This window comes from Filicampus tigris, chromosome 19 (assembly GCF_054856515.1).
Source record: "Filicampus tigris isolate MCC_2025a chromosome 19, RoL_Ftig_1.0, whole genome shotgun sequence".
In the NCBI taxonomy this organism is placed as follows: domain Eukaryota; kingdom Metazoa; phylum Chordata; class Actinopteri; order Syngnathiformes; family Syngnathidae; genus Filicampus; species Filicampus tigris.
In genome coordinates, this window is record NC_141235.1 from 8,058,329 (window position 1) to 8,294,914 (window position 236,586).

General features: G+C 42.1%; 9 protein-coding genes and 2 long non-coding RNA genes across 30 annotated transcripts in view; 8 read left to right on the forward strand and 3 right to left on the reverse strand.

Annotated features, from left to right (window-relative positions):
• Positions 1-1,980: 1,980 nt before the first annotated feature.
• maff (MAF bZIP transcription factor F) lies at positions 1,981-10,386 on the reverse strand. The gene is made up of 3 exons (XM_086017310.1): positions 10,190-10,386; positions 6,293-6,387; positions 1,981-4,972 (listed from the first exon to the last, which is right to left on the reverse strand). The coding sequence occupies exons 2-3, from the start codon at positions 6,323-6,325 to the stop codon at positions 4,529-4,531; spliced, it is 477 nt and encodes a 158-aa protein (XP_085873436.1). The 5' UTR covers positions 6,326-6,387; positions 10,190-10,386; the 3' UTR covers positions 1,981-4,528.
• A 1,204-nt stretch (positions 10,387-11,590) lies between these two features.
• tomm22 (translocase of outer mitochondrial membrane 22 homolog (yeast)) lies at positions 11,591-13,730 on the forward strand. The gene is made up of 4 exons (XM_086016846.1): positions 11,591-11,923; positions 12,282-12,400; positions 12,515-12,632; positions 13,088-13,730. The coding sequence occupies exons 1-4, from the start codon at positions 11,831-11,833 to the stop codon at positions 13,160-13,162; spliced, it is 405 nt and encodes a 134-aa protein (XP_085872972.1). The 5' UTR covers positions 11,591-11,830; the 3' UTR covers positions 13,163-13,730.
• Positions 13,731-14,326: 596 nt separating this feature from the next.
• Positions 14,327-17,649, forward strand: dmc1 (DNA meiotic recombinase 1). Of its 3 annotated transcripts, none has more exons than XM_086016171.1 (13): positions 14,327-14,679; positions 14,830-14,874; positions 14,969-15,115; positions 15,200-15,282; positions 15,402-15,454; positions 15,530-15,571; positions 15,667-15,739; positions 15,852-15,943; positions 16,372-16,445; positions 16,539-16,653; positions 16,932-16,992; positions 17,085-17,201; positions 17,306-17,649. In XM_086016171.1, the coding sequence occupies exons 1-13, from the start codon at positions 14,623-14,625 to the stop codon at positions 17,373-17,375; spliced, it is 1,029 nt and encodes a 342-aa protein (XP_085872297.1). In that variant the 5' UTR covers positions 14,327-14,622; the 3' UTR covers positions 17,376-17,649. The 3 variants fall into 3 exon arrangements, with proteins under 3 accessions (XP_085872297.1, XP_085872298.1, XP_085872299.1); XM_086016172.1 differs by having other exon boundaries at positions 15,215-15,282; XM_086016173.1 differs by lacking the exon at positions 17,306-17,649 and having other exon boundaries at positions 16,932-17,010.
• A 138-nt stretch (positions 17,650-17,787) lies between these two features.
• Positions 17,788-24,419, forward strand: gspt1 (G1 to S phase transition 1). 2 transcript variants are annotated; one of them, XM_086016165.1, is made up of 13 exons: positions 17,788-18,186; positions 19,050-19,316; positions 19,406-19,439; positions 19,668-19,745; positions 20,741-20,921; positions 21,196-21,350; positions 21,428-21,568; positions 21,667-21,760; positions 22,403-22,483; positions 22,795-22,968; positions 23,150-23,239; positions 23,515-23,683; positions 23,765-24,419. In XM_086016165.1, exons 1-13 carry the CDS (start codon positions 17,991-17,993, stop codon positions 23,815-23,817), a joined length of 1,713 nt encoding a protein of 570 aa, XP_085872291.1. In that variant the 5' UTR covers positions 17,788-17,990; the 3' UTR covers positions 23,818-24,419. The 2 variants fall into 2 exon arrangements, with proteins under 2 accessions (XP_085872291.1, XP_085872292.1); XM_086016166.1 differs by lacking the exon at positions 17,788-18,186 and adding an exon at positions 18,442-18,478.
• Positions 24,420-24,623: 204 nt separating this feature from the next.
• rsl1d1 (ribosomal L1 domain containing 1) lies at positions 24,624-27,279 on the forward strand. 4 transcript variants are annotated; one of them, XM_086016167.1, is made up of 9 exons: positions 24,624-24,760; positions 25,007-25,146; positions 25,329-25,467; positions 25,543-25,691; positions 25,963-26,064; positions 26,295-26,388; positions 26,553-26,666; positions 26,737-26,919; positions 27,011-27,279. In XM_086016167.1, the coding sequence occupies exons 1-9, from the start codon at positions 24,668-24,670 to the stop codon at positions 27,128-27,130; spliced, it is 1,134 nt and encodes a 377-aa protein (XP_085872293.1). In that variant the 5' UTR covers positions 24,624-24,667; the 3' UTR covers positions 27,131-27,279. The 4 variants fall into 4 exon arrangements, with proteins under 4 accessions (XP_085872293.1, XP_085872294.1, XP_085872295.1 ...); XM_086016168.1 differs by having other exon boundaries at positions 26,740-26,919; XM_086016169.1 differs by having other exon boundaries at positions 26,556-26,666.
• A 3,004-nt stretch (positions 27,280-30,283) lies between these two features.
• Positions 30,284-31,353, forward strand: LOC147129277 (transmembrane protein 238-like). The gene is made up of 2 exons (XM_086017071.1): positions 30,284-31,072; positions 31,150-31,353. The coding sequence occupies exon 1, from the start codon at positions 30,401-30,403 to the stop codon at positions 30,887-30,889; it is 489 nt and encodes a 162-aa protein (XP_085873197.1). The 5' UTR covers positions 30,284-30,400; the 3' UTR covers positions 30,890-31,072; positions 31,150-31,353.
• Positions 31,354-32,651: 1,298 nt separating this feature from the next.
• On the forward strand, positions 32,652-122,127 carry snx29 (sorting nexin 29). The gene is made up of 21 exons (XM_086016262.1): positions 32,652-33,069; positions 33,702-33,766; positions 34,433-34,485; positions 35,146-35,270; positions 36,549-36,729; positions 36,899-36,969; positions 38,293-38,553; positions 39,954-40,359; positions 40,693-40,805; positions 41,632-41,719; positions 41,860-41,942; positions 45,230-45,293; positions 45,732-45,860; positions 55,655-55,740; positions 79,271-79,377; positions 87,975-88,091; positions 90,863-90,918; positions 92,085-92,166; positions 104,612-104,752; positions 115,097-115,236; positions 120,295-122,127. The coding sequence occupies exons 1-21, from the start codon at positions 33,063-33,065 to the stop codon at positions 120,419-120,421; spliced, it is 2,502 nt and encodes an 833-aa protein (XP_085872388.1). The 5' UTR covers positions 32,652-33,062; the 3' UTR covers positions 120,422-122,127.
• On the reverse strand, positions 41,950-50,347 carry LOC147129279 (uncharacterized). Of its 3 annotated transcripts, XR_015082495.1 has the most exons (3): positions 50,210-50,347; positions 45,367-45,819; positions 41,950-45,276 (listed from the first exon to the last, which is right to left on the reverse strand). It is a non-coding gene; the product is annotated as an uncharacterized LOC147129279 (long non-coding RNA). The 3 variants fall into 3 exon arrangements; XR_015082493.1 differs by having other exon boundaries at positions 41,950-45,819; XR_015082494.1 differs by lacking the exon at positions 50,210-50,347 and adding an exon at positions 46,898-48,265 and having other exon boundaries at positions 41,950-45,819.
• A 374-nt stretch (positions 122,128-122,501) lies between the features above and the next one.
• Positions 122,502-229,280, forward strand: cpped1 (calcineurin-like phosphoesterase domain containing 1). Of its 2 annotated transcripts, none has more exons than XM_086016805.1 (6): positions 122,502-122,699; positions 212,782-213,000; positions 218,198-218,370; positions 220,103-220,228; positions 220,312-220,438; positions 226,927-229,280. In XM_086016805.1, the coding sequence occupies exons 2-6, from the start codon at positions 212,847-212,849 to the stop codon at positions 227,151-227,153; spliced, it is 807 nt and encodes a 268-aa protein (XP_085872931.1). In that variant the 5' UTR covers positions 122,502-122,699; positions 212,782-212,846; the 3' UTR covers positions 227,154-229,280. The 2 variants fall into 2 exon arrangements, with proteins under 2 accessions (XP_085872931.1, XP_085872930.1); XM_086016804.1 differs by lacking the exon at positions 122,502-122,699 and adding an exon at positions 209,966-210,191.
• Positions 167,026-206,772, reverse strand: shisa9a (shisa family member 9a). 2 transcript variants are annotated; one of them, XM_086016803.1, is made up of 4 exons: positions 205,944-206,772; positions 205,181-205,275; positions 178,035-178,295; positions 167,026-173,010 (listed from the first exon to the last, which is right to left on the reverse strand). In XM_086016803.1, the coding sequence occupies exons 1-4, from the start codon at positions 206,456-206,458 to the stop codon at positions 172,181-172,183; spliced, it is 1,701 nt and encodes a 566-aa protein (XP_085872929.1). In that variant the 5' UTR covers positions 206,459-206,772; the 3' UTR covers positions 167,026-172,180. The 2 variants fall into 2 exon arrangements, with proteins under 2 accessions (XP_085872929.1, XP_085872928.1); XM_086016802.1 differs by having other exon boundaries at positions 205,169-205,275.
• Positions 229,281-234,567: 5,287 nt separating the features above from the next.
• The window catches only part of LOC147129282 (uncharacterized), a 5,128-nt gene continuing 3,109 nt past the window's right edge, over positions 234,568-236,586 (forward strand). For 3 of the 10 annotated variants that reach the window (XR_015082642.1, XR_015082645.1, XR_015082644.1), the window contains exons 1-4: positions 234,570-234,750; positions 234,816-235,000; positions 235,854-235,912; positions 236,019-236,586. The exon at positions 236,019-236,586 is cut by the window's right edge and continues 2 nt beyond it. This is a non-coding gene — a long non-coding RNA (uncharacterized LOC147129282). Of the gene's footprint in view, positions 234,751-234,815; positions 235,001-235,853; positions 235,913-236,018 lie in introns of all 10 variants that reach the window. The other 7 variants (XR_015082643.1, XR_015082649.1, XR_015082650.1 and 4 more) reach the window with 4 other exon arrangements.

Genomic DNA, 236,586 nt, shown 5'->3' on the forward strand with positions numbered 1-236,586 from the left:
CTACATGTCTAATGAATCTCCTCAACATAGTTCCTTGGCAGAAAGATGCCACGGGATGGTGGCCAAGCACTACTTAACGTCTAAATGAAGCTCCTGAAATTAGGTCAAGATGTCACAAGATCGTTTCCCCACTCGAATGTTTGTTGTTGAATGAAGATCATCAAACAAATGTAAATATTAGACAAAGATATCACAAGTAAACATAAAATGCTTTTTTAAAATTGTGATTTTTATTTATTAAGGGGAAATAATATTCAAAGCTACCTGTCCCTGTCAAGGTTTATTCATATGGCACATTAAATACAGTAAACACTTCCGAAGGTTCTTCATGTATTAAAGATAACACTAGGAAGAAAAAACCACATTAGATAAAAACATAAAAATAAAAACAATAAGATGCAAATGCCCAGCTGAGCTCGTGTGGAATGCCTCCTTGTTAAATCATGAATTAACTGTGGTTAGTCAAATTTGGGGGGAAACCTGAGTTCGTTTTCACTGACCACACCCAAGACTGATTACCTCCAGACCTGTTCAATCATGAGTTCACTGAAAAAGACACGCCAAAGAAATTCAAGAACAGATGAGGAAAAAAAGTCGTTGGCAAAGACTTTATCATGGCACTGTAAGTAAGAAAGTGAGTAACTTTTCAGACATGTGAGGAGATGGTGTGTTTATTTTTTCGGAAATACAGCAACATAAAATATTCCTTTTGTATTGGCAGATAATTTTGCTTAAAATAAGTAATACTGTACATTTCTTATTTCATTGCTTTTGTTGTAACGCTCTTCTTGACCTGGTGTAGTGGAGTATTTTTTCCTCAGCAGCACCCTGGAGCCAAATCCCGAATTCACTTCAGTTCACTTTTGTGCATTACATACTTGTTTCCAACGAAAAGATGACTCAGAGTCAAAAGACTTTTTAGTGGACGAACTACTACAAACGGCGCCCAGTGCCTGAATGACTCATTGGCGTGCCTCGCCAAGTGCAATACCGTAAATGTACACCAGGGGGAGGCCTACAGATTCCATAGACCCCAATGACACACGGCGATACTGCGGAAACATTCTTGTGTCATCGTGGACACATTGATTCATATAAACACCTGCCAAGGCACTCCTCGAATTTTTGGTGTGTTTATTATCAGGAAATAGAAACCAGTAAGTCGGGCCTTAAGACACGGATCATGTGGCATTTTTAGTTTCTGCTTTCCTGTTATTACGTGAAGAGGAGCCATGTCTGCCTATTTTTAAATGATGACTAATGCTGACTGGGTAAATAAGTAAGCAAGCAAGTATTGCAAACCAATGTGTCCCGTGTTTCTGGAAGAATCAACTCTAATCCGGCACGTGATTTTTCGCCTCAAAGGCCAGTTATGCTATCAAACATGATTTTAAACAGTGGACTCGGAGCCTGGGTAGTGGACTCTATGAATCCATCAATTTTCTTCCTCTTGTCCAGGATCAAGTCACAGAAACAGCAACCTAAGCAGTGGAATAAAGCAAGATACTACTTCAAATAAACAAGATAGTGTTCATAACTGGACTAAATTATTAGTACCTCTCTGTTAATGAAAGAAACCCACACAGTGGTCACAGAAATTACTTGAACCTGTCAAACGTTATGATAAAAATGGAAATTAGACATTGCTTTTAAATTGTGGTTCAAAAGAATTACTTAAACAAAACTCATGAAACCGGTGTGGCCGGAAATGAGGGCACCCGTGGAAAAGGTTGAGAATAATTTGACCATATGGACATGTTCAACCAAGGTGTGTGCTCTGATTACAGGTGTAATCACAGGTGTTTTCAAACTTGGAATCAGCCAATCAGCTGATTTAACAAGTAGCCACTGCTGTATGGTGACACGGTGTGTACCATACGAAACATGAAACAGAGGAAGCGTAGGAGAGTGTTCTAAGATTCGAGAGAAGGCAATTTTGCTTATAAATAAATTTTAAAAAATTATACAACCACAAAAGCACACGATTTTATGTACAATATGTACAACATTTATTATAATTAATATATAAAATAGATGATGTACTTCAATTTTCACAATAGAAAAAGTACAATAAATACAAAGACCATTTTTGTTTTGCAAGTATCACAAAACATCCAGCACAATTTGACAAGAGGTGAGACATTGGAAATATAGATAAATGTTTTTTTTTAATAACCACACATATTCATATAGCTAAATATAAACTTCGTGTATTTGAATAATTTTTCAACACAAGTCTAATTGTGTCATGACGTCTGCTCATAAAATTGTAATTACTCATCTCATTGCAGGTTTTTTCAAGTGAATACGCTTTACACCTTCGTTTCCCCATCTTTTCTTCACCACTTTCTTTTTCCATCATCCGTCCATCTCCCGACCTCTCATTTCCTCATTTCTCTTCCCATCTCTTTTCAGCTCAGCCTGTCGCATTTTCCACACTAATAACATAAAAGAAATCATAAAAAAATAATACCCCTCCATGAATCCACTATGGCAAGCCAGTACAAACATGGCAAAAACACGTGCACGAGTCATCACACAGCAATATGGCCGTCGGCTTCGAGCATATTTCTACATAGCTAATAATTAAACATTTCGTGAAGTAGGAATTGTTGTCACACATTACAATTACACATGAAAATACCCCCGCCCCCCGCCAATCCCCCCCCCCCGACTATGGAAGTACTGAAAACATACATAACATCACAGCACTCAGTTAGCTTGTCTTGTCAAAATATCTACTTTTAAATACAAATAAAATATAGAATATATCTCTGATAAATGTCACTCAACATTTGCGTCTCGACGGCACGTACAAACATTACAAATAAAGAACACGTAAAGAGGAATGTGTGCGGAGTGAGTCGCCGCGTTTTGGAGCTAAACGATGGCCAACGTGCGTTGGGGAGTCGAGCGGTCGCCGTCGTGACTTTCGGCTAGCGAGCCGCGCTGCCAACGTGGGGCAGAAGCGTTTCTGCACGCTAGGAACCGTAGGACAAGTTGTGTGCTAGTTTAGCCAAGACAAAAAAAAAAAAAAAGTGTGATGGACGGTCAGCAGGTTTGGTTTGATACCTCCCACACGCACTGAAGGCACTGTGTTGGTTTACAAACCCTGAACATCAGTCATCCTCGAGCAGGAGTTCCAAAAATCCCCCCCCCCCCCCCCCCCAAAACAATTCTAATATGTTCTGCTTTGAATACATATTACGGGATATTTCAACCTCCCACGACCCTGTTGTGCCATTGAAGGTAGCGGTAACAAAAAAATGGTAGCAAAATAACCTGGAATGCAGAAGTTTGTAGAACTGTAGGGGAAGCTCAACTGCAAAGTTTGGGTGTTTTTTGTTTTTTTGTTTGATTTTTGTTTTGGTGGCGTTCCCAAAAAGCAGAAGCGGGGGAAGCTTCGCCCTTTCGGTCGCATAAAACAGAAACGGTTTGAGCTGTGAACAGTAAGTGAGGCTTAGCTTCGGTTAGTTTGAGCACATCCTGTTTGTGGGATGGATCACCAATGTACAGTACGATGAGAAAGTCTTGTTAGGCCAGAATGACCATGTTTCAATTTGCAAACTTGGAATTTAATCAACCCAAACATATTTTTTTCAAGAATATGTTCTATGCAATTTCACTAGTTGAAGCAAGGCATTCTTATCAATATTGTGTTTGTGGAATAAGGAGTTAATCCACTCGTTTGTTAGCCATCTCTGGGAGCGGCCATTTTGTCACTTCTGTCGACTAAAAATGACATCACAGTTGCTCAGGCCTCAAGTAACCACCAATCACAGCACACCTGTTTTCTGAAGCTGAGCCATGACTGGTCGTTATCTGAGCCCTAAGCATCTGTGATGTCATTTTCAATCGACAGAAATGACAAAATGGCCGCCTCCTGAGGTGGCTAAAAATGGGTGGATTTTGCTGCTCAACTCATATTTGCTGTTTAACCCATACTCCACAAATGCAATTTTAATCATAATTCTATATAATGACTAGTGGAGGCTCATAGAACCTATTTTCGTGAAGAACTTTTTTGAGTTGACTTCCACTTTCACCTTACCATTTACAGTAGGAGAAGAGCAAAAATCCGCAAGTAATTGACACGACCCACAACAAGACTTTAACTAGACTGTAATTGCCTATAGATGCCTCACAATAGCAGCAAAGGCCTACTTTTGTCTCAATGGAGCTCCTCAACTCACGTCAGCGCCAAAATGCCACCAAAGCCAGCAATTTCAAAAAGCTCTGTGACCCCTGGTGTTAGGGAATGTGTCATTTAAGGACTAGTGGTGGTCTGATAAGACTTTTGCAAAGTACTGTACATTCTAAGCACGCAAAAAAAGGGAACTTTTGCCATCTTGCCATTAAGTGGCAAGCACCTCTACTGAGAAGAAGCCCGGCTGGTCCTTGATGATGTCACGCGTTAATGATGAATTAGCATAGCACTGATGTTTAGTATTATCCTACCGATATTGTTCTTGTGTTCCTTTGTGTGTGTACGTGTGCGTCCCACACCCCCTCAGTCAGTTTACAGAGCCTAGGAAGACTCGTGGTCCCTCTGCGGCGGAGGTTGCGCCGGACTCTTGACGATGGTGATGACGGAGGCGGTGTTGAGGCGCGGCGCGGTGGCCAGCAGGTTGCCCCCTCCGCCCTCCAGGCCCCTGGCGAACCTCTGCAGCGCGGCCAGGCGAGCGCCCAGGCCCTCCAGCTCTTTCCTCATGCCGGCGTTCTCGGCCCCCAGCCGGTCCACCTCCCTCTGGAGCTCCATCTTCTGCTGCTCCAGTGCTTCGCGCTGGGACACCCGCTTGACCCGGCAGCTGGCGGCGTAGCCCCGGTTCTTCAAGGTGCGCCGGCGCTGCTTCAGTTTCTGGATCTCCTCGCGGGACATGCCGCGCAGGTGCAGGTTGAGCTCGCGCACCGACAGCGACATGAGCTCGCTGTCGGACAGGAAGGGCACGTTCTCGCCGCATTCCTGCTTCACCTGAATGAGCGGAAGGATGATGAGAGAACATGGGTGAGAAAAAAGCATCTTACGCAAAAAAAAAAAAAAAAGAAAAAAAAAATGCTGGGTTGTTTTCCTAACCCGCTTGTTGGGTAGCATTTGATTTTGAGGTGTTTCTTCTTTTTCCTTTCAAAAAATGTACAGTACAATTTGTATTTTTAGCCACAGCTACACTGATTTCTTGGTAGCGTTAACTCATCACTAAGGGTAGTTTTTACCCCTTGTTGGATCAAAATCTGGACCCAACATGCTGGGTCAAATTCTCAACCCAATGCGCTTGCTGTAAGAAAGGTCGCCTTTGGACCCAGCGCTGGTTTAGCTAACTTGGGTTACTTTTGAAGGTTTACACAACAAGTCTTTTGTAGTACAGTAATTCCCCTGCATATTTGTTCCCTCGGCATTTGATTCACTGATTATTTTGGGAAGGAACTGATTCGCCCTTATTTGCTGAATAACTTACTGTTTTTTTATGCTCAAGTCAAGAGCCATGTCTGTTTCAAAAATATTGCTACGGAAGTATGTAGATGTAAGGAGAAGAGTTTTAGTCCCCCCCCCCCCGAAAAAAAAAATCATCAATCGGCTGATTTTTCTCTTAAATAAATACTAAAAGGACAAAATAATGTAAAACGGTCAAATATGTTGCCGGTAATTCATATTTTTATTGTTGTAAGCGTTCAGGGGACCCAAAAAGCAATTATTTTATTACATATTTTTTTAATTAATCGGCTGATTAATCATTTGTCTGAGTTTTATTCTGACAAATATTGGAAAATGCATCCAAAAAAAAAAAATACAGATAATTTGGGCCTTACTCATAATCCCCATTTTCACTTTTTTTTAGTGGGGGGTTGAAGTCAGTGTTGTGTAACTGTCTAAATAGGAAGTATGTAGATGTAAGGAGAAGAGTTTTAGTCCCCCCCCCCCCCCACACACAAAAATCATCAATCGGCTGATTTTTCTCTTAAGTTAAATAAATAATAAAAGGGCAAAATAATGTAAAACTGTCAAATATTTTGCCTGTAATTCATATTTTTATTGTTGTAAGCGTTCAGGGGACCCAAAAAGAAATGATCTTATTTATTATGTATACATTTTTTTCATTAATCAGCTGATTAATCATTTGTCGGAATTTTATCCTGCCAAATATTGGAAAAGGCATGAAAAGAAAAAAGAAAAAAAATACAGATAATTTGGGCCTCACTCAAAAACCCGACTATCACTTTTTAAGAGGTTGAAATCAGTGTTGTGTAACTGTCTAAATGGAAATTGTTCCCACTGTTTCTTGCTTGTGCATGTTACCTTCAGGGCTTTGCTGTTTCTCTCTGTCGTCATGATCCCGCTCTCCTCGGGTTTCCCCCCGCCCCCAAGAACCAGTCAGCACAGATTCAGACACTCTGCGAAGAGACAAACACCATTCAGAAATGAATGGGGGTTTTTTTTTGTTTTTTTTAAAGGTAAGTGGTCACATGCGAGTCAGGACATCACGCCGTTTTGGTTCGTATCCAGCCTGACATTTGCGTCCACTCACAAGATCGCCGGTCATGCAAGGCAGAGAAAAGGAGAAGCCGCCACAGCTCTCATTCCTCTCTACACACACACTCGCATCTAATTCTGTGGTTTGATATCACAGGAAGTGTGTGTGTGTGTGTGTGTGTGTGTGTGCGTGTGAAAGTGACAGGCCCACTTTGTTTGTTGGTTGGCATGCTAAGGGGGAAGTTACCAAGGCTTTTGGCCTTGTGCTTGCTCAAAGCAGGTGTCCTAAGCAACACTTCCTCCTGTCAACACACCGCCAACCGTCCAAAAATGTGTGTTTTGGTGCCTGCTACTGCGGAAAATAACAATTTTACGGTGGTACATTGCAATTTAAAATCAGTAATGCTGCCATTACGGAATGCATTATTACTAAACAAAAACACATGACAGCGTGTAACTGTGCTGACAATAATGACAAAAAACATATTAGATTCAACAATGTTAATGATTATTAAACGTAATAATTGCCGATGTCATAAAGAGTCAGCGCTCTGGCCCTGTGAGGATGAATTTGTAATCCAAGTTCAGCACGGCTGAATATGAAGGCACTGGGCAGATTATCTTGACATGGCAACAGTGAGGCTGAAATCTGATTGGACAATAAAAAATTTTTTAAAAATACCACATACATACCGGAAGCAGTGCAGCCAAAAGAAATGCTATGAAATGAAGTCAATAGAGTATTGGGAATAAATTAATACATTTGTGTGGAGCAAATAGCCGAATTTTGTTTGTAAATGTAACCCAAAAAGTGAGCTGCGTTGAATACGTAGATCGGTGGTTGACTTCTATTTACACTGTATGGCTTACAAGTGAATTGATGACTCAGCAATTACTGTTCACTGAGGGTCTGTTTGAGCAGAAGAGCAAAATTGATTAGCTGATGGGTAAGTGTTATGAGGGAATTGACGTGGTATCACTACCGCATCACTGCTTTTCTGCCCACTGATCTTTATTCCTGTAAGAGCAAAGTGTTTCGGACTCCCACATTCCCAAAACAAACTTGTTCGGTTAACTAAATTTCAGCTTCTCAACAGATAATACTCTCAAGCGCTCTATAAAAGCAAGCTGATTGTTTGTGTTCAATCAATCTGCTTTTACTTTGGAGAACAATCAACATTTTTGCCTATTTTCGGACACGTCAAGTGACCAAACCCGTAAGTGAATCATAACAAATTTGTGAGGCGTCTGTTTTTTTTTTTTTGTTTTTTTATTCATCCGATTCATTCATTATTAGTTGCAGCCCTACAGAACACGCGCATATTTAACCAAACCACAAATCTCACACACATCAGCTAGCTTATTGCTAACGCACAACGCAAAACGCAATAGACTGGCTAACGAAAATAGCATCAATGTTGCAGTACTTGTATTGATGTCGGCAATTTGAACACAAATGGTGCAGCAATACATGTAGACAGAATTTACCAATAATCTCAGACATATATTCTTTATCCTCTGTGAAACAAACGTAACGCAGGTTACTACGTCAATTAGGTGTGAAACTCTTGAACTATACATGTCTGTGTTATACTGCCCTCTGGTAGCATAATGTCAGTGGGCATTGCAGCATGACATCATGATGCAAAAAGGGTTTATTGTATGTTTTTATGCAATACTAAGGAATACTTTTTTCTTTCAAAAAAACATTTTATTAAACTCTTAACCACAGCTCCATCAAAAGTAGTAAATCACAAACATAAACGAAAGTGATGAAAGACTGAAAAATAGTACGACATGCTAAATTATACGTCTTATTCACAGATACCACAAATGTTTCCTAATCATCAAGGTTATGGGCCTTTGTGTAACATGAAACTCCTGCTTCCATTAGCAGAAGTGTTCGTTTAACCGTGCGGCGTCTTTGAGCAGCTCTATTTAGAAACGTTATCGTCATATCTCGCATTAAGTCCACACAGGCGGTGTGTGACTTCCTACATTCCTCTTAAGGTCAGTTGTTTGGGTGGGTGTGGGCCTACGGTTTATGTCAGGTCACTGTCACGATGACTTTAACAAGAGGTTTTATGCTGGGCAAAAAAAGTCCGCAGGACCACAGCGGCGACAGTGTCTGCTGCATGGCGACAATACTTTCTTTCATTGTGTCAATGCGTTAATTTTTGTTTTGTTTTTGGCTCTCAAGTCGAGCTGAGAAGGAAGTGTGCTGCGTGTGAAAGAATTGTCACTTCCTGGTTGATGTTGACCTTCCGTTATTTAATGTACGAAAGCACTTCGATCCCTCTGAGCGTGCTCAGTCAAGGTTTGAAATATGTTTTGAATTGTTGAAGAAGTAAAGGACGCACTTTCTCCGGATTTACTTGAACGTGACAGAAATACTACAGGAGTGTCCACAAAGTGTCTTTACAAGAATAAAAAAATAACATCCTCAAATAGATGAGGTATCTCAAACTACAGGGTGTGTCCGAAAAGTCCTGGGACTATGCCTTGTGGCTGCTCACAATGCCCTGAGCATCTGACAGTTCCTGGCTGAGAAGAACATCACAGTGCAGCAACCTCTCTACTCGCCTGACCTGATCCGATTCAATATGGTCAACATCCATCTTCACAATTTGTGCATAACACAAGAAATTTATGGAGACATGTGCAGTGTCCATGTTGGTGTATTCTAGGCTATTCATTTACTTTTGTAATGAATAACATTGTAAAGAAACTTCATGGACACCCTTCCAGCAAGTATGATAATTACCCCTTTTATTCAAGGTTATTACACTTTCACTTTCTTTTTTTCTGTTTCTTTTTTAACTGAAGTAACCTGTTGGCGTTCGGTGTCATTTTGGACCGCATTCCAGGAAACAAAATCTAATTAAAAGCAGAAATGATTCGTCAATTATGTTTAACTCCATTTTCCTCAGCAGTGAACTTCCTCAAAGCACGTGTTGATTGACAACGTGAGGAACGACTATTGTTTATAAAATAAAAACTACAACGCTGTGCAATTTTGCATACAGTTGCTGGAATTTCCCGAAAAGCGTGGGGCGTGAAGTAGCCGCAACCGCACTGGCGTCCCAACAGCCGGTGAGACTGTAAACTGTCGTTTCGTAAAGTCATGGTGATTCAGCAATACACCAATCGCCCCGCTAAAAGCTAAACCGGCTACGGCCAGCCAAAAATCCAAGCAAAACTAGCCCGTGATCCGTTTCTATATTTGTCGCAAGACAGCAGGATATCCGCGTATATGCTCGGCTAAAAATATCACCTAAGAAGGTCTGCTGGGTTTTACATGTAAGCTTACCGAACCCGAGAGCAACAAGTGAACGCGACGTCGCCACGCAACAGCGACATTATTTTAAAACCACATAAATGTAGACCACGTAAACGACTAAATATTTTCATTGTCACTTCCTATATACTGGCAGAGGAGCTGGCCAGCTTCGGGTAAAGCTGTAATAGTAAACAGCCATAGCATGCGTTCGACATCCATTTTAGCATGACTGTAAAAAATGTGCTGCTATTACATGTGTTTAAACGAGTAGTTACACGAAAATCCAATTTGTTAGGCAAATAGCGTGATGTATTATTATTATTATTAACAGGGAATAGACATCATCCACGACGTTTTGAACATGCTAGTAATTTGAGCTGTTAGCATCTTTAGCATCAGCGGTGTCGGCTATGAGAGATTAAAGTAAACAGCTGCCCACTCACTTGTCCTTGGGTTATTTGGCGAATTCCCGATGGTTACTGTGCGTCCGTGTTGCGATCGACTCGCAAACACCCTTCGGTGGCTGCGTAGTTCCGAAATGTGACAATTTCACCGCTGCTCGAAGCGACAAAATGTCAGTCCGCCTTTTCCCGGAATGACTTCGCTGCTCTCTGAGGTGGGATTCTTTCATTCATAAAAAAAAAAAAAAAAAAAAAAAAAAAAAAAAAAAAACAAGCGACAATGACGTCAGGGTCAAAGAATGAGGGCGGAGTTACGCCCGCCTCCGCCGCGTACTCCGGGAGGATGTAAACAAGGAATCCCTGCGTCCCTCAAAAACAACAGGAATAAAAACACTGGCTTTTTACGTAAACGTAAAAAAAGTCAAACATGCTTTCGACATTGGACAAATGTGAGAGTTTAAGTAAATGTTGCGTAACGTTGTAAAGTTAATATATTACAGCTTGTTATCGTTTTGGTCATGTCACGTGTCTGCTAATGCTTTAACGCAGGAGTGTGTAAACTTTTTTGAGTTTTCAAACGGACAGATAGGACAGGTCATTCGCAGATATTGTTAAAAAAAAAGAGAAGTTAAAATGTGCATTTTGAATAATTGCTTTTAAATTGTATTATGTGTAATTGATTTCAATCAAATTACAGTACTTATAAAATGAAGTAAAAACATTATTGAATGTATAGGTATGTAAAGTATGGCCCGTACATTAGAAATTAAATTAGACGTTTTCCAGATGATTTATCGTTTATTTTACTTGTATCTTGTTAAATGTTCACAAAAATAATAAAAAAGAATATTAAAATGAACACATTTACGAAATAAAATAAAAGCATCAGGAATAAATAGTACATTTACATATTTATTTAAAATAATAAAAAAGAAACTTAAAATACAGTAATGGTAAAATAAACATTTACATATTTTGTTATTTTACAAACATGTTTTAAATAAAATATTAGTAAAATAAACATTTATAGTACATGCTGCTTATTTAACTAATGTGCATTAACAAAATAATAAATACATTTTAATCAAACGATTTAGGGAAAACGGCTAAGCTAAAGCCACAAATATACTACAGGACTTTAATGATAAAGAAAATGCTGAGTGGGTAGTATTTTGTATTTAAACCCTTCCTATACAAGAGTGACATAGCTGCATTATGTACAATCTTCATCGACTGCACCTTGATCACAGTAGTTTCCACTCACGTACTGTTGAATGTAAAAAAAAAAAAACGTTTTAACGTGTTTTGGATCCATGCTCAGGCGATGTTCCACAAGGGAACTGGGTAAGCGAAAACAAGTTATTTTTGTTCGGTTCAAAACAACGTCAGTGGTTGCGTTAAGACACCCAAACGCTAGAGGGCGCTACTTAATTTAGGCAACGTACCAAATGACCCCTGTCAGCAGACGTCATCCGACCCTGACGTGCCACTGCCAACGCGCATGCGTTCCGCCGGTGACCTCAGAATCGCATAGATGCACGCTTGCTAGCATTAGTTTTAGCATTAGTTCTTAAAAATACTGTAATTTAGCAATCGACACTGTTGTATTGGCTGCCCAGCTTAGTTTCCTTGCGCGCTGCTTGACCGACGAGTCATTCTCGTAGCGCGACAGAAGAAGAAGACATGGCCGGAATCGATGAGCTTTCCCCGGCTGCGGGCCCGGTGGCTACCCGGCCCCCTGAGGACGAAATCGACGACGACGACGACGACGATGATGTGAGTTCCTAATCAGTCTGTGGTACACATTTAACTTATCTATTAAACATGAATTTGTATTTATTTGTTTGGTGTTTCTAGCTAAAACTGCAGTAATGCTGCAGTGAAACTAACTAGCTAGCTCGTTGCTTGAGGAGAATCAGATTGTCGATAAGTCAGCGGGACCAACCTACTTTTATTCAGCCAAGGCTGTTTGTTCATTACAAAAAATGGCACGTCACACCACTGAACACAAATGTCACCAAAAGTGCATAGAGGCTGTTTAAATATTTAAGGGTGCGTTACTACACATCAATTAAATTGTAAATAAAACTCAGGTGAGCTAAAATGTGTCTCTGTTGGTGTGTTCTTCTTTTAGCTTGATGAGACCTTGGTGGAGAGGTTGTGGGGCCTGACAGAGATGTTTCCTGACACAGTTCGCACAGCTGCTGATTTCTCAGCACAATGTTCGGTCTCACTGGCCAAGAAGTTTTACAGGTACATTTGCTTCCGTTTGTGTAGTCAAGCCCAGCGACAGCCAACTAACCCATCGTTCAATTTTCACTTGAAAATGGAAACTGCTCTGACGCTCGTCGTCTCGTTTTATTCAAGTTTTTCTCGCTCGGCCCTCTGGGTGGGAACAACGTCCTTCATGATCCTGGTGTTGCCTGTGGTGTTTGAGACGGAGCGGCTACAGCTGGAGCAGCAGCAATTACAGCAGCAGAGACAGGTAATTTTCACATTGTCGTAACAACCATGACCATTTCAACAGGACAACATGGGATTATTTTAATAGCATCCAACAACCCAGGGGCTGTGGATTTGGCACTTGGACCTTCAGTGGAGACTTACTCAGTTTAATCCACCTCTTAATACCACCAATATCAAGCCACAAACACAATGTACACCATGTATAAGTGTGCCGTATACATCATCCGGAGCAGTTCAGAATAGCATCATGTAAGGCTGCACAATTAATGGAAATTCAATTACGATATTACACTCCACATTTAGAAAATTGGCATAATCATCCAATACCATTATTAATATGTATTTATATGCAATGCACCATTTACACAAGGTTAGTTTAATTTATACATTTCATATATAGATTATCATCTTATGTTTTCAGTGTCTAACAAAAATGGACAGTACATGGTTGACATATCGAACTTTTCTTTTCAGATCCTGTTGGGGCCCAACACCGGAATGTCTGGTGGGATGCCAGGCATGATGCCGTCGGCCCCGGGAAAGATCTGAGGAACATGCGTGGCCCATTTCAAGGGGATCTGCTGCCACAATAATGCTGGGCTGGTGGCCGCAAGGGGAGACAGAGAGAACGCAAAGAACTGCTGTAACAATAAACAAAAAGAGGCCTAAGCTTCACACCAGTCATGCAACCTTTAGGTCACTCCATCACTCTTGGCTCGTCGGATCCAGCGCGAAGACGACGTGTCTTAACATATCTGTCTCACTGTCTCTCCTTACGCCAACATCACGCAGAGACTGATTTTCAGGAGCACTGCTTCCATCATTTTTTTAATATATGTATAAATAAGTACATCATCCTGACTTGAGTGTTGTAAGGGAAAGCAGGAAAAAGAGGCTACATTGAATGGGGAAAAATATAGTTAAAGGTTACAGATTGTGAGTCAGCTTTTTGTGTTCTGAAATGGCAAACATTTTCAGAATCATTCCTTTACTTGTTTGTGCAGGACATGTTTAAGTTCAGACACTGGTCTGAGTCATGTGATAAGTGACATTATTACATTCAATATTTGTTTATAGGAAATAAACATGTCTCGGAAGCTTCTGTAAGCTAAATGGGGCCCTGCTGTGTGTTGTCTTTCTGTCCCAGGTTAACATTGTACTGTGCTCTGAATATTATTGAAAGATCATTGTATAGCAATATAATGCTTAGTCGTTTTAAACTAAGTATTGTCTTCAATGTGTTGCAAAAAAAGTAAATCAGGTATATTTGTTTTGGAGCCCCCCCTTGAGATGAGTCATCTCATTTCCATCTAAGATAAAATAATGTTAGGTGGCTCTAATACTAAATGTATTTTTGTAGCTCTTTGGTTACAGGTAAGTTAAATACAATTAAAATAAGAAACGAGTATTAAAAAAGGAAAATCATTGTTCTAATTTACAAGTGGTAGCTAACATTTACTGAGCATTTCTTGTGGTCCCAAGTGCTTTTTATGCCACATTTTGGAGTAATTAGGGGACAATACCATAATTATAATCCCAAATAGTGCACTATGCTGTTCAAATAATATCCACCATTTAAAAATACTACTGATTCCTTGACAGAAACCCTCAAATGGCCCCTACACCTGAACTCACCATTTGTTGTGTTCAGTGGCTCAACTAGTTATCAAAAATACGAAAATCCCAATTTACTTGAATCTATCATGACCAAGACTCCCCTTCCCGCCACTGACTTGGTGGACACGAAGCTGTACCAGGTGTCCTGCTTATGTTCAAAGTTAATATATAAATTCTAAGCTGCTAAAGGCCACATAAACTGTTTACATTACTAATATTTACACTACTTACTGGTAAGACTTATTACGTTGTTGGGCTTTGAAATAATGTACCAACAGAGTGATTAGCTAATATTCAGAAGATTAGCTTCCCTCGACTAAAGCTAATTGAGCTACGGTAGCTAAAACGATTTTTTGGGCAGTTCCTATAAGGTTGTGAGCACACAATTCATAATGAAAGTCTCAGAGGATCAAGTTGTTGAAGACGACACTTCCTTTCAGGATGAAGAGGTAAAACACAATTTCACTTCAAACCAGCACTACATGAGCTAAAATTATCTAAAGAGTTAATGTTCATTTCTTAACAATGAACATTCTGATGAATGCAAATCAGCACTCTCTTCCAGATAGTCCAACATCCACTTTGTTTCCTCCAAACAGGATTCTTTTTTCCAAGACATTGACCTTCTACAAAAACATGGGATAGTAAGTAACTGCAATTAATTCCAATTTCATCACCCAAACAACGTCTAGATATGAAACCATTCCTTCTAACATCTCTTCCCATTGGTCACCACAGAATATGGCAGATATCAAAAAGCTCAAGACAGTGGGCATCTGCACTGTTAAGGGAATCCAAATGACGACCCGCAAGGCTTTGTGCAACATTAAGGGATTGTCTGAAGCAAAAGTGGAAAAAATCAAGGAGGCTGCTGGGAAAATGCTGGTAAAAATCGTGAATGTTTCAGAGACTATTGGTGTGATTGAGATTGAGCACTTGCAACTTTTTAGATCATTCTTGTCCTCATAGAATGTTGGTTTCCAGACTGCCTTTGAGTACAGTGCCAAGAGGAAGCACGTTTTCCACATCACAACCGGGAGTCAGGAGTTTGAGTTAAGACGTGACTTTGTGTTGTACTGAGTTGTAATTTTACCAAGCAAATATGTTTGGCTCGTGAAAAATGTCAATTGGGTTGCAAACTTGCTACTTTGCTGTGGTTTTGTCTATGCAGTAAACTGTTGGGTGGAGGAATGGAGAGTATGGCTATCACAGAAGCCTTTGGAGGTGAGATATTGTCCTATTTTTGATCATTTCGTTGTCTTTTTATTTTAAATCCACAAGTGTGATGTTATCCCGTAGAGTTCCGTACAGGAAAAACACAGCTTTCCCACACACTTTGCGGTGCGTATGGCGTCACATTTTAAGATACACAAAACCACAAAAATATGTAGACTATAAAAACAAACAATAAACTCCTTTTTTTTTTTTTGTCCCAGTCACTGCTCAGCTCCCGGGGGAAGATGGCTACTCAGGCGGGAAGGTCATCTTCATTGACACGGAGAACACTTTGTATCCTCAAGATGATGACACCATGTTAACAGGAGCACAACTTTGTCCACGTTTTGTGTCAATTTCTTGCTTCGCTTTCATTTCAATTGCCCTTAACGAATGTCCATTGCAGTCGCCCAGATAGACTGAGAGATATCGCTGAGAGGTTCAATGTGGACCACGATGCCGTCCTGGACAATGTTTTATATGCTCGGGCCTATACAAGTAATCATATACATCAAAATACAAATGCTGTCCATGAGGGATGAGTATTTGAAGGAATTACTTTAATTGATGTTTGGGAAAATTAACAATTAATGTCAATCTTTATTGCAAGATTAAATCCATCCATGGACACATATCGGCAAGAATTCACACAAAGGGACAATTAACATGCTTACACTCATGTTTTTTTTAATGGGGGGGAGACAACACACAAGAAGCAGGAGAACAGACTAGTCCACAAGATTACATATTTCTAACAATTAAATAATAACATGCTTATCTTAAAGATGGAACGCTCGAATAGCATTCTTACATTTAACAACATAAAGTATTTACATTTCATCTAAGATATCTCCCATGGAGTTATGATATGAGCTCCAAATAGTAAAAAGTAAAAGTAACTGAAGCACTTCTTGCTGTTCCTTCAGGTGAACATCAGATGGAGCTATTGGACTTTGTAGCAGCCAAATTTCATGAGGAAGGTGGTGTCTTCAAGCTTCTGGTAAGGAAAAACTTTATTAATGAGCAGCCATGGCCTTTACATTTTAGTGACCCGATTAATAAAGTGGAGGTTTGTAATATGTGCGCTCTTCAGATTATTGACTCCATCATGGCTCTGTTCAGAGTTGACTTCTCGGGCCGAGGTGAGTTGGCAGAGAGGCAGCAGAAACTGGCCCAGATGCTTTCCAGGCTGCAGAAGATCTCTGAAGGTCTGAACCGGCACTATGTAGCTTCCATAAACTTTATAGGTTTATATTTCCTAGGATGCTCCAACTACATTTGGGAATCTTGAGAAGGAGTTTAAAAGAGAAGTTAAAATATGTTAAAATCGCTATGCATGTCTGTACTCGGCTTAAAATGTAAAAAATGGTGTATTCGCCACGTAAGACCTCAAGATTAGAGTTGTTTTGTGTGCTGAAGTGAGTATCATTAAAGGATTTAAAATTATGGATATTATTAAGGTATTTTGTATTCTACATTTTCTTAGAGTACAATGTTGCTGTGTTTGTGACCAACCAAATGACCGCTGATCCTGGCGCAGGGATGACGTAAGAGATCACACGTTGGTACGTTCTCGTTTGGTGAAACATCGTTAGGGGCTTTGGCGAAGCATTTTTGGTTTTATTCCCCCTTATTTTAGATTCCAAGCTGATCCAAAGAAGCCGATCGGTGGGCACATCCTGGCCCACGCTTCCACCACAAGGTTGAGTTTGAGGAAGGGACGCGCTGAGATGAGAATTGCCAAAATATTTGACAGGTATGCAAAGCATTACCTTTATAAGAAAATCACAAACTGGAACCCAGCATTTATTCCACAGCATATGAATCATTTTCTGTTTTCTTGATTTTTTTTTTTTGCAGCCCAGATATGCCTGAGAATGAGGCCACTTTTGCCATCACAGCTGGAGGAATTGCTGATGCGAAAGAGTGAAAGATAAGCATACAATACATTGTTAGCACAGTTAGCTGTTCCCTTTTAATCACGTTTTTTGTTTTTACTACTCTGTTAATTCATTTTTCATGAATTCCTAGTTGTTTCATAACTTCATACCACAAATTAATATATTAGTCCAATTAGCTGTTCCCTTTTAGTAATTCAAAATATTTTTCGGACTATTTAATAATTCTGTTGCATGTTCAAGAGTATTTATTCCATTTATAGTGTCACCTTCATGATTTGACAATAAAATTGACATGGTCTTCAATGTGATACAATATGACTCGACCTGCGTGCAAATTCAGTTTACGTGGCAGCCGCCAGGCGCGGAGCTGAGCTGAGACCCGTCGTAAAGCGAAGATCACAGCCAGCCATGGGACCGCTGGTGGCCTCTAGCGGTGGCCACAGGACTTACATCGGCTAAACGCTTTTTCTCGTCAGCTGCACACGCTCCATATGCTTGTCAAAGCAGCATAGCAATGGGAAGTTCACCAACAGCGCTGTCAAGAGTTTAAACCTACTCGTAACTAACCGCCTTTTTAGCAAAACAACAAACACCTACCAGCTCTACCGGCACAGATTAGCTTCTCAACTCTGGTAAAAGGAGCGATGGACCCGGGAGACACGGCTCCGGATTCGTGGGAGCTGGAAGAGGACGCCGAGGCCCCGGCCACCTCGGCGGCTCTGCCATGCGCCTTCGCCGCACTCAACGTCAACGCCAAGCCGTTTGTTCCCAACCTCAACGCCCCGGTGTTCGTGCCGACCTTCCTTCAAAGCAGCACCGCGGGAATGCCTCCTTCCGACGGTAAGGTTATACACGAAAGCTAGGAAACACTTTGGAACTTAGCCTAACTTGCTAACTGTCTTGCTAACGCAGCTAAAGTTAGCCTGTTTCTCGTCGCTCACTTGCAACACGTCGACTCCGTGTCGTCACCAATTACAGCTCATTCATGACTGAAGTTACAGTACTACACTTACTCAAACGCGGCCGACATTATGCGATTAATACAAATTATCGTACAAAATCTTTTTTTCCCCCTCCCTTTAAGGTACCCCCGATCAAGTTGGCACCAGCATGGAGGTGCCACAGACTGTCGGTATGCAGCCACAATGAATGAACTATGAACACTGAATGTGGCTGTCGTTACGTTATAAAAGCGCACGGTGTGAGCACACGAGGTGTGTGGTCAAGTACCAGGGTGCGCCGCTTCCTCGTGGCAATGTTTGAATCGTCAAACTAATCAGGAATGCCAGGGGGCTCTGTTCAAGTTTCACATAGTGAGCCTTATTTGGAATGCTGGCATTTGCCAACCACAAGCTCTGCCTTGTGTGAATGTTATGATGCAACCTCACTGTTCCACGTCTGAAATAGACTTCGCATTGGACGGTGTTGCACGCCCAAGGTTGGAGCTTTGGAATTGGACTAAAGTTGTCCATTTGTGCCCAGCAGATTTGGCATTGGTTATGGGGTGGGCAAAGTTTGACCCCGTAACCTCGCCCAACGAGGATTCACATTTTCTAGACCAGAGGTTCCCAGCCGTTATTGAACCAAGGCACACATTTTACAGAAAATATGTGTCAAAATTGTTTTATTTCAAACCTGAAGTACAAACTAAAAGTTTTGAGGAACTATGCTTCCGCAGTCAGCCAGTGACTATTTGTTCACAGCTCCGGTGGAGAACGGCGGCTCAGAGGCAGACATGGCACCCGGCGAAGAGACGTGGGAGCAGAACGATGAGCCGGGCGGGGGAGGCGGCGGCGGACGGGAGGACACGGGGGCGACGGGGGACTGTCAACCCTATGCTGATAGCCAAGTGGATGAGGAGATGACCATGGAGGAGGAAGAGGAGGAGATGCCCATGCCCAAAGTGGCGCCTTCAACGTCAGACGCCCCCAAGAAAGAACATGTCAATGTTGTCTTCATCGGTCATGTGGGTGCGTAACGTTAGCTGCGTCGTCATTGTTGTAAGATGACTTCGAAACGACGTTTCATATTGTAACCATCATTTTTATTTGACTGTCAGATGCTGGAAAATCAACTATTGGTGGACAGATCATGTGAGTAAACATTGTGGCGTCGTCGTCTTCCACATTTGACTTCTATGTAGAAAAACTAAATTGTAATTATCAGTTGGATGCCTTCCAGCATGGAGTTTAAATATATTTCTTTCGGGGGGGTGGGTCATTCTTCTGCAGTAGTAGCGTACATGATTGTTATTGGACATTCTGTAAGCCAATACGTACTCCTTTATAGTTAATATTTGTGCGTGTGTGTGTTTCTCTCAGGTATTTAACTGGAATGGTGGAAAAACGAACTTTGGAAAAATATGAAAGAGAGGCAAAAGAAAAAAACAGAGAGACATGGTGAGCACGGCTTGGGTTCTGTTTTAGAAGTGTCCTTTCTGTATTTTAGATTTACAGAGTTATTTTTTTGTTTTATTTATTTATTTGTCTAAAGTGGCTGTCTGGGGACATGCGTGTGTATACTGACATCACGATTACGTTGATGCGGTGCATACATATATAACAGATTGTTCTGTTCAGTCTCATTCGACCACCTTGCTTAATAATGTGATGCGGGTCTTAAAAGTTGTCCGGAACGCTTAAATCGACCAAAACCTCGACTTTTCAGGAAATCTACCCAAAAACGCCATCTTGCTTGAGTCCCCAAACGCAGCTTTGTTCTAGTTGGTATTATACCCTTATGTTGCTCTCAACTGTCGCACGCTCACATCAGCACAACACCAACCCCAAATCATGTCTAATTTATTACCCTGTTATTGATTTAAATGGTACGAGCATGGCACTCTGTGCCATCATCACAATCTGTGCTTACGGCAAGCCCTGACTTGTACAAAGAGCCTTTATTATGTTACAAAAGCAAATGCGTTTGTAATTGTCATCCTCCCGAATGCTTTTTCAAAAGTCTTAGGGCCATGAGTAACACAATAAATACAATTAGGTGACTAACCCCAGAGTATGAGGCGGACGCAAAGACTTGCCTCCAAACCGACGACCTTCCTTCTGCAACAAAGCATTACAGAGATCAGTTTAAACAAAACAAACCTATTCAAATGTTTCTAACCTTACTCATTTGACTCGCCGGTGACAATTAGGACACACGGCTTCCACAGAACGACGAAACAGTTTTACACGTCAGACATTTTGAGTGTTCATAGATTTGATCTCAGCCAATTATCACCACTTCAAATCACTGAAGTAAATAAATAACTGATGAGGTGCAGACAGACCAATAGTATTGATTTGTGAAAGCACTCAATTGACCGTATTTGGACGGACGGGATTTCAGCCAGACTGCGTCGATATGTACCTCCAATGACAATTTTTGGTGGCTGCAGGTACCTGTCGTGGGCTCTGGACACAAACCAGGAGGAGCGAGACAAAGGCAAGACTGTGGAAGTGGGCAGGGCTTATTTCGAGACGGAGAAAAAACATTTCACAATTCTGGATGCGCCTGGACACAAGAGCTTTGTCCCCAACATGATCGGAGGAGCGTCACAAGCCGATTTGGCTGTCCTGGTGAGACGGACTAATGTCCATTTCCTGTTGTCAATTCATCACTTAGCAAGTCTATGGTATCTATGCTTGTATTTGTATTTTGGCCCATTGCATACACAAACTCTCTACAAATTATCTTCCTGAAAGCCGGTGTTGTCACTTATAAAGTAGCACAGTACATTATTAGTGCGAAATTTGGGTGGAGACGGCGTCCTCGGTTTGCACTGGACTTCTGTTGCTACGGTGACGTGTAGGTTTTTTTTGTAACAACCGCTTCCTTCCTGGTCTGTGTCAGGTGATCTCGGCAAGAAAGGGCGAGTTTGAGACGGGCTTTGAAAAAGGTGGACAGACTCGGGAACACGCCATGCTGGCTAAAACGGCAGGTGTCAAGCATCTGATCGTGCTGGTCAACAAGATGGACGACCCCACTGTCAACTGGAGCCTCGACAGGTGAACACGGCGTGGGTGCGATTGCTGCTGTTGTGAAAAACGTGACTTGTTGATACAGAAGTCCTACATACTTGCAGGTATGAAGAGTGTAAGGAGAAGCTGGTGCCATTTCTAAAGAAGGTTGGCTTCAACCCCAAAAAGGACATCTACTTTATGCCTTGCTCCGGACTCACAGGTGCCAACCTCAAGGAACCCGTACCCGAATGTCCCTGGTACACGTAAGTGGAAGTGTTTGGCAGTTACTCAGACTTTTTTTGACACTCGCTGAATAGGAAATGTGTTTTAAAGAACCACTTTGATTTTTGCTCTCCCCCAGGGGTTTGCCATTTATTCCGCACTTGGATAGTTTGCCAAACTTCAGCAGATCCATCAACGGCCCGGTCAGACTACCCATCGTAGATAAGTACAAGGTGAGCAGGTGAAGAAGCCTGTCAGATTGTTTCTGGTAAAGGTGAGGCCAAAATGACTGAATTTCTTCGTCCAATACAAAACACACACATTGGAATCTCTGCGTGTGCCGTTGTTCCCGTTATGTAGATATTCCTCATTCCCGGGATTGCGCAATAACTGCCTTGGGGATTGATAGTGTGACTCCGCTACAGATTTGAAACCATGTGTGACAGAATGATGACGGCCCTACATACTGCTGGAGTACCTTCTGAAAGATCTTGATTTGCCTACCCCATTGTTACTCTGTAAATGTGATTCATAATCGGTTTTAAAATGAAATGAGAAGATAAATACTGTAACAATTGCATTATAGAGATCACCAGTAGGTAAAGCGCACCCACTATTTTTTTTGTTCTTTTTTCCCCCATACAAGGATTGGATAAGCTTCATTTATTATGAAAAAATGAGAAGTGTTAAAAATTTACATGGAACTCATAGAAAGATTCATGAACCATAACCTCCATTTTTCTGAGTTTCCAGAGAAATCTGCAAATAAGATGCATCTTTAAGAAGCAGAGATTAAAGCTCGTTTAAAAAAAAAAAAGTCACAGTTTATAGTCCTAAATTTGTGATATAATCTAACAGTACTGTGTGTGTTTTAGGATATGGGTACAGTCATTCTCGGGAAGCTGGAGTCCGGAACCATCAGCAAAGCCCAGCAGTTGGTCATGATGCCCAACAGGGTGAGATGTGTTCTTGTACAGTTGCCGGGCAAAAATTGTCCAAAAGAAATTATTTTATTATCGATGCAATTCAGTAGCGGAGGTGGAAAATGTTTTGATATGACTACACCCCGAAGCTGGGTCTTCCGCTTACAAAGCAATTTGTTGTTAAGTTTAGATGGTTAAGATTTGAAAATATCACATGCAGGTCAAAAAAAAAAAAAATCACAAGTTGAGCCACTTGTTAAATAATAGTGCTGGTGCAAGCAAAATAGGATTTCATAAAATAAGGTTGTCTCATGTTATTTGTGTGTTGACAAATGTATTTTCAGCACATAGTGGAAGTACTGAGCCTCCTAAGCGATGAGGTGGAGACTGATGACGCAGGTCCCGGGGAGAACCTGAAGATGAGGCTCAAGGGCATCGAGGAAGAAGAGATCCTGCCTGGTTTCATCTTGTGCAGCCCCGACAACCTTTGCCACACCGGCCGCACCTTTGACGCTCAGGTGACGCATCGGTTTATGACGGTCCCCCGCATGCAACGTTTTGAGGTTCCGAACAGCACGCAATGAACTAGTCACTAAAATGCTTGAATAAGTCCTGAGCGCGTTGCCCAGCAACCCTTTTGCACTTGGAAAGTTACACGATTGTCATTTTGTATTCCAAATGTCTCATCTTTTATTTCAGATTGTTATCATTGAGCACAAATCAATCATTTGTCCTGGTTACAATGCAGTCCTTCACCTCCACACCTGCATCGAAGAGGTGCAAATCTCAGTAAGTTATCGCCCAGCCTCCCTCGCTGGAGCAGTTGTTTATATTCTGGTAGTTTGCTTTTTATCTATGACTGCAAAATGGGTTCTATCGCGCGTATGAAAGCCACGATTATTAAAACATAATGTGCTGCCCTCGCTGTTGTGCTTGCCTTGGCCTGACGGTGGCAGTAGTGCGACTGGCAAATTTGAGCTATCTTTTGCAGTGGACTAGTCTGTGCAACTCTTTCTTTCCAGTCGTTTCTTAACATTTTGTTTTGACTTCCATCCTGATTGTAGGCCTTAATCTGTATGGTGGACAAGAAGACGGGAGAGAAAAGTAAAACGCGGCCGCGCTTTGTTAAGCAGGACCAGGTTTGTATCGCCAGGTTCCGGGCTGCGGGAGTCATCTGCATGGAGACTTTCAAGGACTTTCCTCAAATGGGGCGATTCACGCTACGTGATGAAGGTAAGGACATTCCATTCAGTCAGTTTGTGTTTGTGCCTTTTCTAAATTATTATTTACGAGACGTATTTTTCCACCAACCAGGCAAAACCATCGCCATCGGAAAAGTGCTGAAGCTGGTGCCGGAAAAGGACTAAACGCAACCGTGGCCCAAGTTGTGTAATTGTTCTGCTTGCCACCAGAGGAGGAATGCTGCTGGGGCCAACCACAACAGCGACTCTTCTCTTAACGCTCAATGCTAAAGAGAAGAACTTCCAACAAAGGAGCAAAGAGGGGAATTAATTGCGTCAAATGAAAAATAACAAGACTGGATCCGTTTTTATGATGAACAATCTAAAGCGACAGAGTGTGAGTGTCCAGCGTTCTCATATTGAGAGCTCTGCTATACCACTAATGTAGCTACAATACATCGCTGAATACACTGTCGGTTGGCCACACCAATAGTTTTTACGATGGCGATGGATGCAGTGTTACTGAGTCTGGAGAGAACAAAAATACCAACGACAGAATGATTTTGTTCCCTAAAACAACATAATGCAATTCTAATCTGATGAGTGCATTTACAATTTTAAAAATGAGAGGATAAGTCCTTTGGACTTTTTATTTGTTGGGTGTTGCCGTGCCATGAGTTTTAGTCCCACTCACACTACTCCGATAAACTGAGGACGAACAAACAAACAAAAATGCAACTGTTGCATAACAAAGCCACATGAAAAAATAAATTAACCATGACGCTTGAGTGTCAATGTGTGTTTTTTCTTTTAGATTGTACTCAAGGTATTTAATATTCTGACGTGACCTTTATCTTTCTTATTAGTTGCTACCTTATTTTTATTACGTTTATAATTATCTTGATTAAATCGGCATTAGTAATAACGTTAAGCGCCTTACGTCTCCGCGGAAAGAATATTTAATCGTAAACTGAGGGCCACCTGTAAATGTTGGTCGTACAAATAAAGTTTTCAATTATTTTTGTGACGTTGCCCCATGTTGTATGCGGCACTAGTACGCATGCGCGCGTCGGGAACACGTGAAGGCAACATGGACGACAAACAACACGTTGAACTGGACCAGGCACAGGTAAAAAAAAGTTTTTCTTTTTGTTTTTGTTTTATTTCTAACAATTGAACCATTTTAGCCAATTATATAACTAGGTTTCATTCAGGGTTTAATAATATGTTTATGCATTGGCCAGTCGTGGCCATAATGTCGGGCCTTCGCATATGTGTTAGCTGCAAAGCTAACCCACTGGCGAAGTCTTGATTTGTTAAATGGAATAAAAGTCTTGTCTGGCCATCTTATCAAACCGAATGATTATTTTCATAGGTGAAAAAGGCTGTTCTAGCTCTCCAGGCTTTCCTCAAAAGCAAGTCGGCCGGAAAAAAGCTTTTAACGGACGAGTCTCAAAAGATCAGCATACTCTTCACCCTATGGAAGATCCCCAAGAAGGCGCAGACCATTCGGATGTAAGGTTATTTATCAGCGTGTTTTACACGATGTGCAACAGCACATCTTGCAAGTTGTTACGTTTCCATTGGTATTCTCTGGATCAGCACTGTATCCATTGCTCAACAGATCTTAATTCCGTGTGATTGTTTTGTCACGATGAATTGAAGAGTTCACAATGCTCTTGTTTTCTGGTCATCAGTCCATTGCCTCATGGCCAACGCACAGACTCAGAGGACGTCTGTCTATTCACCAGAGATGAGCCCCAAATGACCACGGACCAAACCGTGAGGTTTTATAAGAAATTGTTGGAAGAGAGGGGAGTTAAAAATGTCACTGAGGTAATCATAATCACTTCTCAAAGTCCTTATGGATCGGACTGGAATGACATTGATTGTGTCACTTTGTATTTTTAGATAATCCCCTTCAAGGTCCTGAAGACGGAGTACAAACCATTTGAGGCTAAACGACGCCTACTGGGGAATTTCGACATGTTCCTCTCTGATAACCGCATTCGCCGCCGTTTGCCTTCCCATCTCGGGAAGCACTTCTATGAGAGGAAAAGGTCAGATTTAGACATTTTTGAGACATTGGAAATTAGCCCCACTGTGGAATTGCAGAATGGCAGATAACTAAAGATTTGGATGGCTGTTTAATTTCATTCTTGAAAGGTGGTCAGGAAGTGGACCCAACTACCTGTTTAGAACAAATTATAAAGTATATTCCCCGTTATACTGTATGTCGGTCTTAAATGTTCATGCATTTCTTTTTATGCCATTGCGTCAACGCTGCGACTAAAGTTTCGGGAGTCATGCTAACAGCTTTTCCTTGTGTAGGGAGCCTCTTGCATTGAACCTGCAGAGCAAACATCTGGCCAGAGATATCCAGAAAGTGGTCCAGGGTACCAGTGTGAAAGTCAACAACAAGGGCTCCTGCTGGTGGGTTTAAAACATGTTTGCTCACCCGATTTAATGCCTGTAACCAATAAACTATTGCTGCATTGATTAAATTATAGTAGGCCCCCCCACACACTATAAATGCCAAGAAGACGTCATTCCCTCGTGGAGTCTACAGCTACTGCTTTGATACGCAAAAGCTCAACCTGAGCTGGCGTTTAAGTATCTACGTTTTGTATACTTGGACCAGACGTTGTCATTGTGTTTTTCAGCATGGCGTGTGTTGGCCACACCGGCATGACTGCTGATGAGTTGTTGGAAAACATTGAGGCGGCTGTCCAAACTGTGGCGGACAAAATACGCATGGTGAGTACAGCCTTTTATTAAACCACAACGTCCGTGTTTTTTATTCACGGAATCCTGCAATTTAATTCATGGCGTCCCATGACAGCAGAGGTTGTCATCATTTATCATTCACATCTTTCCACCGGCACTCGTTTTGTCTAAATGCCTGTTCTGCTTTTGGGTAGAAGGGACCAGTGCTGAAGATTATCCACTTAAAGAGTGAAAAGTCTGTGGCCCTGCCCATCTACAATTCAGGCTTGAGCCACCTCACAAAGCCCAAAGCCACCGAGGAAAAGACGGTGGGAACAGATTTGCTCAAATGGTTCCAAATGCAGTGTACTTACCCCCCTTGTGTGTGTTGCATTTCAGCAGTCCGCTGCTGAAGAAACTCCCGAGGACACAAAACAAACCTCGGGAAAGGAGAGGGGAAAGAAGGGAAAGAAAAGGAAGGTAGAGGAGGAGAAGGATGATGATGATGAAGAAAAGAAAGATGATGAAGAAATTCCCCAGCTGGTCCCCATAAAGACTGAGGGCAAAAAGCCTAAACTGCAGGTTGGTGGTGCACACAACCACACGAGTTTGACTTCTTGTTAAATAAGATTTCCAACATTGACTTTTTTTTTTTTTCCCCCCTCTTTCGCAGAGCAAGAAAACCAGGCCTGCTGATAAGAAACATGCAAGCATACTGCTCAAAATGACCAAGAAAGGTGGCAAGGCTCCCATGGCAAAAAAAAGAAAAGTGAAAGTAGCTAAAACGAAATGATATTCTTTTGGACACTGCGCAATAATTTGTAAGATTGTCAATATATTCAACCTATCCCATCTCAACTTTCCTAGATCGAAGTATGTCCAATTATAAGTCGAGTCAGTTTCTCAATCCTTTCCCAGAATAAAATACCTTCATTGATCTTGCCCAATGAGTATTTATGTACACTGCGTGCTGGGTTCGACTAAGTCAGAGGAAAAAAATAAAGCCATATTGTCATTTAACAATACGCCCATCTGTTGCACAATTATGCTTCTCTAAAAAATTAAATGACAAAATTCACAAATTTAATCAGCCAATACATTCCCGAGTACATCCACTTTTATACCTTTCTGTGACTCTTCCAGTCTCAGTATTTCTATTGCAACCTACCGAGGAGAGAGAAAGATTTAAATGACTTTGCCAATCTTTCTTTAAAAATCAAACATGGCCCTTGACCGCATGTTTAGCTATCCTTGCGTTATGCTAGTTGTCATGATCGTACATTATGCTTTTGGCACCTTTTCACGTTCTCTCCCAAGTGCCTCAGCCTCGATTGCTTTCAAGCCAAATATGTCATCTGAGCTGTGTGCACGTGTCGCAGCTGTTGTGTACGGCGACGAGTCTATTGTCAGAGGGCTGCTTCTCAGGCTTGTGCAGCTGCTGTACCCCTCGCATACAATTCCACTGCTTGCGATGGCTCTGCATTTTTCAACACCTTGCATTTTCTATGGATGTAGAAGGGCAACGTTTATGGCATACTGACGTTGAATTTTTATGTAAGATCTCCTAAGATTGTGCAAGTGAAACAAATGTCTGTACATGTCCAGCAAGGTTAGAAGAATGGCGGTGTTGCAGGGGTGGACAAAGGGGCCATGTTTGATTTTTAAAATGGACAGAATAAATTGTTTGTTAAATTGCTTATTATTTACAATCAGTCAAATAGCCAACTTTTTAGTTAAATCAATCAAAGCAATATAGAATCAAGCAATATATTTCATAATTTGCCCACCTGTGCAGCAAGGTTATTTTAGTTAAAGCGTTTCGGTGAATTAAAAATGAAAATGCCTTTTAAAAAAAACAAACAAACTGAAAGAACTACAATATGGAAAATGTCCAAAAATCATACGTGCTCTTTCAGGTTTCATTTTAAATGCATTTTCAATATTGTACGTCTGTACAGAAGGAAGGTCAGTTGTTTGAGGATTGTAGTTTACTTTATTACACAAAACTATGACTTTTTTTCATCTTGAAGTTGACAACTTCATATTAAAAAAAAAAACTAAAACAACTGAAGCGAGGCATTTTTTTGGGGAAAAAAAAACTAACAAGCACGGTCTAGAAACTAAAATGAACAATTTCTTATTATTTTTTTTAAAGTCAAAATGATAAGGAAGCATCCAAAACGAACTATCCTGCTGTGCAGTCGAGTATGTTTTGGTGAAACATGAGGATGAGAATGATGAAGCGAGGCGTCCAATCGTGTGTGATGGCGCTATCATCGGGTGGGTGTGTCTTGTCCATTCATCCACGATGAGCTGTTGTGTGTGGGTGTGGTCCAGGGCCATCTGGAATTACAGTGTCAACAACCGAATAAGCACGACAGATGACATCGCTCTCTATCGGGAGGTGGCTGCGTTCGGATGATTCTGATACAGTGACCGGTTAAGTCATGATTCACGTTTTTTAAGTGTGTCACACTTTTTTTTTTTTTTTTTTTTGGGGTTTGTGGACATGATGGAAGGAAATGACGAGACGACGTTTTTTGATGACTCTGGTAGCTTGTGTCCCAACTCTCATTCGGCCACGGCGGCCTCGGATTGGTCCTACCTCCACAAGTCCATCATCTCCATCGTGATGGGGTCTCTGATGTCGGGCGTGGGCGTGGTCCTCTTCCTGTTGCAGTTCTGTAAGGTGGTGCAGGCGGGACCCGTGGCCTCCGCCTGTGTGTCCGTGGGACTGATGTTCGTCGTGGTGGGCTTGGTTTGGATGCCAATATTGAAAGAGAAGAGGAGGCGTCGTTGCTACTACCAAGTGGCTTGACTTTCATGTCATGCGTTCATCCATTTTTGTATAGCGCTTACCGCTAACTCAACTGACTGGTCAAAAGGAAGACTATGTTCTGGGATGGTTGCCATGCAGTCAGGCATGGGCCGACATTAAATTCTGACAGTGTAAGCGTGAGCAAAAAAATTGCGGTATCGCAGTATTTAAATTACAGCTGTGAAATGACCTCTTTTTAAAATATTTGGGTAAATGAAAACCTCACAGTTTTCCGATTCAACACAACCTATTTTGTTTTTTAACAAAACTGAATATTTTGTTTGGAAGAAATGTGTACCTTATTAAGTTGAAATAAAAGCAACATTCTAATTTTGTTTTAAATACTGCGTAAGTCACAGTGCTACTCATGTTGTCCTTGGGGCTAACTAGTACCCGCTTCCCCCCCCTTTTCTTTTAGGATAATGCACATAGTGTGAATGAGCCTTTTTTAACTTTTAACAGTTCATCAGGTTGTGTGCTTTGTGTTTGTGTGTGTATTGCGAGTGCTGATGTACTGTCTTTGAGTTTGTTGGGAGGGAGGGCGGTAGCGAGTCTTCCTTTTATGTTGTGTTTTGGACATTTTTATTGGACAGCACTTTTGAGTTGCATTTTTTTGTATAAAAAGTGCTATATAAATAAATGTGATTTGATTGATTTGATAGCAAAAGAAGGCATCCGTGTTTGCAGTGTCTCTTTCGTCTTGTTCCCTCCCTCCTCCTCCTCCTCGGTGCGTAACTGTTCACCCCTCCCCTCTCTGCTCGCCAACGTAGGAAAGAAAGTTAACTGGAACAGCCAATCATATCTTCCCCTGCTGAGACGTCTCCTCAAAAAAGAGAGCAGCTCATTACTGGTAACAGCCAGTATTAGCGCTTATTTGTGTATTGTATTGATTATTGTATAATCTCAATCAATTACAATATTGTGTAAAAAAAAAAAAGGAGTTGAACATTTTGTGAGGCACGCATTTACACTCCTGTTTTGACTGTCGCTGAGTGAGCCCCACGCCGCCCGCACGGAAGTCAGGCGAGTGAACCACGATAGCATCAGTGACTGCAATGATGATTCAACTTTTTTTTTTTTTTTTTTTCCCCCCCAAGTCAGCTGGCCGGTGTGACTTGTTGATAAGCACATGCGCGCACTGAACTTCGACCGTTGTCACTGCACAGCTCGTGAGAGCTACGCCTGCGACTCGCAGCGCGTTGCCGCTCGGTCATCCGCATCTGGAAGCCGATTTTCTCAAGGGCCATGTCGACCTCCGTGCAGATGGAAGCGCCGGTGGAGAGGCGGTACGGAGGAGTGGGCCGTTGCAAGTGCTCCTTCTGGTTCGCCGTGGCCCACGACATCCTCGGCGTGCTCATCATGATGGTGGGGGTGTTCGGCGGCCTGGCCATCCACGACCTTTTCATCTACGCCGGCGCCATCGTCATCTTCCTCAGCCTCATTTGGTGGGTCTTCTGGTACTCGGGCAACATCGACGTGCCGCCCGAGGAGCTGGAGGACGACGTGGGCCTCATCAAGCCCAGGAATAAAGGACTGAGCCGAGTGGTGCGGCGCGTGTCCGACCGGTTCTCCAGCGGCATTCGGAACTCTCTGAGAAAGAACTTCGGCGCGACCAGAGAAGGCCCGGCGGGAAAGAGACCCCCAAACACCGAGGCGTCGTCACTCTTCACTATCTGTGACAGCGGCATGGCCTCATCGTCAAAGCAACTTGTGAGAGAGACGCTGTCAATATGAATTCATCCATGACATCTTTTAGTGCGGAATTATGGAATCATCCCATGTCATAAAACTTAAATTAGCAAATGTCTTTTAAGACAATGTCACATACATTTACACTAAAAGGTGCTAGATAGAAGCTAAACCGTGGGAAAGGAGCTTTGGGGTGCATCTCAAGATGATGTTCATGATAGACCACAGGTAAACGTTTTCACTTATGTTTATTCATGTTCACTCTTCCATTGTTGATGTTTTGATCTTGGCAATCTCTCTTTTAGCGACAGAAAGAAGAAACAAAGCTCCTGAATTTTGGATTAGCACCCTTGTCAAGCGGAACGAGCTTTCTTTTTATTTAAAGACGGTGGCACGCTTCACTGTATTTTGTCCTGATCTTGAAACTGATCTCGTGTTCATTTGTACTTCGTTTTTACTTTGATCGTCTGCTTCCAATCTGCAAATAAAGTGAAGCACCTGTCCGAAAATGTCTTGCCTGTTGAATGAGCCGAGGGATAGCTTCAGGGACAACTCATTACGGTGCTCAAAATCGCACGTCACGCCATCAAACACACGTCCAAAAAATGCTGGGTTGTTTTGCTAACACACCTGCTGAGTAGCAGTTGGGGTTACTTTTACCCAAGGTTGGGGTCATTTTTAAAAAAAAATTAATTAATTTATTTTTTTGAAAATGTTGCTCATCAAATTTGCATTATTTTTTTTTAACTAAAATCATACTAATAACCTGGTGGTAACCCAATTTGGGTTACTTTTGACCCAGCAGTTTTGTCACTGGAAGAGCATTAAATTGTTCTGCCCGTCACGATGTGTCTGTGGCATTGATAGATGAACATTCTTTTTTCAGTAAATACTTTCTTGCAGCACACCTCATGGCATTCTTGATGTGCCACGGCAGACTGGTTGGGAATCAGTGATTTTCACATTGATTGAGAGACGCTCTAAACCCGTACTGGAAAGAGATTTGGCGTTTGCTCTGCCATCATGCGCGGGTAATGATTAGACAAAACTGTCCAGATAAGTTCACATGGTCTTATCTGGCTGATAAGATATACATCTTGCACACTTCAACAAAGTTCTGCAGACGATAACGAGGCAGGGATCATCACTATTGTTATGTACCACGGTAAATGTGAAAAGTAAATGGACCCTGTGAGGTTTTATCATGTTGAAGTAAAATACAACTATGTTTCGGGGGTATGTGGCCATGTCAGATTGCTAACAATCCACTGTATGCAAACAAGACCCACAAAGTCTTGCTTAACTCTTCAAACCTTTGTAAATAATTTTTTGTAATTGTACTTTTGTATCAAACAGTTAACACAAGCCATGAAATTGGGAAGCACACAATATGTAACTACACACTGCTTTCTGTTGTATAGCTGTTTAACTTTTTATTTTTTGTTGTGTTTAGCTTCTTGTTGTTTTATTGTTATTTGCGGTTATGTCTTTTGATTTTCTTTTGTATTTACCTTTTTGTTGTTTGGTGTTGTTATTTATTTTTTTTCATTTGCTGTTTTGTACACTACAGTTTTGTTGTTGTGTTGTGAGCTTCAGGGCCACCGCAGAATCCAACCTATATAATACTGTATGAATAAAAAAAGAAAAAAAAATCAGAAACACTCACATCAACACCTATGGGTAATGTAGAGACGTCATTGAACCACTGTATTTATTTGTGATGTGAACGAAAACCATTGCAGCGAAAGGACAATGAAAAACTTCGTTTCCCATGACCACTTGCGCAAGGCCATGTGACAGCTGGGTTTTGTCACGTGACATACACGGCTTGGTAGTCAACAACCCGCTTCCGGTATTCGCACTGTCAGTTGCTATCACGTAATGACATTTTATTCCATGACTCCAATATTGCACGGTGGCTTGTGACAAGCGTAGTTTGTCAGCTCGGCGTCGTATGGATCACTCGACACTTGTTTGTCATCCCGCGGAGGTCACTCGGCTCCCGCGATTTACCACCGACAAGGCCTCTCCGCTCACCGACAGAGCATCGCTCTTCGAGCCGCGGCGGGGCCGGTCCAGCTCGGTCAGGGAAGCTGCATGAGTCCGGTCCCTCGCTAAACCTCCACGGTGGATGATTAGCAGCACAAAGAGGGATGAACAACATCGGTGGGGAAGCGTCAAGCTTGGATGTTCATGCGCCTAAAGGTTTGTCGTCACAATGAACGGTAAGTGTAGTTTGTGTTTGTAAAAATATAATTTATGTTTGGATAATTTGCACGGGCGTTTTTGCAAAGCCACAGCAATATACCCTTCTAGGATTTTTGCAGCAGAAGTCCATTTGATTTGTCAAACTTTCAAATACATCTGCATTGTAACGCTTCTGCATTTGAAGATTTATCAGTTACTGACTTGAAAATAAATGATCTTTAAATGAAATCTGAATTACCTGTATTTGTCATTTCTTCTCATTTCTCCTAAGCAATGTGTATTGGGCCCGAGGATGCAGATGACACTGCAGTTTTAAAAAAAGTAGGATTTGTAACAACTACAGTTTAAAAGCTAACACAATTGTATTTATGTAAGAGATATGTTATTATTTTATTTGGGTGCGGCAGGTATCAAACATTTTTCCTCCCCAATAATGCTTGTGCATAACTGTCTTTATTTCCAACAGGGCTGTTCCTATCAAATATTTTTGACGGTAGATTAAAATAAAAATGAAAATAAGTGTTGATTAATTTGATAATTGATTAGTTGTCGATTAATCAATTGATTCTGACACGTTTAGTTTCCAATTATGACATAATGAGTTAAGAAATTGCATGCCGCGAAAAATAATCTTGTTCACCTTTTGCAGGCACTGTGCAGAGTGACTCCAAGAGACAGAACCTCTTGGAAAGGTTACTAGATGCTGTCAAACAGGTTAGTGCATTTCACCTTTCCATAGTCTGTTGTTGTATTTTACTTGTGTAGATATGACATTCCATTGAACAACTCTACATTCAATGGGCCTTTTAGCACAATAAATTTCAGCCACATTTCAGAACAATAACTGTACATTGGTCAGCATGTGTGTGTGAATTCATTCTAGCCATTGCTCTTTACCATTTTAAGGGCATTCTGTTATTTTTCATGATTTACACAGTTCTGAGATGCTTTCGGCAAAGCATCCCTAATATAGTAGTACCTTGACTCACGACTCAGAGCTAATCAAGTAACTTACGGTAACCTTTGCGTTCCAAAAACTCAATGCAGCTCTGCTTACCTTTTGGCTTTGACGTGATAGCAACTGTGTTGCACCCATCAGGTTGTGGGGATTTCAACATGATAGAGCCTCAGAATGTTTCCGTCTGTGTTTCCGTTGCTTGAAAGTGGCTGCGAATGCTCCCGCAGCCTAGCCGGTCATGGAAAAGAAATCGGTTGTGGAGGAGGTTATTATGTAAATGATCTGTAGCCATTAAGAAAGTCAGTTTCCATTCATGTGTCCCCTTTAAGCTCGTGGGCGAATGCTATGTGGCAAAATGTCACATATTATGCAAGAGTTAAGTGTGTCTCTCATCCATTCTCATTCATCTTTTGTCTTCCCAGTGCCAAATCCGCTTTGGCGGCAGAAAGGAGATAGCAACAGACTCGGACAGCAGGTTTTCAGCACTTGCCATCCCCAAATGAACATTTTCGGCTTTACGCAGTGATGCCTTGAGATAGGAGTGACCCGACTTAATGTTTTTCAAGATACACATTTTTGTTCGGCCCCTTTTTTTTGCTTTGGCTTGTAAGAATTCGAATTACGAGCGCTGTCGGGTGGCACTCAACTCACTTCAAGCAGCACAAGAAAATTATTTTTATTTCCAGAAAAAGGGCATCAAGTTATCTATTGCCACTCCCAGTTGAGGTTTGCTATCAAACTAAACATCAAATAAAGTGAATTACAGCTTGTGTATTTAAACTTTTTTATTCTGTTTTGCTTCATGCTAACAAACCATGCCAAAATGCCAAAGACGGGCTAACAAATAGCATCAGTGTCGCGGTGGATATTTGAACACGAACGGTGGAGCAACAAACGTAGACAGACATGATAACACTGACATGTACTGTTATATCCTATGAATGCGTTTCAAAATGACAAAATTCTTAGAAAAATACATTCCACGTTAACGTTTCTTCTCATTTCAAAGGAGAAAGATGATTTGTGCGATGCGTGGTCGCAGAACAAATTTGTCTCAAGGCACCGCTGTAATAGTGTTTGTGAAACATTTGCTGTGTCACCATAAAACCAAACGGTGTTTTCCTTGCGTCTGCAGGGTTATCTGTCTTTGTGCCCAATTTGAGGCGGTGCTGCAGCACGGCTTGCGAAAGAGCCGAGGTCTCGCCCTCACCGCCGCCGCCCTCAAGCAGGCTGCGGGCTTCAGCAGTAAGGCTGAAGCAGGTAGAGGTTGGATTGTACTTGTGTGTTTTATTTAAGTAAATGATTAAAAAAAAAACAAAAAAAGAGGGTACTCACTCTACATCCTCTTTTCTGATCTATTTTTATATAGCTATCTGAGGTTTGCTTGGCAGTAGTGACGTTCCAATACCAACTGATTTCCTTTCAGATCCTATGCTGAGTAAAATCCAGTACTGATACCGATACTGTGTGCCGATACTACTTCGTCTGGTAAATCGAACAGAAGTAGTGTATTTTAAGTCATATCTTAATAAAGCATAGCAGACATCAGAAAGCTAAACGCTGACTATTAATGAGAGATGAAAACTAGCGGCCGGACGATTAATCGGCCAATATTAAATCTTTTAAAATTGGCCCAAAATTGTTTTTGCTGATTTTTAGAGCTTTTTTTTTTCTTTTTGAATAAATTAATACATTACACTATAAAACGAAAGTAATGCCATTCATTCAACATTCCTCTGCCCCTTAAATCGGCAAAAAATATACAGACTTTTATTTTTTTTTAATTTATTTTATTTTTCCCTCCCTTTGTAAACTTAAACAAATACTAAAAGACAAAGTCATGTAAAACAATGTTCTACCTCTTAAGTAATATCTGTATTGTTGAAAGCGTTAACAGACCCGAAAAGAAATGAGCAATAATACATTTGTCAATCTTTTTGCTCGCATGCTCATGGAAGAAAGCAGCTATCTGTACACCTCGGTACAAGTTTCATGTGGGTTGTATATTTATATCTTTTTCAATTTTTTTTTTTTTTTTTTACTGCCGAGCCTCATGCGGCGTTCTCATGAGGAAGTGTTACTGTATGAATAATCTACTCGGATCCTCTTGTAGTCCGGTTGTTAATGTCAACTGAACCCTAAACCGTCCCGCTGTTTGAGGCGCCATTAGTTGCCACATTACCGCCGAAAACCGCACACTATTTACGAATGCGGTGACTGTTAATTCCACAGTAATGACTACCGCCTCATTCGTGACTATTAGCATTTCTAATGTTCTCCTGCGTTTGAACTCGAGGCTTCGCCGCAGACTAATGAAGCCAAAACCATCGCAGATATAAATTCCACACTTCTGGAGCTGTATGCTAATCATATGCAAATGAGTCGCATTATCCCATTAGGACTCACTCGTGTGAATGTTTAAACATGTCATAAGGTGCATCTTTAAGTTAGCGAGCGAGCGTTTGTTAATGGTTTATGCCATTTCGCCGACCGTGGGGATGGTTAACGATGAATTCATCCGACCCCCTCCTCCTCCAGAGTTCACATTCTGGTTTTACGTGAAGGAGCATCTGAACCGGCACGAGCTGCAGCGCTTCTACTCGCTCCGTCACATCTCGTCGGAGCTGGGCCGGGGCCGGGCCTGGATGCGCTGCGCTCTCAATGAGCATTCGTTGGAACGCTACCTGCACACGCTGCTCGCTGACCGACCACGCCTCGGGTTAGTGCGCTGTCACGGGAGCATGTATCTTTATTTTTGGGATGAAAACTTCTTAAAACGGTTTCTCGGCGAGTGCAGCAATTGACAGGATATTTATGTGCGTCTGCTTTAATGCACTCCCTTGAATTCACTTTGCCACCTTTGTTTTTTTTTTTTTTTTTTTTTTTAGCACTTACTATGAAGACTGGGCTTTCATGCTTGATGAAGAGAGAGCCAGTATGCTGCCCACCATGGCTGCAGGTGAGTTTGGAGGTGGCTATGTTCGTAGCAGGTCTGCATAATGTTTGTGTTTGTATGAACGTAGGAAGCTACTTTGCCACCTTGCTAAATGACGGCACATAAGACACATTTTCAAATCCTTGTGTGAAATGCTGTTTTAATAAGTTAGTCTCTATTGAATTTCTTTGGTGTCATTTCTGCTAGGGAACTTTTGTTATTACAGGAAATGGACGTCAAAGGTACACAATACTGGTAAACTTGTGATTGAAATACATCCCAATATTCTCACAATTAACCAGTCGCGGACTGAGTGAGAGGTATCCAGAACATTTTCATAGTCCACTACTTTTTAAAAAAAATTCAATTCAGTTGCATACTGAATGAGACTTATTGGAAAGTAGAATTAAGGAAGTGAAAAGAAACGAGACCAGGCATGACTTGTGCTTTTACTCTTGTGAGCCACGACTTTATGTACTCCTGCACAATCTAATGAGCTCTTGAAGTAGGAATCAACCCAAACACATTTTTTTTCAAGAATATCTTACCAGCAGGCCCACTATAGTTGAAATACGGCATTCTGATTAACATTGCATTTGTGGAATATGAGTTAAGTAGCAAAATCGCCCCTTTGTTGACATCTCAGGGGGCGGCCATTTTGTCACTTTCGGTCGACTGAAAATGACATCACAGATGCTCAGGCTTTAAAAAAAAACAGGTCAGCCGTGATTAGTCACTGCCTGAGCCCTGAGTAGTTGTGATGTCATTTTCAGTCAACATAAGTGCCAAAATGGCCGCCTGCAGAGATGGCTAAAAAGAGGTGGATTAACTCTTATTCCACAAATGCAATATTTATCTGAATGCCTTGTGTCAATTAGTGGGCTTGCATAGAACATATTCTTGAAAACATATGTTTGGGTTGACTTCCCCCTTTAAACAGCAGGACTGTACTAAAAAACAAAAATCAAACAAAATTAATGACCAAGCCATTTTTGCAAAGATAACGGACAGCTTTGATTGATTAGCAGTAACCAGACAGCTGACCATTTTACACCAATGACAACAATGACAGTGCCAATAAAGTCTCAGCATTATTTTGAAAGTCAAATTTTTAGTCTATAATCGTGTTATCATTTCGCTCTTCCCCTTTGAACTATTGATAAGCACCAGCCAGCTGAGGACAAACTTTAAAATATTAAGAATATGTTGCACTGATCTTATGCCAGCTTTCTCTCACTGGGTGCTTTTTGGAAAATGCCGAGCAAGCACTTTGAGGAAGTTCAAAAGTTGCATCCGTCTTAACGAGAACATTTTGTCATGACTTGCTTTCGCCTCGCCTCTCTGCAGGTTTGAACTCCATCCTCTTCGCCATCAACATCGACAACAGCGACCTGAACGGGGGGCCGACGAGAGGCGGAGGCTCCACCATGACGCACCTGCTCAAGGAGTCCACGCAGGGCATCGGCAGCCTGTGGAAGGAGTCCACGCAGGGGGTCAGCAGCCTGCTTCGAGAGATCAGCACCGCCACCGCTGTGGTGCCAGGGTTCAGCCCCAGGGTGGACGGAGCCTCGGACCCGCTACCTGTCCTGCCGCGTAGCACCTCTGCTGGTAGGCTGTAACATGAGTTCGCAAATATGATGCTAAGGAAAAGTATTTTTTCCTATACCAAAGGAGAATTTTCAGATTTTCCCCCCAAAAAGAAGTAAAAAAAAAGACATGATAAATGGAAAAAAAAATCCGCCCTGTGCTGACCTACTATCGTTAGCTTAAGGAGCTTTGCTGAATCTATGGTGGAATATCCACCTCTGGGGAAAAAAAAAATGCTGACAACTAGGCAAAAGACCAGCAGAAAGAAGCTGAGCAAGAGACCTCAGGCAGCTCAAGATTCATAAGCGATGCGGGATTTGCAATATTTCCACGGGTACTTTTGCTACTGATTTTTAATAGATTTTTGTACATTGCGAAATACTGTATAAAGCTTCAAAGGCCATCACATTTAGTTGGCTAATATTGCCTTGTTTACAGTGCTAATGCTAGCTTAGTATTGCTAATGAATGTGTTCTCCTTAAAACAGATTTTTTCCTCAATTATTTCAAAACAATATCAATCAACAATAATTTACCCCCAATTGCAAGAACGCCAAACGACCAATAATCCAATATTATGACTCCAAGGCCTTTGCATAACTCAAGACCACATGACTTCTCCATTGCTCAGTCCTTTTTTTTTAGGCTCCATTGTACACTGAAGATTTTTTCTGCATGAGCATCACTTCAGTTTTTTTTTTTTTTTAGGCCTGACTGTGGTTTTTGTACCAATTTGAGTTCTCAAGTTATGTGAGGAAATGCTTTTATTTTTACTGTGATAACCTAGCAGTGAGCACTACTGTGTCTTGTTTTTTTTTTTTTTAAACATGTCCAACCAACCACGTTTTTTCTTGATGTTTCACCACCAACCTTCCAAGGTTGAACAAAATATTTCCCTTCGATTTTGCTGTAATCCCCAAATGAATCATTGTTTGCATTATCCAATAGGAAAGCATAACCTATGTGCTGAACTCAATCCAAGTAGTGACTCTATACATGTGGTTAGTCGCATGTGACTGCCTTCTGACAGGAAATAATTCATTTGCACGCATTTCCATCCAAATGGTGCAGCGGGTTCCAGACCTTCGTTTTTGACCTCATTTAGACCTCGTCTGCCCTGCTTTATTCCACAGGGCTCGCCCGGCACCGTTTCCCCCTCTGTGTGCTCTATTTAGCAGCATGAGCGGCGTTTAAAATTTTAACTGCGTGGTTGAAAATGGAAGTCCACAATTCTTGCTAATACACAGGAGAGGTTTTAGACTCAGAACCGGAAGTGTTTTGTACCGTTCGTAATGTTTTTTTGATAGGATGGAACATCTAAAGCGAAATGGGCCCTAAATTGTGAATTGGGAAGGACCAAAATGTTTCGTAACTTAACTCCAATGTGTTTCTTTCCTCCTCCCTTTGTCCTTTTCCACCCAGATTCTGGGCTACGGAAGGAGCGGCGGAGGAAAAAGAAAGTCACTAACATCATTTCCTTTGATGACGATGTGGAAGGCGGGGCTGAGGATGAGGAAGAGGGTGAGGACGACTTCCCCAAGATTGCTGCGATTAGCAAGAGTCAGGCCCATCCCGTTCAAAGCAGCGTGGAGGAAGGCATTGATCTCCTGGAGCCGACGTTCCGAGAGTCACCTTCTCACAACGGGCTGGATGACACGGCCACACCGAGCTGGGTGGGGTCACCCCATCACTCCCGGACGCCACCCGCGCCTACGCCTCCGTTGCCGGACAGAAAGAGCATCGATAACGAGGAGGAAGACGACGAGGGTGAGGAGGAAAAATACAAACGCCGAGCACAAATCCAGGACGACGAGAGAAGCATTGACCAGTGAGTTGGCCAAAAAAGCAGTACAAAATAATATATTCCCCGCCATTGACGGATTTACGTGTTTTTTTTTCACAGTCCAGCCATTGAATCCCAGGAACTTATTTTTTTCAAATTTTTTTCCAACATTAGGTAAAAGAGGGTCTGAAAATGTCTGGCAGCGAATGAGTTAATAAAATATAGTATTATTTCCATCCATTCATCTCTCTATATTTCTCACTCAACAAGACATGCCTTGTTCAAAGTCCAAATGTCAACGCGTGACTTGTGAGGCGAGTAGGGCGTCAAGAAAGGTCACTCCCAGCTTGTCTGACTTGGAAATGTTTCTCTTTTTAGGATGGTGGTGGGAAGTCTGTCCAGCGTGTCCACGTGGAGCCCGGTGCAGGTACTGATGGACCACAGCAGCTCGGACGTCCTCATTCCCCTCAACGCCGCCACCCCGCAGCCAGGTATTGTATTCTCGTACTGAGCAGCCATGTTGCAGATAATTGCCATAGAAATTTTTCAAAGGTATTTAGAACAAACCGGATTTGGTGTTGCTGCTCTGGGAAATAATTAACTCATTAACTGACATTTTCAGACCCCCATTTACTCGGGATAGACCAATTTTTAAAAATCTGATGGCCGATAATAAATCAATTTTTAAACAGTTTTAACTGCAAGGAAGTACTTTATTTATTTAAATTTTCAGTAAACTTTATAAGAGATTCTACTGACCATATGAACTCTATGCACCTTTTGTATTTATCTGTGTTAGAATTTTACAACAAAGACGGCCACATTGGCAAACATTTATGTTTATAATTTTTTTTTTTTAAATCAACGTTATGCAAATCTGAAAAATTGTTGAATAAACATATGGTCAAAGACGATTAAACAAAGTTCAGAGTTTTTATTTTTATTTTGACACCAACATTTTTTTTAGTGAAAATGAATATCGGCCCCTAATATCGGTTATCGGTCTCCTTGACTACTAATAATGGGTTTATCTCTACCTTTTACCCTAAGGTTTGAAAATAGAAAAAAATATAAATTCCTGGGATTGAATGGCTGAACTATGAAAAGACATAAAAAAAACTTTTTGGGCAGTGAGTTAAAAAAAAAATCTGTTTATGCTGATTAAACCTAAAATTGGCCTGCTAATTCCAAATATGGACTTTCTAGCACGTCAATTTTTTTTTTTTAGCAGTTTTGAACACAAATCAAGTAACATTTGTCAAGGCTTCACGGGCCAGATCTTCCAGATCTTAACGGTCATTCCCCATGATGTTTCAGTCAACTCCGTGGAGGACTCGGCCGCCTTTCCTCCTCAGTTTGAGTCATCGGGGCCGATGGAAGACGGCGGATCTCGGCCGCCTCTCAAGTAAGCATCTGCTATGATGTATTCTAGGATGTGTTATAGTGTGAAGTCCTCACTTATTGCAATGCACTTCGGCCATCCGCTCCACTGCTTCAGCGAAAGCTAGTGAAAAGACTGACATTGGCAATATTGATGTATTTCAGCGCGGGGTCCAGTCCGCCGGCGCTGTCGGCTACGCTCGGCGGCACACTGCCAACATCTGCTCTGCCAGAATCCATGACAGTCGGTGAGTATTTGTATTTTTTTTTTCTTCTCTCGGTCTGCCGTGCGAGCAAGCCTTCCGTCCGTAAAATCGGTGGAAGGAATGTGTACAGATGTGAACAGGTGATACCTTGACTGCAAAATGGCGCTCGACCGCTCCTACCCCTCCCCAAATAGTTTTGTTACGAAAAATATCAGTGTATTAGATTTAAACTGTATATAGTAAAATAGAGAAATAAACCGGTTTTATAAAAAGCAATCACCAGCCGGACAAAATCGTTCATTGAAGATCTCTGGTCACCTGCTCCTCTCACATTCCACAACGTGCGCATGTTAGACTAAATTGCCTGCAGTTTGGCTGGCGCTCAGTCTATAGTGTACTCACCCAAATTAATCAATTGAAAACTGATGAAAGCTGATCATAATAATTAACTTGTTTTCCCCCAAAAAATGTGCTAAAGTATTGTGTTGAAGGTATTACTTCCCTTACTCCCCTAAACCCATACTGTTGACAGAATTGGTATAAAAAATTATTTTGCTTATTAGTCTGCATTATTGTGTGCTACAGCGAGATTTGGTATTGATCTAATACCAAGAAAATGGGCCAAGATTGCAGACACTCAATTTTTTTTTTAATGAAGTGGAGGTGTCATTGCGTGAGATTGAATTGCTGAAAATGTATTTTCATGACTTTTTTTTTTCTTCCTTTAATTCATATTACAGAATTCATTCCAACGTTATAGGTGAAGAGAGAAACAACTTTTTCCCATAGATTGTCTGGATTATTTTCTTAAATTAACAAAGCGCAAAATTGTTATCACAAATTCTACGTTTTAATACGTTTTCATGTGTTTTACAAAAAAAAAAGACCTTTTTCTTACACAAAGTTGTCATGCCACAACAAATTGTTCTAAAAGATGCAAAATAATAAAGTCAATTTGTTTTACAAAAATAATACAAATAAAAAAACAATTTGTGAAGATACAATATAACAGCATTCAGTTCAAAGAAATAGTACACCTGCATTGCACAAAGTAGATCATAGAATAGCCTACTTGCTGGTGGTTGATTTATGTTGTGAATGGAAGGACAGTACCAATGACCTACTTTTAGAATTATTTGCCAATTGGCCAAAAGATATTTGTTCTAACAGTGAGGTATATGACTTCAGTTTAACTTGCCAATTCAATATGGTCCATTGCCTTAGTGCTGTGTATAAGCTATCAACAGTCGGGGGGGGGGAATCATTCCTTCCCAGCCACCATTTTATCCACCTGGTGGCACTGCTGGTCCAGTGAATCGACAAAGCGTCCTTGCTTTGAAGGCATCCTTGAGAGCAAATGTTAAGCAATGTCAGTGAATGGAGTTCATGTCATTTGTGACAGCTGTGAGATTGCAGATGTCGGTGGTGCGGCGTAATCCAAACGACTCGAGCCGTGTGCGGTCTGGCTCTGTTAGCTGCCCGGTAGATTGGCTAATTTGTAGACGTTACAGAAGTCCGCAGAGAAAGCGGGCGTTGTGTACAAGGGGCAGAGTAGAGTGGCTGCCTCATGTTTTGGGGGGAAAAAAAGAACCACTACGGAAGACAACCTAGACAAAAAAAAAATCTATGCCGTTACAAAATTCCGATTTACTCTATGCAATTTTGTCCTCAAGAGTGTACAGTCCAAAACAAATGTCAGTTTACTCGCTTCTCTTTGCTGTAGGCCCACCAGAGCCAATCCCAGATTACATTTTTCCTTTACATGGATGATAATGCTGTTTTGATTGACACCGCTTAGATGTATCACTGCGACGGTATGATTACTTCATCGCAATGTGGTAGAATACAATTTTCAGTTCGATGTCAGGAGGTCGACTATTTTTTTTACTGTATTAATGTATTAAAGCCCAATGTGTTAGTCCAAAAAAACAGTTGGGTTAACAATAACCCAATTTGGGTCAATTTGACATTGCAGAGCCTCAGTTGGGTCAGTTTGACCCAAATGACCTCCAAATTGGGTCAAATGGACCCAATTAGTGCATCGGTCCGTTTTTGACTCAAAATGGGTCATGTTTTGACCCAAGAGTGTATAAAGTGCTCACATCATTGTTTCGTGAAGCACGAAAAATTCAGTGTGTGATTTACTGATAGCTAAACTGTCTTTCATATGAATTCATAGTTCATTCACAGTCACGACTGTGGTAGACTACCAAGAAAAATGTCATACGGCACTCCACTGATTCCACACACCGTTTTAAACGACCGTTTGGATCTACGGACAAGTGTTGATTTCCTCTCCCTCACTAACGCACTTGCTGGCAATGTCATTTGTAAAGTTCCTCAGTGAGGACCGAGGGTAGTCTGGCTCTACTCAAGTCCCCAACGGCTCGTCTCCGGCACCCGCTGTGAACGCGTGGTCGTACTAAAGGTCACTTTTATTTCTGGCTCGCTGATGACGAGCGGTATAGACGCTCTGCAACGTCCACTTTTTTTTTTTTCCTGCTTTTTCTCGTGCTCTTCACCCCCGCCTCTCCTCCTCCTCGTCGCCCTCCCCAAAGCCAAACTCGGCACTTAGGCCCAGGGCTGCACGGAGACCTACTTGTATCTGGGGCGACGCGGACACCCTACATTAGTTATGAGAACAGACTAGTGGCCTTTGTAATTTGTAGCATCCCCAAAAAAAGTTCATTTCCCGCGGTTATTTCTGGACATCCTGCTAAAGTAGATGTTAGCCTTAGCTATCGCTAATAGTCCGTTTGAGTAATGCAGAGGATTTCAAACATCGTATTTTCGCAAGTCGTTTGCATTTGATAGGAATTGGGACTATAAGCAGTGTTTATCCTATCCGAGTTACCTTTTTCCTCTTTTTGGACGAATCCAATGTGTCAAACTGTTAAAATGATATTTCCCAAAGGGCAACATTCCTAAATTGCTCGTCTAAAAATCTGCACCTACATGCATTTATTGTTTCCTCAAACAGTGCTAGAGGATGCTTGTTTACTTACTAGGACCAGATGTTGAGTTGAGATCTTGGCTCCAAATCTGTGTAACAATTAAGCATTCGTAAGAGTGCTAATTTGTTTAAAAAAAAAAAAAAATGGGAGTCCCATTCTCTGGGGAGTTATGTATTGTTTTTATAGACTTCTCTTTATAGACAAATGACAAATAACATTTGTGACTATTATTATCAAGTTATCAATAGGAATCAAATGTGTAAAATTCATGTTTTGCGCCTTTTATATCAGTCAACGTTTCTTGAGTTTATTAACACAGCAATATATGTGTCTGTGTATATTGGTTCGAGCTCTCACTTTGTGGTGTCTTTGCAGCGGAGTTGCGGCAGGCCATTGTAGCCATGATGAACAGGAAGGATGAGCTGGAGGAACAAAATGGGTACGTTGGGTTATATAGCAGCTTCTTATCCGCTGCTCGCAAAGCCAAACGTGAATATAGACGGGGCACGTACGCATGCGTGGTGAAAGCTATTAGATCATCTTTCCCGTTCATACGCTGCCCTTTTTCATCGAGGGAGGCATTTTCCCGCTGACGTTGCCACAAAGTGATTCGTTTTGCTTTGTTACAAGCAAGGCTGGGATTCACGCTCATTTAACGGCACAACAAAACACCGCGAATCAGTTATGTATTTTGAGTATTTTGACATTTTGTGAGGAGAGTATTTGTCTCCCAGTGTAATTGTGTACTGTGTGAGAACGAGTGTCTTTTGGACCGTGTGAGTTAGTGCGGTTAATCTGGGACAGCAAACTGCTGGGGTGCGTGTGTGTGCGTGTACTCGCAGATGACATGGATGGTCCACTTGGTGTGTTTTGGCAGGTCTCTTCGTAGTCTGCTGGATGGCGAAATGGAGCATTCGGCGGGTCTGAGGCAGGAGATTGAACTGCTGAAGAAAAAGTTGGCCGAGCTGGAAGAGAGACACACGGCAAAGGTTCAGGCACTGGCCAGGTAACATGCAAGAGTTTATTTAAATAGATGGCTAAGCGTGTTCTGAAATAAGATGACTAATCACCCACTGGCCACTTAATCATGAGTTTAGTTTTTATTACAGGACTTGTATGTATGTATATATATATATATATATATAAATATATATATATATATATATATATATATAAAAGCCCCGTCATGTCAAGACCAAAATGTACAGTGGATGTAAAAAAAAAAAAAAGTCTACACACCCCTTATTTAACTCATTCACTGCCATTGGCGAATTTACACGTCTTTTCACAGTCCAGCCATTCAATCCCAGGAATTTATTGATATTTTTTTCAATTTTTTTCAAACATTGGGGTAAAAGAGGGTCTGAAAATGTCTGGCGGTGAATGAGTTGAAAAAAAAAAATAAAGGCACCAAGATTAATAATTTCAAATCTTTTTCCACCATTAATAGAAGTTTCTTGAGCGCTTATGTCAAAGTGAAATGAGGTAATGTGGTGCTCAAGTGTTACGCTCTAAAATTGCGGATGTAGCTGTGCTCAGAATCAACAAATCACATTCAAATTCACGTTAGATGGAAGTCAGAGCACACCTGCCCGCATTTCAAGTGCCTCAGATTGACTCCCAATGAAGCTCATTTGCCTTACCAGACATTTTTGTTGGGACAACGTACAGCAAAAAGTAGTCGTGAACTTAAGCCTGTACCAATAAAGTCTCAAAGTATCGACATAAATTGGCACATGATAACATCAATTTGCGCATTTCACCAACTTTGCCACGAACAAAAAGCGACACTATGTATTTTTGCGATCATCTCCAATCTGATATTTTGGTGGATAATTTCATGCGTTTTTGTTCAGCATTTGATGTTTTTCTCCATTTTCTTCAAAACATGTTTCATATTCTTCTTAGTCCATCAATAGCAGTTAAACGCCACCTGCATTTATGAATATAATGAAAACCGATTTGAAACCCTTTTGAAAAAGTAATGCAAAATTCCGCAGCACTATCAAGCAAGTTTTCCGATTGTAACATTAAAATTCTCACCTCATGTTCAGCTCAGCTTGTTGAAGTAAAAACAAGCTTTAATGTCATTACTTCCACTAACAACTACCCACGTGAACCACCTCAAGACCTCTTCCCTCTGCATTTCAAACGCTGTGCCTGTGATTTAAAGCGAGTGAATCACACACTCCATGTTACATCAGCCAAAGAAACCAAAGATCATAGCTACCTAGCTACATAGACCCGTGCGCTTTTCCTCTTTCATTCTTTCAAGATTCACACCTCATGAGAAGAGTTACGATTTTTTTAAATGGGCCTCAAGCCTGGATTTGACGTTTTGCATCTTGGAAGCTTTGGAATCATTTGATTAAACTGATGTAACCTACAAATTGCGCAAATAATTCAGACCCAGCTTTGCTGCCAAAAAATGTACATTTGGAAACATAAGAACAAACGAGAAGAAAATTTGGCTGAGGAATCCGGCGATGGTTGCAACGAAGGAGACACATCGTCGGTGTCCTGTGAAAAACACTTGTCTCCAATTTTGGAAACTTTTTTTAATTTTCACTTTAATGCGATTTCTGTAACACGGAAACATGATTCAGGTCAAAATAAGAAAATGAAAAAAAAATGGAGATAAGTGTTTTTCACATGACAGCGACGATATGCTATTTTTATTATTTGTCTTTTCTGGGACATGAGTTCTCCAAAATACACAAATGATCAAGTGTTATAGGACACTTTATGCATCTCTATCTTGCCTTGATGAAGTCAGCCGTTTTAGAGTATTAGGACAGCTTCTCCCATCCCATTACAATAAATATTAAACATTTTAATTAAATGATTAACAAATTAAAAATTTGGCAGCAGTGTCCCAGTGGTTGGTTAGCACGTCACATCATTTTATTCAGGCCACTTGCTAAAGTATCCAAATTGTCTTCACTTTTAATAATATTGAGACTGCAGCCATTTTTTTGGTACAATCCCTCTTTTAAAAATAATGATTTTTTTAAAATTTTACTGTATTCTGATCACACGCATGCTGTCAAGAGTTAAAGGGGAAAAGTGTTTCTCTGTATAATGTCACACGCACACACTTTTACAAGTCTCCACCGAGGCATTTACGATTAATTGCATCTGGGCCACCAGTCTTCAGGTGAGATGTCGAACGAAAAAGTCTCAGCATGTTTGTTTTCGCACGGTGGATTCCTATTCCTACAAGTCGACGAGAATTGATTGATGTCGGAGTGACTCCAGAGCGACTAAGGGCCGCAAATGTTGTTTCCGGTTTCATTTGGATGCTTGGAGCTCACATCCCGCCACCTCTGTGGTGCTCGTACGTTACGCTTTGTACTCGGTATTATTTCCAGTACATCCGCTCCCCGCTGTTGTCATTGATTAATCGGCGGTCCAAACCCAGTTGTTTTGTCTTGTGTCGTGAGGTCATCGATTCGTTGCCACGCGGGGTCGCTCGCTTGTCCAACTTGCCTGTTGCTGAAGCTGCTCAGACTTTCTATGGAAGGCATTTCAAATGTGAAAGTAGATATCAATGCAATTATTGAATAAATAATAGAAAATGATACCAATGATAAGTCACTCAGGAGTTCCATTCATCCATTTTTTTTGTCGCATCAGTCCTCATCAAGGCTGATATTTTGAGTGGTGTGTACAAAACAGAATTGTGACGGGTGAACCATTCAGTGCAAGTCCAGCCTAATTTAATTCAATATGGGTCAAGTCACTTCTTGGTTCCGTGCATTCCAATCCCGCTTTCCAGGTTTGAGTAGGCTGCAAAGCCAAGCTCAGCAGTTTTGAGGGGGGCAACGCATCGGCTTTTTTTTTTTTTTTAACATGCGACGATTTCCGCGTCGGCACGGCACTTCTTAATAGAGCGGAAACAGCGGGCGAGGTAGAGATGGCCTCTGGCCCGCCTCGCTCTCGCTGCAGGTGACTGACATGCCATGTGCATCTCAGACTTGCACAGACTCACAAATCCTTATTCTGTCGTCAGCAGGCTAAATCTCAAGTGGCGCTTTTCCTCCTCAGCCAAATCTGTCTCGATCAATAGCGGCTATAAATACCACCAAAGGAGCAGCTAGCCAGTGAATAGGGGCTGGAAGCTGTCAGTATCATTCAGGGAAGGAGGATACTGGCAGTGGTTGCTACATCATGTATCCCGCCATCTTTTGTGACTCTCTTTCACTAATGGTGAAGAGCGGGAACCTTTCAGATTCTGACACTGAAAAGTCGCACTTTTTCAATGTTTTAAAGCAACACTGGGCAAGTATTCGACCTTCATCATTTTTTTTTTCACAACTCTTTTGATGAAACATTGACTTACAAGTAGTTGAATGGGACTTTTGTCATGCCCTGAGGGGGTCTGTATCATTATTACTGGCGCTAAGCAACTTTGAGGAGGGAGGGAGTAACCCTGGCATACACAAAAAAAAAAATGTCCTGAAGTGCGTTACGGCATTTTCGCTTCCTCCTTTCGCTATAAGGACGGAAGTCGATTCGAACGTCTACGCGCTATTACTGGTGTCATGGCAGAAGCCACTAAACAAACAAAAAAACTAAAGTATTGTTTGAACAAAATTCGATTCATGACCTCATCGCTATTCATCTTTCATACGGCTACTGGAAATAGAAATGTAATTCAGTCCAACTTGCAGGCCAGCGGGAGCTCAGGATTTCAAGACACTACGCGCTGTCGCGCACGGGGAATGTGGTTGACTTTTGTCAAAACACTACCGCTTTTGTCCACATGGCGCCGCCATAATCAGCAAAAACGGACAAATGACAAGTGTTGCTTTAAGTATGTACTGTTTTGCTATTTGACTGAGGGATCAGCTCTTGGCTAAATGTCATTGACTCATGATGGCGAATATTAAAGTTGAATTAATCAGCTCACTGGAGGAGCGCTCACCATTTCTCCTCAATTGGGTCGCGCTGACAATAATCAAAAATCAATACGACTCACTCAATGGAATTCCTAGCGGTCAATCAAAAAAAAAAAAAGATCATTATTCTCATCTCCAGAGTCAAATATGACACGACAAGATTTTCAAAAGGCTTAGCAGACATTTTGTGTTCATTCTGATTTCCAATTCAGTAATCAACAACACATTATCAAAAGTAAACTCCCCATCCATCCTTTCTATATCGTTTGTCCTCATTAGGCGCTTGCCAATCAATCGCTGGGCACACAATCGACACTTACCGACTACGATCCATCCGCGCTCATTCAAATTCAAACCTTGAAACTTTTTTAGAGTACTCAAAGAACTGAAAATGCCCGTTCGTCCTTGAGCCGTCACCTTACCATGGTGGAGGTGTTTGTGTGTCCCAACGAACCTTAGAGCTCAGTTGCCGTAGTAGGATCCAGACGCGACAAAACCATGCTTCCGGAAGCTCCTCTTTCCCACCTCTTAGAGAAAAACGCTTTCTCCCCGGGACCTAAGGTTCAATTCTATGTGACATAGACTTGAAAGAGTTGTTGTTGAAAAGCTTTATGACAAGGCTAAAATTACGCAAGCACAGGCAGAACAAAATACACTAACTCGACACAGGAAGATGCGTAAGATCTATTCATGAATGTGACAAAATCAAAACTACTAAAGCCTCAATAGAACAGGCTTAGAAATTTTTAATCATTATTTGCAGTTATCATTCGAATGTCTCACAAGCGGGGGTCACCAACCTTTTTGAAACGGAGAGCTGTTTGCGTCCGTGTTGTCACTGCTCGGTTGTAACACTTGTGGAGTTACTTACATGCCATTTGGGCATTTGTGCATGCGGGTTTAACGATATTGACTTGACATTTCATTTGGGAACTTGGACCTACAGTGTAAATTTGTGTTGTAGCATTCCATCACAGCATATGCATGTAGTTTAAAACAAATCAACAGTTACTAAATAAAAATGGGCCCCAAACCAAAAGTTCCCCCCCCAAAATAGGGCTGTGCAATTAATCGAAATTCAATTACGATTACGATTATTACACTCCACGATTACAAAAATTGGCATAATCGTAAAAAAATATTATTAAAATTTGTTTGCACAAGGAAGTCATACTTGAGTGTATACATTTGCACTTTTATAAATTATGTCAAATTTGTCTTTATATTTTTTATTTTCAACATTTTCTTGTTTTGTACCAAAAAATATACTGATCGTTTGAATAATTGATTTATATTATTATATTATTATAATGAGTGATTTCAATTATTCCCCAAAATAATCCTGATGAATATTTTTTTTCATAATCGAGCAGCCCTACCCCCAAATCTGTTGTGAATATTCAAACCTCAAACACACACCAAACCCCCTTTGAAACCATCATTTGCCAGAAAGAAAAGCGGCCTTCAGGCAGCAGGAAGGTGGGAAGTTGGCCAGTTGAGTGGGTTCGGGAAGTGGTATTTCGTCACTGGGAGAAGGGGATGGCTGAACAGGCGGACATGTACGTGCACACCCACACAGGCAGACTGAAAAGAAATGGGAGTAGGCATCTTTTTCCAAACTGAAATTGTCCAGTGACGTTCCATTTTGCCCCAGGAAAAGAAACTTCCTAATAATCACGCGCACCTTGATATAGGGTGCGGATCTCCTTAGGCCACACCCTCCCCCATTGTGAAAATACGCATCAAGGGATATGCTTAAATCTAAATAAGAATTCAGGTTTATACCGCTTGGAGTTGGAAAATATACATTAAGGTGATGATATGGCCAAACTACTCACTTTCCTTATAATTGTGCACACAGTGCAGGCGAGTACATCCTTGAACTATTTTTTTCCTTCGGAGAAATGAGCAGTAAATTGCACTCAGGAGCGTTATTCAGTGACATGCATCTCTGAAGCTGTCTTTGTACCTCCCCTTTATTACTCCCAAATAAGAGCAGAGGATATCCAAAGAACAGCCAATTTGCCGGGTTTATTGTGCATTAAGACAACTCAGAAGCATGGAAACAATCAAAGAAATGTTGGGGGAGATGCAAAAAAAAAAAACATCACTTGAGGAGTTGGACTCAACTTCGGCAATTACTGTAGCTAGTTCAAAGTCAAGATTTTTTGAGCGCTTTAATGATACAAACATCAATGTATCCCATTCTTGATTATTATTATTATTTTTTTAGTTCCCCTAAAAAAATGTGCCCTCTTTACATTGCAATTTCTTACATGGTTTGCGTTTTGTCACAGTGTTCCCCCCCTCACGTGTCCCCAAAAAACTTTGCCTCGTGTATCTTTCAAATGAAAACTTTCCGCTCTTTTGTGAATCGGTTTTCTCGGGCACCAATTCTGTTGATCTCATCCCTTACTTAACTTACTGTTGTACTTGCAAGACTGGGACGTTCAGACTTAGTTTATTTCTGGGTCACACCATTTCCCCAGATGAGAAAGCAGTGGCTCATCCCAAATTGGCAAGCGAAGGGACGCGGTTTCCAAGTCTTGCACCCCCCCCCCGACTCATTTAAAACGAAAATGATCGCTCATCTTAGATTAACTCTACCAGACATTTTCTGAGCCTCTTTTACCCGTTTGAAAAAAAAATTGAAAAAGTAGCAATAAATTCCTGGGATTGAATGGCTGGACTGCGAAAAGACGAGTAAAATCGTCAATGGCAGTGAATGAATTTTAAAATCAATAAATACGTACGATATTTGTGACATCATATATCTTGACTAGTTTGGAGGAGTTCATCTAACATCCTGCAGCTGAGGTTATGTGAATGAGCCCCCCCCTCGGGTCAAGCCACAGATTTGGGCTGCGGCTCATTTTCCTCTGTTCTGGCTGATTGCTTTTCTGATTCGGGTGTATGCTGCTGCACTTTTCCATGCTGAAAGGTATTACTCTCTTCAGCCTCCCAGCAGACATCTGAAGGCAACTGGCTAAATTGACTGCTATTTGGAATGATGTCCAAAAAAAAAATAAAACAGTGCCTTACCCACACTGACGCATGATGGTGGCAATATCATGCTGCTGAAGCTTTGAAAAATGTTCAAATTAAACACATGACACACATACTGTAACTAGTTTGTTTTTGTCACAATAAAATAGTTTGCAGGCATTTTACAAAAATAGAAAATACAAAAAATACACAAACGCTATTACTTTGTGATTTGTGACCAGAAATCAATGCTCTGTATTAGAAAAAAAAACCCCAAAACAAACTATATAGCATTTTGCATTCATAAAATCAATGAACAGGAGTGGAGATCTTCTTATCAGGTTCTGGTCCAGGTAAGCGCGGCTGTACTCATGCAGCCTGAGCTTGAGTGTGGGCAAGAAGAGCGCTGGAGGCCAGGATTTAACGATCGATAAAATGGCACCTTTCCACTAATTAAGCGTACAGCGTACCCTCATAACACGTTCTGGCAGAACAGTCTAACAGCATAGCTGAAAGTAAAAGTTCCAAACATAGAGTCTGTTGCTGTGAAATAAATTTCCAACCGCTCGTCTTCAGCGATTTTATACACCATAGCTTAACATGGAGAAATATTTATAATAATAGGTTTTATACATCCTCACATTACTCACCCTTGAAATGAAAAAAAAATCAGATTTAGAATCCTATTTAAAAAAAAAAAAACAACTAACAAATTAAGATCAAAGCATTTATCTATTAAAAAAAAAGCATTTATCGATTGTATTTATTTAATTTCAAATCATTTTGGAAGGGAGTGTTTTACGCCTTTAGGCCTTGTTTTATTGTCTCGCTCCCATCGCCAAATGTTGCCAATTAAAAGCTGATCATCATAATTAGGCCCGTTTCTTAACTCTTCAAGTTTAAGCACCAATAATTCCACTTTTCTATTAGTAGCTACATTTGCAATTTATGTGCGCACTTCAGCTCACGCTGTGTCTCGAATCACACAACAAGCCGGCGTTACATCAGCGGAAAACATTTCAGTGTTTTCAAGGATCAATAATTCAACAAAACGAGTTCATTATCGGGCCACCGAAACCAACACAAAAATACAAGCATGGCGGGAAAGCGGCGGTTTAGTGTTGTTTCTTTAGGTAATCGTTTATTCACGGAAGGGGACATTTGCTGTAAATAAAAGATTAGCGGATCAAACAGGACAAAAAAAAAAAAAACACTGATGGGAATGTACTCCAGTACTTAAATTGTGGGGTGCCATTAAAGGAGATGTCAACCCCACAATATGTTCTCTGCAGGCCCACTAGTCTAAACACAGCATTCTGATTAATATTGCGTTTGTGGAATAGGAGAAACGCACCCGTTTTTAGCTAGCTCACGGGGGCGGCCATTTTGTCCCTTCTGTCAGGGCTCAGGTAACGACTAAGCTTCAGAAAACAGGTGAACCGTGATTGATTCGAGAGTTTGATGTCATCTGCAGTCGTCAGAAGTGACAAAATGGCCGCCCCCTGAGATGGCTAAAAGCGGGTGGGTTAACTCTTATTCCACAAACTCAATATTAATCAGAATGACTTGTTTCAACTAGTGTTCCTGCATAGAACATATTCTGGAAAAAAATCACTTTGGCTAGACTTCCCTCTTTAAATGTTTGATGCAGCCTGTCGTGTTGTAAAAGTAAATGTCACGTTTTAATAGGAAATCCCCCCCCTTCCATCATGCTCCACTACTCAGGAAACAATTAGCATTTTTTTTTTTTTTTTTGCGGTCAACAGTCTAAAACAAACTCAGTGTATGCCAATCCTGTCAAAGGTTATGCCAATGATGAGCTACGGTATCTCTGTATTCCATTTTGGCATTCCCCTGTCAAAGTTGGCGTTTCAAGATCAAATGTTGGAAGAAACAGAGCTGTTTTGAGCTAAGCAGCCAAATAGTCTCTCTGGCTCATTAATGAGTAAGCGCGCCCTGAAAGGATTTTGCAACTTTAGCGCGAGCAAGGCCTGTTCGCTCAGACGCCGCCGGCTGGTGTTCGCGTCAGACTTGAGACTCATTCTCAGTCAAATGAGACACATTCCGATATCTGTTTCCCTGTGAACACACGCATTGAGTGGAGCGGTGTGTATTCAGTATAATTTAATCAAGCTGGAACAAAAAAAAAAAAAAAAAACAGAAGACAGTTCAGTATTCTGTAGCTCATCATTGGTATAACCTTTGACAGGATTCCATACACTGAGTTTGTTTTAGACTGTTGACCGCAAAAAAAAAAAATGGCTAATTGTTTCCTGTGGAGTGGAGCATAACGGAAGGGGGGATTTCCTATTAAAACGTGACATTTACTTTTACAACATGACAGCCTGCATCGAATATTTCAAGGGAAGTCAAGCCAAACTGATTTTATTCCAGAATATGTTCTATGCAGGACCACTAGTTGAAACAAGTCATTCTGATTAATATTGAGTTTGTGGAATAAGAGTTAACCCACCCGCTTTTAGCCATCTCAGGGGGCGGCCATTTTGTCACTTATGTCGACTGAAAATAACATCACAGTTGCTCAGGGCTCGGGTTATGACCAATCACGGCTGACCTGTTTTCTGAAGCTGAGCCCGCGATGATGTTATCATATTCTTGGAAAAAAAAAAAATCTTTTTTTTTTTTTTTTAATGTATTTTTGGCATTTTAAATTAAATGTGTAGGGCTCAAATGTTTATCATTCCATATCTACAGAAGGGCAATGCGGGAGGAGTTCGAAATATTTTGTGGGCTTGATCTTCCAAATATAGTCTGACACCAATCGGATCTAGTCCCTAATGGATTTCCAGTCAGAATATTACCTCCATACCACCCAATACCGCGCCCACAACCTCTTTATTATTAGCCGTTTATTGGTTATGTGATATCTGTGCGTGTGTGTCTATTTGTGCAGGGAGAATGAGGTCCTGAAGGTCCAGTTGAAGAAGTACGTGGGGGCGGTGCAGATGCTGAAGAGAGAGGGGAGCCAGGGCAATGACGGTAAGACACACACACACACACACACACACGCGCGCGCACACACATCGAGGTTGCTCGTCCATATTTTTGCTCTCAAACAGAGGTGTCGTGATTCCATCGCAGAGGCCATATTGGTTCTGATGCATTTCTCAAGTGTGTAACTTCTCTTTCAATGTTGTGGGGCTTTGGCAAACACTATGGTGAGCCACTTTATTTATTTGTGTATGTTTGGGGAGGGGCGGCAATAACTTTGACTGTGTTTGCCACCGCCGCAGGGCGCAGATGTGTCGGGGGCCGAAGCGGCACTCTGTGTAAATACGAGTGAGATAAGCCTCGCGCTGTTTGAGAGGCAAATAAAATGAACGAGGCAGATTACAGAGGGACATCATAATTGCTAATTGCATTTTGGGGGGGTAAAAAGGAGAATTGTTATCTGTGTCAGCCTGAGGATTTTATTGGTTTGTCCTGCGGAAACTGATAGGTAAACAGAAATGTTATGAGGACTAAAAGAATGAACACAGCAGAGATTATTTGTGGCGAAATGTTTGTTGTTGTTTTTTTTTTTTTTTTGCTGTTATTAATTGTGACAGAATGTCAGCATCATTTTTGGGTCGTTTTTTTTTGTTTGTTTCTTTGTTTGAGAGCCTAGCTGGCTCTTTTCTCAGAACATGGCGTAAACAGAAAAAGGTTATCGATGCGGTAACTGCTTACCGAACAAATGTACTTTTTTCAGATTTAATTTACTGACTGAAACGACACATGGCGTTGTGAAAACTTTATTTAAAGATTGAAAGTAGCTTGTTGTCTACATTCTTTTTTTTTTTTTTTAATACTTACTATCAACTTGGCACTCTGCCCATAAGAGGAGCTGTAACAAACCGTGGCATTTTCCTATGTCTCAACAAGTTCCAATTTTCGATTTTCATTTCTATAGTCATCATCACCTTTTGGCCATCCTTGGCCGAATCGCAAGCAAAACTTAAGAAAAAACGTTATACTGAATGAAGCCTTATGCGACATCCATCTCTGATTTATTTTTTGTCTTGATGTTGTTGATTAGCCACATTCAGAGTCTCAGTGTAAAAGGTTAAAACATTTGTTGTGATGCTCTGGATGGCAGGAATGTAACGATTAATCGAAAATCGATTGAAAAATTGATTCTAATCGATTTGATTATTGGTCCGATTAAATGATGTCTTTACATTTTTTTTTCCATTCCAGATGCGTGGCAAATTTCGAACATATCGATCAAATTATGAGCCATCCGTGACCGCGCGCGCACGATAACCCGCACACCTTATCACCCAATCAGAGTTGCCATTTGTGAGCCGCCGTCTCATTTTGCGGCATCGCTTGTACCTTCCTCTTAGTTTGACTGCGTCCTTTCTCCCTTGCTTCCCCCCCCCCCGTCGACAGGCGTAGCAATTTCCTCTCCACTGCGGCGTCTAAATGATTTCCTCCTCCCTTGCCTCTGTCTTCTCCCGCTAATGACGTGCCTCATTCTTCCCTACTTTTGATGTTGACTACCACAGTTCCGCTGGTTCTCAGAGGAGGAAGTATGAGGTGCGGGGAGCAGAAATTGAAGGAGGGGAGGTGAATAGGAGGATGAATTGATAGACAAATGGCTGTTTTTTTGTTTTTGTTTTTTTTTTTATAATATGTGCTGTCAGCATGCTTCCCTGTGATCAGAGCCTCTCTCTAATGATAGCGCTGTGGACGTGTTCCCTCAAATGCTTGCTAGGCGCCGTCAGCAGCGCTGACATCCCGCTAAAGAGCTTTTCTCCTTTACCTCTGCTGTGATGGAGCGATAATTAATTGTTTCTTGCGGGATGCCGTTGCAGGATTTCCCTTTTCCCCTTTTCCCTGTAACGTAAAAAGGGAGCGGTGTCTTTGAGGCACCGCGTACGCTTATATTCATACGGGTACGTATCACGAGATTTGAGTTGGGCATCATGCATGAAAGCATTCGCCGTGCATTTGTGCAACTCGCATGCCGCGTTAGCGCAAATATCGTGTACGCGCATGTAAGAAAAGATGCAAGCGTGTCTTTCTGTTCATTAGCGCAAAAAAAAGCGCCGTATAAATACAATTTGATTTGATTTGATTTGACCGGTTGAACAGAGATGATCAAAGTTACGCTCATACAGTTTTTTTACTTTGTAATTACCATTTACAGCAGTTGTCGAAAAAATGAAAAAGAAAGTGAGAGTGAATTTAGAGGTTTTTTTTTTCCATTTAAAGTGGAAGTCTAGTACAGAATACTTTTGGAAATTGGGGTGCAGCTCCAAGTATTCGACTCCCCTTTTTGCGTGGTCGCCATCAATTTAGACCCTTGTAGTGTGTCGGAAAGATCGAGACGCAGCTGTGGAGGTCAGCCCATTGTGACTACATGCGACCCTATGGCCTTAACTGAAATCAACTAATACGTGTGCCAAGAGTGTCATAGAAAAGGGAAGCCAAATAAAAGCAAGAGAAAGGTCACAACAAGATAACGGCCCGGCTCAGGTCACCCATCTAATCATATACGCATCAGAGGCCTAGTCTCATAATGTCTTCAAAAACAGGATTAAAAAAAAAATATATATATATATATACTAAACACGACCCAAATATGCAGTAGATAAATAACAGCAAGTACAAATAGCATTCTTAGATTTTTTACTTGTTCACTTGAGCTCTAAGAATGAAGAATTTAATGAATTTTGTGGCATTGATTGTTGATCTTAAAACCGCTGCGGCAAAATAGAGTGCACCGATTGACTGCAACCAGCAGAGGCGCCGTTCCCTCATAATCCCTCCAATATATTCATTATGTGTCATCCATCGAAAAGAATCAAATGAAAAACAGTTTTCTTGACCTAAAGTGAGCGACTATAAGAGGGCGAAGATGGTTTTTCCTTGAAATGGACGTCTGTTGCCTGAAGTCAATTGGTGCAACGATACAAGGTCAAGATTAGAATTAAGGGCATTGATCGGTTCAGAAAAACATTTTTTTTTTTTTCTCCCCAGAGAATCTCCAGCGTCTGCTGTCTTCCAGGTACTAATGCTTTCGTTTTCCCAGAGGAGCTGCAATGGCGTCCTAGTTGACCGTTTGCCGTTTGATTTACCCAAGGGATCGATCGTCCACGGAGATAGTCCTCGCGTCGGGGGAAAGTGGCCCTTTGCCGAGTCGGATGGCTGATTGCTGCATGCGGCCTGCTTTAAATTGGCCCTGCAGCGGCGTAGATTAGAACCATTGGAGTGCCAACTCCGGGCCGGGGTTCTGGAGTTATGAACTTATTCAGCGCTGACGTGGCTCTCGGGTCAAACTGCAGGAGATCAATGAGGGGTCGAGGGCCGCTAATTCCCTCGTTTCCATTTTCAGTTTCTGATGCCTTTGGTGTCTGTTTGATCCTATTTCTATCATGTGGCCCATTATTCTGTTCATGGTTTGTTCTGGAGGAAACGTAGGCGCCAAATAGGGTTGTTCCTCAACAGATGTTTGTTGTAACCCTGTCAGAAGTTTAGCGTAAGGTTTTCCGAGGGATGTCAACAACGTTTGCGTAGTATTGTCGAGGGATGTAACGATTAATCGAAAATCGATTCTAATCGAGACGAATCGGACTCTCAGCACAAGACTTTAGTATATACTAATTGAGAGTGCTAAAAATGATGTCTTTAAATCAACGGTTTATATTTAAAGTGGAAGTCAACCTCAACATTTTGTTTGCAAGAATATGTTCTATGCAGGCTCAGTAATCGAAACATGACATTGTGATTAATATTGCGTGTGTGGAATATGATTTAAGCGGTAAAATCCACCCGTTTTTTGTAGGGGTGTAACAAAAAAACGGTTTGAACCGGAAAACCGTTTTTTGATGTATCGAGATACGTATTGAATCGTTTTTTATTAGAGAGATCTATCTTAGAAGGAATTGGCACATTTACAGCACTGACAAATTCATTCGATTGTGTGTAAAAAAAGTAATTGCATCATACACTATCGAACTGAGCCATACTATATCGAATCGAATCGTAATCGTTCCACTTTCAAATCGAACCGTCCTTGAATCGTTTCGCGCCTAACATATCGACAACCGCATCGAATCGTCTTTTGCGGAGGGATGCACACCCTTAGTTTTTAGCCATCTCAGGGGGCGGCCATCTTGCCACTTGCTGCCGACCGAAAACGACATCACAGTTGCTCAGGGCTCGTATCACAACCAATCACGGCTCAGCTTCAGAAAACAGGTGAGCCGTGATTGGTCATTACTGAACCCTGAGCAACCGCGGCGCAAACCAAACATGCCTCTTTTCATTGTCGTAAAAAAAAAAAAAAAAAATCATAATGAACTTTTTTTTTTCGGTCCGGCTCACTCTTAATTATGTACTGCGGCCACTTTGCCTGCGTTTAATTTGCCCGTAAATAAACGAGCGGAGGACAGCAGCTTCTTCATCTCCGATAAGGAAATGCATGACATGGCTTTTAAAAAGCAAATAAGGTTACTCTCTGGCCCTTGCTCCCTTTTGCTCCTGCCAACGGCCTAATGAGTGAACGAGAGGCATTTATCACCGCCGCCCGTCCTAATAGGCGTGTGCAACTTATTCATTACACGCATAGCTCTGCATTTATTGTCCCTCGCCGTGCTCGGCTTTGCCCTTGTAGGTCCTGGGCGAGGTCAGGCTTGAATTTGTGCGCGTGTCAGTTGTCTTGTTTTTACGCAGTGGGGACCCTTGTGTGAATAGGATAGTTAATTAATAGTTAATTAAAACGTCATTCCTTGAAATAGCTTTTTTGGGGCCGGAAAGGGGGGGTTATTATTGAACAATGTGCGCGGACACGCATCTTTTGAGGGCCACTTGTCCCCCGTGTGAGCGGAGGTGAGACGAGGCGCTCGCATGCACGTGCGGCGGCCTCGAGTTGAACGCCGCCAGTCGCAGTCGGCCGGCGGGAAACTGTTGAAGCCGGCGTGCTTTATGTTAAAAAACAAAACAACGTTATTTTAAGACCCAGTAGGCTGAGTGTAAACGAGCAAACGATGAGTCATTCTCCATGTGACTCGAACTTAATCGCGTCCGCTTCTATAGCAGATTGGGCTTGTTTACCAGCTCAAAGGTGCGAAGGATGTTCATTTAATCCAAGACAATCAATGAAGAAGCCCTGCCGGCTATTAATAAGGTGACTTTGCGTTGGCCAGGTGGTCAACACCTCAGCAATTTTGCGTCTATCGCGTGTGTGTGTATTTTTTGTGGGCGCCACAGGGGTGTGTGACACATTTCATTACCTGGGTGGATACTTGTTAATGATTGGTTTAATCATCCTTCTCTGCCAGGAGTCTCTTGATGGCCGTGAAGAAGGGAAAACAAGAGTGGCGAATCTGCAAATGAAACTGGGTGTTGTCATTCCCTTTCTTTCGTTTCTGGTTGAGGGATTATCTCACTGAAATGTATACGAAACGTTACGCAATGCCTCAGAGCTGGGAGCAGTATAGGCAATGGTGGAGAATTCTGGAGATTATTTTAAATCATTCACTGCCAAAAACGTTTTTATATGTTTTTTCACTGTCCGGCCATTCAACCCCAGGAATTTATTTACATTTAAAAAAATTATTTTTTCAAACGTAAGGGTAAAAGAGGGTATGAAAATGTCTGGCAGTTTAATTACTTACTCTGACTTGATTTTTTATTTTTTTTCATGGTGAGGGGAAAAATGGAATTACAAATGAGGATAAGAGAGGACGGCTTGAAATTTGATAAGAGACGGAGGGAAGCCCTCGTGTTGATGTCGCGAGAGATTCACCTGCTCTGTTGCCTCTGGCTATTTTTGACTTTGCGCTAATACACACACGCGCGCGCACACACACACCCCCGGGCCATTCCCGTAGCGGGCGTTCAAAGTAAGCGTCGGCTTGGATTGGCCACATTGCTGCCATGCAAGTTTTGCGTGCGCGCTCGAGTGCGTCATGGAAGAACATGTTATTAAATCGGGATAAGGCGCACGCAGTGTGACATTACAATCTCTGCATCCTTATCTCCTGAGCGATTACATCTGCTCCCAGCTCGCCACCCCGCCAGCCTTCCAGGCGGCGTTGGACGCGCCGGCGCCGCTTTGTCAGGGTCCAGGCCCGCTGTTCATTTCCTGCATGACTGCCCACGCTGATGATAAAACTCCTCTTAGCACGCGGGGCGGCCAAGAGAGCATTAAACACTCCTGTGTTTTGCCAGGGAGAGGATGTCGGGGACAGAGGGCTGCTTTGTTCCGTACTCGGACACGTGTTCGGCTACAGCGCTTTAAGTGGCGTGATGGAGAGTTGGAGGCAAAGTGCCGATCCTTGCTCGACGGAGCGGAGATACGCGCGGTCCGAAATTAGGGACGGACCGATTTATCGGCGCCGATATTCAGTGTTTTGACAAATGTCGCCATCTGCCTTTTTTCAAAATCTGATGGCCAATAATAAATCAATTGACCTTTTTTTGTAGTTGATTTTATAAAAGAGTCTACTTACCTTGGGAACACTGCACTTTTTGTTTTTGTTTAAAATCAAAACAAAGATAAGTGACATTTTGAACACTTCTCTCATTTGGGAATTTTGGAGGACTTTATTTACTGTCGAAAACTATATGGAGCTATTTAAGTTTTCATTTAACTTTTGAAGACATGTTGATGACCCTTGGAGCTCCCCCTTTTTAAAATTTTTTTTTTATAGAATTTTACAATAAAGATGTAATAATATGCCAACATTATTAATAATAATAATTAAAAACAAATCTATAAATTGTTCAATAAAGATATGCTTAGAGACATTTTAACAAAGTGAATAGTTGAATTTTTTTATTTTTTTTACACTAATATTTTCCTTTTTGCTGAAAACGAATATCGGCTCCAAATATCGGTTCTCGGCCTCCTTGACTACTACTAATCGGTACCGGTATCGGCCCTGAAAAAAAACATCGGTCTATCGCTAATCGAAATTGTTGACATCACATCCGCCCAATCCCACGTTTACGATTGTACATAAGTCGGAACACATTGTACTTTTTTATCACTGTGAATGCAGTAATGAAGTCAGAAAATATTTATTTGATAAAAACTTCAAGGCCATGAGTTTAAAAATGAAAAACATTAACAAAAAAAAAAAAGACAATTACAAAGCCACACCCGTAAAGCAAGAACCAACTCTGCATTCTTTTTTACTGATACTAACAATACAATTCTCTTTCGAGGTTCTTCACTACACAGTCCTAATTTTTGCTGTCAAGTTGGTGATCTATTGTCCAAACACGTGACGGTGATTTGTTTTGAGTGCTGGGTTTCTGTCACATTATTGATTTTTTTTTTTTCCTTTCGTTCTTTTTGGTTGTACTGCTGGGGGTGAGATTGAAATATTTCGAGCCACGCACTGATAATGAGCCACTTGAATTTGGAGGCTTTTGCCTTTGGAACATATTGTAGCAAAAGTGCAAAAAAAGCCAAGACACATCTACTGTCGCATCATACTCTTATTAAAACCTGGTGATTTTCTCGAGTGCAAGGTTGTGTGCGTCATCACGGCATTGTGCCCGTACGCACATGCCTCATTTCCACCCTTATTTTAAAATGGCTGTGGACGCTTGCTTAATTACTCATTTGCATATAGAACCGCTGGTTGGTCCTCACGTTATTAGACACGGCAATTAGATTAACAGCAAATGTGCAGTGCAATGTCACAGATAGGGCAGGACTACCAAATGGTTTTCTTTCACAGGACAGAGCAAAAAAAAAAAAGAATGGCCCGTTGTAAATACGTCACTTGATTTATTCATAAGGCTGACCATTTTTTAAGGGGAAGTCAACCCAAACATATATTTTTTTCCAGAATCTGTTCTATGCAGGCCCACTAGTTGAAATACGGCATTCTGATTAATATTGCGTTAGTGGAATTTGAGAAATCCCCCCCGTTTTTAGCCCTCTCAGGCGGCGGCCATTTTGTCCTTTCTTTGGACTGAAAATGACATCACAGTTGCTCAGGGCTCAGGTGACGACTAATCGCAGCTCACCTGTTTTCTAAAGCTGAGCCGTGATTGGTCGTTACGGGAGCCCTGAGTAGTTGTGATGTCATTTTCAGTCGACAGAAGTGACAAAATGGCCGCCGCCAGAGATGGCTAAAAACGGGTGGATTTTGCTTCTCAATTCATATTCCACAAACGCAATATTTATCAGAATCATCCGTATTTTGACTAGTGGGCCAGCATAGAACATATTCTGGGAAAAAAAAATGTTTGGGTTGACTTCCCTTTAAAAAGATGGAAGATATGATAAAATGGAAGATTTATATATTGTAGTTTAGGAATACTAAACTAAAGAACTGTCTGTTGCATTATAATGATGAAACGTGGAAAATACTGTTCCTTTTTGGGGGGAAAAAAAAATCGAGGTAAAATCGGCGACGATATTCACTCCGGAGAGTCAAACCTCTGAGTGGTATTGACTCGTCACCTCCTGACAGGGCGAGAGCAAAGCGGCGAGGGATTTACAGCGAGTGAGCCGCAAAGAGGAGGCGATAATGAGCCGTGCTGCGAGACTTTCTTATTCTAACAAGCTTCTCATCTTGGCTCCAGAGTCTTCTTTAGTTCTGGTCAAATACCTGCGCTGAGGAAATGAGGGAGAGAGGGAGGGGGGGAAAGCTCTCGGAGGCTCTTTGCTCTTCTCTTCTGCGGCTTCGGGACAAAGGCGCTACTTGTCTGTCGAACCACCTTCGCAACCGCATCAAAAATCCCGAGCGCTGCAGTGGATTAGCTTGACTTGCCGAGCAGCATATTTAGCAGCCATGAGTCATTTATCACACACCGGACGTATTTTTGGAATATCGTCGCTGTCATGTGAAAAACACTTATGTCCATTTTTTTTCAATTTTCTTATTTTTACGTGAATTATGTTTTTACGTTACAGACATCGCATTAACGTGAACATTTAAAATGTTTCCAAAATTGGACATAAGTGTTTTTCACAGGACAGCGACGATATGATTGTTTTGTTACGACTTTTATGGCCCATATACACTTATAATATCATGAATAAGTTCAGAAGGAAACTATGTGAATGTCGGGATATTTAAAGTTTACTGACCTGATAGAGCCACGACAAATTTAATAGATAATACGATGAAATTCCGTCTGCCGGACCGGTCAGTGATGGAAGCCCGTTTTGCCGTCGTTTTTTCGGGCGGCTGCCTGGCTGAGTTGAAACGGGGCATTCTGTTAAATATCGTGTTTGTGGAATAAGAGTTAATCCACTCGTTTTTAGCCATCTCCGGGGGCGGCCATTTTGTCTTCTGTCGACTGAAAATGACATCACAACTGCTCACAACGACCAATCACGGCTCAGATTCAGGAAACCGGTCAGCCGTGATTGGTCGTTGTGAGCAGTTGTGATGTCATCTTCAGTCGACAGAAGACAAAATGGCCGCCCCCAGAGATGGCTAAAAACGAGTGCATTTTGCTGCTTAATTTATATTCCACAAACGCAAAATTAATCAGAATGCTGTGTTTCAACTAGTGAGCCTGCTGAGAACATATTTTTCATAAAAATATGTTCTATGCAGGTGAAATACGGCATTCTGATTAATATTGTGTTTGTGGAATATAAGTTAAGAAGCAAAATGCACTCGTTTTTCGCCATCTCAGGAGGCGGCCATTTTGTCACTTCTGTCGACTGAAGATGACATCGAAGTTGCTCAGGGCTCAGATAACGAACAAATCACAGCTGGCCTGTTTCCTAAGGCTGAGCTGCGATTAGTCATTTGTCATCCGAGTACCTCGTTTAAAGCTGCATACTCTCAATCCAGATTGCGTCATTAATTGCACTTTCTGACCAAACGCCCATCAAGTCCCTTTACTGTTGTGTTTCCCAGTCAGAAGCTCGCCTGCGTCTTTTTCCTCTCGACACTAATGAAAGCAAATCCTACAAATGAGCATCTTTCATACGCTCACTACATTGCACATGCAACACCCACGGCATCTTTTTTTTTTTTTTTTTTTTTCCCCCTTGCAAAACTTCGATACGTTCCTCCAGCATAATGAAGAAAACTCACTTGAAGGGAATTCACTTAGCGAGTGCTTTCCGCTTTCTTCCCCGCAAGTGGATCCAACCGCACGAGCCAACTCAACAAAATGCTCGTTTTATAAAAGTCCTTTTGGAGTTGGGATCAAAACTGTATCCCCCCCCCCTCAGCAATCCATGGCTGAAATATTTAAAACTGGCAATGTCTCTCTGTTTTATGCAGCCGCCGCTCGTTGGCTGGCTGGCTTCCATTCCCTTTACATTTTCTTCCTTTTATTTCCACCTTTGCTGTCCCTTCGTCTCCCATCTCCACTCTCACGCCGCCTCTGTGTTTGCATTAATAACGCAGGCTAATGCAAAGTGGACGTGGGGTTATAAATAAGATGCTGTATGTATATTTGATTGCTTTAAATAGGAAATCAACCCAAACATATTTTTTTCGAGAATATGTTCTATGCAAGCCCCACTTTTCGAAACAAGGCAATTCTGATTCATATTGCGTTTGTGCAATATGAGTTAATCCCCCCGTTTTTAGCCCTCTCAGGGGGCGGCCATTTTTTGTCATTTCTGTCGACTGAAAATGACATCACAGTTGCTCAGGGCTCAGGTAACGACCAATCACGGCTCGCCTGTTTTCTAAAGCTGAGCCGTGATTGGTCGTTACCTGAGCCCCGGGCAGTTGTGATGTCATTTTCAGTCGACAGAAATGACAAAATGGCCGCCCCCTGAGATGGCTAAAAACGTGTGGATTAACACTTATTCCACAAACGCTGCTTTGTTTCAACTAGTGGGCTTGCATAGAACATATTCTTGAAAAAAATATGTTTGGGTTGACTTCCCTTTTAAGGACCTTTGATCACACAAAGAAACCGCTGCGAATATCAGAAAAAGAAAAAGAATAGAACGGAGATGCTCTTTGAAAGAAATGTCAAATGTCATATAAGACAAAGTGCTTCATGAAGCTTCATTTGTTCATCAATAGTGACGATGCAGCTAATCTTTTTTTGTTCAATGGAGAGCGTCTGCTAAATGCACGTCGGTGTGTCAAAACAGCTGCAGGGGTTGTGGCGCGCCGCAACAGTTTGCAGGCGTCCTCATGCTGAGTGCTGGGAGCTCCGATGCTGATTAGGCGTCTAAGAAAAAAAAAAAAAAAAAAAGAGAGAGTGCTTGGATGTTTGCAGATAAGTTTGCATGATTAAAGGCCACCTAATCAACTTGGACAAGTTTTTCTGTCAGAACTTATTAGCTCCGGTGCACTCAGTGGGTCTGGGTTGAAGTGAGGCTGGCGTGCGCGTGGCTCGCCGCGATGTGGAAGTGTTGACAAAAACAACATCCTCGACGCCGCGTTGTCGTGACGAGTGCATGGAGCGAGGAGCAGGTGGTGCTGATTGAAAGCTGCTGTTAGCTCCAGTGATTAGATGCGGTACGTCTTAATGTCAGGCCGCAGCATAATGACTTTGCCGATTGATTAGTAGAGATAGACCGATGTGATTTTTGCAGGGCCGATACCGATTATTAGTAGTCGAGGAGGCCGATAATCGATATTTGGAGCCGATATTCATTTTCAGTAAAAAGGAAAATATTGGCGTCGAAATCTAAAAAAAAAACTAAAAAAAACTCTTTGTTGAAACATCTTTAAGCTAGCAATTTTTCAGATTTGCATAATGTTGATTTAAAAAAAAAAAAATTATTACAAGAAATTTTAGCCAATGTTTGTGGTAAAATTCTAACAAAAAGTTCAGGGCACTAGCTCCATGGAGTTTTCTACAGTAAATAAAGTTCTCCAGAATTTCAAAATGACAGAAATGTTAAACTTTCACATGTCTTTGTTTTGATTTCAATGCAGTTTTAAAGTGTTTTATTATCGGCCGTTAGATGTAAAAAACAAAAAACAAAAAAAAAAGAAAACTGCAAATATAGGCGCCAATAATCGGCCCGGCCGATAATGGGTCCATCCCTATTGATTAGATACCATGCACTTGATCATGTTTGTGTCTGAACTCGGGAAGTTGAACTCCTTCATTTCGGTGATGGGCCACTTGCCGTGAAAGTGCATTTTATGAAAGATGCACAAATTTGGGCCGTTCATGTCGTTGTTACTCGATGAGTCATGCATGTGCTACTTGAAGTTATAATTTAAGTCATCAAAAAGAACTTTGAAAGTCATATTTGTGTTTTTTTTGTTTTGTATTCAGCATATCCACTAACTAATTGAAGTGAGTTGAGGAACTTCATTTAGTGCTCCATACCTGCCCATGGAAAGCCTTGACAGAACATGATGTTTTTATTGGACTATAGTTACTTCCTATTTCTGTGTCTCAGAATTTCATTTGGACCTAGCATCACCTGCAACCACTCCAAGAACCGGGATGTAGCGATTCCACTGTGGATACTTTTTCCCTGACGGGGCTGCAGGGCCTCACCCTTGGGGGCCTCGTCGAAAAATTCCTAATTCCTAATTCGTTGCGAATTGCGATCGGCTGACCAACCATCAGCGTTGTGCTCTTGTATGTTGAAAACAAAAGAAAAGTAAAACGACACAAACGCTGCGCCAATAGTATTCTTCTGCATTTATTGGTAAGGACGCTCAGGTTCGATTGATCGTTTGTTATCGTGATGAGTGATGCTGAGGTTTAACTCTTGACATAGCAGTCAGTCCAATTTTCTTTTTTCTTGCCTGTCTTCCATCTTCTGTCCATCTCTTCCTCTGTCCTGATTCCTCTTTCGCTCCCCTGGTCTAAAATCGGAAATGTCTAAATTACACTTGCTAATAGGTCACGGCGGCAGTTTCCTGCCTCACCTCATCACTCTGTGCCTCTCTCTCTTTTTTTTAAATTTTTTTTCCATTTACTCTTAGGTACAGAGAATATTTCATTTGACACTAAATGGAATTGATCGTCTCAACTCTTGAGAGAAGGGGAAAAAAAAAAAAAAATCTCTTCTACTCTGCTGTACCTTGTCCTCCAGATGGGAACATCAATTCTTAATCCTCATTTGAACGCGCGAGTACTCGGCCCCCCGTTCCCCCCCCCCCCCCCCCCCCCCTTCAGGCATGCACGCAGCCACCGCCGGACACCAAAGTGAACACACTCTCACTTTGCTGCGCCTGAACACCTTCACAGAAATGTTGTCGACTCGTTTTTAATAAATACTCCAGAGACGCTAACTCCTCATTAAAAAATACACCACGCTGCGCCAACAGATCAGCAGATAATTAACATATTAATTCCGAGCTGAAGGATAAGTGCTCCGAACAAACGAGACCATCGCAGAGAGGCGCAGCCTCTTTTTTTTTTTTTTGCTATTTATTTTTTTTGCTTTTTATAGAATGTTGCGTCTCGTTAGATGGCAACGTTTTCGTTATATCGTCAAGAGCGAGGAAAAGACAATGTACATGCTGTCGTAAAGAACCAAGCAATATGAATAAAAACAACCTCATTATTGGAATCGACAAAGATTCACGTTACTTCCGCCTCTCTTTTGCTACTTGTAGCAGCAAACTTGATTTTGAAGTGTGGCTGTTGCTCATGTGGGTTGCAGCAGGTTTGACAGGTGCCACTGGCAATCGCTAACCCTTTTGACACCAAATTGGAAAACAAGAGCGTTTTTTCCGACCTTATTTCTACACTAAAGTCATTTCGGTTGTTTCTTGTCATTTTTTGTAATTAACCATTTTTGAGGTGGTGATCTGTAATATGCAGTATAAGCACCAGATTATGCATAGAAAATAAACTAGGCTGTAATGATTCACGCAAGCCCCGATTCGACTTTCAATTCCCGATTTCGATTTGATTCGATTTTTAAATTTTTTTTAAAATTTTTAAAAAAAAATTTTAAATCTTTTTTTTTTTTTTAACAAAATGAATGACTCATTTTATAATGTCCTTGTCACATATAGTAACTTTTTGTAACTTTGCAAAAAACTTAAAATTGGTCTACTAATTTAGACTGTTTCACTCCATTTTTGTCTTATCAGTGTTTTGAAAATAAATACATGTACGATAGATTTGACTGTCATTACAAATCCTTTTGGGATCAAAATTTTACTTGGAACACCTGCATTTATGTCGTATCAACCTGGTGTTGCGAATCGATTCTTTTATTTTTTACATCGATGCATATTTTAAGCATTTTGAATCGATTTTAAATCGATTTTCGATGAACCGTTACATCCCTACCTAAAAAAAATGCATAATTAAGTTGTTCGCTTTGTGTGCAGTGAATCTATATAATATACAATATCCACTCCACAATTTGCATTGCGCAACTGAAATAAATCAGCTTTTCTATGCAACTATAATTTATTGAGTTGTGTTTCTTGAAATTGACAATGCCCGTTAAGCACTTTAATTAGTTGATATTGGCAACACACTGGTCGAGCATATTGTCTTGCTTCTAATTAAATGAGAATAAAACTCAACAGCAACTTCTTATTCAAAACCCACCAAACAAACACACATTTGAATAGCCAGAGAAACAGCGGCGGACCATTTCCATGTTTATTTTGAATCTAAGTGGGAGACCATTTCTAATAAAACAACTCACATTGCCAGTTCAGTGAGAGGTATTTCCATATTCCTGGCAAGTCATCATGAATAAACCTTCAGCTTGATCAAAACAATTTTCATTCCTTTTAGCCATGGAGCCCAGAGTTTTCTTGTACACTTTTCGGCAGGTTTTCTTTTACCTTTCTATAAGCACTTGACCAGGAAAACAACAGGAATTTCTATGCACGCACGCTCAGGATTTCATGCATTGCTAAAGGCAAATTTCAGCCTGCATGCAGCGTTCGACACTTTGTATTGCCTGTCCCTCACGTGGCTGCCCCGCTGTGCGCTTATTTCAATTTGCAAGAGCATGGACGCACAGACCATACGCAAGTATTGTGCTAAGTAAGCCAACATGCATTTTGCATGCGATAGGTTCGCTAAATGTAAATTCTGTCGGCGCGCGCGCGCCTTGTGTGCATGCGTAACGACTCTTGGAATAGGTCGCAGCAGATTGAGCTGCGCTGTTCTCCAGCGGAGACATTTTGGGGTCACAGATTTGTTTTTCCTAATAATTCATTTCGATGAAAGGAATAATTATTCGGTTCTGCGTCCGTTGCTCGCATAGAAACACCTGCTTGGGCACGTCGGTCTTCTATTCTTCATGGCTCAGTCCGTCCTGACAGAAAAGGCAGAAAGATAAATGCTGCGATTACTGCTTAGCCGTTACCAGAATGCTGGATAGGGAAAAGATGCTGTTCAAAGCGCACCCTTCTGATGAATAAATGTAGGGGTGCTCTTGTAAGGCTGCAAATTCCGAAAATAAAATCATTTGAGCACTTCAAATGTTTATTTCCAACTTTAAAAAAAAAAAAAAAAAGTCTTTGTTGATTGTCCCCGCACCGTGACAGCAGTCGGTTTTCACCGGTAGGCTTTTGCTCGAAACAGCACTGTAACCTAGCGCTGTGCAATTAATCGAAATTACAATTACGATTATTACACTCCACGATTACAAAATTGTCATAATCGTTAAAATGATTATTAACCCTTTCATGCATAGTGGTCACTACAGTGGACGGCTGTTTAAAAGTTGCTTTCGCCTTTATTAATTAATCTAAATGAAAAAAAATATTTTTAACCCTTTCATACATTAATTATGATTTAATGTTATTTTTTAAAATAGAAAAATATTTTTCAAATTAATTAATATAGGCGAAAGCAACTTTTAAATAGCTGTCCACTGTAGTGACCACTTTGCATGAAAGGGTTAATATTTGTACCCAGCACACTAAATTTGTATCCAAAAAGAAATCATACTTCAATTTCTACATTTGCACATTTTTTTACTTTATGATAACAAATTCTATACATTTTGTTTGGTCCAAAACGAACATACATAATTATAGTGTTTCAAAGAAATGTATTTGTCTTTTATATATATATTTTTTACGTTTAAACGTTTTCTTGTTTTGTACCAAAAAACAAATAATCGTTTGAATAATCGCGATTTCAATTGTTCCCAAAAATAATCGTGATTCACATTTTTTTTTTTTTTTCGTAATCGAGAAGCCCTACTGTAACCCGCTCGCTTGTAACTGGATCTCTCCATGTGACACACGCATGCTGTAAACAGTTTTGTTCTCCCTCGGATTATGTGAATCTTTGATGAAGCTCCGTACACGCCTTCACGTTCGCCAGTCATATTTAGCAACTCATGTCGCTGTGCATAATCCCAATATTGATCTCGCAGCCCTCCCGCGTGTGAGCGGCCTCCCATCTTATCTTTCCCATCAAAAGCACCCGTGTGACGCTGGGAGGCGTGAAGTCTTAAATAAAGGCGGAACGCTTCAGATTAGAGCAGATGATAAAATGAAACTTTAATAATCCCCGTGAGGAAACTGGGTCACTGCTGAAGTGTGGCAACAGAAGACAAGAATAGAGAAAATGGAGGCTTGTAGGTAATGCGAGTAATTACAATCAAAGCACATACTGTGTTGTATTGCGGTGAGAAGAAGTTAAGATATGACGTGTTTATGGTCCCTAGCCGGATTAGAATTCGTACACACACACACACACGTAACCTCTGTATCTGAGGATATGGATGACCCCCCCCCCCCCAAAAAATTAAAAACAACATTTAAATTATTATTATATTTATTATTATTGTTTTTTGTATTCAATAATTAAAAAAAACTCAAATTGACAGCATTTTCTGATTGATTTCACAACAGAATGATGCAAATATTGAGTATTGGTAATGCAGTATTTCGCAATATAGTCCATAAACAGTGTATTAAGAGATTACCTTTACATTTTTTTTTCTCAAAAAAGTGCATTTTTCAGATTGGAGGTTTTGTGCTTTTGTCTTTGAGCTCGTCTTTATGGCACAGTGCTAGATCAATTTAACCACTGCTAAAACAAAGACTTTTCTTAAATCAGTGTAAGGCAAACTTATTTGTCTTCAGTCTTTCAATTAATATTATTGATCCTTGAGGCCGAATTTAGTGATTGGAGCGATGACAATTCCCGCTGATAACAGAGAAGCAAAAGACAAACAAATCTGAAAATGTGATTTGTTTGTTAATCCCTGACGGAGAAATTAATTTTGCTGAGCCTCCACACTCCAAGCATTTTAAATTCTCCCAATGAGTATCGATTTTGAATAGCGCAGCTTTCTTGTCACATTAATTTGACTCTTTGTACTTGTGGGAAACAATGACTGCTGCATCTTAAAGGGGAAGTCAACACAGGCATTCTGATTAATATTGCGTTTGTGCATTTTTTTGAAATACACTAGTTTTTAGCTATCTTGCGGGCGGCCATTTTGTCACTTGAAAATGACATCAAAGTTGTTCAGGGCTCAGATAACGACCAATCGCAGCTCGCCTGTTTTCTAAAGTTAAGCTGTGATTGGTCGTTACCTGAGCCCTGGGTAGTTGTGATGTCATTTTCAGTCAACAGAAGTGACAAAATGGCCGCCCCCAGAGATGGCTAAATACGGGTGGATTAACTCTTTTTCCACAAACGCAATATTTATCAGAATGCCTTGTTTCAACTAGTGGGCTTACATATTCTTGAAAAAAATATGTTTGGGTTGACTTCCACTTTAAATTTAGTAATCTCCCACTTTCCACGACATTTTACACAATCATTGCTTTAGATACCGCATTGATTTGATTGCAATCGTCAAACACAAACAAACACAGCGCAGCTCTGCTTCTGCTTGTCAGGCCCGTTGAATCGAATCCTGAGGGCAACCGCTATAGAAAATGAATGAATGAATGAATGTATTGATGGATGTCAGCAGTTGTTGTGAGCCAGCCTTTAAAAAAAAAAAAAAAAGCAAACACTAAGATTAGCTCCTGAGAATTTTCACCGCAACATTTGCCGCTCGCACTTTTCGCCCCGCGTGCTATAAGCAAACCAGGTCGGTCTCCCTTCCGCAACACGCATACACACGCACAAAGGCTGCCGTTATCTGAGGGAGGGCAACGCGAGAAATCAACTATGCACGATTAGAAAATGAAAGAAGATTGCTTTTGATTAGCACTAGTTAATTAACTCAGCCAGCTGCCTGCCTGCTCCCTCGCCAGCCCATCAACAATGCGCGGCCCGTCTGCGTGATTAACCCAACGCCGTGTATGGGAGCTAGCATGTGTGTGTTTTTGCGATGCTAGCTCTCCGTTCTTAAATATGCTTTTCCCCTTTCTTCTTGGATTCAGCCCTGTCGTTTAATAATGAAAAACATTCACTTAGCGCGTGCCAAAACAAAAAAACCAACAAAAAAACCCCGCCACCCCAATAAAATGTTTTCATTAATATGCACGGTGGAGAGCGGCTGGCCTTCGCCATATACGTGATTAGCGAAATGGGACCGCTGATGCGCTGCTAAGTTAAATAGAACAGCAGTGAATGACTGATAAGGTGGAAACAAGGGAGATGAGAAATAAACAAAGGGGATGTGCAAATAAAGTCATAGGAAAGGAAAAAAGATGAGTGAGGATGCGTTAGGAGGAGACAGAGTAGAAACTGTCACGTTTACACCCCACCGGCCACGCCCCTTTGCCCACCTCAGCCGCTGGCGTGCATGTATCTGATTCTGCAGGCACGTCTGTGTCAACATGCACAGCGGACAAAACGTTCACAGATCCCAATGGTCAAATGTCAAATGAAAATACAATAAAACATTCTGCTAGCGTTCATAGTAGGGCTGTGCGATTAATCGGAGTTCAATTACGATTGTTACGCTCCACGATTACAAAATTGGCTTCAGCGTAAAAAAACGATTATTAATATTCATTTATATCCAACGCACTTTTTTTTAATATTATAATTTTGATAATAACAAATTTGATAAATGTTGTTTGATCAAAAAGGACCAAAGGACTTACATTTATTTGGATTTGTCTTTATATATTTTTTAACGTTTAAACATTTTCTTGTTTTGTCCCAAAAAAATAAATGATCGTTTGAATAACTGTGATGAGACGTTAAGGTTGCTTTGAATGAGAGCTTAATTCACACCACCTCCAGTGGCGTAGTTGCACGAGAGAGAGCTCCCCCCAAAAACAAAGAAAAAGCAAAATATACCCCAAGAGTTATTCATCTTTTAATGCTTGCTGAACTGAGGCGTCCGGCGATATCTTGCACGAGAGCCGTTCGAACCCCAAAATTTGGTGCAACCTTAATGCTAAGAAAAAAAAAAAAAGTTCAACCTTTTGTCATAATCCAAATACAGAAGTGCCTTGGCCACCAGGGGGCAGCATAAGACAGACAGATGGATACACAGTCTGCACATTGACGTCTGTACTGCATAGACCTCTCAGCTCTTTACAGGGGATAAAGAATCTATGATTGTGAGTACTGTTATATTGAATGTCTTACTGTGTTGCTATACCATTTGTATTCAAATTTCAGTTTGTCAAAGCATTATACAGGATATATGTTTCCATTTTGTGTCAGCATTGGCATTAAGATAGCAGACTAAATATAAACTATGTGTTTAATTTTTTTTAATACGCAATTCTCCTCATTCTCCTAGTTTTGTGTTTTGTTTGATGGTAACCTTCAACTTGTAGTGGCGTTAAACAGCTTGAAGCTTCTTTTCGGAAGAATTATTCACTATTCACAACGACCAATCACAGCTGGCCTGTTTTCTAAAACTGAGCCGTGATTGGTCATTTCCTGAGCCCTGGGTAGTTGTGATGTCATTTTCAGTCGACAGAAATGACAAAATGGCCGCCCCAGAGATGGCTAAAAACAGGTGGATTAACTCTTATTCCACAAAGGCAATATTAATCAGAATGCCGTGTTTAGACTCGTGGGCTTGCATAGAACATATTCTTGAAAAAAAAAAAAATGTTTGGGTTGATTTCGTCTTTAAATTTGTGCTCAAAGTTAAAAAAAAAACAAAAACAAAACATTGACCAAATGACATCTCATGTCTGGCAAAATTCTTGTTCACTTGTTTGGAAGCACTAGTTTGGCACAAAGACGGTAAAATTTTGTGGACGGTGGGGTGAAGAATATATTTTTTGTAGTTGTCCTGTTTTACGTTTGTGTGGATCCTATCAGCTGCCGGCGCTCGATGACTCACGAGGTCAAGCCAAATCAAGGTGTGCCCCCCCCCCCCCCATCTTTCTACCCGTGTACGTCCGGCTCGTATCAACAAGCAGATGACAGCAGACAGGAAATGTCAGAGCTCATCAGTATTGGTCACAGTTTGCTCTCTCGATGTCTTGACTGCTCGATAAAAAAAAAAAGAAAACTTGCTGTGATGCCTTCCCTCTACGCTGCTTTGATGGGGTTCCGCTGAAACAAATCTACTCAAAACAAAAAAAACCTCTCAGGTTGAGAGGGGAATAACTTTATGGGATGTATCAGTGCCCCGCATTGACTGACCTTTTTTGCTAGCTTTTTTCGCTCTTATTTTTCCCACTTGACTGTCTCGTGTGTTAGTTCCCGTGGTCTGATTTAGGCCTGTTGTCCTGCGCGGGGCATACGATACTTCCTCAACGATAATCAATCGTCTGCAGTTCCTTAACTCATTCACTGCCAGACATTTTCAGACCCTCTTTTAACCCTAACGTTTGAAAATAAAAAATAAAAAAAAAAATCCTGTGATTGAATGGCTGGACTGTGAAAAGACAAGTCAATTCGTCAATGGCAGTTGAATGAGTTAACTTTGGCACTTTGCATTTAAATGTGAAAAAGGTAAATAGAATAGACCTAAATAAATAATCAGATTTAGACACCACCTGAAGGCAGGATTAATGGTGTTTATTTACTTTGCTCCTTCCATAAGTCTTTTGTCCTGCAGCCGGTCTGAATATAGGCCTGTTGGTTGGGATGACTCGTTCGATCGTCCTCATAGTTTTTTTTTTAATCTTATCTGAAGTGGGCGTCATTGGTGCTATTTATAGGCATTTGATGTGTTAAGACTTGCATTTCATTGTCAGGAACTTTCAGCTGGGATGGGCTCCGGCTCACCCGTGACCCTGGTGAGGAGTAGAGGTGCAGAAAATGTATGTACGCTCAAACGTATTTATGTACGTGCGTATCTGCGTACGTCTGTACATGCATATGTAGTATGGACGCGTGTGCGTTTGTACGGACGTATGCATGTCCGTACTTATGCACATGCATATCGTCGCCGTCCTGTGAAAAACACTTATCTCCAATTTTGGAAACTTTTTGAAATTTTCACTTTAATGCGATTTCTGTCACGCGGAAACATGATTCAGGTCAAAATAAGAAAATGAAAAAAAAAATGGAGATAAGTGTTTTTCACATTCCAGCGACGATATGTATGTATACACGTTCGCGAATGGTCAATGGGCTATCACTTGTAGTCGTCGTTGTCCTGTGAAAAACACTTATATCCAATTTCTGACATTTTTTTTTTAAATTTTCACTTTAATGCTATGCCTGTAACGCGGAAACGCCATTCACGTCAAAATAAGAAAAATGACAAAAACGGGCGTACGTGTTTTTTCACAGGACCGTACGTACGTACGTGCGTTTGCATATACGTACGTATGTACAGTTCGAAACATTGTCCCACTGCTGCCATTTCTGCGTTCATCCTATTTCCAAAACAATTTTCTCGGTGGATACCCACACTTGAGTAGCTCATTATCGTACTCAAGTTAGGCTGGGTGAAAACACTCAGGTGAGCACTCATGGGGTGCAAGTCTGGGATTGGGAAAAAACATACACACACACACACTCTGCGCTGCGGATGCAACACATTGCTCATGGGCGGCCCGACATTTCATAGCGCACAACACAGCTGCTGGGGAATGACGCTCAGTTAGTTTTGGTATTACACACCAGCTGTCAGCCCAATTTTCTTTAGCCAGGAACATCTGTGGTGTCATCCCCTTCACACGTGCACACACCCGCTCTTTTTAATCAGCCACACGCACCACTTGTCTCCCCGTTTGACCACATGACTTAACATACCGACGGCCGATCAATAGTCAGTCCGATAGGGAACATATGAGGAACTCTTCTCAGTCTGATGTCATAGATTTGATCGCCGCCGTCAGACTCTTAAAGGCCACGCGACTTTATCTGATTGGAACTCAAGATTTCCATGTTCTGATGAGCCATCGGCAAAACTTTTTCTGCGCACATTAGGGAGCCTTTCGACATGTTCAATTCCCATCATTGTATTTTAAGTTCCCTCATTTTCTCTGCTCTCAGAGCGTGTCTTGCCATCCCTCCCTTCAAGCTCCGCCGTGTCTGTCTGTGTCAGCGATGTCGAAAATTCCAAAGTTAATTTTCTTCTGTGGCGCTGAAAATCCAATCAAACCGCTGCCCACCTCCTCCTCTGCGAAGACACCTCGCCTCCGTTCCTGCCAAGCCGTGCCGTTCGTTCCCCCGTCGCCCCCCCCCACCCCCCCACAGAGGGAACCCTGTTAGTTGATGTTTATGAGCTTAGAAACAACGCCTAAGGCGCTGCCACGATGACTTAAGCCTGTGAGCGGGCTTCACTCTTGCAAAGCAACAATGAGCTCGGTCTGCGAGGAAAAGTCTGCGTAGAAGAGGTAACGGAGTCAGGGGGACATTTGTCATCTTAATAGAAATGACAGGAAAGGGGGGGGGAAAAAAAAAAAAAGAGTGTTTGAGTTGCTGACTTACATTGTGGCATGGTGTACGTACAAAGAAAAAAAGAGGATTTGTTCGCTTAAGCATCTTTGTGTGTTTGCTTGTACAGCCCCGTGCCATTGTGTGCGCGGCGCTTTTACTCCGGTGTGACGTTAATTCGGTGGAACTGGGATTGGAGGCACTTGAGAGGCTGCTGGCGTGCGTATTATACAGAACCTGCTCCCCGCGTGCGTCATTCTCTTGAATCTTGATCAAGCAGCTGCGAGTGTCGCAAAGTAACCGGGAGCAGCACTGGTGGAAATGTTTTCACCACAATTATTTGGGGTGGGGGGGTGGGGGGGGGGGGTGTCCTTCCTCCAAGTGTGTGATCTATCATATTTGTACATCACTCCATTCATTTTCTTCAGTGGTTTTCCTCGTTAGGGTCGCAGGTGAGGTGCAGACTATCCCAGCTAAGTAAAAGACGGTGCACACCCTGGACTGGTTGCCAGCCACTTGCAGAATCTTTGTGCGTTTTTTTTAAAACGTAGCCGCTTTCGTCCGCACAATGTATCGAAAAAAATATCGATATCGCGATATTGGCTCATGCAATATGTACTGTATATCGCAAAGACATGCCATTATTTTCCGATGGAATATTATGCTTTTGTCTGAACTTGACCAGTCACATGCAAACATGCATTGCCACCCAATAGAACATTGTCTAGGATAATTACAATTAACTAGCTAACTAGCTAAGAATACATTGAGCTCATTCATTTTGCTGCATGAAAAAAAAAAAAATCTTTCATTAGGTAATAAGAATGTAACTTCTTTAAGGAACACTGCAAAATATCGCAATAATATCGCTATCTACATCAACCATATCGCACATCGCATGATTTTCCAATATCGTTTAGCCCTAGTAGCCGCAATGTTTTTCTGTCTCTTGCAGCTCTGTCGGTATTGCCGTCGAGTGAAGAGCACGCCCCTGCCCCGCAGAGTAAATGCATGGGCGACGTGGAGGAGTTGGCAGCCAGCTATGAACGGAAACTCATCGAGGTGAGTGTTTGCTCTTGTTACGGCTCACTACTTGCCGACTCACAGAGTAGGATGGAGGCAAGCGTAAAGCATCGTTAAAACTTCAAGTCACATTTTGAAATTCTTGAAGTGGAAATCAACTCAATCCTATTTTTTTCAAGAATATATTCTATGCAAGACCACTAGTTGAAACAAAGCATTCTGATAAATATTGTGTTTGTGGAATAAGAGTTAATCCACTTGTTTTTAGCCATCTCTGGCGGCGGCCATTTTGTCACCTCTGTCGACTGAAAATGACATCACAACTACCCAGGGCTCAGGTGACGACCATTCACGGCTCAGCTTTAGAAAACAGGCGAGCTGTGATTGGTCGTTCCCTGAGCCCTGGCTACTTGTGATGTCATTTTCAGTCGACAGAAATGACAAAATGGCCGCCCCCTCAGATGGCTAAAAACGGGTGGATTAACTCTTATTCCACAAACACAATATAAATCAGAATGTCGTGTTTCAAGTAGCGGGCCTGCTGGGAACATATTCTTGAAAAAAATATGTTTGGGTTGACATAGTGTGGAAATGGGGCTTTTTAATTGCTTTTAAAAACGGAGTTGGGTCTCAAGTCTGGCTCATCCAAATGTGCTAATTTCAACAAGACAGAAAATAGTGTGTAATTCTTCATCCGTGGGTTTTCTGAAACATGTTCCAGGCATTATGAAAATGCCTGTGAGCTGTTTATAAGGGGGAAAAGAAGGACAAAAAAAAGGACAATACAGGCAAACCTCAACACGTTTGGAGATTCAGTTCACAAACCGTCATTTTGCCCAATTTAAATAATGGGAAGACAATTAGTCAGTTCCAGCCTCAAATCGAATATCGCAATCGTCAAATTGTACAATAGGAATGAATGAACCCTTGATTGTGTCTCTGTGGTGCTTCTTCTCCCTTAACAGATTGTCGAACCAAAACTGTGTAGCGCGATCAGCAACTTTGATACACCTCGGCTTTGTATTGACACTATCAATTGGGCTAGCTTTTCGAACGTACATAGAATGGGAACATTTTGAGAAAATATCCACATACTGGCTGTGTGCGTTATTTATACGAGTTTATTTCTATGTGATTGTCTCAAATGTTAATTTAATCAAAGAGTTACTTTCAGATGAGCACAATCCACACAATTGACTATCCAATTACTTATGGGTGCTTGCACTTATGTAATGTAGTTTGCAGTGTATTCCAACTCGTATATTGGCTAGAATATTACAATATGCGTGGTTAATTACGTGTCCTATTGAGCACTGGTGGGCCAGCTCCACAGAAAGAATAATGGGTGTTTAAGTAAGCGTAATGGAAAGGAATAGTTAAACCGCGGCTTTAGATTTTTCAAAAAGAAATCATTTCATGTTTATCCGAGCCTTCATTTATTTATGCTCACCTCGTGCATTTTTAATGTTGTTTACCTAGTTAGTTGTTCATTTGCTTGGCTGTCAGTCACAATTTGCCTCTCTCACAGTCAAGATACCAGGCCAGTCTGGCACTCGTAACAGCAAGTGAGAGCTTTTCATGTCCTCGTTGTTTAAACATGTTGCCTTTGCACTAAACCTCTAATGTATCTAGTAGCGATTTCCGGCAGTGCTTGTCAACAGTTTTCTGGAAACGAGCCCAAAAAAATATGACTGACCACACTATTGATTTTTGGAAAATGTCACATTGAGGTTTGTTGGTTCCTAATGAGGCCTGCCAAAGCCAGATAAATATTCGACTGTTTACCTTCATTTACTGGGGAAACACAGCTGTGTTTATAACCAGGCTCTGTTCATTGCCGTTTTGGTGTCACACCGAGGTTGACTTTGTAATCTCGGAGCCAATTCTCTGGGTGCTCGATGCTCTTTTCCCTGCATTTTCTCAAAGAGGAAGTCAATTGCGTTTGTAGAATAAGAGTTAATCCACTCATTTTTAGCCATCTCAGGGGGCAGCCATTTTGTCACTTCTGTCGACTGAAAATGACATCGCAACTAACCAGGGCTCAGGTAATCACGGCTCAGCTTTAGAAAACAGGCGAGCTGTGATTGGTCGTTCCCTGAGCCCAGGGCAGTTGTGTTGTCGTTTTCAGTCGACAGAAATGACAAAATGGCCGCCCCCTGAGATGGCTAAAAACAGGTGGATTAACTCTTATTCCACAAACGCAATATTTATCAGAATTCTTTGTTTTTAGCCATCTTGGGGGCGGCCATTTTGCCACTTCTGTCGACTGAAAATGACATCACAGTTGCTCAGGGCCCAGGTAATGACCAATCACAGCTCACCTGTTTTCTGAAGATGAGCCTTGACTGGTCGTTATCTAACCCTGAGCAACTGTGATGTCATTTTCTGTCGACAGAAGTGACAAAATGGCCGCCCCCTGAGATAGCTAAAAACGGGGGGATTTCTTCATATCAATCAGAATGCCTTGTTTCAACTAGTGGGCCTGCCTCTCGCCATTCCCATTTAAAGTCTGTTCTGTTGCTATCAGACAGAACTTTCTTGCAAGACGACTGAAAATAAACGATTGGTCCAAATATGTCATGCTATGCTGTAGTCAAATATTAAAAAAAAAAAATTGTTCCAAGTACCAGTGTCGCTTTTCATTCTTACATTTTGCCTTTGTAAATAAACCTTTTCCTGTGCCCAATCTGCAAGGTAGAGTATAGAATGGAAAGGCAAAGGTAGAACAAACTTTAGGTGACAGTAAATGCATTTTTATTATTTATGCTCGGCAGAAGTGGCAGACTTTAATGTAGAGGACATTTGACATCACAAAGACTGCTCGAGTTCATCATCTTGAAGCAGTACTCCTACGTTAAAAAAAACAACAAAAAAAACACAATAAAACAAGGGTTGATTTAGCACCTCAAGGGAACAGAGAGATGATGGCCGACTTTTGTGATTCCTTTATGAGGGCTATTTCCAAAAACGCATGTTATCATTCTGGAAGGAAAATATACATTACAACATGGCAAACAAAACAACACAAAGCAAGTGTATGTGCTGTTTCATAAATAATTTGCCTGAAGTTTCCGAATTAGGGAGACACTCTGGCTCGTGTGGTGGTGTGGCCGTCTCGTAATTGGAAGGGTACCGGTTCAACACTTTGCACCCCTAGAGAATGTCGAAGTGAGAAATTGAACACCTAATTGTGCCTGATGAATTAAAAAGTCTAATTTTCCGCTCGAGCAGTTCTAGTATTATTATATATATTTCTTAGAGCCCTTTTTGAAGCCGATAATACAATTTTAAATTTCTGTCAGCAACTAATTTTCCCGATGCTGGAAAGCCACTGGGTTATCCATGTTTTTTTTTTTTTTTTAATTGATTTCTTTTGAACTTTTGGAGTCTTATGAAAATCAATGAAAGGATTACTGAATTAACTGATGCAAATTCACAGTGGAAATGATCAGAAAGCTATTGAAGAGCATGGAGAAGAGTAGTTAAAAAAAAAAAAAAAAAAAATTAAATAAAATGGTTGTGAATACTTGCTATGCTACAGCTAGCTTACTTGGCCACCCAGCTCACAAATTGATCAGATAAAATTTGGTGATGGGTTTGTGTTGTACTTCTAGTTTCTTCTTTTTGTTTGGATTTGGACTTTTATGAATACTTAGTAGACATGATCTACTTTCATTATTACTTCAAAAAAAAGAAGCCAAGTTACAGATGAATCAGAGTTCACCCTGCGGATGTCTAACTCGTATTCCATGAACACAGTCTGACTACATTCCACGTTCTGTGACTCTGCATTCATATTTTCAGCGCATATAATTGAGTGTCATACCTTCTGTATGTCAGCCTCGTGCCTCAACGTAGTTAGTAAAAGCGGAGTAAGCGTGATATAGGTCAGAAACTTGCAGCGGGAGTTGGAATTCTCCCTTTGATCCACAAGCTCATTAATTAACTATTAAAAAAAAACAAAACATTTGGAACAAGAACAACAATTAGCCACCAGCTCAGAAGCTCACTTTCAGAGGAAATGCTGAGAGAACATGATGTACAGTACCGATTACATTCCAGTTGTCTTTGCTGGAGCGCTTGAAAAGGCCAAGGTAGTGCAATTTTTTTTTTTTGTTCCCCCCCATGACAGCGCAGTGCAATTGTGACCGTTTCAAGGCAATTTGTGAACCTTTTTGTTTTGTGCGCTGTGATTGCTTTTGTCTGATGGTGTGGCTGAATCTTTTTGTGAATCAACATTATGGACCGCCGAGTTCCCCACAGCGTCCCCACAGAAGCCACAAGCCAATTTTCTTTCGAGCAGTCATTCACCCCGAGCAACACAGTGAAATAGTGACTTGCGCGTTTGCGTCACAGTCGCGAGTTCCTGGGTTCCAATCTGAGTTTAGGCCCTCCCCTGAGATTGCTGACATCATTGTATCGGTTCGGATTTGAGATGAGCACAGCTTGAGAGTTGGAGACGATGACGATTGTCATTAGGATGTGATCATCTTGCCAAGTTGTGCCAACACGTTGGAAATCGGGCGAGTTTAGGCACCCGTCGTAAGAAAAGATGACGCCAGTTCATGGCGTTCATGGCAAATGCCATGTAAAAAAAGCCAGCATGTGGTGAGTCAGAGTCGTCTCCTGTCATAGCACCAAAACTGTCCTGTAAGAAGCAACGTGGTCCCAGATGGCATCTAGACTGCTGGTAAATATGAAGAAGAAATCGAAGAGGCTAGCATTTGCCTATTCGATAACTACATTGTGGTTGCAGGTGGCTTCCCATTTGGCTTATCATTTTGTTTCACGTCACTATCACGGAGACTGTCGCTTGCCCGAATTCTGTTTTCCACACATGAAAATTTGCAACCTGAAATTAAAAAAAAAAAAAAAAAATTGAAAAAAAAAAGTTGGTTTGCAAATAACATCATTATGTGACTCCATAACAACCTGCTAATGGCAACTAATTCTACCAGGGGATGTCGAAGAAAAAACGAACATTTTTCACGGGTGTAGAAAATGTTAATTTACTTAGGATGGAAAAATGAAAAGAAAAGAGCTACGTCCGTATCATTGGCTAGATTTTTTTTTTTTTGGGGGGGGGGTTCTCTGCCTTTTCTAGTGGTCCGTCTGCTGCTGTCATTTTTCACACTTTTACGCAGCTCTGTTCCTGTGTAGCCGTTTACTTTTTTGTTGTTGTTTTACACCCAGTGAATGGTGGACCGAACAGCTTGTGATGTCTATATTGGTCCACGCTCACCCTCTCCCCCCCCCCCCCCCCTCTTTTTTTTCCCTCCTCTTCTGTCATCTTCAGCCATGTTTCCTCCTGTTGAGGAGCAGATGTGCTGAAGTGAGTCACACAAATGCATGGAATGCAATATGCGTTCAGAGTTGCAAGTTACAGTCATATAGTTGTCATATATTGCTTGTGTCATTTTTTTTTTTTGTTCAGTGCAGTTTTCCTTTGGTTCACCGGTTTCCTCCCACATGCCATAATTGTGATTGAGTTACTGGGTAGGTCTGTAACATGGCAGAAAATAAGCAGAAATGTTGATCATTGTTTTCCAAAATGAAAGCAATTTTTTTTATTTTGAATCAAGACAAAAATAATCAATCCACTCTCATGATAATATTTACTGAGAAGCTGAAACTGAGCATTTGGACAATTTTAAGTTAAAATGGGTTTCTAAATGACTCATCCGTTATCACAAATGATTCTCGATTTATTTGATCATCGATTAGTTGTCGATTAATCGTTGAACCTCTATCACACATTCATTTTATTTTTTAAATTTAAAATTGTACATAAAATTCTTACAAAAAACTATTTTTTTTAAAAATCTAATTGAATGTGATAACATTTCACACATCTTTTGAAATTGCAATAGAGTATCAGAGTATAACTAATACATTCTTTTTCACTGATAGCATCAGGCTGAGATTTCGATTTTTTTTTTTTTTGCTGTATTGTTTTTTTTTTAAGCATGTTTCATTAACACAAAATGAGTGCCCCTCCTCTTCCTTCCTATTTTCTGCATGTAGCCCTCAGGGGAAAATATTCGGCTCCTTATTGCCCATCGGGGAAAATTGTTTTTCTGTGGCCTGCGCTATGCTAACGACCACTTTAGCGCGCAACCTGTCTTTTGCCGAAAGTCCGATAATGCACAACTCCATAAAAGATTTCTTCCAAATTGCATCATCGCTTTGCATGTGATAGATGATTCCAATTTGTCTCTGCTTACACAGACAATAAAGAGCAAAGATGGCAGAGTTAGCAGCAGTGCAAAGTACATTTGTCATGACTAATTCCATCCGCTGAGGATGGAGTGAGGTCATTTCTCCTCTCGCCATCCAATTTCAAATCCAATCTCACCCCTCTTACTCTCACTTAGTTTGACTTTTTAGGCTTTGTGCATGTCCTTGTGCCACTTTCTCTGTTCCGTCGGAAGTGACATTTGGAAGACGCAATGAGTTTGTTCAAGTAAACCGGAGTGTTATTCTTGATCGAGAAGCACATGACAAGAAAGTGCTCTGTAGGCTGCCAACGGAAGATCTGCTTGCAAAGAAGAATCGGTCCATTTTTTTTCTTTGAATCAAAACAGTCCAAATGGTATTTCCAAATCCAGCTGCATGGGAAGGAGCGTCTACCTTTTTATTTTATGACTGCCCGAGGAGCTGGAGTCGTATTTGACAGAGGAGAGATTTAAGTGGCAGCCGGAGGACACGCGCGTTGATATTCTCTTGATAACTTCTGAGCCGCAGTTAACGACAAACAAAGAATGCACAAATCAAAGCGGCGTCTCCTTGAAAAAAAAAAAAAAGCCTTTTCTCATTGCGGTTGTTATGTGTGTGTGATGATGAAAGACATTATTTGGGGTTTTAATTCAAAGTGTGTCCTTTACCTAACCGTACACTATTATGCAACATAATTGTTTCTTACTTGGAAGTCTGTGGAGTTGAATTTAATGTGTTTTAATGTGATTTCTTTTTTTTTTTTTAATGGCTCAGAGTGAATGTTCAGTTTCTGCCTGTGGTATCTCAAATTGACTAAATCAATTAAAAGACTGCTCTACTGATTAAAATTAATTTTAATTGAAAGTTTTGCGTAAACGCTCATCTTATTTAAAAGTCAACCCAAACCAAATCAAAATCAATGGTCAACGGATGCAACTTGACAAATACTGACGGTGTTGTCTGAGATTTGATCTGCTGCCTGTTACGATGCAATATTTACGTTGATCATTAAAGTCAAAATCAACCCAAACATATTTTTTTCAAGAATATGTTCCCAGCAGGCCCACTAGTTGAAACGCGGCATTCTGATTAATAGTGTGTTTGTGCAATATGAGTTAAGCAGCAAAATCCACCCGTTTTAGCCATCTCAGGAGGCGACCATTTAGTAATGGCGACCAATCACAGTTCGCCTGTTTTCTAAAGCTGAGCTGTGATTGGTCGTTCCCTGAGCCCTGGGTAGTGATGCCATTTTCAGTCGACAGAAGACAAAATGGCCGCCCCCAGAGATGGCTAAAAACGAGTGGATTAACTCTTATTCCACAAACGCAATATTTAACAGAATGCCTTGTTTCAACTAGTGGGCTTGCAAAAAACATATTCTTGAAAAAAATATTTTTGGGTTGATTTCCACTTTAGGCACTCGCTTCCATCTCTCAGTTGTTAAAGTGTTATTTTTCATCGATAAATCCGATAACGTTCATCATGCAAGATGTATTTATTTCTTTTTTAAAATGTCATTCATTTTCTAAATAAATGTGAGTTATTGTAAATGGTAAAGTAAAAATATTCAATAAAATAAACAATTTGACTTGTATGTTGTATTTATTTGAAATGATTTTATTCCCGAATTAATGAATGATAAAACAATACAACAAGATGTGAATTAATGATTTTATGAATTACATTTAAATCCATTAATAGTACAATATATGGCAACGACATATTATTAAACTATTTTACACACAAAACCAGTCAGTCTCTCCATTGTTAAAATCAAATATGGCCTTTGAGCACAAAGGTCAAAGGTTTCATCCGTACAACATTTTGTCATTGTTAAAAAAAATATATTTTGACGTGTCTAAGCATACCTCAAGAAAGTTTGCAGCAAAGTGTTCACTAAAACAGTGCTTCCCAACCAAAAAAGATTTCATTTCACCTCATTTCTTCCGCAAAGGCGGCGCCTGTGGATGTCGCCGTCACAGCATTGCCGCCGCTGCCCTGTCCGGCCACGTTAGGGAGACGAGGCCTCGCGCGCATACACACCCACAGTCATTTTGTCGCCACTATTTGCATGAGCGCACAGAATCGAGGGTAGCGCTGTCAAGGTTGATTAGACCTGAAGATAATTGATTAGCAGGCTGCCAAGATTCTGAGTGCCACGGCTCCAAAACTGCCTTCGCCAACTTCCCTCGACGACAACTGCGGCTCTATCCTTCCACCACAGGATGGAGTTTCGCTGCTCCCCTAAATGTCCTCTGCTGTCGATTTTAATCAGACTCCACCTGGACTGCTCCGTCTGTGTGCGCGCCACTGAGAATTGTAACTTTTATAGTTTATAACTCCCTTTTTTTTTTTTTAATACAGCGCTGGGTTTTGTGCCGATGATATGTTATGCGTCCGTCTGCGTGTGTGTGTTACAGGTGGCCGAGATGCACGGGGAGTTGATCGAGTTTAATGAGCGCCTCTATCGCACCCTCATGGCCAAGGACCACCTCATCGGGCATATGAGGCAGGAACTTATTGAGCTGAGAGGACCGGTGAGTTAATAACAACGCACAGAGACCCCCCACAACCGCTCATTTCTTTCCTCAGACTCATCCTGTGCTGGGCTTGACTCCGCCGCTCTGTGATTTAGATTAATATTTGCCTCCGAGCCAATAGTTTGGATTGGATTACACTTTGCCTGTCCAGTCGAGTGCTCAGGAGCCATATAGAGGATAGCTTAGCATAGCTTAGCATGGTGTTGACCAACCCATTCATAGTTTGACAGAGATTGACCAAATGTACCGGAAATAGTAGAAGAAGAAGTTGTAGCGACGTCCGTGTGATATTAACTCATTCACTGCCAGACATTTTCAGATGCTCTTTTACCCTAACGTTTGAAAAAAAAAATTGAAAAAAGGGCTGTCAAATTTAAAGCATTAACTATGGAGATTGATTAAAATTTTATAGCGCACTAAAAAAAATTAACTCAGTTAACTCTGTTTTATTTACTTCCTGTAGCAGCTGACGTCTGCTCACTGTGCAGCCAAACTTAGAGGAGAGTCACTGTCGCAAAGACGGACTTTTACCTAGTTTTACTTTAAAAAGATGCTCAACGGCTCATTGGAGGAATCCAAAATAAGTTGCACACTTTGCACAGCCAAATTCAAATACCATATTAGTTGTACGTCTTTGGTGTACTGTTCAACTGTTGTGTTTTATACAGCACAATACAATACAACTTTATTTTCATAGCGCATTTAAAAACAGTTACAGCACTTTACATTACAACAACAAAACAGCAATAATATAACAGGTGAAAGCAAGAAATTAAAACACAAAATACTAATACAATAGACACCGGAAAACAGCAGAAAACCTTCTGTCTCACGTCGGATCAAAAGCTGGCAAAGAATCGAATTTAAGGATCAAAGAAATCTATGAGAACAGTATTTGAATGAAAATATACTTTACATTTTTTTCCATATTAATTCCAAGATTTTACTGAAGTAAATATCGGCTCCAAGCTTTGCAAAAAATTGTAGTTGAAAAATACGATTAATTATGGAAAATTTTGCGATTAATTATTTTTTAAAATGTGATCGTACAACAGCACTAAAAAACATATCTAAAAAAAAAGTTCCTGGGATTGAATGGCTGCACTGGCAAAAGACAAATAAATTTGTCAATGGCAGTGAATGAGTTAACAGAAGGTATAATACATCTTGAAAAAAAGCGGTGTCTGAGAACTCAAGCAAGCTGATGTTTTTTTTTTTTTTAATTATTTCTTGAAAATTTGTATGAGGATTCCGCCTGACAGTGACGATGTTCTGCCGTGGCACAGCGTCGCCTGCCGGCTCCCACCAACATTCCCTCATGTCCATCGATGTCGTGGGCTTATTCTTTTAAACTTTCCAGGCAAATATTTTACACCCAAAACAATGGGCATTTTCTATCACGTTGACGCTCCCAAAAAGGCAATTAATTTGCCAGAATAGTAGCACAACAATTCCCAGAGGGCCTTGGCACTGCCTGGTGCTTGGGGCCTAATTAAATTAAGGTCTTATCTTGTACTCACTGTTTGTCTAGCGTCAAAAGTTTGAATTTCAAAGTATTTCATTTGGTTGAATGTGTTCAAATGAAGCCGTTTTGACGTGTTCAGACGAAGTTGCTGTCAATAGTTTTTTCCTCAACGTGACACTTTCTTTTTTTCCTCCAGGATAACGCACGTAAACACCACATGACACTAACATCTGTTTACACATAGAGCACACGCACACACATAGACACGCCATCTGTTGTGTGAGATGATGTGGCGCTACTAAAGAGAGTCGAAGGTAAACGAAGATGAGGCCTCTTATCTTTTAACTCCAGCCTTTCCTTGCTGGACTGCTCGGTGTGTGCGTGCGGTTCTGTATGTGCGTAAAGCGCGTTGGCACTCATGTCCTTATCGTGCCATGCTGAGCAGCTTCAAAGTGCTCAGGTCATGGTCGCAACCTTTACGCATTTCCTATGACCTTACAATCGACCGTGCGTCCGTGTGTCCATGCGGGCGAGCATGCGCGTGTGTGTGTGAATGGGCGCTTGTGCCCCTTGGATGGTGCGATCAAAGCTGAAAGAATGCGGAGGTCTCCACCACGGCGACAGTGACACCCCCAACCCCACCACTCAGTTTCCTCAACATGACAAGTCAGTTTTAGATGACCGGAATGGAGAGATGTCACACTTTTTACAGAGACAATCACCCAGACCACCAGACACTGGCGGAGCTCGGATTTTTTTCCTTGGGGCACCAGGGATTTGATTAATTTCTCTAACTTAATTAATTTTTTTTTAACACCCAAAAAATTCTTGAGAAAATGCTGATGAAACTTCATTATACATTCCCAACAATGGACAGAGGAAAATGTGAAAAAAAATACATGAAAGAATCTGAACAGACCCTAAAGTCAATTATCTGGTGCGGCACCTGGGGGGTCCATTCATATTTCGGGCGGTGGGGTGGGGGTTGGGGGGGGGACATTCAGTGCCCCCGCGGTGCCCCCCTCTAACTACGCCAGTGCCACCAACATCTGGATTTGGTCATGTGGTGTCTCAAGGGGACCACTGGAAAGACTGATGTAAATTATCACAGGCTTGATGGATTCACACACATCTGTCTAACACACACAATTGCTTAAGGGCATGTCATATTCATGTTAAATGTTCCAGGTGTTTACTCCAGTTATCAGTAAGACCATCACTTCATGTTCACTTGTGTTCTTTAGGTATCAACTTGTGGTGGTAATACATAATGAGTCACCTATTTTTTTTCTTTGATGTTTAGGTCCCAGGGGACTTGAGTCAGACATCAGATGACCCCAGCCTCTCTGATTTTGAAACGTAAGAATTACCCAATTTCTGACTGAAGAAATGACAGACAAACTTGTAGTGAAACACAATCCAGCTGAATTACGTTAGTGTTATTAACGCTTGAAGTATTGTACGTTTTTTTTGGGGGGGTATTTTTTCTTGAGATGTATTTTCTAGACTCATCTAATTAAGTGATGAGAGATAAGAGATATATCGCATGTCTGCTATAACACGTTTTGAAAGCGGAAATCAACCCAAACCCGAGATCTGATCTGCTGCCTGTTACGATGCCAATATTTACGTTGCTCTCTAAAGAGGGAAATCAACCCAAACAGGGCCACTAGTTGAAACACAGATTAATATTGCTTTTGTGGAATTTGAGTTAAGCAGCAAACTCTACCCATTTTTAGCCATCTCAGTGGGTGGCCGTTTTGTCATTTCTGTCGACTGAAAATGACATCACAACTACTCAGGGCTCAGGTAACGACCAATCACAGCTCAGCTTCAGAAAACAGGTGAGTCGTGATTGGTCATTACCTGAGCCCTGAGTAGTCGACAGAAGTGACAAAATGGCCGCCCCCAGAGATGGCTAAAAACGAGTGGATTAACTCTTATTCCACTAATGCAATATTTATCAGAATGCCTTGTTTCAACTAGTGGGCTTGCGTGGAACATATACTTGAAAAAAATATATTTGGGTCGACTTCCACTTTGAAGCAGTCATTTTTTAAATTTTTTTTTATGTATACTTACTCGGGTATACAGTATACTTACTCTAATGACCTGGCATATGGCAAAGGAGAGCTACACTTAAACACACTGCTTATGATAAAATGGAATTAATTGAATTTTATAGTATTCAAATTACATTAAAAAATAAAATAAAATCATAATACAATAATTGTTTATCCTCTGCTCACTGTCTGACAAATTGCACACTTCCATGGCCTCGAAGTGCAGCATGCTTTGTCCGTTTTGACCCCCCACTAAGATGACCAGCTGTTTTTTTCTTCTCTCGCCATATCTGAATGATCCCCCTTCTCAGCACGCTTTGATACGCGCTCGCTTTCCACTTCCTCCGCCGCTCTGAGCTTTAATGTGCCAGAGCTCAGAGTCTTGATGGTGATGATTATGACCACGCTGATGGACGTAATCGGCCATAGCAGTGAAGGCGCTTGTTGTTTGTGTCCCTAAAGGGCCCATCGTGCTCTCATCAACGTGTGGATCCCTTCCGTGTTCCTGCAGGGCAGAGCTGCTAACGCCTACCACGTCTATCAGGTAAATCGTTTGCAAACGCACTTTATTAAATTGTCAAAGCCGTCCAAGGGAGCATAAATTGTATTGCATTGTGGGTGTATATGTTTACAATTACCGCTGCGGTACGTTGTACACGTGGTGTCAGTTTTATAGTTCCTTGGCAGCAAGATGACGCAAGTTGTTGCCTAAGCAGTATAATTATATTAGACAGGGCTTTGGCCTGAGCGCAGAAATAACAAATAGGTACGTTTTTAGAGAAAAACAGAGGCTCGCTGACCAGTCCTGGGTGTACCCCGCCTCTCATTTGGAATCACGTGACCTTATCGAGGACGCTCACAGAATCGATTGCATTGCTTTGTTTAATTCCGTCTGTTTTGCTGTCATCCGTCACAACTGGCAAATTGTCCGTTGTTGAATTGCGTTGTCTCCAACACAATGGAGTGAGAGGAAATGAGAAGTAATTGCTTCTTTTTCGATCGCTCTAACCATGCCAGAGGAAAATGTTTATCACGACAGTTGCGTTTTTGCTCGGCTCCCCTTTCCTGTCACCTTTGCATGACTCCTGTACGTGACAAGAAAATATTTCTTTGGAGCCCTCCATTCCAAAGATTCTCCTCACCCTCCACTTTCAACCACTTCTGCAATTCATAATAAAACCTTTTTTTTTACTACTCGGCACTTTGACCCAGTGACTTCAGGATAACTTTAGAACATATTCAAGCTGAAGGTGCACTGGGAGCTCGACTTGGAGAGTTGTCCAACAAACTAAACTGCTGCTTCTGCTTGCATCCGTCAAGTTAGCCTGCAACTTTTACCGCGTCTTTCACATTCACAAGATATTAAACTTGACTCTCTGACACGCACGCACGCATGCACGCACTCACGCACACACTGCATTGCCAGGAGGTAGAGCTGTAGTGTTAGTCAGGTGAAACCATTCAGGACAGGAAAAGACAGGTGACACATCCTTAGCGCTAACTGAACATCAGGGACGGCTTGCCACCGAGCTCAGCCCGCCTCAGCGTATACATAATTAATGTAAATTCACATCTCTAGCAGAGAGCTGTCCGACACTTTTGGGGGGTCTTAAATTATATCCATCTTCACATCAAGACAAGAGCGTAACTCCTAGCATATGAGATATCATCGCAACTTCTGAGAATTTGCAGGCAGACACTGGTAAACAACACAACGATTCAGTTATTTCTGTCAAAATATACAGATGCTAAAATAGATTCAGAAGTGACCCCCTTTTTTTTTTACACTCTCGGTCAAATTTGCAGTGGACAGCAGCACACATTTGTGCTCCAAAAAGTGACTTGTTCATTTATTTAGCGGGACTTAGAGGTTACTTAATTAAAGCGGAAGTCAACCTTAAACATATTTTTTTCCAGAATATGTTCCATGCAGGCCCACTAGTTGAAAAAAGGCAATATGATTAATATAAAATGTGAGTTAAGCGGAAATCAACCCAAACATATTTTTTTCAAGAATATGTTCCCAACAGGCCCACCTAGTTGAAACACCGCATTCTGATTAATTTTGCATTTGTGGAATATAAGTTAAACAGCAAAATGCACTTCTTTTTAGCCATCTCTGGGGGCTGCCATTTTATCTTCTGTCGACTGAAGATGACATCACAACTGGTCACAACGACCAATCACGGCTCAGATTAAAAAAACAGGTCAGCCGTGATTGGTCGTTGTGAGCAGTTGTGACGTCATCTTCAATTGACAGAAGACAAAATGGCCGCCCCCAGAGATGGCTAAAAACCGGTGGATTAACTCCTATTCCATAAACGCAAAATTTATTAGAATGCCGTGTCTCAACTAGTGGGCCTGCTGGGAACATATTCTTGAAAAGAATATGTTTGGCTTGACTTCCACTTTAAACTGCAAAATCCCACGCGTTTTTAGCCATCTCAGGGGGCGGCCATTTTGTTACCTCTGTCGACTGAAAATGACATCACAGACCCTTAGGGCTCAGATAACGACCAATCAAAGCTCACCTGTTTTCTGAAGCGGAGCTATGATTGGTTGTTATCCGAGCCCTGAGCAACTTCGATGTCATCTTCAATCGACAGAAGTTACAAAATGGCCGCCCGCTAAGCTAGCTAAAAACGGGTGGATTCCAACCATTGGGCCTGCATAGAACTGGGTTGGGTTCCGCTTCATACCTTTATACCAAGCTGACATACCCAGAAACCATCACAATTTTCAAAGTTGCACTAACCCTGGATGTGCTCATTTAGGTGTGAATGTTTGACAAATTTGACAAATCTTGACCCCCCGACCCCAAAAAAAAGAAATGTTGTAGTACATTTGTAAGAGACAAAGACGATGAAACTGTATCAAGAAGAAATATAAGAAGGTGCAAAATGCGATAAAGTAAAAAAACTCTGCGACAAAACACAGTGAATGCAATACAGCAGACAATACTAAAACACACAGACGCTTTGGGCCCAAAAATCCTGATAGTGTAACATTGTGTGTGTTTCTCTGATTTGGTATTATTGGCCTCTTCAGTGCTGGTCTCAGGGCGGCTGCTGTCCGGCTCTTGAGCCCAATAGAAAGTTCAGCCGACAAAACACAGTGAATGCAATACAGCAGACAATACTAAAACACACAGACGCTTTGGGCCCAAAAATCCTGATAGTGTAACATTGTGTGTGTTTCTCTGATTTGGTATTATTGGCCTCTTCAGTGCTGGTCTCAGGGCGGCTGCTGTCCGGCTCTTGAGCCCAATAGAAAGTTCAGCCCATCTGGCGCGTTGGAAACTTTCCTTCCCAGAGCTATATTCGTCTAATGGCTCCCCCTGGAAAGGGCTTTTGTTCTTCGACAGCCTAATGGATGGCCAAGGTTACTGGAGTCATTGTTGTTAAGGTGAGCTAGTTGTCGTGATTGAACACCCGGCCGACTGTTTAAAAGACTGGGGAGTATCATAAGGGGGCTTTTTAAAATCCCCCTTCTAAGGATGTGTGAAGACTATTCCTCACATTTGCTTTCAAAATTGAGCTAGTTATGGGAGCAATGAACCATGGCTGTGATTTTTTTTTTTTTTTTTTTTTCTTCGGGTGACATTCGGTGAGTCAATGGGATTTTTGAAGCCCGGGCATTAGTTAGGTCACAGCAACCTCGTGGTGTCAAATAAGCTCACTAACAGCCATGTGCTGCTGCTGCTGAGAGGAGAAAAGCTGATCTAAACACCACTTCTCACATTTTACCTCTCTCAAAGTCTTTCCTACTCGCCCTATTTTTTTTTCCCCCACTGTCCCTCTTCTCCATCATCCCCCGTCTGTCTCCCTCCCTCTACCAGCTTGCACAGCATTATGCTGAAGCTCCTACTCTATTTTCCCTCTGTCTTTTTTTTCTTCTGCGGCCACTTTTCTCTCTGCCTTTTCTGAAATGACTTCCAGCAAGATCAGTGAGGCTTGGGGATGGATTTTCTCCATCATCAGTGGCCATTTCTCCTTTGCGCCATCCTTTTCCTTCCGCCACCTTCCCTTTCCCCCCCCCCCCGAACTCATAATGAGCAAATTATACCGGCCGCGGTGTTCTCCCTCCTACATAATCCCAGCAGTGGAGGCTGTAATGAGAGGAGGGGAGCAAGCATCATTTGTATGAACATCACCGAACACAAGAAGTCGTTTGTGTTGTGCAGGAGTGTCAGTGTTATCGTCACCTGTGTGTTTTAGTCTGACAATTAGGTTATGAAAAGAGCATCAATCCCGAGTGCTAAGGGATTTTGTTCCACTTCTTAAGAAACAAGGAATTTGTTGGTTGCCTATTATCGGGATCAATGAACAGAAAAAAAATGTATAAGGATTCTGTAATGTTACGATTATCCACCTGGAATTCGTCATCAACACTAATGATAAACAGTTTGCTAAGCCTAAAGTGTTCACTTGAGCATCATTATTATGAAAGTAGAAGGTATCATGTCATCAAACTTTCTGGAGATGATCAGAATGACAAATTATCTTAAAGTGGGAGTCACCCAAAAATGTTCTTTACGATAATGTGCCTCCACTAGTGTAAACATGTTATTGTGATTAATATTGCGTTTGTGGAATATTAGCTAAAAAGATAAATCCACCCGTTTTTAGCCATCTCAGGGGGCGGCCATTTTGCCACTTTCTGTCAACTGAAAATGACATCACAGTTTAGCGGGGCTCAGGTAATGGCCAATCACGGCTCACCTGTTTTCTGAAGCTGAGACATGATTGGTTGTTACCTGAGCCCTGGACAACTGTGATGTCATTTTCAGTTAACAGCAAGTGACAAAATGGCCGCCCCCAGAGATGTCTAAAAGCGAGTGCATTAACACCTATTCCACAAACGCAATATTTATCAGAATGCCCTGTTTCAACTAGTGGCCTTGCATAGAACATATTCTTGAAAAAGAATATTTGCGTTGACTTCCCCTCATATTGCACAAACACAATATTAATCAGAATGCCGTGTTTAGACTAGTGAAGGCGCATAGAACATATTGTTGGAATGAACATTTTGTGGTTGACTTCCACTTGAAAATGTTATATAATTCTGCACGTTACATATGAGTTTTTAAAAGTTAGTTGACGACAAAACCCTAATTGAGTAATTTTCTATGGGGAAAATAAATTGAGAAATTTTGCTTGGGAGTGCATTGCATTGTATATCAACCCAGACTATTGACGATGTATAGTATTCTTCCAAGGACTTTGATGATAAAAATGATAAATGTGTTTCATAATGAGGGACATGAGTAATGATTGATGTCAAGCTATGGCATTAAAAAAAAAAAAAAAAAGTTTAGCACCGTAAACTTGTAGCATCATCCATCTCTGCTATTGTACCCCTCCTCCTTTTTGTCCCAACCACCACTCTCTTCACTCTTTTCTTCAGTCGATTTTCTTGGTCCTCTCTTGTTAATTTCCCCCTATTCATCGTGGTCGGATATGTTTGGAAGATGGTGACGCTGCTGATGATGAATTCTGAGGCCATGCAAGTGAGACCCTCCCACCTCCACAGCAACCCTGACAACAACAATCAATCATGAATTTAACCTGGCACTTGTTCCCGTATTAGACGGTCCTTCCCATTGATTTTCAACTGAAGATAAGTAGCCGGTTCGCAAATTTGTGTTGATAGATGCGGTATTGCAAAGTTGGTCCATCCATTGGAGGCTGCAGCGTAAACAGTCTCAAATTGAATACATGGTTTGTATTTGCTCAAATTGTGGCCTCTGGTCTAATCGAGCAGTGTTTTCCCACTCTTCAATGAGCTAGGTAGGACACACATTTGACAAAATTTCAAGGCACACCGTCGAACAAAGGTGTCACCAAATATAAATATAGTGAAATAATAATGATTTTCCCTCAATTAATTCTAATTCCAATTATGATTCTCTTGTAATTGTTCTGTTGCTTTCAACAGGTGGGTGCTGGTTACAGCATACGAACAAATAAGTGATTTGGGGTAATTTCCCCTGGTGCACCTTATCATCTCACACAGACTGAAGTGGTTTGGAATCACTGTAATCGAGGCCCATACCTCATTATAGGAAAAACGGGATCTGATTCTTTTGACGACATCCATTTCTGATATCGCTTCTCTTCATTAGGGTTTGCAGGTGAGCTGGATTCTGTCTAACTTAATTTTATAATGAAGCAATTATGCAGTATGCAGCAAGACAAATACCAGTACAAACATAGCTCACCTATTTTTCCACAAACCTATAATTTACTTCATGTGTCATCCGCCGTTGTCCACTGCTTATTACTGCAACCGTAGTGAAGAAGAGCGAATGCGCCCAATTAACAACAGTCTTTGGCTTCCCCCGTGCTTCTCAAAGCCTTTAATATTCTCCGTATACAGCCACATAAATAAGCCGCTCAATGAATAATTGAGACATCCTCATTGGTACGTTTGTGACGCTGGTGTGCTGTGGCCGCCTGCCATGCCTGGAGAAACTCAAAGCGTGATCTGTCCTAGCACCTTTAATTTACGTTTTAGCTAATGGATAAATTGGGGTTAACTTCAGAGGCGCTAAGCTTCGCATTCACACGCACGGTGCGAGACCTTGCGATTAACCGTAACGTTCTGTCTGCTGCTATTTATGCAGAGGAGCTGTGTTGTGCATTTGTATTGATGTTCACTTGCAGCATATGCGGCGCTTGCACGTTTGAGACAAATAGACAATGCTGACGGTCCTGCGTGCGTGCGTGTGGCACGTGAGCGATGATGGTTGTGATAATGATGGGTTGGTGACGGGGAGATAACTGTTATGTTGATGATGGTGATGATGAATGTTATATAGCGATGATGACGATAATTACACTCGTCTCGGTCTCACATCCATCAGTCGTAGATTAAACATCCTCAGGAAGGCCGTTTGTATTGCCACTTAAAGGACCGAGGTGTCGCAACTGCTACATTTACAGTACATTATATGCCCATACAGTGCAAGGCACTCTATTCAATCAGACGGACTCACTATATTGTTTAAAGGGAAGTCAACCCAAACAATTTTTTTCCAGAATATGTTCTATGCAAGCCCACTAGTCTAAACATGGCATTCTGATTAATGTTGCGTTTGTGGAATATGAGAAATCCACCCGTTTTTAGCTAGCTGAGGGGGCGGCCATTTTGTCACTTGACATCATGACATCGAAGTTGCTCAGGGCTCAGATAACAACCACTCATGTCTCAGTTTCAGAAAACAGGTGAGCCGTGATTGGTGGTTACCTGAGCCCTGAGCGACTTTGATGTCATCTTCAGTGGACAGAAGTGACAAAATGGCCGCCCCCTGAGATGGCTAAAAGTGGGTGCATTTTTCTGTTTAACTTATATTCCACAAACGCAATATTAATCAGGATGCCGTATTTCAACTAGTGGGCCTGCATAGAACATATTCTGGAAAAAAATATGTTTGGGTTGACTTCCGCTTTCAGGCCATTACTGACCGACAAGACCAGATGCAATTAGCAATCGCGTAAAGTGGTCAGTGTTCAGCTTATTGAGCAGTGTGAATTTACTGCCCCCCTCAATAAAGCTCAACACACAGAAATGAATATCGAAATCGCTGTCAACAAAAGTGCGTACACCCCTAAGTGCCCACATTGTGCTCTTGTGCCAATACCTCGAACGATTTGATCACGCAACCACCCTACTTAAGTCTATGCGTCACCTGGAATTGAACCCTCCACAAAAGAACACGAGGGCGCCCGCTATATCGCATCATCGGTGAGCCAGCCATCGAGAAAGCGGTTCATCGGTGTGTCAGTGGCAGCTGCGTGTGACATGTGAGAGGTGGGACGGGAATTTGGCCTCTCTTCCTCTTCTTAATTTGGCTGGTGACAGGAGTGCGTCGATTTTAGCCTCAATATGCCCGATGAGCTCTTGAGCTGAAGTGTAATTTGTCAATCAGCTCCACTCCCTTTGCTCCTTTTCCTTTCTTACTGTCAATTTTTAGTTCCTCGTTTTGTCTTGAGCCCGTAATTGTCTGCCTTTACCTCGCATGTTTAATCTTCTCAACAGTCAGATTCACCCTCCGCTCCTCTCTGTCTTTTGAGTCGAATTCATCTCGTCTTTACATCACATCCGCCGCCATGCACTTCATGTCCGCCGGTTTTTTCCTTTAAGATGGCTAATCCTTGGGACTCGTTTGTGGTTCATGTGGAAAGGAGGAAGAGATGGCGTCCTACAAAGACTGTCGCAAAAAGGACCTGGGAGGTGATGGGAAAAAATTGTGGTAAAAGATGACGATAAGAGCTCCGTCCTCTTCTTCCTGCTGAGGCCGGAGAGGATTTTCCAAGGTAGCCTGTCACTTCAACATGGACACCCTACGTGGTTACCATCCACTGATTTTTTTCAAGAATATGTTCTATGCAAGCCCACTACTTGACACAAGGCATTCTGATGAATATTGTGTTTGTGGAACAAGAGTTAATCCACTCGTTTTTAGCCATCTCTGGGGGCGGCCATTTTGTCACTTCTGTCGACTGAAAATGACATCACAGTTGCTCAGGGCTCGGGTAACGACCAATCACGGCTGACCTGTCGTCTGAAGCTGAGCCGTGATTGGTCGTTCACTGAGCCATGCGTAGTTGTGATGTCATTTTCAGTCGACAGAAGTGACAAAATGGCCGTCCCCCGAGATGCCTAAAAATGGGTGGATTTTGCTACTTAACTCATATTGCACAAACGCAATATTAATCAGAATGCCGTGTTTCAACTAATGGGCCTGCTGGGGACATTTTCTTGAAAAAAAGTATGCTTGGGTTGATTTCTTCTTTCAGTGATAAAGTGTGACGTCTGCTGTATTGATGGCCGTCCTTTTTGAAGGGAGAAGTACTTCTTCGAAGCTATATTTCTCAATGTTCGATTTGATTGCACTTAGCCTGCGGCTTTGCATTGTAGAGAATTTCTGTCACCACAGTTCAGTCCGCACTGTTTTCGGTGCATTTGTCCCCTTTGTTGGGAAGACAAAATAACTAAGAATCACTTTGAATGTGGACACAAATCCAATCACTTGCTTGATAGCGTGGAAATATTTGCCATACTTAATCAGCTCATCTATATATTTTGAAAATAGTTTCTCTTTCAGTTTCTTTTTACTTTTAGGAGAGAAGCAAAAAGATCAAATAGAAATAAATAAAAGCAGCTATCGCAGCTGGATGCCACACTGCGACTCTCACCAGAGCGAGATCCCGGTCTAGTTCACTGGCAGCAATTTACGGTGTACACCAGGGCTGTCGAGGGGCATGTACTCAAAGTTAAAAAGGGGCACGTGGAACAGAAAAATACTTTTACCATATACCTCCCTGCACTGTGTACTTTTGTATATGGCTGAAATGACGTGTATGTGTGGCTAATGTTTTGTTGCTCAGCCTGCTGCTGGTTTATCACATGGCACAGGAGATGATTTTTACGGCGCAACAGACATGACTTGAGGGAAAGAGTTTCTTAATTGCGGCCACAATATAAATGCTGTGTAACCGGCACACAAATTGCTCATTTGTATGAATAGACATGACATGCAAGTACAAATTATCAAAAAAAAAAAAAAATGTGACCATGAATTAGCTGTGGCTCCGTACTGCACAGTTGGTAAGCCAATCAAGCGCTCCCTCTCTAGAAACGATAAGGTGAAGGTAGAGCCTGGGGACAAAAGATAATTGATAGAGATAGTATGACTGAATTTTATTTTCGGCTGGGGAGAGGCAACAAAGGCGTTCTGGAAAGCCCGGCATTGCAGGCTGTTGACAAGAACAGGCAAGAAAAGTCACTCACTGTATTTGAACACCATCCAGTTTTCAGTTTCTAGCGAGGGTGCGCATCATTTGTTTACCCAGGCGTTCACTTTGCTCAGGTGCGTAATATTAAAGCCACAAATGAGTATTCTGTGCATGTTTTTAGTTATTCTTGTGTACGTGTATTTCGTGGCCAATTTAGCATTTTGAGCACACATTATCAATATTGTGGCCAGGATTTATTATTATTATTATTATTATTATTATTAATAAAGAACTAACAGGCTGCCAAACATGACGGAGGGAAGACTTGTTTGCCGTGATTTGGAGAGGGAATGACCAGTCCCTTCGAATCAAACCCCGCAAATAGATAACAGAATATTTGATACTAGCATCCTTTCAATAAATGTTAAGCCAGAGTAAACAAATTCTCCCGGCGTACTCTTTTAGTTCCAGGTTCTGCATTTTAATGGGATTGAAAACAGCAGCCTGGCAACAACAACAGCTGCTTCCGTGTTTCACATTTTACAGACTAATGGAAGCAAAATACAGACGGTCTGTTTATGCGTTCGGCACATGCAGTATTCCCAGTGGGGAATGTTGGAGAAGCCACTTGGAAAATGCTAGATAAATAAGAGTCACTGTGCATTAAATAATGCTCTAATTTATGAAAACGCATCACGGCAAGCAAATTTGAAACAGCTTGTCTGTCTTGGCATCTTGCTATGATGTGATATAGTATGTTGTGCTGTATTAACTAAACAATTCGATGTCGTTTGCTCGACAGGCCGACCAGCAGGATATATTCAATTATTTATTATAAATTCTTACAGAAAATTTAAAGACCTCAGCCCAATAAAATCCAACTGTTCATTTTCTATTGTGCTTGTCTTCAGTAGGGTCACCGGCACGTCGCGGGGCACACATTTTTTGTGATATTTTACACGGTCAAAATTTCTTCAATCCCATCACAGTTCGGATTAGAATTATGATTTGGATTTGCATGTTCATGCATCACACTTTCGATCGGAACAAATTATTTTGACATGCTCACATTGACCAAATACACCGGAAATTGTAGAGGAAGAAGTCGTAGCGACTTCCGTGTCAATAAAACATCGCTCTGTCCATTTCTACTTTCAACGTTAGCGTTATTTCGCATATTTTTCACAGATGTGTTTTCTTGCGCGCCGATCAGTTCATCAATCGACAAACCACCCCTCTCGTTGGGAATCAAATCTTGATCGGAATGGACTTGATTGGATCACAATATTCTGAATGGTGTGTGTACAAAAAAGCATTTTTATTCCGATCGGGCTTTTAATACGAATAAATATGTCCACGTAAGTAGCCACTGTCTAGACGCGTCTTCGATGCTTACGCCAACAAGGTGACATTTCCGGGTGCTAACAAAACATCGCACATGCCTTTTAATGACTGTCCAAAATGTCGGGTTTGTTATTTTCACACGACGTGCTTTGTAGTGGAATGCGCACGCTGACAAAAACATCAGTGAGAAAAGTAACAATCTCTGGAATGAAGCCTTTATCCCATGCCAGTCATAAAAAAAAGACAGACATTTTTCTTTGGAATGATCTAGTTTGCTGTCCAAAGAAGAAACTGACATCAGGTATGAGAAGTTGTGCTTATACATCCACATGGTATGAAAACGCGATGAATGGTAAATTCTCCAATCGCGTTAAAAATAATAAGAAATAATCAACCACTGAGATGTAACGAACAACTGCATTTAGTGAAACATCTGAAACTGAAATGTCGGAAACCCACTTTGAACCCGCTGAAAAACAAAATTTTTTACCCGCGTAGCCAACATGGTAACACTGCCACCGATGCGCGGTGAATCTTCCGAACTCAAAACATGCCGACGGGCCGATACGACTAAATCAACGGTGCTATTTTTATGCCCAATCCAAGGTAACACTTTGCAGTGTTTTCCCACGACGTTTAATACAATAATGTGTCTCTGTTGTTTTATGTTCTGTTTTGCCTCTGGGCATGTCTTGTCATCAAGCTTTTCCCTCAATGGCTTGAATGCACACTCTACATCACAACAATGGCGGAAGCCTGGCAGCACAAGCTAACGATGGTCCGTGATCTAAAACGATCCCCTTTGGAATGATACTAATAAATGCAAAGTGCCATCGAAGCACATAACAAATACACCAAGTTTGATTGCATGTAAACCCTCAAGCGTGATCCCGTCATGCTTGATGAACCTCTTGTAATATCCCTCGCACGTCGGGGGGTGCTAAGGAGTGACATGCTAACAGTCAGTCATCCCACAGGTGTCCTATCTGAGCGCATTATTGACGTGTAAAGCGACGGTTGCCGGCTTGTCACGTCAGCATCGGGGTTACGTCAACGAATCACAGTGAATGAGGTTGAAATCAAGTCAGTGATGCTGTAACGCCGGTTCACTCAGCGGACTTCCACACGGGCAGTTATGGGGTCAGTCCCCGCTTAGTGACTGTGTGTGAATGTTAGTGTGAATGCGTGTCTCTTTTTGTGTGTGCGTTGTGAGTTCAAAAGTGCATCCTTAACTCATTCACCGCCATTGACGAATTTACACGTCTTTTCACAGTCCAGCCATTCAACCCCAGGAATTTCTTTCTATTTTTTTCACATTTTTTCCCAACGTGAGGGTAAAAGAGGGTAGAAAGAAAATGTCTGGCAGTGAATGAGTTAAAAAGAACCACACGGAATTTGCTTGGGGTAACATGGATTATTTCAGCCTTCCCACGTTTTTTTTTTTTTGCCCAACATAACTAGCTATTTGTCACGATCCATGCTTCAGCACTACTGCCCAGAACTTTTTGTATCAACTTCTGTTTTGAAAGCATTTTGAAGGCATTTCATCTCGCGCTCCCGCTTTTCGTCCATGAAAACAGAAGCCCATCTCCTTCTCTTTTTCTTTGCAATAGGCTCATTTTGTCTCCTCTCTCCGCTCCCCCTCTCTTTTTGTGAGTGTGAATAAAGCAGCTAATGGTGCGTGGAAATGGTGGCAGAGCTGTCACGTCGAAAGACAGACTCTATCTCTGCGTGGCATTATGTTAGCGAGACGATGTGAGGGAACCTTTTTTTTGTGTGTTTTTTTACACCTCAGATTTCCGCAAGGCTACATGTGAAACCTTAATGACACGTTTATCGAATGCACGACGTTGGTCTGCTTTTCGTTTTTATCAAGCTATACCTTACTCATCTATTCCTCAGGTTTACATCCGCATCCTGGACAATGAGTGGAATGTGTACAGGCGCTACACTGAGTTTAGGGAGCTGCACAACCGCCTGAGGTCCCAGTTTCCACAGGTGGACACGTTCAACTTCCCGCCAAAGAAAGCCATCGGGAACAAGGTGAGCTCACGAGTGTGTTGAGCCAATCGGTGGAGTTGATCAACTTAAATCTGTAAGAGTGAGATTTAAAAAGAACGACAACAATTCCTCGCTGTTTGCGTCGTCGAGCGACCGAGCTTTGCCGCCAATAGAAAAACTGCAGGTCATTGACACCCACCCCGCTCAAAAGTTTAGAATTGCCTCTGTACAGTACAAAACATAGATATGCCTCAAACTATAATGCCAAAACAATTAAATAACATTTCAATCTCATTTGACATTTTCCTAAAAATGAATGTCTTTGATTCTGGAAAAAAATGTACCTTAAAGCGAAAATCAACCCAAACATATTTTTTGCAAGAATATGTTCCCAGCAGGCCCGCTAGTTGAAACACATCATTCTGATCAATATTGTGTTTGTGCAGTATGTGTTCAGCAGCAAAATCCACCCGTTTTTAGCCATCTCAGGGGGCGGCCATTTTGTCATTTCTGTCGACTGAAAATGACATCACAACTACCCAGGGCTCAGAGAACGACCAATCATAGTTCGCCTGTTTTCTAAAGCTGAGCCGTGATTGGTCGTTACCTGAGCCCTTGGTAGTGATACCATTTTCAGTCGACAGAAGACAAAATGGATTAACAAGTGGATTAACTCTTATTCCACAAACGCTGCATTGTTTCAACTAGTGGGCTTGCATAGATTATACTCTTGAAAAAAATATGTTTGGGTTTATTTCCCCCTTTAAGTGTGCAGCAAAGACTCTCCCTCACAACCCAGGCTAACTTTAGCTCCTCCCCAAAATAGAAAGCTTGTCACTCAGTTGAGATGTACAACTTCCTTGTAGGGATAGACCGATATGTTTTTTTTTTTTTCAGGGCCGATACCGATTATTGGTCTATCCCAACTTCCTTGTACTCCTTTCTTATTTTGACGGGGCTTTGGTGCCAACTTGTGGTGTCACTGTGGCACAAAAACGACCAAATAGTTGCGTTTTGGGTGCTGTTTTGTACAGCAGCACATTTCAGTTTCTGCGTGTAGGTGTACATAAAATTCCATCTGTTGAGTGTTGTGGTGCATAAGTGGATTGATGATGTCAAGAAGAAATAGACAGCCAGAAAACTAAGCTAACTAAGCTACTCAGTTGTAATTCAATGTCTTAACTCCCAAGTAGTTGCAACTTGTACTTTCCTCGTTTTCTCCAGGTTTGTATCTGCTGTATTTACTGTACATGCACACATTCTTCCCCCCCGTGTCAACCTTAGCCAACCTTAATTTGGCTCTGACCTGGATGCCTTGCTTGGTTGGGTTTGAAGCTGCCGTGGCCGAAAGCGGCGGCCCAGCTTGCCACCTTCAAAGACTCTGCGGTTTCATGGTTGGAAACCTAAACCGACTGAGATAAGCACGCTGTGTGTCGCATACGTGCTCTTTTTGGTACACGCGTGTTGACCACATGTGGGAGTGCAAATGTCTGTGCAGTGGCCCACACCGCCGCTATCATTGTGTCCTTGAAAGCCCCCCTAAGGCCCGTTACACTGGTGGTTTGTGTGAATTATTGGTTTGAGACAGCCCCTGGAAGTCGGAAATCGGGGCAGAGAAAGCCACACCTGCTTTTTTTTTGTATTTTTTATCCCTCTCAAAGCAGGAATCCGACAAGCTCCTGGAGAGGAGATTTCGCCAGTTATGTATGGCCAAGCGCTCCAACAGAAATATTAATTACTAAATAGTGTCCACGCTATGTCCAATTTTAGTTTTTCCATTCTCTGCTGCAATTTTTGCATTGGAGTCCACATGCTGCGTAAATCGCCTCCCTTTGTTTTTCGCCGCCTTTGATTTTCTCTTTTGTTTTAAGACAATCTAACCAGCCCTCATCAGCTTCTTTCCCTCACCTACACAGTTTGCATTCGCTGTGTGTGTTTTTTTTTTTTATTTTAAACGCTTCAGTGTCTTTACTAATGCAGCCCCCCCTCCCCGCCCCCTCCCCGCCGCCACAGCAACTATTTGTCCCACCTCCTCATCCCCCGCGTATCAAACAGTAGTTTATTTCCCAGAAGGCTGAAATGTTTCAAAGCAGACTGTTTTTCACTCAGTTATTATATCCTTCATTTTGCACCCCTTGGCCCCCTCCTTCCCCCTCCATCCTACTCATTCTAGTTACAGAACAAATTAGCTTCTGGCCAAAGGATGGGGTAGACCGTGGACCAGTCATAAGGTAATAATATCAGGGAACCTACTGTATACACAGGCGAGACGTCATATAATTGTTTTAAATATGGATTAAAAATGGATCCCCAAAGTGCAAGTGTCATCTTTTTTTCTTGAGCTAAAAGAGGGGTGGAAGTTTTTTTTTCTCCAAAAGACAATTCAATTACTCTGCTCAAGCCTTTTAAGCAATTCTGAGCATGATTTTCTGAAAGGATGCTTTCGCCGCCACCCGAAGATCACTTTGGCAATTATTTAATCACGAGCACTACTAATTACAGTTTTGAAAGTAAATACCCCGTTGAGGCGGATTGCTCACAGACTACAGATTTGAAATATTAATCACACGCTCACTTTTGTCCAAACTCCAGCAAAGTGCCCTTTTGATGTTTCGACCATTTTTTTTTAAACTCCCTTTGTGTCCTGTCTGTCCTTCAGCTACTCACATTTTGTTTCCCTTGATCCTTGGCTGATTGTTGAAGATGGGAGAACCCCCCCCCCCCAAAAGAAAAAAAAAACTACACACTCACAGATGCCTAATTATAATGGAATTTGAGTGCAGCTTTGGTTCAATCGATGACCTGGGTCAGCGACTAAAAGCGCATGCAACAAACTACTCAGTGTTGCCTGAGTATCTAACAACAACAACAACAACTTAATCTTCGAACTTTTTGTGGTGTTGATGTCTGTGGACTCCAGCGCCGTAGACGTTCTGTGTTCAGACTGCGAATAATTGCTGTGCGCACAAAGCCACCACGAATTTAACCACATGCTATATAGCCTATTATAAGGGACATATTAAGGGAAAATTGACTTTTGAAGTGCTTGCATACAATTAATTGGGCCACTGGAGTGCCTGTCCAACCATCAAATGTGAAATTGAATTTGAAGCATGTATTTTGTTATAATAATGTACAGTACGGTTATTTTTCTCCCTTCTGCTTACTCACTTCCACGACAGTGTTGCGTACGCACCCCCCCCCCACCCCCCCCCCCCCCCGGCCGCGGGGTCTCACGCGATTATGTCCATCTAATAACTCCGAAATGTAATGTCAGGCCAGCGAGAGGGAAAAGCTCCCAAGTTCTTTTTATCTGCACTCTGAATATCTGCTCTTGGGTTTGCCCGAGTAGAGGAGACGGTACGCGCACGTCAATGCGGATCAGGCAGCCGTAAAAACACACGTCCTCGCTAACTCGATTACATGCCCGGCGTTCTCACAGTTTCATCATGCCTGTTAACACGCGCGCACCCCTCAAGGTGACTGACGGCATAGAGCTACAAAGCTAAAGTTGTCAAGGAGCATCCGTCATGGATAAAGTCACACGGAATGCGACGGAAAACGTGCCGCGCACCCGACGCGTGGAACGTCTCACCTGTGAATGCGCACGCGTTTTTTTTTTTTTTTTTCCGCAGCTTATCTGCACTCACGCTTCCTCAGGCGTCTTGCATGCGGCTGCCCCGCGATCCGGCTCTTTTGTTCATCTGCGGTCGTCAGGAACTTATTGGGGAGGGGCTGAATCATTGAGCGGTACACAACACGTCCAAAACGTGTTCCGAACATTCCAAATTTTAGTATTATCGAGGTACAATGTTTGTCCTGCACATCATTCCAAATCTGCAAAAAAATGATTACGTAGGTTCACTCGCGTTAGTTTAGGTGTGATCAAGACATGGCAGCCATCTAGTGGTGATTGGTGATATTACAACTTGAACCCATTAAAGCCTGAAGCCCCTTGTGAGACGGTCGTCTTCGGAGTCACCCTTGAAAACCTGACATTTTCGCCACCTACAAAATAAAATCGGGGAGTACTTGAATATAATTTTAAATAATCAAGTAGTCCACGTAGTAAACGTACTCCAATGCATATTCCCATGTCATGAAAAAATCAATACCAAAATAATCAATAGCAACATGTCGAAAGCAGATATTCTACACGTGCCCGTCGACTGGCCTTTTGTCGAGCTTTACTGAGCCAATAATATTTGTACCTTAAGTAGGGTTATTATTCTATAAATCCAATTAAAACTTTTGAAGGTTGTCCATTTCCCCCCCCTACTAAATCTTCCATGTAATTCTCATTTGAAAAGTGTAGCACTTAGTATTATATAGAAATAGTGTATAATGTGGAAATTGGATTACACAATGGTCATTTTGCTAACATTCCCAACATTCCATCTGACGGGAGCGTGAGTAGATGCCTGTGAAAGTGACATCATCCTCTTTTGCTTCTTGGCGTTTTGCCCAGTGTAATTAATACAGAGCCGGTTCCATCATGTAAGACGATTCCTGTTGCTCGGCCCGGGGCTTCAGCCATTATAACTCATAAGATCGATGTTAGTGTAATTCCACCAAGATGAATAAAAAAAATAAAAAGTTATGATATGGCAAAGCAAATAAAACGGGCCAAGCAGGAAGCCCTTTGAGGTTTGAATACGATCGGGTGGACTTGCAATGATGCAAAAGACTCATAAGAGCCGTGTGTTTTTTAAAATTTATTTTGCAAGAGTCGAACACACCCTGAGAGTTCTATTTTGTCACCAGCGTTGTTCTCCGAGTATTGATCGTCACTGTTCACTTTCAGTTCCGACACCCTAAATGGGTTTCACTTCAACAGTGACATTAGTTGGAGGAGTTCTTTACACGTGTACGTAATTGAGGGAAATGAATTGCCTCGCCGCTGGCCCAATTGACCTCTGGCGCACGTATCAGTGGCCCCTCCACCATTTGTTGCCATCAAGCCCTTTTGCCTCGTTTGAGCATCTCTATTGCTGATAACGAGCTTAAGAACGCACTAGCCGGAGTCTCCTGGCGCTTGAGGCCAGACTGTCCAGCTGTGTAAGTGATCCATACAGGTGCTTTATCCCACATATGCGAATACCTACACACACACACACACACACACACACACACACAGAGACATGCCGACAGACGCGAGTTGGATCATTTTTGCAGTAATTTGGTGCGAGTGGTTCGCCGAGCCGACTTTGGCGCAGCTAGCGTGCGATGGACGATCAAGCAAATACTGCAGTATGAACAAAATCAAACTAACCCGAGCTAACAGGAAAGTCATAATTACAGCGCACGAATACGTAAAATGCGATCACCTGACTAAAAGTACGGCACCGAGGCCTGCTCGTGCCATGTCGGAAAAAAAAAAATAATTCTCACACCCTACGATGTTTGTAGCTTCAAAACATCGTCTTCTTTTTGCACTACAAGAAGGCCAGTGAGCACATTTAATAATTGAAGCGTTATCGGCTTTCCATTTTATTCCTCGGTACCTCTCTTCCCTGGAAGCCATTTGAACGTCATGCATGCTCCCAACCCCGCAGTCACTTTTTGTCTGTGCGGCTGTAATGGTAATTTGAACAAATAGCACGCCATTATGCCTGTTAGTAGCCAAATCCAAGAACATGTGTTGGCGTTATTGTAGTAATAGCAGCGGGGTGAATAGGAGAGGACCTTTTGTGAAGCTGCGCCTGGTGACTTCTAGCATGTGTGCTGATATTAATGGTGGTTTATTAATAGCAAATGCCATTAAGAGTTGCAAAGAAAATCCTCTTTCGTTGGGCTGATGTGGGTCCATTACTTATGTGAGCACCCAGATTTGGCAGATCAAATTTGGCATTTAAAGGAAAAATATTATTTTTATTTTTTTTATTTTTTATTTTTTACAGTTTAAAACAGACCCCAGGTTTCTTAATGTTTTTTTTTTTTTTTTGTCCATATACCTGACAGATCAGGAATTGCGGCACAAATTACACGTAATTCACCATGTGCGTTACGTGCTGTCCAGTTACTGTTATTTTCCTTTTAATAACACGCATCCCGAAATAATACCGCCTCAAAATCACTCATTTTTCCTCAACCAATCTATAAAATGTGAATTTATTTTTGGTAATTATTATGAATCCGTTTATAATACCGTGCGCCGATTTTTTATTTATTTATTTATTTTTTTAAATTGCGGGTTATTCACAGGAAAAAAATGTACTTTGATGCAGCCACCCAATTATTTGTAAACAAATAATATAAAGTCAATTTAAGACAGTCTTACCCATCTGATAATATACATGGAAAAATTCACATTTAACCTTATTTTGCTGTCGCTCGTTACGGTTAATCCCGTTTTCGAGAAGCGTGCAGAAGTGATCTGTCAATCATGCGCCTCACTGATGATTCAATTATAAAATCTTCGCAGAAAGGCTTGTTTCAACACAACATCTGTATGCCTGGTGGGATATTGAGGCAGGGTGGTGATTGCAATTACTGATGCTTATTGACAAAATAATAGAGATGATTTGTTTAGTACCCCATGTGTCTATAAATAAAAATCACCATCCTTTAGCTTTTGATCACTTCAATTCAAGTGGCATTATGTGAGATTCCCTCAAACAAATACGCTCTTGCACGACCCGTAATTTGTGCCAGCCCTGATTAATTCATCAGAAACTACAAAGTAAATTATTAACCAATCTTAGCATGTTGTCTTCATTTCTTACGCAATGCACGTTTCGCGCTTCTTAATTTATGACAAGCAGACATTGTGAAGGTCTTGTGCGCGCATTCCTGAATCGCCGCTGATGTTTTATGCATAACCTGCAGAGTGTTTACATGAGAGAACACAATGTTCAGCCCCGTTGCCCACTCTCATGTCATTCCCGGGTCCAAATCGTGGCGCGTGTTGATGTTCCCGTTCGAGAGGTGACCAAGGCGGCCGCGCCTCTTTTGCGTTGCGCCCGAGGGCTCGTCCCCACACGACATCCCGTCTATCCGCCAAACGACTGGAAAAAAAAAAAAAAAAAAGAGCAATCTTTTTATCGGAGTAGGCACTGCAGAGTTTTTGACTTGATCAAAGTCCACTCATTTTCCCCAACTATTCTTTTTACCCTCCGAAAACGTCTTGTTGCCGGGCAACATTAAGTTCTTCAGACGAGCTATCGGGAGTGTTTTTTTTTTTTTTTTTTTTTTTTCTCCCCTCTGCCAGAGTTGAATGGTGTAAAGCTGCCAGGAAATCCAGCGAGCATATGTGGCTACGTTGGAGCGTCTCCTCCATTGACAGCGCCGCTCTTCTCCTTATCTGTGCTTCTCTTTGCTCTCTCTAAAGTGACACCCAGCACCATGTGTTTGCGTGCACTTTTACGTGCGCGAGTGCGCTCTACATCCTGTCGCAGTTGCCATTTGGAGGCCCTGTATATCGATGCGTGTTTTATATGAGTCAACATCCACTCTTCCGTAAGCGCTTTTATGAACTCGCCGGACCCTTTATTAGCTACGTATTTCCGACTGCTTGGAAATGCAAATATCAGATGATCTAATTACATGGCAACAATTTAGTTGAGCCTGTGGCTTAAGATCTGAAGTGTCTTCTTAACACACGTTGAGCCCCTAATGCCAATCGACACGCCCCGTTTTACATCTTTCTCTTTCGTAGCCATAGTGCACACATCTGCTGTTTTTTCAAGCAGCATAACGCAATGTGGCACGAATCTTGAATCATTTTGTGCTGCTCTGCACATGGCCAGCCCACTGCACAATTGACCCCAGTATATCGCAAGGAATGTGTTCCGAAAACACCTGCGATTGGTCAATATCCATGATAGAGAGAAACCACATAAAAGTGCGTGTGCGTGCGTGTTTGTGTATGTATGTAAATTAGTGATGTCAAGCGATTAAAGTTTTTGGATGAATTAATCGCCAAATTTGATCGCGCTGAATCGGAAACTACAATTTTTTTTACAAAGCTTGCAACCGATATTTACTTGAGTCAAATCTTGGAATGAATGTGGGAAAAAGACATTTAAAGAGGAAGTCAACACAATTTTTTTTTCAAAAATATGTTCTTTGGGCATTCTGATAAATATTGCGTTTGTGGAATAAGTGTTAATCCACTCGTTTTTGTCTTCTGTCGACTGAAAATGACATCACAACTGCTCACAACGACAGGTCAGCCGTGATTGATCGTTGTGAGCAGTTGTGATGTCATTTTCAGTCGACAGAAGACAAAATGGCCGCCCCCAGAGATGGCTAAAAAGGAGTGCAATTTGCTGCTTAACTTATATTCCACAAACGCAAAATGAATCAGAATGTCGTGTTTTAACTAGTGGGCCTGCTGGGAACATATTCTTGAAGAAAAACATGTTTGGGTTGACTTCTGCTATAAGTACGTTTTTATTCAAAGACTAATAGCTTTGTTTGATCCTTGAATACGATTCTTTTCCTGTAAAATACTACTGTTGAACGATACACCAAAGACTTACAACTAATCTGATATATATATATTTTTTTTTTCTATATATTATAGTTGGACTAATCATAATTGGAAACCCTTTTTTTTCCATCGATGTCATCGTTTATTTTCACAATTTTTTTTAGATATATTGTGCAGCCCTAATATATGTATACATCATCTTTTACTGAAATTATCTTGGCAATTCCTTAAAACACAAATATTGTTCTTTTGTAATCTCTCAATGCAAGAAAGATTTACAGTACAACATAAAGTGTACAGTGAAAGTGTCGAACCATGTTTGCTCTGTCAGGAACATACATGTCAAGCTGTCCTCTCCCATACATGAGTTGACTTAAAAGTGTGTGATGATTGGTGTCGCAGGCGTACGCTGACAGAATTGGGTCCCAAGATGTTTTTCTTTAAGCTCTGCTCCGCCTTCGTGTTTAATATGTGCTGGCGCCTACACTTTAAATGATGGCCTGATTCGGGCTCCGTCATACCGGGATGGGAGGAACCGAGGGATGAGTAGCGCCTAGCGTTGCCGTTTGATGAAAGCAGATAGGCTGAGACACGCAAAGTCGTGCCCGCACGCCACCTCGATTTGTGCCCGAGCGAGCGGCGGCACCTGCTTTTTCCACCGCGCCGGTTCTCCACGAGAGGATGAATCTGTCACGATGTCCATTAGGGTTATTACTCCTCTGACATCCATGAAAGCAGTCGGGGTGTCCCGTCATGTGTCGGTCGAGCATGAAACCCACGCTGGCGTGCGCAGCCTAATCTGACACATCAATTCGTAATCGTCATTGTGCGTATCCGTCAACTTCAGTTGACCGCCCCCCGGGCTTTCTTTTGACTCGACCATAACAACGAGTATGAAGCCGTACTTCCAACCGCGGAAAGCAAATGATAGTCATGTTCAACGAATCCTGATATTTTACATCATAGCATGTAAGCTAACGCCGTATCAGGAAGAATGAGTGAGTTGTCGACGTTATTGTCAGGCGGGTAACCACATAACCGTTGTCTGTGAATACGTTTCAATTTTGTCTCAAAGCTTTTTGGACGTAAATACCTGCAAGTTTAATTAAGTCTCTTGGTCCTTTTGGTGTACCATTAATTCATGTTCCACATCCCCGGCACAACAAACGGTTCTTTGAAGAGCGTCGTTTGAGTCGGCTCAATGAAGTGTCCTTGGGATTTGGATTTGAGATCAAAAGAAAAGCAGTAGTTTCAATTTCGATTCAACTCGCGAGGGCTGTTTGTCCCAGTAAAACAGAGCGTTGCCCAAGCTTTGTTCTAAGCCTTTGCTGGACTCCGATTAGCCATGCTAGCTCGGGCCATGTGGCTCCGTGCCGCCGCCTGCAGTGGTTCTCACCATGAAGGACTTTGGGATGCACATGTGCTCGGTTCCTTTCTGTCTCAGCAAGCTAATGGCAAAATAACCGTCAATGTTTTATTTATTGTTGTAGTAGGGAAGTCAGGTCCGCGCAGTTTGTCTGTTAAAATTCAAAACTTGACATATTTTAAGTGATAAAAACAAAACAAAAAAACTGCACTTTAGATCGAGACACATTTTAACCAGGCACTTTTCATGCACGTATGCGTCGCAGTACATTTGAATGTCATGGAAAGGTTTATCCACTTGTTTTTTAATAATCATTCATTAATCAAAGTGCAACTCAAACCATTGTACAGATTCATTAAACACAGGAAAGTAAATCCTACCTACGGGTAACTTCTACATTTAACTATCACTTTGTTTGTTGTGTACTTCCAATTTCTTTCGATGGTAAATTTCCGATATTAGCAAAGGCGAGACTCGGCCAAGTGCGTCCATATCACTTTCTCTTTTTTGCGCGTTGTCCGATTCAAATGCAGCTTCCCACATGTCCATTATCTTATGAGCCACCTCTCGCTGTGTGTGTGTGAAGGATGCCAAGTTTGTGGAGGAGCGGCGGAAGCAGCTGCAGTGTTACCTCCGTATGGTCATGAACAAAGTCATCCAGACCCTGCCAGACTTCACGGCCCGTCCCACCAAGGAGACCCTGCTGGCTCTGCTGCCTTTCTGTCTGTAAGTGGACACACACACACACACACACACACACACACGCGCGTTACCTGGCTTGTTCCGGACACACTCAGCTTTGATTCATCGATGTTATGAACGTGGAGAAATTTTCTCAAAGAAAAAACTTTGAAGATCAATTGAGCCAGGACTGGTTTTTGTACCTGCATACAAAAATGTCAAATTTGCTCTGTTTATTTCTAATTTCTCTTCTAGTTGCTAGGCAAAATTTCATAGCTTGTAACCTTTTGTGTCCAAAAGTCAAACAACAAACCTGGAATGTGTCATTCCCACTTGTATGCTGTTTACCTGGCAAAAGACGGCCTTCACTACACAATGGGAAAAAAAAAAAAAAGAAAAAACCCTGTCTAAGGGCATGTTAGGTGTCAATATGTCGTTGTCTGAACACCAAACTAACATTCAGCGGTGGAATTTGTTACATTTGTTACTTCCTTTTTTCAAGCCACTCTGCAGCATTTCCTCTGTTGATTTGTGGCTAGCAAATTGGTGTGGGGAAAAAAAAAACACCTGTAGGTTGTTAATTAAAATCAATATACCATTGTAAAAAAAAAAAAAAATCCAACTAAAATGAGAGGTAGCAATTAAACCAAATGCTTTACGCTATTATTATCTAGTAGAATGGAAATGAGCCCAGAGGCCCCTCTCAAAAGTCAAAGCACAGAAGTCTCATTACCTTATCCCAACGAGAGGCTCTGTAATTATATCTCCTTCATATCTTCGAGCTGAAATAGAAATCTTTCTTGATTGCAAACAGAGCGTGCGTGAAATGAAGTATCATTCACCTTTTGTCAACATCGCATTTGCTTCTTGTCCACATAGCCAATGTACAAAGTATTTTGATGTGATCAAAAGTGGGGCCGTTAGCATTAGCATCTAGCGTTGTTGCGCTTCCGATCGCCTCGACGTTGTGCAATCACTTATTTTGATTGTGTCTTTTTCTGGCCACTGGATATCTGTGCTTCATTTTATTTATTTATTTTAAAATTAATTCTATTGTGGCTCTGTATTTTATGAACAAATGGGAAAAAAGATTGCCATTAGCTTCATGTAATCTTATGGACAAATGCTACACTGGCATATGTAGGGGATCAAAAAGGATTTTTTTTTTTTTTTAACAATACATCCCTGCCCAAACAAAACACTCTCTTATTTACATCATATAATAATAATTAAAAAAAAAATACAAAGTATATACTTATACATCCATATAAACATCATAAATGTAAAATATCCCCAATTTTTCTTTTGATTTAATCGGCCGATTAATCGGTAAACTGTCTTTTTTTTTTCTTTGCCAAATAAAATCGACATCGGGCTCAAAAAAATCCATATCGATTTGTCCCTAGGCATAAAATGTCTTGGCTACGCTATGACCTAAAATTAAGCTAGTCAATAATAAAGTTTAAGATCACGCAACCTTGAAAGTGCAGCAACATCGTGAGTATCTTCGGACATATTGCACAGAAGGAATAAATATGCATTGAATTGCCATTCCACCTCGTTTTAAGAAAGCCAGAGGTCTGCTATAATAAGTGATGCTATAATAATAACAATTTACTGTAATTATATAACCATCTCTACATTTGGCTAAACGCACAGGTCAGGAGTTGGATTAAACAAGAATTTTTCACAATTGTTCACAGGCAGAATTGTTTTCCTTTAGTTTGCTAACGAGACACTCAAGTGAACATTCATTTTCAAGTATGTCGGCCTCAGGGCTGCATTTAAATGAGTTTCACTCGCCCACCTCAAAAATATATTGATTATAACTTTTAAAAATTAAAATGAAACTGTCACACAGAAACCAAAGTCAGTTAGTCCATTTAGTGCTATTTCTTAGTTGCCACTGTGAGGAAAATCAGACAGTAAATAGGCCGCGAGGTACAGTTCAGTTCAGGGGCGGAGCCAGGACCTGGCTAATGGGTGGGCCTGGAAAAATCAGGGTTGGGCCTAAATAGTTCCCGACACATCATATATTCAAATAAAATGACAAACTGAATAATATGAAGTTCAGATCAGCCTCAGACAACCGCAATTATGCCATTCTTATTATTTAATAAAAAAAAAAAAAAACCACAAATTCAAAAATAATGGAATAATAATTGACATATATTTTAGTATATTTTTTTTCATGAATCTCACTGGGTGGGCAGTCTGTCATTCTGGGTGGACCTGTGCCCACCCAGGCCCACCCCGTGGCTCCGCCCCTGGTTCAGTTCCTATCAAGTGAAACAGAACTTTGAAACTGTGACGGAGAAATGTAGTGAAACGTCAAGAGTGGAGGCAGACTGGGCCGAACAAAGACATCACATAAATGAGGACGCACAGCAAATAGCAGACTGACCAAACCTCCGAGGCTGCTGTTTTGGTTAGCAACAGAGTTTACAGGGGCCTCAGCAGTTACAGTTACTATTTCCTGTCCATTTTTGGACAATGGTGTCAATGAACTGATGTAGTTATCGTTATTTCCTTGCTCTGTGGGGGGAAAAAGGCGGTCTATTTGAAGGAGGCATTTATTTGTATTAAATGGATTCTGCACCTGCAAATCCAAGGTACCGTCACCTCCCGTGTTGGTCGAGGAAATCAGTGAACGCGTGAAGCAAATTGCTCGATAATTGCAACCAGAGAAACACTATGAAGCAGTCCTGGCACTTTTTAGTTTAATCAAAGAAGAGTTGAAGGAGCAGCGGTGAGTGGGGAAAAAGACAGGAAGCTGTGAAGCAAAGAAAGCTCCGAGCCTTCAGATGAGAGGCGTTTTATGGGAGACGGCAAGTTCTGCACCTCAGACGTCCTGCTGAGGAAGTCGTCGCTCCAAGGCCACCTGGACGTGGAAACTTCTTAAACCCGCTTTAACATCTTAACTGCTTTTTAACTCATTCGCTGCCATTGACGTATTTATTCGCCTTTTCGCAGTCCAGCCATTCAATATTCGGAATTGATTTATATTTTTTTTCAAATGTTAGGGTAAAAGAAGGTCTGAAAATGTCTGGCAGTGAATGAATTAAAATGTGCGTATTTTTTTCACACTCGAATCCCATTTTTTGCCACCTCTCCTCTGGTTTACCAGCATTTAGTATGCAACCCGACAGCGACGTGTTTATGGTTTATTCAGGACACAAAATACACACTCTCAGTCTTAGTTGCCGCCTTATTGACTTGCTGCCTCGGGGAAAACAAAGTGTCGAGGGCCTTTGCTTTGCTGTCAAGAGCAGTTGGGGGCACTTTGACTGGAGAATAAGGATGTAACCTTTTATTGTGGCAGATTAGGCGAGTGTGTGTCTGCGCGTGTGCTTGAACGTGCAAGAAAGAGAAAACGCGGAGAGGGAATAGTTGAACCAGGCATGTACTAGTTGCTACATTCCACCTCTTCCTGTCAAGACAATCAATTAGCTCGCAGCTTGTGTGCGCGCGCCACGTGCGCACGCGTACCTGCTTGCTCTAATTATGTTCGCCTGCAGTCAAATGAATAACATTTCAATGAGGCCTGGCAAAGCCGCTGTTGACCGCAGATATGAGTTGAATATTTACCGTTGTCGGCCCAACTATTTCCAGATGGGGAAAGGGGGCGGGGGGGAAACAAACACTTTTAATGAACCTTGAACAAATTTTCCCAGAACGTGATAAGGAATGTCAATTCAACGTTGCGGCTACTGGCCAAATGGAATTCAAATATTTTCATGAGTTTTCAATGAATGCAACCAGTTGTGGGCATCAGAATAGAACAAGGTAGTAGATTATTCAAGAATTGTTCCGTGTACATTAGAAACGTTTTTTTTTCTGGTGTAAATGGTAGTTAACTCATTCGCTGCCCGACATTTTCAGACCCTCTTTTACTCTAACGTTTGAAAAAAATTGAAAAAAATTGAAAATAAATTCTTGGGATTGAATGGATGGACTAGGGCTGCTCGATTATTAAAAAAAAAAAAAAAAAAAAAAGAAATCAACAATTATTTTGGCGGTAATTGAAATCACGATTACTCAAACGATCTTTTATTTTTGGGTACAAAACAAGAAATATTTAATCGTGAAAACTATAAAGACAACTCAAATTCTTTGAAACACTAAATTTATGAAAATTCCAAACGAAATTTATAAAATTAGTTATCAAATAAAAAAAAGGTGATTAAAAAAAAGGTGCAAATGTATAAATTCAAGTATGATTTCCTTGTGTGTCAATAAACATAGTGATTTAGATATAAATTCATATCAATAATCTTTCTTTTTTTTTTTTTTTTTTACGATTATGCCAATTTTGTAATCGTGGAGCGACAATAATCATAATTGCAATTGAATTTCGATTAATTGCACAGCCCTGGGCCGGACTGTGAAAAGACAAGTAAATTCGTCCATGGCAGTGAACGAGTTAGAAAGCTACACACCGAGAATGACTTTTCATTTTCCCTCGAAATAAGAGAACCTCCATGTGCTGTTATTTGATGCTGCCGTTTTCACCTTCACGGTGGTCCCCTTTTCCAAAGCTGCACTTGAACTTGTTTGCATCATCACGTTTGAAGGGTGACTGCTCGAGTTGGAGTGCAGAGCGAGGGCCCCGACAGGATGCTTCGCTAATTCACTGCCCTGTCTTTTCATTGCCGTTCTTTTATCCTCACGGTCATCGGATTCTAGTTCGGGATCAAAGTTCACTTGTAATCACAACAGCGATGGCGCCGACGTTCACTAAAGAGGAATTGCAAGTGTTAAGATCTCAGGTATCGGTTTTGTCCCCGAACTCTCAAGTTATTTGAAGATTTGCCTTGACTTGGAAAAAAAGCCAACGAGAAGGAACGTAGGCAGTCAACTCAGATGGCACTTTCTCCTCTTCGTGTTGTGAGATTGGTGTTGAAATGTTTTGAAGCACTGTGATTCAGAGCAAGTTTTCTGCATCGTTTTGACTAAAGTCAAGATTAAATAAAAAAAAAAGAAAAAAAGTGGCCTGGCAGAAGGGGGAATGATTTGGTCCAGCAGACGTAGCCTCATTTGTTTGTTTGAATAACGAGCCTGAGCAGATGTTCATTTGAATTATCCTCTCTCGTCCCATTTTAGGGATGCGCCCCAGACCAACGACGGCGGCCCCAAGACGCCCCGCTCCAAAACATCATCCCGCTTCCCGAGACTGGGTCGCGGACACCACCAGGAAGCACGACCCGAACCCCAGAGTGGCGACCTCTAACGCCAAGACCTTATGTTTTTTTTTTCTCTTTTTTTTCGTCATGATGCCGAGGTCGGGATCCCACCTGAGTCCACCCTGTGCCATGGAGACTTTGAGGGCCTCCGACATGACTCGATGGCCGAGTGTCAGCCAAGGTGACGGGGGCGTATTTAAATATATGACATGCCTAACGGAAGGTTAAATGACATCCAATCGGCTGGACCAAATCGCCCCGTACCTCTTACCTCACTAAGAGACAAACTTGAACTGCCACTCTGAGATGCTGGCTTTTATTTTTTACTATGCTCATTTTTGTTGTCAAAATGCGTGTAGTCACAGTGCCTACAGTGTATATTACAGCTGTGTTGATAGCTGATATATAGCAAGCAATCCAGTGTGGTTACTCCGTCTGCTTTACGGCGCCATGACATCCGAGCTAATCACAGTTCATAGCTGGGAAGAACGTTGGGCAAGTGGTTTAGCTTCTCACAGTTCTGGAGTTTCTCTGCCTCCCCATTAGGGATGTAACGATTAATCGAAAATAGATTCAAACCGATCGATCGAATATTTGATTTGAATCGAGACGAATTGAACTTGGACATCTCAGCACTCACAAGCCCTATGCACCTAAAAAAAAAAAAACATACCTAGATACATACAATAGGTCATTAGAATATCCTAATTTAGAGTGCTAAAAAAAGGACGCCTTTCATTTTTTTCCCATTCCAGATGCATAGCGCATTTTGAATGTGTAGATCAAATTATGCGCTCGCGCCAAACATCATTGCGTGTTGTGTTTGTAGATGGCTGCAGCACCACACTAGCGCACAGAGACAAACATGGTAGTGATTTCTTTTTAAAAAATCAAATCTAATTAAAAATCGGGAACTGAAAATCGAATCGAATCGAGGCTTCGGTGAATCGTTACATCCCTACTCCCCATGCTTGTTTTGTTTGGCTAGTGTGAATGGTTGTTTGTGTATATGTGCCCTGCGATTGGCCGGCGACCAGTCCAGGGTGTGTTCTGCCTCTCAAGTCAGCTGCGATAGGTTCCAGCTGGCCCATGACCCAAATGAGGACAAGCGGAATAGAAAATGAACAATCTCTGGTGTGGACCACCAGGTAATGTATTCTTCTTTGTGTTTCCCTTCCCGGGATATTATGCATCATATTTTCCAACAATTATGAAAAAAAACAAAAAACGTCATACTCAAGGATTAGGGTTCTACACCACTGGAAAAAAAACAAAAACACATCAGAGCCAAGAATAGTTACCGAATTAATGATGCCATTGAATTTCAGGTTTATGCCACTATAGAAATTTCTTGTTTATGGATTAGGGCTAATGTTTGTTAGCAGGATTTAACACAGCGGTGCATTGCAAATGAATGTCATAACGAAGACAAAACACTTGAAGTGAAGCAGAGCTGCTCGTTAGGAGTGCAAGGAGAGCGCCTGCGACCCGCCAAGTGTGTATAATACGGCCTCATACATATGTAGCACTCTCCCAAGACGAGTACCTGACTACGGATTCACGAGGGCCGACCGCGTTCTGGGAATTCTGCTCGGCAAAACTTGAAGCTGAGGGTCACTTGTGTGTTTTGTTTTTTTTAACCATCTGAGTGGAGGTGAAAAGACAAAAGTAGCTTGTTCTCTGACGCAAAGTCTCACTTTTGGGTTGAAGAGACTTCGCTTTGACTTAGCTGCTCAATAAAGACAAATCATATCGGAAAGAATGTTGTTTGTGTTTTCTATTTTTTATTTCTGTGTTTTTTTACCCCCCCCCCCCCCCCCCACCCCGCTTGACCATATCATTTGTCTTGAGCTAAAAGAAGAGCGCTACCTAGAATGTGTGATGTTTTCTACATTCCAGATGAAAAAAGTGGACTGACTTATTTTGCTGGGAACATTTAAACTATTCACTTTTTTGCAGCTCTTTTTTACACCTGCTGCCAAAAAATGAGCAATAATTCAAGAAGTTGCACATTTATTGTACGTAAGTTCTGCTGTTGAGATCTAGACCGCAGTATGGTATTTTTTGTTGATTATGCCCCCGACTGGACAGGTTTGGCTACTGCATTTAGGGGTGTGCACTCCTTGCAAAGGTCAAGGGTTAAAAGTAAGATGGCCGCCTCATGTGGTGTGTGGACTCAATGGAGAAGTCCTCTCAGCAAGATACATTTTTTTCAATGCAGTCAATGAACATTTTTGGACTATTTTCAAACTAATTTGGACATCAACTTCAATCCGGCCGCCATCGGAAAACTGTTTCCTGACTTCCTCGCGCGAGCAGCAAATGGTGAGTGAAAGCATTGAATGCTCTGTGCCTACTTTTGTATGTATGAAATTGAAAAATTGCAAAAACGTCAGAAGCACTTGGTGCAATAAAAACTGAAGTCTCATCAGATGCGACACAGCGCAGGCAAAGCTTATGAAAGTCGACTTTTCATTAGTCAGCATTGCAGCCTGGACAATAAAGTCCCAACGTGTACCATTGGCGTTGGCTCGAACATCGCTCGCATTTGAATTCTATGCATACGTCTCTAAAAATGGACGGATTCTGTAAAATGACATCTGAGGCCCAGCGTGCGTCTGCTCGCATCTTCAGTCGTTATTCATCCTTGGCTGCTTCACAAAGCGGTCTCGCGGCTTTAATTCAAACCGCCCCGCCTGTAAGTTTGGCTTTCTGTTGGACTCCCAGGCCGCGACGACGGGAGTGTGAAGGCAAATTGATCGGTGGCCGCTGACCAGAAAATTGTGTTACCAGCTGGATTCGGGATGTTGATGGCCACTGAGCACTAAAAAAAAAAAAAAAAAAAAAAAAAAACGACAGGCTTTTAGAATTATAAGGCAGAGAGCCTTGCTATCCATACATGCAAGTGCTTCAATGAGTCTGATAGATTGACCATTGACCAAAGGGAATGAGAGGAGCCGTTTTGAATGCCGGTGAAACAAGTCAGCTGTGTTCACACCCACAATGGCACAAAACTGCCCTTTTTAAAACGCTTCACCGGCTTATATGAGTCAGCCAAAATACCAGAACTTAGTCTATCCTGCCCCTGCGCCCATTTACGCCAGGCCTTGTGCCAGAGCCCATGGTCTGATAGAACCAAGTTCAACTCTTTTTTTTTTTTTTTTTTTTTTTTGCCATACTTCCAGCTTCTTTTCAGCGTACATGACTTGAAACATGATCGACTTAAGATGTTGACCCATCACCAGGCTCGGGGGAACACATTTGCCATCTTGCATCGTTCTTTTCCACTCTCGTACTAGTATTTTTCCTCCTCCTCGGGGACATAGAGCTGTATCTTGGCTCTTTTTTTTTTACAAAACTGAACGAATGACCAAGCTCTTAGCGTTGCACGGGGGAACATCAAGGAGACAGGGGATCCTGGTTTAAACAAGGTCACCGTATAAGCAGCCTCCCTATCCGAACAAAGCAAACTCCCGGCCTGCATCGTAAAGCGTCCTCATTATCATGATAAGGCCCAGTGATGTCTCAGGTTTCCAATAGCGCAGACGTACTGTACGTTTAAGGGAACAGCTAATGTCCCGAAAATAAACTGATTGTGTCAAAATAGCTTTCAGCATTTATTTATCCGGCATTATAGTTTAATGTGTAATATTCTGTACACATGTATTTAATATTTGTGTAGCCACTAGGTATCAATAGATGACTTTTAAACCTAGTCAGCTTTCTGTTTTTTGTGCATTATACTTACTCTCCCCTATTTAGGTATTATACTCATTTTCATTATACTCAAAATGTTACCAGCAGGCCCACCAGTTGAAACACGGCATTCTGACTAATAGTGCGTTTGTGGAGTATGAGTTAAGCAGCAAAATCCACCCAATTTTAGCATCATCTCAGGGGGTGGCCATTTTGTTATTTCTGTCGACTGAAAATGACATCAAAACTGCCCAAGGCTCAGGCAACGATCAATCAGAGCTCGCCTGTTTTCTGAATCTGAGCCGTGATTGGTCGTTACCTGAGCCCTGGGTAGTTGTGATGTCATTTTCAGTCGACTGAAGTGACAAAATGGCCGCCCCCAGTGATGGCTGAAAACGAGTGGATTAACTCTTATTCCACAAACGCAATAATCATCAGAATGCCTTGTTTCAGCTAGTGGAGCTTGCATACAACATATTCTTGAAAAAAATATGTTTGGGTTGCTTTCCATCTTTAAGTATTGCTGTTGTGTTTGCTCACAAAAAATGCTCACAATATCCCCACATTATTCAAAGTGAAAGTATAAATTGCAATTTTGGTGTAGATTTTTAGCAAGATGTAGCTGTACATGCATTGCTTTAATGGGCCCCATCAAATTATTTGTTGGCCTGGATCTGGCCCCTGGACTTTAAGTTTGACACCCGTAGTGTTGTGATTTACTTGCCTTATTTGCTGTGCTAGCAGCGTGTGTTAAATTCCCACTCACTGGTGGTGCGAACGCTCGTCTAGTCTGTCAGCCGGGCTCGGTTCTAACTCCCCGCAGCTCTAAACGGGATAAACGCTGTCGAAAACTCATGGACGGATGCACACGTTTTCTCTGAGAAATGTCTTTTCCCCCCAAGGTTCCTGTCGTAGCTACATTTTTGTATCTCAGATTACACTTGATTCCCCCTGCTGATGTGCGAGCCGCACCTGCAGGTGTTCTCATCACGCTTGTGGTTTGATCAAAAGTGCGCCTTGGGCTACTGCGAGCGCTCAGGATAGTCTCGTGACGACACGCGCGCAGACAATGCTACAGTCGCTGACCTGCAGGAAGCGGTACGTAAACAAAGTCACACGAAAGGACAAAAACAAAGCGGGCTTGATAAACAGGAAACGGCAACTTTGCCTCTGAAATCCCTTCTGATGATGACGCTATGTTCAAGGGTAACCCGCGGTTTGCCGTTATCAATTCATGGGGAATTAGCATCTCTGCTGTCTAATTAAGTCGATGGTGCTGCTGAGCCTTTCATTAATTCTGCAAAATATTGTAATTATTTAAAGCCAAGTCAACCCAAACATCTTTTTTTCTAGAATATGTTCTATGCAAGCCCACTAGTTCAAACAAGGCATTCTGATAAATATGAGCGTTTGTGGGATAGGAGTGAATCCACTCGTTTTTAGCCATCTCTGGGGGCAGCCATTTTGTCACTTCTGTCGACTGAAAATGACATCACAACTACCCAGGGCTCAGGTAACGACCAATCACGGCTCAGCTTTAGAAAACAGGCGATCTGTGATTTGTCATTCACTGAGCCGTGCGTAGTTGTGATGTCATTTTCAGTCGACAGAAATGACAAAATGGCCGCCCCCTGAGATGGCTAAAAACGAGTGGATTATCTCCTATTCTGCAAACGCAAAATTAATCAGAATGCCATTTTTCAACTAGTGAGCTTTCATAGAACATATTCTTGAAAAAAAAAAACGTTTGGATTGATGGATAAAGCACACTGTTTATGTCCCTACGTTTTCCCAGTTGTTGTCATAGTGAGTGAGTGAAATCCGACAATGTCCTCCAATTCTTGAATAACTCACTCTTCAAATCGTAACGACGATATGACCCTCAACCTAAATTAGTCGGGCGCCCCTGGTTTACAATCTAAGGTCAGCCATTCTTGTGGCCCACACATCCTTTTGCTCTTTTTAACCACAGGTCGTGTGAACTTTACTTGAAGCAACAGGAAGGAGCCGGCGATCAATCTGGAGTAAATTGAAAAAAAGATGAAAGGGCCGGGGGTAAAAACTCTGAAACAATCAATTTCCCAGCGAAGCGTTCAAAGATTCCGCGGCAGTAGAGCCGGTTCGCTTTGTGTCTCGCTCCTCGTCGTTGAGCAGGAAATAAATGCGCCTCGTGGACAGAGTTGCTTACGGAACAGCTTGGTAGGTTGGTAACGCGAGTAACGAGCTTGGTCGGGAACAAATTAAAATCGTAAGGCACCGCTGAGGCTTGAATTGCTGTAAAACTGAGCGAAAAAGATGTAGAAAGGTACAAAAAATGATTGGTGGTGACAAGAGGAGGAGAAAAAAAGCGAGTGTGTTGTGAATGATTGGAAAGTAATTGGCAGGCCAAAACACAAGGTTGCCGTCATGCCGCCTCCACACGTGGACCACCCTGAGGACGACGCAAGTGGCCATGACAAGGCAATAAGAGCCCCTTAGCCGTCATTCAAGAGGCAACAGAGGAAATTGTCCTCCTCAAGCGGCCGTGTTAAGTCCAGACGTGTTTTTGGTCCACCTTTTGGACAAAGGTCTTCAACTCGCAAAGAATGGCGCGACCTGGTGGGGCGGCGTCACCACTGCTCAGTATGATGAAGGCAAGCGACGCCGTAGATTGGTGTCACAAAATTGCCGCCGAAGACCGTCTGCCTTGACTCTCCGCTCGGAGCGCGCGTTAGCATCCCGTGTAAGCGGCGTCTGACGGAGCCATTTTGATCCTTGTGCCTGTCAGCGGGTACCCGCCGCGCGATTCAGTCAAACTCTGCAGAACAAGCCAACAAAAGGAGTTCGCGTGCTTTGTCAAAGGCGCTTTTACGCTTGTTGTCTTCCCGTCAGAAAGAAACCTTTAAAGTTCAGTCTTTTGCGCCGGTTCTAGTTAACAGTGGCCCGCCCGGACTCATCTGGTCAGCATGATTTGAACTCATGCGATGATGAAGAGGAGGCGCGGAGAGCTGGAATGGGATTGTAATTGGACTCTAAATCATGGGAAGAGATGTTTTACAGGCAGAACTGATGACCCTTTAATAGAGGTGATGGTGTGCAAGTTGGGAAGCTGATTCGAGATTGTGCAACCTTGGGAGCTTTCGACTTTAGAGGTTTGAATGCGTTTTCTGCCCGTCTGTTGAAAGAGACAGTAGAATGACAATTAAAGAGGGAAATCAACCCTAACATATATTTTTTTCAAGAATATGTTCCCAGCAGGCCCACTAGTTGAAACACGGCATTCTGATTAATAGTGCATTTGTGCAATTTGAGTCAAGTATCAAAATCCACCCGTTTTTAACCATCTCGGGGGGGGCGGCCATTTTGTCATTTCTGTCGACTGAAAATGACATCACAACTATTCAGGGCTCAGGTAATGACCAATCACGGCTCAGCTTCAGAAATCAGCTCACCGAGATTGGTCATTACCTGAGCCCTGGGTAGTTGCAATGTCATTTTCAGTCGACAGAAGTGACAAAATGGCCGCCCCCGGAGATGGCTAAAAACGGGTGGATTAACTCCTATTCCGCAAACGCCATATTTATCAGAATGCCTCGTTTCAACTCATGGGCTTGCATTGAACATATTCTTGAAAAAAATATGTTTGTGTTGATTTTCACTTTAAAGCACACTGGACAAGATGATAAATGAAAGTAGTTGAGGAATTGGGGATGAGCAGGAGGGAGGATTACAAGCGGCTGCCTTCACCGAAGACGTCCAAGCGGATCCATCTCGGAGGCTCCCAGTGAAGGTTGCCTTCATCTGTTTTTCAAGTTGCTCCTTGATGCGACGTGACGAGAGACGGGCGAGTTGAAGGGGACGGATTGTGGGGGTCGGTGGTGGTGAGCACCAAGGTTGATGCCGTCCCAAGCTGAGCGCATACAGATTACTGTCAAACAGGTGCATTTCATGAATGTATAACGCCGTGTTGCTGCATATGTGAAAGGATGCCCTTCATTTTTTCAAACATGAACATTTTGATGGGATTTGACAAAGTCCTTGCCCAAATGATTTTGAGGATCGGAAGTTCAAAGTTGGAACAAAGCCATGAATTATGGCCACTTACAGGACCCGCTTTGCTTGCGTGGGTTTCCTTCAGTGACTTCGGCTGTGTCTCACGTTCAAGTAACACGCATGTAAATTGGACTATGAAAATAATGTCTTGTATATTGTTCCTTTAAGGATTCACAGTTGAACCCCCTCCACCCCCGCCAATGCTACTTTAAAATCACTACTTGGGCGATGCAAGAAGGTGACAGAAGCACTGAGTCAGAGGTGCGATCCTCGTGATGGGGTGCCTGGGAAGATGCTGTTGATTATCACACCCTGTAGATTCCCTCCTCGCCAACACGAGGCTTCCCTTGCTGCATGTGCGTACTTTCTCATATTTGTATGTATTCTTTGAGTTGCAGGCGAGGGTGCGAATTTGATTGTCTGTCGATGCGGACAAATGGTACGTGTGAACGTGCGTTCTGTCGTCGCTAATTACCTTTTCTTCGCAGTGGCGCCTGCTGCTATTTGAGAGGCGCAACATCACGCCGTCTCAGGTCGGCCACGGTCGGTCGCCGAGTCGCCGCAGGCTTTCCGCGCGTTTTCAATTTGGCTTGTTGAGTTCCGTTTTGAGCAGGTTGCGAGTGTTTTGCGTACGGTACAGGTGGCAAATGCTTCTTGGATGATTCAAACAAAACATGTCTGGCGACCGCCATTGGCGGCCGTGGAATCGGCGAATGTTTGGTTCATCGCTGATGTCGGGCCCGAGAAAGGCATTGTGCCACTGAGCAGCCCAACTTCTGCAAAATACAAAGAAGATAAAAAGCTTGAGCAGCGGAAGGAATGAGAAGACGTTAGATCTGGTAAATTCAACGGCGTTTCAAACTTCTCCTTGTCATTCGTAGTGTGGTGGATGATGGGTTTGCGTTTACAATTGTTGGCCGCGACCATTTCCCAAGCAATCAGTCCGAACTCTTGTCAAACGATAGAAAAACGATTGTATGCTGAAAGCAAAGCCCCTGCGCTTGTTCCTAAACAAACCACCTCATTCACGAGGTCAACAAAGGTCCAAATTGCCTATGTTCCACTTATGATTGATTTCTCATTTCATACTAGCACTACCACAGCAAAATGCCCGCACATCTTGTTTCGCACTCAAGCTGTAACAGAAAAGGGCCTGACCCGCAAAGTTGGAAGCACACTGTCCAGAATCTAAGATTCAGCGAGGACGAAGAGCTCTTGCTTGAACCCTGATTGATTGATTGTTGTTCATGACTCCAGTATGTGAATGTGCACCGCACACTCGAGTAATGTATACATTTTTCCAGGCCCTCGGGTTGCTCCGGGCCATGTCCGTGAATTGTTGTTTCCCCGAAGCTCCTGTGATTCCCTCTAGCTTGTTGTTGTTCTGTCCGCACGGGCCCAACCGCGTGATTGTGCGTTTGTGTCGAGAGGAGAACGACAGGGAATAAGTGATTTTGTTACAAATGATCCTGGCAGCTTCCACGCCTCTGCTGACTTGCGCCCGTTTTGTAGCGGGAGCAATTAAAATGAGCGAAGGTGTCGAAGGGATCTCCTGTTTGGGTGATAGCCGTCGGACGGGACGTCTGTACCGCAAACTTGGGATTAGTGACTGGATGGCAGACGCATGCGGCCAAAGAATTTGTTAATAGATGTCAACAAAGCCACTTAATAGACGCACAGTGGCAGGCTTGAATCGCAGGACGTAACATGTTTGCTTATTTTAAAATAAAAGAACCCTTTTTTTTTTTTTTTTTTTGGTTATTGTACATTAAAAGTGACCAATATCAAACAAACAAAAAGCCTGTCAGTAACAAATGGGTTGTTGGGAAAGAGGTGATGGGGATGTGCAATTACATTTTGGAAAAAATGGAATTCTTAGTTCTTAACGAGGAAATCAACCCAAACATATTTTTTTCCAGAATATGTTCTATGCAGGCCCACTAGTTGAAACAAGGCATTCTGATAAATATTGCGTTTGTGGAGTGAGAGTTAATCCACTCGTTTTTATCCATCTCTTGTCATTTCTGGCGACTGAAAATGACATCACAGCTGCTTCAGAAAAAAGGTCAGCCGCAATCAGCCGTTACCTGAGCCCTGAGTAGTTGTGATGTCATTGTCAGTCGACAGAAGTGACAAAATGGCCGCCCCCTGAGATGGCTAAAAACAGGTGGATTAACTCTTATCCCACAGACGCAACGTTTATCAGAATGCCGTGTTTCAGCTAGTGGTCTTGCGTAGAACATATTCTTGAAAAAAAAAATGTTTCGGTTGATTTCCCATTCAAGGGCTCAGATTGCTCTCTGTTGTCGCTCTGATTCGGAGTGGAGTGACCCTTTTCTCAGTTTCTTATAAGTTTTACTGTTTGCCACCCTGCAACCTGCCAAGGGAATTTACTGATGTGTTTTTGACCATTGTTTACATCCCCTAGCGGGCTGATTAGCGCACTGCGAACGCATGATGTCATCAGCTAGTTAGAGACGGCTCATCCTAACATTGTTCTCACCACTGCCGGTGAACTTTTTTCAATGGAATTTAAGGACTGTACTCCCGTAATGTGTGACACGAGAAAAAAAAAATCCATTGGTATTTGAAAGAAAATGTGGGAATGACTTTTACTAAAGCGGCAGTTAGAATTTGTCTCGGGGCAACTAGGTCATGTTTCAGTATTTTGTGGACGGGCTATTTGAAATTTCATGAGGGTCGCAGAAAATGTGCTCCCATTCTGACATGATGTAACTCACTGCAGTTCTCCCGACCATGTAGCTTTGTGTGGGCCAGCTTTGAGATGATTTGACAAAAACAGAGAATGAATGATGTAACAAAGAACAAAAAAAAAAAAAAAAAACAACATTTGAAATTGCGTGTTGCAATTCCACATCAATTTTGTATCCACGAAGCAGCCCTTCCAATTTTGTTCTTCACATCTCGAAAATTATGAGGATGCACCCATGTTATTTTATCACATAGAGTTCTCACCATACAGCCAACGCGTCGTGTGTTTGAAACACCAGGATCATTGTTCCCAATCATACCGCGGTGGGCGTTTTAGCCGGTGTTGTGCATAATCATTCCTTTCATCTGCCTTTTGCTTTGGTTTTCAATCAGCCTGAAACGGCGAAAGAATCCAAGCTTCGAGGGAAATAATCAACAGAAGCGCCATAAAAACACTGCATTTAAAAGTAGTTTATGGTTATGACTGAAGGGAATGACGCTTTGCAGCCACTACCCAAAAATCACTTGGTAGGACTGTGAAGTGTGAGCAGTAACATTTTTTTTTTTTTTTAAATAACATTGTCTTGTTCACGAAGACACACGTTGAAGGAGACAGTCAAGGCCTTGTCCTTTCGGATTGTTTGTGAGGTTCTGCCGCATATTTTTAGGACATTTCCCTCCTATAGCTCCTGAGTTGAACCAACTTTTGTAATGTGAACAAACTATGAGTTTTCACACGAATATCTATATTTTTTTTGGGGGGGGGGCCAGTGTAAAAACCTTTAAGACTGGAGTAATATGTTCTGTTCTCTCTGTTCTGGTCAGAACCCGAGCAGCAGCTGTTTGATGCTCTTTCGAGGGAGTCCAGTCAGACGACCAACAATAATAATGAAGTCTACATGGATACGTTTCTCCTGGTCTGTTTGGAGCATGCAAGCCTTCAGTCTGGATTTGTTTGCCAGCTGGTAAGAGGCTGTTTTTCGTGACTGATTTGATATGATTGCTGAAAATCAGCTCGTACTCGGTCTTTGCTTTGTAAAGACGGCGTTTTCTCACGGCAATCCTCCTTTCTTTACTGGCCAATTACCTCCATTTTGTTTTGGTTTAGTGACGCAACACATGAATTGAACTGAATTTGGAATTGTCAAGCTTGAGGCAACATTCAAACCCAGAATCACTTGACTGTGAGACAGATTTGTTAGTCCACCGTGCTGTCTTGTTAGATTTGATTTTGTGAACATAATTTGTCTAAATGACAGTAGAATTGATTTAATAATACTTTGTTGAAGCCATTTCCCCGAAATCATGTTTTTGTCAGGTGTTAGTTCAACAATCTTGTGTATTACTTTTTCGGATTGTAGTTTGTGTTTCTGATCAGGATTTATGAGAGGTGCGAAATTGTAGAAAAAAACTGTCTGATGCAGTATAATGCTATTTATGGCTACAAACTACACCCACAACAATTAGCATATTGTTAATACCGCTCTGGCAGTGTCAGTCAAAATGTAGCATTATTAGCTTTGTAAAAACATAACTTTTGATACAACTCTTGTATTGGATTTTATTCGATTTTCACAGTATTCCTACTAACGAATTCGATCAGTTCTCATCTGTTCCCTCAGTCCAGAAAGTGTTACATCTCTGAAGATAGCTCCTCGAAAGGTCAAAAGATGATCGTGTTCTCACAAAATTTTACAGTGGCAAATAAAGGAAATCATTAGTACCATCTGTTTGCGGACTTTGTATGAGGCTAATCGTCCTTCTGCTGTGATCCATTCATAAAACTGAAAATAGAATTTTAGAATTTGTTTTTAAATAACTATTGTGCAGTCTATAAGGACCTGTGTGCATTAGCGGACTTGACGTACTGTCGGTTCTGTGCTGTTTCCCCAGAGTGACACAAATGCACATGAGTGCACAGAGTCAGCCGCAAGAACTTTATGGTCAAAGAGCCTAAAGGCCCACAGAGACCTCTCTTGGGAGAGATGGCCATTCTTACATCTGAGTGTGTGTATATGTGTGTGTGCACCTCACCAGAATTGCATTAACATCAGCCAGATGTGTTTGTGGCGGTTGGAAAAGCTGCTAAATTCAAATGGATTTATTCCACATACATTGGACTTGAAATATACATTAGACTTGCTTTTAAAATAATTTTAAAAAAATCTACAGAGGTTAAATTCTCTCAAATTGGGTTAATTCTTTTACCCTTAATTTATTACTGACCACCATTTTCATTTATATACAGCACATTGTTGCTGTCCTGTGAAAAACACTTTTCTCATTTCCGTGTTTCAGACATCACATTGTGAAAATTAAACATTTTTTCCAAAATTGGACATAAATGTTTTTCACAGGACAGCGACGACATGCGCCTGTATCGTTGTATAAAGTGTTAAGCTTACTTTTTGCAGGTGATATGCTTCATGATCTGCTAAGTAGAGGTAGACTGTTTTTCTTTTTTTTTTGGGGGGGGGGGCGATTTGTGGTTCTATTGACTGTTCCAAGAGTGTTTGCCATGGAGGAGTTAGCCCGGGTTGTGAAGGAGAGCCTTCACCGCGTGTGTATTTGATTGATTTCTACCGTTTCGTATTTCTAACTGCCCAGCTCTAATCAAGCAGAGAATGTTTTTTTTTGGTTCAAAATGTTATCAAACTGAAATGAGAGCACAAAATCATTCCACCGCGCACGAAGAGTGCTGATTATATGCGGACACCCTAAATTCCCACCAGCGCCCACTGCCGTGGTGGGCCCAGAGCACGGTCCGGTTTCCCCGTCTGGCCACTTTGCGCAACCGCTCTTCGGTTCTAATTTGCCGGGAGGATAAATTACTGTCATATTAATCCTTATGAATACAAATTTGACCAAATTGTGAGCCATTAAATCCTTTTGTTTACATAAAGGACAAACAAGTATCGATGAGTGGACCCATTGGATCAATGTCAAGGGCGCAGATTCAAAGTAAGCGCCATAAACACTCCCAGTGACGACACTCCTCAAACTCCACTCGCGCATTTGAAGGGCCAGCTGCACCTACACGGGGATCGACCCACACGATAACCCCCCGCCCCCCCTCCTTTCCCCCCGTAGGCGCTGAGATGGAGTTCGTACGCTCAGCTCTGTCAGCCCTCCACGGCTCATTACAGTGAAGCCACAATGCACACTGCTGCCAAGGACCTCGGGAAGCTGTGTTTATCGCCAGAAGATTGAGACAGATTGAATATGTAAAGCAAGCAGCAAGTGGAATCCCATCACACTGATTGCTTTAGACCAGCTGAGAGTCTGAGATTGATTCTAACAGTTGTTGTAGAGGGACAGCAGCCCAGGTGCGTGTGTGCGTGCGTGCGTGCGTGCGTGTGTGTGTGTGTGTGGCTCCAATTCATATGCATTACATCCACTATTCTCATGGCCCCCTAATGCGGACCATTACAAGGCAGCGCTACAAATGGTTTGCAGGTGCACTTTGTAATGGTGGTTGCAGCCAAGGGAGCGCTTCATTTTTAATGACACTACTCAAGGTGACCAATTGTTTTCGGACATGGTTGTTGTAACCGTCGTTTCAAACTTCAGGCGTTCCAAGGCTGATTTTTAAAGGTTGAAGGGGGAAGTCAACGCAAATATTTATTTTTCAAGAATGTGTTCTACACAAGCCCACTAGTTGAAACAAGGCATTCTGATAAATATTGCGTTTGTAGAATAAGAGTTAATCCATCTGTGATTAGCCATCTCAGGGGGCGGCCATTTTGTCACTTCCGTCGACTGAAAATGACATCACAACTACCCAGGACTCAGGTAACGACCAATCACAGCTCGCCTGTTTTCTAAAGCTGAGCCGTGATTGGTCATTACCTGAGCCCTGGGTAGTTGTGATGTCATTTTCAGTTGACGGAAGTGACAAAATGGCCGCCCCCTGAGATGGCTAATCACAGATGGATTTTGCCGCTTAACTCATATTGCACAAACGCAAAATTAATCAGAATGCCGTGTTTCAACTAGTGGGCCTGCTGGGAACATATTTTTGAAAAAAATATGTTTGGGTTGATTTCCACTTTAAAGATTTGTTGTTAGAGCAAGAACCTTGTTATATTTTTTTATTTCTTATTTTGTTTTTATTTTTGTAATGATACTTTGAACCAAGATGCTTAAACTTGTCTTGAAGGTTAAGTACAGCGGCTTGCAAAAGTGTTCGTATCCATGAAACGCTTTTATGTTTTTTTATGTTACAACCGCAAATGTATTTTTGTTGGGTATTTCCAACATGTGGACCATAACGAAATGCTGCATTATTTGTCAAGTGGAAAGAATCTAAATTGAATTAGGCTTGGGTAAAAGCCAGAGAAACAGAGATGCTCATTAGCGCAACTTCAAAAAGCTTGTTTAACTAATTCGGCTCCGTTGGACAGCCGTGACAAATATTTGCATTGTCAGATTGAGGTAATTGAGAAGCTCAAGTTTGTAATAAAATGTCAACAGGAGTTGCAGCCTGTCTGACGCAACATAATAGCAGCCCGTCTTAGTGGATCTCTCTCTTCTTTTTTTTTTTTTTTGTGTTTTTTTTCCAACTGGAGTTAATAGCTTGTACGACATGTACAGTAAACACTATCATTAGTGCCTGCCCGCCAACAAACCTGAGCCTTGGCTCATCAGCCACACGTGTGAGAATGAGACCTGCTGAGTGTGATGCAATCTGTCCAAACGCTTTAGTTCTTCTTTTACAAGTCATATTGAGCACTGATATATTTTAAATTGTATTTTATTATTGATGGAGGTCTGCACTCTACTTGGCGCCATTTTCATGCTCAGTAAGGCATTGCTAAAACAATAAATGCAATGGCGGCCCCCAGATTTTCGCCCAGTACTCTATACTGCATTTGCGGAGGCCGACGTGTTCTTGGTAGCTCTTTCATTAGTGCCGATCCAAAGACAAACGGCCTCAATAAGAAGCCCAAATCCGTTTGTCTCTTTGAGAGTTTAGGAAAACCCGCTTAATTCTTCACTCACTCACTCGCCTCAGGTTCATGCACTCTGACCAAGAGGTAAGAAATGGCTTTGGCAAAGTCGAGCATAACAACCCCACCGAAAAGGCAAATGTTAAGATGTTGTGATCAGAGGTACTGACAAAACGCATTATTGAACATAAGGGAACAAGATTGTGCATTTTCCAGCCAATGAATGGGCGGGGGGTCTGTAAAATTCGTGTAATTTGTGAACATGAGACTGAATTGCTTCTGAGTCTTAAACAGCGGGATTGAAAACCCTCTGCGCCGAGACATTAAAACATTTGGATACAAAATGAGAGTAGTTAGGAACAATTAGGCTGGCGCTCAACCAGCTTTGGAACATTGTGAGTCAGCTACATTACTGCGGCTAAAACATCCATCTGTCTTGCCGGATTTGAGTTTAGATGCATGTGGTCATGCAGCTATCAGAATGCGTTGAGGCAGCAAGACAAGATTTTGATGTGACTAAAGCAAGGGTGAAATTGTTATCTTGTTCATAATGGCAGTCCCTGAGGAGATTGGCATGCCAAAAATTGCAGTTTTATCAAAACTGGAAAATGGCTGAAAAGATATATTGCTTTACCCTCTACCTATAATGATTTAAACACATTAAATTATTAGGGCAAAATATGTTTTAAAAAATGCTTAAGGTCACCCAAAAAAAAATAAGACAATGCTGACATGCCTATTGACAGTTGAATTGCACTAGACTTTTAACAAAACAAAAATTCTACAAACCCAAAATATTCTTAAGAAAATTCTGATCAATATTCATTTAATGTTCTTTACAGAGAGTAAAATGTGGGAAAAAATTCCCCCCCAAAAAATCAGAAAATACCCAAATACCAATTATCTGGGAGTGGGAGGGGGTTCAGTGCCCCTGCAACCCCCCTCTAGCTCCGCCAATGTTGAATTGTGACTTCACAAATTAAGCAAACACTAGTTGATTGCAGTTATCAGCCATGTTTTCTAAAAAAAAATTTACCGGAATCATTTGAGATCAGACCATGCGGGTACACTGCAAAAAATGGTGGTTTGAATTGACTCGTTTTTCTTTCATCTTCTTTGCTGTCAACAACAAAAAAAAAATCTTCATTAGCAGAAGCAGAGATGTGTGCATTATGCACTAATGTGTCTCCTCATAACATGGATTGTCTGCGCTTGTCCAATTGGCATCGCTGGCGTGTGAGGTACAGCACTTGTTCAAACCATATTCAGAATGTAGTCGTGCACTGGTTTGATACACATCTATGAACTCAAAGAATCTTTAATTGAGTTGATAATTGTAGGCTTCAAGAAAAGTACTGTTTGAACAAAAGGGTCAGATCTCTCTTGGTAATTTGTTTGCTTACCAGAGCGGAGAAAATGTGCTGCAGCCAATTCAATTGCTGGATTAGTGTTTGAGCAATGTCGGCTAGTTTTGACTTCGGTGTGTGTGTGGGTTAGATGGTGGATGGCAGTGTGGGTGGGGTATGATTGGTGTGTGTGTGTGTGTGGGTGCGATGCAGGCGGTGGCAGGGCCTGTCTAAAATAAAACAATGATGTCTGAAAGAGGGGAAAAAGGTAGCGCTCACTCGTAACAGGAAGGGTGAACATTTCTCCATTTTTGCTTATTTGGCAGGATGCAAAACAGAGGGATTTGGTGACAATTAGTCAAGGGATACACATCTATTTTGGCAGCTTTTGGCCAGTCAGATGTGTTGCATGTTGGAAATCAAGTTTGCCCGAGTGCGCTGCAGCATACTTGGTGGAAAGCTGGAAATGAAATGTGAAGGAAAAAAAAAAAAAAGAGAGAGAGAGAAGCAAACGGCTTCCTCGGAGATAATGCAGACAAACGTATTCACGATTTTTTATGTCACTGTTAAGAATGAATCAATAAATAAATAAATAAATAAATAAAGCTTACATCTTTGGTACCAGACAGAAATGTTAGAACCGCTCAGAGCACCTGTTTTGCATCCTTCAAACCCCCTTTGAGTGGCCAGTTTCCATAGAAACAAGGGCCGGGAGTGTGTATAGTCATGGAAAAAATTGTTCTAGAAACAAAATTCTGCAATGTTCACAGGAATAACTTGAAAAAGACAATGGTTTTAATGTTACAATTTAATGGAAATGAACTCACGAAAATACGCCATTACTAGTTTTACTATCGTCCAACAAGATGATTTCAAAAACAAACTCATGGAACTGACCAGGACATAGATGATGATACCCTTCCCTTTGTATTTTGTTGAACAACCTTCTGAGGCAATTTCTCAGAATCTCAACGATACCTGTCAACGGCTATATTGGCCCGCTCCTTGTGAGCTAACCGCTCCAACTGTCTCTCGACTGCATGTTCCTTTCACACAATTGTGATTTAGATCAAGGTGGGCCATTCTTTGCTAGATTTAGCTTTTTGCTTTGGGTCATTACCCTGTTCGAGGACACATGACCAACTGAGACCAAACTTTCTGACACTGCCGAGCTCATTTCCCTTTGATAGTTTTGAGCTGTTTGTACTCTGGCCACATTCGAGCCACCCAAAATAGTCCGAAAGCACATGTAGAGTGTTCTTTTTTTTTATGAATGCACTATGGTGGCAAAATGTTTGTACTCGAGCTGCCATCAAAGAAAGAACATGCGCTCTCGAATGATACTGAGACGTCAACAACAAAGCTTCTGGGAGAACGTTCTATGGACAGATGAGACAAAACTGAAACTTTTTGGCAAGGACAATCAGCTCTACATCCACAGATGAAAAACAATGATACATACCAAGAAAAGAACACTGCCCCTACTGTGAAAAATGAATGAATGAATTGGCCGTTGTTATGACCCGGGGCCGCTTTGCTCTATCAGGCACTGGTTGTTTCAAATTTGTGCCGGGTACAGTGAAATGTCGCGATTATCAAGGCATTCCCGAGGCAAATGTGCGACCCGGTGTCGGAAAGCTTGGTCTCAGTTGCAGGTCGTGGTTCGTCCAACAACATCATGGCCCAAAACACGCAGCTAAAAACACCCGAGAATGGGTACGAGCAAAACATCGAACGACAACAACGTTCTACAATCATTTTTGGTGTGCAGACTACTTTTAACACTGTCCGCAAAATGTAATCAACGCCTGAGTCTCATTTTGTAAACATTCAGTATATTTTTTACTGATTATAAGTTACTCGTCGCTTAACTTTGTGCCCTTGAGAAGATCCCTCAAAACTTTCTCGCCACCTATTTAACTTGGGTCTTCCTTGACCACTTCCTCACTGCTCGGCTCCGTCTCCCACCCACTTTGCGTCCCTTATAGTGTCATTTTTCACGTGTGCCTCCCACTCGTGATAACATCTGTCTGCGCATTGATGAATCAGTCCACCTGCCATGGATCAAAGTGCACAACGATGCAAGTCGCAATCGTTGTCATTTGTCCGCCTGTCAGAGTGAGCACTCCCACTACGTCCTCCCACTTTTCTCCTGTCCTCTGCTGCCCTTGATGACAAACACAGTCAGAAAGTCAGTCAAACATGGACCGGTCGCCAAGGACAAGCAATCACATTCGTATTCACAATGGCCAATTCGGAGTCATAGATGAGATTAAATGGCTGTCGAGAGGATTCTGGAATAATCCTTCCAGTCCTGGAACTTTTTCTGAGACACCTACGTTGATATAATGGATAGCGGGCGGAGGCTTTGTGTTTTATCAGGTGCAGCGGGGCGAAGCTGTTTTGGATGAGCCCAGCATTTGGCGGTGGGATGGCAGTCATGCAGTGTGACGATTAGATAGATGACAGAGGCGAATGGGCTCAGTGGATTGGAAAGTTGTGGAATTTCAGTGAAGGAGAAGCAGGGTGAAGATTGGCCTGCGATTGAAAGGTTGCCGTAAAGAGCCCCGTCCCTCGTCAGGCGTGCCAAACACAGCGGCGCAGTTGGCCCCGGCCGTTTTCCAGCCTGGATCGCCACAGCTTGGCACTACGCTCATGTAACCTGCCGCCACTTCGAATAGATTCGCATCTTGCTCTTTTCTGAAAAAAAACAAAAAAAAACAAAAAACAATTGAAAGATCCCCCACAAGACCTTGCAGTCAACCTTTGTGGGAACGCAATCCAATGCTTTTAATGAGCTGACAATTTCTGGAAGTGTAAATCATTTAATGGATGAGCTGCCCAGCACACTTTAGCCAGATCTGTAAACATAATGCAAACAACTTTCTTGCATCCTTATCAGCAAGAGTTTTCAGCTTGATGTGGATAAAACTGTAAATGGAAGCCCTCATCGTAGAAAATGTGTGTGTGCAGTCATCAAAACAGATTGAACATACAGTAAGAGTGAGACGCTGTATTTTCAACTTACTCGGGAGAGTATTCAGTCATATCTGTGACTATAAAATGGCTCCCAATTGTAAAAATAAGAAATGGAGAGAAAGAGAGAGAAGATGCTAAAATCTTGACAGAAGTTTCTTCCTGCCAGAACTTTCTTTGTCCAGCTCGTGAATTATTGAAAAGGAGAACTTGGGTATTGCTGCACTTTTTTTTTGGGGGGGGGGGGGGGGGGGGTTATGGTAGTGGAGGATTTTTAGAAGATTTGGATAAAGGCAATTGATGTGTGTGTGTGTTTTTTCCCCCCCCCCGGCATTGCCAAAAGCTGACTAGAAGTGCCAGGAGCTTAGCATCCAAATTAAAGTGTCAGATATTAAATATACCTAGCCTCAACCAAACTTGGCTGCTCTTTAAAATGAACACTTCACTATAGCCCTGTTCTCTCCTGCTGCTTGTGGAGGAGGAGGAAGGCGATATTAGGTAGCCCGTTGATGCTCAATTCACAGGTTGTTTATATGGGCTAGCTTTGGACTTTTAGTAATAGTAATAGCTGTATTTTGGTTGAGTGTAGGTTGGCTGTGTGGCCCCTGACAGGGCAGGCACCCGCTGGCACAAATAACAGATATTAAAGCAAGCCTTTTGGAGCAATTTTACACTGTTAAAAGTCATTTGGATTGTACACTGAATTGTAATAACGAGAATCGCGCCTCTGTCATTGCCATGACGACACCAGATGACCTAATTGGTGCTGCTTTTGCACTCCGCATTAATGGCCCTAATTGCCTTGTTTGAGCCAGTCAGTTTTCCACCTCAAATTAGTACGGAGATCTGAAAACTTGGAACATTCCATGCTTAAAAATAGCGGCGGAGATCGAGGGTTTCTAGTAAGCTGCTGCTGCAAAGTGCAAACGTATAAATTGCAGTGAGACAAATCTTCAAAAATCAATCCAAACATATTTTGTTCAAGAATATTTTCCCAGCAGGCTTACTAGTTGAAACACAGCATTCTGCATTTGTGCAATTTGAGTTCAGCAGCAAAATCCACCCCTTTTTAGCCATCCCATGGGGCGGCCATTTTGTCACTTCTGTCGACAGGAAATGACAAAATGACATCGCAACTACCCAGTGCTCAGGTAACGACCAATCACGGCTCAGCTTCAGAAAACAGGTGAGCCGTGATTAGTCGTTACCTGAGCCCCGAGCAACTGTGATGTCATTTTCTTGAAACAAATATGTTCGGGTTGACTTCCCTTTAAACAAGGTGGAAGGATTATGAACAGTTGTAAATAGTAATCAGTGTTAGCACTAAACCTTCAGGCTTCTGATAGAAAGCAAAAGTAAATGACAGAAAAGCCTACTAGAACATCAGTTTTTATTCAGTCTCTGTTTCTCAAATTTGACCAGATTACATTAGATTTTTTTTGCTTTTGGATTTTTCCCTTGGATCAAAACATAATTCCATAAAGCAATTAAGAGTCAATTAAAAAAAAAAAAAAAAGGAAAACGGTCCACTTGTTAATTTCACAAATATGACACGTTAAAGCCTTACTGTTTTACGGATTTTTTTGTTGTGGCAGATTAAAAAAATAAAATAAAATTACATTATCCCTTCTCCCGGACAAAAGTTGTACTTGTGCAGAGTTTGAGTCGGCTGCATTTTGAAAAAGTCTGAGACATTGACTGATATGGATCGAAATTCAGTAAGATGAGCAGCAGAGCAGCATACATTCTTCTTAGCTAAACAGGAAGAACCTAATGACAAACTCTACAGTAGTTTGTCAAGAATTTCTACTCGGGGAATGTTTCCCCGTCACAAGTGATTCTTCAAAAGTGACCATCGCAACACTTTGGCTAGCCGTACTCGAGCGTGATATGAGACTGATGAGTTTTCTTGCTCCTTCGAACGCCTCCATTTTTAATGTCAATTCATTTTTCTTCTGCAAGTGAGTTAATGTATTGAAATATTCTAGCATAGATGTGTTAATGAGTGAGAGCAGAGTTGTTGGCGCGTTGCTAACCTGTCTCCTTCGCTGGCCCGTTTCGCCTCCGTGCGGCACGTTCCCTTCGCTAATTACCCACTTGTGACTATTCTAATTGGCTTTGTACACTGGTTCAGTCAGCGAGAGTACCGTGATTAAGAGCGCCACTACAAAGTTCAGACAATGACAGCAAGAGTTAGGAGGACTCACTACATCATCAGCTGATGGGTTTAGTAAATGACAACAAAGTACTGGTGGCGTTTTGAGCCACCTCGGGCACATGTGAGCACTTAATGATGCGCAGTTTTATGAAGGGATGTGTAGAGCATTAGCCGTGCCTCTGATTTATTCATTGGGGACTGATGCTGTACAATAAATATGCAAATAACCCCTGGCCTTTTCAGACCACAGCTCAGGGAATCGTCCGAGCAGAATATCAATTTGGATTCAGAGGGTGTTGATGTCTTTTTTTGAAAGTTGGATCATGATAGCTTGTTAGCGGGTTCTCTCCGTGCGGAAATTATTTATTTATTTTTTAGTCGCCAGTATTTTTTTCTGTCTGCTTATCCGGCGGTTCTTACCACTTCTGAATGATGCTTTGTTTTTAGCCTCACCCTGCTCACTGGCATACCTCAGGGTTAGGCTGTAGGGCCATTAATCTTTTCTTTCTGCAGCAAATGCCTTGAATGTGTCAACTTTTCTGTTCTTCAAATTGCTAATGACAGTGAGATTCTTTGACTTCCCTCCTCTATGTATGCACCTTTAAATCGCTCAGGCTGCATCACTGCTTATAAATGAAGGAGTGGAGGGCATTTTTCACCATCCACTGTTAGTTATCATTTGTCGCATCATGTCACAGTTGTCTTCTGTCTGTCGGAACAACGGGATCAGACGAATCTCTTCCTCCTCCGCATGGAATTTTAATATTGTGTTGCAATCATAAAACAATTTACCTATACACACAGTTTATTTTAAGTAACATTTTAGGGGTCAATGGGTGCAAGTACAGAAAAGTAACCACTACATTTAGGGAACCTTTTTTTTTTTTTAAAAGCCGAAGTAGAAATGAAAGACACGGAATGAATGTTTTGATTCTAACTAATACACAGACACTAACATTATAAGAGAGGATCTGCATGTGACAATTGTTTGGCCTTGATGGGATTGTGTTGTCTACTAAAGGCCATTCAAATTTTACCCGGACCATTGTGATAGTTTTATGCAAAAATGTCTTTTCCTGTCATGAGGAGTACCTCTTTGCCTAAACGGCGTGTGATTTTTGGCCTTGTCATATCTGAGAAAATAGTTGTGATGACATCTCCAGCCCACAAGTGATGTTTATTGAAGACCACAAGGAGAAAACTAAACAAACTGTTGTCAATACACTTTTGAGTAATTTTGCACTTTCCAGGGTCGTTTTCAGGCAACATATTTTACGGGGAAGTCAACTCAAACATATTTTTTTCAAGAATATGTTTCCCAGCAGGCCCACTAGTTGAAACACGGCATTCTGATTAATTTTGCGCTTGTGCAATATAAATTAAGCAGCAAAATGCACTCCTTTTTAGCCATTTCGGGGGGCGGCCATTTTGTCTTCTGTCGACTGAAAATGACATCACAATTGCTCACAACGACCAATCGCGGCTGACCTGTTTTCTGAATCTGAGTCGTGATCGGTCGTTGTGAGCAGTTGCGATGTCATTTTCAGTCGGCAGAAGACAAAATGTCTGCCCCCAGAGATGGCTAAAAACGAATGCATTAACACTTATTCCACAAACGCAATATTTATCAGAATGCTCCGTTTCAATGAGTGGGCTTGCATAGAACAATTCTTGAAAAAAACAATTTGTGTTGACTTACCCTTTATTAAGAACGGTGAGAAAGTACTTTTACTTTATTACAACAAGCTACATTACGCCTCCTATTTTTATTTGCTTTCGCTTTCACACCGACTCCATTTCACCACTCAAAAGGAGCCAGGCAGTCACGTGACTGCACACAAAGTCTCCGAGGCCCCACACCGAAGCAACGTTTTCAAAGTGGCTCATTTACATGAAGCATCGCTGAAACGGCGACGGAAAGAAAAGCGTGCGCCTCGCAGTCACAAGAGGCACAACACCCCGGGCCTCACATTCAGTCAATGTTTACCTTGCGAACTATGAAGAAGTACATCTATGTCATGCGTTGAGTTGCCTTGTTCCTGTTTTGTCATCGCTGCCTGGTGAGCCTGTTGTGCTATTTCACAAGTGTAAACAAAAAAAACAAACCAAAAAAAAAACGGTCTTTCTGGCAAAGGAGAGCCACCGACGCTGATGTCAAACACAAATACAAAATCACTCACTAGGCCACACCCTGTAAAGGCACACATCCCACATAGTGATTACACGTTCTAAAAAAAGTTTTACATTCTCATTTATCATGTAGTCATACAATAGAGGGCTATTTTTCTTCCTAAATATACACAATATTTTTTTTTCGTGAGGAGGCAATTTGTAATGTATGTGGCAAACTGCATCCCGCTGTGTCATACTAAGAGTGAATAACCTCGCTAAACCTTTTCCCCAGTGCCTCTCTTCAAGTCAACTTTCAAGAAGCGTTGAGGAATTTCCATCGGCGTCTTATTATTCTCATGAATCACGTCGCATCGCGGCAGCCTTTCCACGGCCCGTCTCATTCCAGACTCTCGTGTTTATCTTGCTTTGCTACACTTGTCTTTGCATTAATCCCAGAGAAAGTGTCTTCCCCACAGTCATTTGCATCATATGTCGGTGGTAGGGGGGCGGGGCTCTGTGTCTCGTGCTTTCTTCTCCCAACACATCTTGCCATATGTGTGCGAATGAATTAGTGCATGCTCGGTAACGTCGCCGTCGCTCTTACTACACCAACCTCAGGCAGGCAGGCAGGCAGGCAGGCAGGCACACACGTACGCAGCCCGCTTTCCTCCTCTTTTGCCTCTGAGGTAATCTGAAAATGAATTCCGTGTGTAATAATGCCAATCCAAGCCGGAGCGCGCGCGCGAGGCGTGTCCCGCGGGAGCGCCGCCTTTTGCATGTACTGTACATCAAAGCCACGATGCACAGATTGGCATCCAGCCGGGTTGCCGTGCATTCTAGATGCAGTCGTTGGAAACAACAAGTTCCCGCGTGAGCGTTCTGCGTGATGTCAAATTACGGGATCACATGCATGTTATTCTGAGTTTCTTTCTGGCTTTCTGGAGGTTCAAGTTGCACTGAGACTTTGACTGAGATCACATGATTCGTTTTTTTGCACCGTGTTTTATTGAGCTTTTATTGAGTGAACTGCAGAGTTTATTTGAAGGAGGCCTTTGTACAGATGCTTGTGTAAGAGTGCAGGCAGTCATCCATTGATTTGTTGAAGAGTCTTACTTTCATATTAAAATGTTAATGTACCAGCCTCACATTCTCGCTTTGTATTCACACATTTTACTCACATATTCAATGCGCCTGTCTGAACAGCATGACAACTGCTTGGATTTTACGATAGTAAGACAAGAAAAGATTCAGCTAGCTCTTAGCCAGCGTATTTGGTTGCTTAATTTTCAATGAAACCTCTGCAGTGATTTTTATTCACGTTTGCAGACCATACTGACTTTTATGTCCTATTATGTCCAGTTGATTGTTGTGTGACTGTTGGTTAGTAAAAGGGCGTTTACTTCATTTATTTTATTATCTGTGGGGCTTCATACGCGTTGTTTTGAGCAGGAAACACACTATTTTCAGAGTTTGATGCGAGCATAGGTAGAAAAGTCCAAATACATTTTGGGTGACTATTTCGCACATTAGCTGGCGTTTATTTTCCTACATTACGCGCCACAGTACGGCAAGTAAGGAGGGACACGTTACATCAGGGTGGGCAACAAAAGAGCCATTTGGAACCCGTTTCATTAAAGAAATCACGTGAGACACAACACCTTTGGACATGTAAAATGCAATGTCAGTGCGTCCGCCATATTGGATGTGGCCATTGTATTGGATGCGCCACAGTTGGAAATTATGCACGCTTTGTTTTGTCACAAAGTAACACAATCAAGTCACTGGCATCGCTGATTATTTAGTGATTTGTTTCATGGCTTTTTAAATTAAAGAAAAAAAAAACTCGGATGGGAAAAAAATGAATAATGCTGAGCGTTACAATGTTTTCGAGTGAATATATTAAGCACCTGCAAACGGAAATAAGGACAATTATGTCGAGGAATAAATGTCTGCAGAAGTGCAAACATCCACCATCTCGTATGCATAACACAATAACTCTGCTGAAACAATGAAGGCATAGGGTGTGAGCTTATTTACAAAGCGCACCAATGTGCCTCAATTCAATTGTTCAGCAGATGCAATTTAGCTACCTGCATTGCACTGGAGGAATGAAGCATATTTCGATCTCTTTCAAAGCTCCCCATCTCCATAAATGGGAACAAATCCAACTGTTGCCCCCAGCGATGGAGGACCGTCTGTGTAGGATATGAGCTGTAGCCTACCCATCTCTGCGAAACACCTGCGATTGTCTCACTAATACCGCCTCTCCTCATGCACCAAGAAGGAGCTTTAAGTAACGGATAATAAAATCCGGAACAATGTTTCACTTTACATTTTCTCATTCGTGACTTTTATCGGAGAAGTGATGGGTCTTTCACAGGAGAAGTGTCGAGACGGATTAGCTAAGGGCCCTGCGCAAGATAGATTGTACATGATGAATGATTAGATGGATCGATGCTGCGTGTCATCGCTATTATTCATCTTGAAAATGCAAAGAACAATCAAATACATTTGGGGAAAAAAGTGACTTCAATCAGGTCCTTTTTCTTTCGTCATAGCCAAACAAATCATTGAACTTCCAATTTAATTGACAGGTTTCAGTTGGTGACTTGATTAGTTTACGAGTAACTCCAGAAACCAATTAAAACCTTTGGTCTGTGTCTTATATTCATTAATTTTATACCACTAGGGGAGGGGCTGGGTAGGAGGGGGCGTTGTTTGGGGAAAGCAACAAGTATACAGAACCTAAACCCAAAACGTAAAATATTTTTATACTTCAGGCACTCTAAAACACAACTCAGCATTTCAAAACTAAATTTTCCATATGTCCATGTAATTTTTGGGGGGCTAGATCAGGGGATGCGGCTAATTTATGTCAGCTGTAGGCTTGTGAAGCCCTTTGAGACTCTTAACGAGCAATCACGGCTCAGATTCAGAAAACAGGTCAGCTGTGATTGGTCGTTGTGAGCGGTTGTGATGTCATTTTCAGTCGACAGAAGACAAAATGGCCGCCCCCAAAGATGGATAAAAACGAGTGCATTTTGCTGCTTAATTTATATTCCACAAGCGCAAAATTAATCAGAATGCCGTGTTTCAACTAGTGGGCCCGCTGGGAACATATTCTTGAAAAAAATATGTTTGGGTTGACTTCCGCTTTAAATAGACTTGACTTGACTTAGCCAATGGCCAATGTTTTGGCCTTTGGGACTTAATACAAGTAAATATGGAATAGTAACTTATTCAATTAATGTGGTTCGTAATAGGAACCACTGCATTCTCCCTGAACAAGATAAGTCAAAGAGAAAATGGATGGATGGTGAGATCCTAATCAACCCGATGATCTATTCTTCTCATTAAGTCATCATACCGGTTCGGAGCTTCCCTTCCATAATCCGCTTTCACCTCCATCTAGCGCCATCGCATATGCACGTCATGCATCTCAATATCTTCATCTTGTTACCAAGCAGTAGTTGCACACAAATTCCCCGTTATCCCTTAGCTGCCATCAGTGACTAAAGACCGGCGACAGATATCTGCGGCCAAGTTGCGGCGACACATCACGCTCCAGCGATTGCGCCGCATTTCATCATGCGCGCGCCCCGTCGGTGTCAGATGCAGTCGACTAACAGATAGATCTTTAGCGGCCGCAATGGGAACGGATGAATGATTGGTTACGGGTGCATTGTTGATTCGCTGAACTGTGAATGAAGAGAGTGTGACGGGCAGTGTGGGGATCCTCTTCTCACTTCATCAATTGATGGCAAACGGTGATTATTTTCTTGCCATTGATGTGCGCCAACATTTTACGTTATTTTAAAGCGAAAATCAACCCAAACATACTTTTTTTCAAGAATATGCTCCCAGCAGGCCCACTAGTTGAAATACAGCATTCTGATTAATAGTGTGTTTGTGGAATATGAGTTCAGCAGCACAATCCAGCCATCTCAGGGGGCGGCCATTTTGTCACTTCTGTCGACTGAAAATGACATCACAATCACTCAGGGCTCAGGTAACGACCAATCACGGTTCAGCTTCAGAAAACCGTCCAGCTGTGATTGGTCGTTCCCTGGGTAGTTGTGATGTCATTTTCAGTCGACAGAAGTGACAAAATGGCCACCCCCAGTGATGGCTAAAAACGGGTGGATTAACTCTTATTCCAGAAACGCAATATTTATCAGAATGCCTTGTTTCAGCTAGTCGGCTTGCATAGGACACATTCTTGAAAAAAATGTTTGGGTTGACTTCCACTTTAACTATGTATCCATGAATTTTGCTGTGTAAGGGCCAGCCCTCTCTTGTGCTTTATTGTAATTTAAATTCCTCTCTCCAGCTGCTTCATGCTTTTCAAATTCTGTGTCTACGGCCAAATTTCCAAATCCCTGCTATCAAGATTGTATTGTTGCTCGGTCAGAATCACAGTCTTTTGAACTTGCCTGTCCCTTGGCTCTGAATGTCAAGTGCATAATTACTTTGGCCAGGATCAGTTTCTCCTTTGCTATTGTTAGCAATGTTGATATTGACAACACCTAAAGATGACAAGATCTAAATGGAGAGGAATAAAGCTGCAGCCTGGCGTGCGGCCGTTCTTCAGCAACATCAGCGTTGATAGCTGACAGGCGATGCTGACAGTGCAGAGAAGCAGACAGGCAGTTGCAGTCTTATGCATGTGTCACACTCACATCCTGTGAGCCACAAAAGTATTTGAGAAAAAGCGTGGAACTGGCTAATTCTCGGAGACTATTACTTTGCATTCGGCAAAAACACACGAGCACTTTCTTGATACTGCGAGAGACCAAAAGTACCATTAAAAATACCAACTTTTGCCAGAATCACCGCCACCCAAATCTATATATTTTTTTAACTGTATACAACTATATATGGTACCACTTTAACTATAACAACATGGCTGTACAAAATAACACACTAAAGGGGAAATCAACCCAAACATATTTTTTTTCAAGTTCCCAGCAGACCCACAGGCGCAAAGAAAGTTGGGCAGGTTTGCTAGGTGTTTACCTCAGAGCTTTTCCTCACTCTCTACTCTTAGTTTGGGTTGACTGAAAATGACATCACAGTTGCTCAGGGCTCAGATAATGACCAATCATGGCTCATCTTGAGAAAACAGGTGAGCTGTGATTGTTTTTTTTACCTGAGCCCTACGCAACTGTGTTGTCATTTTCAGTCGACAGAAGTGACAAAATGGCCGCCCCCTGAGATGGCTAAAAACGAGTGGATTAACTCTTATTCCACAAACGCAATATTCATTCGAATTTCAACTAGTGGGCTTGCGTAGAAAATATTCTTGAAAAAAAATATGTTTGGGTTGATTTCCACTTTAAAGGGGCATGATAACACATATGATAATAGAAAGCAAAGCACACTGGCAAACGCCTCCTCCTCCTCCTCTGAACACACCACGATATCTTTTTTTTTTACTGGCGCGATGTGAGGCGTTGCTGACACATGAACTACAAAGGCAATAACACGTCGCAACAGCTGCCTTAGCTAACCAAAGGCAACCCGCAAGCATTTCCCTAGATCAGTCTACATGCAGCTTTGGTAGCACGTACCTGTGTGAGCAGCTGTTGTCTGTGAGGATGAATATTGCAGTGCTGGAGGGAGTTGATGTTGGACTCTATAGCAAGCTTAGCTGCACGTTGTAAATTTCTGTGAAGAATGACCTGTTTGCCTGTGTGACTCAAGATTGCCACGATATTAAGTTCATCACATACAGTATGAGTTGCCTCAGAATCTCCACAACATGGAACTCAAACATAAAAAAATATGTTGCCAAGAAAAGATGGTCGATATCCAGTTCGGACAAAATAACAAAAGCAAAAAAAAAAAAAAAAGAAGAAAACAAAATGATGATTTATAATTACTTTGACTTTTGCTGAAAACTATTTTGTCAATGTTTTTGTATCCAGTTCAGATTTGATTTTTTTTGTTTTAGATTTTGCCGAGAAGTTTTAGATGTCATTGCTGAAAAACACTTATGTCCAATTTTGGAAAAAATGTTCACATTAATGCGATATCTGTAACGCGGAAACACCATTCGCGTAAAAATAGGAACATTTAAAAAAATAGTCACAGGACGGCGACGACATGTAAGTGCAAATTTAAGTGATAATATTATATGCGGTCTGTTATAATTGAAATTGTTAATGTTGAGTTTTAGTCTTTTCAAATCCATCCCGAAGTATGCGTTGACTATTAAATGAACCTCATCAAAATGCTGCTTTGTACTTAGATCTATTCCTGCTTGATTTCTGAGTGTGTTGAGCAAGGTTATGCATACGTGTGCAACTGTGCATTTTAATGCATGAAACCCTGACTGTGGGTGCTATGATATGAAATGACTTCTCGGTTCACAGAAAGCTTTTACAAGCAAGTGTGGCACTATTAGCCGGGCACTTCTAGCCACCCTGCGCCTACGGTCAATGAGCTGGCTACCCCACTGAAAAATACCTAGCTAGGCCTCCGCCTTTGGTTTTGCCACCACGATGCGGAGTCTACACTGTAACTTTACAATGTGTGAATACTTCAGATGAAGATAATTGTACATCTCCTAGCCCCCAGACGTCGCCACAACATGCCTGCCGTAGGTGTTGAAGTCTACAGTCGAGTCAGGTGGGTTACAATTCACAGGTTAACCCGATAACCCGCCAACCACCCTTCCGGGACTTCCTGTCACAATCAATTACGCCACCTGAGGCGATGTGTTTGTACGTGGAGGCAAGGGAGAGAATGTGCAAAGTGCTGTGACATAGATACTGTGCTGGAAGGGAAGAGCCTGATGAAGGTTTGCACGGAATATTATGTGTGCCCGCTGCTGTCTGTGAGCGCGGATGAATGTGCACACAGAAGCACACGAGGGAAACGTCTCAGTGGGGCACGAGGGGGAAAATACACAGTTAGAAAGTTAATGTGATTTTCTTCTGGTGCTTTTGAAGTCATCATCCCGCCGTGTGTTTGACCTGCGACGAGTTATGCTAAGCAACGTTCTTGTGTCACATCTATCCTATCAAAGGATCATCTCGGATAGCCTTTGACATGAAACAATATCCCCTGCGAAGGAAGCCATGCTAACCTTCAAGCGCTCACCTCCGATCCGATCACCATGTGTCATTTGTGACGTGTCGCTATTTAAAATCAAATCAAATAAACTGAGGGCCCACCCTGGACTGGTGCACACATTGAACTCCCTCAAATCAAATCTTGTTCAGAATTAACGGCGTACTCTGTGCTCAAGAGACCAATATTAGGATAGAAGCAAATGAAAAGTCAGTTCTGGAAAATGTGTCTCCTTTAATCCGCATTTCCACCACGAAGCGGTTCAGTTTAGTGTGCTGCACTCCCATACCGACCGTTCCTGTAAAATATTCACAACTTTTTATGCTATGATTTCTGCTGTCACTTCATCACTGGTCCGTGTCTTTGGATCATGTAGTGAAAGGTCTCGGTTGGTTTGCGCTGCAAAAAGTGAAAGAAAATTTCAGTCTATGTTTCTATCAGGATATACTGTAAAAAAAAATTAAAAAAATGATAATAATAATCAATTTTGGAAATATGGAAGTCAACCCCATTTTTCTTTTTTTTTACAATAATATGTTCTATGTGCCTCCACTAGGCTATATCGCATTTGTAGAATATGCGTTGAGCAGCAAAATCTACCCGTTTTTCGGCATCTCAGGGGGCGGCCATTTTGTCACTTGGACATGTCGACTGAAAATGACATGACAGTTGCTCAGGGCTCATGTAACAAACAATCACCTGTTTTCTGAAGATGTGTTGTTACCCGAGCTCTGAGTCATGTCATTTTCCGTTGACAGCAAGTGGCAAATTGGCCGCTTCCTGAGATGGCGAAAAACGGTTGGATTTTGCTGCTTAACATATTTCACAAACACAATATCAATCAGAATGCCGTGTTTCGACTAGTGGGGTTTCATAGAACATATTGAAAATGTTTGGTTGACTTTGCTTTTAAAGTGCAATTTCAGAGCACTATGGATATTGGGTAATTGTCATCTCAGTCTCTAAATAAGTTTAATGAACCTTAATATGATGCATCTTCAATTTCATTTAATTTGCCTCACCTATTTATGCAGTGCTTAGACTTAATGATGCTATCAACTGATTTGTGTTGGAATTTTTCTGAAGTAAAATTGCCGTTTTTTTTTTTTCTTATTCATCCTTTAATTAAAGGCTACATTGAAGTCTGTGCTAAAGAAACGCTCTAATCCTCTTCTGGTGTATACGTGTATTTGATTTTGTACGTGTCTGCCAGTCTGCATTAGCACATGCACACACTTGGCAGGAATTCACAACATCCCCTACAAGTCTGTCAGTAGGTGGTTTAGCAGACCCATGACAACACAAAACAAATGCTTTCTCCTCCTCTTTCCCACAGCCGGAGGATTACAAAATGACACTGACATATTTTTGCTGTTTTTCCAACAGCTGAGAAATGGGGCTTTCGCCATTAATCAAAGCAGATTTGTATTTCATAACTCTTTGTTCTATTAAAAAAAAAATAAAAAAAAATGTTAATGTCACTATTGCACCCACGTACATCAATTTCTAGAGCACGAATGTATGTGTGTCTGGAATATTGCCTTTAATTATTCTGAGTGAGTCTCAACCTTTGTGAAGATTTGAAAAAAGATGCATCGTAATCTTAACGGTCGGGAATATTTATTGCTTTAGATTCGTGCTCATGTGCAAAATGATGAGAGCGTCAAATCAGCTTGCTCATGGCTTTTATGTATAGCCCATAAGGAGCTCATATAATCTGTAGCATCCATAGAAAAGAGTCAAACACATTTACACATTCATAAACCGCAACCGCACTGAAGCGTCAATGTGAACTTTATCCATTTATTTGACCACATATATGATTATGTTTCGAACTTGTAATTCAGTTTCAGGAGCCACATACTGATTATTTGGCCTAGCTCGAGCGTTTTTCAGCAAAGGTCTCATTGTCTGAAAATGATTATTCTGACTGATTATACCATGAAGACATTCATACCCGTCTTATCCAGCAATCGTAGATAGTAAACCTGTTCACTATTAATGATCGCCAGCCTTTCTGTATGTGGTCAACACTGACGTCGGCTGAGAGTTGAAGTCCGCGGTTGTGATGCGGAATGAAACGGCAGCCAATTAAGAAGCTAGCTGATACTTGCGCTTTCGAAATGACATTTTTGCAACGAAATGCGGCGATGAATGCGTTTATCATAGGTGATATGGCATGACTCCTTCTTGTGACTGGCTTCAGGTCAGCCCTACGATGATTCCGTAGCTCCAAAATTGCATTGCCAAATAGAGGATTTGTCTCTGATCTGGCTCTATGGGAGCAGTGGTTGATCTCTCACGCTAAGATTTTATGTTTGTGTACCCCGCTTTAGATGAGAAAACCCATAATGCTGTATGCAACCTACCACAACCCAGATGAATGAATAGATTAAGGCTTAGGTCCATATAGAGGTCAGAAGTCTACAGAAAGCACTTCTCTGGACTAGAGATTGCAGACCGCATGGAGAGAGCGAGAGAGCCAAAATAGCGGATAAAATCTTCAATTCAGAAAATCACATCGCTCAAGTGCGGCACGGATCTTGGATCAATAAGAATCCCAACACAGACCAACACATCACGCTGCTCCCTCAGTACCGCAACAGGTTTAATATTAGAATTTTCTCATAAACGTAGGGGGCTTTGAAACGAGACGTACGGGTTGAGGATTTGTAATCTAATCGGAAGTTCAGTATGTGTGTGTGTGTGTGCGTGTGTGTGTGTGCGTGTGACGGAAAGAGAGAGAGAGAAAACCATCTGCATTATTAGCGCATTATGGCATTCCAATCTAAAATGGCTTTAGCCAAACTAAAATGATGTAGGTGTGTGTTGCCATGGCGACAGATGCGCGCGCGCAGAGGCAGATACGAGATCCACGCGTTGCTGCAGTCTGCATCTGTACATTCCTAAACAAATTCGCTTGTGTCGCTGGCGATCGATGGGCTGGATTCAGAACGTCTTAGCTCTCCTCCAGCCACATATCGACCACGTGGTGGATAAAAAAAAAAAAAAAATCATAATTATCGATTCAGTCTAGACACAAAGGCTGAATCAAGGAATCTATTTTTGTATTTCACTTATAGTAATTACATTTTGGCCATTTGCTGCAAATATGTCCTGCTACTACAACGGGCTCGGTGCCATGTAACTTGGTATCGGATATAACAAATGTACAGTATTCACACATGCAGTCGTTCATAATTGGGCAATACAACAAAAGAGTGTGTGTGTGCGTGAGGTCAGCCCTTCTTTGTTTGTCCCTCATTAAAATTGACAAAGCCATACTCATTAAAAGTTATCCTGTCATTGTCTTTGCTTCTGTGTCCTTTCTTGCGTTCCCCTTAAGTCGCAGTGTTTTAACACTCACTTATGTTCCCGTCTGTGCGGATGATGTCAAGACAGATGCTGTCTAGACAGCGTAAAGCTTGATGGTAGTCGTCGGCCCTTCTGAAATATCAAACGAGAGCGGTGGAAATTGCCGGCGGTTTCTGTCCAACAGAAGAAAAACAAAATAAAGACGATAATCCTGTATTAGTCCCACAGTCTGAGAAGTCACAATGACATAATGCAGAGCTACTTGAGGTTCAGAATCGTCCTTAGTGATATGTGACAAGTCTGGAGAAAGAACCGATATCAAAACTAATGGTGTTGAAGTGATAGTGCTCGACTAAGAGACACGTATCTTTGTATGTTTAGACTGGGTTGTTAGTGGAAATTATGAGAGCCTCTTCACCCCATGCATGTAAACATACTTTCGGTACTTTTTACTTTTTAAATTCAATCATCCGTAAGCCATTTAGGATTCAAGGGTGGTGTGCTAAGTTTAGACTGGGTTGTTAGTGGAAATTCTGAGAGCCTCTTCATGCATGTAGACATACTTTCCTTACTTTTTATTTTTTTAAATTCAATCATTCGTAAGCCATTTAGGTTTTAAGGGTAGTGTGCTAAGTTTAGACTAGGTTGTTAGTGGAAATTCTGAGAGACTCTTCACCTCGTGCATGTAGACATACTTTTGGAAGCCATTTAGGTTTAAGGGTGGTTTGTTTGAAAGTAAAAGTGTTTTGGGATGATAGTGAGCGGTATATTTACGGTTTAAATGATTAATATTGCCCCTTATGCACATTATGATACGGGTGTCAATTGCATTTTTTTCCCCCATGGTGGGTGTTTTATTGTACATTTGAATATTTTTGAATATTTCTTTTTCGTTCTTAACTTCTATAAAAGTGGGTCACGACTTGGCAACAATAGGAAAATGCATGACGGGTCCCGCGACGACAACAGTTGAGAAGCACGGCACCGGCATCTTTGATAATATTCCAAATGAACAGGGCCCGTCTTAGTTTCTCGACAATATTCAGCGAAAGTTTGAGGAAGATTGCTGAGTGCTGCTGTGGAACACTGACAAGAAACCTCTGCAGACCGAGGCCAAATCCTATTATGTTCTCCCGCTGCTTCCCGGGGACTACAACTACCAAACCCGAAGACATAGTTTGGCTCCTCAAAATTCAAACGACACAAGTGCCAGAGAACCACTTTGAGCAGCTGCAGTGACGGCGAGGATTCGACGGTGACGGTTTTGCCTGGGGACGGCCGAAAAGAAAGACGAGCGCATTCTCCAAACGAGACATCGCCCCGTTGCGATGTCTCTTGTTGCAATCTTGAACGTGTAATTTCAAATCGCACTAACTACTCAGATCTATATTAAGGGCGAGCATATGCAGGCAGCGAGAGCAGAATGAGGTCTCTCGTTATCACGCTGCATCTGAGTGCACTTTTACCCCGGCTACTGGCAAAGCTCATTAAAAGTGGCCAACAATGAACGCTTGTTCCGCCCGCCTTTACGCCCAACCAGAACTCACACATTCCACTCTCAGGTTCCTTTCTTGCTTGTTGCTGCGCCCATCGCGCGAGCTCACTCAACGTCTCACTCTCTCACTTCCGGGTGATGCGAGAAACATCCGCAGCGGTGCTTCGTATACTCACGACAGGTATTAGTATGTGTGGTTTGAAGCAGCTCTTCATAGTCTGTTTTAAATCTAATTTTTTTTTTTTTTTTTTTCGATCATATTTGGATTAAATTCTTACAATTAAATGTATTTTATGTAATAACATAGAACAGCAATAAGAACCTGCCGTGTGGCAGGGTACTATTTACCTTGCACTTTATCTGCCGTTTTATGCAATCAAAACATTGTCATACCGTATAATATAAAATATTATAACACATCTGAAACATCATAATGGGATTATAAAGACAAAAAAAAGTGTCATTCATTAAACGACAAATGCAAAACAAGAGAAAATATTTGATGCTAAAATGACAAAGTATATATTTTTAAAAAAATATTTTTGTATTATAATATATATATTTTTTTATTTTTGTACTTTAAAGGGGAAGTCAACCCCAAAAAGTTCTTGAAAATGTTCTATGCAACCCCACTAGTCTAAACACGGCATTCAGATTGATATCGTGTTTGTGGAATATGAGTTAAGCATTCAAATCCATCTGTTTTTGTCCATCTCAGGGGGCGGCCATTTTGCCACTTTCTGTCGACTGAAAATGACATCACCGTTGGTCAGGTAACGACCAATCACGGCTCAGGTGTTTTCTCAAGCTGAGCCATGATTGGTCGTTTGCTGACCCCTGAGCAACTGTGATTCTCATTTGACGGCAAGCGACAAAATGGCCGCCCCCTAAGATGGACAAAAACAGGTGGATTTTAATGCTTAATTCACAATATTAATCTGAATGTCGTGTTTCGAATAGCGGGGCTGCATTGAACATTTTCTTGTAAAAAAAATGTATGGGTTGACTGACTTTAGGTTTTGTCACTAAATGTATTTTGCTTGTGCATCTCAACAGCTGATGCTTTGCAGTCTGTACTCCCCATGAAATCAAGTCATACTCCTGCAAAGTACGCCCGCTTGAAGTTAGAATTCCTTCCATCAAGACATTCATAATGTACGACTTTCTTGTTGTTTCCTGACGTCTAATGTCTGCCTTCGCAAACTTGTCAAGTGTCAAAGTGTGACTCTGCAATGTCTTCTTACGAGTTTATTATATTGGCCACAATGTGGGTGTGAGTTATTTTTGGGAGGGGGAAGAGATGCTTGGTTGATTGAAATAACAAGCCCACCAAGAGGAAGCCAATTTGGTGTTCGCTGGAGGTTGATGCATGTGATTTTCTGTGCAACTGCCTCCATCCGGCCACAGCCACATCGATCGAAGCAGACACTGCTGAGTATAAAAGCAATATATTTTATTGTCACGGGATTTTCTTGCATTTCATTATTCTGTTACATTTTACATCGACTTTGAACAAATGTTTAACTTAGTTTTGGGTGTGTGCATGCTTGCTGTCTGGGGATTTGTGTGGATTTCGTTCGGATTTTGTGTTGTACATTTGTTAAAAACGGCTCACTATGTGGTTCTGTGGAATATTTATAAATATGTTGTTATATGTTCCTAAATATTAATAAAAAGACATTTGCGACTGACGGAATGTGTCCAAAAAGTGCAAGCGCACCAAATCATGCGGCGCAGTGTTTACGGACGTAAATGCAGGTATAATTAATTAGTGTCTTCATTTCAAACTTGTAAATAAAACAATATTCAAAAGTAGTCATTTATCTATACATCAAACAAAGGAAGAAAATAAACAGAAATTAAAAATATGGCAAGGCAAAGCAGACTGTCACATGCTCGAAAGGGGGTGGGAGGAAGTATAAAATTATATATTCCTACCCCTTACATAAGATTCTACTTTTCCCACACTCTAAAAACAGTTGGGTTAAAAACAACACAATTTAGGGTAAAAAATGGACCGATCCACAACGTGGGTCAATTTGACCCAAACAATTGGTAGTTTTGTACAAAATAATGCAAGAAAGTGGATCAAATTGACCCAATTTGTTTATCGGTCCATTTTTGACCTAAAATAGAGTATAGAATATTGTACAGGATTCGAGAATAAATAAATAAGTATAAATAGGTACTGTATCTCTCAGTCCTGACACATTTCTGGCAATTTCAAGGACTTTTTGTATGACCTGACCGGTCCATCCATATACTTTTAAGATCTTTTTTTTTTCCTTATCCTTCTTATCTGTTTGTGTGGACTTACACATTGTTATATGGGCCAAGCAAAGTGAGCCTCAGCTTCCACATCTGGGGCCCATCTCAAATTTGCCCGTGTTTCTGCATGTGGTAACTATGGTAATTATGTATTATTATCGGATATAAAATGATCAAGGTTAAGGTTAATGAGAGATGAAAGAGACCTTATCTTGCGTTTCTATTTCTCACGAATGTGCAAACTTCTGTGTTTGTTTGTATTTACATTTGAGGAGTTTAAGCAGAGTGATATCCCCCCGGCGTCCCACTTCCGCCTCTCCCCTAATCTCTGCCGACTCCCAAGTGAGATAACGGAATTTACTGACATTTAAATATCCCGACTCCTCGCCTGGAATATCAATTAGGCGACGCTGGCGGCTTTCTCCCGTCGTTGCTCTCCCGCCGCGCTCGTCGTCACTCCGGCGGCCGGATTGCGTCACACTTGATGTGACCCGAGTTTTCGTCAGGTTGGCGACCCGAGGCGGTCCGTTGTTATCGTTCTCCCGGCGGTCGCGCCGCTCAAATCAGATGACTGATACCTTGCCTTTTGAATGGTGTATATTAAGGCGGTAATCTCATTTTATTCTATTTCAATCTCGAAGCTTCCCGCCGCTTGCAACTTGAAAATAAGTTGAGCCGCTTGCAAAGAGTAGAATTTGAGGGGAAACTGATGAGAAATTTCCCTTTGCTTTGAGTAACAAGCAGTCTGGAAAAGCGAGGGTTGCATAAATCTGCATACATAAGCGAATGTAACCACGAGCTTGGCGCAATAAAGCCATTCATCCTCTCTTTGTCAAGACACTCTGTCGACGCGCCGTTCTCCGGCCTGGCGCGAAAGTGAAATTATTACATTATTCATTATATTTATTATGGGGTAGATTGAACCGCGATGGAGCCACTTTGTGTTTTTCATCTTGCGCACACCGAGACACTCTCACATATGCTAATTCCAAGAAAGAAACATTTCAACATTTATTCTTCCCCTGCGAGATTTATGCGGTCAATTCAAACACAGTGGGAATTAGTGAAGCCCCGCAGCAAAGCAGTTAAAAGTTATCAAAATGACTCCAATATATGTTTGGAAAGTCCACTTCGGAACCCCGGAGCCTTTGGACTTGGTTTTTAGCTTCGGACGAGCCATAGAGTGTCGGAGGGAGACCAGCAAAAAAAAGGACAATGGGACGCAGTGCGCTGGGGGACTTTTTTCAAGGCTTTCTAATTTTTCCTCCGGTCTATCACGGTTTGGCCCGCAGTCAACCGTGGGTGCCAATATTTTCCTGGTCCGTCACGTTTCTGACGTTCTGTCAAACATGGACGTCTTGCATGTTTGTGGCCCCGCAGGGTTGAATGAAGTGGCCCCGCTTGGCCTGGCTCCAGAGTCGGCATAAGCGCAGGGGGGAATACTGCTGCTAAATACATGTTTGATAACATTAGTTTTTTGTCAATAAGCAATACGGCTCCTGTACCAAAACATGCTAAACAGCCTGTTATTCACATACACACTGCACAGTGGGGTCACGTTGCCAGAAGATTTCTCTCTCTCCCCCTCGCTCTCTCTCCCTCTCTCAAACTCTTTCCCTCTCTCTCCTTCTCTCTGTCTCAGTCTCTCTCTCTGTCTCAGTCTCTCTCTCTCTCTCTCCACCTCGTTCTCTCTCTCTCTCCCCACCTCGCTCTCCCTCTCTCTCTCTCTCTCACTCTCGCTCTCGCTCTCTCAAACTCTTTTACCTCTCTCTCTCTCTCTCTTGCTCTCTCCCCCACACTCTCTCTCCCTCTCTCACTCTCGCTCTCTCAAACTCTTTCCCTTTCTCTCTCTGTCTCTCTCTCCCTCTTTCTCTCTCTCTTTCCCCCTCGCTTTCTCTCCCTCTCTCGCTCTCGCTCTCTCAAACTCTTTCACCCCCCTCCCTCTCTTTCTTGCTCCCTCTCTCTCGTTCTCGCTCTCTCCCTCTCTCTCTGAACCCTCCCTCCCTCCCCCACTGCTTCTCCGTGTTTTGATAGGCCATATTACATATACAATCAAGTTTTTTGCCGGGCATCCGCAACAATCATGACCCATCAGCCATCCACCTGTTGTCTCACGATAATTCGCCATTGTTGACGGTGGCCTGGAATTGGACCGCCGCAGCAGCCGCCGGGAGCTGAGTGTAAAGTGTCGCCACGGAACAACTCGCGCTCGAGGTTCCGCTCTCGACTCCAGCTCACCCGTGACTCCGTCGGCGTAACGGCCAGGTGTCCCATTATGCTTGTCCACTTTGCGTATGATTTAGTTTCATACGTGAGTTATGCTGCAGTGGAGTCTTGGAGTGTGCTCAGTATTTTGATGAGTTTCCCCACACTGCAGTCAAACCGGCATACAAACAAGGCAGATACAGACAGAATAACAAAACATGAACTCAAATCTTTTGTGTTTCATACAATTCATGTTTTAACCCCCTCCCCTCCTCCTCCCCCCATCCTTTCTTCCTCTTCTCACATTCCTTTTCAAGTCCTCACCAAGTCACCTCTCCCTCATCCATCCATCCATCCTCCCCTCCCTCGTCCTTCTATCTACAGTAGTTGCCTTGGTAACAATACAAAGAGATTTTCTTCACAGCGCCGTCACCGTGGCAACGGTTGGCTTTCCTCCAGGCGTTTTTTGGAAGTGCGCCGCCCTTCGGTCCACTCCAGCCTGCTTGTAGTGACCGCTGTGCGATCAAGGCCATGGATGTCACTCTTAAGTACTGCTGCATCAGTAAGGATGTAGACACTCCGCTCCGATTGGTCCGTAGTTGTCAAACGGCATCTTAACTCAAAAGCGTCATTGCTTTGTTTTAAGCTTGGCTGCAGTGGTTATCAAAGAGTCTTCTGGCATGCTTTCGTCATTTGTGTTTTTTTTTTTTGCTGTTTCACTCGGCACAAACCAATTGAAAGTCACTGATGCAATTTAAGGGAAAAAAAAAACAAAAAAAAAAACAACAACACCGCTTGGAGTCAGAAGTCCGCATAGTTTGTGTTCTTTTTCATCCGCCCACGCTTTCTGATGATTTTGATCTGCTTTAGTAAAAAGATAAGATTTTAGCTCACATTTTCAATCTCAGTTGTTGGTTTAAAAACATCCCATCACTCTTTAAAAACATGTGAACCCTTTAATGTTAAATCAACATAAGAAAAAAAAAATACAGTATATAATAATCGGATATATTTAAAATATTGCATGGTATTGTAGACTTGCCGATGTAGTTCATGACTTTTATCACACACAGAAAAAAAAACTTTTTAAGAGCAAAGAATATGAATAAAAGGGGGTAAGGAATTGTGTGTTTTTAACAGATGAGGTTAATGTCACGATGATGTTTAGGACATTAGAAAGGGTCTCAGACCCCATAAGAGATCCCATAATTGGTTGCCACACCCCTGCTGGTGGAACACTGATCCTGGGGAGAGATCACAGCAGCAACATGGGATGTGACATTTTCATTTATGATGACAGCGTGTGAAATTCACTTCAGTAGTGGGATTGTATTTTGGATTTTTGGCAGGCTTCAGCAAAGCTTTGGATTTGGGGGGAATAAAAGGCCAAAATCTGGCACCGGTCATTTGTTTTCTCTTTGATTAATTTCACATGTAAAACTCGAGTTTCACTTCAGTATTTGGTGATCTTTGCTTCATAGGAACATCTTTGTTTGAAATCAAATATCTCCAAGAAGAAACGCCATTATTAAAATGTGCAATAGCAAAGCTGGGATTTAACATTCAGCTTTAAATGCACGTTTTAATCATTTTAGAAAGGTTCCCGAGTATGCAAGTTCTACATCAGAAGCAGAAACATTCATGTAAAAAAAAAATCACATTTTGCAATTCCATCTGAGCTTCTCATTACTGCCACAGATTTCTTCATAGCCAATATGCTGTTCCACCCCAGACCTGTAGGTGGTGATGTGTAATATAAACTAAATAAACAAAACAAGTAGAAAACATGGGGATAGGGGACAGAATCTGCACTTTTATCTGGATCTACAGCTAGTTTGAATCTTCCAATGGCCTTGTAATTAGATAAGTAGTTTCTGTGTAATAATACAAAAAGAGTGAAACATACAGGGGCAAATAGAGACAACAAGAAATTGTTCTCACTTCCTGTAGGAACAAATGAAAGATATGTTTAAAAAATCAGAGTGAGGATTTCATTTTGGTGGCATTGATTGGTGAAAATACCTTATTTCGCCAAGTTAATGTCTTTTTGGTACTGTTGATTCAGTCACACTGGCTTTTTTTTTTTTTTTACCATGAAATATTTTCTTCGCTCGGAATGTTTTCTCTTCTCTCTTCATCAAGTGACCTTTTCCACCGATTTGCCTTGTTACTCAGCAGCAGGTGGCCGACTGTTGACTGACCACAAATGATGAAGGCCGCGTTATTTGGATCAGGAGGCAGCGCTGACTCTAATATTTGTCAATGGCGCATTGTTCCTTTCCTGATATTTTGTTGAAGCTTTTCACTACATTGTTAAACACGGTCGGTGAGCACATTTGTTCCACCGCGTTCACATAGTCTCTATCCCCTTGTGGCAGAGGAGCGGCTTCTTTGCCACTCATGATGTGCTTGATAAATTGTCTTTGGGTGCCTGTTTATATACGTGCGTGTGCTTGTTTTTACATATGGTGTATATTTTGTGCTTCTTAAACATATGTTTAGCGTAGCGTAGTGTGTCCGTGCGGGTGTGCGGCCATTTTAAAATTAGTTTGGCACTTAGTGATCCATTTCCTGTTCGAGAGGACAAAGGGAGACCTGCTGATGAACCATCTGGCATCCAGGTGGATCTCAGCCGTAGTTTCTCCAATTGCATGTGTGTGTGTTTATCTGTGTCGGTGTGTTTCAGTCTTATTATGTTAGTCTTCACTCTTGCCCCAAGGCAGCTTCCCGACCCCTGAAGGCAGCTCACTTGTCTCCCTCACACATATCAGCCTGTTCAGCAGGAAGCATTAAAGCTCTGTTTTGTCACTGGCCGCCATTCTTCTCTGAACAGGGGTCCCCAACCACTGGCCACGGAGAAATACTTTTTTTTTTCATGGTCTGGGAAATCCAAAGTGGCAAAGTAAGAAATGAAGAAAAATAGGCTTTTTGTTTCATTCACGCCAATCTGGCAACTCAGGCAGAATCACTTGTTAGTGTGAAGTGGTGACCTAAAAACCAACAGGTGAAATGGGAGCAATTTTATTGTTAAGTTATTCACCGCCAAACATTTTCAGACCCTCTTTTACCCTAACGTTTGGAAAAAAATTGAAAAAAATATAACTATGTTCCTGGGATTGAATGGCTGGACGGTAAAAAGACAAATAAATTGGTCAGGCGCATGCCAGGTTCATACAGTATTTCATAAACCACAACATTATTTATATATATATATATATATATATATATATATATATATATATATATATATATATATATATATATATATATATATATATATATATATATATATATATATATATATATATATATATATATATATATATAAAAAATGTTATGACATGTTCTCAAAAACATATAAAAGTTCAGAGATGTACATTTTTTGTATCATATCCTCAGACTTTCAATGAATATTGAATATCCCCCTTTTGCCCAAAATATCCAAAGTTGGCGGGCCTTTACGTCCCAAACACTTGTTCCGATTGACCTAAAATTTGAGATTTGGTGATGTGCCGTCACTATCAACAAGTACAGCAAGTTTCATAAAAATCCAAATCTGCTTGATTTTCCTCACCCACTGGGTGATTTGGCATGTCTCTTTTTCTCTAAACCTAGTTACATATGCAATTAACACCATCTGGTTTGTTCCGCTGTTTGTTGTTGCGGTCTCACCATCCGTCAGTCCGCTGTCAAGTTCAGTCCCGTTGCACTGATGGAGGAACGCACAAGGACTGCGATGTCCAGACTTCAAAGAGGTTCTCGAGACGACGCGTTAAGAAAACCCACAGCGCTCTCCACTCAAACTCCTTAAAGGTTCAAAATGAGAGCGTAAGGAAAATACACTGTTATACACATCAAAATATGTAAACATTAATTCAGCACAAGTATGATGCCTGGCCTAGCCTTTCATCAGTTTGAGCTCAGAGTCCACTCTCGGAATATTGTATACTTTAGAGCAAAACGAGGAATATAAAGTGGTATAAGTCGGCATAAACATCCGGTCCGGTCAATCTTTTTGACAAGACGACTCACTGAACTTTTATTCGGGGGTTTGTACGCAGCACCTCCTGCTTTGTATTTGACACCTGAAACACATGCATTTTAGATCCACGGCAATCTACGCCGCTCACAGTAAAAGGCTAAAAGCTGGGGAGCTGCTCATGCTTCATTGCATACATAGAGAAGATGGAGAAATCCCTAAAAGGGGGGGGGAGGACAGATTATTATGTGAAATAAACGCACGATGTGGAACAGAGGCCATGAAATGTGTTTTGGTTAAAGGGGCGCCATTAGATGCGAATCAGAAGCTTATACTGTACGTACACTCAGTTTATTCAACTTGGCTCGAGTCACTTGTCAAAGTATCGTCTTTCATCCATCCGTGTGCGAGTCCGCTGTCAGTATTAAAAAGTTGCTTTCGTTTTACTCAAGATTTGCCCTCTAAAACATTCGTGCAGGCTAAAATACAAACTTGGAGAACTTGCAAATAAAAAGGAATTGCTCTGTGGACTACATTAACAGGATGAGGAATGATACAGTACATTCCGAAGGTTAGCTGTTAGAAGAAAGCGCTCCTTTGAATGTGCGGTTCAAACAAACAGCGGTACGAGACGACAAAGCGAGTCCCCGCGTCACTGTCAGGGTTTCCCTCTAGGCTGTACATCACTTTCTCTCCGCAGATAAGAAGAGCCTGACTCCTCCTCGTCTGGAGCTACTGAGGAAATGGTTCATTTTCGCAAATGCTGATTTGGGGGCCCTGGGCCATGAAAATATCATGCGGTGTCTGAAAAGCTGGGTGCCATCGTCACTTTAAAACGCGGCGCTGTAAAACGTAATTCCTCAGCAGTCATGGAAAAAATTTGTGTTTTACAAATACGGAATGAAATGATTAACTCTGAGGGGAGGGGTTTGACATTTTTTTTTTGGGTGGTAGAAAAGACAGAAATACGGCGGGCGAGTTGAGTTCCGTGAATTGTTTTCTCGTTGCCAAAAGTGCTGGCAATGTGTGCAATTAGCATAAATGTGCAAATGTGCAAATGCATGAGTCCACTGTCAAGCTTTTCTTGGCCCCGAAGGCACCATTGGAGTACAGTTAAAAGAGAGCTTTTAGGATTTCCTTCCCCTTTCTCTCTCTCCCATTTTTTTTTTTTTTTTTTTTATACCTTGCATGGTTCACTTCAAGGTAAAAGAGTAAAACAATTTACAACCAAAACAGTGGGTGTGATTGAGCGTGGCGGGGATGTTCTCAGGTTCAAAGATAGTTCAACTCTCGCTGGCTTTCGATTTGCTTGCATTGGTGCAAAGCAGCACGGGAAACATGAGAGGACCTGCAACTTCAAGTATTGGAACACCTCCAAAGTGGTATACTCGACGTTATGCTTGTCATGTCCAATTTAGCAATACTTTGCACAATACCTTCTGTCAAAGGCTTTTACCTGAATCAAATACAGCAAGATTTGCAAAGAAAGCATCGTGAAGATAAATGGTGAGAAAATCAGTCGTGGAATTGACACTCGAGAGTGAATTAACTGTGCCTTCAACAACAAAGCAGCTTATGAGTTAACTTTGGCCAAATTTACTTGAAGATATTCTAACGTTATGTGATTACTTTGAAGAAGAGTGTCAAGAGAATAGAAAAAACTGGGAGGATCTAAAGCGCAGTAAACGCATGCGAGCTGATAATCAGACCTAATATGACCTGGGCATTCCTCCCCACCCATTCCGATCCGAGTCAGAACTTCTTCCGTACCGATAATCCTGCGGTGTGAGGTGTGAAAATATGATTCTTCTTTTAATTCTCCTCGTTGGGCTCTATTTCAATGAGCAAGGACAATGTTGTGCGATGTAACTCCGCCGCAAGTGGAGTTAGACCAGGTGTTCGTAATTTCACAGACAAGCGGATGCCGGCGGATCTGAGGGAGGGGGGGTGTGGGGTGCGCTGCTGTGGGAGTGGTCAAATCCAACTTCAATCAAGGCCAATGAAAGCGGCTCCGCTCATTGTCTTGCTGCATGCTAGTCAGGCGCGAGAGCCTCGACATCTGCGTCGTGAAGTGGGAAGTTGGAGACCGCCCCCCACCTTATTGTTCATGGGTCTGGTGTAGGTGTAAATGAAGAGGAAGGAGAATGGAAAAAAAAAAAAAAGTAAATTCGAAATTATTTTTGCAGAAGTCATCTTTTTATTGCCACGTAAGAAAGTCGCATATAGAACAATAGTAATATATTGTTAGATGGCAAATCAACAACAAAATGAACCAAAAATATCCCCGTGAAATCCCCTCCCCCCCCCCCCTCCCGTAAAAAGGGAAACAGAAACATTTCATCTTAGCAACACTATGGTAATATATTTTGTGACTAAACATCTGCTATGTCTTTTTCTAACAATAGTCGAGTAGTACCAAAATACATCTTTCTCGTAACTTCATTTCACAGAATCAAAGTCAGTAAATGATAAAAGGACAACAGGGCATCACGGTGCATATTATAAGCTACTGTGCAAACAATAGTGGGAGATGGGCTTCTACCATCGAAAATATGCTTGACTAGCCACATGTAAATGCAGTGTCAGGGCCATATGTAATCATATACACATATGCATAAATACCACAAACTGGTCCGGACATAAAAAATATATAATTCAATCTCGGTATATCTTTGTACGTAGTACACGGTGAAGTGAACACACAAAATGAGCCGATCCGTTAGTTCTTAGTTCTATAAAAAGATTAGCTTGCTCGTGGATAGTAATCATCCCACAAATAGCTTATCGATTCTGCTGCAATGGGAAATCCCTTGGCTCTGGACATGGCAGGGGTCAATAACTGGTGGTGGCTTTTTTTGTTTTTTTTCCCACACCAGCTCTGTTCATGCTTATGCTCACAGAAATTATACATAGCATTATCGTTTGCTGACAATCCATATGAAGAACATGAAAGGAGCGAACACCAAAAAAAAAAAAAAAGAAGAAAAAGCCAAATACATCTCCTCTGTTTTTTTGTCATGTGCGAAAGCCAAAAGTGAAAACAATGTGCATACTGTACAGACGAAGGCTATACAAACTTGTAAACATTGCTGACGAGACCCCCCGTTTTATGTCATGGGGGAAAGGGGGGATTTTTTTTTTGTGATCATATAGTAAGATGCTGTGAAAAAACTCAATCCGCTATCTAAAGTTGTTTGAGCCCTTAAGAGTCACCACCATACATAGACTTTCTGTTTTACTTTAAATCATAATGCCACTGATGATTTTTTTTTTTTTTTTTTAATGACAAATACAGGTGAATAAGTGAGGGGGGAATCCTCTTCACTAGGAAATTAATATATACAAACTACAAATACGTTAAATTAGAAAGGGTTATAGAACCCTGAAAAGAAAAAGATACTATGAGAATAGTTGAATTATTAAGAGGATAAAGCAAAAAAAATAAATAAAAATATAACTATTCTGAAAACAGTCTATTTTTTAGTGATAAAAAGATGTAATTTCGAGAGAACAAATCCAATTATCAAAAATAGTAATGAATCGTGAATTTATTTTATAAGAAAAAATTGGTAGTATTCATTAAAAAAACATTTTATATTAGATCGACCTCATTATTGTATGAGAGGACATAGTCATAGTCAACAATAAATTATTTCTTTGAAAAAAAACAAACTTTTCAAACTTTTTCACTCGTATAATTTTGCTACCGCTTGAGGCTTGTACCTCATTGTTTTTTTGTTTTTGTTTGTTGTTGTTGTTTTTTTTTTTTAAAATAGTGTCTATGATTTAAGGTGCTGCATTGGTGCACCTCATGCATGTCAGCAGTCATGTGAAATTCCCAACTGTCCTTGTGGAGCTGAGTGTCTTTGCACCTCCAGAAGAATCAATTATTCATCATTATTCCGTCTTGCGTTGCCGCTGTGGAGTTGCAGCACAGCCTCTTGTCAGTTATTTCTTAAGGTTTTGGTGATTAAAGTTCACAATGAGAGCTCCTAATCCCCTCCGGCCACGAGTTCCTTTTCCGCTGGACTTATTGAATATCCCTAGTGGATGTTTCGCAGTGTGGTTTTCTCCTGCTCGGCACAATAACAAAGCTCGATTTCGGCGTGACATGTCTAATGGGAATTGTGTTTTGTGTATTTGAATAGAGCTCGTCAAGCAAGTCGAGAATTGGACCACTTTTGTATTCTCTGAATAAGTCCTGCCGCGCGTGCGACACGGCCGAACGCGACTGAACTGAACAATTCCACATTAAGAATGAATTCTTTCGGATCAAATCATGAGTGCCACAATTACGTAATAGCACTCCTGATGCTAATATTTTGTACAACCCCCTTTTGTCCAAAAAAAAAAGGACAAAACAAAACAGCACCTATAATTTTTCAAAAGATGGGCAAAATTCAGCTTGTCTTTTTCCGTGTGTTTTCTCTCCCGCTTGTTTGTTTATTTTAGGTTTTTGCTTTTTGGATCATAGTAAGGGATGCAGTTTTTTTTTGTTTTTTTTAACCACTTCCTTTCACCCGCTCTACCCACTTCACAATGATTCCAGTGGTTGTGTCTGCCAAACTGGATGAGCTTTCATGGTGAAGCAATGTGCAGTTGGCAAACGGATTCATATTTCCACATATCTGGCTTGCTGGATTAGGTCATTTGCTTGAGATAACATCCAAAGAAAACATTGGCCTTCCGTTATGTTATTCCTCACAAAGTCCTGAATATAAAATCTGAGAAGGAAAAGAAAATTTGATTAAAATGACTCTTTGTAGTATGAGATTTAGAGCTGAAATCTTAAGCGAGACCCAAACACGCTTTCATAGTGAGTGGAAAAAGTCCACAGTTCTCCAGAGGAGACACAATAATAACCACTCATAAGCAATCATAATTTTAAAAGCCTTCCTTAATAACCTCGTCTAAGTGGCCCATCCAAGATGCACATATCCGCAAATGCTCTAACATATGGATGAATAAAAAAAAAAAAAGACTTAGAGAATGAATACATTTAAAACCGTATCTTCTCACATAGATTTAGAAGACCATGGTACAAGATGTCAGCAATCTGTAGCTAGCGCTAAATTTGGCATTCAGGTATTTAGCATTTATGTTTGTGTGTGCGTGTATGATAAATGTCCAAAATTCTCATGTATCATTGTAAACCGCGCACGTGACTGCATGTCCAATTCCAGCACATCTTTAATTCTACTGCTAATGTTGTTCCACTGTAGTCCCTTCAAATCCGAGCAAAAAGGGGTCTTATAGGTTGAACCGTTTTGATTACGAGGTCAAGATGATAATGGCGCATGCTGAAAGCTAATAGAGCTTGCATCATTACAAAAAAATGCAAATGGACGAGAGGCGCTCAAATGAGCTGACCTATTTTTTTTTTTCCAGGCGTGGAATTTATTTTTGTGTTAAGTCAAATAACCCAGATAGGAAAACATCCACCCCCCCCCCTCCCCCACCACCACCACTACTTGTGTGTAATGTTTTAGCTGGAATACAATTCGTGAAGTCAAGCTCAGCTTCATCACTCATTCCATAAAAGAAATTAAATAAAACCAATTTCCACACGAATTGTTTGTACTCTTTGTCCAGTTAAAGCACAGATTTAGGGATTTTCTTTAAAGCAAGAGTTTAATCATAGAACATATACTGTATTTTCATTCACATCCCAAAATGATGTCCAGTCCTAGTTTAGTGAAAGCGCCATTCTGAACATTTTTAATCTGTGTATTTCTGATTGGAACTGAGTGTAACTCAACTCTTGTATGTAGCAGGCAACGTTATAAACTCCATTTTTTTTGTTCCGCTTGAGATTTAATTCAATATGTAACAAATATGCACGGATCACATAAGCAAAAAAACCCCAAAAAAAACAGTAAATGAGTTCTAAAAGCCAGATGACTGGCATTTCTACAGTATGCTCTGTGTTGGCCCCAATCTTATGCCTTCGTGTGTATGTGCACAGGCAGTCCTCGAATTACGACGTACGCGACCTACGACGTTTCGACTTTACGACGCCCGTGCCTCCTCCTCCATTTTGTCCCCCGCACCGTAGTGACTACGTTTGCACGCAGTCGATATTTGGCTTAAAGTCAAAATTCCGATTTCTGAAACATTCTGAATACCCCGTTTCCATGATTGAGCGGACAGAGTTGCTCCGGCATTTGAATAACTCACTGTGTACGGCGACACACGGCGTCATGACTCAAATGGACGTCATTTCCGCTTGTTACTTTCAACTGTCAATAAAACACTCGATATTCATGTCACTCACCACATGAATGAAGCAGCCGGTTTCCTCCTCGCTCTAAAAGTGTGCTTTTGTGTACTACGTCTCTGAGCTCGTTTACCTCTGCTTGTGTATTTGCGATGGGTTTCGCACCAAACAACGCACTTCCGCGTACAAGCACTTCCTGCGCTACGAAGACCAACATTCCTTGCGGTTGAGCCTGCGCAGAGTGTCTCGATCGTGTCTCTGGGCGCCGCCACTATCTTCGCCCTCCTCTCCGCCTCCTCCATCCACTTCTCAGCAGTAATGCTAAGTGCAGCATCTTATGCTTTTTTTATTCTAACATATTTTTCTAAAAAGTATTTTGATGCAAATTTCGACTGTAACGATGAAATCCGACAAAGGCGGAAATTCTTGTTACATCGCCGGTGGAGGAACGGAACTCGTCGGTAAAATGAGGACTCCCTGTATGTGCACTTGAGTGTGATTATGGAAGAAAGATGCTGCCGCGGCATCCGGATGCTGCCTCATTGCTCCACCTCTGGGCCAGCTGTCAGCATGCAGATGAGGGCTGAACAGCAACCATCCGACTCGTCAGCCCGACATTATCTGCGCTGGAGCTTTGTTGGAGAAGGGTGACCTTCAGCTGTGAGGCTTTTGAAGAGGCTTCTGAACGGCCTCGATACAAAACCTGCTGTGAATACAGTCCAAAGCCCAGAGCCCTTTGTCATATGTCGGCTCTGAACCCATCAAGGAATTCTCGCGGTTTGACATACTGGAATGTTCTTTAGACCAATCAAGACGTGACACTCGTGACTTGGCAATGCCTGGGTGCTGTCGTCGGATGATCCCATATATTGCTTGCTGGGCTTGCTTGCCATTCTTTTCTTAATCATCCGGTTTCCATTGACTTGGTAATGCTTGCTGCAAGAAACATCTTTGACAACTTGAAGGATGCGCTTCATTGTTCCCGTTACGGCTGCCGATGGCAACGACTTCAACCGCTAACGTTCGACAGACATCAGCGGTCCGTTCAGTGATCTTAAGTGATGGACTCTCTACATGTAAAAAGTGACAGACCAGACATGATGTCACTATCGCATCACATGTGTCGAAATCTTGGTACCGGTACCAACAAGCGTTGTCGCACAAACAAACAGAGCCGCAGCTTTTGGCCAACTCTGGTATCGGTGTCTCCACTGGGAAATTACTCGTCACCATTTCACATGCATTCTTTTCACTCGGTCCTCGTATCCTGGCTCACACAGTCACCTCTGTCTTGCTGTTGGTCACAAAGTAGGGCTGTGTGGGGAGGAAGTGTTGGCTGTGGCTGTGGCCTCGGGTGCCGTGGAGCTGGTTGGGCTCCAGCACCGTACACTGAGGCCTCTTGTGCCCGTAGGTCTTCCTTCGCCCCACTGTCTCCGTCCCATCCCAGCCCCTTAACCCCATACCCGCCGCGTGCCCAGACGAGATGGTATTAGAACCGTACCCCAGCGGTCGACCCATTGTTGCAAAGCTGGAGCCAACGGGGGTCTCGGCCAGCCTGGATATTCCTAGGGATGTGCCCCCTGGCATGGTACCCCCCATGTGTGCCAAGGAGGTAGTCCCCAGTCCCGGCGGCTTGCTACTGTGGCTGTGAAGGTGAGTGAGGGCACTGTGGGAGCCGTGGACCACGTGGCCGTGGTTGCTTTTAGGTTTCTGGCCGTTGGGCTTTAACGACGTTACTCCAACGCCGCGTCGGTCTGTCGGGAGGGTTGACACGGAGGAGATTCTGGGCATCTCGGTAACGTAGGTTGCCACTGGCTCTGGAGTCAGTGGCCCCAACGAGGTCATTGGAGTCATAGAAGTCATTGGGGCGAGTGAGGTCATGGCACTCATGGGTGTCATTGATGTCATGGGAGTCATGGAGGTCATATGGTTGACGGAGTGGGAAGCCATGGGGTTCGACGCAATCGGGTTGGTGGTCATCGATGACATGCTGGCCATGGAGGGTCGGGAGTTGCCCATGGGTTGGAGCGGAAGACCGCCTTTTGTCGGTAGCTCCACCATAAGCCTGCGCTTGTTGTACAGATCGTCGTTGTATTTGGCAGCTGGCAAGCGATGGAGACAAAACAGTAAGACAAATTAGGGACACTCTGAAACTCCATCATCACTCCATCAAAGTCGGAAGTATTATTATTTTTTTGTCACGGTCCTATATAACGTCATACAATTGATCCGTTTGTAAAACATTCTTCTTTCCATTTATTTGCTGTACCGTGTTGCCATCACATCAGTTTGTCCTTCTTAATGGGGTACTTCACATGTGTACACCATTTGCAAGCGGTTAAGTCAATATTTTGTCCGTAATTAATTCGATAGCGTTATTATTTTTCATGTGCATTTAATAACTTTTAAAATGATTTGAAAAAATAACATAGCTGGCCACCATGTTTACCGAACACCGTCACGTGGGTAAACGTTGGAGTGGACTACACACACATACCGATACTATGAAAGTCGTCTACTGGGTGAGATTCCACGTTCACTGCCAGTCAAGCCACACGTGTAAAATGAATGAAGCCTTCCTTTCAATTCAAGGTCCCAGCCAAGATTTGAACGCAGAACTCTTTGTCAAGGTTTCATGAAAATGACTACAGGGGGTTGTGACGGTCCCGGCATGTATTTATTTTTTATTTTTTCAAGGTTACGAACAATGCACGGTGAGCTATTTTTGTGCACGTAATAGATCGTCACAATGCGCAAGAAGGCGTGCTCCTACCGTAGGAGAAGAGCCCTGTGGTAAACTGAGCGGTGTGGCAACCAGGTAGCTATTGCATTTTAGTTCATCTCCAGATAAAAGCCGCAACTGCAGGAGTTCACTCTTGTTAACAGCACAGGAGAGGGCATTTCCGCGCTTAATTTTTCCCAGTAAATAATGCATGAGTCTCACTGAGAACAATCGGAAAAATGCAGGAGGTGGGTAGGTAGGAGGCATAAAGTTTGGTGCCGATCCAAATGAGGATTATGTCTGTCTCGGTATTATGAATTTCCGTTTACAGCTCTTGGTTTAATGCCCCGCGTTTACTCGTCTCTGTCAGTCACCGTCGCTCAGCTAGTGCGTCTTATCAGTATGAAATGTTTTCTGTCGTATCCATGTTCACAGTCCGGTCATTACTCTTATGCCCTTGTTGCCTCTGTACCCTTGGAGATAAAGTTAACACACTCAGCGAGTTTTCTCCACTATTGCAGCTATAAATCTACTTTATCACAGCCGGAGCAGGAGAGAGACAAGCGAGCGGCCCTGCGAAGCGATGGGGATGGGGTTAGCGGGCGAGAATCCGGACGTGGGGGCGGGGGGGAGGCGCGGGGGGTGGGGGCCCTTCAGCGTCTCACCCGCTGAGACGCCGCTCGAACGGCTGCCCGCGGGGGGATCGAACTTGCTCAGGCGACAGGTGAATCAATTGGGCGGCGGTCAGCGCAACGGTGCGCACATCCAGGGGTGTACGTGACAGGAAACAGAATATGTCGCTGTTACGCACAGTGGGCTCTGCATGCCTCCGTCCATGAAAGGCCAGCGTCGTGCTGAGACTCAAACAATACTGGGGGGAGGTGGGGAGGGTCACGTGGGGGGGAGCAACCCCACTGTAGCCATCGGTGTCGATAATATGAAAAATTAAAGCTGCAAGCAGCGATAAACAGGCATCACTCGCAGCACCTTTTTCATGGCCAATTCCCGGAACGATCGTCCAACTCGGATGCCCTGCTTCGCCAAATGTTGGGGGAAAAAAAAGCTTTGGCAATGTTTCGACTGCGAACACGGATACAACAGAAAACATTTCATACTGATAAGACATACTAGCTCTGGCATCGCGGCGCATTTGAAAAGGAGTGGGATTCCTTTTTCGAACATTCACTGCTTTTTAGTGTCATTTTATTTCATTTCTGGAAATTTTGGTTTCCATTTCACTGTCCCCATGTTCAAAATAACCGATTAATCAATCAATCGAAGAGACTAGAATTTCAATAGTTATCCACCTGCTTTGGATGACTGGCATTATACGGTAAGTTTGGAATCACAAGAGGTCATCTGATTTGCAGTGTCGTCCGAATTATGTAAATCACAACGCGTTAAAGTCTCTCACTAGCACAAGTAAAGTCCGTGACAAAAAAAAAAAAAAATAGGCCAGTAACTGAGCATGCATTTGTGTGTTGATCTTGTTCATTGTGCACCATTTGTAAGCTCGAAACGCCAGATGTCGGGATCGTAAACCGAAGACATCCTGTAATATTTTGTCTTGTCTGAACTGTTTCCCTCATTTAGTAATGCGTGTGTTAATTGTCATGCCATCAGGAAGCCTCTGAGTTCCTGCAGTTTGAATATCCGGCTTGGGCCATGGAACAGCTACGGTTTTGTTGTAGTCTAGTAATTAGCCCCACGGGAAGCATTAGTGGACATTATATCCGGAGAGGAAAAAAAAAAAAAAAAACGGTCTTCTATTTGTGACAGTATGGTAATCCTATTTTCATTAGTAGAACGCCAAGGAGAGTTGTCGTGCATCTGGAGTTAACAAACGCCTATACTTTTAATTACAGTCGCTTTGCTCTATGGATTATGTTTAAAAAAAAAAAAAAAGGAAAAAAAAAAAGTCATTGGGGGTGTGGGTGTGTGTATTTTTTCCTCGCCTGATGCTGTTAAGGATTCGACAAAGCAGCCTTATATAGATGCACAGGGGGGAGGAAGCGAGATGGTTATTGATTGACGAGAGTGCTGCTTATCAGCTGTACAATTGGCAAAGTGGCAGAAGCAATTAAAGAAAATGAGGCTGCTTTGGCGTATTGTGTGTGTGTGTGGGGGGGGGGAGTGTTGATCTTAGACATTGATGTATTTCTTCAGGAGAGAACAAGCATTGACTAAACCAGAGGTAAAGAAGAGTCAGTCATTTCGCTCAAGATTAGCCCAAACAACGACATCTTGTGTGTCGCCCTTTCTGCCTGCCCGTTCCGCCGAGCGTGTACGGATTCAGTTTGCCTCCCCGCGGGCACCTCTTTGAATTCCACCTGTCAAGCGCAACTCTGTCAAGCAATTGTAGCTCAGGTGACGGTAGACGGGCATCGAGTAGAAACCGATATGAGCCGCTATAAGGGAGCAAGGCTGGAGATTAGCTGCCTGATGATTCTTCAAGCAGTGATACGGATCGTGATGGATTGAAGGGGGGGGGCTCAGCAGTGGATTGGAGAAGTTGGGGGAGAGAGACAAAAGCACGGGGGAAAAAAAGATTAAGAGAAGAATCTAGGGGAGAGGGTGTGGTGCAGATGATAAAGATAAACTGTAAAAGGGAGGAAGGAATGGTGGCTTGGAAAGGGTAGTTGGGGAAAGGTGAGAGCACATGAAAGTGAAAAGGAGACAGGAATGATGCAGTGGGAGTGGCACTGTTATTTTGGCATAGAAGTACAAGTGTAGTATAAGTACGTATGTTCATAAGTGGTTATGAAAGTCCGTATGGTTGACGATATATGTTATACGTAATACATTAGAGAAGCATAAAATGTGCTCGCCTTGAAAACAGCTTCATTATATTGGATGTATTTATTTTCAGGTTTCGTGTTGCACGTCTCCTTTGAGTGGGTGGGGTCAGGTTGCCGTGCGGGTGCGGTTTCCAATATAGCTGAGTCTGAGCCGCACGTTGGGTTTCTCACATTTCTACCTCCAAGTGTGCATTCCCTACACCCCTTTTGCGAGACTTTTTATCTTTGGCAACAAGCTATTTGTTGTCAACAATTGGAAGAAAAGTTGCATCATCCTAGCAAGTGGCTAGTCTGAGGCCATATTGTTGAATAAACTCAAATCGAGTGAATTTCGCCAAACCCAAGCAGTTCCAGCAATGTCACATTACACAATGTCCGACATCATTATTTCTAAAGGAACAGAGGCTAAGGCCTCTTAAGGCTACTAAAAACCATTGCCTCGCTTTCGAGATAAGTGAGTGATTAAAATAAGAATAGGCTGAAACGTGGTCTAAGCAGGTGAGAGGATGAGAGTGGGAGAAAAGGTGAGAAGGGAGCGAGACGTAGGAAGGTGACGAAAGTCAGCAGGAGGAGAGACAAATGGTCAAGACGAGAGAAGATCTGAATGCAAAAACAGCATAAAAGATCTCTTTGACGGGATATGAAGACTATCAATGGATTTTGTTTCCGATTCATGTACGGTTGCAGTCAAGGTTTTTTGCTGTCTGAATGAATCCACTTTAGTTGAAGGTTTTAAGCGGACTTTATATTTGCTTACTTGTTGATCGCTATTCTCTTTGCTACTGAGTCGGGCAAGGAAAAAAAAAAAAAAAAGACTGACTCATTATTGATAGCTTAGGTAGCAAAACAATAAACATAGCTGGAGCCATTAGATTGAGCACAGTCTTTCGCAATAGAAACAAACAAACATGATGACAGTGTGTGGGAATGAGCCAGTGTGAGAACTGTCATCATTCTGATGACATATATTCTGTGTATGATCTGAATAAAGTGAGCCTTGTCTACCCAAGTAGCGTCAACAAGCTTTCAGACAAAGACCGGTCAGGATGTGACACAACGGCGCCCGCGCCAACAACACGTGCATGATGCCGGGCAAACGGAATTCAAATCAGCCCCCCAAAAAATTGGTATGCGGGCCCCGTGAATTTGGCGGCACGTGTGGAGCTGTCGCGCCGCTTGATAAACAGCCTCTTTCTGTTTTACAGCGTGTCAGCTTTGGTGCCACAATCAATAACATCTGTCAAATCTCTGCGCAAATCTGCTCCATCTTGTTCACGTTGTTCCCGCACGCCCGCCCCCCTTGACCGTCGTGGTCGGGGTCCCGAAGCGTATCAGACTCTTGAGTGACGCAATGAGATAAGACGAGCACTTTTTTTTTTTTTTTTTTTTTTTTTGGTTTTGTAAAAGACGACATCTGTGGTCGGTTATTTCAAGGATTGCCAACAAGGGATTGAGTGTGACAGCGATGGGCCCCCTCTCTCCTCGCAAACAACATCTTGCGACGGCAATGATGTTGCCTGACTAAACTGTGGCAAAACAAACCGTTTTTAATCATTTAAAAAAAAACAACAACAGCGTAAGAGGTGTTACGGTGATTGGCACTCACCCACAGCCTTCAGGGAGGCATATTTGTTGAAGTCCTTGTTTTGCTGCTGCAAGTGTAGTTGCTGTTGCTGCTGCTGCTGCTGTTGTTGCTGCTGCTGCTGCTGCTGTTGCTGCTGCTGCTGCTGCTGCTGTTGCTGCTGCTGCTGCTGCTGCTGCTGCTGTTGATGCTCATACACGTGAGCCAACTGGCTGAGGGCAGGATACGGGTGCTGCTGGACCATGTTTGACACAGGCCCCACGTTGTTGTTGATCTGAGCACCCTCTGTGGACGAGGACACAATAATAAACATTAGCTCGGCATTAGGTCGACACTGTAAGTTGAGTGCGGATAAAATGTGATTGCTTTGGCATTTAGCCAAAATACATGATCCAGACCTAAATTGGCGCAGCACGTTGTTTGGGTGGTGAGCATGTCTGCCTCAGATGACTGTGATTTGATTCTATGTGGCTGGTGGGAGTGTAAATTGAATCCTCGCTCGTGGGATTATGATCAACTAAATGAAATCAAAAACTAAACTGCTTGGAGTGTTAGCGGTTGTTTGTTTTATGTGTGCCTTGCGATTGGCTGGTGACCAGCCCAAGGTTTATCTTGCCTGTGGCCTAAAGTCAGCTGTTCTAAAATGCTGCATCTTAAAACAGAAACAATTTAAAAAAATCTTTACTATAAGGGGTTCTATGTAGCCTAAACACAGCATTCTGATTGGTATTGTGTTTGTGGACTATTAGTTAAAGTGGAAGTCAACCCAAACATATTTTTTCAAGAACATGTTCTATGCAAGCCCACTAGTTGAAACAAGTCATTCTGACAAATATTGCGATTGTGGAACAGGAGTTAATCCACTCGTTTATAGCCATCTCTGGGGGCGGCCATTTTGTCAATTCTGTCGACTGAAAATGACATCACAACTACCCAGGGCTCAGGTAATCACGGCTCAGCTTTAGAAAACAGGCGAGCTGTGATTGGTCATTCACTGAGCCGTGCGTAGTTGTGATGTCATTTTCAGTCGACAGAAATGACAAAATGGCCGCCCCCTGAGATGGCTAAAAACGGGTGGATTTTGCTGTTTAACTCAAACGCACTATTAATCAGAATGCCGTGTTTCAACTAGTGTGCCTGCTGGGAACATATTCTTGAAAAAAATTGGGTTGATTTTCTTCTTTAAGTAGTAAAGGCCACCCGTTTTTGTTCACCTCATGGGGCGGCCATTTTGTCGCTTGCTGTCGACTGAAAATGACATCACAGTTGCTCAGGGCTCAGGTAACGGCCAATCACGGCTCCCCTCTTTTGTGAAGCTGAGAGATGATTGGTCGTTATCTGAGCCCTGAGCAACTTCGATGTCATCTTCAGTCGTCGGAAGTGACAAAATGGCACCTGTACCCCTGAGATGGCTAAAAATGGGGGGATTTTGCGGCTTAACTCATTCCACAAACAGGATGTCGTGTTTAGACTTGTGGGCTCCACAGAACGTATTATTTTAAAGAAAAAATTGAAATTGGCTTCCTCTTTAACAACAACATATTGACTTGGAATGAAATCTTTCTTGCTGTGACCCTGCTCAGTTTTCTGCACTGCACATCATTGTTTCAAACTCAAGCCATGCTCGTAATTGATCAGTCTTCCTCCACACTTTAGTTATGCAACACAATAATGGCAAAAGCCTGAGACTCAACTGGATGTTGCCAAAAACAAGTTGGCAAGAGTTAACAAATCTTAAGTGTATTAAGTGGCTATTGTAGTGAGGCACGGATGGAAAATCTTGTAAAGAGCAACCAAATGTCACAAGCGATGTGGGAAATGTTCACTTCAGCTTTGTTCCGCTGTTCAAGCCTGACAGATAATTGCAACGTCCTGTTACGGATGGCAAATGTACACTGTGTTAAGAGCATCCTAACATCGCCACTTGATCATTTTAAAAGCAAGAAAAAGAGAAAGTCAACGAAGTTAAGTTCAGAATGGCAGAGGAATTACGTGGTGAGAAGATAAAGAAAGTGACAATTGTACAGCATACAAGGTTCACGGAGTCATAAAGCAAGAAAATGAACAGTCTAATGTTTTTTTCAGTCCTTTTACAAGTGTACATGAATTAGTAGATGTGGTCATTTCCAGCAAGCAAGCCAACGATATTGATCATCTCCGCCGCTTTCATCCGTTGTTCATGCCGACACGCAAATCACTCTCACACATTCGCCCACAATATGTTGTGAGTTTCTCTAATTATGTGAATGAAAATTCAAGCTTTGATTTTTTCTGGACGTGGTCAAACATTTACACACAGATTAATCTTAAGAACATTTGAGGGGGGAGGGGATTTGGGAAAGGGAGCTTGAAGCTCTTTTTCCGAAGCATTTAATTGCATTTTTCATACGCCAACATTTACTGAGGCCAAAATGGACAGTGGTGGCTAACCCATTTTCTTAGCCCATCATGGATTTTATCCAACTGAAGAGCACCAGACTAAAATTCTGTGGTTAGCTTTATTTTCAGGCTCTCCGCCAGCAACTGATTTGAATCGGTGAACATAAATGGAATGGCAGCAAAGCCTTTCAAAACTCAATTATAAAGAAATGGGCCACATCCTAAATCGGCCATGAATATGGAAAAGCAGTGTGATTAAGTTTGAATAGTCGCAGACTAATGAATTGAACTGGTGTTTGATTTATTTATTTTTGTTTAAAGCCGCATTGGCAAGCTGCATGTGAAAACCGGTGAGAGAAATGATCGCTTCATTGAGTCTCATATAAAAATCTGGTTACAACTTTATGGCAGAAAACATTTTTTGTTGTGGTTTTTTGGGAATGAGATGTTCCAAAGTTTGTTGTCGAATTAAATTCAGATAAATTAGGATTATGTCCACATAAAGCAGCAACAATAAATGTCCAGACAGGATTTCGACACCCTCCACGATTCGACTGCTGAAATCTGAAATCTGTGTTTCTTTTCCCGACAAGTCCCGACATTTTCTTTGCATGGTTTGAATGTACTGACAATCGTCAGAATTTTCTATCAATGTTAAAGTGGAAATCAACCAAAACATATTTTTTACAAGAATATGTTCCCAGCAGGCCCACTAGTTGAAACACGACATTCTGATTGATATTGTGTTGGTGGAATATGAGTTAAGCAGCAAAATTCACCACTTTTTAGGCATCTCAAGGGGCGGCCATTTTGTCATTTCTGCCGAGTGAAAATGACATCACAACTGCTCAGGGCTCAGGTAACGACCATTCACGGCTGACCTGTTCTCTGAAGCTGAGACGCGATTGGTCGCTACCTGAGCCCTGAGCAGTTGTGATGTCAACTTCTGAAATGACTGTTGACAGAAGTGCCAAAATGGCCGCCCCCAGAGATGGCTAAAAACAAGTGGATTAACTCTTATTCCACAAACGGAATATTTAGCAGAAGACCTTGTTTCAACTAGTGGGCTTGCATAGAACATATTCTTAAAAAATATATATTTGGGTTGACTTTTCCCACTTTAAGGCAATCGCCTGGTGCTCTGCAAGTCAATCATTGATACATAATGTCACTTTGTGTGTGGGTGTGTGTGTGTATGTGTGTATATGTATATCCATCCATCCATTATCTGTACCGCTTCTCCTCACAAGGGTCGCGGGGCGTGCTGGAGCCTATCCCAGCTGTCTTTGGGCAGTAGGCGGGGGACACCCTTAACTGGTTGCCAGCCAATCGCAGGGCACACAGAGACAAACATCCGCACTCACAATCACACCTAGGGGCAATTTAGAGTATCCAATCAACTTACCATGCATGTTTTTGGAATGTGGGAGGAAACCGGAGTGCCCGGAGAAAACCCACGCAGGCGCGGGGAGAACATGCAAACTCCACACAGGGAGGCCGGAGCCGGCATCGAACCCACGACCTCTGAACTGTGAGGCGGACGTGCTAACCAGTCGACCACCGTGCCGCCGTATATGTATATGTGTTTTTCAATTTGAACAATCCCCTGGTGGCAAGAGTAAAACAGCAAAAACACACGGCTGATACCATCATCTTTTAGTCTTGTAATGTAAGCTTACTCTGAAGCGAAATGTCGGCGTGTGCCTTGTGGCAGTGGACTCATTTGCATAAGGTCCAGAGCAAGCCAACATTCAGCAGGTCACCAAGTTCATTGCAGTCTGGGTAGCCTTACACCTACCATGAATAATCAGCGTGTCGCAGCCTAATAATCTAATGTTTTATTTGGAACCATGTTATCTCATAAAGCCTATTTTTGTTCTATGACCTTTTGTCTTTAATGTGTTCCGGACACAATTAAAATTATACAGCATCACAAATGAAAGAGCCCCACTCTCTTTGCTTGTGCTGATGTCATTAAGGGCAATTTTCAAGTGATGTTGCATAGCTGATAAGAAATTGGAATATATTTAACAAAAAAAAAATAAAGAAGCCAACCTCCTATGGTGCATGAAATCAAGTAGAACAAAATGCAAGAGGATACTTTGAAACGTTGAAGAGATACTACACAAGCAGGCAAATTGAGCGGAGTTCGTCACACACTGATCGCAATTTACCCCAATAGCTTAGCATTTGTGCATCTTTTTCATGTTATCCAAAAACCTTTACATCAAGAAGTTTACAAAAGTAAAATTGTACAGTTCTTAGAAAATATGAAGGCTCCCTTTGCTTTGTAAACGTGTCGCTTGTGGGATTGGAAGAGGAAAGACTTAACCGAACCACAGAGACTGCCGTCACATTTTATTCCCACAAAAGCTTGTCGACGACTGGAGCGTGTGCGAAGGGAGAACCAATTAAATGTGTAATTCAGTCATTCGCAGGATTTGCTTATCGATGAGCGTTCTGATCCAAATTTGGATTACAGTTGGTACCTTTCAGTTGACCAAAATCAGTATTGTGATGCTGGTCAAACTTCAATGTGGTTGTCTTTTAAAGAAAAAATATCCTTCTGATATCAAGAGTAATTGGAATCATTTGATCCCAAATCCAAACTGAACCGTTTTAAGTACCATTTCTATATTATTAATTCCCAAATATGTTTAAGCAGTAGCTAACCAGTATTATATTATTTGTGAAATGCTAACCATCTTGCTGCCCTGTATGAAATTAAAGTTAAAAACATCAAAACACTCTTTAAACTCCCTCTTAAATGTAATGACGAAATTTGCATTAACTGTCACTGAAGTATAAAATGTAATCATCAACGAATGCACGTATAACATAACGCACACTGCTACATACTCTGATTAAATTGTAGTACGATCATATGGCAGCTAGCAAGTCAGCTACGATGCAGCTAGCTGTTAGCTAGGCCAATGCGTAAGGTCCAAATTAGTTTACAGAAAAGTCAGTCCACTTTAGCCAATGTCAATGGAAACAAAATAGAAAATGTAACAAAATAGAACCAGTAGAAGAACACATTTCCTGTTCGGTCATCCACATCGCTATTGGTGATCATCTTTGGCTACTAGATATTCAACTGTCGTTCTTTTAGAAAATCTCACGATAAGCCCCCAAAAAAGGCAGGAATAATCTTTTGATGCAAGCTGAAAAGAGGTCTACTGAGGTGTGCTGACTGCTCGTGGGATGGCAGGTTAAACTCCCAAAATTTGGTCGGTGAGCAGTAAGCAAGTGAAGACTATGCGGAAAGATGAGAAAAAAGAATATTCACTTGAAGTGAGCAGACTGCAGGAAGATTCCAATGTCATAGTGGTTAAAAGTGAGATTAAAAAAAAAAGTGTTTGCTTTTTTGGGGGAAAATATTAGTTAATTATTTTTTTTACATACAGGGTGACTAATTTGCGTTATAATTGCCCCAACACTGCAGGTCTCTGACCATGACTTCTCCAATACGCCGAGTGAAGATCTACTCTCACTCTCAAGTGGACGACACTGTCTAAACAACCAAGTCAAAGGCAAACAGTAGGAAAATCTGTATTGAGTTGTGTTGGCAGATTAGCATTAACGATCACCAATACTTGATTGCTCTGCGGAGTTGTCGACGGCTTCCCTTTGCGCCACACCTTGTCGTCGCGGTAATTAAATCCACGCGTGCCGCTGACCCAGCACAACATGGTGGCGGGATAACAGTCCCTCACCTGCACGACACAGGACGACCCCCCCGAAACAGGCTGAGCGCAAAGTGTGCTGTATTTCCACATCCGTGGGTTTTTCTGACCCCAATAAAAGGCCTTTACATTTAATCAGTTTCATGATAGTGACAATTGGGCCCCAAAGTCCACCTATATATAATAATAATCCCATTATGACATATTGCTTTATTTCTATGATGTGTCCCGGAACAGATTGTGTTTGACCTTGGGGGTTCCACTATATTCCGTTGAAGAAATGAATCGATATTTTGTGTTGTCTGTGCAAGGAATATAAAGGAAACGCATTGGTGCGGGGACATAAAGAGAAAGCACATAAAGTGTATACATTATATGTCGGAGGCTCCTGTCTCATACTTGGCCTGGCTCCATTGCTACTGGCGGTACAGTGCAATTCCCCCGTTTATTTTTTTGAATTTTTTTTTTTTTCTTCTGCGCTGTAGAATTGCAAGCAGCTGACTCATCTATTATTCCCTCTTTTTCTGCACTCGGCAAATGCATAAAACCCGCTTCTTTTCTTCATCTGCAAAACTGCTTCTCTGTCATTACTCGAGCCTCTTCATCTCTCGGCTCCTCTCTTTTGTCATGGCAACAATATATTTATTTTTTTTTCCCCCTCGTGTAGTAGTTTGCATTGTCGTGCAGTCACCCACGCCCACATATCAACAGGCGGGCAGGCTGGCCTGTGCTGTACTGAGAAAGTCATGGTTACGCAATCTACGTTTGTTGGGTTGTCAATTTGTCCGTTCATCTCCGCTTTACATATTTGCGCGCTACCTCGCAGCCTATTGCAGCTCAAATTCGGACAGGTTTTTTCGGGCGTTGTCCGACAAATTGTGTTGAAGACCTGCTTTTGTTTTTGCTAGAAAAGCAATTTTACGAGTCATCTAACTGAGCGGAATATTTTGAGGATGAATAGATGTTGACATAAAAGTCCGCGCGGAAGATGAAAACTTGTGTAAATAGTGCCTTGAAAGGGCTTTTGTACAGTTGCCCTAATCTGCTGCTTGTGTTGAGAGGAAACAGCTTGTCGACCCAGATTTGTTTTTTTTTTTTCTTTCTCAAAAGCGAATCCAAATCATTCACTTTGGGTTGCAGGGTTCGCGGTGTACCCCCTTGTGCTGAGCAGTGTGTGCGGCGGTCCCTTCTGTGTCTCTGCGTAAGCATCTTTAGTCACACTTAAACGCTAAGCAGGTTATGCGAGAGTGCGAGAGAAGCGGGAGTCAAGTGGCTCTTATTTGGCCCGCTGTCTGTTTATCTGTTGGGTACACGAGACGCGTTGCATCTTTGTGTCTGTTGCGCTTGCGGCCCTCATCCTTTCGGACCATATCTTGCCTCCGCAGTGTGAGGACGTTTAGGATCGCAGGGGAGGAAAGCGAGGGCTCGCTATGAGACACTCGCAGGACTTTTCCATGCGTGGCTAATGGCTATTGGAGAAAAAATGATTCTGATTCCCTGTGATAAAGAGAAGATGCTGGAATGGGGCCATTAGAATTATGGCGTACGTAGATGTGAATATGTCTGAATGTGTATGTATGTATGCATCTATCTATCCATCTATCCATGCATCCATCCATCCATCCATCCATCCATCTATGTATCCATCTATCCATCGCTTTATCTATCGCTCTATTTCTCTTCCTCTATCGCTCTCTCTTTCTTTCTCTCTCTTTCTGTTTCTCTTTCTCGCTCTTTCTCTTTCTCTCTCTCTCTCTTGCGCTTTCTCTCTCTTTCTCTTTCTCTCTTTCACTGTTTCCCTTTCTCTTTCTCTCTTTCTCTTTCTCTCTCTATCTCTGTTTCTCTTTCTCTGTTTCTCTTTCTCTCTTCTCTTTCTCTCTTCTCTTTCTCTGTTTCTCTTCTCTTTCTCTTTCTCTCTTCTCTTTCTCTTTCTGTCTTTCTCTTTCTTTCTCTTTCTCTCTCTTGCTCTTTCTCTCTCTTGCTCTTGCTCTCTCTTTCTCTCTTTCTCTTTCTCTCTCTTTCTCTTTCTCTCTTCTCTTTCTTTCTCTCTTCTCTTTCTCTTTCTCTCTTTCTCTCTATTTCTTTCTTTCTCTCTCTTTCTCTTTCTTTCTTTCTTCCTTTTTCTTTCTCTTTCGTTCTCTTTCTGTCTCTCTCTATCTATCTATCTCTCTCTCTCTGTATATATATATATATATATATATATATATATATATATATATATATATATATATATATATATATATATATATATATATATATATATATACACACTCTAAACCATTATATTCATTGGCCTTTTCCTCTTCAGAAATCCATTTCAAACTTCCAAATCTTCGTTCGTTTTTTTTTTGTTTTTTTTTTCCGGTCACCCTGTATGTATACATACAGTATAGATAGATGGACATAATTTGCGAACCGAATGGAACTTTCAGAATGATCCCCTAATATGAAAAGCATGTCATTGGCACAAGCTTTCATTTGTACCCAGAAACAACGCCTTGAGAAGTTGAGGACACGGGCCCCTGAATAATACATGATACTCAGCTTAGCCCAAGGGCCGCTGCTCTTAAATTCATCGGACAACACTGTCTGTTCCACGGAAGATGCCAGATTCCGCACCTAATACACTGCTCTATTTTTCTAAACACCGCTCATCTCATTATCATCGCCATATGTCACTCGCTTTGGCTTCACTCATTAACGCGCCACTGTGCTCCCATTTCAGGGAATGCAAAAGAGATGCATTGAAATGTGCTTTCAAGGAGCCAACAACACCAGGTCTTTTACTAATCCCCCTGAGTCTGCCATTAAACACATAGGACTGAGATGAGGAAGAAGGAATATTGAAAAAAATCTGCCATGGGAAACGGCTTGGCGAGATGAAAACAGAGACAAGCGGCTGTTAAACACCTAATTGTTCCTTCCTGAGCGTTTCAAAGCACAATGGCCTCGGGTGCATCCTTTTGCGTTAAGACCCAGATGTCATGCCTTCTCATTTTTAAATACTATCGATTACTATTGTACCGCCCCGATTGTTTCGGTTTATCTTGCCGCCATCCGATGAATTGATTTGAGTCTCACAGGATGTTGTTAAAAACTCCCTGACATTTATAAAACCTGAAAGCTGTGTAGGGGGGAAAAAAAAAAAAAATCATTAATCCAGATGAAAAATGTTGCGATAGGAACTTTTTCTGTCCTACGAGACACTAATACCCCTGAAACATTTTTTTTTAGCATATTCCACAGTTTTCCTTTTCACACAGCACACTGCACTACACTTGTTTTTTTAATAATTTTTTTTTTATTTGCATCCCCCCTCCTAAAACACAACAGATGGGGGCAACCATTTGCAGCGACATTATAATGTGTCATAGCAACGCATTTCACACTCACGTTAAATGCGAAATGAATCAAACTCGTGGCATCTATCGTTCGTGAGTGATTGGAAATAACTCACGTGTGAAGGGCGGGCGGGCAATAAACAGGCTAAGGAAAAGGCAAGACCGTAACGCGTGTAATAACTGACATTTTATATTGAAATGACATCATCAACAGCGTCATATTTTAGAGTTAATCGGTAGTGCGTGGAATGCGCTCACATTGATAAATAGGGCAGCGCGGCAGACGCATCAGATTGGCTACGGTCGCCGAATACATTACATGCATATATTCAGATAAGCCGGGTTGCACTCGATCTCCTAAGGTGACGGCGTTTATCATTCAAAGAGTCACCAAGAGCGACAAACAAAGCAAAATAATACCTGCTCCACTAAAGCACAAGACTGACAAAAGGATCCCTTATTCATCATGTTGATGGAGCACCACTCGCTGAAAGAGTACGTCATCGAGGCCTATTGTGTGCCTCAACGATCTTCCGTCTCATTCACACAAAGACTTAATTAACTTTGAAATATTGCCCCGCTTTTAATAAAACATAAGGGGGAAAAAAAGCAGTGAAGTATCTTCCCCCCCCCCCGCCCCCATCTCCTCATTCTTCTCAAACCCTCCCACAAGTGCTGCTCCAAGTAAATATTTCTTGATTGACAGGATGCTAACGCCGCAGCATGCTGTCATTCACTAGTACCTTCGCCTAATGGGGCGTTCGGGCTTCCCCATCCGACGTTGTGAGTCAGCAGCGGGAGTGCTGCTGCTCCGGCAACTGAGGACGACATCCTGCTGGAGACAAAGCGACACAGACGAAGAGTGGCAGGTAGGAAGGAAGTCACGAGAAGACGGCCACGATAAAGGACGTGCGCCTCCGCAGGAAGCTGACAACTCTGACGAGACGTCAGCAGTTGTGACCCACTTAGCACTGTCGGACAAGGCTTCACTCTTTTTCACTTGACTGGTACTTATATTAGCACGAAATATAGCAAACATGCTAGGGTAGCTTGGGATAGGATAGGCATGTCTGTCGCTGACGTATATTCTCAATCGAAAGCTAATGTCCATGGTCGGCGGCCGTTATGACATAATCGTCCACGGTGGGGACGATTATTATTATTAAAGGGAAACGGGGCTGTGTGACAGAAATCAGATAAGCACATTGTTTTCACTGCTTATCGTTGTGAGGTTTTCAGACGTTGAAGTGGGTAAAAGTAGAGATGTCCACGTCAATTTTGGTGCCGATTGAGCGCTGGTCTTGGTTCATTATCAGCGATGTGTGTTCGGTAGGGATGTAATAATTCATTCAAGTTTCGATTTCATTTTCGATTTTCAGTTCCTGATTTTCGATTAGATGTTGTTTTTTTTAATTGCTAATATGCTAGTCTCTGTGCACTGCTGTAGTGTGATGTTTGGCGCAAAAGCATAATTTGATCTACACATTCAAAATGTGCTATGCCTCTGGCATAAGAAAACGTTTCAAGACATCATTTTCCAGATGAATTTAATCAAGTCGATTTTCGATGAATCGAATCGATTAATTGCTTAATCGTGGCGAGTCGATTTAGATCAATTTTCGATTAATCATTACATTCCTAGTGTTTGATGATTTAGACAAATGTACAAATTGTGTCCAGTTTCTCAGCTGATGTCACACCAAGATAATAGGGGAGGAGGGGCGCATGTCCATATTGCAGAGCAGAAAGAGGTGTAATGAGAGTATTTACTAATTTCTCCAAAACAACATGATAACATTGAATATGCAAGATGGTTTCATTTTCCTTTTGAGTGAAAAATGGGCCGTCCTGGTCCTGGCTGCATAGCCCCCCCTAATTAGCATACATTTGATCATCTTTGGTTGTAATACTTATTTTGGTGCACCCCGTTTAGGATTGTATCATATGATTATACAGAAATCCATGTTCCATAGCGCTTGTCCCTATTATTTTGTCCGTAGTCATTACAGTGGCTCCCATCTCTCTCCATTTGGCACTTGTGTTGCAAATTCTTGAATGGATGACAATGGAGTCAGCAGCCCAGACCAGAGTTCCCTGTTCCAAGCCTTTTTGTATTGTTTCATTTCGCAAAGTCAAAATGCTTGCCATTCATGCCATTCACCAGCGATTGTCTTGTTTTTGTTGCTATTTAAATTAGTTGATTGCTTTCTGCGTTTATGTGTGTGCGTGTGCGCCGTGTCTTGTGCTAACCAGCGCTTGATTGTGCTTTCCCACACTTGTCTCGGCACTCCCAATTAGCTCACGTTCAACCTCATGTCTCATTCTGTCTTATGTCAGTTACCCCATAGTGATGTTCCAGCATTTCCTGTCGTGCCGTTGACTCATGTAACTTCTGACCCTGTTCTTTCATTGATCTTGCCTTTTTGTCTCATGACGACTTACCCATGTAACAAACCAATCCCGTAATTAAATAGCGTGCTTTTTTTTAAAACTGTATTTCACCTCGAGCCATGCAATTGAGTCCTATGTCTCATATCCAGTTCAAGATAATCTGTTCTACATCCAGTATAGTTGTACAGTTATTCGTACATTTCCTATTCCTGGAAAAACAGTCACTGTATCCAAGTAGTTTTTTATATATTATAAACTAAACTGATATATTTGTCCCATCTTCATATTTAATCCAGCTGTCTCTGTTGTAACAAAGCAGACAGACTGAAGGCAGAATGCTGATAGTATTTAATTACCTGCAGCCATCCCACTGCAGTATTTTATAATCTGCTCCTCTGGCTCTGCTGAAGTGAAGCTTTGTCTATACGAAGCTTTAGTCTGCTGCACCTGGTTTTCACGCTGAATGCTTGGCAGGTGTGCGTACGTTGGAACTCAGCTGTGAGGGTTTTTTTTCCCCAGCCTCCAAAGACAAAGACGAGGGCAGAAGCCAGAGTTCCCCTTATTCACCTCCCTGCCTCCGCATGCACACACACACACACACACACACACAGCCTACTAAGCAAAAGCAGCAACAGTGGCAGGTGGATAACTGTTATACGCCATTCAAATGGCATTATATCAATCAAATTCATCCTCAACTGCAATGAACAGTTTGGGGAACAAGAAAAAGTCACCAAACAAACAAACAACAGAGAGACAGTGGTTGCATTGCAGAGATGGCTGTATTTATGGCACTCGTTCCCCGTCCTCGTCAAACTCAATTCAAGATGCTTACTGTATTTTTGCTCAACTATATACTATATCCTCTATATTCACTCCTACACAGCTGCGTACCGCTCTGCCCACACAACACTTATTACAGGGTTAGGGTAGTATTTGACTCTCACAAGCCGCGTACGCACTCCAACCACGAAAGACGTATTCAGTCATTTCATTGGTCAAATGTGATGAGGCTATATCAACCTGAATCTATTGACGGCTTGGAGCTCGTCAGTAAAAATTCCAAAATAAACCGCATCACATTAAAAGCCGCGTGGTTCAAAGTTTGGGGGGGAAAAAAGCTGTTGTGGCTGTTAGTCGGTAAAATACACTATTCGGCGTGATCTCTATATTCTGCCTCTCTTATGGATTCTCACAATACGCTTTTCTCATATCTGCACATGGCAGGCACGCAGCGCTTATCTCTATGGCCATTTATTTGAGTACAGGTTTATCCTGCGTGGTGCTTTTTCCTTTAATCGCCATCGTCAGCCGTAAAACGAAGGTCAGCGCACCTTTACCGCAACATTGAAGCACACATCAGTTTATTGGATACCTTTCCCCTCCTTCTCCCAGCTCATGAATGATGTACAATTTGGAGCAATGGAATATTATTTCAGGAACCTCGCAGAGGCCCGGAGGGACTCCTCCTCACTAAGAGATACAGATTAGCCCCGTGGTGAATACCACACTCCACTGCGCGCGCCTGTCTGTTCCAGCCACAAACACACATCGGTGACGTTCTATTATTAGCGACGTAAACTAAACACGGCACGTATTGATGGCCCCTGATGCCGTAATCGTCTTGGGCAGGACATCCACACTCCCTTGGAGAGACGAGGCTAAAACGGAGAAGGGGGGGGGGAGGCGAAAACTAGGTTACTTGAGTAAAGAAGGCTGCCTCGCCTCGTTTGTGGGCAGGAGAACGCAAGCACTGGCAGGAGGCGTAGTGTGTGAGTGTGCGTGCGCATCATTGTGTTCCGTGTGGGAAAGACCATGACTGAAAGTATCAACAATACAAACAGCGACACCGTCTACTTTACTCTAGTTGGTTTTTTGTTTTGTTTTTATTCTTCGTATATGTGGGTTAGCCTATTTGCGCGAGAGCTCTCTGTGTGAATACCTTAGTAACTGTTGCAGAATGACTTGTCACATGACATTTGCATTCAAATTCTTGCAAGGCAAATGGTCCTTCAGAGTGCCAATGTAAATCCACCATATGGTACGGTTCAGTTCAGCTCGCCAACGTATGATTTGGGGTGGCAAATCTCGATTTGCTTTTACATTGGAAAATAAAAGAAGGCTGGAAATAACCATGTGGATGGTTTCATTATCTTGGTACCATGGGTACTATAACTAACGGAAAAAAAAAAAACTCAAATTGAAAAAAACATTTTCGTGAGCGAAATAAAATATAAATGCTTTACAAAAAAAAAACGAAAACTAAGTGAAAATGTATCAAACACATAAAACTAAAATTATAGCAAAAATTTGCTTTGTTTTCATATTTGTCAATCAATATCGTTTTCGGGGTTAATTTTGTATTTATTTTCTTATTGTTGTATATCCACAGCCACAAAAGAACCAAGGCCACCTGTTTGAAAATGGTATTTGACTTTAGTACACGATACTTAGTGACCTTTTTTAAAAAAAATTTTTTTTATCTTGCACTCGATAAATTCTCCATATATTAAAAAACAACAACTAATAATTAAACTAAAACAAAGCATTTAAAAAATAAAGATTAAAAACTAACAAACTTGCTCTGGAAAGTAATTTAAACTGAATTAAGAAAATTGTTACAACAAAAAAACTATACTGTATAATATATATATATATATATATATATATATATATATATATATATATATATATATATATGAAATGGTATATAATACTGAATAGGTGACAGTGGCAGAAAATGAATGCATGACAACTTTAGCCACTTGAGGCCCAAAAATTGCACGCGTTAACAAGCTGAAGCAAGGTGTAGCCCTCGGTGGAAACTGCAACAGTCGTGCCTGCCATGGCAACAAGGAGTGTGAACGGACAAAGATGCCCCCCTCTGCTTGATGAATGCTGCAGTGCAGCGAGGCAGACAAGCAAAGGGGATGGCTCCTCTGCGCTAACTCGGGGGGTAAGAAGTGGGTCACTCGGAAATCCCATATGGGTAACCCCCAAACCCCACCACCCAACCATCCGTCCATCCATTGCCACCGGGTCTGACTGCACTGCCAACAAAAAAAGCCCTCCCGAACCATCCTTTTGACTCCAATTTTCATCTCAGAAGGCTGTACAGTATATGCATATTTAGTCTATAACCATATATACACAGTTTACCGCGCAAGCAATGTATACAGTATAAATAATATACGCCGAGAGCACGTGCGCAAATCTACTAAGAATTCTGCGCCCCACGCATGTCTTCCCGAATGAACTACATAATAAAAAAAGTCGTTAATTATGATGAGATGTGTTCTAGTCCTCGCCTTTTAGGTCATAACTGCTAACAGCTGCTTTCTGGAGTAGAAAAGTATCCTTTTTAAAAACAGATATCACTCCCTGGTTCTTTCACTCTCCCTCGCTTTCGCCATTGCTTAGCTGCAGTTTGAGTGTTGGGATTCAGTGGCCGTCCACTTCCTTGGATCCGTCCATTTGAATCACTATTCACCTTTTGAAACAATGTCACAAGTTGCCAGGGGTCAATTGGCTAAAATCAACCTCTTGAGCAATCTATACAAACGCGGCTCTCCAATCAAGCTCGCATGCGTGTTTTGTGGACGTGGGAGGAAGACGGACGACTCGGCGAAAACCCACGCAAGCGCGGAGAGAAAAAGGAAATTCCACACAGGAGATTCAAACCTCAGAACCGTGAGGCAGACGCGCTAAGCACCGGTCGACTTTTTTAAACGTTGTCAAAAAATTGTCCGTAAGTGGTCACGGTACGTTCTTTGCCGCATCTGAGCCTGCCACTTGGTCGAAAATCCAAATCACACGTTAACTTCCAGATCTAATTTATATATCGGGCAAGATCATCAAGCCCTGGCTGTGCTTTTCCCTCGCTAGAAGAAGATAACCGTGTTGTTTTTCCGTTTGAAACGCAACCTGAAATGGCGCGAGATGCATTTCAATTTTCGGCGCCAGGAGATAGATATTGTGGGTCAGAGGAGGCAGTCATACATAAATCAAATCTGTTGCGCTGCTGGCAGTGCCGTGCGCAATGAATTATGTATCATTTATAACTTTTAACTGTTGATCTTAGGACAGAGCGCAGCCGGCGGAACAATTTACACAACGATGAAAAGAGGACAGCGTGACAAAGACGGCAGAATTTGTCTGGAATTGGCGAGGGGAAATCTTTTGCTTGTTTGGGTGCACCGAAGATTAAAATCGATACAAACATGCAGCCGGACTAAATGGCTGGCACAGCCGAATAAAATCCAATTTGTTGCTGGTATAACATGAGAGGAGACAGGCGGAGGCATTAATCTTTGAGCATGATTACTCTCGCATATATGCGAAATGTTCGGCTTCAGCTCCTTCTGCTGTGCTTTGTGAATATTCACTCCAATTTCCCGAGCGTATTAATATTGATGTCATGGAATGATTCCCACCATCTCACACCTGCCTATTTACATTTGCCCTGTAAGTGGACAAAACCACTGCAAGGTGGCATACAGATCTGCCGATTATTATGAAACAGCTGTGACCATGTTTGGAGAGGAGAATGTCAATCTCTCCACATGGGAAATTGAAATGAATCACTTGACATGTTTCCCCGGTCATACATCGTTTCGGATTTTCAAGGTTTGAATCTCTGCTCTGGCCTTGCCGTGGGCCGTTTACGTATTTCCCCCCGTCTTTTTGTTTCCCTCCCACATTCCACGAGCACGCATGTTAGGTTCATCCAAAACTCCAAATTGCCCATAGTTGTAAATGGGAATGTTTTGTCCATATGTGGCTTCTATACTGCGAGAACTACTCCACAACCGTGCATAAATGAATGTAAAAAAAAAAGCTCAAATAGAGATGTGTCTTTGAGTTATAAATGAGTAGAATTGAATCGACCGAGCCAGGAACTGAATCGCTTTCAATAAGATTGGCCTCAGTACCTCAGTCCCTCTCTGTTTTGTTGGGTTTTGTTTAATCATGAAACAATACCAAAAAAACCATCAACGGCTGCTTAATAAACAATAACGTGGGGTGAAATGGTTTTGTAAAGCAGACCACATATTAACTGATTATTCGATTAATTGATGGGATTATTGGTTCTAAAAATATTCACGAGTGACAGCCCGGTTTGTGACTTTTCGTCTCGCCAGGGGCCAATTCGAAAACTATAGCGAATGTGAAAGCTTTGACACTATATTGAAACGTCTAAAAGCAGTCGGCGTCCAGTCCAATCCAATCCGATTTCATTTACAGGTCCAAGCATCGATTTCCTCACTGCGTCTTTTCACACCACATCTGTTGACTGCAGTCTTCTTTTCCCTCCATTCTTTATGTTCACTTTGATTGATCTTGAGCTGTATGCTGCCAGCCCCCCCCCTCTCCGAAATGTAACCTCTTCAACTGCCTTCTGACAATCACAGAGCATAATAATACAGTAGTGGGGAGGGGGGGGGGGGGGTAAAAATCGTAAAGGTGGCGGAGAAGGATCAGATTATCTCTTCATTCAATCCCCAAGATTCCTGGGGGACGGTGATTCAATCGCATGCTGCCGGTAAGGTTGACAGTGACTTCTAAGGGTACCTCTCCCTTGTGATGCCTTTCATGCTCCTCTAGGATTCTTGTTTCTGCGCTTAGTGCTGCACTCCCCTTGTATTGAATTGATATTTTTCCACGCAATCATTGCAGGGTAACGCTGTAGGCATCTGTATGTGCGTGGACTTGTGATGACGTGGCTAGGATAGAATGCAGATAATTGCTTTTACATCATGCTTGCTTCGTGCTCTATCATGCACTGTCAACCTTATATAGAGAAGTGTGTCACTTTCCAAATCATGTCCAATCAACTGAATTGACTACAGGTGGGATCCAATTCACTGTAAGAATCTCTCAAGGTTGCGAATATTTATGTGCATGGCTTTTCTTAGTTTTTTATCTTTATTTTAAAGCAACACTGTGTCATGTCAGTTTTTGTTGATTATGGCGGCGCCATGTGGACAAATACGGTAGTGTTTTGACAAAAATCAACCACATTTCCCATGCGTGCCAGCGCGTAGTGTCGTGAAATCCTGAGCCGTCCTCATAGCGAAAGGAGGAAGTGAGTATGCCGTAAAGAAATTCAGGACATTTGTATTTTTTTTTTTGGGTGCCAGGGTTGCTCCCATCCTCCTCAAAGTTGCTTTGTGCCAGTAAAAACGATACAGACCCCCTCAGGGCATGAAGTCCCATTCAACTACTGTACTTGTAAGTCAATGTTTCCTCAAAAGGTGTTGTGAAAAAAAAAATATTATGGTCGATTTCTTGCCCAGTGCTGCTTTAATAACATTGCAAACATTTCAAAACGACTTTTTTTTCAACCCACACTGAATTATGGGGAGTTGTGTGTAGAGTTCTGAGAGCCTAATAATGATCCTGATCATGAGGTGTGTTGGAGGAGGGAAACATCTAAAACATGCAGGATAGCGGATACAGTTGTACACCCCCGCACTGTATACACTCTGTACTCTATAAATGGTAGTTCCGACCCTCAATATCTATTCAGAGGACATTTTCTCCTTACTCGTGATACTGAAGCGGGTCTGGCTGTGTGATGATACCAGGTGGACAAAATAAAGTACAAAATCTGACCTTCGGTGAAAGCAAGGCCCCCAAAGCACGCTATTAAATATCCCGGTGTAAATCGGCCAACAGAATATTCTCCCTCCTCTCGGCTTTTTGTTGTGTTCACAGCTTGAAAATCTCAACGCATTCTAATCTTTCTGCATTTATTGAGAAAACTCATTTATTTCTAAGTGCAAATGGTGGGGAGGAGGATCTTTCATCGAGAAACAATAACACAAGGTAAAAAGCACAACTGATTTTGACGCTCGGGAGAAATAAATCCCGAGGAAAAAAACGAAAAAAAAAAAACAGAAACAGCAGTCGGAAGAGAAAGGAGAGCAGGATGAGAGCAATAAAAAGCTAAAAAGTGTTTTTTGGTGAGGTGTTGCAGGTTGCTAATCGGCCGACCGGAGCGAGAGCAAAAAGCCCAGCATAGTGACGCGTTTCCACCAGCCGCATGTCCGCTAGCCGCCGGCCAGCACCCGGCAGGGCTGGGGGTGATGCTTGTGGTGTCCATATGTACGCGAGGGAGCAGCGGGGCGAGCTTGAGAGCAGCGCCAACGTGGCCCTTCCGCCTCCGGGCAGGGTGGCGTATGAGCCAGGCCATCCTGAGGCCTGTGGGCGGCGCCTGCATGAACGCGGCATGCGGATAGCGGGAAGGTTCACAAACGCGCCCCCCAGCGTGAGCTTTCCCAGCCTGTGAGTTTTTACATCGCTGGTGGCGTCGAGCAGCTATCCAGGCAAATCTGCTGCTCGCCCCCAGGCTGCAAGCCCAGAAAATAAATGCGTGCTTGTTGCCGTGGCACATGACTGGGTGCTTTTTGGTGTCCATATGCATGTGTGAAAGATACGATGGCTAAAATGGAGAGGGGGGAACTGTGCTTGGCTTGTTCAGAGTCTAAAACTGTTGCCTTTGTTTGTAGCGTATCGCATCTGAATTAGAGCGCCTCACATTGGGAGTTGCTTCATACATTTAAAAAGCAAAAACCCAAACATTTTTTTTTCAAGAATATGTTCTATGCAAGCCCACTAGTTGAAACAAGGCATTCTGATAAATATTGCGTTTGTGGAATAAGAGTTAATCCACTCGTTTTTAGCCATCTCTGGTGGCGGCCATTTTGTCATTTCTGTCGACTAAAAATGACATCACAACAACCCTCGCTCGCCTGTTTTCTAAAGATGAGCCGTGATCGTTACCTAGGGTAGTTGTGATGTCATTTTCAGGAGACAGAAGTGCCAAAATGGCCGCCCCCTGAGATGTTTAAAAATGGGTGGATTAACTCTTATTCCACAAACGTAATATTTATCAGAAAGCCTTGTTTCAACTAGTGGGCTTGCATAGAACATATTCTTAAAAAAAATGTTTGGGTTGATTTCCGCTTTAACAGGGCCATATTATTTAAAATTGATTGTGTTTGCATGCAAATAGTTGGGGCTCTGGTGTGCCTGTACACCCATAACGTGTGAAATTAGACAACCAATTAAATGTGAGCAGTCTATTTTCTTTACGCAAACTGATCGAAATCGTGATATCAAAGTTGAACAATTTTTTCATAGAACCACCGTTAATCCAGACTTCTTGTTTGTGTTAGATGCGCCAGATGAGAAGTGATATTTTGCTTTTGGCTAATTCGTCCAAAATTATGTCGATTTTTTTTTTTTTCTTTTTTTTTTTTTTTAAATGCGTAGACATGCCCACTTTTGTCCTTACTTGCCCTCACTCACCCACCACGTACTCCAAGATGAAGAGTTTGACTCTATTGTCATTCCAGAACAGCGCGTTAACATGCTCAGTTGTTGCAGTGCTAGTCGCTTATAATACAGGCAACACAGACAGCACTGGAACTAGAAGCAGATTACCCCGGATTTAACACGTCACAACAGTGCCACATGCTAGAGAGCCCATGTGGACCCCCAAAATGCAATACGAGCTTTGCCTCCACGGCGTGTTGAACAGTCAGCAGTCTTATTGTTCGCGGGAACGTTGCAGTTTGAATCATAAACATGCCCCGCATTCAATAACACATCCGAGCATCGCAAATAAAAGCCTCGACTCCAAGCTGTGTTTTCAACTCCAATGTTTTGGTTAATAATTAGGGTTTGGGCTTGACTTACTGTGACAGAAAAGCGTCAAAATATTTGCATCTCTCTTATGATATCAGACCATTTAAAAAGAGTCAGTGTAGCAGTTAATTACAAACCAGTGGCGATAACCACCTGTTTAAACATACAGATGGGAGCTCTTCCGGCCGATTCTCTGACGGCGTACAGTAGACAGTCCTATGGTGCTACAATATATGCAAATGAGGAAACGGATAAGGAGAGATGGATGCAATTTAGCTCTGCGCACTCACGATTTGACCGAGGTCATCTACCTGACATTTGCATGGACGAGCTTTCGCTCAAGAAGTACTAAACGCATTAGTGTACATACTTGGACACATGAACACACGCTAATTACCTGTCAAATGCAATGCAAGATGTGACTTTCTCACAGTAAATGAAATAATTAATATTCATGCTGAAAGGATAGCGGCGGTGGAAGCCATAAGTGACTGTGGTCTCATTTTTTTCACTACACTGAGACGGCGGCATGGATGAAGCTAGCTTGTCACTAAACAAAGAACGAAAACCGTCTGTGTAACTCCATTGGATAGCACAAGGAAAAATAAACATGGCATTCTGATTAATATTGTGGAATATGAGTTAAGCAGCAAAATCCACCCGTTTTTAGCCGTCTCAGTGGGCGGACATTTTGTTACATTCTGTCGACTGAAAATGACATCACGGTGGTTCGAGGCTCAGGTGATGACCAATCACGGCTCGCCTGCTTTCTGAAGCTGAGCCATGATCGGCCGTTAGCAGAGCCCTGAGCAACTGTGATGTCATTTTCAGCTGACAGCAAGTAACAAAATGGCCGCCCCCTGAGATGTACAAAAACAGGAGGATTTTACTGCTTAACTCATATTCCACAAACGCAATATTAATCGGAATGCCGAGTTTTGACTAGTGGGGCTGCATAGAACATATTCTTGTAAGAAAAATAAATCAATCAATAAAAATTGGGTTGACTTCATATTTAAGCAGTAACGCAACCCCATCAGAATGCTAATGAAAGACTCACAAGCATTATTAACGTCTTACATCAATGTCAATCAGAAAGTGGTCTTCTAAGTCAAATGGTCAAAGAAATACAAATCTCCACAAAGTTTTCATTTCTGTTAAAAGAATATTTTGACAACTCTTCGCCGTGCCTAAGGATCAACGACGGTATTTTCCCCATCATCATGAACCAGAAAGTGGCCTTGTAACTGACTGACAGACACACGATCACAACTCGATTTCGGTGTTCCTTTCAATAGGTCGATAACATATCAATAGAATTTTTACACGCACCCTGTTATGTTAACACATTCCGTAGTTTGTGGTTTGACCTGATACATTGCGCCGGTGTTCACTCAAATCAAGTGAACTAGACCTTAGGGGCTAGTTGACCGCAAGCCTCGGCCCTTTAAGAAGAAAAAAAAAAATCCACTCCTCGACTAGGTGCCTCTTATTCCTCGTCATTTGCTAACGCTACAATACCTTCTCATCTCACAACTTCCCAGTCACAGTCTTTCTGTGTTGGCAGCTTCCTGTCCACGTTCCCTCTGTGCCTAAACTTGAGTGGATTTCTGTCATCAAGTTGATGGTGGCTACGCGACACCTGGGTCCTCATAAACAGGCGTCTAATGGGGTCCCGGGGATGCTGAGGGGCCCCACATTAAGATAATTAGGCAGGGAAAGGGTGCAGGAAAGAGGCCCTGGAGAGAAAGAAGAGGCGCTGCTGAACATTGTGACTTACTGCCTTGTTGTCTTGTGGCTTGCTTTTTTAATCTCCTCCAAGCGTAGTTTAGCCATTAACTTTGTATACTGTTCAACGTAAAGTCCATTTAAAGCGTAAGTCAACCCAAACATATTTTTTTTCAAGAATATGTTCCCAGCAGGCCCACTAGTTCAAACACGGCTTTCTGATTAATTTTGCGTTTGTGGAATATAAATTAAGCAGCAAAATGCACCCATTTTTAACCACATCTGGGGGCGGCCATTTTGTCTTCTGTCGACTGAAAATGTCCTCAAAACTGCTCACAAGGACCAATCACGGCTGACCTGTTTTTTTAATCTGAGCCGTGATTGGTCGTTGTAAGCAGTTTTGAGGTCATTTTCAGTCGACAGAAGACAAAATGGCCGCCCCCAGAGATGGCTAAAAACGAATGGATTAACACTCATTCCACAAACGCAATATTTATCAGAATGCCCTGTTTCAACTAGTGGCCTTGCATAGAACATATTCTCGAGAAAAAAAATGTCTCCGTTGACTTCCCTTTAACATTGCATTTGTGGAATATGAGTTAAGCAAGTTCATCTCATGGGGCTGCCATTTTGTCACTTCTGCCGACTGAAAATGACATCACAATTGCTCAGGTTTCAGATAACAACCAATCATGGCTCAGCTTCAGAAAACACGTGAGCCGTGATTGGTCGTTACCTGAGCCCCGAGAAACTGTGATTTTCAGTCGACAAAAGTGACAAAATGGCCGCCCCTAGAGATGGCTAAAAACAGGTGGATTAACTCTTATTCCACAAACACAACATCAACCCGAATGCGCCGTTTCAACTTGTGGGCCTGCATAGAAAATATTCTTGTGAAAAAAAATGTTTGGGGTGACTTCCTGTTTAATACTGTCCTGTATATTCTGCTTCTAGTTTTCCCTGCTTTTCCCCATCAAGCTGAGCTTCAAGCAGACAGCACTACAGTGCAGGCACGTCACAGACAGCTTGGTCCTGCCGAGTCATGTTCCCTTTCACAGTCTCTCTTTGCCTATGTATTTTCAGCCTGCCCTGTGAGTCGGATCTGTAACTGAGGCTCTCGCTTCCGCTCTGACACTCTGCAATCTGATGCGGAACAGTGAAGGCTCCAGTGACAGCGGGGACACAAAAGTCACACTCCCTTTATTTTTTTATTTATTTTTTTTGGTCTATAGTGTACACCAAGCTTCTTTTTGACAAGTCTGCACTGTGCATTAAAAGACCAAAAAAAAAAAAAAAAAAAAAAAAGGTAGCTCACAGCACCCGCGCTTGCTTGGCCACGTACACGCAAATGCTCGTACGCAAGGCGCAGATGAAGTATTTTGCAGACGAGGCCTTTTCTCATGCCTGTGAAATCTCACAAGCAATTACCGATTAAAATTTTATCTTTCCCATCTCGGAATGTTTAGGAAAAGATTATAACTGCTGGGGGAAGATAATTAAGACTGCAAATGGGGGAACTGCATTGTGAATACAGCGCACTGTGTGCATGCAGCGATCTCTTTTGTCTTATTAAAGCTAACCGCGCACCTGAAGCTCTAATGTGAGACCCCCAATGTCAGATACATCACTGTCAATATTGATTAAAGTGCGAGAAATCACGGCAATGATTCATTCATACTAATATACAATTACCCTCTTCATTAAATCCGACTGGGATGCGTTGCTGGTATAACCCATTAAGGACGGGAGCGCATAACCGCGTTTCTACCACGGAAGCCGGGAGAGCGTATACGTCGTTTTCTTTTTTGAAATCCGATTCTCGGTCTCTTAGCCAACGAAATGCATCAGAATATACGTGCGAGGGTGTCGTGAGTTGTCAGGGGATACCCGGAATTTTTTCGAGGAGCTCTGATATAAGTCACGGCGGTGATATCGACGACACCCTCCGTGAAACCATCCAAACGTGATGTACGGTTAAGATATATGTTCGTAGACAATTTCAACGTCTTTGTAATAGAACACAGCATGGTAATAACCACTCGATTTTCCTTTTTTAATTAAAAAATAGTGCTTCACTTGGCGGGGGAGGTACACAGTAAAGCTCATTGCGGTATTATTTTGAGCATGTACAATTGTTTTCATACCCTTAGCATGAGTCAAAATTATGAAATCATGAGTAGATTGATAGACAACCCCACTTGGTAGAGCACGTGCATCGTATATAGTGGTACAAAGATTCTCACTAGCTTATTTTTTTACATGCTTTGCCCAAAAGTTCATAGTTGAATCATGCATGCTGTCAACACTGTGGAAGAAGACCTCACTGTAGCTCACGAGGCATCTGTTTTTTCTTTTAGGGCGAATTTTGTCGCTTTTCTTCGACGCATTCAAAGTAGTAAGTCCTCAGCCTCACCCTATGTGTGGTCATTTATAAAAATTCAGGCACAGTGCTGTCTTTCACTTTTAATACATTTGAACAAATTGGAGAGAGTTTGAAGGTTCGAATTGAGCTGTCCAGTCTGGAGGGTAACTCATTCACTGCCATTGACGTATTTATTTGTCTTTTCACGGTCCGGCCAAACAATCCCAGGAACTTTTTTTTTTTTTTTTCAATTTTTTTTTCAAACGTTAGGGTAAAAGAGGGTCTGAGAATGTCTGGCAGTGAATGAGTTAAGGGTTCGAATCTCAGCTTCGGCTTTGCCGTGTGGCGTTTGCATGTTCCTGTTGGTTTTCGGTGCTTCCTCCCACTTTCGAAAAGCACGCGTGCTAAGTTCAATGAAGTCTCTAAATTGTCCGTAGGTGTCCGTGTGCGTCTGAATGCATGTTTATCTATATAACAGCATCATAGAGGTTCCACTGCACTAATGTTTCACTTTGATATGAGCCATGATTGTTGTTTCTTGTGCAAAAAGACAATTTGAAATGTATCCTGAATTAAGTTGAAATTGCCCAAGGGGTTTCCTGAGCATACACTCTTTAAGTCATCAATTGCAAAAGGAAAAGCCTTCAGAGCTTCAGAGATGGCTGCTGCCACCAGTGTGGGTGTTTGCCACTAAGATCTTTTTTACTCCACATATTATGCTGTTCCCTCTCCCCATTCCCACTTCCGCTCCTTTTTTTATTTTTTGTCTCCTCAGCTCTTTGACGCTGACAGTGAAGCGCTGCAGGATTTTGAGCCTTTGAGGATTCAAACCGACGCTATTGGGTATCGAGACAAAGTCAGCCAGCCGGTCGGTCCAGCTGGGGATATAAAAACAAGAAAGTTGTCCGTTTTTAGGCGCAAAGGCGCCTGAGCCACCAACATTGATTGATATGGCGTGTCCCCCTCTCGTTGTGAGCACGCAATAGTAGTTAAAAGCAATCACAGACACAGCAACGCGTGATTGTTTGCAGCTCTGAATCCCCGTTGACAAATTGAATGGCGCCCCGTCGATGGGTGTACGTACATAACAAAACAGCAGCCCTCATCAGAGATCTAATCACTGAAAAAAAAAAAAATGCATTCGTTGATTGACATACACAAAAGACTTAAGGAATTATTTTCCCCTGACAAGGACAGCAACGAGTTCCCGGACTGGGTCCATGAATGCCAGTAATAAGGTAATCATGCCATAAGCTTTAATCAATAGGTGTGCTCAGAATAGATTTTACAGCACAAACCTGTGCGATATGGGAACAAATCCCCTTTCTGTGCAGCACAAGCATGTGGCCCATTGAACCTTGGCACTTATCTTTACATTGCAATTACCACCCATTATCCTCTTCCCTTCTCTTTGCACTCACACCGACACCAGAGGGCCCCTTTCAGTCCATGCATCATCTGATAATCATTTAAAACAAGAACAACATGTCTACATAGGGCAAATCCATACTTAATTCCTCTCCAAGCCAGCTTCCCCTCTCTGCCCCCGTAATGAATAGTCACCCATGCCAGCGGAAGGAGCCCTGAACCGATCCGGCCGCCTGTCTTATCCAGAGGTTAATAACGGTCCACATGATTACCCGCAAGCAGAGGATTAGAGGGTTCACAGAGTGTGGATTCCACACTGCAAATAGTAATCGCCATTTCACAGCAGCGTCCACTCAGGTGATAGGCCACCCCACTATCTCGTCTCTCCCACTGCGAGGACAGAAAAAAATGCCCACTCACAAAGAGCAAAAGACTGCAAGTGTGATATTTTTTTTTTTTTTTTTTGTCCTTCCATGCCAACAATTTGAAATAATTACAACCTATGTTTTTTTTGCCATGCGATGTATTGTTCTCACAAATGCCCGGTATGCCAATTGTGATGCAGCCATTTCTCACCCTGAAAAGAATTTGATGTTAAAACAAAATCGATTGAATTTAATCACAGTGAATGAAATTCAAAATGCACACTTTACAATCTCATGTCTGCGCTGGCTCCAAGGAACTGCAACTACATGACATAACGAACACTAATCGTAGAACTAAGCGGAAGTTGTCAGCTAAACATGAACAACCGTTGTAGGTTGTTGTTTTAATGACTTTACAGCTACTTTGAAGTGCTTGGACTGCTGCATGCTAATCGTGCATCATCAGGTCCGCTCATATTTGCATGTTCATTTTGTTTGATCTCGGCTGTTAAAACACAATGAGGCTTAGTGGTGTAGTAGCCCACGGGATTCCACATAAATGGATGGCATTGGGATGCTCTCCGTTAACACCACCCTTGAAAGTCCCAGCCGGCACACCAGCTCCCGCTCACGCAGCCGCACGCTCCTTCCTCCCCAACCCACACACCCACTTTCCTTATTCCGGTTACATCATGTGATTGTGATGCATATAATCTGGTCAGTGCAAAAATATATCCAACATTCAGAGGTAAAAAAAAAAAAAAAAAAGCATCATGTGACAGCGTTTCAATAACAAACTTCAAGCTATACTAAATGAGCCCCCCCTCCTTTTTTTTTTTTTTTTTTTTTTTTAAATCCTGACGCACAGCCCAAAAAAGGAACTTACGAAGGTTCGCACCCCTGGAAACGTAGTGCTTGGAATGCATGCCAAGGGTCTCCTCCCCCCGGTACTGCTCACCTGGACACCCGCCTTGCAGCACACTGGCCACCGCCCTGTAAAACATTGAAAGGAAGGAAATAAAGGTGAAGGAAACACGCTGCATTCTTTCACCTCTCGGGACACCTCAATGTCTGGTTATCCTATTTGTTATTAATGAGCATTTGGATTCCTATCTCCATATACAGTAGCATTTGTTTAGTGTACTAACCCAAATCGTGTTCAAATCCCCCATCTTTTCCACAATGAAGTAACACGTGCGTTTATGTGTGTAATTTGATTATTCAGCTGAACTGCACGAGGCCTATACTACGCCGCATCTTTCTATGCGATTGGACGCATAGCCGATGCAAGATTGACACAACAACTACTTAGTTCACATTAATTTGCGCAGTTTTCCCCGATGATTGCACATGCTACAGTTAAGCTCCTATGAGAGCGTTTGCAGAAATGGAGCGCGATGCCTTAGACTCGGGTGAAAGAAACCGCCCCCGCCTGTTGAGAGGAGCGTGGCTCACGTAATGTTATGCCACAGCACAGTGGATGCGTGAAGAGGGAAAACAGTATCCAACTAAGCAGTATCCAACTCGTGCTGTTTTGGATTTTGCGTGCGAAGGTGCGCACTAGCGATTTGATGCGAAATCAAATGAGCAAGTTTGCACAAAAGGGGGAGGGCACTTTTTTTGGAGGCTACTATGAGAAGCAATTAGCATTCAACAATTACCTGGACATGTTCTCTCGCTGTGGACGGTGCGCCTTTTCGAGACCCAATTTGGTGAAAATCCCCACGAGCGCCATAATAGCCACAACTCCACATATGATGTAAACAATTAAGTTCGTCTTGTCTTTAGCGTTGTCGTGCATCTTGTTCATTTTCTTATACGGGGTCTGGCCGGTCTTCATCCACAGTGGGGTGTCATAGTTTTTACAGGTGCTCTGATCCAGTCGAGAGTGTTTGTAGGAGCAGCAGAAGCGGAAGCCACAGGTGCCGCAGCAGTACAAATAATTGCCCGTTTTGCAAATAAACGGAGGGTCCCACTGGCCCATCACGTCGTAGTAGCCCCGACATTTGTCCTCGGTGTGCGGGGTCTCCTCGGACACGCTCTCCTCCTCCCTGGAGCCGTTGGAGGTGGCGATCATCACGAAGCCCCCGAGCAAGCCCGGCTCTCCGTCCGCCTTGCACACCAGAGCTGTAACTTTGAGCAGCAGGAATGCGAGGAGAAAGGAGTCGCCCCTCATGGTAGCTTCCTCCTCCGTTCAACTTCACGCTGAAACGCCGAGACTCGAAGAGGGGAGGCGGTCATGCCACGCTGAAAAGTCCAGAAACATACATCCAAACAGCAACGCGCCTTCGTCCGAGCTGATGAACATCTTAACTAACATCATATAAAAGCATGCAAGATTCAAAGCACTGGTTGCTCTGTGTGTCTTATCGGAGAGGTGGGGTTTTTTCTTTCTTTTTTTTTGCCCCCCTCCCAAAGAGTTCTGCGCTTTACGCATCCATCGGCGCGCTATTACGCACCACTTGCAGCACAGAGGAGGAGAGCGCAGTGAGAAATGTGGTGGGAGAGCCTGGTGCGCTAAACAGAGGAGGAGGAAAACAGGCGGAAGGGGGAGGAAGAGAGAGAGAGAGAGAGAGAGAGAGCGAGGCTCCGAATAGACGTTCAACATTATGAAATCACGTGATTTAAAAAAAAAAAAAACCTTCGATATGCAATTGTGTTGTGCTTTGAGTCCAGAAGTGCTGTGGGAGCTCTGTTTTCCCAATAACACTGATCAACAGCATGGCTACATATGTCTTTAAACATATTTTTGATGACAATTTAGAAATGCCGTTAATTTTCTCTATAGGACATCAGGTTGTTGAGATTTTATTTATTTATTTTTTTTATTTTTTTTTTAAAGGGGAAGTCAACGCAAACATTTTTTTTCAAGAATATGTTCTATGCAAGCCCACAATATTGCGTTTGTGGGATAAGTGTTAATCCACTCGTTTTTAGCCATCTCCGGGGGCGGCCATTTTGTCTCCTGTTGACTGAAAATGACATCACAGCTGCTCACAATGACAAATCACGGCTCAGATTCAGAAAACAGATCAGCCGTGATCGGTCGTTGTGAGCAGCTGGCTGTGATGTCATTTTCAGTCGACAGAAGACAAAATGGCCGCCCCCGGAGATGGCTAAAAACGAGTGCAATTTGCTGCTTAACTTATATTCCACGAACGCAAAATTAATCAGAATGCCGTGTTTCAACTAGGTGGGCCTGCTGGGAACATATTCCTGAAAACTATGTTTGAGTTGACGTCTGCTTTAAGTTTGACCAACTAGCGCAATACGGATTTTACCATGAGCAAAAAAAAAATCCTTCTGTTGCTGAAACCAGCCCTTGATTCATAAATATTATTAAATATATACTATTGTTATTTATATGATTGTGCTAGAGAAAATACAAGGACAGAGTCAGAATCAGCGCAAAACATAATCTGGAAAGGTTTATTTGCATCTCTGATTTAAAAATGTTGTACAAATTTGTTGACCGAATAAGATGCATTGTTTTGGAAATCAGACGACTCAATTACTGTAGTGCAATGTGTGAAAATGGACAATGACTCGTGCGGATGTTTTCCACAGAGTGACATCATGGCAATAGTTCAGCCGCCAAAGCATGTGTATCCAACACTAGGCCCAGCGGCAGGGGGGCAGATATGGCCGCAGCAGTTGTGTGTCTAGTTCATTCTGGCTAAATTGATTTGTTGTTGACTTTTGGGCAGAAAATCTGTTTGGAAAAAGTAGAGACAAAATTTGCAGTGGAACCTCAAGGAAATTCAATTTTGTGAAAGGTCAAACCATTGCCATCATAACACCTTTAATAACTGCACAGACAATGCTTTATCAATTAATCAATCGATCCAAAACACATTTTTATTCTTTGGCTTTTGACTCAACGTGAGACTGACACTTTTCTGTTGTTTTCCGGTGTCGACTGAATGCTTTAGTATCATTCATTTGTTTCAGTTGATTGCTTTCACTGTCTTTGTTGTTGTATTACTGCTATTTTTGTTAAATGTAAAGTGCTTTGTTACAGCTGCAGCTGTTATGAAATGCGCTATGTATGAATAAAGTTGTATTGTATTGTATTTATTCCTCAACTTGTCTGAGGTTGGCTAAAGTTTTCACTTCGCAATAGACACCATCGACGTTCAGCCATTTTTTCCTGAGTTGAGTGGCCATGTTGCAAGCACAAAGTGGGCTGATACTTGAATAATGAGCGTCTCATCTACGTCACAGTAACGCCAAATTCAAATGCACTTGTTTTGCGGGCCTCTGCTTTTCAAAGGCTATTGCATGCAAACAGTAAACCAAATCTCACCCCAGATGACATACAGAAGACAGCATGGTCTTTATTGCTGGAATCCTAAAAGGTAGCACTTGATTCCCTTTGTTAACATTATTATAGTGGAAGTAATTGTACTGTAGTTGTGAAGACTAATGGAACAGATTAGTTTAATAAGGTATCCTAGAGTCTACCTGAATCTTTAATCACACAAGCATGATTACGTTCAGCACTTTCTATTACCTTCCATCGGCTTAAAAAAAAAAACAAAAACCCAGAAATGTGTCCCCTAATCACATCATCTAAACAGGGGTGGGGGGTCTGCGAGGGAGCCTGCCCTTTGTCGAACTGGGACAGCCTTTGCGTGGCGCAATGATCTCACCACTCTGCAAATGCAGCCAGTGAAGGGTGCAGACCCTGAATTGAGACACAGCTACGAAGACAGACAACCATTCACACTCTCAGTGAGTGGGAACTGCACTCGCGCTGCCTACACGAAATTCAGGCTAGTGAACCATGACACCATCAGTAACTTGCCACTTTATCTATTTTAATCTTCAACAGGCAAGGACCCAAATTTGAGAATTGAAGCATGTAAAAGGACCTTGCCTATAATCCTTAGACTACATTTAACACATGATCCAGCCATTTTCTATTGCGTTTGTGCTCATTAAGGTCGCAGGGGAGCTGGAACAGATTCTAGCTGACTATTGGCAAGAGGTACACCCTTGATATAACTTATATATTTATTTAAGATCAACCCCGAAAAGCTAGCCCCATAACTGACAGTTATCAGCTTGAGATTGGAGTCAGCACGGGCCCCCAGGTGACCCTGAAGAGAAGGAGCGGTATAGAAAATGGATGGATGGGTCGAGGGATTGGTCAAGACCGTTTCTTTACTGATTTAGAGCAAGCCCTATCCATGGTGCTGAAACCCCCTAACCTCTGTCCAAAGGGTTCCATTAGAACGTTGACCGCACAGAATTCAGTTTTTCCATCCGTCCATAATCCGAACCACTAATCAACATGTTCAATTATATTAGTGTTCTTCAACTATACTGTGTGTTCTTCACAGTATACAGGAAGTTGCAGAAGTACCAAATACCAGATGGCTAATACCCTCACTTGCACAAACGAATGAGATCTTGGAACAGAAATTCTCTTCTCAGAAAGGTAATCATAATTAATAGTTAGGTAGTAATAATAATGAAGGTCATTTTAATTTGGTTTGATGGTTTCTTCGTTTAATTATCAAAGTGGGGCAAGCGAATCAGATTCAGGTCTATTGGAAACGTATGTAAAAACATGCAACACTGCAGAAGAGAATAGAATAGATTTGAAACTCTAGATGTTGCACAAGTCCAATCAAATCCGAGTTCTGTCATAAAATGTAGCAGCATGTGAACGCCCCACAGCAGAAGACACTGGCAGACAAAACAGGCATTGTAATCGAGCACCGATAGTCACCCGGGTTAGCTTTAGCACCAGCCGGACAGCCATCGAGACAGGAGGCTGGCTCCGAAAAAAATATTCAAATAACACAGGCTTGCAACAATTCTCTAACTTGGAAATCCAATGGCTGGGACTGAGGATATCTTTCTTCGTGCAAAACATCGGACATTCACTGGACTCAGTGAAGGTACTCGCGCTACGTTAGCTCTATTAGCTCCGGTTACGAAACTTTAAGGCTAACGATTTAGCTCTTCCTGCCTTTATAATAAGTTGAGGTCGCTGGTTGTGTACACGACTACGTAACTTGTATTTTCGTTGTATTAACAGTCTATCCCGTGTCATTTAAAGCCAAGTTAAGTGGCTATTTTGTTTTCTGTCTTGAATGATGATTGTGTTTTACTAAACCACAGTACATATAATCGAATTTACTATACAGAATGTTTTATCATTCTATGGTGTGTTTATTTGTATTAAATCTGCTTTCGGTAACTTTGAAACTGACATATGAATGGTCATCGTTTTTTATAATAACGGGAACCGAAACTTGCATGTATTTACGTAACCATACTTGCGCAGCCCTACTTTCGTTTTGTTTTAATTAAGAAATGGGACAATCAAACGTATACATATTTAAGATGTCGAACCTAATCGCAAGTTCAATCAAACGTGTAGTTAAGTTCACTCAGTTGAGCTTGTTTCGTGATTGTGGCCATGGTGCATAACGCATCATCTTGGAAATGAATTTGCTGGTCGAAGGACATGCAAAGTAATCTGTAGAATTGACCAATGCTACGTTTTCGTGCTTCAATCTCAAATGAAGATACATTTTGATTCGAGTTCAGGGTCTGCCACATGAGAGATTCAACGATTTGTGTTTGAAGATGTGTACTGCTTATCAGGGGAGCTTTACAGGCGCCTCGGAACGGTCCTTGTGCGCGCTCACGCGCATGTGTGGTTTAATCTTCCTCTTTGTCGGTAAAATAGTTCATATATCTGACTACAGAGAGAGCCATTGTTCTATAAATTGCACCCGGAGCATAAAAGGCTTTCAGGATTAATTTGAGATCCCCATTGCAGCTCTATAAAAGGAGTGTGCGCACACGTCGAGCGCAAATGCTTCTGCATATGCTTCTCTGTGTGATTTGAATATGCTGCTGTGTGAAGGGAAGCATATTTAGGCGTCCGTTGGCTTTAAATGTTTTAAAATCAAAATGGGCTTCCGGAACAAGTGTGTATTACTGTTCTAGTTATGTCAGGAAATTAACATACGATGTAAACTTCACTATAGATGAATTCGTTTTGATTTTAGGGATTCTTAAAAGCCTCTGTGCATTTTGTCCAAATCGAAAATGTTTGGAACAAGCTTTTGTCAAAAGTACACCCAAGGATCAGGAATTGTAGGACCCTACTTAAGTTACGGTTTCACACTTGGCTGGAGGGCAGGCCCTTTGAAGGCTGAACTATGTCAGGGATGCAGGTCTATTTGTTTTTCTCACATGTTCATATTTTTCAACTTCAAACCAGAGCAAAAAGAAAATTGTGCGCCTGCTGCCTGGAATGCGCCCTGGTGACATTTGGGCTGTCATTTTCTCTGAAATGATGGTAATCCGAGAAGAATGTGTGTTCACTTCATTTCTAAAATGTCAATTGCACCAATGTGGGGTAGTGGGGGTGTCATTGCCGGGCTTGTTCTTGTCTGTTTCCCCAGAAGTCAAACAGACTTTTGTCACTGAGTCGTATTCTATCAAATTCCTCTCGAGGACAGAATTATCACAGTCTTATTCGGGAGTGAGGCGCATGTTAAACAGCGGTCCTGGACACCCGCTGAGTGAGGGGATCTGTGCAGCATACAGATGTGCCACAGTGGCGGCAGTCCGTCGCGACAGGTACATGACTGTTTGTTATGCCACCTGAAATGACATGATGTGCTTTGTATCAAATACTGGTCTAGTAGTCGTGGTGTTGCGCAAGCTCCACTAATTTGCAGTCTTTATTTATTTTATTTTTAAAAAATAGTTTCCTAAAGATTTTCGAAAAGTGGCTGAATCTAGTGAAAATGTGCTCATTTGGCAGCACTGACTGTATTCGCTCACTGTCGCATGCCCTCGCGCCGTCCCTGGTCGCCATGGTAACTAACGGCTGCACTTTGCATTTTCATGAAACAGAACCGCCACCCAAAACCGAGTGAGTTGACCCAGAGTGTGACGAGTGTAGATTGAGTGGTGTAATTCCTCTTGATATAATCTTTAATTCTTATTTTGACCGATGGATGTCAGACGACACATGGTAACGTTTTAAAGGTTTGTTGGGGGAGCACAATTTTTTTCTTCCTGATTCGGCCCATCATCCATCATTACCATCAGAGACTGAGTCTGCTCCCTTTCCTTTTTTACGGAAAGATTGGCACAATTTGGTCTCGCTATCTGGATTATGCAAACCGCTAACCTTTGCCTTTCAATCTTTCCAACATTTTGTGAATAATTTTTGCAAGGGTTACTCATGAAGTTGGCATGTGAGGTGACCCAACAAGTCATAGCGGTTGCCTTGGATAAATATTGATTTGAGTCGTCCATGAAAGAATACTTCCACAGTGGGCTTTGACCTACTAAATGATTGGAACATTTATTTATTGCACTATTTTTAATCAAATCCCTTACATACCAAATACATCTTTAAAAAAAAAACACATGAGTAGCTTTTGCGTTTGACTTTTTTTTTCCCCATGATGTCCCAAACTGTGTCTTAATTTTTTTTTTTTTTTTTTTTTTCCTCGGCAGATATCGAGCATGAGTGGACGGGACCGTTCTACTTCATCCAGGCTGCAGACCCCCAGCTCGGCCTGATGAAGGCATGGCGAGAGGGCAACTCCAAAAGCGATGGAGATGAATGGGCAGAGGAAGTTGAGCTCACCAAACAAGCGGTGGAAGCCATGAACCAGTTGCGTCCTCGGCCAAGGTTTATGGTGCTCTGTGGTGACTTGGTCCATGCCATGCCAGGTAAAAAAAAAAAAAAAAAAAGACCCTCTGCGGGATACTCACAATTATGGCTGTTTTTATCACACCAAAAAAGTTTTTCTTCCTTATACCAATTTTTAGTAATGAGCAGAAAAATATGGGTTGTTTTCACCTAAGTCCCCTGTTTTGGACCCCAAGCGTTTTTTTTGGGGTGAAAAGATGTATTTTATACAAAATAGTGACTATGACGCTCATGATTGTTGCTTTAGTGACGCCTCACTAAAGCAGTCCGTCTTGACAGACTTTACAAACTATTTGCATGCGACTTAATAGTAGTAGTAGTATTTAGTAGCCTGTGTGCAGGCATTTCAAAGAGTTTTTCAGCCAATAGCTATGGATAAGTTCCACAGACAAACATGAAATTTTTTGAATTTGTTAATATTCTTTTTTTGTGTTTAATGGTCCACGTTTTGTCCATGGAAATGTATCATTTTTTGCTCATGTGTTTTGCTGATGATTAGAGATGATACATATATGCACCGCATGCACACTATTAATACATGGACTCTTGTTATGGCAAGGTTCCCTCGCTTGCATTTTTCAGACGAAATCAACTGATCTGTGCCTAGGCGATGGGCGGTTCAGTCATGTAAGATATTCCATGCCGAGGAAGGTTTGAGCCTGAGCCTGCTCTGTTTCCCAGCCAGTCTGTAAACAACATCGTCCCTCATGGCAGCAGCTGATATTTATCTATGAAAAAAGCACAGCCCTCCTGGCTATTCTCTGCAAGCTTTAGTTTCTATTCTGATTTCGACTTTTGATCGGGCCAGATTAGCTGTGCTTTTTGCTTTGGTTACCATTGGGAAGCAAAAAATAAATAAAAAAAAGGAAGTTCCCGTTTTCTATCATAAAATTTCCAATTATAAGGCAATGTCAAATTAGCCATGACCCACGTATATTAACATATGTTTCTGATTTTAAATAAATGAAGACCTAATTTGAAATTGACAACTCCCCATAGCGCATGGAGCCAATCCCCTTTTTTTACCGTGAATCTTTCGCTTGCCGCCACACGGTAACATCGTCATAGAAATGGTTCAAAGGATTTATGAACCGTGTGTTGAGCAAACAAAACAAAACAAAAAGCCGCAAGCCGTCCACCTCTGCAAACTACCTTTTGCGTGATACTGAGCCCTGGGCAGTGGACACGGAAAGTGAGTTGAGGCGAATCCGTCGGAGTCCCTCCCTCTCTCGGCATGTACTCTCGTGACTTTCGTTGTGATCTGAAAAATAGCTCACATTAAATCACTTGTCAACTGCTCATTGTCCCAAAGCATACTACTCCATATCCCTTTTATATGAATAGTTACATCCAGTAAAATAGCAAGAGCTTGTCGTTGTTGGCGGCTGTCTGGCTCCGCCTTAGTTCCCCTCAAACTATTTGCATTGCGGAATGAATGAGCTGTCAACCAGCGTTGACAATGCCGCTTGCCTGTTGGTGACAGGAAATTGGCAAGTGTGTTTCTGTTGGCACACATTTCCCTCTATTATAGCTCCTTTGGCTCAATCTGACATCTTCGCTTTTTTTTTTTTCTTCTCTCTTCAATCTTGAGCAAACAGCTGCTGTTTGCTATCTCGTACCTTATTTTGACATCTGTCAGTTAACGCAAGCATAGCCTTGGGGATACCCTGCTTCTCATCTGTCTTTTCGATGCGTCTGAAAGGAATGAGTTGCGGCAAAGCAACGACGGCAGCCAAAGGGGAGGAAACGGAAGGCCGACTCGTGACCTTTGCTCGCAAGCTGCAATGTCATTGACCCAATCCAAACGGGCATGTCACTCGCCGTAATTGAACTGTTAACGCAAATGGGGGGGGAAAAAAATGGAGGATTGTATTGAGCACGGGGCATCGTTTCGGAAATCGGCAGCGCGCGCAGTAGTGCGGGGAACTTCAATTAAAATTCGGATCGGTTCAGTTGCAAAGGACGTTTCAGGGCAAAGGTTGCGACCTCAATCCTTCCATCTTCTATCCCAGCTGACGGCCAATCGCGCGGCACATACAAACAACCATTCACAGTCACGGAAAATGTTGTATTTTCAATCGACATAAGAATCTACCTTGTCTGCCGTTTTCACCCACAGGAGCCTTTTTTTTTTTTTTTTTTCACTTATTTTCAAAGCCGACAATTAAAAAGCGCAAAGTTTCAGGGGGGCGGTAGGGCGTCGTGGTTGAGAAGTTTGAGTTGGCGAGCTGATTAAATTAGAGAAACACGCTGGACATAACGGCCCGCTAATGAGCACCACAAAGGATTCAAGCAGCGTCTCTGGGGATGCGTACGGCGTTTTCCTCACGGAACAGTGGCGGGAGCGTTGCTGTCTGTTGTCGCGGGCGTGTGAGTAAAGCTCATCAATGTGAAGTACAGATTACCTTGGCTCCGGAAATTGTGTAGTATAAATGCGGATGTGTACGCTATACAAAAGCACGGAGACAGAATAGATGGTGTTTATTAGTCCCGCAATGGGGAAATGTTATGGTTCTTTCATTTAAGTTTACAGGTAAGCTGAGCTGCTTTTCCTGCTTTCAAACTCATCAATAGAATCCATGTATTATTATTATTATATAATATCTAAAGCTATTACAATTTTTTTACTTAATCGCAAATTTTTCCATAATTGGAAAATTAATCGCAAATTTTTCCAGAATTGATCGCGATTAATCGTATTTTTTTAACTTTAATTAAATCTTGGAATTAATGTGGATATATATATATTTTTTTTTAAGTACATTTCTATTCAAAGACTGTCCTAATAGTTTTTCTTTGATCCATGAATAAGATTCTTTGTCTGTGAAACCCAACTGTCGAACAATACACCAAAGATGTACAACTGATGGTGGTATTTGAAATTGGATTGGATTGGATAAAAGTCTGTCTTTGCGCCAGTGACTCGCCTCTAAGTTTGGTTGCAAAGTGAGCAGAGGTCAGCTGCCACAGGAAGTCCAACCAACTGAGTTAACTGAGTAAATTTTTTTTTTTTTCAGTGCGTCATGACATTCAAATTAATCTCCGTAGTTAATGCTTTAACTTTGACAGACCTAATTACATCATAAATATTTGTGAACATTTGATCATCAATCAAATCCAAACGTTTTGGCTTAATTCACTTCCAAGTTGAAGAAAGGCAATGTTTGTCAGCTGCCGCAGACACCCCCGACTCGACTTTTGTCTTCCGAACCGTGAAGGGAACTCATTCTGACCGCTTGTATCTGCTTATTTGATTTTTTTTTTTTTTTGACTTCCAGTCTTCAAAGAAGCAGGGGGTGAAGATGGGAATGTTGATCGACGAGTAGATCAAAAGCTTCACCTACAGGCTTAGATCGCTCTTCATCCTTACAGTCCAGCCAAGCCTTTGCATTAACTGCTGAGAGCGCACAAGTTTGATCCGGCTCACGCTCAGTTCTCACATCCATTTGACGCCACTTGCAAAAACTCACACTGGGGGGGAGAAAGGGTCTTTGTTTTCACAACATACTGTATACTATCGACAGCTCGTTTGAGTTCATGACGGCAGCTTTGTAGGCTTTTGGTATTGTGTTGACAAACATTTATCGCGTCATCCTTTTCAGCCCTGGCAGTGGTCTAAAATCAGGCCATGAACGGCGTAAACCAAGCTAGCATAGCGACTCATGAATAGAAAAATTGAAAAAAATGGACTATGCATTTTATAATATGTTGTAGGTCCATCTGGTGTACGGCTTTAGAGCCACACTGTGTCATATGTCAGTTTTTGTTGATTATGGCGGCGCCATGTGGACGAAAGCGGTAGTGTTTTGACAAGTCAACCACATTTCCCATGCGCGCCAGTGTCGTGAAATCCTGAGCTCTCGCTGGCTTGCAAGTTGGACTGAATTTCATTTCTATTTCCGGTGGCTGTGTGAAAGATAAATAGCGATGAGGTAATGAATCTAATTTTGTTTTGTTTTTTTGTTTGTTTTGGGGCTTCTGACATGACAGCAGTAATAGCGCGTAGACGTTCGAATCGACTTCCGTCCTTATAGCGAAATGAGGAAGTGAGTACGCCGTAAAGCAATTCATGACATTTGTATTTTTTTTGGCGTGCCAGGGTTGATCCTTCTCAAAATTGCTTAGTGCCAGTAAAAACGATACAGACCCCACCCCAGGGCATGACAAAAGTCCCATTCAACTACCTGTAAGTCAATGTTTTCATCAAAAGAGTTTCCATCAAGAGAGTGAGTTGTTTTTCTTAAGGTCGAATTCTTGCCCAGTGCTGCTTTAACTGATGTTTATCCACATTCACTCTTTCGGAGAACCTTGAGGTCAGCTTTGGCGCCTCCTGCAAAACAATTAAAATCGCAGTGTAAATATTAGATTTAGGATACCTTCCCTTAATTACAGGGTGCAGTGGAAAAATATAATTCTGCTGTGGAGTCAATACATCAGCGTGTTATGCTGCCTCTAAGTGATTCTGCTGAATTGCTTTACTTAAAATCCAAATGCGTGTAACGGTGTGGTTATTCCAGAGCTAGCAGGTGCGCTGACTTGCCTCAGCATTTCTAATGACAACTTGTGCATTCTACCCTATCTTCCATTCCAGCTTCACGGGCGCAACGACCTCTGCTCCGTGGCTGGAATTTTTCGCAACGGACAGATAATGTGATGGTGAAATAAATCCACATAGTTGGGACTGTTGTCAGTCTGCCAGCTATTCATAAAACAAACCCAAGAGGAGATGGTATTTTGCTGGCATTCTAATCAGATCACTACCTCAACCAACTCTTAACTCATTCACTGCCAGACATTTTCAGACCCTCTTTTACCCGAACGTTTGAGAAAAAATGTGAAAAAAAATATGAATAAATTCCTGGGATTGAATGGCTGGACTGTGAAAAGACAAATAAATCCGTCATTGGCAGTGAATGAGTTAATTGGAAGAAGCAGAGGCTCTTTTCCCGGCGAATTGCCTACATTGAGCACTTGGGCTTCGTTCAACCCTATCATGAACATCTATAGCAGATGTATACACTGGTTGCGCAACCAATCTCGTCATGTTTAGAAATGGAGCATGGAAAGCAGCTCCAGTCACAAGTTGCCACTTCACAGACGGTCCCATTCTGGTCAGATCACAGGTGGGGTATGTTTATGCTGTGTTTGAACACAGTTTTAACTACCGCAACCTCTCATCGGCCCCTTTTTTTTTTTTTTTTCCCCTTTCATCTGCAGGTTCCCCTCTCAAAGAGCATCAGGAGCGAGACCTAAAGACTGCATTGAAGGGGACAGACCCTTCTATCCCACTCGTGTTCGTCAGTGGCAATCATGACCTCGGTAACACCCCCACCCCAAGAACAGTGGAGCAGTACTGCAGTGCGTGGGGGGATGACTATTTCAGCTTCTGGGTAAGCAATTACCACTCATATTTTGTACAATAATAAAAATACTGTGTATTTTATACAACTACATTATATATAAGTCCAGTTGCAAAAGTCTCCCAAAATTGGGATTCTGCTATCATTAGGGATGTAACGATTGACTCAAGCCCCGATTCGATTTTTGATTTTTAGTTCCCGATTTTCGATTCGATTTTTAAATAAATTGCTAGCATGCTTGTCTCTGTGCACTGGTGTGGTTGTGCAGCCATCCACAAACGCAACACGCAATGATGTTTGGCTCAAAAGCTTCTTTTAAGGTACACATTCAAAATGAAAAAACGTTTCAAGACATCATTTTCTAGATGAATTTAATCAACTCGATTTTCGATTAATCGAATCGATTAATCGGGGCGAATCGATTTTGAATCGATTTTCGATTAATCGTTACATCCCTAGTTGTCATGCTTGCAGCCATCGACGACGTCAACACATCGAGAATCCCTAACTAGACCTAGACTAGCCTTTGTCATAAAAGTTGCGTGAATGTTTCCAGTTTGTGGATTTATGATGGTAATAGATTATTTCTATTGGAACTTTCTATGGAAATATTGAAAAGTATACTTTTCTTTTTTTTTTGGGACTACTGCGGTATATGTTACAGCGCTTTAAACATGTAGCATCTCACCCACTGTGCCAGTTTCTGTTTTCAGATTATAATTTGTGCTATTTTTGTCCCATTTGGGGTTAATGAAGGTTTAATTTGGATTTGACACTCAGTGGAAATTGTTAATTGTGCTTGCGCAGGAACGTAATGAGTTGTCTGCACTTTTACCTCTCCGCTGGCTGTCGAGCTATCAAAATGCAGATTAGCTGACGTCATCAACATGACATTTAAATGTTTAGCAATGTGTCCCTCCATTGCGAACCGGCGAGGCGAACTCATGGTTTAAGGTGATTGGATGAGTGGTCATCAAGAAAATAAGACACGTAAAAAGGATAGTATACTGCTTGAATTTGTTTTGGTTTGTGCTGCCCTAGAAATGCCTCGAGGGATTTTGAAAATACTCAATATGCTTGCGGTGTTGAAAATGCACTTTTGTCAGTGTTTGATGAATTGATTGAGAGGAACATTGTTATAATAGTTTGGGATTTTTCATTATAGTTAGTTTTTATTTTGTTTTGATTTTTATTTTGTTAATCCAGTTTTAATTACAGCAAGTTTGTTCGTTTTTCGAAAATGTTCCATTTTAGTTTATAATTAGTTTTAGTTTTTTTTTTTTTTTAAATCTATGCTGTCCCGTGAAAAACAATTATGTCCCTTTTTTTTTCTTTCATTTTTTAAAATTTGAACATGAATGGGGTTTATGTGTTACAGTCATCCCATTAACTCATTCACTGCCATTGACGAATTTATTTGTCTTTTCACAGTCCAGCCAATCAATCCCAGGAATTTATTTTTATTTTTATATATATATATATATATATATATATATATATATATATATATATATATATATTTTTTTTTTTTTTTTTTTTTTTTTTTTCACATTTTTTCAACTTTTAGGCTAAAATAGGTTCTGAAAATGTCTGGCAGTGAATGAGTTAATGTGAAAATTAAAAAAAAAAAAAAAAAAAAAATCCCAAATTGAACACACATGTTTTTCACAAGACAGCGATAATATGGAAAGACAAAAGACATTTTCACCATAATTCTATTTATAGTTAGGACTGAACGATTGTGTTGTTTATGTTGTCTCAGGTGGGCGGAGTCCTCTTCCTGGTTCTGAACTCGCAGTTGTTTTACGATGCTTCTGCCTGCCCTCGCTTGAAGGAGGCTCAGGAAACGTGGCTGGATGAGCAGCTGAGCAAAGTCTCACCTTCCGCTGTAAATTGTGCCCTCCGCTCGTGCTTTTTAATTTGCCACCAATAAATGGACGATAGAATCACCCCAAGTTTGTCCTTGTTCAGGCACCCAAACACATCGTAGTGTTCCAGCACATTCCCCTGTACATCACCAAGCCCGATGAGGACGATAACTACTTTAACCTACAGACGGAAGTCAGAAAAAACCTGATGGAGCGATTTAAGCGAGCTGGTAGGACAAGTTCAACTTTCCCCTTTTCTGTTCCTCTGCTCCGTCTCGCCGGGGCTGGGTTTTATAAATCAATGGAATCGGCTCACGTGGCGGAAACGCCTGTTGCTGTGCAAAGGCAACGTCGCTGTGTGTAAATTGGATTGTCAGGTCTCACAGTGACGTCAGGAAACGCCATTGAGATTGATTTGATCGTTTTGTTCTTTGGCTACCAGGCGGCTGCCAAGTCTTATTGTAAATGACTGTCTCGGTCGGGACTACAAAATACAATCAGATGATTTTCCACATCTGCGCGGCGGTTTGGAATATATCGTCTTTAATGCTTTGCCGCTTTCTGTCAGCCCTCTTCATTGGCGGCATATCTCAACTGTTTCACACCCAACATCCCTCGCTCGGAGGAATCATAACGCGGCTAAAGCCACAGGAGAGGATTATTTCGCCACAATTGATTTTAATAAAGGCTTCCCAAAAGTCATCCCTTCCTCAAATTCCATTACGATGGACTTATAATAAGAGCGACGGAACAGTCAAGGACAGTAAGTCTTGATTTGCCGCGCACACACTCGCCGGTCACACTATCGGGCCGACTGTTGCGCAGCCGATCGACGGGGCCTCCTCACGCGCACCTTTTTCTCAATCGTTCATCAAAGGTGACTGTTGGGCGAGAGTCTTCATGAAATCGGCCGTCCGTTACGTCCGCGCGCATTGAAGCGTGTTGCGCCATTTTGGTCTGACGAGCCCTCGAGGATGCATCGGACTGCATACAGGGCATGTGCGCAATACTCACACACGGTACATATGGTGATAAATATCGATGGCGTTCATGCTCCTGCTGACTTTGAAAACAGTGTTGCAATATGTCTTGCTCATGTCTGTCCTTGCGCACACGTCCAACAGGAGTTAAGTGTGCTTTTTTCAATCAGTGTCCAAGATGAGAAATGGATGTTGACACAGTTTATGCATTCTCAGTCTTCGGATTGTTTATTTTCATGGCGCCACATGGTTAACGCCTAAGTGAAATGTTTGATTGGATTTGTTGTGACGACGTCTGGCAATCGTATCGGTGCAAAGGGGAAGTCAAACCAAAAATGTTCTTTACAAAAATATGTTCTATAGTCTAAACTTGATATTCGGATTAATATTGTGTTTGTGGAATATGAATTAAGCAGCAAAAAAAAAAACACCTGTTTTTAGCCATTTCAGGGGGGAGCGGCCAATTTGTCACTTCTGTCGACTGAAAATGACATCGCGGACGCTCGGGGCTCAGGTAACGACCAATCGCGGCTCAGCTTCACAAAAAACAGGTGAGCCGTGATTGGTCCTTACCTGAGCAACTGCGACGTCACTTTTAGTTAACAAAAGTGACAAAATGGCCGCCCCGCCCGAGATGGCTAAAAACAGGTGGATTAAAATGACGTCTCGGGTAACGACCGATCGCGGCTCAGCTTCGGGGAGTCGTGATTGGACGTTACCTGAGCCCCGAGCAACTGTGATGTCATAACATGTAACCTTTTTGACACGACAATCATAGAAATAGTCATGATGGCAAGATTTGTATTGTTGTTTATCTTCTGGACCGTTTGCTTTAGTCGCTAAATCATGTCCCTTCCGGACGTAAAATGGTTATGGTCATTTGTCATTTTCAGTCGACAGAAGTGACAAAATGGCCGCCCCCAGAGATTAGATTAACTCTTATTCCACAAACGCAATATTTATTCATCAGAATGCCTTGTTTCAACTAGTGGGCTTGCTTATATGATATTCTTGAGAAAATATGTTTGGGTTGACTTCCGGGAAAAAATATCTTCATTTTTAGAATCCCCCCCCCCCGTACCAATCCATCAACTAGTTCCTGCAAACAGAATAATAAATATGTCATTTTAATTTCCTCTCTCTATTTTCTCTCGTCGGAGGTGTCAATGCAATCAAAACAAATATACATCTATATTAGTGTCACATGCGCATGCCTTTGTGCTTGTGAACGCGTTAATGGGTGTGCAGCGGTGCATTTTTCCACGCTTGATGAATTTGTGCGCGCGTGTCTCTATTTTATCCGGGCACCACAGCTGCGCATGGCAAAAAGGCACAACGCCAATTAGTCTTCGTCGGGCTCGTCGGAGTGAGCCGCTCCACCGCGGGACTGTTGACTGCGTTCCAGCTCATATTAACGATTCACTCCTTCAGCGTTATGACCCCCTGTTGGGCTAGTAAAGCATCACACAGTCCCCCGTTTTTTAATTGCGCAAGCACTTACCGTAGGTTGGGATGTGACAGTAATTTGTTTGATATTAAATTTTCCCTTTCCTTTTCGCAACACTTCATTTCCGGGTTTTTTTTTTCTTTATAAACTTTGAATCGAGCCTAATATATACGGGACAATTAAAACGATAGTTTGAATGTAGTCGGCGTCGGGATTGTTTGTCGGCATCCTTCCCGCATCCCCAAAGGAAGCTTCCCATTGTTCCTGGGGGGGCGCTTTCATGCTGCTTCATCGCTATCGTAGCTGTAATCATCGTAAATAAGGCTCCCTTCGGCTTTGCCGCCGTCGCGCCTCAACTTCTCAGTGCAATGTGTGCAGTTTAACCGGCACTTTTGTCGCCGCAAGCAGAAGTAGTAAGACGTGCGCCGCAAAGTTTGCCGTCGTATTTGTCGAGTAAGTTTGATGCACTTCTCCTTGATGAATACTAAAAAATAAATAAATAAATAAATTAAAAAAAAAAACGTGGCCGGGGACCGGTGTGTCTTATTCAAGAGGCAATTGGAATAGCGGGAATCCCACTAGTGCTCTCAGCCTCGCCTCTCACCGTAGTGCGGAGTAGATGGAGGACTGTAATTAGATTTCTATGCCCCCCCTACCCCCACCCACCCGCTAGCCTAGCTTTCACTTCCTCCTCTGAGAGTTCCTACTCCTCATCCGGAATATTTTCATCATACAAGCACGGACATATCGCCTTATATACGGGAAGCGTTTCCTTGGACTCCGCATGAGTACAAACCAAACCAAAACAACGTCGCAACGGATAGTCGTCGGGATTTCCAATGTATCTCGTGGCCACTGAGCTGCACGTACATTAGCCAATTAGCGGCCAAGATGAGGCATGTTCTGTTCTGCCCGAGTCTCTGTTTCTCTTCCTTTGTCGCTCACTCTCTTCTCACTGGGTCTCGTTATCAACAAGAGCCTTCCGCTTTTCAAAAGGGAAGGCCCATTTATCACCCGGCAGGGATTCGATAAGAGGCCACAGCTAAGCCTTTAACCCCATTGTTTTAATGATGAGGTTGAACAATGCTTTTTTTTTTTTTTTTTTTTCTTTTCTTTTTTTGCTATAGAGAGTATCTGTTGTGTCCTCGTGCCGCAAGCAGCAATTGAGATTAGCCATGATAAAGCACTGAGCCTGCAGGCCAATGCATTAAGTGATTCCATTCACCTGACAACATCATTTCGAAAACGTTGTTACCAGGGATGTAACGATTCACTCAAGCCCCGATTCGATTTTCAGTTTCCAATTTTCGATTCCATTCGATTTTTTTTGGGGGGGGGGGGAAATTGCCACCATGCTGTGCACCGGTGTGCTTCTGCAGCCGTCCACAAACGCATTACGCAATGACGTTTGGCGCAAAAAATATTAATTCATGAATTCATTCACTGCCATTGACGAATTTATTTGTCTTTTCACAGTCCAGCCATTCAATCCCAGGAATTCATTTATATTTCTTTTCAAACATAAAGGTAAAAGAGGGTCTGAAAATGCCTGCCAGTGAATAAGAAATAAAATAAGAAATGTCAGGCGCTGGTATGATTTATAAAATGTTGTTCCACGCTACATTATTTGGCTTCCCCTCTGTCATGCAAATGACCCAACGGCATTTCCGATTTGTAATAATTTTGCCGCACTTTGATGACAATGGCTCCTCGGCGCAAGCGTACACTTTGCATAGGAGAGGAGGGCAGCGTTGAAGGTAAATTGCTTCTTGTGAAATAACTCGCCAGGCGGCTTGTTTCGGTGGCGACAATGCGCCAATCCCATCTTGTCGCTGGCAAATCAGTGACCAACAGATGAAAGGGAGATGAATTTAAAAGACCGCATGGAAGAAAGGGTTGTAGGTATCAAACATAATGAGATGCGTGACGGCTGGCTTTCTTTTTTTTTTTTTTTAATTCCTTTAATCTCCCCTATCAGTTGGTCGCCATTGTCAGCAGAGGAAAAAGTGCTTCTGGTTATTAAACAGACTCAGCAATTGTGTAATACATGGTTGCAATCAGCCCTACACGTAACAGTCAGGGGGGGACATTTTAATATTTGAAATGTACTTTACTCTCATTCTTGTGAATTTTCTCACCCATCTGAGAATTCAATTTGACTGCATGTACTGCCTCCCCTCTGCCTTCGCTTTCTGTATGTTTTCATTACAGTGGCTGCTTACTCTGGCTTTTTTTCTTTCTTTTTTTCTTTTTTTTTTTTCCTTTCTGAATGCACAAACAGCTCTCTCCCTCTATCGCTCACGACTCTTACTAGTTAAAGCAAAGGCCGGTCCCCACGTGGGAGTGTTTATCATAAAAGAAAAAGCACAAAAGAAGCGCGACTGTTTTGTGGCTTGCAGGTAAATAGGATTTCCACAGAGACCCAGACAAGACCAGAAATTATCAGCGCAGCGTGCGAATGTTTTCACGCGGCAAGAAAAGTGTTCTGGAGACGCATACCGGCGTCGCCCTGTTACACGTAGTGCGGTTGCAGGTCCGAATTTCACCGCATTTAATTGTAGGGTCAGTAAATGAGAGCAATTTTTTACCCTTGCTACTCCGGCGTTGAAAGGCTCCAAGTCCCAGAGGGCCACCCACACCAACTGCACCGCAAGGGAACAATGCGCAGAAAGTGGTGTACGCCGCTTACGACGGGTAGAATCGCAATGTGTTGTTTCATATTTTCTCTTTGGTGATTTTCCCACAAGGGCGCCAGCCGTCGAGGCAGCGCTAACCTATAGCGAAGCATCAAAGGCCGCCCGCTGTGAGGCGTTCAAATCCCGCACGGGGTGGCGGCTTATGTGGCTTTTCAGAGTGTCTGCGAATTCCAGAATTACAGAGGGGGGAAAAAACAAAAAAAACAATCATAGACTCATTTACCGTGCGGATATTTTTTATTCACTTATTTTTGCCAAAACAACGCTCATATGTTCACTCCCTTCAGGCAAATCGTAGCTCGCCTAATTCATGCTCGTCCTGGAAGCACTTGATACATCAATCAATCCCATTGTAATAAAATGTACGCGCTTGTCCCTGCGGAACACCGGAGGAGAATTATACAGATAAACAAGCGGGGTTTTTTTTCCGCCCTTGTTCAAAGTAAAGTTTGTTCCACACGTCATTTTGCATGGCCAGTGATTACACCGCCGTGACACGGCGCCGTCGCTGCCGGGCTGAGCCAACCTGCGTCGCTCTGATGAGAATGTAGTTTGTAATTGAAAATCCTCACCCCCTAATGCGTGTCCCTGTTTTGTTGGAATATGTAAGTGGAAGGAAGGCTGAGAGATGTTTCATTGCAACTCCCCCCCCCCCCCCCCCACTTTCTTCCTTGTCTATAGCATTATTCTTTCTTATTATATTAATAATCTTACCAATGGCAAATGAGCTTCAAGTAAACATCACTAACCAAAGAAATAAAGCAGCAGGGTGTCATTTTAAGTAGACTTTATACTTCTAAGTGAGCTATTTCAATCCACCTCTCCACAGTGTAGCATTGAGTCAACCAGCGTTGGCCTATTTTTGGTCATTTGTGCTCTGAGGTGTTAAATCATTGCTTTTTTTTTTTTCATTATAACTTGGATGGCTTCAAGGGGAAATCAACCCAAATATATTTTTTTCAAGAATATGTTCGATGCAGGCCCACTACTTGAAACAAGGCATTCTGATAAATATTGTGTTTGTGGGATATGAGTTAAGCAGCAAAATGCCACCCGTTTTTAGCCATCTCAGGGGGCGGCCATTTTGTCATTTCTCTCAACTCAAAATGACATCACAACTACTCAGGGCTCAGGTAACGACCAATCACGGCTCACCTGTTTTCTGAAGCTGAGCCGTGATTGGTCGTTACCTGAGCCATTCGAATTTGTGATGTCATTTTCAGTCGACGGAAATGACAAAATGGCCGCCCCCTGAGATGGCTAAAAACGAGTGGATTAACTCTTATTAGTTATGTTTCATAATGTCACTTTGTGTGTGTGTGTGATTTTTGTGTGTGTGGATGTTTGTGGATTTTGCTGCTTAACTCATATTGCAAAAACGCAATATTTATCAGAATGCCGTGTTTCAACCGGTGGGCCCGCTGGGAACATATTCTTGAAAAAAATCTGTTTGGGTTGATTTTCCCTATAAGTACATCAAAGTCGGACGTGATGTCAATCAAATGGAACTGTATTAACCATATTAGCCATATTTCTTTTAAAAAGAAAAAAAAAAAAAAAGTTTGTCATGGCCGTTTCTACCTTTCTGGCTCCAGGGGTGAAGGCGGTGTTCTCGGGCCACTATCATCGGAATGCAGGCGGTTGCCACGGCGGCCTGGACATGGTCGTGAGTTCGGCCATCGGCTGCCAGCTGGGCGAGGACCCGCACGGCGTCAGGGTGGTGGTGGTGACGGACGACCGCGTGGTCCACCGCTACCACAGCCTGGAGCGAATGCGGACGGGAGGGATGGACGAGGACCTCAAGAAGCTCCTGCAGGCATGACGGCCTACCAAGTCTTTTTCAGTCTTATTTTCTCAAATTAAATGTAAGGAGATTCATCTTTCATGCCCCCACGTGGTACCGTAAGGGGAAATAATTGATCCAGCACATCCACACCGATTAAAAATTGAAGCGTGTGGAATATTAAATGATCCAACACTTGTTTCGGCAACACTTGAAAGCGGCTCTTTCGCTGTCAGTGAAGTCATTGGCTGAAAAACTCTGTTGGGGTGACCATTATGTAAATGAGTTGTTTTCAGGAATAGTTACTTGGTAGCTTAATTTCACACCTGGAGGGTGGAAAGAAAAAAAAAATATATATATATATATATACTATTATGGACCAATTCATGCCACAAGTTATCTCAAGGCACTTATCATACCTGCACAAGTCAAGGGAGCGTTAACATGTTTTTTTTTTTTAATTAATCTGCCAATTAATTGGTGATAAGAATTTTATTCTGCCAAATATCGGATTTGGCATTGGCCTGAAAAAAAAAATAAAAAATCCATATCGGTCAGGCCCTAATTGGTAAAATAGGGAGTGATTAAAATGATCAACCAAACCATATAATTGTGTCAAACGATAGTCTGCTATCTTAGTGCTAACGTGCAAAACGCCATAGATGGGCAAAGGGAAATTAGCATCCGTAATTATAAACCATTTTGAGGTTCCATCGCATTGTACTGACGACAAAATGTGCCCCATTGGAGCAATGAGCTCTGTCGCCATTAAGTCACGCTAAATATTGGTGCTTTTTATGTCATGGCATTGTGCAACATTTTGTCGATGCCAAGTGCAGCTACAACTAACATGCCTGCGAAGCATTTGGAGCGTCGCTCTTCATGTCTGCAAGGAATGAGAGCACAATCATTTGAATGAGAAAAGTGAGAAGTAGCATGTTAATGTTGACAAGAACTACCAAAGAAATGAAATTATCTGTGCAATGATGCCCCCTAGGGGTTATGAGCAGCGTAACTCTAGGAGGGGTGGTGGGGAGGGATCCATTATTATGTTTATTTTGAGATCTTTCACATTGACCATTCCATATATGGTTGAAGAGTACTCCCACAACTAACGATGTGGTCCGCGATAACGTCCTATTTATTTTTGTTTCTTATCTATTGCACGAAAAAGAACGGTTTTTTTTTTTCATACTAAATCACCATTAAGGATTAATGATAGTTTGTGTTGCGCTGATCTGTACTAATCCTTCACGTCTTGTGCTCACATTCTGAGCAAATAATCCCTCCTGAGTTAATTTGTTTTCCGCGCTGAGGATTACAATGCAATTTCTTATATTTTAGGCCATGATCATGAAAACAGAGTCGGATGTGTTGTTTTTTGTTTTTTGTTTTTTTTTTCCACGCTGCTGTTTGTTTTTCACCCAGACGTGCTGGGCTAGAGTTGTCATGGCAACCTTTTAGCAACACATCTGTGCGCCTCGGAAGAAACGGCCAGAAAAAGCGTGCGTTGCTTTGTGTGTTTGTGTCCGTCCACTGTCGGCTCGCTTTTCATCGGCGATTTTCCATCAGCTTCACTATCACTGACCTCGTTTCACACTGACAGTTTCTGTCTCTTCCTTTCCAAAAAATGTCAGCAGGTGATGGGCGGGTGATGGTGGGGGGGCGAGGAATGGCTAATAAGCACGATGTGCGGAAGACCATCTCCTTCATTTGCTGCCCGAGAAAGAACCTTGCATTCTTTTTATTTGCTTTCCTCATGGCCGGGCGCAAATCACATTCGTAGCTCAGCGGCTGTCACACATTTGAAACGTCTGATTGTCATGAATGACCCCGATTGGTGATATTTTTATAATAAATGTTGATTGTAATGCGATTGCTGCTTCGTGTAGGTCGTTGCCACAGGTTTTTGCTGGCGTTCAAAATGTGAATTGCCTTACGGTGTTGCAGATGTACCAATGCACTATATACTGTTTCTAGAATTTGTTGATCAATAATACTCAATTTGATGCATAATTTGCATATGTACCCGCCCCTAGAAAGCAAAACATGGAGAGTCTCATGTTTGCGGCCAGCCGCTTTTCCCTTGACAATCGCACCATGTTTTCGTGGTTCAATGAATAAATCCACCGCAGCGCATCAGATGTGCGGCGCGTTTTCAACCAATCGTCATCGGCTGTTTATTCTGGCCTTCTTACTCGTAACGTTTTTCACATTTTACTGCATGCATATGGGAGATTTTATTTTCACATTTTTTTTTTTTTTTTAATCTTGTAGGCCAGACTCAGACAATGGCGTCACTTTCAGTCTGTTTTAGAATCCTTGGAACAGTTTTGTCTGTGGCCTTTTCAGAATGCACAAACATGAACGGCTCCAAAAGCATCGCCGCCTCAATTCTGTTCACTAAATGGTGATAAATGTGACAACGTGTCCAATTCCCCAAATCACTTCATCTATTGATTTTTGTTGCTTTTCTAGACGGATGCAAAAGTCTGGTAAGGACAGAAGCACTTGGAGTCCAAATAAAATACATACGATCCAAGATACATGATATACTGATATGAAACTATTGCTATTGATGCTACCCCCCCCCCCCCTCAAAAAAAACCCATTTTATTTCTTCAAAACAACATTACAGCCCAACCGTTGATTTGTTTTTCAGACTGCCTGTTAAATGGCCTCTTTATCGATCCTGATGCCGTGTTTCCTGCCGCTCGAACACAGACGAACATGCAGTACAGGCACACTTATCAACACTTAAAGGAAACGACACGAGAGCTTTTACCTGCTCCCGGGGTGTGCGAGTCCGATGTTCCCCTCTCACAAGAGTGCACAATTCAAGTGGAGGGAGTGAATTTGAGGGCAAAGGACACTTTTTAATCATCAGAGACACACATAATTTTTTTTTTTTCAAGAATATGTTCTATGCAAGCCCACTAGTTGAAACAAGGCATTCTGATAAATATTGCGTTTGTGGAATAAGAGTTAATCCACTCGTTTTTAGCCATCTCTGAGGGCGGCCATTTTGTCATTTCTGTCGACTGAGAATGACATCACAACTACTCAGGGCTCAAGTAACGACCAATCACGGCTCACCTGTTTTATGAAGCTGAGCCGTGATTGGTCGTTACCTGAGCACTGGGTAGTTGCGATGTCATTTTGTCATTTCCTGTCGACAGAAGTGACAAAATGGCCGCCCCCTGAGATGGTTAAAAACGGGTGGATTAACTCTTATTCCACAAATGCAATATTTATTCGAATGCCTTGTTTCAACTAGTAGCCTTGCATAGAACATATTCTTGAAAAAAATAAGTTTGGGTTGCTTTCCCCTTTCTTAAGTGATAAACGCAAACTGGGTGGCAGATTCTCGGGTCCGTGTGGCTGATCCAAGCTGACGGGGCAAGACTTCAAATTCATCATTTTATCAGCAGCGGCTGTTCAATTACATTCTGCGCGCCATTCCTTTTGTTTGAATAGACAGTATATTTTGACAACACAAATCTGCTAAGACTCGCATAAGGACAACAATCCCTTTCAATTCCTACCTGGGGTCTAAATGACTCGCGTTTAATTTGAGGGATTTTGCCACAAAGAATTTTATACCTGAACGCCTTCGCACTGACAATACATCTCTGCGGTTATTGTGCACTTCCTTGCAATTCTGCTTGTGATTGTCGGTTTCAGTTCGAATGGTGAGCTTGATTCAAGTAGCTGATAAACCCAGCGATGGCTTGAAGGTTAATAACAGTACTTTAATTTATGAATGTAAATCAAACAAAAACAAAACACTGTGGTAATGCAGAGCAGAGCGCAAATGGAAAAATAACACTTACAGGTATCTTGCCATGTCTTTACGATGACATTTTATTTGAGTTTGTGTCTGCTGCATGTGCCACATGCACAGATCTGCTCCACCGATGTGTCATTTGGCATCTTGATGAAATGCCGCCAACACAAGCGCAAATACCAAAATAGCATTCCGCTATCATTACTGGCGCTTGGTTTTAATCTCAGCCCCCTTGCTCTGCCCCTCATCGCCATGGTAACAAACGCCAGACTCTTCTAACCGTAGTTTAACATGCTAATCTCCGTTCCCGATATATAGACAGTGCAATAGGAATTTCTGAACATCTGAAAGAAATTAGTTTGATAAAACCTCAATGGTTTTGTGTGGCCCAAATCTAATCTTCTCCACTAAAGTCGTCCAACCACGCCACTTGCTTTTTGCACTGGGACACCAAAAACCTTCCCAAAAGCGTTCCTGCGAAGTTGGTGACGGAATTGTTTGGAATGTCAAGAAGAGAATTAAGAGTCAAGAAGTGGTATAGCCCAACGCATGAGTCGTCAACTAATTGCTTCATATAGTGTAGCTCTCATATAGAACTGAGTACAAGACAAAAACGGGCGCACACATGCAAGCTTGGCTGGCTGGCCCCACGTGTCACCGCCTGGTCATTTATCCACGTAGGCGTTCCGAGCGGGTATGAATGCAAATTGGACATCCAAACGATCAGGGTGGCACCGGGCCTGCTGACAATGTGAGCCATCTGGGCAGCAGATAGCCGGTGACGGCCCACATCCATCGCTGTGGCTTGCAGCCAGCTGGACGGACTTGGAGAAAGGGGGGGGGGGGGGCGGGGGGAGGTTGGATTCGCTCCTAAGTGGCAGCATGTGAAGTATTACGATGATTCGGAGATTCGTCGGGGTCACTATTCACAGGATTTAATGCAGCTGCTAGTCATCCTTACACTCCAACTGTTGCGTAATCCGACAATATTTCCAAGCGGACGACTTGATGTTTTGATGAGGTATGATACGATTCACGAACGATTTTTTTTCCCCAAGTGTTACGATTGGATTCGGTTTTATTCAGCGTGATTATGAAAGACAGGGATTGTGGAAGTAGAGCACTCAGAGCAGCACATAAGTCTCGTCTTAAAATCGGAAATCGCTCGTGCGCACCGGCGTGTGTTGTAACACGTGAAATGTGCCTGCTCTGAAGAAGTCGGAAAGCTTTCCTCACATATAAAGTTCCTGCCGGTTTGAGTTTCTTCGAGGCAGATCAATTTCCACTATGGCAATGCAGCAATTCCCACTGTCATCACAGCACTCTCCCGTCAATGCTGCAAAGACCCCCATGAGCCAAGAGTGTTGCAGCTGAGTGGAAATGTAGGCGTCGCGACACCACCTGCCATCCTCGGGGGAGCGACTACACGCACACACACGCACACACGCTCTCACACACACAGCTGTGTTGTCTTTGTGTATAGGCCCACTCGCTCCACACTGCGATATCACACAGTTTTCCAAGATCACATGCACATATTGTACATGCACAAACTACAAAATGTCACATCTAACCATTCCGAAGATTAAACATCCCTTAATCGGTTAGATTATTAAATATCAGACTCAATTCGCCCATTTTAGCACTTCAGTCTCGCTTGGCTAAAATTTATACTTAGCTATATTTTACTTTTGATCTATTCGTTGATTTATTTGAAAGAAAAGTTGTCAGTGAGTATATGCAGAATTTAAGCCCCGTTTTTGCAGTGCAGGCAGACACACACAAAAAAGTAGATTTGCAAATATTTCACTCACACACAGAATGCAGACATTTTTTACTTGATGCCTGTCAGTCAACACGAGCTCTAAGCACCCTCGACGCACCGGGGCACATCTGCATGTCTTCTCAATGGCCGTTCATTCGCTAATGGGGCCATTTCGCCAAACAATAAACGGAGTGGAACATCATCACAGGAGATTCAAGCTAATGATACATTAAACTGTCAGGTGCTGTACATCGCCGAAAAGAGCCTTCGGGGCAAGCGAGGCCGCATTCATTCATCATAATTGGAATGATCCTTCTCAAGTAAGGATGCACCTACTGTGTGCATTCTGCATTCTTGGATAATCTGTGCGATTTGAGGTAAATTATGCTAATATAATACTTGTATCGCTAACATGACGCACATGACGAGGTACGGTGCGTGTATCTTACGTTCATTCTATTTTTAATTGTGAAACGCAAATCAAAAAAACAATTTAGGGTAGTATTTTCAATTTTCATTTATGAAACAAAAATAGGATATTCATTTTAACGCCCCTTTTAAAAATAACTACAAAATATGTGGAGTTTTCTGGAAAGGGCTCGAATTTCCGTATTTCCAGTTTCAATATTGGATTTTCAATTTTTACGCTTTTCAGCCGTTGGTTCGCGCTAGAGGAAGCACAGGAAGTAGTGTAGTAGCCACTAGCTTCGCTTTCAGAGCGAGAAAGGAAGGAGAAAGGGCTTGCAATCGTTTATGTTACAACGTCAAAACAGTAACTCCCCTAAGCCACAAGAGGGCGCTCCAGGTTAGCGCATGCATGAGTCTCTACCATAACATCCCCCTTTCTGAGTACATTAATGAACTAATTCGAAATGTTTCAATGTATAATGTAGAGTGTAAATCTTGGACTAGAGGTGGTGTGAAGGAAGAACTATTCAGAGGACAACTTTTGGAATTGCTCTCTTAAGAACATGTGGTGGGGGGAAGCGGGTGTGCAGGGATGGTTACGATCAAACAGATCCACACCAACTAGCTCCCAGGGACGTGTTGGGAATTCCGTGGGCAGCAGTGTTTCTCTGTGTTGTAGTCTCTCTTTAGCACATGTGACACATTCAGACACTATGTGTTGGTAGCTGTAAGTGCGGGCTCCCCTAAATAGACGAGACAGAGACGGCTCCGAATTGAAGGGCTTGCAATGGTTTATTTTACAACGTCAAAACAGTAACTCCACTAGGCCACAAGAGCGCGCGCAGGGTTAGCGCATGGAATGAGTCTCCACCATAACCATCTCGCCCAGACTTCAAATTGTTTTTTTATTTATTGTATTGTTTGTAAAGTGCTTTGTCGCAGCTCTATGAAATGCGCGATATAAATAAAACTGTGTTGTATTGTAATAAAAGGCCATAATACACAAGTGTCAATCAATGAATGAACATAAAACACTACATACAATTGACACCGGAAAAGAGCCGAAAATTTCAGGTCTGATCAAAAGCCAGCGAATAGAAGTGTGTCCGCCTGGGTGATAACGTATATTTTGGCCACTTATGCTCCACTACCAACATAAATAAATAAACACATGATAATAAATAAATAAATATGTATATATGTATGCACGCATGCACGCACGCACGTACACACGCATGCATGTACATATTTTCGTTTCAGAATTAAAAACATTTTTGGATTTTATAATATCCAATGACCAAAAGAGACACGCACCCGGTTTTATGTATTTATTTTATTCCTACGACAGAAAATCGATTATAGCACGGGACACAAATGGAAAAACGGCTCGTCTATTTATTTTTGGATTCCCGGAAGTTGTCCCGACAGCATTTCTCGTACTGACCAGAAAGCAACGATTTCCATTCCACAGTGAGCCAAGCAGTCATCATGAGGCGTCGCCAGGTGGCGCTAGTGTGCAAAGTGCCGATCAACATACAGACGAAGAAGGCTGGCTCCCATTAGTGCACGTGACGTGAGGCCTGCCGGTGATTTGGAACAGGTGTGCAGAACGGCATTCGTCGAGTGCAGCGCACAGGTGCGGCAAGATGGCGATCGACCACTTGGCGTTTTCTCGGGTAAGTGAGCACACGAGGAAATGTTTGTCTTTTTTTGGCCGTTTCTCACAATGCCACTTTGTTAGTGGTAGGATTTGCACACTTAAGGGACGCAACTTCGTTTGAACAAGCAGAAGCAAAAGATTGGCTTGGATTGGTGCACGTGACGTGAGGCCTGCCGGTGATTTGGAACAGGTGTGCAGAAGGGGAATCGTCAAGTGCAGCGCACGGGTGCGGCAAGATGGCGACCGGCTGCTTGGCGTTTTCTCAGGTAAGTGAGCACACGAGCAAATGTTTGTCGTTTTTTGGCCGTTTGGCCAATGACATTTTGTTTGTAGAAGGATTTGCACACTTGAGGCACGCAACCGCGTTTGAGGTTTGAGCACACCAATCTCAATTCACTTCCCTTTGCTTGATTTAGCACATTGTCCTCTTTGTTTGTTTTGCTATGATTTCAAATTATTTTGGTTTGTTTTAATGCTGGCCAGCTTTTTTTTTGTTTGTTTGTTTCATTGTCGTCATTGACAATGCCTTCGTATTTGACAATTGAACTGTAATGGTTCTTGTTTAACTCATTGTTTGGGGTTTTTATTGAATATGGTGCATTTTCTTTCAGGTGGTATGAATGTTTTGCAAACTTGTGATTGTGGTTTTGTGTACCCTTTCACGCCAATTGTCACGAATTTTCATTTAAACCCTTTCCGCTACAAATTTTTCGAAAATCCCGACTGTATTCTTCCGCTGCCGGTTAAAAAAAACCCAAAAGAAACCTTTTGCAAGCATTCATTTCTCCGGTTTCCTGTCGGAGGGGACACTTCATCCGATTTGGACGGCAAAGCTAACCTCATGCCATGCTGTAATTTTGGACTGCAAACCTGAGGTAAGTTGTGCTAAAATGAAAACATCAATGGTCTTAATGTGTACCTGTGCCGATGACAATTATCTTTTAATACATTTTACGGATTCGGTTAGATGCTAATTAACTGTCGTCAACCACAAATGTATTTTTGGCAGCAAACACTCACATGTATTTTCTTTGGAAACTGTCGCTCTAGCTAGTATCTGAAATTATTACAACATTCGCATGTTCAGTTATAAACGTAATTTCTGTTGATTGTTTGCAGAACTAAATATGAAGGCAGAGCTCCTTCAATACAAAGCAAGCAGGTGGACCTCAGACCAGGTGAAAATAATTGTGTAAAGTTTCAGCTTGTTTGACATTGGATGGAACTGTGTACAAGTTGATTCCATCTTGTCTAAACTGAATTTTGTTTTGTTTTTTGTCTTAGTCCAATTGGAAAGGGACAGGCTGTCCAAATGTGCAAACTTCATCGATGCCTCAACAGCAACTGTTTTGTGAGCTGAAGTGAAATGTTCACTGTCTACACTGAAAGGTTGCTCCAACTGAGTGGGAGGAAAAGCTTTTTATTTTATTTTTTTCCTTCAAACAGATGTAAGCGTCAAGGAGCTAATGTGCAGTGTGGTGGGTTTAGGGTGCACTCTGTCATACTGATCAACACTAAAACGTTGATCTTTTTTGTACGTTTAGTGTGAACATGCAAGTTGAGTTTGTTCTCAAACCTGTAATTGTTGTACTGTACCCTGCGTTTTCTTGTGAGTTATGTTGCAAGGTGGCGTTGGAGTGGGATGAGCGAGAGGCACCGAGATCCACCAGACGAGGGTGAGAAAACCAGACACAAATGACATGCGTGCAAAATATATATTTCGTTTGCAGTGTGAAGAAGCTGCTTGGGACGGGATACACCAAAGACAAAGAGAGCAGTGTGAAGACCAGAACTGCACAAAAGCGGGTTTGTAGGGTCAAAGAGGAGCCTGATGAATGGAAAAGCTGAGCAG

Excerpts from the sequence above, each read along its gene's own strand:
- maff (XM_086017310.1), bottom strand. The coding sequence starts at position 6,325 with ATGACGACAGAGAGAAACAGCAAAGCCCTGAAG. Across the intron at positions 4,973-6,292 it reads GAAACAGCAAAGCCCTGAAG|GTGAAGCAGGAATGCGGCGA; the intron begins GTAACATGCACA and ends CCGCTCATTCAG.
- gspt1 (XM_086016165.1), top strand. The coding sequence starts at position 17,991 with ATGGACCCGGGAGACACGGCTCCGGATTCGTGGGAGCTGGAAGAGGAC. Across the intron at positions 20,922-21,195 it reads AAGCCGATTTGGCTGTCCTG|GTGATCTCGGCAAGAAAGGG; the intron begins GTGAGACGGACT and ends GGTCTGTGTCAG. Across the intron at positions 22,484-22,794 it reads TGGTCATGATGCCCAACAGG|CACATAGTGGAAGTACTGAG; the intron begins GTGAGATGTGTT and ends ATGTATTTTCAG.
- dmc1 (XM_086016171.1), top strand. The coding sequence starts at position 14,623 with ATGAAAGTCTCAGAGGATCAAGTTGTTGAAGACGACACTTCCTTTCAG. Across the intron at positions 15,116-15,199 it reads AGGCTGCTGGGAAAATGCTG|AATGTTGGTTTCCAGACTGC; the intron begins GTAAAAATCGTG and ends TTGTCCTCATAG. Across the intron at positions 15,455-15,529 it reads TATCACAGAAGCCTTTGGAG|AGTTCCGTACAGGAAAAACA; the intron begins GTGAGATATTGT and ends GTTATCCCGTAG.
- rsl1d1 (XM_086016167.1), top strand. The coding sequence starts at position 24,668 with ATGTTGTATGCGGCACTAGTACGCATGCGCGCGTCGGGAACACGTGAA. Across the intron at positions 25,468-25,542 it reads GAGTTAAAAATGTCACTGAG|ATAATCCCCTTCAAGGTCCT; the intron begins GTAATCATAATC and ends TTGTATTTTTAG. Across the intron at positions 26,065-26,294 it reads AACAACAAGGGCTCCTGCTG|CATGGCGTGTGTTGGCCACA; the intron begins GTGGGTTTAAAA and ends TGTGTTTTTCAG.
- LOC147129277 (XM_086017071.1), top strand. The coding sequence starts at position 30,401 with ATGTCGACCTCCGTGCAGATGGAAGCGCCGGTGGAGAGGCGGTACGGA.
- cpped1 (XM_086016804.1), top strand. The coding sequence starts at position 210,128 with ATGGCTGGGACTGAGGATATCTTTCTTCGTGCAAAACATCGGACATTC. Across the intron at positions 220,229-220,311 it reads GCAAAGTCTCACCTTCCGCT|GCACCCAAACACATCGTAGT; the intron begins GTAAATTGTGCC and ends GTCCTTGTTCAG. Across the intron at positions 220,439-226,926 it reads GGAGCGATTTAAGCGAGCTG|GGGTGAAGGCGGTGTTCTCG; the intron begins GTAGGACAAGTT and ends TTCTGGCTCCAG.
- snx29 (XM_086016262.1), top strand. Across the intron at positions 55,741-79,270 it reads GGGGAGCCAGGGCAATGACG|CTCTGTCGGTATTGCCGTCG; the intron begins GTAAGACACACA and ends TGTCTCTTGCAG. Across the intron at positions 79,378-87,974 it reads ATGAACGGAAACTCATCGAG|GTGGCCGAGATGCACGGGGA; the intron begins GTGAGTGTTTGC and ends TGTGTGTTACAG.
- shisa9a (XM_086016802.1), bottom strand. The coding sequence starts at position 206,458 with ATGAGGGGCGACTCCTTTCTCCTCGCATTCCTGCTGCTCAAAGTTACA. Across the intron at positions 205,276-205,943 it reads CAGCGAGAGAACATGTCCAG|GGCGGTGGCCAGTGTGCTGC; the intron begins GTAATTGTTGAA and ends AATGTTTTACAG. Across the intron at positions 173,011-178,034 it reads TGCCTCCCTGAAGGCTGTGG|CTGCCAAATACAACGACGAT; the intron begins GTGAGTGCCAAT and ends ATCGCTTGCCAG.
- tomm22 (XM_086016846.1), top strand. The coding sequence starts at position 11,831 with ATGGCCGGAATCGATGAGCTTTCCCCGGCTGCGGGCCCGGTGGCTACC. Across the intron at positions 11,924-12,281 it reads ACGACGACGACGACGATGAT|CTTGATGAGACCTTGGTGGA; the intron begins GTGAGTTCCTAA and ends TTCTTCTTTTAG. Across the intron at positions 12,633-13,087 it reads AATTACAGCAGCAGAGACAG|ATCCTGTTGGGGCCCAACAC; the intron begins GTAATTTTCACA and ends TTTTCTTTTCAG.